Source organism: Arvicola amphibius, chromosome 9 (genome assembly GCF_903992535.2).
Source record: "Arvicola amphibius chromosome 9, mArvAmp1.2, whole genome shotgun sequence".
Taxonomy (NCBI): domain Eukaryota; kingdom Metazoa; phylum Chordata; class Mammalia; order Rodentia; family Cricetidae; genus Arvicola; species Arvicola amphibius.
The window spans coordinates 39,519,585-39,804,371 of record NC_052055.2 but is presented as its reverse complement, the minus strand read 5'-3'; the positions used below and the strand labels follow the sequence as shown (position 1 = coordinate 39,804,371).

At 49.8% G+C, this 284,787-nt stretch overlaps 5 protein-coding genes across 7 annotated transcripts; all 5 read right to left on the bottom strand.

Annotated features, from left to right (window-relative positions):
- Positions 1–5,869: 5,869 nt before the first annotated feature.
- Foxred2 (FAD dependent oxidoreductase domain containing 2) lies at positions 5,870–24,814 on the bottom strand. The gene is made up of 9 exons (XM_038342816.1): positions 24,731–24,814; positions 23,763–24,263; positions 21,702–21,953; positions 20,648–20,917; positions 20,327–20,493; positions 15,850–16,015; positions 14,583–14,824; positions 13,125–13,295; positions 5,870–8,705 (listed from the first exon to the last, which is right to left on the bottom strand). The coding sequence occupies exons 2-9, from the start codon at positions 24,260–24,262 to the stop codon at positions 8,473–8,475; spliced, it is 2,001 nt and encodes a 666-aa protein (XP_038198744.1). The 5' UTR covers position 24,263; positions 24,731–24,814; the 3' UTR covers positions 5,870–8,472.
- Positions 24,815–26,891: 2,077 nt separating this feature from the next.
- Eif3d (eukaryotic translation initiation factor 3 subunit D) lies at positions 26,892–40,492 on the bottom strand. The gene is made up of 16 exons (XM_038343612.2): positions 40,353–40,492; positions 39,121–39,963; positions 36,844–36,976; positions 36,567–36,612; positions 35,668–35,804; positions 35,095–35,180; positions 34,493–34,565; positions 33,029–33,141; positions 32,214–32,346; positions 31,382–31,529; positions 30,647–30,777; positions 30,063–30,148; positions 29,813–29,942; positions 27,785–27,927; positions 27,384–27,667; positions 26,892–27,007 (listed from the first exon to the last, which is right to left on the bottom strand). Exons 3-16 carry the CDS (start codon positions 36,964–36,966, stop codon positions 26,994–26,996), a joined length of 1,647 nt encoding a protein of 548 aa, XP_038199540.1. The 5' UTR covers positions 36,967–36,976; positions 39,121–39,963; positions 40,353–40,492; the 3' UTR covers positions 26,892–26,993.
- A 26,615-nt stretch (positions 40,493–67,107) lies between these two features.
- On the bottom strand, positions 67,108–190,993 carry Cacng2 (calcium voltage-gated channel auxiliary subunit gamma 2). 2 transcript variants are annotated; one of them, XM_038343615.1, is made up of 7 exons: positions 190,783–190,993; positions 182,860–182,874; positions 168,929–168,949; positions 137,573–137,607; positions 131,122–131,134; positions 68,832–68,972; positions 67,108–67,643 (listed from the first exon to the last, which is right to left on the bottom strand). In XM_038343615.1, exons 1-7 carry the CDS (start codon positions 190,991–190,993, stop codon positions 67,108–67,110), a joined length of 972 nt encoding a protein of 323 aa, XP_038199543.1. The 2 variants fall into 2 exon arrangements, with proteins under 2 accessions (XP_038199543.1, XP_038199542.1); XM_038343614.1 differs by lacking the exons at positions 131,122–131,134; positions 137,573–137,607; positions 168,929–168,949; positions 182,860–182,874 and adding exons at positions 85,566–85,613; positions 102,961–102,978; positions 125,927–125,950.
- Positions 190,994–233,098: 42,105 nt separating this feature from the next.
- Ift27 (intraflagellar transport 27) lies at positions 233,099–247,504 on the bottom strand. 2 transcript variants are annotated; one of them, XM_038343435.2, is made up of 8 exons: positions 247,184–247,504; positions 245,825–245,958; positions 241,625–241,704; positions 241,207–241,266; positions 240,148–240,207; positions 238,748–238,865; positions 237,821–237,930; positions 233,099–233,328 (listed from the first exon to the last, which is right to left on the bottom strand). In XM_038343435.2, exons 3-8 carry the CDS (start codon positions 241,667–241,669, stop codon positions 233,230–233,232), a joined length of 492 nt encoding a protein of 163 aa, XP_038199363.1. In that variant the 5' UTR covers positions 241,670–241,704; positions 245,825–245,958; positions 247,184–247,504; the 3' UTR covers positions 233,099–233,229. The 2 variants fall into 2 exon arrangements, with proteins under 2 accessions (XP_038199363.1, XP_038199362.1); XM_038343434.2 differs by lacking the exon at positions 245,825–245,958.
- Positions 247,505–264,002: 16,498 nt separating this feature from the next.
- Positions 264,003–276,689, bottom strand: Pvalb (parvalbumin). Its single transcript, XM_038343911.1, has 4 exons — positions 276,574–276,689; positions 275,025–275,157; positions 273,716–273,825; positions 264,003–264,221 (listed from the first exon to the last, which is right to left on the bottom strand). Exons 1-4 carry the CDS (start codon positions 276,632–276,634, stop codon positions 264,193–264,195), a joined length of 333 nt encoding a protein of 110 aa, XP_038199839.1. The 5' UTR covers positions 276,635–276,689; the 3' UTR covers positions 264,003–264,192.
- Between the last annotated feature and the right edge of the window lie 8,098 nt (positions 276,690–284,787).

Genomic DNA, 284,787 nt, shown 5'->3' with positions numbered 1-284,787 from the left:
AGCTTTGAACAGCGAGGGGCAGTCTGTGGTTCTCACCTCAGGCTTCCTGTCCAGGCACATCACCTGGTTTAATTCTTTTTTTTTTTTAAAAAAAAACTTTATTAATACTTTATGTATGAGTGCTCACATACACCAGGTTGTGAGCTACTATGTGGTTGCTGGGAATTGAACTCAGGACCTCTGGAAGAGCAGCCAGTGCTCTTAACCTCTGAGCCATCTCTCCAGCCCACCTGGTTTATTCTTGTTGTTTTGTTTGGGACGGGATCCTTCTGCCTCTGCCCGAGTATGGAGATTACAGATGTGTGCCACCCCCAGCTTAACTCATCTTATCTCAGAGGAAGTGAGGTGCTGTTGTCAGTAACATTTTACAGAAGAGCGAAACTGAAGGCTGAGAGAACCGGGTGACAGAATGGGAACTCAAACTGAGATATCTCCCCAAGGTTATGCCTGACAGTTCAGCTCTACGGCCAGACGGCATGTTAGTATACATCAGCCTAGCACTCAGGAGGTGGAGGCAGAAGGATTGAAATAAGAAAAGACCAGCCTGTGGCACATAGCAAAACCCTGTCTCAAAAAAGAGGTGTTTTTTTTTTTTTTTTTTTTTTTTTTATTTTCCTCAAGGGATTAGCTTCCTTTCTGTAGAGATGACTGACATTCTGTTCAAAGGAACTGCTGGCCAATAAGGTCATTTGGCTTCTATTCTGGAATCTAAGGTTTGGTGAGCAGTGTCCATCCCACAGTAAGGAAGGCAGAGATCCCACCAAGAGTAAAATGAGGCTTTTTATCTTTATTTAGGTATTAACTTTGAGGCAGAGTCTCATGTGGCCCATGCTGGCTTCAGATAGGCTGTATAGTGGAGGATGACTTTGAACTTCTGGTCCCAACAAGCCTGGCTTATGTGGGGCTGGGATCTCCTGCACCTCAAGCCAGCATGCTTATGAACTAAGTCACATCCCTAATCCTTATTTTTATCGTTAATTTTATAAATCTTTTTGAGAAAGGGTCTTGCTCTGTAGTCCAGGATAGCCTCGAACTTGTGATCTTTATGCTCAGTCTTCTAGTTGCTGAGATTACAGGACACACACACACACACACACACACACACACGGTGGGGGGGCGAGATGGGGGAGACAGAGATGGAGAGACTGAAATTTGGGTAGTACTTGGTAATTGCAGGGACTCTCTGTTCCACATGTTGCCCACTAGATCAGTGGTTCTCAACCTTCCTACTGCTGGGATCCTTTAACACATTTCCTCATGTCGTGGTGACCCCCCCCAACCATAAAGTTATTTTGTTGCTACTTCATAACTGTAATTTGCTACTGTTATGAACTGTAAGGTAAATATTTTTGGAAATAGAGGTTTGCCAAACACTGCACTAGGGATAGTCAAGTGATCCAGAGAACCTGCTTCCATGTAGCTCACTCATAGGCCTGCTGTGGAGCTGGCTGGCAGCTCGGTCAGGTACCTCACTCCTGTTCTTATGAGCCTCTCTCTCCATGGGGCTTCCTCCCAGGGTAGCCTTGGGTGCCTAGACAGGTGTTGTGATGGGAGCAGCAGACTGCTTCCTGCCACCCGGCTAGCTTTACCCAAAATAATTACACAGAAACTGTATTCTTTTAAACATTGCCTGGCCCATTAGTTCCAGCATCGTATTGGCTAATTCTCATATCTTGCTTTAACCGGTATTTAGTAATCTGTATAGCACCATGAGGTGGTGTCTTACCGGGAAGGATCTTAGCCTGCGTCCATCTTGGAGAGGAGAGCTATGGCGTCTGCCTGAGGCGTCTTCCTGACTCTGCTTTCTTTCTCCCACAATTCTGTTCTGTCTACTCCGCCTACCTAATTTTCTGTCCTATTAAAGGGCCAAGGCAGTTTCTTTATTAACCAATGAAAGTAACACATAGGCAGATGACCCTCCTCCATCAGACAGGGAGCTGCCAATCTCCCAAGGCTCTGCCTGATAGTTGGGACATCACTATTTCTACCTCTCTTCTTTGGCCTATTTACCATGCTTCAACAGGAGGGCATGGACACACCCCCATGGTGGACAGATGGCGGCCATCTTTAACCTATGGCAGTGCCTTAGATCAAGGCTGCTGGGTGCGTCTCCCAAGACACTGTTCAAATCTGAGTGAGGCTGTGGCGGGATCACCTCATGCATTTTGTTGCCCCTCTGCTTCAAAACTGCAAGGCCAGATGACAGTGCCACTCCGGACATTCTCAGATATTTCATCATCATCTTTTGCTGAGGTTTTTATTTTTATTTTGCATTCAATTATTTACTGATGATTTGAAAGAACTTGAGAGACTAGGTTAGCAATGATAGCGTCTCAGAGAGAAGTGAAGAAGCAGGTGACAGACAGATCTTGTAACGGGGCTTCTGCAGAAGAGCCAGCAAAGCAGACTTATTTATGCAGACCAGAGGAAGGAGTGAGACAGGCTCGCCTGCTGTTCCTTTCTTCCTTGCTGAAGTACATCTGTTGCGTGCTATTTTTTATTTCTGGTTGATGGATCGGTCGTGTGATGCACTTGGACTAGATACTTGGGCTGCAGCATCTCCTACTTGCCCATCCGCTTTGCTCTGTGGCAGATTTACATTCCGTCTGGGATGCCAGCTTGAATTAAATGCTTTTTTAAAGCCCGCAGTCTGACAGAGATCTTTATCCAGTCAGCGTTTCCCCCGTATTTTAAAAATAAGCATTTGCAGTGGAAAGATGCCGTCGATGGCTTATTTTGGAGAGAAGAATCCAGTTTGGCTGGGTGGCTGATGTTCTAATTGACTGTGGAGCCGAGGGCACAAGGGCTGGTGTACCGAGTCTAGGGGTCTCCCTTACCACTCTGAATCACCTACCATGCCTTGGTGGAGGAGGGGGGTTCATTTGGCACCTGCTATGTAATTAGTATTGCTCAACTGTCTCTTCCTTCACCCAACCCCCACCCCGTGGGAACCATATGTCTTTCTAGGTTTGAGAATTCTTGGGCTAGCAAGACAAGACAGCTCTGTGGATGAAGGTGTCTGCTGCTAAGTTTGATAATCTGAGTTCAATATCTGGGACTTAGGTAGTAGGAGGGGAGAACCGACTCCCTCAAGCTGTCCTGATTTCCACATGTCTGCTGTGGTGTGCACGCCCACACGTGTGTGAACACACACAATAAATAAATAAAATGTAAAAAAAAAATGAAGCCCATGGAAGTTGGTGAGGAAACATTAAAAAAAATTAAATGATAGGAAACACACACACAAAAACACAGCACCCCAATAAAAAAAAGAATATTCACTTAGGGTTCACTTGAAGGATACCCAGGTGGAGGACAGCAGGACTAGGCAACCATGACAATTAGTCCTCAATGAAACACAACATGTCTCTGAAGGACAGGGAAGACTTGCCCAGAATGTGGGAAGCAGCACCCCATAAAAAAGAGGAAGTGAGCCAAGAAGCAGCATTTAGTTCTCTCTGATTCCTACCTGGGGACGCCATGGGACTGGCAGCCTCACACTCTGGAGGCCAAGCCTTCTCCCCCATGACTGACTGTATCCTCACACTGTGAGTCAAAGCCAAACACTTTTGGGCTAGAAAGACAGCAGTTAAGAGCACTGGCTGCTCTTGCAGAGTGCTGAGTTCAAGTTTCAGCCTCGCTCAGCAGTCATCTCTCCTCATGCGGTCGTGGTGAGGATGGAATTGGTGTAGAGCATGCATGAGTCATTAGATGCTGTGTAACAATATCCATCCATGCAACAGCTAAGCTGCATACACCATCCTGGAATGTCTGTGGTCAGGAATCTGTAGCAGCGTGCCTGGGTGGTTTCGGCTCAGGGTCTCTCATCAGGCCCTGTTAGGGTGGAGCTGTGGCTGTGACAATGCATTGTGCTGAAAATGTCTAAGAAACTGGAACTTTTTCTGGATCTCACACTTAGAGGCCACTTAAGACTTAAGAGCGCTGTCCCTCTGTGTACTCAGCCTGTCTGCTTAACCCGCCCTCAAGAGAATGATGTAACTAACAGTTGATATTACTTGCTTTGGATTTCCCATGTAACCCACCCTTTACAACCTAAACCAATGCATAGCTGTAATCTTAACTAAGTACTTTTTCATGCCCCTCATCCAAGAGTAGTGCATGTGTGTTACTATAATCATTTGCTGGGAACATCAGCAGTCTTATAACAATACCCATAAATGTTGATTGCATCGAATGGATATTGCTTGATAAACGGTAATGTTTGTAGTAGTGTTTGCTGTCTGGGTCAGTTGGTCTCAGTTGGAGCCAGTCACTTAATCCCTTATAAAACTCTGTTCAAGATTTCTATAAAGTGTCTCATTCTTTACCCTATCAAACAGCTTCTGCGCTGTTCAATAAAGGAAAGGGCAAAGCCCTTCCTTAAAGACACACACTCAGATATACTCAGAGAAAGACGAGGGCCAGATTCACAAGACAACTTTCAGGCAGGCACCCATCCAGACTCATACAACAGACGGACAGAGGACATAAGACCCAGGGAGCCTGAAGCAGAGAGTTCAAATCGACTCACTCTTGATTAAATGACACTGAGGGGATGTGCTTTGATTTCTTAATGTGACCCCAATGCATTATTAGTGACTTGGACTTCCTAATGCAGGTGTTACACTTACCTGGTTTGCCTAGGGTAGGGTCCATGCTTAAGGTCACCTGTGGTTGCAGGCAGGTCTGTTTCTTGTGTGTGTGGTGTAAGGTAGCTCTTACATAGTTCATGGGGGGGGGGGGCTTCAAACTCACAGGTGGCTGAGCTGAGGTTGGCCTTTAACTACGGATTCTCCTCCTTTCAACTCCTACATGTGGATTGCAGGATTTTAACATTATATCTAGCATATATGAGTTTTTATTAAACCATCTAATATATCCTAGGTTAACCTCAAACTCACTATAGCTGAGTACAACCTTGATTTTCTGATCCTCCTGTTTCTGACCCCTGAAAGAACTGGAATTTCTGCTGTGTGCCACCATACTGGATGACCATGAATCCAGGGCTTCGTGCATTATAGGCAACTGATTCAATCCCTAAGGTTTTTAGCCCACTGGTTTCTAGGCAGACTTCAGGGACACCTCCACTTTTGTCATACAGAAAGAATTTGGGGGTATCCAAAGCATTGGAGATCAGTTCTGGGGGGGGTCTCTCAAAGAGGAGGAACTTTGTCTCTGATTTCCTGTCATTTAGAAGATGTTTCCAAGGATGGCCATGTGGCCATGTGTGCTCAGTCGTCAGTTTAGAGACTCCGTGTGAGGAGCGAGTGCATAGTTTAACTACTCACTTCCTTTAGCCGGGACAGCCTTTTTATTTCCTTAGAGACAGGATCTCACTATGCGGCTTGTTGTTCTGGAACTCGCTATGTAGACCAGGCTGGTCTTGAACTTACTTGCTTCTGCCTATGCCTCCTGAGGGCTGGGATTAAAGATGTGGTGGTGTTAGCCCAGGGTGACTGAACTTCTGATCCTCCTGTCTCTACCTCTTATTTCCCAGGTGCAAGGGTACAGGTGCAGCCCCCATACTTTGCCCTGAGCATGCTTACATCCTGACCCCCTCCCAGGTGATAGGGTACAGGTGCGTCTCCCACACTCCGCCCTGAGCATGCTTACATCCTGACCCCCTCCCAGGTGCTAGGGAACAGGTGCGTCTCCCACACTCCGCCCTGAGCATGCTTACATCCTGCTGCACGGTTTTCCTTCCCTCTAGTGATTCTCTAGGGTAACCCACTCAGTCACCACCTGGACCATCAAAGCACAGCACAGCCTCTTGCAAGGGCTCCCATGTCCACTCTTTCCCAGCAATCCCAAAATTCAAGAGCAGAAATGGTTTAAAAATAAATGTATTTTTTACTTCGGTACCATAGAATCACATTTGAAAAATAAACACAAATTTGATCAAAAGAGGAAAAAAGAACCTGTTCCCGGTCCCAGCAGAGCCACTGCTGGCATCCTGTGGTTCCTATCTTCATGGCTATCAGCAGCCCTAGCTGCTGTCCCAGCTCACCTGGGGCCACGGCTCAGGCAGTGTCACGTGTGTAGGCACAGACTCACCAGCCCTTCTCTATCTACACCACAGAAGAGATAGCTGATCATGAAAAGTTGCTTAATATCTCTCACGCGTTTCAATCAGTCCCTTCACCATAACTATTTTTGCTCATGCTTTTCAAACAATTTATTTGTTTTTGGGGCAGGATTTCATGCTGCAGCTCTATCAGCTTGGAACTCGCTGGGTCAACCAGGCTGGCCTTGAACTCACTCACAAGCAGCCATTCCAGCCTGTGCCTTAGGAGTGCTGAGATTAAGGCGTGTAACACCGCACCCAGTTTATTTCTGCCTTTTTAAAATTTCTTTTCTGAGACAGGATCTTGTTCAGTTGCCCACACTATCCTGGAACTTTGCATGTAGCCCAGGCTGGCCTTGAACCTCCATTTTCCTGCCTTGACCACCCTAGTGCTGGGATATTGGTGTGTACCCCATCCAGTTGGCTTTATTTTTAATCTTTTCTTTAAAACAGTTCTGGGGCAGGAGCCCAGGAGGAACTGGCTCAGCACTTACTGCTCTTCTAGAGGACCTGAGCTCAGTTCTTAGCCTCCACATAGGCTTGGTCACTGCCTCCTGTAACTCCAGCATTAAGGGGCTCTGACATTCTCTTCTGACCTCTGGGCACCTGTGCTCACGTACACATACCCACAAACAGACACATATAAGTACACATAATTAAGAATAAACCTTAAAAAAGCTTTTGTGGTTCGAGCTTGTAATCCCAACTCTTGGAAGGCTGAGGTGGGAGAATTACCATGAATCCAAGTGCAGGCTGGGCTATGTAATATGTACCAGGCCAGGCAGGACATGGTGAAACTCTCTCGGGGGGTGGGGTGGGGGAAGTAGAAATCATGTCTAGCCAACTGAGCAAGAACAGAATCCTTTGTATTAAAAACAAATAAGGCTGCCTGATATTGTGACAGAATCAACGATCTGGCAGATGACAGGAAGCAGCAGATGTCATATACAAGGGTGTCAGCCAGCTACTTGCTAAGGCACCAAACAAGCGGCTCAGCCAGCCTCAGTGAGTAGAGGGTAAGATGTGAGGAATAGGATTTGATTTCATGGGATAACACTAGATCAACGACTCACTTAAAAATACCTTGTGAGCGAGGGTGGGATGACAGGGTCCCCGTTTGACTTGCCAATCAACCTGTGTGACTCTGACATCCTGGGCTAGGGAGGTTTGGCCCTGTGCAAACTACCCCAAGTAGGTACAGGGGTACACAGTTCCTCCTGGTGACATGAAGTTGTTGGATTGCCCTGTTAGAACCTGGTAAGCACCGGGAAGGAAGGTAGCTGCAGACAGGTCAGGTGACCAAGAGGGCTTGGACCCAGACAAGACTCTTCTGTGGAGAAGAGGACGTCCTCAGGAAGGGGCTTTGGGTTGACAGGTCCCTGAACGTCTGAGTGGCCTCCATGGAGAATGAGAGGGCTGGTGGGAAACAGTACCTGCGTTCTGGGGCTATGGGAAACCACGTGATCACCAGACTGCCCTGTGGGTCATGTTTTCCGCATGGCTTATTCATCAGTGAGACTAATCTGTTGGCTGAATGTGGACTCTGGTGAGGAAAGGCAAGAATGAGGGGAGAGGAACATCAAGGCAGCCAGGGGCCGCCGGCAAGTGTGAACATTTCTACGCCTAAGGCTGCAGGCGCAGCAACACCATAAACCTGCCCAAGCAGGTCTCAAGGAAGACAGGGCTCAGGATGCCAGACAGCAATGTGGGAGAGGGACACAGAGGCTGCTGATCCCTGGGAGTGTGATCTTGGGGACAGGACAGTTCTGAGGTGCCCTGCTCCTGAGAAGTTAGCTGGGCAGATGGCCTCATAGGCGTTTACTGGAGTTCCGCTGAGAGCCAGTGCCGGGGAGGATGAGACGATGTGGAAAGAAGGAGCGCCATGGGGGCAGGCCCTCCTGGATGAGGACCCTAGGAGATGCTTGATGCTTCTGAGATGGGGTCCATAGCTGTACTGGGAAGCAGAGATCTCAACTACCCCACGGCTGAAGCCCTCAGGCTTTCCTTATAACATGCCTGCTATGGAAATGAGGGGGTTCAGCTGCGAGCCGTTCCCCAGGCAGAGCCAAGCCCCTCTGCAGAGTGAACCAGAAGGGAGGGGAGATGGGTCCTGGCAGCAGACACACCAGACCAGGGCGGTGCTGAGTGATGCTCTAAGTTGGACACAAGCAGGCTGTGGAAGGCAGCTCCTACTTGACAGAAGGTATCCTCTCTTAACTGTGCTTCTAGCACCCAGGGGCCAGCACAGGACGGGACACTACTGTGTGACTGTGTCCCAGCCTTCGGCACTCTATAGGTTGTCTTGTCATCTGTTATCTCTGTGATGGTCCTGAGCAGCCTGAAGGTAGGAGAGAGCCTGGGGAAAGGGTCCCGAGGAGGCACTACCTCCAGAGCCCAGGAGAGGATGTTCAGAGCTCCTCCTTGTTGCTGTCGAGGGACTGAGTGAGAGACCCCGGAGCCGAGGGGTGGTCACCAAGTCGACTGCTGCTGTCCTCCATGGCTGTGTAGTCCTGCAAGAGCCTGCTTTCCACACCATGCTGCCGAAGGCTCTTGGTGCTTGATAGTCCCTGCATCTTTAGGTACCCCTGCTGGCAAAAGGGGGGCAGCTTCTGGCGCGTGAGGGTGAACAGGAAGCAGGACTCTAAACAAAGGCAAAAGAAGGTGTCAGGTCAAGTAGGGGAGAGGACGGAGAGAGTGGGCAATGCTGGGACCTAGGGAAAGTGTTCATGGGGCCCTGCACAGTCCTTTCCAGCCCTTCAATCTAAGATGCTGTGGTAGTTTGGGTGTAATTGGCTCCTATAAGCTCATATGGAGTAGCACTATTAGGAGATGAGGGTTTGTTGGAGGAAGTGTGTAACTGTGGGGTTAGGCTTGGAGGTCTCTTTTGCTCAAGCTATGCTCAGTGTGATATTCAGTTCACTTCCTGTTGTCTAAGGATCAAAATGTGGAACTCTTAGCTTCTTCTCCAGTAGCATGTCTGCCTGCATGCTGTCTTGTTTCCCACCAGGACAATGGACTAAACCTCTAAACTGTAAGCCAGCTTCCATGAAATGTTTTCCTTATAAAAGTTATTGTGGTCATGGTATCTCTTCACAGCAATAGAAACCCTAGACAGCTGCCTTTCCTGGCATCTCATGTATGAACTGAAGAATCATACCAAAATGAAGCAAACCACAGAAATGATGGGTCCCAGAACTTTGCATGGAACCAGAAGGTAGGAGCTGTCTCTCCAGAGCTGACCCTCAGCTGTTCTGGAAGCTGGCCTTTGTGTGGTGGGAGCTCAGCAGTCAGCCCCGCTTTGGGCTCAGCTCTGCCTGTAGCAACATCTGTGCTGCAAATACTACACACGAAGTCTTTCTCATGGGCTGGGAAGATGGCTCAACAGTAAAGGTGTGTGCTGCCAAGTCTGATGACCTGCATCTGAGCACTGGAACCCACATGATGGAAGGAGAGAATCAACCTAGTGTGCACATGTACACACACACACACACACACACACGCACGCACACACACGCACACACACACACATACACGTAAAGTTCTCTTCCCAACTGTGGGAAGAAAAACGTAAATCCTTGTCTGTACCACAGCAGAAAACTGATGTACATATTAAATCTGTTAAGTGACAAAATATCTATGGGTATGTATTATTTTTGAAATCTGAAGAAACAACTAAAAGAATCCGTGAGCATGCCTGGCAGTGATGGCACACACCTTTAATCCCAGTGATTGGGAGGCAGAGACAGGTGGATCTCTGTGAGTTTGAGAAGAGTAGGTTCCAGGACAGGCCCCAAAGCTACAGAGAAACCCCGTCTCAAAAAACCAAAACTAACTAACCAACCAAACAAACAAAAAAGAAACAATTAAAAAAAAAAAAAAGAATCCACGAGCAAAGTGAAGGCACCAAGAACCTCCACAAAAGCTAGAGGCAGTTCCTTGTGGGGAGTGAGAGTCAGGAGTCAGGAGGTGGGAAGAAAGCCTTCAGCTAAGCTGAGTGGTCATGCTCTTGGGGTGTCCCCCCCCACACTTGGTTTCAGTCATTCACCACAGTCAGCCGTCTGACAATTGGACTGCAATTTGAGAAATAAACTAGTCATGTCTAGTGTGATAAAATCTGGAGTTTTTCTGTTTCATCCCACCCAGGATGGGAGTCATCTAGCCATCCATAGTATAGCATGGGGATCATGTCTTAGTCCAGGTAGCTACATCCTATACACAATCCACTCATGAGTCACTTGGTAGTCATCTGGTTAACAGGGATGGAAGCCATCCTGCATCCAGATATCCACTTTTGTTATACTTTCCACCCACTAGTTACTTAGCCAGCTGGGTTTTCTTTTCTTTTTTCTTTTTTTTTAAAGATTTGTTTATTTATTACGTACACAGTGTTCTGCCTCCATGTATGCCTACTCACCAGAAGAGGGCACCAGATTTCATTACAGATGGTTGTGAGCCACCATGTGGTTGCTGGGAATTGAACTCAGGACCTCCGGAAGAGCAGTCAATGCTCTTAACCTCTGAGCCATCTCTCCGGCGCCCCCAGCTGGGTTTTCATACTGTATACTATATACATATGTATATGTATGCTACTATATACTACCCACACTTAGCAGCTGTTTCTATCAACAGGACCACCACAATGTCATAATGTACCCGAGTCAGGTAACCTTTATGCGCTGACTAGTTTTTTTGTCAACTTGACACAGGGTAGGGTCATCTGGGAAGAGGGAACTTTTTTTTTTTTTTGGGACAGGATCTCTCTATATATCCCTGGTTATTCTGGAACTCACAATGTAAACCAGGCTAGCCCCAAACTCAAGGTCCATCTGCCTCGGCCTCCTTGCTGCTGGTATCAAAAGCATGTGCCATCATGCTGGCTGAATTCAAGAGTTGCCTCCATCAGATTTCCTGTAGGCAAGTCTGTGGGGCATTTTCTTGATTAGATTGGTGTGGGAGGGCCCAGATCACCGTGGTCGTGCATCTCTGGGCAGGTGGCCCTGGGCTGCATAGAGAGCTGACTGAGCAAGCTATGGGGAGCACAAGCCAGTCAGGATGCTTCTTCATTGACTCTGCTTCCGCTCCTGTCTCCAGGTTCCTGCCTTTCATTCATGATGAACTGTAATTTGGAAGTAGAAGCAAAACCAACACTTTCCTCCCACGCTGCTTTTGGTCATGGTGTTTTATCAGAGCAATGGAAAGCAAACAAGGATACCTCATTCTGTCTTGTTTAATAATGGCTTCAAAGCTTACGGACAGAGATGCAGCAATTTGGGTACCCCAAAGGGGGGACCATAAAGTGTTGCCTTTAGGTGAAAAGGTGAGAGTTCTATTCAGAATAAGAAAAAAAAATAAAAAAAAACCAAAACAGTCTTGCATAGATAAACCCTGTCTCAAAAAAAAAAAAAAAAAAACAACAAAACAAAACCCCACACATACATACACCAAAAGTCTTGTGTGTAGTTGCTAAATGCTATGGTAAAATGCACCTTCCAACTGGAAACTCATGAAAGGGTAAAAAAAAAAAAATCCATTTGCTAATGATAAATATGTAAAACAAACAGGCATTAAATTTGTGAAGAAAAACATAGTGCGTGCGCGCGCACACACACACACACACACACACACACACACACAAACATTCATATTCTGACATCAAAGTGTTGTGCCAGCAATTGCCAAGCCTACAGTGAGGTTTCAGTATGGGATCCCCTAAAGTGAGTGGCCCCAAGTCATTGGCTGTAAGTATGAAATTTGATTCTATGTATTGAGGCCCTCACTGGGCATCCTGAAACATATCCTCCATGGTGTGGAGGGGAAACACAGAAACATTTGCATAGTTAGAGGCAGGGTGGGAAGGCAGAGCATCAGAGACTTCATAGAGTGAGTCCTACATCTTTGGGGGAAGACTTTTCACTTTTCCCCATTCTCATTAGCTCTTCTAAAAAACGGGGAGGATTAGACAAAGGAAGATGCTGTGAGGGTTATGCGAAGGATGGGCTGAGAAGGGCTCCACAACATCCTTTCTTGCTTCATCTCTGACTCCTGGTACAGAGGCCTTGCCAGGGAAGACAACAGATGCAAGGGCAGCCATTTAGCCAGCAGGACCTTCTGATGACACTGCCCCTCTGTAGAACCCAAGGTTAGGCCGACTCCCAGTGGAGGCTGAGGCTAGAGCTAGCAGCCATGCAATGGTTAAAGGATAGTTGGCCTTCTGCTGTAAGGATTCATCCCAGCTCAGGGCAGTGGCAAAGCTGGGAGGATACATCAGTGGGACCATGACTTGGGGTGGGAATATGCCACTGGACTTTTGTGGACTCTTGAAGTCTTGGGGAATGGGCACACAGTTTGGAGATGAGAATTCTCCTTTCTAGGCATTTCAGGGGTCAACATATGATCAAGGTTGGCTGCTTACAGACTGTTAGAAGTGCACAGGTGCTCAGCTCAGCTCTGGCTCGATGGGCTAATCAAGAGAGGAAGATGCTTAGATGATCAGGGACAGGATGCCACTCAGCAGTAGATCAGCTCCCAAATCATCACTGCAGAGTCAAGATAAGGCAGGATGCTTGCTGTTTGACTAGGCTAAAGTCAGTCTCTAACTTGACTTTGATAGGCGTTGAAAAAGCATTGGATTTGGAACATCCAGAGGTTCAAAAGGACAAAAATACTGGCTCATTTCTATCGCTTTCTCCTCTAGATCATTTGAGTTCTTGCCTTAGGCCCCTCTTTGCATTTAGCTGTCAGATCTGCCTTCCAGTTCACCAATTCTCTCTTCATCTCTGTCTAGTGCACCACCAACTCCTTATACTGAGCTTCTTATTTCAAGAATATTTTATCTCCATTAGTTTCATCTCCATCTTTTTCAAGATTGCTCAATCAATTTTGATAGTCCCTAGCTCTTCATTACAGCGGATTGAACAATCAATTTTGATAGTCTCTAGCTCTTGACTTCTTTTCCTTTCCTCCCTTCCCTGCTCCTGTGCTAGAGTTCAAACCCATGCACACTGGCACACTAGCACTAAGGTGTTCACCCCACCCTTAGCCCCCTTGGGCACTTGGTTACCTGCATAGAAGCTTCGCAGATCCGTGTCCAGACAGTTTTCCAGGAAGCGCCTCAGTGGGAGGATGTGCCCCACTGGGGCTGTCCAGTCTGTCAGGAAGTCCTCCACTATGTGATGGATGGCCACGGGCCGAGGCAGGGGCCACTGTGCAGGCCGGTACCGCATATCTTGCTCTGTAGGAGGAGGGAGGCATCAGGGCCAGGCCATTCATTCCGGCACCTCCCCCTGCTCTCAGGGTGGCCGTTCTAGGGTGCTTCTGTCAGGCTGTGGTCAGCTTGGCCACCAGCCACCGTCATGCAGCAGGAGGAAGAGGAACCAGACCTGCTCCCTGTGGTTTCTGTGTGCAGCACAGGAACCATTGGCTGCACGGGGCTCATCTAGGCTCACTTCCCACTGCTGTGGACCCTGCCCCATGTGGGCCCAGCCCACAGGCCGCTAGACCAACACCTGACCATCCCTGGAAACTAGACCCTAGGAGGTGACCAATCCTAACTGGCCAGGGTTCGGGCTGCCAACTACAGATCTGCACTTCCCACCTCTGCCTTCCACCTGTTGAAACTGCCTTTGCCGTTGGGAACAATCTCCATCTGGGCCACCTTTTTCTTCTTTTGAGACAGAGTCTCAAGTAGCCCAGGCTGACCTCCTGCTTCTATTTCCCAAATGCTGGCATTACAGAGGGGGTGCCTCACCACATGCAGTTCTGAGACAGGAACTCACTATGCAGCTGAGGCTGGCATTGAGTTTGTGGCAAACCTGCCTAGTCTCCCCAGTGCTGGGGTGACAGGCACTGGAGCATCCTCTTCCACCTGAGGCTCTTCATGTTCTGAACTGAAAGGCACGGTACCCAGGCTGTGCCTTAGCACTGCTGGCACTGGCACTGTGTGTACCCTCCTGCAATCCCGTATGAAGTAATCATCATCATCCCATCTTACAGAACAGGAAGCAAGACTCAGAGAGGCCAAGTAAAATGGCCGTGAGGACAGAACTGGGAGTTGGGCGTGGCATTTCTGTACTGTGCTGGCTGCTCAGTCCTTGTCTGGTTTATTATCACTGTTGTTTTTGCTGTTTGTATGGGCGCACATGCCACAGAGCCTGTGTGGACAATTCTGTAGAGTCGATTCTCTTCTCCCATCTTTAGGTGGGTTCCAGGGATTGAACTCAGGTCTCTAGTCTTCCATGGTGCATGCCTCTACCACCCTGTCATCTTACCTACCCTCATCCTTTCTTCTTAATACTCAGATGCAGCACCTCCCCTCCCCCACTTTGAGACACCACATGACAGCACCCCTGTCACTACATGGTGCCCAGAGATCATGCATGGCTTATGTAGGTCCCCTGGGGTCCCCTCTGTCAGCTGCAGCAGCAATGCATGGCCCTGTGGTGACTGCTGTCTAGACAGAGGTGGTCCGAGAAGGGCTCCCCTGAGGAGGCTGAGCTCAGGGAGGGTAGAGGCAGCTCACCAGTGGGGAGGTGTCTGTAATAGTAGATGACAGGGTGCAGGAAGTTAGAACGCCAGGCATCTTCTATGTGTGCCACGGACCGGTCGTAATAGAAGACGTCCTTCTCAGGCCCAGAGAAATTCTTGCCATATTCCATGTTGATGACAAAGAGCCCATGGCGTGCTGTCCTCCCTGTGAGCGACTCCAGCTGGGCCAGCATCTGCATGGGAAACTCTTCCAGGTACTCAAATGCTGTAGCGTTCCTGTGGGTGGAATCCCAGGGGAACTCAGGACCGGGGAGGGGTGCGGGCTCACTGGGTGTGGCTGGGGACACAGAGCTCTCCACAGGTGCAGTGGTGTGGACCAAGCAGGACTCTCCCACCCTATAATATCACGGTGGCAGCTGTGCCTTCTGGGGTAGGTTCTAGATGTGGGAAGGTGGGGAAAACTTGCCACTGTAGGTAGAGACGAGAGTAATGGGGCCAGGGGGCCCCAGGGCATGAGTAAAGGAAGTGTGGGGTGATCGTGTGTCTAAGTGGACGGAGAAGTGGGGGCTGTGGGGAGTTGGGACTCAAGGATAACAGTGTGACTGTCCTTTTAAAGGATGGCTGGTGGCTGCAGTGAGGGCAGACTGGCTGTGTTGGGAGGCTGCTGGACCAGAGTGGGTGACAGGCCTGGGATACTGACTGAGCACTGGGTCCTGCCAGGAGCACCCTGATCTAGACAGCTCTGGACTCATGGACGGTACGCTGAGGATGAAGCAAGGCAGTGTGCTGAGCTCCTGGACTTCCTATGCACCCGAACTTCACGTTGAGTGGCCAGGGCTTTGGATCAGGCATGTCCTCTGACTCAGGGGTCCTCCTCCACGGCTCACCTGCCTGTCTTCTCTAAATCCTCCCTTGCCCTCTCCTCACACATCCTGTACCGTGTCCTCAGGCTCTGTGTGTCCTGTGATTTGCCAGTAATCTCTTGATCTAAAAGGGCCAACCTGGCCCGTGCCTGAGGGGACTCTTTATCCTTCAGTGCCGCAAAGGAAATACGCTCATTCTACAGATAAGGCAAGAAAGCAGAGAGCTTAACTAACTCCCACAGTAAGAAATCCATAACAGACCTTGTGGTATTTACCTTCCCGATTTCCCTGCCAGGATAAATTTAGCCTCTGCAGGCTTCCCTTGCACAGGAAACAACTGGGCCACTCAGCACACAGAATAGAACCAGAAGCAAGGGGTGGGGTATATGGGTAAAGCAGAGGGTGTGGGGGGGAGATAGAGTGGGAGAGGTCACTCACTCCTTCAACAGGATGACATCAGCCAGCACACTGAACATCTGGTACAGCCCAGAAGCCTCATTAACACGTCGAATGATGGAACTGGTCAGGTGTGTGATGGGGTGCTCTGTGGACGGCCAGTCGATGCCATGGTACCGATGTTCCAGGAGCCGGTGGACAGCACGCACTGAAATGGCCAGAGGGAGGAAAGGCCAAGATTTTATCTTGGCTCACTGGAGGTTCAGGCCTGGGAAACCATGGCAGTGAGAGCTGTGTGACAGATGACAGAGGTTCTTTCTTCATCGTCACATACAATCAGGGGCCCTGCTCCATTCCATCTCCTAGGTATTGCACAAAGTATGGGTGGGGGTGGATTTGGGTCTGAGTGGCCCACCCTTGCCTGAGGCCATCTGCAGTCCTTTACAATGGGAGCATCCAACCCAGACACAGAGCTTGTCCATCCCCATTTCTAGCTAAAACCCTGGCTGCTTCATCTTTTTTTTTCTTATAGTTTATTTGACTTTAGTTTATGTGCATTGGTATGAAATGTCAAATCCCCTGGAACTGGATCTTCAGACAGTTGTGAGCTGCCATGTGGGTGCTGGGAATTGAACCCGGGTCCTCTGGAAGAGCAGTCAGTGCTCTTAACCACCGAGCCAACTCTCCAGCCCTGCTTCATCTTTTTCAGCCCAAATCTACAAGTCCCTGTCTCGTTCTGAGATCTTTCATAGAAAGCAACTGCTGCTCAAGCCACCAGCAAGGTGGTTTTCTTTACACCTGAGGCTGTTTTACCCTGCTGTGAGATGCCCCAACGCAGACGCTTGTTCTTCCAAAGTTAATAAAATACCCAATGCAATAAGGATGTGGCACAGACCAGGTGTTCATGAGAAAGGCGCCGTGGTGGGCCTCTGTTTAGGCCTCTGACTCCTTGGAGGAGACAGTGGTCAAGCCCAGTTTGCAAGGCATAGGAGCTGAGGCGAGAGGAGCCTGGGAGATGCCTGGGATGGAGAACAAGCTTGGCACCTGGGGAAGGCGAGACCTGTGCAGAGCAGGTGGCAACATGCTGAGTCATGGGACTTCCCAGGAGGTGGAAGAGAAATCATGAAAGAACAAGACTCGGAGAATGGAGAGATTTTCCTCATTGTTTTTGGCACTGTGGAAGACACCTGGAGCCTTGTACGTGTTAGACAACTGCTCTGTCACTAAGCCACCTTCTTATCTCCTTTTTACTACAAGACAGGGTCTAGGTTGCCCAGGCTTGCCTCGGACTTACTGTGTAGTGTTCCCTGCCAGCTGGAAAGGGTAAGGAAGACTAAATCCAAGGCCTGAGGTGACACAAATCATCAAACTAAATAGAAACAGGAGGAGGCGTACTCAAGGACCTTGGGGTCTGCATGTGGCCCATGCAGAAGTAGCCAGGCAACGTGGTACCCACTCCACGGACTAAGGGTGTACGTTAGGTGCCAGCACCACTTGGGGAGATGTGAGGGGCAAGTAGGATCTCCCACTGATATCTTTCTGCTGCAGACCATGGGGTTGACAGCTGATCTCCAGGGCTGCTCAGATGAGCTGATGTGTTTACCACTGACACCTGCCAGGAGAGCCAGGGACGGAGGCAGCTCAGTTGTCCCTACTGTGCCCACTTTAACCTAGAGGCAGGGAGCAAGTCTCCCCATGAGGAAGGCCATGAGGACCCATGAGTCTATGCTGAGTTTGCTACTACCTCTTTTTATGTTACAAAGAGAACCACTGGGCTGGTGAGATGGCTTGGCAGGTAGAGACACCTGCTGTCAAGCCCAAGTTCAATCCCCAGGTCCTGCATGGCAGAAGGAGAACACCGACTCCTATAGGCTGTCCTCTGATCTTGACACATGTGTGCCCCCCAGTAAGTGATTCCAGAGAGCCATTTTCTGTGCTATTTTGTGTTTTAAAACATTTCTACAATAAGCACACAATTCTTTGAACGGAGATCTTTGCAGTGGCCCCTTCACTGATCTCCACATCATCTGTCTTATTGTCTTCATGAAGAAAACAAAGCACAAACCAGGTGTGGCAGTGCACATCTCTAATCTCAGAACTAGGGAGCTGAGGCAGGAGGATTGGGAGTTTGAGGCTAGCCTGGGCTACTGTGCCCTGATCCTGACAGAAACGCTTTATTACCATTACTTCTTACAGGTTGTCTTTTCTTTCTCTGACCTCAGCACTGTGGACCCTGGGCTGGGAGGGGAAGATACACAGAACAACATTCAGGCCCCTGAGTGAAAGCTTTCTATTGAAGTCCTGTAAGAAGGATTCTAAGGCTCGATCCACCATCCTCTGAATGCAAAGTAAGCACTGCAAGTAAAATCCATACCAAGCTGGTGGCACCTGACCCCGAAAAATGTGGGTAACAGCTAAATGGCTCACTCAGCTGCTTTGGTCCACTGCTTCCTCCACGGAGGGGAGAAAAGGGCAGGAAAGGACGCTCTTTAAAACCAGAAACCAGGCAATCTTACCAAAAGCAATCTACATATTCAATGCAATGCCCAGCAAAATTCTTCAAAGACCTCGAAAGAACGGTACTCAACTTCATATGGAAAAGCAGAAAACCCAGAATAGCCAAAACAATCCTGTACAATAAAAAAACTTCTGGAGGCATCACAATCCTTGATTTCAAACTCTACTACAGAGCTACAGTACTGAAAACAGCCTGGTATTGGCATAAGAACAGACAGGAGGACCATTGGAACCAAATAGAAGACCCAGAACACCTGATTTTTGACAAAGAAGCAAAAAATATCAAGTGGAAAAAAGAAAGCATATTTAACAAGTAGTGCTGGCATAACTGGATATCAACATGTAGAAAAATGAAAATAGACCCATATCTATCACCATGCACAAAACTCAAGTCCAAATGGATCAAAGACCTCAACATAAAACCAGCCACACTGAACCTTATAGAAGAGAAAGTGGGAAGTACATTTGAACACATTGGCACAGGGAACCACTTCCTAAATATACCCTCAGCAGCACAGACACTGAGAGAAACAATTAATAAATGGGACCTCCTGAAACTGAAAAGCTTCTGTAAAGCAAAGGACATGATCAACAAGACAAAATGACAGCCTACAGAATGGGAAAATATCTTCACTAACCCCACATCAGACAGAGGTCTGATCTCCAAAATATACAAAGAACCCAAGAAATTGGTCACCAAAAAGAACACATAATCCAATTAAAAAAATGGAGTACAGACTTAAACAGAGAACTCTCAACAGAGGAATCTAAAATGGCTGAAAGACACTTAAGGAAATGTTCAACATCCTTAGTCATCAGAGAAATGCAAATAAAAACAACTCTGAGATTCCATCTTACACCTGTAAGAACGGCCAAGATCAAAAACATTGATGACAACTTATGCTGAAAAGGTTGTGGGGAAAAGGGAACAAACACTTCTGCATTGCTGGTGGGAATGCAAGCTGGTACAACCCCTTTAGATGTCAGTGTGGCGATTTCTCAGAAAATTAGGAAACAAACAAACAAAAACAAAACAAAACCAGAAACCAAATCAAGTACAGACAGATCTCTATGACCCTCAGATGTTTCCTCAGAAAAAAAAAAGGCTGCATTGGCCGGATGGCCCAGTGGGTAAAGCATTTGCTATGCAAGCTGAAGAACTGAGTTTGAGCCCCAGATCCCATGGTGGAAGGAGAAATCTGACTCCTGCAAGTTATCTTCTGACCTCCATATGCATGCCATGGCACATGCCCTGTGTGAGCATGTGTGCGTGCGCACACGCACGCACACACACACACACACACACACACACACACACACACACACCACATTATATTAAAAAAAGAAGAAAGAAAAGAAAGGCTTTTTAGTAGCACGAAGGGTGCTCGTGGTCTTGTAGCATGCATGTGCTCAGCCCCTAGGATACACTCAGCATTCATCAATTTATTCCTCTCCTTCGCTTTTTGTTTCCCGTTTATCTTTAACATCACAAAGCATCAGTTTCCTTTCGGGGATTATTCTAATCAATAAATCAAATCATTATCATCATCATCATCACATTGAGACCCAGGGTTCTAGTGCTCTCTCATTGAGCTATGTTCTCAGCCCTCAAATTACTTTAAATTTTTTTTTTTGTATTTTACAGGCAAACATTATCAAGATAGTAGAAGAGTAACATGTTTAATACTGAAAGTTTTGCAAGAAAATTGACATAATCAATTGGAACTTTCACTGAGGTGTTCTTGCACGTTGTATGAGCTGCTTCACGGCTAAATACGCTGGGGTACTGCCTTTTTAGCCTTGTGAAAGCGGCACGTGTGAGACCACCCTTCCCTGTGAACACACCTAAGTTCAAAGTGCACAGGAGAAGCACGTCACAGGTTACCGTTAGAGGTATCTACTGTTATGCTTTTCCTGGACATAGCCCCGGTCCACGAAAACATCCTTTTGATGCGTTTGGAAGTTGGGAGCCCTGGGATAGTGGTCCTTCAGCCAGGCTCACCTGTGTATCGGAATCCATGGATGAAGCCGCCAGCAGATTTCCGGTAGTCCACAGAGTGGCTGGCGGTCCCAAGGATAAAGAGACCCCGGCTTCCTTTGGATTCATAGCTAGCTCTGATCAGTGGGTACTTCTTGCTGAATTCAGTCCCTGAGGAAAGTCTGAGGGACCTGCCAGTAGAGAGGGTTGTTAGGAATAATAGTTTCTGTGGATAAGGCCCTTGGATCCTCCTCCACTCTTGCAATGCCCTTCTGAACCTAGAGTCCCCAGGGAGGTCTGAAGGTGTTGGCAAGGGGTCCCTACCTCTGTCCCACTTGGACTCACTGGTTGAAAATGGAGAAGTCGAACTTCCAGCCCAGGCAGCGGATGACACGGTCATAGGCCACCCGCATGGCAAAGTTGTCATTGTCATCCTCGGGGAGGGGAATGGAGTCCACACTCTGGCTGCTGCTGTTCTCCTCCAGGAAGAACTTGAGGGTGATGTGGAACTTGCCCTTGCTGTCCTTCACGAGGGCCAGGTACTCCAGGTCCGACTCCAGGAGTCCGTCTAGTGACTTCAGCTGGTAGGTGTCCAGCAGGCCATTGTTGATGGCTCTGGGGCCCCATGAGCAGGCAAGAGAGGAAAGAAGGCTCAGGAAGGTTGTCTAGTGCAGCTGAAGATGGGGGAGCTCCCTTGTTTGGGGCTTTCTAGGGATTGAACCCAAGGGAAGCTCAATCCCCATAGAGGTAACGCTGGGGAGTGGTGAACTTTTCTCTTCTCTTCTCCTTTTGTTCTTTTTGGTAAATATAAGATCCTATGTAGCCCAAGCTGGCCTCAAATTCACTTAAATAGCCAATGATGACCTTGAACTCTGACCTCCAACCTCCACCTCCTAAGTACCTGTATACTGAGTTTAGACTACAGGTGTGTCACCACACCTTGGTTATGTGAACCTGGGGACTGAACCCAGGGATTTAGTACATGGGAATCGAGCACCCTACCAACTGAGCTATATTCCTAGGCCCTGGTAGTAGATCCTTAAGAGGTAGAGCCTAGAGGCAGCTCACTGGGGTAATGCCTTTAGAGAGGTTAAGACAGTTCTGTTGGAATTCCCTGCTAGGTCCAGCTAGAGGGTTGCTATAGAGGAAGGGAGCCCGACTTCCCGCTTGTTCTGGCTTCCTGTCTTGTTCTGCAACCTTCTTCTCTGGCATGTGTCCCTGATGCTGTGACACCATCTGCTATAGAGTAGATGCTAGTGGTGAGCGCTTAGAAAGCCACATACTGCTGGATGTAGTGTTTGAAATCATGAACCCCGCCTCAGGCATTTTCTTACAGTACCAAGACACAGAATGGTACAGGCTCTACAGCGTGGAACACACAAGCAGGGATGTAGCATACCTGACATCTCCAACATAGTGGGTGGCCCAGGAGAGCCGAACCCGGGAGCGGCTCAGCATGTGGACAAAGTTTGTGACACCCAAGATGTTTTCTGCTGTCTCGAAGGCTGAGTTCCCACGGCCCAGGATCAGCACATTCTGACCTACAAAGTCTTTTGGGTCCACGGATACAGACTCGTAACCTTCCACATGTTCTGAGCCAGGGAAGTCAACCAGTTTGGGGACCGACAAACCAGTGGCTACCAGCAGGACGCTGCAGGTTGGGGACAAAGAAAGATGACTCAGTTCTTCAGCTGTACAGTCACACAGAGTGGCTTTCCTTGCCTCATCCTGATTCCAGGCTCCCAAAGACATGTCCACTCATCTGTTTACCCACTTACTCCATATACTGACCCATCCTAGTGTGCCTCTCCCCAGGCTAGCTACAGTCTTTCATTGCCTTCCATACCCAGGATTAAGTTTGATCATGGATATTATGAGAAACCAAAAACATTTCCTCTAACTGTGAACACAGCAGTGAAGTTACTCTCTCCCCACCCCGCCCCCTCTGGCAACCACTCCAGCCTGGCATTAAGATGTGCAGGCCAGGCCCATACATCTAGCCACACTGTGCCGGGTGCGGTTATCCTTTCATCTTATCTACTCCTGGATCTCATACACTCCTTGGCTGGTGTCCCATCCCTTTCACAGGTGAGGAGACATAGCGTCCACGGTCAGGACAGCCAGAACTTTTCACAGTCTGAGTACAGAAGGGCCTGATCCCAAAGTCCTGCTGTTGAGATGTGGGCTTGATGTGCAGCCCGGGCTAGCCTGGGATCAGGCAATCCTCCTGTCTCAGTCTCCCAAATGCTGGGGTTACAGGCATGTGTGCCATCATGCCCGGTTCTGCCCTTTACACTGCTGGGGACTGTAGCGGAGTGGTGGCAGCTGGGTATCTGGATTTTTCTGACTGTAGGACAGTTTGAATGCAGGGTAGTAGCTTCCATGTGGAGCTCATCCTCTTAAGGACACACACGGGACAGGTTCTTGTTTTTCGACCCTTGGTTTCTCTGCTCCTTCCTCCCTTTTACTCTAGCAAGGCTACCTAAAAGTCAAGAGTCCTAATCAGGACACCCACCCCTGTACCCCTTGTGTCCCCCCTTCTCTGGGCTTCAGGAACAGATGAACAGTAGTTAGACACTTGTCTGGAGCCAGAGTGAAGCTGACAGCCAGGACGGGAGCCTGGAGTAGCAGAAAGAACACAGGCTTAGGGGGTCAGCAAAATCTCAACCCAAAGGTAGACCCACCATGTTAGTGACACAACAGGGTGACCAAGGTCACGAAAGCCTCAGATCTGCAGCTGCCAAATGGGTTTTAGGGAACATTTGCTCTAGGTCCCTTGTGAGGATTGAATAAGTTTGAGGTGCCCACATGTCTCCCAAGCCAAAGCAAGACAATATCGGTGTCTGGAAGCCATGCTCGCTGGGCTTCCGCTCTTGTTCTGTTCTGAGATCCTTCTGGCCAGTGTCTAATGCTGGCTGGACACTTCACCCCCCTTTTTTTCTCATCATGGGTTTTGGGGATACTTATTTTAGGAAACTATCAGATGTGTCCAACCCATGGTTTTTAGGCCACATGGGGTCCACGCCAGCTATGAATGCGGCCCAACATAACTGGCAAGTTTATTTAAAACATCATGAGATTTGTGTATGGTGTGCATTTTGTAACTTGAATGCATGGTTTTTGAGCTTGAATCCTGAATGACAACGAGTAGTGTTGCAGTGTCAAAAGGCTGGACCTGCCTGCCAGGGTTTGTGGGTACAAGCTATGCAATATGTGCAGTACCCAACATCAGAGGATCATAGAGAAGGTGATAAAGTCTGACAAATACTAGAGGATAAATTGCTAGAATTTTCCAAACATACTCAGCTACAGCTTTTTAAGGACATACCTTAAAAAGTGCTGGCTGTACCAAACCTCAGCACTGAGCCCCAGTGGGAGTAAGTGGTGCCCCTTTCTCCCACTCTTTCAGATTTCGAGGCCAATTCTGGGTGAGGTTCAGTTCCGGCAATAGGGTCCTTACCTGCACCGGTAAGCCTGGCCATTCTGGTCGGTCAGAATGAAGTAATGGCCGTTCCAAGCTTGTGGATCCTTGTCCAGAGTCACGTGGGTGATGTTTGTGTTGTATAGCACGTGGAGTCCCAGACGCTTCGCGAAGTCACCCAGGTAGTGTACCATGTCGCTGGCGTCTGGGAAGTAAGCCTGCGAGTAGTGTCTGAAGAGCAGGTGTGGGTCGTCGCTGAGCAACGAGTTCCAGTCGTGGCGGAGGTTGAACTCGGCGTTGGCCTTGCCCGTGTACCGCTTGTTGATGCTGATGAGCTTGCGGTGGCGTGGATAGCGCGTGAAGAAGCTGCCGGGCGCGGACTCGCGTTCGAACACCTCGTAGTCCCTGCCGGCCCGCTGCAGAAGGGCGGCCATCTGCAGGCCCGCGGGACCCGCGCCCAGCACGCAGTAGTCCCGGTGCGGACGGGAGCACGCCGCCAGGTGCAGGCCTAGGGCCAGCAGCAAACCCGAGGGACTCATCCTGCAGCACAGCAGAGGGGAGGCCTCGCACCTTGTGGCTGGCAGCAGGAGACAGCCGGCTTTCCCGAGGAACCAAAAACCTGGGACGTGCCTGAGCCTCCCAGGACCTGGGTCAGAGCCAGGACTGACTCCTGGTACCTAGGGGGCTCATCTAACACGCCCCCATTCCCTCCAGATGGGATCAAGGGCCCACAAGAATCCTGAATTCCCACAGCTCATCTCCATAGTCTTCTTTCCCGGGGCGCCAGACTCCCTTATTGTCATGGTAGCTTCCACCCTAGGGGAGAGGCAGTTTCCCCAATTTCCACGCATTCTGGATATGCCCTACATTTTAGGGGGGTCTCCCCAGGTAGGACCCGTCAGAGGCACACTCACCCTCCACCCTCGGGAGGGGGACAACCTGAAGGAGGTGTGGCCTCTAAGGCCCCGCCCCAGCCCCATAGATCACAGGAGGATGCCCCGGCACACCTGCCGCAGCCTCTGCGACTCCGCGCTCCTTCTGGCGCGTGCGCGGTACCCAGGCTGCCCTCCCGAGCCGCACGCCGCTGCCGAGTGGCCCAGCGTTGCTCCGCAGGTTACAGTGGAGGGAAGCTCCGGTTCGCGCCGAGGCGGCCACGCCCCTCCCCCTCCTGGCCAATGGCAGGGGGCGGGGTCACGTGCGCACGCGCGGCACGCCGGGACCGGTGGGGTGGCCCGGGCCGGAGTGCGCGCACGTGCCGTGAGCCCTGCCCCTGAGGGTAGAGGAACAGCAGGTCTATGATAGGACACCCGGCCTCTGCTTTTGATTTTTACTAATCCACGTCAGAGTTGATTTTTGGAGAAAATCTTGGCATTTATATCCCTAGATTACTGTAGCCAAAGACTAAAACTAATTGGCCAGTCAGTTTTGTGGGACTGGTAAGAGCAATGGGACCAACTCAGATGAACCAATTGTTTACTACACAGACTTGATTATCCATTTGTCGGAGGTGGACAAGGGAAGCAATTCCCAGCACCTTGTAACTGGCTTGTCAATACACGTTTACAAGTGACGTTTGCGTAAGACAACAGCTAAGTGGATTTTGAGACAGCATGGTGGCTCATTCTTGTAAGCCCAAATGTCATGAGACTGAGGTAGGGGATTACTCAATTGTGAGATCCTGCTTCAAAATCCTGAAACCCAAGCCTCAAATTGAAACCCAGTGCAGGCAACAAGAGGAAAAGGACTGGAATATTCAGGCTGGCCTCCTTGGGGTGAGTTACTTAGCCTGTTAGGATACTGTGTGAATGTATGAAGGAGAACAGAGACCTAGCTTCCCACGGTAATGCAAATCCAGTAACTTGCATTCCTATTAAGAGGGCAGTGCTTGAGTTTGAGGCCATCCTGGTCTACAATTTCCAGAACAGGCTCCAAAGCTACAGAGAAACAGTGCTTCTGGAGGCCTTGGGAACTCTGCCCACTTGCAAGTTTTCATTTGCCCTTAGAAATTGACACCTTTGTGATCGCCCTGGTGAAAGCACACCCAGAAATGCAGTGGTTTTCTTTACAGCCTGCACTAGAGCAAGAAAAGCCCCTTGGGGGTGGACACAAGCTTTGTATTCTAGTCACTGTGGAGACCTCAGTCCACAGGTGCTTTAGTCTAGAGCTGTCCTGGCTAGACAAGGCACCTTGCCAAAAATATGGCAGAATGTGCAGTTTCATAGCTGCTCTGCAGAGGATGGGTGGGCACCGGAGGAAACTAGAACCTGAAGGTTGGTTTGGTGATGGAAATGAAATGCTGGCCAGGACCCACCTCCAAGCCAGACTGAGGCCACAGAGAATTACAGTTCTCCACGACCAGGGCACAGCCAGGGGAGCTTCTGATGAACACACAGGGACTCTAGCTGGTGGCGCAGGCCAAGCACACACCACTTTCTTTGAACCCTACATTGAAAACTTGTTGCCAGGGATGGTACAAATGAGACTTCCCTGGGCTACAGTAAAACTTCTGGAAACTCCAAGTTTTCTGCTCTGCTTCCCAATGCCCCTAATGATAAAACCCAACATCCTCTGCTAGATTCTTGAGGTTCAATTATGTTGATGTAACCTGTATTTCCAGGAAGGCGTTCCCAACCCCGAACCTGTTTCTTTATCTAGATAGCTCTGCTTCCACCCACATTCCAGTTCTGAAGGGGCAGGTGAGGCATTTATGGAAAGCTTGGGGGCAATTACAGCACTCACAGAGAAGTCTACACAGCATTTAAACACATGCAGTTCTTACGTGACACATGGCTTTGTGCAGGCTGGCTTGAGACTCTTTCTCCAGCCCAAGCCAACCTTGTAAACCATTAGAATTGCCACCAAGCAGACTTTGAAGCTGTCTTCTTCAAGAAGGGCTGGGCCACCACCCCACCCCACCCTGCTCTTGGAGACAGTAAGCTTCGAAGGCACTAGCTGGGTCATGCTAAGGCTAGAGGGGCTCTCCCTCCATGAAAGGGGCATGCCATGGGGTCCTGAAACAAAATGAGGCCTTCAACTTCCAGTACTGATGCAAACTAACAGCAGTCAGGAAGCTCCAGAAACTGCTGGTCCCCTGCCTGGTCTCCCTCTCCCAGGGGCTGCTGGGAGAAGGAAGAGCTACAGAACAATGGAAGCAGAGGACGAAGGAAAGAAACCAAACACTTATTCTTTATTCTATCTGCCTCAGAGAGCAGGAACCACAGACACGCTGCCCAGCTGGGTGGAACACACATGGGCACCAAGACGACTCATCTAAGTTTCTTCCTCTGAAAGAAAGAACCGTTAAGAGAAGTGAGCCCCACCATGTGATGCAGTGTCTTTCCCGCTGGACCTTTGAGGAACCTGAGTGTTGAAGGCCTCCTTTTTGCTGAGCCCTCCTGACCATTCTAGGGTTGAGCAATGTTCTGTAGCCACCAGTGAGGCTTTGTGGTCATTTAACTGATCCACGGCCTACCTCTCCACAGCTGCCCAGGGCCTTCTCCAGATGTTCTCCTGAATCTCCTTTGGTGACTGGGAGAGCCAACCCACATGAAGTGCCAGGAAACTCTCAATGTGCTGCCAAGGTGAAACTGACCACAGCACTAGCCTGGCTCCCTCTCCAACCCTCAGATCACCCAGGCTTCAAAGGCCTGCTCTGCCCACCTTCTTCTTCCTCCTCTTCCTCTTCCTCATCCTCTTCGTCCTCCTCGGAGCTGAAGGTGCCATCAGGCAAGCTGTAGACTCGGATGACCTGCTTGTTGGGGTCCTTGAGGATGAGGTACTTGCCCTCCTCCAGCTTCATGCAGATGTCAATGACACAGCGTAGGATGCCCCAGGCGTTCTCTACGCTCAGGTTGATCTGGCTGGCAAACTCATTGGGCTTAAACTGCTGGGTGCCCAGGATGACATGGCGTGAGGAGTCTTTTACATGGTACCGGGACACATACCTGTGGGAGAGGAGGATGGGTGCTCACACTGGGGTAGTGTCAGTCCCATGTTAATGCCAGGCCTGCTGCTTTTCCCAGTGAGCAGCCTTTGCCCCAGCACCGGCACAGGAGTCTCACCCGAGCTTCAAGTACTCAGATCCGGCCAGCAGAGCACAGCAGGTCCAGCGGGCCAACTTGTAACTGTTGTTCTTCAGCTCAGTGGCGATGACAGCTCCGCGCTGAGAGTCCAACTTCTGCCGCCAGTCAACACCATTACAATGCTGCAGAAGGAAAGCTGGTTATTGGGTGAGGGGACACCCCCACACCAGGCCCCAGGGCTTCCTATGGAAGACAGGGACCCACTAGGGAGCAAAGAATAAGCCTGAATCAGAGGTAGAGTGATTATCATTTAAGAGAGAAAGACACGCCATCTTTGTGTGTAGCCACTCAACCAGAGGGTGATGACAGACATGGCAAACCACAGTGACAGGGTGCTGTGTGGTGAAAAGGGGCTACACACTGTGTCACGGTGAACATGCAGAGAAGGAAGGGTGGGATCTGAGGGGCAAGTAAGTGGGAGAGCCTCTGGTGGGGCTGAGGGAGGAGCCCAGCACCTGATGCTTAATATGCAAAGATATCCAGATGTGGGGAGTGCGGCAATCCAAGGTCATAGGGCAGGGAGGTTCCCACTAAACTTTCTTGGTCCATTCCAAGATCAGTATCTGACAGATTCTGTGTTTCCCTTGAAACCTGAAAATGTGAGCTGTAGAGAAGGCTCAGCATTTAAGAGCACCGCCTTCTGTAGATGTCCTGAGTTCTATTACCAGCAACCACATGGTGGCTCACAACCATCTCTAATGGGATCTGGCGCCCTCTTCAGGTCTGCAGGTATACATGCAGGCATAGCACTATACATAATAAATATATAAATCTTTAAAAAAAGAACAAAAACTTGGAAACATTGCTATAGCCCCGAGAGAGGTCCATGACACTGAAGAGCCCTGCCACCATCCTGGGGAACAAAGAGCGCCTTAGCAGATTCCCAAATGGAGTAAGATAATGGACTCTAGGGGAAGGAGTATCTGAGCACTGACAAGGAACCTCTCAGCTCTACACTACAAGGACTTGACTTCTGAACACCCAGAGTGAGCTTCAGGCAGACATTCTTCTGGAACACTCAGTTCTAGGGACACAGTCACTGCCACCAATGACACCTGAATAGAGAATGAAACTACAACCTGCGGGATGCCTGTCCACAAACTCCAGCTGTAGGTGAGGTTCTTCCCATGTGTTTGGGAAGTATAAGGTACTCTGGAACAAGAGCCACATGGGGGATTCACCCCAAGGCTCTACTGGGATCAGTTTCACTTGTGAGCAGGGAAGGGATGTTTCAGAACACAACAAACACAAGGAAAGACAGATGCCACAGTAGAAGTCTAGGAGAAGGCCACTGGCCCCAGGAGAGAATGGCTCTCAGAGTCACATTTTGATGGCAGCTCATCATCACAGGCTGGCTCGACACCAGAGTTGTCCTTACCAGTATTCTTTATCCTGTACAGATGCAACAGCCCTGCCCTTCATTCACCAGAGTGCCACACATAACGGCAGGGAGAAAGGACTGACTGTCTTGGTGGACAATGCAGAGGAAAGAGTGTGTGCACTAACGTTTTGTCCGGCTCCAGCTCTTAGAGCAGAGGTTCTCAACCTTCCCAGCGCTGTGATCCTTAAATACAGTTCCTCATGCTGTGATGACCCCAACCACAAAATTACTCACTACTATCATGAATTGTAATATAGATACCTGATATATGACACCCCCCCCAAGGTGTCATGACGCACAGGTTGAGAACCTCCATCTTTTGAGGTAAGCAGGGACAGAGCTGGACAAAGGGATCACAGGGTGGCAGTGACGCTGAATATAGAGAGAGGTCAGAGAGAGTGACTAGGCTTCCCAAGACAAGGTCAAGATCAGATGTATAGAGAGCAGGAGCCGATGGGTGGCCAGGATGAACAGACAAAAGTCAGAAGCAGAAACCTTCTTAGACTGTTCTCTCTGTAGGCAGGGACTTAATGGAGATAATGGCTCTGTGAACACTTAAAGGATTGTCAGCTTACTCCAGCCAACCCCACTCAACACGACAGGGAACAGTTGTGATGGTGCCTCACCCTGGAGTCCCACTCATTGAGCGTCTTGATGTTGATGAAGGACACTTCTCCATTGGCTCCAGTCATGACGCCATCATGTTCACAGCGGACGATAAGGTCGATGTCCTCTCCAAGTTTCCACCTGCGGTAACTACAAGGAAAGCAAGATTCATTCTCTTTTAAGATCTGCTGCTTTGAATGGACCACCCCAGACAGCACAGGACAGGGTCTGTGCTCCAATGTGGCCATACCCCCATCAGAGCTGACATACCGGTAAGCAACGGAGGCGATCTCATTTTTATCCATGTCATCCTCCACAAATGGGTTTGGGTTGGGGAAATTGTATCTTTCTCTCCCCTGCAAAAGTGACAAAGCTTTCAGGAGACGGTGTTGATTTCAAGTCAGCAGACCCAGCACTGCTTTATGTCCTTGAGGGTCCGGGCTCACTTGTATTAAGGACAGCCCAGCACATCCCACTGAGTGCGCTCTCCCACCCCCTGCTTCTTCATCACAGGCAGACGGCTAACAGGACGGTAATGCCCTTCCTACTTCCTCCTTCATCACAGTAAAAGGTGGACAACTGGTTCAATATCACACTCTCAAGGCAAAAAATGGCATTTTAGCCAAAGGCATTTCCACAGCTCATCTGTGAGACAAGCATTATTAATACTGTAACTTTATAGACAGAAAGTATGCATAAACACATAGACTGTTAAGTGGCTTGGGTCCTCTGCTACCAGGAGAGGCCATGCCTGGACAGCCTCACACCACAGTTTACTGAAAAGTAGAGGCTCAGTAGCAGCCTCCTAAACCACCTAATTAGCAAGCTGGTGCCACTGGCTCCTGTGTGCTCACCATTCTCAGGCATTGCTGGGAGAAGTTGTGGTTGATGTAGGTGGCCTCCATGGCCAGGTTGCGGGGTGAGTTGAAGGAATTGCCTTCATCTTGAGGGGGTTCATTGGCTGTCTCACTCACAGTCAGGAGGTCTGTAAAATCCCAAGCATGGATGGTCACCTGTTCACGCAGCTAAGAGTTACTGGCAGCGTGCAAAGCAGCATGGGGAGATGTAGAGACCTAGATCACAGGAGCCCATCTCCAAAGAACTGTGTTCTGCTGATAGGGGTCTCTCCCTCCCCAGTGTATGTGTGGCATGTGCGGTGGGTGGCTCTTGGATAACCTTCCATCTGACCTAACACCACCAGTCACACAGTAGTAAGAAAGCCATTCCTTCTCATTCTTTCTGGGTTCCTCAAGAGATGTTTCTGTTGATTGATATATATATATATATATGGATGTCACAAAATACATGCTTACGTATTTTCTTTATGGCATATAAATGCAGAAGCAAAAAAAAAAAAAAAAAAAAAAAAAAAAAAAAAAAAAGGCCAGCAAAGTTCTATGCAAGTGAACAACCACAGCAGCTGTGTGAGGACTCAGTCGAAGCTCACAGAGCACTGAGCTGAAGTGGTCTCTTCCCTGGACTCCAGGAGCATGGGAAGGATCGACACACGACCCATCCTCAGGACTAAGCAATTATAAAGAACCAATAATACCCATGCCCATGAACTGCTCTCCAGACAGGCTGTTTACCGAAATCAGAGTTGTCCCTCTTGTCAAAGAAGAGTTTAGATCCAACTCTCTGCACAACAATGTCCCAGGAGTACACAGAGCGGGTACAGCTCATCAGTGTGGCCAGGATGGCGTCAGTGGCAAACACATTGCCCTGTGTTTTTGCCAGCTGCAAGGAGGGAGAGAGACAGAGAGTGAAGTGAGGACGCTGAGGTCACCAGGAAGGGAAAAGACTCCCTAGTCACCCAAGAAGGCTGCAGCAAACTGGCTGGCATGGCTGCTCAGGCACTGTGGTGGGCCGTGGTGGGAGCACACACCATGCTCTGCACACCAGCTTCCAGGTGAGAAAGCTAAGGCGCCAGTGTAACAAAGAGTGCCTGGCAGAGCTGGGGTCTGAGCATGCCCCTGCTCAACACATTTAAGTCTACCCAGCAACAAGCCTCCACTCCCATCAAATTTTAAGTCAGCTCCAGAATGACCTTGTTTAAGGGCCGGACTGTGAACACACAGTCAGTTATGTTTGTAGGATCTTCACCAGTTAACCCACCACATTCGGGGTATGGAGTGGGGTGGGGATTGTGCTATCAATATGTGCACCCCTCTGTCAGGTTCCCGAACAACGGTGTGACACCTGCCTATACAGCAGTAGCCAGTGTCTTAGGGGTTTGAGAAGAAGACTACCAGGACAGAGAGCTATGTGACATCATTCACTTTGAAGCAGCCATGAGTTTTGGTATCCACAGGGTGGTCCTGAATCTACGTTCTGTGACTACCGAGGGACACCTGCATATCTCACAGCCTGTTCTTTCTGGGGTCTCAGCAACATTCCTAAAAGTGGGCAGAGGGCGCACACCTTCCGGATGACAGGGTCGTCTGTGGTGGTGACGGTGTGGAAGATGCGCTTGATGCTCCGCAGAGGCTTCTCACTCCGCGTGGTGATGCGGTCAAAGGCTTTGTCATAGTACTCCAGTGCGCCACAGCACTCTCTGAGGGAAGAGGGAAAATTGGATCTTCCCCATTCCTCTTTTATGTTGTGGAATCAGAAATCCTATCTACAGGGCACAGTCGTGCACAGCTGTAATCTCAGCATTAGGGAGGCAGAGGCAGGAGGATGGCAAGTTTGTGTTAAGACTCAATTACTCATGAGTGCCCTGTCTCAGAAAGAAACTTCACCCAGAAGTCTAACATGTATGAAAGAAATGGAAGTACTCTTGGAAAGGAGGCAGATCTTTAATGAATGGCAGCTGCTTCCCGTCCTCCGAGCTCTCACAGGGAAACACACCTCTTCTAGCTACCCTCCTCTGGGAAGGTGCCTGTTAGAAAGGCACCTTGGCGGGTGGACCTCCTGCCTGAAGCTCTGGCTCCCCACCGCCTTAGCTCCATGCCCCTGCACAAAATGGAGTCTCCTGGATATCTGTCATGCTTCTTCTGCCCAAAGAGCTCAAAGACTGACCTGTGCAGATACCAAGAGTGGAGAGAAACTGGGATTTTAGTAAACTTCATGCGTGTTTTTGTGGGTCTTGATTTTTCAAAAACACACCCACTAGTCTTATGTAGTACTGTAAGTGACTTCAGATCTGCTTTGGAGTTGCTAGGGCTTAAGGAGACATCAATTCCAGCTGGCCCACATGCGTGAGTGTGGGAGGCAACAGTGAAGAAGCTACTCACATGTCTTGAGGTTCTGACACTTCCAAGTAGCGCATCTTCATCAGCTGAGGGAAGTCCATCTCCTCTTTCACCTCCCAGTCACTGCGAACTTCAACCGAAGAGTCTCGGGGTTTCTAGAGAGAAAACAGAGGGAAAGACATTCATACCCAACACAAGGAAGCAAGAGAGGTCAACACAGGAAGGGCATTGATTGACTGACTGAGGCGGGGTTTCTCTGGCTGCCCTGGAACTGTAGATCAGGCTGGCCTTGAACTCAGAGAGATCCACCTGCCTCTGCCTCCTGAGAATTCCACTGCCCAGTGGAAGGGCTTCTATTTAATCATTATGATCCTGGCTGAGTTTTTTTTTTTTTTGGTTATTGTTGTTTTGAGAGGCAGGCTTTCTGTGTAGTCTTGGCTGTCCTCGAACTCAGAGATCGGCCTGTCACTGCCTCCTGAGTGCTGGGATTAAAGGCGTGTGTAGTCCTGGCTGGTTTTTGTTTTGTTTTGTTTTTAAAGACGGTATCTGTGACTGTGGAAGCTCACTGAAGGGATCAGGGACTCAACGTGGCCCTCTCAGGGTATCAACTGCATATTTCTGATATAAGCACCAAGTCCAGCAAAGTGTAACTTCCACAATTTTAACATCATTTCTCCCCTTGCAACACTGGGGACTGAACCCAAAATTTGTGAATGCAAGGCCTCCACTGTTGCTCATGTCTCCTATTCTCAGCTCCTACAAAGGTGGTAACATTATTTCATGGTGCCAAAGTGGAACTGTGAGTGGCTGGCAGAAATGTGACAATCCACACAAAGAAATGCCACTTGACAATAAGAAGTAGGTACAGTCAGTTCTCCATATCTGCAGGTTTTATACCCATGGGTTCTATATCCCAGAGTCATGTGTGAATTGAAAACATTCCACGTGCTCACCATACTTAAAGTCCTAACTACTGGGCAGTTCAGGCAGGAGGATCACTTGAGATTAAAAGATTTCAACTGGTACAAATAACTCAGCGGTGAGTTAAAGTCCACAAGGGGATGCACACAAGATACATGCGTTGCTATAACATTTTATGCAAGAGGAAGTCAACACCCACAAATCTTGGTCTCTTTGAAGGTGCCTGGAATCAATCCTTAACAGAAGCGAAGGAAAAATGAAAAGACTGTACTAGTACAGGCTGCAGCAGGGGACAGATGTTAAAAATGCCACACTAAATAAAGGGCACAGATTCTGCTTCCTTTTACATGAAATACACAGATCAGAGAAAAGACAGCAAAGAGCAGTGCTGGCAGGGATTGGGGAGGACGGGACACGTCTAAGGGCACAAAGATTCTTTGTAAGAGTGATGCAGGTCTAAAGCTGCCTGCAGAAACTGAGTACACTAGGGACCTCACAACTGCACTACATGACTCCTGTTTCTAAGGATAAGAAGAAAAAGAAACCCACCCAAGTCCCAACAGAATTCTGGTGTAGACACACTACCTGTGACTTCTGGTCCCACTTCTGCCGCACTCCAAATTGCTTCTGGAATTTTTTCTGCAAGCGAATTCGTTCTCTGAAAAGACAGACAGACAGAATGCCGTGCTTTCAACAGCTTCTTCTGGGTGAATTGCTGTGTCCTTCCTGGTTGCTCCCAGGATAGAAAATGGTGGCTTAGAGATGAAGAGACCGTGTTGGTGCACACTGGGGATGAGAGCAAGGGCACAGTACACCCCCTCCCCTCAGCAACTGTAGGGGCGCATTCAGCCCAGTTACTGGCAATCCTGGCTAGGGTGTGGTGACTGCTGTGCTCAGCCCCAAGAACCCACAGGACACAGTGTACACAGTGCTGCCTGGAACTAGGCACCCAGAACCTACAGAGGCCAGAGTCACTTCAATTCTACCTGTTGTTTGTTTTAGCATAAATGTCTACCTCAGTCACCTCCCACCTGCCTGCCATGACCCAGCCTTGGACAGCAACAGGCTAAGAGGTTTTGGTTTCTTTTCCAATAGTGAAAGACAGCCAATCCCTGCCCTGGCTCTGTGTTTTTTGAATACAGCCCATTTGGGAACACAGCTTTATCCTGGTAGGAAGGGATGCCCACCTCTCTTTCTGCTTGGCACTCTTGGGCAGTGTCTGTAGATTGAACTGTACCATGTTCCGGCGGTCTTTGTCTCTGCGGAGGTTCCGCTGGGGAGCAGGAAGAGACCCATGTTAACCTCTTAGAGTCATAGCTTATTAATATCTCGAGAGCAAGTTTGATGTGTGAAGTCCCATGTTTCACATCTCTATAGCATCTACAGCATTTGCATTAAGGGGAGAGGCACTTGTGTTAGCTTGAACTCATTTCCAGCAATGTGGGTTTACTAGTTTTCCTGCAGTTGCTAAGTTTGCATCTTTATGTAGCACCCAACCAAACCATCTAATTAACAAAGCCTGCATGCTGCAATTAAGCGAGGAAATAGGTTCCCAGCATGGCTGTGTGATGTCTGATCCACTGTGAACAGAAATCTAAATTCCTTCAACATATCCTTGGACAACTCATCCTGATACAATTCGTCACTACATTGACACTTGGGCTTGGCCAGAGGCCTGCAAGCCTTTCCTATCTCATTGGTTGCTGAGCAGCAGAAATTCTCACAGTAAGAGATCCAAGGTGCTCAGGACTGTGGCCTACCTGTGCAAATCGCATCCGGTTCCGTTGGTAGGCAGTCTTCTGTGTGCGTGCTGTGTCCACCAGCTGGAAGCTTGTCTCGTCCTCCTCATGGAAATATGCATACTGACTTCCCCCACCAAACTGAGAGGAGTACTTGTCTGTAGGCAAAGGTGACAGCGTGTGCTTAGTGCTCCCTACAGACTGCTCATGTGCATGACAGTCCTGAGCCTGCTCTCAGAAGTGTGGTTTTGGGACCTGCAGCACTGGTCAGGCGCTTGTGAGGTGTGCAGACTCATGGGCCCTGTCCAGACCTGACAGATGAGAACCTGCATTTAAACACGATCCCAGGTGATTCACACACACATTTAAGTTTTAAGAGCTTGAGTCTAAAGAACTTACCAAGAGAGCCCAAGATCTCAAGCTAACCCAGTTTACCTCTGCCTGGTCATGTAAGAATCTGAGCTGCACCATTTCCATCACCCAGAGCCATGGACACTGCCATCGACCATGATATATTTTCTTTCTGACCTCATCCACCTTAACTTAGTATTCCAGGCTGCCACTCCCAACCATCTAACTGGCCCCATGAAAAGCTCGTTCCTTTAGCCAAACCTCAAAACCAAAGCCCAGAGTCCACTGACTGATGGCTTCAGGAAGTCCCAAGCAATGGAATGCAAATGGCAGCACACTTAACATATTTTTAGAGGAGTCTGGCTGTCACCCCACAATAATTAACAATTTACCTTCTGGGACTATTCCCAAAACCATGGTCAGTGCACAGACTCCAGAATACACCCCAATAACTACCATCACCATCAGCATTTCTTTGCCTTTCTAAAAAGCTTTTGTGTGCAGCTTACTGAACAAAGCAACAATCTTCCCAAGGCCTAGATGTGGGTAGCCCACTGAGGAACACTTACTTGTATACCTCTTATCCTGGTATGTGGCCCCTGTCCAGTCGGCAACCTGTGCAATAAAGAAAAGGAAGAGAACAGGTCAGGTGAGCAGGCTTCTGCTGAGCCACAAACCCCAGATAGTAAGGGAGACTGAGGGAAAAAGGCATCAGCACCACCTCAGACTCACTCTGGAGTCAAGGCCTTCCTTAGCTGGTGTCCCCGAAGGAAGCACAGCCACAAAGAGAGTAAAAAGGAAATGGGGAGCTCTGGAACAGCTGCCCCAGCTGAAGGGACCCAATACCTTCCCCAGCCGATCTCCTTTGCTGAACGGCTGATAGGGCATATCCCGAAACTGCTCAGGGACGGCACAGGGACCCCAGCCTGAGGGGTTGTCCTGGATCACAGGAGTCATGAACTTCGCCATCTTCTAAAACCTTAAAAAACAAGCACTGTGAGCAGCTTTACGAAGAAAGGCCACCAAGTCCCAAACATCTTACCTCCCATTGGAGCTGTGTTATAGAGGTACACATGAAGCAGAGCCCTGGGCTCTGGAGCAGCAGGGACAGGGTTTTCTTGTAAACTGACCTAAGAACACTTAAAACTCTGAACATTCCTGACACCAGCAACATTTTATGTCTCATTAATTTCTGGACATGCTCTTTTTTGGCAAATATCATTGAAATGACGCTGTGCCTTATACTTGACGGGATGTCGCATCTTTTTTTTCTCAGTGTAACTTAAGATAAAGGTGTCTCAGATTCATGACATATGACAAAAGTTCCCTCAATCACACCTTCACTGAAGCACCCAACTTCTCTAAGCCCAGGCTCTAAAGTAAAGGACAGTCTGTATCATAGGACCATTGTCATTGTATTAGTGACCATGCCACACAGTTACTAGTCAGACACTCAAATACACTGACCAGCAGAGAAGGTAAAGGTGAAGCCAAAGAGGAAGGGGAAGGAGAGAGCTGACTCCTCCCAAATGTGCTCCTCTGACCTCCAGCTGAATGTCAAGGCATGCATGCACCCGCACTCCTCTCTCCCTTTCCCTCCCCCCCCACACACAGAGCAACAAAATTTAAAAAAAAAAAAAAATCAAAGGACTAAAACCACCGAATCCCGAGTCACCGAGCAGACCCCAGAATCTGACTTTCCTTTCTGTTTCTTCCCATTTTCCACCAGCACAAACCCTGTACCGTGTGTGCAGACGGTCAAGAGCACTTCTAGGTGATGGAGATCACCATAAACTTCAGAGCAAAACCAGCAGGGTAAGGGCCTGCAGGATGGCTGCAAAAGTGGCCAAGGGTCAAATGCAAACACAAACACCAGGGCACCGTTCTCGCTTCTTACAGCACGCCAGCTCAGTGTCCATTTTCCGGGTAAAGATAGAAAGGTACAGTGAAATAAACGCTGTAATGCTGGATGATTAAAAATTGGAACCCAGGCGGTGTAGCTTTGGAATCTCAGTCTGTAGAATGCTACAGGTCATTTTAGAAAAGTAAAATTCAGGGGTTTGCTGGACACCCAAAACCCAACCCAAACCAAAAAAACATACATGGATCACCCACAAGGACTGTCTGACAAAGCAAGGCAGTGGTGGTGCACGCCTTTAATCCTAGCACTTGGGAGACAGAGGCAGGTGGATCTCTGTGAGTTCCAGGCCAGCCTGGTCTACAGAGTGAGTTCCAGGCCAGCCAGGGCTACACAGAGAAATCCTGTCTCGGGGGAAGAAAGGAAAAAACCATCTGCTTCAGGGAAGCTCAAGATAGTTAGGTGACAGCAACAAGGAATAAAGTTGGGGGTGTCATCCCCATATGTAAACTTATGCTAAGCTGTAGGAAAAGGACATGGGGCGGCTTTCTAACCGTTCACATGAAATAATCTCTCATACCGCCACTTGGAGAAACAAAGATGGCTCTTACTGAAGTAGTCCACCTGCCCGTCATCTCCAAACAGTTTTTAGGGTTGTCTGCCTCAGCCTGGCCCTCTTTAGGCTATGCTGTCGTCAGGTGACAGCCTGACAGTCGGATGCTCAAAGCCATACCCACAATATTGTCTCAAAAGCAACTGGAAATTTTAGTTGTCACAAGTTCAAGACAGTTCAAGGCTTGACATGCATCGTCTCCCTGGATGTCTGTCTCCTGGGCAGGGGCTTGGAGTCCTCTGGCTTCTGCACATGTGAACCACAAAGTGATTGGAACGGGAAAACTAGAACGAGGCGACAGTTGTATTGGCCACAACTCGGTGCGGATCTTGAGCTAACTCCAGGTTCCGTTTCAGACCGGGTTGTGAGCCTACTCCTCTCAGTCGTCCATGTCGGAGCAGAAAAAGAAATCGTTTAACTCTCCACGGCTCTGGACTGAAACCGGCTGAGGGAGCCATACACCTTGTCCGCTGTCCTGAACGAACGGGGTCGTGCCCGGGACCACCCCAGACCGGTTCCCGCCCCGCCCAGCGGACGGACATCGACGGCAGGAGAGGACGTAAAGGCAGGCTCTTCCGGGAGGCCCCCAGAGCCAGGCCTAGGCCAGGCTAGCCCGCGAGGTCCACGGGGCTCTACGAAGCAAGGCGCTCACCTGCAATGGGCTCCGCGGGCCCGGATGGCGACAGATGGCACGGGAAGAGACGCCAAGATCCTAGGGACTCCGAGGGACCAAGACAGGAGGCAAGTGGCGCGCGCAGGGGCCGGCGCCGTAAAGCGCGACCAGCGCAGTCGTAAACGCCTCCACCACTTCCTTCTTAGCGGCAAAAACGTCGAGCCGTAAAGCGAAGACACAACCGGAAGTGTGTCACGGTTCTTCGCTTAATTTCCTTGTTATCCTCTGAGGTGCCAGACACGGAGTGCGGGTGATTACATCAGCGGCAGCTGGGGACGCCCAGAACGACTCAGAACTGAAACGTGGCCGCGCGCGGTACGAGAGGAAGCTGGGGCAGGGAGCCGGAGTCAGCCCCGTGGTGTCCCACAATGCTTCGCGGTCGCCTCGCCCTTTTGCCTCCCACAATACCTCGCGGCTCCCGCCGGCTCTGGTTTGGTTGTTGGTCGGGTTGGACTTGATCTGGAGGGCGGTCCCGCGCGTTACCCGTGCTGGTTTCCTGTGCCACCAACGCCGGGTGAGAGGCGGCAAGTGACCGGCGTGGTCCGGGCTTCTAGGTCTCTAGGTGGCCGCCAGGGCTCAGACCTCCGTTCCACAGATCTCAAGCCTCATTATTCAACGGAGATTTCTGGTCGCTAATTAAAAGTAAAACTAAAGCAGATTTAGGTTTTCCCGCTTCCGTAAATGGGTATTTGATCCTGGACTATCCAAGCTGCAGTCAGGAGTCTGCGTTTTAATTGATAATTACGATTCAGAGGGCGCGATTCAGTGCGACCTCTTGGCTTCTGCCCGGTGCAGCAGTAGAGTGTTAGGCAATTACGAAACCTGGAAAGAGACACAAAGGATGAGCTTTTAGTTAAAGCCGCCCGTCTGCCTAGCTGTTTAGGTTTCCTTGCTAGCTTCCCAGCAGATCTCCTTTATTAGAGAACACATCTGTTCTTAGACAGGTTCATCCATGTTTAGCTGTACAGTCTTCGCATCTTTGGGCCTGATTTCCTTTTATGTAAACTGGAAATGGTAGCTAATAAGACAAAATAAATGATTGTCTGAAGTCCGTTCCGCTTTCTAGTCATACCGTGGACGCTACTTGGATGAACTTGATCAGGTGATTTGTCCTCTTAAATGTGCTGAAAATGAGCATGTTGGGGAGGGGATCCATTTTTTTTTTAAATTATCAATGAGTTTGTCTTTCAGTTTTCCCAATTTTTACTCACCGGGATTTGGTGAATCCTGCTGGGTCCTTTCGTTTTCCTATCGTTCATGACTAGCCTGTCTATTCTAATTTCAGCCACATCTTGTGCTAACTCCCCTCATTGTACTATCTCCCCTCATAGCTTGATCTGTTCATTCCCCGCCCGCCAGTGGGTTGCTCCTCAACATGGTCAAAGGTTTTCCCACACAGCTAGCACCTTCCTGGGGAAGCGTACCATAAAGTAGATTCCTGTGGCCTGACATTCTGGCTGCCTTCTCACTTGGTTGTCTGCTATTCTATACCCACTCTGCTCTGGCCACCATGGCCTGCTCTCATTTCCGTCTCAGCAGCTTCTACACTTGCTGTTCTTTCTGCCCTGAAGGGTCACTGTCACTGCCTTGGGCCCGTCATGTGTTTGTCTTTAAGAGGTGGTTCCTGGCCAGGAGTGGCAGCATATCCTGGGACCCCTCTACTAAAAGTGAGGCAGGAGGATCATGATGCCAGAGAGGAGCTGGTGAAGCTGGAGAGGGTTCTGAGAAAAGGCACTTGCTTTGAAGACTGATGCATCTCACCAATAAAACCTTTTGAAAAAATTTGAAACGGGGTCTCACTAAATTACCCAGGCTGACCTTGAACTCCCTGCACCTGAGAACCTGAGGCAGAAGGATTGCTGCAAACCTGATGCCAGCCTGGGCTCCATAGCAAGACCCCAAATCAATAGAAAATTGAAATGTGTCCTAAGATATAAGGAGACATATATTCTGACCCAGATGTTCTGCTCTCTAGATGGAGAGGGATGTGGAGGTTCCTGCCTCCTTAGCTTACCCTGGAGCGGGTTCTCTTAGGAGTGGCTCTGCCTCCCCTTCCAGACGCTGTGACTGCAGTTCTGTATCCCTCTTGGGCAGTGGCACTGTTCTACAGTGTGCCCAAGAAGTGCTTTGTAGACCCAAGACCTTTAGAACCTGCTTTTAAAGGTAGGAAGTAAGACAAAACAAAACAAAAATTTTCCTAAGCCCTCACGTTCTTCGCTGGGGATGTGGTTCTGTTGGTAGAGAGCTTGCTTGGCATGCTCAAGGCCCTGGGTTCAATCCCCAGTTCTGTGTAAGCCAGGCACATGGGCACATACCTGTAATCTCAGCACCTGGGGAGGTAGAGACAGGGGGACCAGATTATCAAGGTCTCGGAAAAAAGCCAAAACCCTAAGAAACAACAATAACAAACACCAAGATCAAGTCATTTTCAACCTGAAGTTCAAGGCCAAATTGGACTATATGAGACCCAGTCTCAAAATGAAGTTTGCATTTTTTTTTTTTTTTGAGACAGTTTCTCTGTGCTGTCCTGGAACTCACTTTGTAGAACAGGCTGGCATTGAACTCAGAGATCTGAGTGCCTCTGCTTCCTGAGTGCTGGGAGTAAAGACGTGTGTCACCACTACCCTGCTCAAAGTTTACATTCTTGTCAGAAAGTGTGAAATTGGGAACTGGAGCTTTTTTCTCTAAGAATTTAAACAGTCTCTAGTTTGGAAAGGCACAGTCTCCTTGGATAATTGAGAATGGCTCATAATGGCTAAGGTCAGCACAGTGATTTATGTGACAAAGCCCCACATTTCAATTCTCAAGATTACAGTATTTATTTATTTATTTATTTTAGACAGAGTCTCCATGTATCTCTAGCTAGCCCAGAATTTGCTATGTAGACCAATATAGCCTCCTACTCACAGAGATCCACCTGCCTCAGCCTCCCCAGTGCTGGCTTCAAAGGCATGTGCCACCACATCCAGCATTGATTACAGTATTTTAATATAAACTTTACTCATGGCCAAAAGAAGTTTAGAGAGGGGCATTAACCCAAGTTCACATGGCTGGTGAGACACCCATCAAGGTTTCTTCCAGCAACTGAGAGGTGTGTGCTCCATCCCCCTGGGGTGTTCTACATGATGTGAGAGGGAGGCTGAGGTAGAAGGAAAGGTGTCTCCTAAGAAGGGACATTTGAAGCTGGTGAGATGACTCAGCAGTTGGAGTACTGGCTTGGTTTCTAGCGTCTGCATGGTGGCTCACAACCATTTGTAACACTAGTTCTAGGGATCCAGTGCTCTTTCTGGTTTTAGTAGGCACCAGGCATGCAAGTGTAGCATGGACACATTTGACCAAGAGCTGAACGCAGGCAAGCAAGGTGGGTACCTTCTCTCGATGCTCTCATCTCCATGAGTCTTGTCTTTTTGACTTTTGTATTATGTGGTGGTTTGAAAGAAAATGATCCCCAAAGGGAGCAGCACTATTAAGAGGTGTGGTCTTGTTGGAGAAAATGTGTCACTGTGGAGGCGGGCTTTAAAGTCTCATATATGCTCAAGCCATGCCCAGTGAGACAGATCACTTCCTGTTTCCTGTGAGTTAAGACATAAGAACTCTCAGTTCTTCCTCTAGCACCATTCATGTCTGCCTGTATGCTGACTTGCTTCCCGACTAAACCTCTGAACTGTAAAGGAGCCACCACAATTAAATGTGTGTATGTTTGTTCTTTTGTTTGTTTGTTTGTTTTGTTTTTAAAGAGTTGCTGTGAAGGCCGGGTGGTGGTGGCGCACGCCTTTAATCCCAGCACTCGGGAGGCAGAGGCAGGAGGATCTCTGTGAGTTCGAGGCCAGCCTGGTCTACAAGAGCTAGTTCCAGGACAGGCTCTAAAAAAAAACCAAAAAAAAACAAAAAAAAAAAAAACAACAAAAAAAAAAAAAAATGGCAGAGAAAACCTGTCTTGAAAAACCAAAAAAAGAAAAAAAGAAAAAAGAGTTGCTGTGGCCGGGCAGTGGTGATGCATTCCTTCAATCTCAGTACTTGGGAGGCAGAGGCAGGAGGATCTCTGTGAGTTTGAGGCCAGCCTGGTCTACAGATCGAGTGCCAGGACAGACTCTAAAGCTACACAGAGAAACCCTATCTCGGGGGCGGGGGAACAAGAGTAGTTGTGGTCGTGGTGTTTCTTCACAGCAATAGAAGCCCTAACTAAGGCAAATTACCCGAGTACTTACTTAATTTGCGTGTTTCTGGCAGCACATGGAGCCTTAGGCACAGAGTGGGTGTTTAGTAAGGATTTGTCGACTAAGTAAAGGAATGAAAGGACTGGAATCAGCAGGCAAAGAGGCCTTCTTCCCGCATTGCTAAGAGCTTCCCCCTTGCATCAAGATCTTTTGTGTTTAATGGTGGACAGAGCTGATGCTTGTTTCAGAGAACTCCCATGTAGATGGAAGTGACCATAAGAGCCTGCCAGGCTCTCCTATATGTCCCCACAAGTCACATCTGGGAGCAAGAGGCCCTATCCTGTGCCAACACTGCCCTGTTCTGATAAAACATATGTCTAGATAAGTGCGTGCTCTAGTGAGAACCTACAGTGCCTTACGGAGAGATACACCATTTACTGAGTGTAAACCAAGTGAGGTGCTACGTGCTTTCCATGAGTGAAGCTTTTTAAATGACAGTTCTATAAGAAGGGCAAGTTTCCTATTAGTGTTAGGGGAAAGGAGGCTCTGGGTATTTGGGTAGATGGCTCACAGATCAGAGGTGGGATTAGATGGCAGGTTTTTCTGTTTGTTTTTTGTTTTGGTTTTTTTGAGATAGTGTTTCTCTGTGTAGCCCTGACTGTCTTGGAACTCACTCTGTAGACCAGGCTGGCCTCAAACTCACAAAGATCCGTCTGCCTCTGCCTCCTAAGTGCTGGAATTAAAAGCATGTGCCACCATGCCCATCTTAGGTGGCAGTTTTATGGACCCTAAAGCTCCCCTACCAGGTGGTTTGGTGGAGGAGGCCATCCCTGGGTGACATTGTTCTCTTGTCTGTGTCTTCTGTCTCCCCCTCTCACAGACACTTTACTGTGAGTGTCAGCAGCAATTCCAGTGTTTTTCTGTGGGCTGGGCTCAGGTACTGCAATTCAAAGGGAAGAGGACTCTGGGTTTGTGTGGGAGTGTTCTATTGGTCATGCATGCATGGTGATGAGTGGAAGAAGACCTTCTTTTAGAGACTGAGTTAACTCCTATAGTTCAGTGCTGTGAGGTAATGCTCTTGTACACTGTAAATATTTGTCACTCATATTGGTTTAATAAAATGCTGATTGGCCAGTAGCCAAGCAGGAAGCATAGGCGTGGTGACCAGACTAGGAGAATTCTGGGAAGAGGAAAGGCAGAGACGTAGTTGTAAGCCAGAGGCAGAGGAAGCAAGATGAGGATGCCTTACTGAGAAGAGATACCAAACCATATGGCTAAACATAGAGAAGAATGATGGGTTGATTTAAGTTGTAAGAGCTAGTTAGTAATAAGCCTGAGCAACAGCAAAACAGTTTATAATTAATATAAGCCTCTGTGTGTTTATTTGGGACTGAATGGCTGTGGGACCAGATGGGACCCAAACTTCCATCTACAGTCCAGGCTGGCCTTGAGCTTGTAACCTTCTTGCCTCAGACTTCAGAGTCTGGAGGTGACAGATGTGAGCAGTCATGCCTGGCCCTTGCTTTGAAATTTTTACTTAAACTTTATGAGTGCATATTGCTTGCCTAATTGTGTTTTCTATTATGACATTTCTACACATGCACATGAGCATGCATGGATCATATTCATTCCTGTTGACCTTTCTCATCACCCTCCTCCCTTTTGCCCCCTCCTGCCTCACACCCAGGGTTCAAGGAATCAGAGCTCATTTTTGGAATAGCAGAATGCTGAAAGACATCTGAGGTTGCATGGTGGAGACTGGGTGATACATTTTCCAGCTCTGAAATTGCCAGTACCTACAGGAGTGATCTATGAGGAAGCCCAGGCTCCCCATGTGGACTCGCCACATAGGCAGACCCGAGAGCATCAATGTCTTGGACTCTGTGTTCAAGGCGTGTCTTGTATTCTATCATTCTGGGTTGTGAGGGGAATGGCTTAGCCTAATGACAGGTGATCATTTAATTTATCACCCAAATTAGAACGTGTTGAGGAGGAAAGGGATCCCTATGAATAACTGACTTGGAAAAAGATGTTAGTGGTGGGGTGTGATATGGAGAGTGCTGTTTGCTGAGTGTCAGAGCAGCTGTGACTACTTGCAAGGGACCCCTGATATCCTGCCTGTTAACTGTGGAGAAGGAGGTCGGGAGGTCATTGGACCTTCTTCACCTGGGAGTCCAGCTGCTCTCTCTTATACCTGAACAGTAGGTGATTCTGTCCTAACTGCATGTGGCTCCATGGACTTGGGTGCTGCTAGATGATATAGATGCAGCTATAGGGAAGTTGTCATCCCTGTTGGTGGGGTGGCCACTTTGGGGTTGCCCATGCTTTTGTAAGTAGCCTGATTTCCATGCTCTGTAAGTAAGCCCACTAAACTTAGTGGGCCCTCATGGTGGGCTTGATGGTTTATACTCTGTTATTGAGGCATTATAAGGAGAGGATGGATCTTTGTGTATGTCTTCCCATGGAAGATATTCTCTTGACACGTGGTCACCCTATGCTCTGCTATGTGTTGTGTGTGAGTGTGTAAACCTGAACCATCTTCCAAAGGCTCATGTCTTAGATGCTTTCTTCAACTGGTGAACCTTTAGGAGGTGGGATCTGATTGGGGGATGTTGGTCACAGAGGGTGGACCTTTGAAGATCATATCCTCCCCTATCTCTGGCTGGCTCGCTCTGCCTCCTGGTCTGCCATCATGTGGATAGATACTGCCCCACCCTCCTGTCTTCACGTGAGGATGGGGCTGTTCCATCACACCTCCTAAACCAGTCTCCAAATAAGCCCTTCTTTTCATTGCTTCTTTGAGGATTTTGGTTACAGAATGGAGACAGTTACACTGTGCAACAAACCATTCCAAAATCTAACCACAAAACAGCAGCAAGCCCAATCCTGGTCTTTCAATTCCTGTGGGTTGGGATCTGGGGAAGGCTGGCTGGTAGGCTCTGGCCTGGGGACCCTGGGGTCTGGGGAAGGCTGGCTGGTAGGCTCTGGCCTGAGCTCTCTGGAGTCTGGGGAAGGTTGGCTGGTAGGGTCTGGCTTGGGGTCTCTGGGGCCTGGGGAAGGCTGAATGGTAGGCTCTGGCCTGGGGTCCCTGGGGCCTGGGGAAGGCTGGCTGGTAGGCTCTGGCCTGGGGTCTCTGGTGCTGTGGGTTAGATTTGGGGTAGCTGGCAGATGATGGATGTTTCTCTCTCCACTTAGTCTTGTGTCTGTCTGTGTGTTGACTCCTTGTGGGGAGTTGGGACTTAGTTAACATGGCGGCCTGTGGTGGTTAGGCCACTCATGTGGGCATTGGTGACTTCAGAGCCAGAACCCACATTGCCCACTCTCCGCCATGTAGCCTCTGTAGTTTCTCAGCTTCTTGAGATCACATGTGAGTCTGAAGCTTTTCCAGAGTCAAAGGGAAGGAATGCAGGTCAGTTGTGTGAAGGTTAATGTTAGCTGTCATGTCAACTGGACAGGGTCTCCAGGCACCGGGGAGACGAGCTCTGACACACACGCCTGCGGGTTATCTGGATTATACTGATTGCTGTGGAAGGGCCCATCTTAATTGTGAGTGGGACTTCCCCCTGGGATGAGTGTCCTGGACACACTCATCTGTATGAAACAGAAGAGCACTGAACATTAGCATGGGCATGTTCACTGGTCTCTTCTGACCGTGCATGTGCTGGGCCCAGCTGTTTCAAGCTCCTGAGGCCTTGACTTCCCCACCATGATGGACTATAGCCTGTGAACTAAAGTACACCTTTTCTCCCTGAAGTAACTTCGTCAGAGTATTTCGTAATGGGAAAAGAGACTCAGGTGTGATGTTGGGTAAGGCACAAGGCTCTGGAGGGCAGGTGGAGTGGGAGGTGTTTCTTAGGGTTATACAGTAAGACTTTTCTCAAGAACCAGCAGTTTGGTTATTTGCGAATATGTGGCTGTGTGGTTTGGGACACAGTGGATACCAGGAAATCCTCCTGCAGGAGGAGCCTGGACTAGGACAAGGCTCATCCGTGGCCTCTTAGCTTGTATCCTCTCTAGAGAAATTGTGTATTATGGTTCCTGCTGGTCATCAGTTTGACAGGATCTAGGGTCTCAGGATGCTCTGGGTGTGTCTGTGGGGAGTTACTAGATTGGGGTAACTGAGATGGGAAGACATACTCTACTGTGCATGGCGGCTCCATTGGGATGGAGGCCTAGTGTCAATACAAAGGAGAAAGTGAGCTGGATGTCACCATTTATCCCTCAGACTCCTGTCACCATGACCCTCCCCACTGCACGGTGGCCTGTAACCAGGAACTGTGGACCAAACCCAAACCCTTCCTTCCTTAAGTTGCTTTTGTTAGGTATTTCATTACAGCAATGAGAAAAGTAACACAGTGTGAATGGAGGTGACCCCCAGTAGCAGGACTATAGGAGGGGACAGTCATGGAGCCAGTGCCATTATCTAGGATGTGGGCTTCGATGGCTCCAGCATCACTGTTTTCTGGGCAGGGCTGTGCCTCTGCAGGGTTTGAGGGCACATGCTGGTCTGTAGACAACCATTTCCTGGGCTAAGCTAGCGCTCAATCTGACCCCGCTACCCCAACAGGCTTGTGAGTCTGGGGAACCTCCTAGCACTTCCATGGTTCTTGTCGGGATGAGTGTCTCGGCTGGCCAACAGATGTTCTGTTTATGTGCCAGCCTTCTATGCTTGTCTCATATGCAGACAGACGCTGGGTTCTACAACAGTCACCAACATGCTGTGGCACTGTTGATGTGGGCAGTCCCACTTCCAGTGAGCCACCCTGCATCTCCTCTTCACGTCTTAAAACCACAGGGCCATTTTTCAAAGAATAAACTGAGACTCAGAGAGGACGTCCTTGCTCAAGGCCAGCTAGTCAGAGTCCAGCAGGGACGGACGCCAGGCATGCTAGGACTGCGGCTGTTACTCCTCTGCAGTGTTAAAGTTCCCAGATTCTGAAGCTCGGCATTCTTCACAAGGCTGGGCAAGCATTTGGCTGCCACCCTGAGGTGAAGTGGACAGTGGTTAGCGTCCTTGTCAAAGCCCAGTGCGAATGTTTATATAGTTTGCTGAAGACAAGACCCAAGACTTACAGAGTTCTTCACGGTGCCCACTGAGCATTCCCCTGTGGCGCGGGCAGCCCACTGGAAAACGTTTACCATCCGAAGAACTGAGCCCTCTAGGGCTGACTATAAGACTCAGTTGGTCAAGGTGATTGCGCCAAGCCTGATGCCCTGAGTTTGATCCCCAGAATCCACATGATAGAAGAAGAGATCTGACTCCTGACAAGTTGTCCTCTAACCTCCATGTGTATACTGTGTGTGCGTGCACACACACCCCACCCGCAAGAATGAATTTAAATCTTTAAAGAAAATTGGGCCCCAAGGACTTCAGTTGAGCAACTCTGTCCCCTCCTCTCTAGCACACTTCTGTCCATCTGAGGCAAAGTTCAGTACGCTGTCCTTTCAGATGATGAAAACTCAGGGTTGAGGACTCAGTGCCCTGGCAGACACTCCAGAGAGCTGCGGTGTTTAGCCTTTCTGTGGGAGGAAGCATCCATGCTAGGGGAAGCTTCCAGCTCACCAGCCCACCTCAGTTTCAAGGGGGGGGGGTCCTGAATGCCCCAGAAAAACTACCCAAGTAGCCGAGCCGAAAGGGTTCGAGCCTTGGAGCGCACTCCTTGTCCTCAGAAGAAAGGGAGGCCGTCGGCTGTTTGCGCCAGTGATGGATATTGAAAGTTATTTTTTATTTCAGCTGGATGTACACTCACCCATCACAGGACCGTGCTCAGAATAGAGAGACACCTGTTGAGCCATCCTCCCCACTTCCTGCCTTGTGGGCATCTCTCCAAGTGCTGAGCGATCCACTTCTCTGCTATGCCCAAGATATATCAGGATGTGTAGCCCTGACGACAGGGGACAAAATAGAACCCCTTTTCTTTCATAACCATTTAGCTAGTTTACAGAGTTTGTTTCAGTGGAACGAGCAATAACCAGGCCTCCCCATGGCTCCTTCCTCCACTTCATATTTTTTGCTGTTGGAAACGGGGTTCAGGGTCCTGAGGCCAAAGGCAAACTGTTGTTGGCTTTATTTGGGTTGGGTTGGGTTGAGAGGGGTCCCTCCCTGAGTGCAGCCCTGCTTTGAGGAGCACCGTGCTGGTCTTATGTCTGCTGTGGAACCTGGTTCCCACTGTCCTGACCAGTGTGTGCAGAACCTTTTCATTGGGGCCAGGTGACTACAAGGCCTTGCTTAGGGGTCTTCTCAAGCAGTGCAGGTGGACGCATGACGCATCAGACTGACTTTGACCCAGGTTTCCGGTAGACATATGACCTTGGGCAGATGGCATGGTCCTCAGAACCTTGTCTGTAGAACACACGAAATCACAGTTCTCCTTGCTTAGGCAGGGGTGGAAAATCACGTCAGAGGATGGTGACTTTGAATTCAGGTTGATGGGCTGACAGGGGCCTGAGCAGAGCTTTGCCTGGGGCTGGATTCTAAAGGCAGTCACTGGTCATCTGTGGCTGGTATCTTAGTTCAAGCCCCCGAGCAGCCCACAGTCTATGGAGGAGACGTGGTTATGCTGGGGATGTAATACTCACAAGGTATTTCATGAAATATGTCTTAAAATTTTTCGTTTATTTATTTTGTGGTACAGGAGATTGAACCCAGGGTCTCATACATGGGAGGCAACTGCTCTATTGCCAAGCCATGTTCCCAGCTATGAAATATATGTTGAGTTTGCATTTAAATTATGTAATTCTGAATCAGAAAGAAAGGGTCTCTCTCTCTCTCTCTCTCTCTCTCTCTCTCTCTCTCTCTCTCTCTCTCTCTCTCTCTCTCACACACACACACACACACACACACACACACACACACACATATCACACCCTGTTTTGGAGACAGGGTCTCTCCATAGCCCCGGATGTCTTGGAACTCATGCTCAGGGAGGGACCCCTGTCAACCCAAGACCAGTTGATCTTGTCTCACAGAGATCCACGTGCCTCTGCCTCATTAGTTCTGGGATGAAAAGAGTGTGCCATCGTGCCCGATAGGGATTCCCTTAAGGCCTGGCCAGACTTCTCTGCTCTTCCTGACATCAGAAGAGGACTTGTCTCCTCAGCCTGGGGCTTACAAATTTGCTGCAGTCCCTTCCCCCCATCACTCCAGGCCCAGTCTTTCTCATCTCCCTGCATGCTCTCCCCGGGCCCTCTGGGGGATTAGTGGATAAACTGCAATGCTGTGCTGTGGGTGCCGCGAGAGAGACAGTAACTCAGCCAGGGCGGTCAGGAAAAGCTCCTCAAGGGAGAAAAGCCACAGCTGCTGCTCCACAAAACCTGCAGATGTGGCTGAACACCCTCCTCTCTATGGCTCAAGGAGAGGGACCAAGGACACAAAGTCAGAGATGGCACAGATCTCTGCATGGAGAGCTGAGGCCGGTGGCTTGCTTGTGGCTGCACAACCTTCTCTGCACAGGCTGGTGCGGTCTGGGGGCCTGGACTTGAGGCTTGTTGTTGGGAGCAGTGAGACCCCAGATCCTGAATTTCTTGTAATCCCCTGATCTGAGTGCCTACAGCTGCTCTGAGCACGAGACCTTCAGGAGTTCCTGATGGCAGGAGAGTGGTTTCTGGTGGGTTTGGCTGAGGCGTGGCTATCTCTATATAATCTGCCCCTGAACACAATAAAGGGGGCATTCTTGGGGAATTCAAGGATGACCCGTGTCCCTGTCTGTCTGTGTGTCTGTGTATTTTAACCTCCAGCCCCCTTGACTGAAGTTCCGTAACTGGGTAAAAGTGCATCGAACGCAGACACGGGGGCGTGGTGCGCGGCAGCTTGTGCCTGTCAGTCACTTATAGCGTGACCTCTGGTTTGTCATTTCCTCTCCTTGAACTGGTGTCTTCCTGTGCCACTAGGTCTTGGGATTCGATGGTCGGATAGGACAAGGGCCAAATACTGAGAAAGTGGCCTATGAACAGTAGGCATTTGAGGGTCACTATGACAGTTGGAAAGGATCCACCTTCTCTAGCAGACTTGGTACCATCTGTTTAACAGAGGCCTTGAAAGGGTCCAATCTGCAAATCTGCCCTGCCTGACTGGTCCCCCCCTTTGGGCACACATGGCCTTTTGTTAGGCTTGGGCCTTTGAAAGCATGTTTGATCCTCTGAGCTTGGCTGTGAATAGGGCTCTGGGTGCAGAGGCCAAGGGCTCCTTCTTGTAGGAGGTGCCAAGGTCAAAAGCTGTGCTGGGAGAGATGGGAAGAAGCAGGGCTCTGTGCACAAGGGAAGTGAAACTGTGGGACTCTCTGATTTGTGCATTCAGATAGGATCTCACTATATCGTTCATCCCAGCCCTGAGCTTGAATTCATCCTCCTGTCTCAACCTTGCACGTGTCAGGACTACAGGCATGTTTTATGTGCGTCATACTCCCATCAAGTCCCTCTTCAGTGGGGCTTGAAGTAAGAGCAGGAGGCCAAGTGCAGTGATGCCCACTTGTGATTCTGGCACTTGGGGGGTGGGCATGGAGGCAGGGGGATCAGAAGCTCAAGAGAATCCCATACTGAGTTCAAGGCTAGCCTGAGTTAAATGAGACCCTGTCTCAAAAAGAAAACAAACAAAACAACAAAAAATCAAGAGCCAAGTATCATGGTATTCAAGGTCACACAGTGTCCAAGTGCCAGAGACAAGTTCAAGTCTTCTTAGGTGGAGAATGAACAGCACTTTCTGCAGGGTCTGGCTAGACCTGAGCATGTGGTTGGGCTGCCCCTAGGGTGCTGATTTGTCCCTAAACTAGGTAGAGAAATGACCTCAATATTGTTTCAAACTCCCATGACACCTGCTTATATCCTGATAAGAACCATCCCTGGGAGTGGAGAGGTCTCCCTTCACTCTGTGGTGTCAGACTGGCTTTTCTTTGTATTTGTTCCAATGGAACCTCAGTAGCCTCCTCCCCACCCACTACCTCAGCGCTGACCACCAGAAGGTCCTTGTATTCTGCCCTGTGGCCACAGGATGGTGCTGCTGCTCAAGTCAGGAAAACAGCCAGCTCCAGGGCTGCAATTCAGTGCATCAGATCCCCTTTCAAAGTGAGTCACTGGCTGTTTATGACTGCTGTGTTAACACATATAAATAATCTCAGTATGAGCAATAGCATTAGCATCGATACAGGGCTTCTTGCTTTATCAGCTCGCCTGCTTAGCTGGTCCCATCTGCCATGTAGTCCGAGTCTATTAGACACGGCTCTTTTCACTGACTGCTCTTTGAGGAGGAAACTGAGGCCCAGAGAGGCGACAGAATAGCTCAGAGAGGAGGGCACACGGTCCTCAGCAGATGAATCAGGCTGGCAGAGAGCTTCCACACCTCTGCCCATGTGTGCCTCAGGACACAGGACAAGGACTGTCCCCACTCTGAATCCAGTTCATGGTCAAGGGCTTTGGAGGACCTCTGTGGCCGGGGTGGGAAGGTTTGGGCTCCCTGCCAGGTGCTCAGCCTCTCTGAGCTGCAGTGTGGTGTATAGGTGCAGCCGCTGCCAGCCTGGAAGGCTCTTTGGGTGCGCTGGCTGGGACGTAGCCTCTGGGCTGCAGCTGGTGGAAGAGACTGCAAAGAGGAGGTCATTCTGTTCTCCATGTGGCATTTATAGGACACCGGTGACTCACCGGAATTTGGTCCCTGAAGGGTGCCAGTGGTGAAATGGCCAGGAATGAATGAATGAATGAATCATTCACTCACTCACTCACTCACTCATTCATGCAACCAGCATTCTTTCAGGGCTTGCTCTATACTATAAGCAATAGGAATACAGTAGTCTAAACAGAGCCCAGTGCTCTGTAGTTTCCTGGACAAAGGGCAAGTAGCTGACCGTACAGTTTGGGACAAACTTCTCACAAGCTGATCTAAGTCCCTGAGCAGGAGGAGATTCTACAGAGAAATGGCAAGGCAAGTTCTTAAGCCCTCAGGTGAAGAAAGGCGCCTGAGGGTGGCAGAGAGGAAAGCATGTGTGTGCCCAGGAAAGAACTATCAGAGCGTGTCCATCATCCATCTGAGGGTCAGCAAGCAGATACTGATCCCACCTCCCCTTTATAGATTGGCCAGCTGAGGGTCTGACGCTGGAAGTTGTCCAAGGTTGCAAAGCTCTCACTGATGGAGTTGAAACAGTGAGAGGGAGAGATAGACAGACAGATAGATGATAGATAGACAAACAGACAGATAGATAGATAGATGATAGATAGATGGATAGATAGACAAATAGATGATAGATGGATAGATAGGTGGATAGATAGATAGATGGATAGATAGATAGACAGATAGATGATAGATAGATAGATGGATAGATAGATGGATAGATAGATAGATAGATAGATGATAGAGAGATGCTGAGGATGGAGCCTAACAGATGGATAATATTAGGTAAGGGGTCTGTCATTTACCTATCTACCTGTTCCTTTTTCCTTCTTTGGTTTTATTTTCTGGTGTGTGTGTGTGTGTGTGTGTGTGTGTGTGTGTCCATGTTCCCCTCCCCTCACACTAGGACCCTTCCTTGTGTTTTCCTCTAGCAGTTTTCCTGGGAGAAGAGCAGGAGGTAACAGGAGAGCAGTGTGTTGAGTCCGGACAGGCCTTGGGGAAGAGCCTGGAGGGCTTCCACCTTGGCTTTTTAGAGAGTGTTATTGCAAAATTCTGGTTGGAGAGTGCCTAGGAGCGAGGTGGGGTGGGGGTAAGAGTGGGCTGTGGATGTTTGGAGATCCATATGCATGCATTGGATAGTAGGCTGGCACCGGTGGCTGACAGGGTAGAGATGTGGGAATGGATGCTGATGGGGCCTGGTGATACTGAATGGGGATGAGACAGAGATGAGGCCTCTGTGGAGTTCCCAGGACAGCTGGGTGTGTTGTGGGTCTAACAGGGACACCTGGAACAGTTGTAGACTGGGGGTTACATTCTGGAGCTCGGAGCTCAGGAGCCAGGAGGACTGCCTTGTCTTAGCAGGTCATTTCCCTCTCCAGGCTTCTGTGTAGTTCAGGGCCATGCAGAAGCCTGTGGCCCTTCTCCTGTACCATGCATGGCAATGGGAACTGGGGGCTGGGGGACAGGACAAGGGAACTTGGGACATAGAATTGTGAGCTGGAAAGGGCTGCAGCCAAGGACTGCTTTCTATAGACTTCTGGGCTCCCCAGGCACCACACACACACACACCACACCACACATCCAAACACACATGCACACACAATATCACATACGATGTGGTGCCACAATCACAGTTTAACATGTTTTATTTCACTTGATTCTCACCTCTCTTTTTGATGAATTGCTTTCCCAATGTTCCCCTGTCTTTCTGACACACGGGGGATGTGGCCCAGCACTTGCCCCATGGTTCTCTGGTCTCCAGTGAGTCCTAGGTTTTATCCATGAGCAATACAGCTTGCGGGCCCATCTGGTGGCAGAAGAGAAGGATACCAGTGTGGAGGAAAAACCCTGATCTAGGCAGTCCCTGCGGTCCAGTGGCCTTGAGCCGGTCCCTTTGCTTACTTTGGGTATGGAAGCATAGAAGACCCATTAAGTCCTTTCTGGAAAGATCTGAGGCTGAGAGGATGATATGGGAGGGCTGTAGCCCAATTGGTAACATGCTTGCCTAATGTGCAAATAGCCATCCCCTGCAGCACAGAAAGCTGAGTGTGGCGGTGTAACCTGTAACCGCAGTACTCTGTGACCGAAGACAGAACTGTTGGCTTCAAGCCGTCTCTGACACTGGGGGACTCTGAGTAAATTGTCTCTGAGCCCTAGCTCGCCATCTACCAGAGGAGGGGAGCAGAGCCCCTTAAGGGATGTTCATGAGGATTAGGGCAGACGGGCCCAGAGGGCGAGGCTTCGCTGCTCTGGCTCAGTTACCTGCCTCAACACAAAGAAGCCCAGGTTACTGGATGGTTAGGAACGGGATGTGGAAGAGATTGGGAATTAAGTCAAAATGGTGATTTAAACCAGCAGCTCTGGCTTCTGGGCATGTGTGTGTGGGGTGTGTGTGTGTGCAAGGTCCTCCTGGGCTAGAGAGTTGTGGACCTGAGGCTAGAGAGACAGGTGCCATGCAGACAACCCTGTGAGGTCTCTGCATCAGTCAGGAGGTCGGCTCTTTCATCCAGCGAACTTTTGGAGAGGATGCTTTTGCTGGGCACTGTGATGACACCACACAAGGCAAACACTAGTCCAAAGGAACACCAGTTCCAGGCAACGAACTGATCCCCAAGTCCCTCCCTTCTGCGTCCACTGGCTCTTGGTATTGATCCACTGGGGTTGGAGCTGGCTGGAGCGGCTGGAGGAGGATGCCGCAGTGCTATTAGTGCGAAGACACGCTGTAATCTGTCAGTGTCTCCCTGAGCACAGCTGGCTGGGGAGCTGTCCTGCTGTTAACCCATCTTGTCCCTCAGCTTCCGACTGAGCATACAACAGGAAGCACCCTTGCTGCCTTTCTCCAGAGGGGCTGTGAGTACATCTCCCAGTCACAAGCCCTGGTTCTCAAATGTCTCAGGCCGTCTTGCCTCTGTACCTGCAGTCACCAAATTCCATACCAAGTGTGCCCACACCAAATATGCCCCCAGACATCTGTGTGTCCATCTGTTTCTCTCACAGTCTCTCATGCTCCATCCATCCATCCATCCATCCATCCATCCATCCATCCATCCTGCAATTAAATGTTTGGTTAGACTCAATACAGTTCAGCACAACTAATTCATTTTGCCTTTATTGAATTTTAAGATTAGTGACTTTGCCATGCGCTGAGCAGGGGACAATGGTCAGAGACTGCACCATCCTTCATGGCCATCTCTGACTGTCACCCTTTCTAACCCATTTGCTGGTCACTTTAGCAGAAGTCATTGGTTATAAAGGACTCTCCTGTGGAAGATTTGTTGGCCTTCATGAGCCCCAGAGGAGATAATTGAGGCAGGAGAGGGGCCAGCCAGGAACACAGGAGTTCCAGGCAGGGAAGGGCTGTGGACTGAGGTCAAGCAGAGATGAGTGGGCATGACTTGAGAGATGAAGGCAAGCAAAGGGGCAAGGAGACCACTCCTGGAGATGTGTGGTCTCCTGTGGTCCACGGAGGCTGATGTCTGTGAAGATGTAAGCTCCAGAGACAGTCACCTGCTCAGTTTATTATTACAGAGCCACCACTCTCTTGCTGTATGACCTGGACATGTAGCCCAACCTCTCTGAACTCCATTTTAAAAATGGGAGCAATATTAAGAGCTATTGTGTAACATTGCCATCAGGACAAACACCGTGGTTAAATTGGCATGGGGCAGTGCAGCAATCTTGTGCTAGCTTCTTTCCCTCTCTCCTGCTCACCTTTCCTCCCTCTCCCCCCATAGGGTGTTATAGAGCCCAACCCTCAACATATCTGAAGATAAACTTGGACATCTGGTTATTGGTATCACAAATGTGCGGTATTATGTCCTGTTTATACAGTCCAGGGCCTCGTGCACCCTGGATAAGGTCTCTACATACTGAGCCATGTTCCCAGCGCCAAGCACTGAACTGTCAACTTTCTTTTCCTTTTGGTGTCTCCTCTAAACATCTCAGCTCCTAATGTTCTGTGAGGATCATTAAACCATGGGAAAGGGAGGCTAAGAGAGGCTGTCCTGTGAGGACGTCACACAGGGTGTGCTCGCTCTCTTCTCTCTTTCTTCCTCACACTCTCTGTATGTGTTTGTGCATTAGATCACAGAGAGACATTTCTTCTCCACTTCCCACTCTTTTCTGCATTTTCAAAAGCCAAGAAATTTCTGCTTCTCAAGGACTCAGATCTCTGAGATGCAAAAACTCTGAGGTGTCCACCCCAATGGCTGTCTGGGGCCCTCTTTGGCTTCCTTTGTTTTGGTTTTTGTTACTGTGAATAGTTTTCCTCTTGACAAGCTGAAACTTTTATATAAATGGTTTTGTGTGTGTGTGTGTGTGTGTGTGTGTGTGTATGTTATTTTCTGTTTCCTCTCTTTACCAGGAAGCTTAACCAAACCTCTGAAATGTCAACTTTGACAGTGAATGCTACAGAAGTCATGGTGCTTCTTCCCTGCTCGCCTCTCATATTAGGAAGCGTGTACCCTTTGTCATGTTGCTTCTTTTCTCCTTCTGTATGGCTTGTTTTCTACCTTATGATTTATGTGTCTTTTGCTGTGAGCTGTTCTACCCTCAGCAGAGTGAAGCGAGCAGAGGTTGAATTGAAGATGGACGATTATAAATCACAAGGGAATACTGTAAATGAAACTGTGAGTTGCAGGGATGGGATGTGAGCGTGTCTGCCCCTCTCTCTCATCATCTGGCTCTGCCTCTGGCTTGATGAGTTTGCACAGAAGCTGCGTGGTGGTTTTCTCTGTTGTGTTGTGAGCAATGGTTCTTTGAGCCACCATCTGGGTGCTTGGAATTGGACTCAGGACCTCTGGAAGGGCAGCCAGTGCTCTTAACCACTGAGCCATCTCTTCAGCCCGAGTAATGACTCTTTTAAGTTTAGCTCTATTATTTACTTATTGTGCACGAATATGTGTGTGTGTGTGGTATATGTGTATGGCGTATGTGCATGTGTGCGTGAGGGATGGTGCACACTCTCATGTGCATGCATGGAGGCCAGAGGAGGGCTTTGGGTGTCCCGATCTTTTGCTCTCTGCCTCATTTCCTGGAGACAGGATCTCTCACCAAACCTGGAGCTAGACTGGCCACCCACAAACCTCAAACAATCCTCTTGTCTCGACACCCCTCCCAGTGATAGGGTTTATAGGTGCATGGGAGGCCACATGTAGTGGGTTTGTGCATAGGAGTGTGGTGCTTGTGGAGGACAGGAATGCCTGATGTCTTGGAGCTGGACTTAAAGATGCTTGTGAGCCACCTGATGTGGGTACTGGCGATGGAACTCTGGGCCTCTGCGAGAGAAGTGCCCTTAGCCGTTGAGCCGCTTCTCTTGCCCTTTCACCCAGGCTTTTGTGTGGGTGCTGAGGTTTCGGGTCCTAATGCTTGCACAGCTGTTACTCTTTCTGCCCATGCCCTCTTCCGCCTTGAGCCTCCATGCCACCCACACCCTGCTTTCCTCTGGATTGTCTTCCTTCAACTCTCAGTGGGTGGCCAGCAGTTTAGAGCACACCACAGGTTTCCCCCAACCCCGCTGACTGCTCTGTCCGTGGCGCTGTGGCGATGACCCTTCGAAGCCGCTGCCCACTCTCTCTGTGTCTCACATTCAAGCGGCTCCTCCCATCCAAAGAGGGGTTCTTTTTCTCACTCTCATGGAGCCAGGACAGGCAGCAGCATACTCTTAATCCCCCTGCTTCGGCTTCCCGAGTGCTGGGATTGCAGGTGTGTGCCACCATGTTTGGATATGGAGCGGCTTGGTCTGAACTTTGACAAAGGCTCTAGAATCACCTTTAACCATCCTGTCACTGGGCCTCTTTAGCCTCAGTTTTTGTCTCTGTAGAGGGGGCACTAATGTCCCCTTCCCGGAACTATGGCAATAAATAGTTTGACAATGCTTGGCCTGTTCTAGCTTCCCAATAAATCCCAGTTTACTAAGACAAAACAGGCAACAGGGCTGGACATGGGGTCATGTGATTGCAATCTCAGCATGTGGGAAAGCAAGGCACGTTTAAAGTCAGTCTGAGCTACATACAAAGATCCTGTTGTGTTAAAACAAAACCAGAACAAACCAACCATGGGCTGAGGACATAGTGCTTGCCTAGCATATATGAGGCTCTGGGTTTGATCTGCAGCACCGACATGAAAAACAAGAGGTAGAACAACGGGGGAAAGCTTTGAAGGCTGTACTGCTAGGGCACCGGGGAGCTGCTGAATGCCTTTGGGTGAGAAAGAAACTATGGTTTAATTCAAGTCCTACCCTGTTCACTCCCTCCCGATCACCACTTCCATCTGCCCAGTACTGCTGTGTGTATCACATCCTCATGTCCATCTCTCAACTCCAGTGCTAGTCACTGGAGACTCCAGTGTGTGTGGGGCAGGATAGCTGATCTTGGTTGTCTACTTTACTAGATCTGGAATCAACTAAGAAATCCGCTGCCAGTCCATCCCTGAGGGGTTTTCTCCGTAGGGTTATTTGAGCAGAGAGACCTACCCCCCTAAATGCAGCAGCCCAGATACAGGAGGGAAGCAGCTTTGGTTTTTGTTTTTCTCCTTGCCTTTGCATTTTGCTGCGAGTTTGAATTTCTCAATGGTGTCACAGCTGCCTCCACCACTGCTCTACATCTGTTTGCTGAGACCAGAACCAGCTTCCTCCCACTTCTATTATGGGCTGAATGAGAAGTGGGTTTCGTTTTGTTTTTAGATAGAGTCTCATTGTATAGCTCTGACTGGAACCAGAACTCTTCGCAGACCAGGCTGACCTTGAAGCCACAGAGCTCCGCCTGCCTCTGCCCCTGGAGTGCTGGGATTAAAGATGGGTGTCACAACACCCAGCCCAGTGTAGACTGAAGATGAGCAGCTCTCCAGGAATTCTCCAAGCCTTCGTCATCAGCTTGGGACTACTGAGGCACCAAGCCTCGTGAACTGGTCTTTTACTGGCTTCTCAGCCTCTCCAGTGTGAAGATAGTCATTGATGAACTACGTAGACTGTGCCGTGTACGCTGGTCTAATAAATCCTCTTTCAATGTGTGTTACTGTATCTGTTCTGTGCCTCTGGGTGACACTGGGTAACACAGGGGAGGGAGGCTGAGAAAGAGGAGGAATGACACACAGACACACACACAGAGACACACAGAGAGAAAGACAAAGAGACAGAGAGACAGAGACAGAGAGAGACAGAGACAGAGACAGATAGAGACAGAGAGAGAGGAGAAACTAAGAGACAGGTTCCAGCCATCTACCTTCATGCTGTACATCTCTGTCCTGACAGATTCTAGGAGCACTACACACATAGCCACGTACCCTTGATGCATAGTGTGTGTGTGTGCGTGTCTGTCTGTCTGTCTGTCTGTCTTGTGATCCTGACCTCTGTGACATAGTGAGGTCTCCATGCCTGTCCCCACACATCAGTGTATAGGTGACCTGGGCCACAGAGATGAGGAGCACAGGGAATCATGAGTAGGGGCCAGGCACACCCTCTGTCTCATGCCAGTCTTCCCTCCTCCCCTTGCCACAGCAAGTTTCTGCTGGGAGCAGATCAAGTCTTGCAGACTGAGCAAACATGCTTTTATGAATGGGTCAAATTCCAGAAGTGTGTGTGTGCATGTTTGTGTGTGTAGGTGTAGGATGTACATGCACAGTTTATGCATGGATGCACACACATGAACACATGCTTTGGGGTATAGTTGTGTCTCTAAGGTATATACACTGAGCCCATATGCAAACATGCCCCTATGGATTTTGGCAGTGATATTCAGGTAAATGTTTAGCATCTGGTTCTTCACTAAAAAAAAACAAAAACAAAAACCCTCTACTCTCTGGCCTTTGTTTATGGTATGAACATTTCCATGGGGGCCCACATTAAGCTGCCAAGGGGGTGTGGCACCTTCTGAGGGGGAAGGAGATGCACAAGTTTGGACTGCAGGAGCTGAGTAAATCTGCTGAATACCTGAGACTGGATTTGCATCTGTGACTGCCAGTGGTAGGCAGGGCCAAATCCTGTGACTGGCAGAGAGAAGTCTGCATGCTGGCCAGGAGATGCAGAACCTCTGTGCTAGTGGAGCAGGAGGGAGGTGGCTGGGCACCAGCCAGCTTTTTACCTGTTACTTGGAAGCTGGTCCAAACTGATGCATCTTGTTAGGCTGGCCTTGACACTCTTTGAGACAGCACACTCTGCCCTACTGTATAGATGCACTGGGAGATGCTGGCTGGTAGCTGGAAGGGTGCAGCAAAGGATCCAGTCTGGTGTGGAGATGAAGGAGGAGGGAGGTGTCCTTCAGACTTTTATTCCATGGGATAGTGGGTAGGTTGAGGAGACAAGAAGCTGGGGCCCTTGACTGCTAAAAGCCAGTTTGCTAGAATATGACTTTCTCTCTCTGGCTTCCAATTGGGGGCTTCATCAACAAGAGACAGGGTTTCCCAGAAATTTCTATAGCTTTTGACTGGACCTACTGGAGCCAGAGTACTGAGGCTGGGTTTGTAGTGTTGGGAGGCTGGGATGTAGTTAGCATCAGTAGAGCTCCTGATTAGCATACAATGAAGCTCCTGCACCAGCTGGCAAACCACACAAACATGGTGGTGGTATACTTGGGAGGTAGGCAGAAAGATCAAAAGTTTAAGATAATTCTTGGTAACATAGGATGTTCAAGGCCAGCCTGGGCTGCAGGAGAATCTGTCTTACAAAACTGGAAAATCTGTCTTATAAAACAAACAAACAAACAACAAGAAAACATAGGCTCAGCTACCACTAGCTAGTCAGGAGCCCTTCTGAGGCCTTGACTGGCCCTCAGGGTCTCTGCGTTAGCCCTGTCTAGAGCAGAAGAGGACAAACTTCTGGCCAAGGAGATGCTCTTGCCCTGAGCTCCCACCATGTTGTAGGTTCCTCTTTGGAGTCTAGCTCTCTGAATTGCTGCCTGAAAGGTCCCGTAGAACCGGCTTCCATCTGTGCTTCAAAAGGTGAGCTTTCAGAAGTAGCTGTTCTGAGGAGGTTACGAGTGTGTCCCACCCACAGTGAGAGGTATCCTGCTTCTGTTGAGTGGAGATGGGAACTGGAGGGCGGGGAAGGCTGGGGGTGGAGAAGCCGTGGTCAGGACTACGTTGGCTGTTATTGAGGTACAGGACCTGGCAGGGTAAGACTTCTCCCAGTGAACCTTACCATGAAGATGTATGGTCAGGACAGGAGAGGACATGTTGCCAGGTTCTCAGTTTGGTTTGTAGCTGTTGGCATTTGGCTTATAATCCTTGAGCTGCTTTCGGTGAGCTTGCCTTGGGGGTCCCATGCTCATTCAGGGTGAATCCCAAAAGAGCCTGGAATTTATGGGGGTGGGGCTTGACAGTATGTCCCCTGTGGGCTTAATTGAGCAGGCCATTCTGAATGGTGGATCTTCCCATGGACCTTTCTGGGCCTCTGAGTGTGGGACCTTGCTCTTTTTGGGTTGGTGTGGCTCTCACTTCATCCTTTTCCTAATCAGTCCCGGGAGTGGGATGCTGGCTCAGCTCCCTCCTCTAACATTAGATTATAGTTTGCCTCACAAAGGCCTCCTGGTAGTCTCAGCCACCGCTATTCGTGTCAGCATTGGGACCATAGCAGCTGGAGCCCAATAGTCCCCAGAGCTGGGTGACAGACTGTGGCTTGCTTACAGTGACTTCTTTCCCCTTCCCCTGTTTTGTCTTAGCTTTCTAAAGGCAAATATTAAAATAACCAGGTAGGGCTTGAGAGATGGCTCAGTGGGTAAAACACTGGCTGAACAAACATGAAGACCTGAGTTTGAATCCCCAGAACCATATAAAAACTGAACTTATGGTGTGTGTGCCTCCTTCCAATAATACTAATAAAACAGGCCAGCAAATGCCACCCATTTTAACAAAGGAGTGTTCATGTGTCTATGGTGATAATGGCTGTCAGTGAGTGAGGTAGCTGGAGCTCCAGCCGGCAAGCTAATGACTCCACCATAAACCAGCTCAGCTCTGTTTTCCTTTTAATCACTGGATCCGCAGCGCAGCCATCTACCCTCTAGGTCAAGGGCAACAGATTCAGAAAGGTGACACGCAGGTGGGTCAAATTGATAGTCAGGTTGGGAGGTGGCTTAGTTGCTAGAGTGTTTGCTGGCATGCATGGGGTAATGCATTTGGTCCCCAGCAGTGGGCAAAAGGGATATGGTTAAAGAATGCCCCAAACTTCAGATCTGCACCAGATGAGTGTTTCTTGGTTTGCTTTCTAAGTCTTGATTTGATATGACACCCTTGTGGGCATCACAGATTTTGATGTTAGCGGTGTTCCCAATGAAACAGATTCGATTCACATTTAGAGGTGTTAAAGGCCCTCCTTCCGTGAGCAAACCAGCTAGGGCTAAATGCTGGCTTTGGCCTTATCCAGCTGCCGTTTGGGGCCTCTCTCCAAGGTCAAGATCAAACCCTCTTATCTCTTCCACTTTGTCAAGTGAGAGTCTCCTACAAGACCCTCCCCATTCTTGTGGCAGCGCCTGGCTCCCTCTGAAGAGTCTAGCCTGTAGGAAGCCTTCAGAGCCCAGCATCCCTTCTGTCTATTGCACAGACAAGGAAGCAGGGAGAGGGCTAGCGAGTGGGGGGCTGGCTTGTTGAGAGGGGAGAGAGCTTTCAAAAATGGTGGCACAGCCATGTGAGGAGGGACCAGCGTTGCTGGAGCGTGAAGGAAATGGATGGACAGTGATAGCAGGGACTTGCCAGAGAGCTGCTTGGCACTGGCCTCTGCCGCCTTTTGAGGGGGCAAGCTCCCCGTCACAGGAGGCATGTAATTGTCCCTAAGGAACGCTGACGAGAGGGATTCCTGACTTTGGAAGTTGGGATGCTTTACTGCATGTCATCTATGTCTACCTCCGCTCAACTCTGAGAGTTCATAGCAACTCTGAGAACTGCTTTAAATGGGTTGTCAGGCGTTGGGAAAGGAATTCATGGAAGTGAGGACCAAGCTATAAAAAAAAATCTTTATTTCATGTACCAGGATTTTGTTTTTTTGTCGCTTTGTTTTGTTTTTAGGTTTCTTCTTTTTAAAATTTTTTTCTGTTAACAGTCTGGAAAAAAAAAAAAAGGACCCACCAAGAAAATAAAATGGAAATTGGTTTCTTGAATTGACCAGAGCTGGGTATGAGCTGTCAGTCATCACAGGAAGCATTGCCCCTTCCCTCCAGGCCCCCTAGCCCTTTCTTGGTCAGTCATGTTGATATTACCTCTCACCCACAAGTCCTTGGGTGGCCTGACCCCAGGTCTCACTGCCTGGGAAGAAGTTCGATTGCTGCTCAAATACTTGGCCAGAGCTCAGGGAGCTGGGACCACAGTTCCTCCGCAAAGAGGAGCAAATGTGTATGGCCCTTTCCTGTGTCTCTAGTCCTTGATCTGGGGTGGTTTGGAATCAGCTGGGTCTTGGGCAGGGCTGAGCGAGGAAGAATAAGGTGCTATTTTTGCCCAGTTTGGAAGGTGTTCTGACCTCCCTGCATATTAACTAGCCTGCAGATCTGACCATGGGGCCAAAGGCCTTCCCTGAACTTCTGGACTGGACTAGCAGATAATTTGCCTTGTGCAGTCCTGGGAGGAGAATGTTCCTCTTCCAGACACAAGACAGGAAGCCATAGAAACCTTCCTCAGCATGCCTTCCAATTCCAGAGAGTTTCAGCAGAGAATACTCAGAGCAGGCAGGTGCCAGCATAGCAAAGCCAAGCGGGAGTCTGGTTGATGTGAGAGGAGCAGAGCTCACACTCGGGGAAGATGGTAGCCTCTCCCCAAGGCTACTAGGAAATGGTTAGCCTGTTCTCGTTGTCTGTTCTGACCCTTGCCTCTTTGGGGAAGGAGAAGGGGAAACCTGAGTGCTCCCCCAATTCACTCTGGGGTGCAAGCTGACATTTGCCTGGGAGAATGTTCTGCAAGCAATTTCCACACAGGGAGATCTTTTACCCCAGAAGACCTGCTTTTCCACTGACCCCAAAGACAGCAGGGGACCCGTCTTTCAAAGAAACCTCCCCACTCACTATGACTGGGGTTATAGCGTTCAAAAAGGGAAGGTAAATGAGCTTTGGGGACAGTGTGTCTCCCTGTCTTCATGGCAGGATAGTTGCTCACATACATGAATTTTTGCTTTGACACTTGATGTGGGGTTGGGGGCTGGGGAACACAGTGAGGAGGCACATGGTGTGTGTGTGTGTGTGTGTGTGTGTGTGTGTGTGAGAGAGAGAGAGAGAGAGAGAGAGAGAGAGATTTAGGAATGCTCTCAATATCATCAGAACTGCATTGATTGCTCCTGGCCATTTTCCACTGGATTGGGCTGGTGGCAGATCTTAAAAGTCACATGCAAATTAAGAATGGACCTTTGGAGTTAAAGCCAGTCTGTCCATGAGTTGACAGTGAGACACCAAGGCCCAGACAGGCCACACAGCAATGAAGTCTAGAATACAGATGGGAGCCCTTCCAGGTACGAGAATGTGGTGAGTGTGTTCACGTGTATGCAAGGTACAGTGGGGGGTACACAGGAGCACAAAGGCCAGTGATGGAGTTGTTGGGCTGGTTTCCATGGCTTTGGAGGGCATAGGTCAGCTGCCTTGAGCCACACCCCTGGCTGTGTGTTGGATGGGAAGGGTTGTCGTTGCGTGTGAACACGAGTGGTTGCTGCAGCACTGAGCCTAGGGGACAGGCTGTGGGTGTGACTGTGGGTGGGATGGGGCAGGGGTGCCTCCCCTCTCCATCAGCAGCACCTCCCTGCAGGCAAGAAGAGACCTCTTCTGCAGTCCCCAGGAAGATGGTAGGCCCTTTCTCCCTTCTCTCTGGCTCTGTGCCCAGCTCACATCTCTCCCAATGGGTTTTATTTGTTTGTTTTAATGGATTTCTATATTTGTTTTCTGTTTTGACTTTACAAGTTCCCTGCTAAATTTTAAGTCCCCCACCCCACCCCGATTTTTGTTTTCACAGTTTAAAGCTGGAAAAGAATTAAAAGAAAAAATACTACTTGATTTTTCTTGCAAGTAAATTCACTTATTATATATTTACATTTATTTATAGTCTGTGTTTTTTATTAAAAAAAATCACCACTTGTTTTCCTTTTTCTTTTGTAAAAAGAAACCTTTTTGCAATGTCGTTGTTGGACTCATTGAGTCCCCAGAGGGGCATCAGTGAGTCCACAGACCCCCAAAGGGTCAAAGAGCCCCCTTTCCAGGGGGCTGGGGGCCTGTGAGTGTGGGGGTCCACCATCGCCCCAGGGTCATCTAGTGGCCCTGAGGTGAGGGGTGAGGAGGGACGGCTGCTCTATATCCCCTGGGGGTGGGTGTCTCCTGCCTCCAAGGACAGGAGCTCAGGTTACTGACCCCCAAAAGCTCCCCCTGAGGATCCCAGGGATCTGGCTTCTCTGTGAGCCGCCAGCAGTCATCCCTTCTCCTTCCCTTTCCCCAAGGCCTAGGAAGTCATCACAGTGGGTTAAGGACCATTAAGGATTGGGAACCTGGGGCTGGGTGGCCCCAAGTGCACCACCTCCAGGCACCTAACGGACAGGGGCGGACCAAGGGCTTGGGTCACCTGGAGGCCTGCAACTGCCCCATTGATGCTGAGTAGAGCTGGCTGCAGAGCCATTGAACTTCCCCAGCATCCCAGGGCCCAGCCAGGGATCCAGGGGCTTGGCAGTGACCATTGCTCCCCTGGCCCTGGGGGCCCTGAGTCTCTACCCTTACTCTCCCCGGGAGGCAGGGCCCTCTGGGGTTAAAGGGAAAAGAATGTGGTTTTATTTTTAAACTCTCCCTGCAGTTAAAACAAAACAGAAACAAAAACAAAGGCAACATAAACCCTAATAAATACTCTCTCGCTTTCTTCCTTTTTTTTTGTCTTTTTTTTCTTTACATTATCTTGGTTCCCTTTTATTTTTTCATTTAAGTTGGTTTTTATTAAATGTTAAAATAATGGTACATGGGAAATCATGCATTTTCTTTTAGATTTATTTTCTATTTTAATTTTATCCCTCTTGCTTTGTTTAAAGTTTGTCTTCCCTCGGTTATATTTTTCCCCGCATAGCCTGTGGTTTTGATTTTGTTCCTCTTGTATTTTGTTCTTTTTTTTAAAATTTACTCGCTATGTTTTTCTCTTTTTTTTTGTTTTTTGTTTTTTGTTTGTTTGCTTGTTTGTTTGTTTGTTTGCTTTTTTGCGTGTGGAAGGTTTCCCCGTGGCTGCTGCGGTCCCTCCCCTGCCCGCGGGCCAAGCCTCCCAGGTCCCCCGGTTCCACGGTCTTCATACGGGCGTGGTCCGGCGGTTGGCTGTGTTGGCGTGGAGAGAGTCCTTGCTGTCCTTCTGGATACAGTTGTGGACCTGGAGAAAGCTGTTATCCCTGTCCGAGTTGTAGGTGGCGGTGGGCGTGGTGGCAGCCTTCAGGGGGTCCCTACTGAGGGTATACATGGAGATCTCCGTGGACGGCAGGGTGTTGAAGCCCTTCACGCCCACGGGCGAGGCGTCCCTGGAGTGAGAGGGCTCGGTGGAGCGCGAGCTGGAGCGGCTGCGACGCTGGTAGCGGTAGCGGTAGCTGGGGATGCGGGTGATGGCGGAGGCCTGGAGGTAGTCGGTGGCGCGGGCCGTGGCCCGCAGCTGTTTGTGGCGGTCGATAAACATGTGCACGGCCAGCACCCCGACCATCTCGGCGATGATGAAGGACAGGGCTCCGAAGTAGAAGGACCAGCCGTAGGAGTAGCTGTTCTTTTTGGAGTCACTCTTGGAGGGGTCTCCAGCATTGGCTGATATATACACGATAATCCCGATGATGTTACTCAAACCTGCAGGGAAAGAGGGGGTCAGCGAGGAGAGATGCTAGGGGGATGAGAGGCACGGGGGGCGGGGCAGGGCTTGATCTTTCATTTCTATGAATAGATGAACCCCAGGAGGGTAGACCTGGAAGCTTCCTATTACGACTTCGAGTTTTAAACTTTGTTTCTTTCTTTATTTGGGTATGAGTGGACCATGACCTGGGTGTGGAGGTCAGATACCTTTTGGGAGTTGGTTCTCTCCTACAGTTGTGTTGAGTCCCAGGAATGAAACTCATGTCATAAGGCTTGGTGGAGTGCTTCTTTCCCCACTGAGCCATCTTGCTGGCCCCACCTCAATATCTTATCATGCTGACCTTTCATAAAGCCAGGAGGGGAGGGGCCAGTGTTGGCAAATATGGGCAGACAGAGGGATCTTATGAAGCATGAGGTAGTGGTAGCAATTGATATGGTTAACTGAGTACTCACAGAGGCTTTCCCTATCCAGTGCTCCACAAACAGGCTGCGAACGGGGACATAGAGTGTGTGTGGGGGTTAGATACCATGCTCAGTCCGCAGCTGGAATAGCAAGGGGGCCCGAAGTCTTTAGACACAGTGGCCACAGTCTGAGTTTTCCAAACTGGGGATAAGGTAAGGCCTTACTCCCACAAGACCCCGGAGAGGACTTGAAGGAACACAGGTGAACGTTCTTGAAAGAGAATGACCTGGGACAAGGTCAGTGCTCTTAGGGGGCAGACAGATTTATTCAATGGCGTACGATACAATTCTTGTTGTTCCTTGGACATCTGAAGCCCTTGTGATAGGTCATGTGACATCATGGACCAGCTAAGGTATCTGACTGTGGGGCCTGCCTGCTCCACTGGCTGAGACGGTGTAGGGCAGTCTTCCTGGGCTTCCACCGTGCAGTTGGGCATCATGCAGGGTAGAATGGGAAAGGGGTGGGCCCCTTGGTACTTCTTCCTCTGCCTCTTCCTCAGTTTGTTGATGCTGGGAGGTCAGAGGGCAAAAGGGGTGGGCCTTATGCCTTTCAAGTTACCAGGGTGTCAGCCTTTTTCTCAAGCGGTCGGAGGAAGATAGGGCGTTGGGCATAGGAACGGGGGTTTGTGCACTGGGGTCCCAGCTCATTCCCCTGGGACTCAGCCTGTAGCCCGAGCAAGAGCTACCACACCCCCATCCTCTCCGTGCACGTCCCTGCCTTACCTGCAGACACGAAGAAGATGCCAGCGCTCAGGATGATGTTATGGCGTGTCTTGTAAAACTCGCTTGCTGCGATGCAGAGGCCACCCATGAAGAGCAGGATCACACTCAGGATCGGGAAGATACTCGAGGCCCTGACGGCCCCTGCAGAACACAGAGCACAGAGGCTCAGAGAGGGAGAAGGGATGGAGGTGGAAGGATGCGGGGACACTGGGGGGTGAGGGGGATCAGTACACAGGGTGCAGGGCTTCACCAATATAGCCCTGGTGTCCAGGTGGCCTTAGCAGCATGAGAAAGGGAAGGAAGGAGGGTCCCTGCTCAGCTCAAAGTCCCCTAAGAGCTTTCCATGACCTTTAGGACCAGACTCCAGAGCCCTGCCAGATGCACAGGGCCTGTGTCACTTGGCCTTCACCTGGTTCAGCATCCTGCCTTTTGGTCTCCAAGTCAGCCTCCTGGGATGTATCATCTCATGCCATACTTAGCTTCCTTACTAGGATGTCTTTCCTGTTCTCTTTCCCTCGGCAAACTTCTACTCATCTCTCAAAATCCCAGTTCAAAGTTTCCTCCTCGGTATCACCTTCCCTGGCTTTTTTCTAGAAAAATCATTAGTTCCCTCCTCCTTGGTGCATGGAGGTACTTGAGGCTATTAGGAGGCAGGTGGAGTCACAGGGCTTGGACTGGAATCTGGCTGTAGCATTTATTAGCTGTCTAAGTTTGGAGATGCCATCTTTGAGGTGTCCACACCTCAGTAAGACAGGAATGGTTTGTCTCCAAGGAGCTTTGTGAAGGCTAAATGAGTCAGTTTGGGTACTGGATTTATAAAATATGTCTACAGAGCAGCAAACGACAGGTGTCATAGTCAGTGCTTGCTTGTGTGTAGATTTTCATCGTAAGTCATTGAGCTCAAAGGGCTGTCTATGCCTCTTTTTGTAGCTTCCTTCTTCATTTGCTCTTTTCAGAGACACAGGAGACCCCCAGTGCATACTCATGTAGTGAATGAAGTGGTTCAGAAAGGGCAGCAGGCAGGCTCATTGCAAAGAGATAGTGGAAAAGAAATAGATGCTCAGGGCCTTGGGATGAAGGAGCAAGGAAGGCCTGGCTGGCAGGTTGCTTAGAAAGGCGATAGAAGGAAGGATAGCCGCAGGGCAGGGAGAGGGCGTGGACACACAGGGGAGTGCGGCTGGGTGTGTCTGTTTGTGGGGGGTCAGCATTTAAGGAATACCAGTCTGTAGAGGCTCCTAGGGTCCCTGCAAAGTCATAGTCTTTCCTTATCCAAAGCCAACTGCATAGCGAGTGAACTGTGACCAGGCAGGGGGTGGAACTGAAGGCCGGGGCCTGCTTAGATGTTATGGTTGCCTCTGTGGCTACTTCCCCCTGGGTGTTGTAGATTAAACCCAAGGCCCCCCACATCCTAAGAAAGTACCCTACCACTGATCCTCACCCTCAGCTCTCCTTTTACCTTTCTGGACAGGGTCTAAATTGTCTGGGTTATCCTTGAACTCCCTCTGTAACCCACTGCAGTTAGGATCTGTCTGCCTCAGCTTTCTGAGTGCTAGGATGAGAGAGCTCTATCACCAGGCCCTGGTGCCTCTATGGCTCCCTCAGTGGCTTCTAATCAAGTTGGGGCTTGTAAGACATGGGTCCTCTGAGCCAAGCCCTGGGACTGGTTATGATATAGTTTGGGGATGAAGATGCCAGGTATGCCTTTATCCTTGTCCTTTTGTGTGGTCAAAGGCTGAGGGTCTGTGAGAGAAAAAGCCCCCTCTCTCTCAATCTCTCTCTCTCTCCCACTCTCTCTCCTCTCTCTCTATCCCTCCCTCCCTCCCTCCCTCTCTTTCTGTCTTTCTTTCTTTACAAGTTCTCACTATTGCCGGGCGGTGGTGGCGCACGCCTTTAATCCCAGCACTCGGGAGGCAGAGGCAGGCGGATCTCTGAGTTCGAGGCCAGCCTGGTCTACAAGAGCTAGCTCCAGGACAGGCTCTAGAAACTACAGGGAAACCCTGTCTCGAAAAAAAAAACAACAAAAAACAAAAACAAAAACAAAAAAAACCAAACAAGTTCTCACAATTTAGCCCGGCTGGCCTTGAACCAGAGATTCTCTCACCTCATTCTCTCAAGTGCAGGGATTATAGGTATGCATTGCCATGCTAGCTAGGGAACAACTCCTCTTCCTCTTCTTTCTCTCTTCCCTTCTTCCTTTCCTCCCTCCCTCCTTCTTTTCTTTTCTTTTTTTGAGACAGAGCCTTGTAAACCACTATATGGACCAGGCTGTCTTCAAATTCCCAGAGATATGCCTGCTTCTGCAGTGCTGATATTAAAGGGACAGATCTGGGCTTTTAAACAGAATTTTAGGGAGTTCTTTGTAACCCCACCCCTTACCTATGGTAGAGTCTAGATGCCCACTACTGCTCTTTGGTGAGTAGACAGTTTTATGGTGGGAGCAGAGGACCTGCTGGCGTGCAGAGTTCTATATCCAGGCAGGTCCCTGATGGAGGTTGGGCCAGAGGATTACTCTGAAGTTTTAGCGCCCTGCCGGCAGGGCTGCTTTCCTCCCCAGGCATTAGGGAGATATGTTCTCTTGTAAACTAATTCTTAGAAAATACATTCTGTTTCTAACTGTACCTCCAACCCAAGCCCTCATGTGCACAAACATGGAGACACATACACACATGTGCACACATGCATAGTTCATAGCTTCCTTAATTCCCATCAGTACAAGCACATAGGGATGGTGAATGCTCCCTGATGGCCTGGAGAAGCCAGAAGCTTCTTTGTGCTGGGTCTTAACACATGTTACACTGTTGCTGTAATTTAGAGAGGCGAAAACTGAATTCAGAAAGATGGGGCAACTTGTTTAAATCTACCTAGCTAGTGAGCAGCCTGCCTGCCTGCCTGCCTGTCTTCCTTCCTTCCTTCCTTCCTTCCTTCCTTCCTTCCTTCCTTCCTTCCTTCCTTCCTTCCTCCCTCCCTCCCTCCCTCCCTCCCTCTTTCTTTTCTTTTCTTTTCTTTTCTTTTCTTTTCTTTTCTTTTCTTTTCTTTTCCCAAGATAGGGTTTCTCTGTATGACTGCCCTGGCTGCCCTGAAACTCACTCTCTAGACCAGGTTGACCTTGAGCTCACAGAGATTCCCTTGCCTCTGCCTCCCAAGTGCTGGGATTAACGGAGAGGCTCATCACTGCCCAGTGAGCAGGGTTTCTAATCCAGAACAGCACCAGGGCTCTCCCAGGAGTTTAGGAGGGAGCTGGGAGGTGGGAGGAGCTGGACTCTGGTTCCATCTGCACTGTGGACTGTTACATAGATGATTCTGCCTTTTCCCTATGGATACAGCGGGAGGACTCTGTCCACCTTCTCCAAGGCTGTGGCTCTTTCTGCCTGCAGCATGCCTGTGTTCATCAGGGGAGACTGCCCTAATGCAAAGGGACTCAAGACAATCAGATACCCAGCTCTCCTCTTCTGCTGTGAAAATTTTTTGCCTTTCAGGGTCTGCCTTTTTTTAAAAAGTTTTATTATATACTTTTTAAAAATACCAATCTAAATTCCCACTCCCTCCCCTCCTCCCATTCCCTTCACACACCCTCCCAATATGAGCAAAGAGGTCAAGACCATGATGGGTTCATCCACTGAAACAGTTTACCTGAGTTAATGGGAGCTCACCAACTCCAGCTGGACTGGGAAGAAACAAGCATGGGACCAAACTAGTCCCTCTGAATGTGGTTGACAGGGTCTGCCATTTAAAAGCTCACACCAGCCCCTGGAAGCCGGCCTTGGTGGGATTCTGTCTGGTGGCTGTGGCTGGATCCTTCTTATTGACAGTGCACACTGCACTGGGACAGGGATGGCTGTATGAAATGGAGGGTTCTTTGCTCTTGCCTGGTGGAAGTGCCACCCCTGTGCCCAGTTCCTGGGTGCATGAAAACAAGCCTTGCCCCATCTTTATGGAACTATGTCCTGGTGAGGGACATACATGTCATCGGACAGCAACAGAGCCTGGATGGAGTGTTCTGACTGAAAAGCCCCGTGGGGTATGTGTGTGCCGGGTTCTGAGAACTGAGAGTGGGGGCATTGTGGGTCAGGATAAGGAGTGTGCCTTAGTTTTCAGGGCATGGGGACACACTGGGAAACGAATAGGGAGGGCTGGAGAAGCAAAGTCAAGAGGGACTTAGAGCCTAGAGGAAGGCTGCTGGCCATGGCAGTGGGACTTGCTCCAGTGTGGGCACACTCCAGGATCTGGGCAGAAGGGGGCAGGACTGAGAGACTCTTGGGAAGCGGCTGGAAGTGGTGAAGTGGGGGAGAAGACAATGCTTTCCCGTGGGTTAAGCCTTGTGGGCTGGCTGGAAAAATACACGTGAAGGCAAGGAGAGAACAAACTTTGTAGGGCCAGGCCAGGCCAGGCCAGAGGGTGAGGAGGGGAGGAGGAGGGGAGGAAGGAAGAAGGAGGAGAGGGAAGAGGGAGAACTCCAGGTTCAGACATCCCTAGTCTGAGGTTTTCCAGGACTGTATCCGTGTATTGTGAACCAGGCAGCTGCCTCCCAGGAGCTGTGCATGTTAGGTTGTTTATGTGGGCTCCATAGACACGGATGAGGTCTTCCTGCTCTTAGCCCTAAGGCCTGAGGATTGGGGTCCGAAGCATGTGGTGACGGCCCAGAGAAGATGAAAATCCTAACAGGTTTTCTCCCAAGCTGCAGTGACCAGAAGAAATGAAAGGGCTTTTGTAAGTGAAGTGTTTGTGTATTGGGGCACTTATTGGTTCTATTTCCTTGCCTTCCCTCTCCCTGGCTTTCGACAGGGTCTTTGTAGCTTAGCCTGGCCAGGATGAGTTGTATAGTCCAGGCTGGCCTCAGTCTTCTGGGTGCTGGGATTATAGGCGCGCATTGCCATAATCAAGCTCAATTCCTATTTTCTGTGTTGGTGGCAGAAGTGACAAATATCTTAAGCACTGGGGAAGAACATGATTAGGAAGTGGCCTCTTGTCTCTGCCAGGGGTGGGAGTAGGGGTGAGTTGGGGTGGGTGGTTGGGGAATAGGGACACTGAGTCAACATTCTCTGTTGGTCCTCTTTGCCAGATTCTCTTGGTAAATCATGTTTGTGATCTCGGGCATCAGGGAACCAACTCCTATGGCCATCACACTGTGAAATTGCTCTTCGGGGTGGGCTCATCCGGTGGACAGCAGCACACAGAGGCCATGCTGTTCCTTTTATCCATCTGGCAGAGTGGGCGGGTGGCGCTTGGTGACCGGGAGTGGGGTGGGGGAGTGGCATTAGAAGATCCGGCCTGCTGCTGGCTCTTCTGTTTGTCTTTCCTTTTTCTGGCCTCAGGTCTGCACTCTGCGGGCACTGCACTAGGGGACCCATCAGCCCCCCCTCGTTGTGACTATCCTGTGTCCCTGGGATCCATTCTCTAGGCCAGATTGACATCTTAACCATTGGCCTGTCTTGTACCCCAATAGTCACCATGGTTAGCACACCGAGGGCAGCTCCCCAGTTTCTGCACAGTGTTGAACTCTGTGAATGTTAACACACTGGGACTTGATCCATTTTAATGGGATTGGGTGTTAGATATGCTAGACTGGAAGAACATTTTAGGCTCTTGTATCCTGCCTGAACCCCCTGTTGGTTCCAATTGATTGGTGTAGCAAACCAGCCAATTGGAACAAAAATGAAACTAGATGTGAAAATAGAAGGTGTGTGTGCGTGTGTGTGTGTGTGTGTGTGAACGTGTGCGTGTGCATGTGCATGTATGTGTGTGCTGGAAGGAGGTGCAGAGAGAGAGGAAAGGCGTGAAGGGGAGAGAGAGAGAGAGAGAGAGAGAGAGAGAGAGAGAGAGAGAGAGAGAGAGAGAGAGAGAGAGAGAGAGAGAGAGAGAGAGGGAGAGAGAGCGCGCTCAGGTGCAGGCACAGGCTGCCTCGCTGACTGTGTGGTCTCTGCCTGGCTCCCATCTATATGATGGGGAAGCAGCCATAGCTACCCTCAGGGGGGCTGTGAAGATGAATCAGGCTACTGTCAGGTTGGGGACACAGTTGAGTGCTCAGCACCCATTTGTTCTCTGTGATGCCTCATGGAAGATGTGCTGAGGCTACTTGGGGGGAGCATTGGCTGTGTTGGGAGATAGCTGTCTGAGCATCTCTGCTGGCCATGCTGTCTCAGTTTCCCCAGCTCTATGTGTAGAGATCAGGAATGAGTACAGCCAGCTCTCAACTGCTGTGTGGAGGAGCATGGGCAAAATGTTCAAGGAATGTCCCCACTGGGTCAGAAGATGTTGCTGTTATGACACCAGAGTGGGTGTGGCTATTGTTTCTCTTAGGCTTTAAAAATAATAAAAGATCCATATTATCTATCTATCTTCTCTCTATCCATTCATTCACCCATCTACCTAGATAGCCATCTATCTATCTATCTATCTATCTATCTATCTGTCTGTCTGTCTGTCTGTCTGTCTGTCTGTCTGTCTGTCTTGTCTGTCTGTCTTCTTTCTATCCATCCATTCACCCATATACCTAGATAGCCATCTATCTATCTATCTATCTATCTATCTATCTATCTATCTATCTATCTATCTATCTATCTATCTATGGTGTAGGGGTGGAGAGCGCCTGTGTGTGTTGTGGTGTATGAGTGGAGGTCAGAAAACAAGTCGTGGGAGTCTCCTTCTATGTGGTTCCCAGGCATTGAACTTGGGCTGTCAGTTTTGGCAACAGGCTGCACAATGCTGCTGGGATGCTCTCTTGGGATTTAGCTTCCTGAGATGGGTGTTTGTTAAGTGCAGGCTGTGATTCAGCAGCCACTAAACCAAGAAGCACTGAAATGAGCGTGAGGGCCGAGTGGAACTGGCCTGGGCCAGGGCAGGAACGCTGGTGCTGCCCTGCACTGTTTGACTGCTAGCCGGGGCCTGGACAGACTTCCTTGCTGTAGGACTTGACAACTCCCTGACTACTCTGACTTCTGGGGGGAAGGTCCCTGTCCCTTAGTCCCTGATGAAGGCTTGGGCAAGGGATGTGTGGCGGAGATTACGCCTGGATCCTGGTCCCAGAAAGGTCCTGAACAACATCTCTTTTTTGGGTCTCAGTTTCCCCCATATCTGTGAAATGATGGCACAGGTCTGGTGGCCCTCCTGGAGGCCTGAATTCAAGAGCTTTGAGGACGTTCTTTCCCTCCAAAACCTGTAGGGGGCAAACCTCAACTCAGGGACTTCCCTCATGTGTTCCCAGTGGTGGCTGGGGAGTGTGAACTAAGTACTCCTTATTCACTGGAGGTTCAGAGAGATTGAGGACTTGCTTAAGGCCACAGAGAGCAGCTGTTGTAGACTATTATTTTAAGGTGTGTTGCTTTTGTTTATGCTGTATTTGTTTAACTCTGTGAAGCTGTGATTCTTTGCCTGTCTAAAACACCTGATGGTCTAATAAACACCCAATAGCGAGGCAGGAGATAGGTGGGCTGGCAGGCAGAGAGAATAAATAGAATGGGAAATCTGGAAGAGGAGAAGGAGCAAGAGGCCGGGCGGTGGTGGAGCACGCCTTTAATCCCAGCACTTGGGAGGCAGAGGCAGGCAGATCTCTGTGAGTTTGAGGCCAGCCTGGTCTACAAGAGCTAATTCAGGGCAGGCTCCAAAAAGCTACAGAGAAACCCTGTCTCGAAAAACAAAGAACAAAAAAACCAAAACAAAACAAAAAAAGAAGGAACAGGAGAACAAGGAGAGAAAGGAAATCAGGGGCCACCCAGTCACCCAACCAGCCACAATGTAAGAGTGAAAGTCAGAACGTCAGATATACAGAAGAAAAGGAAAAAGCCCAGAGGAAAAAAGTAGCTGGGATAATTTAAGAAAAGCTGGCAAGTTTCTCAGGAGAGCTTGTCTCTTTCCCCTTCCCAGGGGATCCATGTATGTTTCTCTTAGGGTTTTCCTTGTTACCTAGCTTCTCTGGGGTCGTGGACTGTAGGTTGGCTATCCTTTGCTTTATGTCTAATATCCACTTATGAGTGAGTACATACCATGTTTGTCTTTCTGGGTCTGGGTTACCTCACTCAGGGGGTTGGGGGTAGAAGGGAGAGTGGCAGGAGGGGGGGAGGGGAGAAAAGGAGGGGGAAGATAACATGAGGGAATGGGATGGTCGAGATGGGGCAAGGACAAAGATGAAGAGCAAGAAAAGAGATATCTTGATTAAGGAAGCCATTATGGGGCTAGTGAGAAACCTGGCACTAGGGAAATTCCAGGAATCCACAAGGATGACCCCCAACTAAGACCCTAAGCAATAGTGGAGAGGGTGCTGAACTGGCCTTCCCCTGTAGTCAGATTGATGACTACCTTAATTATCATCACGGAATCTTTGTCCAGCAACTGATGGAAGCAGATGCAGAGATCCACATCAAAGCACTGGGCTGAGCTCTCAAAGTCCAGTGAAGGAGAGAGAGGAGCAGTAATATGAGCAAAGGGGTTAAGACCATGATGGGGATACCCACTGAAACAGCTTACTTGAGCTAATGGGAGCTCACTGACTCCAGACTGACAGCGGGGGAACCAGTGCAGGATCAAACTAGGCCCTCAGAATGTGGGTGACAATTGTATGGCTGGGGCAGTCTAGGTCACTGGGAGTGGGACCAGGATTTATCCCTGCTGCTTGAACTGGCTTTTTGGAGCCCATTCTCTTTGAAGGGATACCTTGCTCAGCCTAGATATAGGGGGGAGGGCATTGGTCCTGCCAAAAAGTGATGGGCTAGACTTTGTTGAATCCCCATAGGAAGCCTTACACTTACACTCTCTGAGGAGTGGATGGGGAGTCGGGTGGGGGGAAGGTGGAGAGAGCAGGAGGAGGGGAGGGAGTGGAAACTGGGATTGGTATGTAAATTGAGAAAAGATTGCTTTAAAAAATTAATTAATTAATTAAAAGAAAAGCTGGCAGAAACAAGCCACACTAAGGCAGGGGTATTTACAAGAAAGTATAAGCTTCTGTTGTGATTTATTTGGGAGCTGGGTGGTGGGCCTCTTGAAGAACAAAAGACCAAAAGAGCAAAGAGCCCCAAATAATAAAAAGAATAGAAGTTAAAAAAAAAACTACACACAGCCATCTGGAATTTAGGCCCTTTTGTTCCAATTCCCCAACTTAGACCTTGGCACCTCATTTTCCTGTTTACTGCAAAGCTCAGCGTCCTAGGAAACCCTTGAATGCCTGGTAGGGTAAGTAGAGGTAGGGACAGAAGGAAGGAAGGGTGGGGGACATCCTCCAAGGTGGGAGGGTGACACTTGTGTGGCCTGAAACCTAGTTTCATCTCTGCCATCATTACAGACAGCAGTCTCTGGGCCTGAGCTGAGAGCGTCTGTGAGCTGGATGGGGTGTGAGGACACTATGTGTACGCTCTCCCTCTTGGGGTTCCCAAGTTCTTCACATTCCAGCAAGGAGAAGAATCTTAACTGAAACCAAGACCAGGACCGGGGGTAGTAGCTCAGAAGTTAGAGAGCTTGCCTAGTGCACGTAAGGCTTGGGTTTGATTCCCAGTGCCATAGAAACAAAGAGGAAAATGGAAAAACAAAACAAAACAAAACAAAAAAGACCAAATAGGATTGTAGCCTGTTCCCACCCTAGAGAAGAGCAGCGTCACTTAACCCTTATCCCAGGTGGGGCTTTCATGGCCTGCCGCCTTCCAGATGGCTTCTCCTCCCCTGGCTGAGCCCAGCATACTCAGGAGTCAGCCAGGCCTTGAGTCTGAGCATCTGACCATGTTCTCTGTTTCGAATCCTCACAATAAGGTGGGGTAATGTCTTCCCTTAGGGTAAAACTGATGCTGTCTCTGAGCCTGCCAGTGTCAGAGATACCTGCCGTGGCTGCTCTTGGCCTGAGGTGCACCCTTCCCAGCGGTGTGTGTGTGTGTGTGTGTGTCTGTCCTGTCTTCCTGTCATGGGCTCCAGCTCCAGCTTCAGCTCCCCTAGGTCCTTTCTCAAAGGCTGCTTTTGGCTTGAGGAACCCACTGGAAAGGGAAGAAGGGAAGCTCTGTTCCCATCCCAGATTTCGGTGTCTGACATACAGTAGGGGCTTAATATGTGATTGTGGACAGGGACTTATTGCACTGATTCTTTTTCCCTCACTCCAAGCCACATGGGGAGACTAAAGCCACACATTTCCATCTTATAGACATAGCAGGGACACCCCTAGCCACACAGAGATCTGCCCCCAACACAGAAAGATATGCAGATACATACCTACATACCTACATACATACATACATACATACAGACAGACAGACAGACACTTAGATGTGTGGGACACAGAGGTGCTAGACACAGAACACAGCACAGATGTAGACCCTAGCACAGACATATGTTGGCATTTGCAAAGGGGTGGTGGCCACTAGCCAACACTTCCTTTTCCTTACTCAGACTAAAGAAGAGGCAGGGGCTACCAGGACAGGCACATCCACAGGACAGTGCTGGGCAGAACAGTGTGACCTTTCATCTCTAGTGGGGTGCAGTGGTAGGCGAGGTGAGTCCCAGACCATCACACTTAGCAAAGATATTGGGAAACGAGGAGTGGGGTTGAGGGGTCCCACATTACTAAGACCCTGGACTCCTGAACCCAGGATTGATGGTGGACCAGAGATGAAGACTGTGCACGCATCTGTCCATCCATCTCTCCTCTCATGGAGACCCTTCCTTCCTTTGCACTATGGCCCTCAGGAAGGCTGGATAGTGGCCTGTGAGCAGGTGCACCCTGTTTCTTCTACTGACCAGGAGCCGAGCTTTAGACTCCTGTCCAGTCACCTTCTTTTAGAACCCTCTTTACTCCTCCTCTGTCCCAAGTCACCCTGGGTGAGCAAGGAGGGCAGAGGTGGCACGCTGGCTCCTGCTTTGCTCGCTCTGTGTTTCATTTTTCAGATTATTGCTCACACTCCCCACGAGTGCTGTCAGCCCCACCCTGACCCTGGCAGCAGGGCTTGACTCCCTGTGTTGCAGCACCGCACAGCACAGCAGAGCACAGCACAGCAGAGCACAGCGCAGTCTAACATGATTTGCGACGAACTTGCTAATTTCGTTGATTGCAACTCTTAGGCACCTGAGGCCAGGGCCTCCTCGGCTGTCAGCTTTCACAATCCTTAGCACCTGGAGGAGGGGTCTAGCCTACAGGAAGGAGGCTGCTGCTGGAGGATTGGAAGACTGTGAGGTGTTCACACTTGGAAGGGAAGGAGGAGGATACACTTGCTCTAGGGTGACAGCTTTTGGAGGCTTAAGGCCCCAGGAAGAAGGAGGCACAGGTTGGGCAGGGCTAAGTTCACCCTGGTTCATCTTACCATGGTCTTGGGCTTGGGAAGAGCCTAAAGGCCAGAGGCTAAAGGGCCAGGCAGAGCCACACTCCCCCCCCCCCCCCCCCACTTCTGCTCATATCTTATTTTCCCTTGGGATGAATTCAGAACACTAAAAGGGCTCAGATGCCCCCGTGTGGATTGGGCAGAGATGCTGGGGGAAAGCCCTCTTTGCTGGCTCTGCCCCTTTCCTCATACCTCTACCATTTTAGTGAAACCTGAACAGCCTGGGCACAGCACTTGGTGGCCAGGGGGCCTCATACCCACCTGAAGGCTAGGTCCTCTGAGAAGCCTTCCCTGGTCATACTGTATGGAAACACCCACCTCCCCCACACTCTGGCTCCGGCTCCACGGTGCTGTAGTCCTCACAGCCCTCAGGGATCTTATGCTTGCTTTTCTCCTCGGTGTCTCCTTTCATCAGGACCAGGGTTTGCTCTGCAGTGTTCTCTCTGGCATCCCAGCCCTTAGCACAGTGCCTGGGGCACAGCGAGGCTTTGTGAAGGTGTGCTGACTGAATGCCTGGATGGAAGAAGCTCATAGCTTCCTTTCCTTTCCTTCCTTTCCTTTCCTTTCCTTTCCCTTTCCTTTCCTTTCGCTTTCCATTTCCTTTCCCTTTCTTCCTTCCCGTCCCTCCCTCCCTCCACGCCCTCCCTTCCTTCCTTCCTTCCTTCCTTCCTCCTTCCTTCCTTTAAGGGAGGAGGTGGAGCCAGAGCTAGGCTGGCCTTGAACACCTGATTTTCCTTCCTTCACCTCCTGAGGGCTGGGATTACAGATGTGTACCACCACTCCTGGATCTTTATAGAGTTTCATTTGTTTGTTTGTTGTTTTTTTGTTTTAGAAAAATATGCGTGTTCTCAAATTATATTTCAAACTTGAGTCAGAAAGAAAATGAGGAAGCCTGTGTGGAGATAGAGAAATGGATGTTTCAGTGTAGCCCCCTGACTCTCACGATGATGCTGTTGTTAGGTGATATCCTAATTTTATAGCCAGGCGATTTTGGTCAGAGAGGCGAAGGTACTGGCTAGGTCAGGCGCTGAGCTGTACTTGAACTGGGTTGCCAGACCGGGCCCTTGAGCAGCTTGGCCCTCACCTCTCTTGAGCACTGATATGATATGCTCTCAGCCCCAAAGGAGCCCAGGTAAGACCCTTGGTGGCTCCCCGCGACCTAGGACTTGTCTGGCTAGTCTCAAGCTCTACTCTGTCTTTACACTTGTATATCTTCAGAGCTTGCCTCGTTCCAGAAGAGTGCTTCAGCCGGCCCTGGACTGGGTGGTGCGGGGAGCCGGAGTTGGCACAGGTCTGACCCTGCCCGAGTGGTATCATGGTCAGTGTTGTCGACTTGATGGAAGATGAGCCTCTGGGTATGCCTGTCTGGGTCATCTTGATTGTATTGAGGTGCGAAGACCTGCCCACCGTGGTGGCCCCATTCCCTGGCCGGGATCCTGAATTGTGTAAGTGGAGAAGGGGAGCTGAGTGGCAGCCTGCTCTCGTTGCTCTCACTCTCTGACACGATGGGCTGTCTTCTTGAAACCGCGAGCCCAGCGTAAGCCCTTTCTCCCTTGTGCTGCTCTTGTTAGGCATTTTACCACCGCAAACAGCAGGCTGCTTGTGATCTTGTAACACTGGGATACTCACTACCTTTCTGGAGCCCACCCTGCATGGCCACTGTCCCCTCAAGTCCGGAGGTCTAAGAGCAGAGCTGCCTTCAGGGTCTCCATTGGTTGAACCCTTTCCCTGCCTTTACTCTGTCCCGTTCAGAGTTCTCTACCTGGGGTTCAGTGTCGGGTCTTCTACCAGCTGCACTGGCCTTCAGCCACCCCCAATCTCTGGCTGCCCCGGCTTCATTGGCTTCACCTGTTTACCCCTCTCTCTGGTCTGCACTGGTCTGCCCTCTCAAGCTGGGACTGGCCTCGCTGCCTCCATTACTGCCTTTAGTCCCCTGCCCCTGATGGCAGCTGCCCTTTCCAGACCAGGCCCCATCTTACTCAGAAGAACGCTCGGGCCCTCTCCCCAGACCCACAAGGCGCGGGACCCTTCTGTGTCTCTGCTGTCTTAGGCTGCAGCCGGGACTCTAGCTAGGCAGACCTTGTTGTGTTGACCAAAGATGGGGTTGCTGTTCTTGCTTCAAAGCCTTTGCTTAGTGGTTCCCTTCACTAGGTTGTCTCCTCCCGAGAAATCCTCTCAATGTTTCCCCTTCCCCTCACTGAGAAAGGATGTCTCTGATCCCTCATCTAGGTGCCTACCCCTTCTCCTGTCAAGTCCATTTTCTGAGGCCATCTCAGGCAGGGCTCTTGCTCATTCCTTCTTGCCTCCACCAGGGCACAGCCTTCCCAAAGGCCCGGGGTAGTCAGGCCACACCCTGAGTACTGACAATAGTACCTACCCGCAGTCTGGCACACAGCGGGCACGTAGTAAATATGTCACGGTGGATGAAGGATCCTTTTGGAACCGAAATTTACACTTTGGTAACATCTTTAGGAAACACCTTTGGGACACCTCTGTGGAGAACATTCCAGGGAGAGCAAGCTCCCTCTACTTCCCTAAGCTGCCTTCTACTTCTGTGTGAGACATAACACTTTAGGTCCCTAGTCTTTCTCTAGGTAGCTAGCCCTCGGGGCTAATTCTTTCTCTCTCCCAGCTTCTCAAGTGAGAGGCATAGCCGCGTGAACTAAGGTGGCAGGTTTAACTAACCGCGGGCTCTGGACTGACTCAGGCTCCGCCTACCTCCAGGTAAGCCCCGCCCACCCAAGCAATTCCACTGGAAGGCCCGGCTGCTTGCTTGTCCCTGAGGTATTTCACCACGACTTCCCCACACCCATTCACCTATCTTGTCACTTCTTTGGTCTGTCAGGAAAGCACGCCCCAGACCCCGTCTCCCGTCAGGCGCTGCGTGTACTGGATGGGAGTAAAGACATGCACGGGGAAGAGACTAGGAAGCTTCTGTCTTGCAAGATGTTGGGTGCAAACCAGCAAATTGCAGTGTGGGGTGATGAATGCCCATTGAGTATGGGAATACAAGTAGGGGATGAGAGGCACCCAAGAGGGGCTTTTGAACCAGAAAAGATGTATGAGAGCAAGGCTGCTTCTGGAAGAAGTCATCCCTGCCTCCCATGTCGTCCAGCTCCACAGAACGACCAGCAGCAGTGAATTCCAACCTTCCCCAAACCAAGCTGTCTCACTCAGACTACCCCATTATACAGCTCAGGGCCAGCACACCCTAGGCAGGCTGCTGCAAGCTTTTGGGAATGGACTTTCATGAGACGTGACATTAAGAATCCTGTGTCAATTTTGTTTAACAAGTGACATCCAATAAATATCAGGCATAGTGGCTCATGCCTGTAATCCCAGCACTGGGAAGAAAGGGAATTGGAAGTTTAAGGTCATTCCTGGCTCTATGGTAACTTTAAGGTCATTCCTGGCTCTATGGTAACTTTAAGGTCATTCCTGGCTCTATGGTAACTTTAAGGTCATTCCTGGCTCTATGGTAACTTTAAGGTCATTCCTGGCTCTATGGTAACTTTAAGGTCATTCCTGGCTCTATGATAAGTTTAAGGTCATCCTTGGTTCTATGGTAAATTTAAGGTTAGCCTGGGATACACGAGACCCTGGCTTTAAGAAAAGGGGCGTTTATTCAAAGGCTTCCAGTATCTGTGGCTAGGATGGCGCCACTGTGGTTTGAACACTGAGAACATTTCCTAGCTCATTCTTTGCAGAACATGCTCGTTATACACATGCTAGAACCCCTGCCTTGCTCAGTGAACTCAAGGTCAGACCTCGGGACCCATGTTGCTGACACAGATCCCAGCTTCAGTGCAGGGGCAAGATGAAGCCAGTACCTGACACACTTCTCTCTTTCCCTATAGGAAGCAGAGACACAGCACCGGCAGAGGGTGTCCATGAGGAATCCTGTATTTCACGAGGCCATTTATTGAGCAACTATTGTTATTCTGGGTACAATACTGAGTGAGACAAACTGCCTCAAGGTGCTTTCTGTCTGGCTGATGAAGTGTTTTATTTATTACCCTCACTGTGCTGGCCAGGTGAGACTCGGGCCCAGTTGTGTGTGGGGCCCAGCTTCATCCTCTCCCACTTCGGTATCCAGGTCTTGTTTCTCTCAGCCTATCCTAGGATCAGCTGTCTCCGAGAGCCCTCCCCCTCAAGCCTGCGTCTTCCTGACACCAGGGACTTGCCTCACCCGTCCACTCAGGCTTCCCTAACTGCTCAGCACAGGCCCCCGTATATAGTAGGCACCCAATCCATGTTTATCGTGTTGTTTAATTCCAGCTACAGTCACAGGTAATGACAACCAGAGGGCCCCGAGGGAATTCTACTTAAGAACAAATCTCAAGGGAATTCAGAAAAGGAAATGATGACACTCATATTTTTCCTTGCCCCGATCCCCTTAAAAAACTGTACAGGCAGTGGTGGCGCACACCTTTAATCGCAGCACTCAGGAGGTGGAGGCAGACAGATTCCTCTGAGTTCGAGGCCAATATGGTCTACAGAGCAAGTTCCGGGACAGCCAGACTACACGGAGCAACCCCACCTCAGAAAAACAATAGTAAATAAGTAAACAATAATATCTATAGATTGTGTCCTGTTCTCTTCCTGGCTTCGCCTCGCCAGCGCTGCTTCTGTAGGCTTTTCAGGGAAACTGGACCCCCGGCGACCTGCAAGCTGTTGCTCTGATGCGAGTAGTAATTATGGAGAGAGAAGGGCAAGCCATAGAATAAAGTGCCTCTTGCATTGCTTTTTATTTCAACAGGATCCCCGGTGGTGTAAACTGGGATGCTGTCTGGGAGGGGAAGAGCAGAGGCACCCTGGAGCAGAGGCGGGGACCTCCTGGACTCCGTGAGTAAACCTTTCATCCTGCAGCCTGAGAGCCTTCAGCCTGGCTGTCCCAGACCTCAAGGACCCTCAGCTCCTCTCTGGGAAATCCCTTTTGATAGCTAACAAGGTCTGTGTTGGTTTCTGGGGATGGCTGAGAAATTTCCTCGGGGCTTCAAAAATGCTTTCTCTTGATAATATGTCTCAGGGGGATTTAAGATCACAGTGGCTACACTGGGTTTAACTTTGATTTGACTTGTGGCTGCTGCGTTGGGGGGGGGGGAGGATAAATTTTCTCTCTTTCTCGGTCTCTCTAGTACAAGTGTACTGTCACTGCCTGCTTGGTTTTGTATATTTGAGAAATGTCCCCTGAATCCCTGTCTGTGCCATTCCCAGTGTTGGAAGAGAATGTTCTTTCTCTGCAGAAACTGGGGATGTTACCCAGCAGACAAGGACCCCTCCCCATGCCCTCAGCATGATAGAGAGGGTGACTTCCCGGAGGAGGTGATGGTTTCAGCATTTTCCTACCCTCTGCTGTAACCATGGTTCTGAGTATGCCTGAAGTTTGGGATTCTCAGAGCGGACAATTGGAGGAGCCTTCAGCTAGGGAGGTTAAAACCGGAGGCACTCACGGAGAATAATACATCTGCGGTGTCCGCCTCGTAGTCTGCGTCCTCTGAAAGTGGTCGATTTGCTTGCACGACCTTTGAAGTTCCCTGCAAGGTAATGCAGAAGGAGCGAGGTAAGTGCATGGTTCGCGTGGCTCAGGACCCGCCTGCCCTTTCTGGACGCTATGGTGGTCCGATGGTCACCCTGCCACCTTTGCCTGGTAGATGAAAGCACGGTCTGCAGCCTGAGCACAGAGCTGGAGGCTCCAACATCAAACCCTGCCTATTTGTCCCCACCTCCCGTCCCTGAGTCCCTGTCCTCGCTTCTCACTTTTAGCTGGAGCCCCAGGTTTGATGTCTGGGCCGAAGACGTGCTTGGGGGGGATGGGCTCATCAGCTGAGGGTGGTGGGTGATGGTGCTTGTCAGGGAGTCACCCAGTTCTTTTCCCAAGAAGGCAGACCCCAGACTGATTCAACAGACCACCCCTTAGAAGAGGCCGAGAGGTGGGTCCCATCTGAGCTGCAGGAGAGTCCCTTTCCCAGTCTCAGAGCCCCGCAGTTCTGAGCTGTAGGGCTCGCCCTCTACCACATTCCTTTTGGGACTCCAGGTTTCTCTGTGTAGCCTAGACCGACTTCACATTCATCACGATCTTCCTGTCTTAGCCTTCCAAGTGCTGGACCACAGGCCCGAGCCACCATGGTAGATTTTAGTTTGTGAACTACAGCTCACCATAGCGACAAGAGGCCCATGAGAGTGGTGTTGTCACCCCGTTTCACAGACAGAGAAACTGAAACTCAAGCTCCCCAGTGCTAGAACAGCAGGCTGAAGTGGGGTGCAAGGACTCAGACTTCGGTCTTGGTCTCTTTTGTTTGGTGAGAACTGGTCCCGGGCAAGTGCCAGCCCAGGGCCCCAGCAGACCGTCAGCAGTGTTCCCCCAGAGAGTGAAGGAGTCATGGGAGGAAAGGGCCTGCGGACAGACTGACGGTGGGTTCAGCTCGCCATCACCAGAGTGGCAACTTTGCCTCTGGCATGCTCTGTGAATTTCCAGCACTGTTTCCCCAGCAGCAGTGGAGGCAAGACTGGTACCAGTCCCTGCAGAAAGGATAGTCCCGATTCAGGCTGCCTGGTCCAGCTCGGCTCTCTTCACCCAGTTTCTGTCTGAGCACACATGCGTGTGTCCTGAATATTTAGTTTGGTGACTGAGGTGGGAGCAATGGACTGGAACCACCATCAGCTATTGCCTTTCTGTGACAGTTGCTAGATTCACCTAATAAATACAGCTCCCAGTAACTCAGCAATTTAAAACCTTTACAATTTATTTTCTATTATTTATTTATTTCTAAGACAAGGTTTCACTTTGTGTATCTTAGGCTGGCTTGGAAGTCACTATTTAGTTCAGGTTGGCTTTTAGCTCATGGCAATTTTCCTCCCTCAGTCTCTCTAATGCTGAGATAGCATGAGCCACCATGCCCAACTTAGCAATTTGCTTGCTTATAGAGTCTGAAGATTACACACACATACACACACATGTATGCACACACACATGCACACAATTCAAGCATATGTACACGAACGGACACATGCACACATGCATGCACACCATGCACACATGTGCACATGCATACACATACGTACATAGACATGTGTACACACAGACATTTGTATGCAAAGACATGCATGGGCACTCACACACACATACACACATGTACATATACACATGTAGAACACACTGGATCTTCTTTCTACTTAACCTCTCTGTGTAGTGTCAAAATGGATCTATAATCTTCTAGGGATTTGATCTTTTCTTCAGCCCCAGTCTGTTGTCTCCTCTTAACCATCCTTCATTTGAGGGTGCTAACAAGAGGTCTGTGCCACCCTGATACCTTATTCCCAGTATCCAGGCTCATGCTTTCTCTCCTTTCTCCAGCAGGAAGCGGCAGCTGCTTAGCTGCTCTCTCCTATTCAGTAACAAACCCCAGCCCTTCTGAAGCACTTTCAAAGAACTTTCATTTTCTTCTTCCCATTTGATCTGACAAATATTTCATCAGTGCAGCTCCGTGACAGGCGACTGTATGAAGCTATGCCCAGGAGGCTCAGAGTCCCTGAGGCCAAGGCCCCAACAACATGGGGACAGGGTTGAGTCTGGAGCCCAGGGCTGGAGGTGGAACCTCCTGGTGTCCCATGCCAGGGCCCTACACTTCTTCCTGGGCCACATCCCCACTTGACCTGGTGGCTCCTAGCACAGTGCCAGGCATGGGAGAAGTGTCTGAAGGATGAGTGGAGGCTGTGGGGTGCGAGCAGCCTGTCCCCACGTCTGCATGTCCACTGCTCACCCGTGTCCCAGGGGTGCTCTGGAGAGCTGGAAGCTCAGACTTGCATGCCACTGCCTCCTTCCTGCCTGAGCCTCTAGAAGGTGCAGCAGGAGCAGTGAGAGCCTCTCCATGCCCCCCCCCCCCCTTTCTAGGGAGAGCAGGCTCATCACCACCACCTCTCCTCACTGCCCATGTGAATGCTTTGGTGCCTTTCTCCCCATCTCTACGAACTCAGACACCAGGCAAAACCCTCACTTGTGGGGTCACCGCAGTCACCCCACTTCTACATTTTGTGCCTTCCCTTTCCCAAACTTTGAAAATGCAAATGGCCTCATGCCTTTCCAATTTGTGCACCACCCCAGCCTCACAAGAAAAGCTGTGCATCTTTAACACGCCAGGGTCTGCCCTTGATCTCTGACCTTGCCTCCCACCTACTTTCTCCCTCTTGGTACCCCTCTGCTTTCTCACCTGCTGTGTCCCTTACCACCCCAGGACCTTTGCACTTGCTTGTCTTGCTTCCTGAGCCCTCAGTGAACCCTTCCGACTTCCTCCTACATATGCTACAGTGTTTGCCTCTGGCTGGCTACTCTGCTCTGTGTGTGTGTGTGTGTGTGTGTGTGTGTGTGTGTATGTGATAAGGCTTGCATGGGGGCACTAGAGAATGCCCTAGGAGAGAGGAAAGAGAATGAAGGAAGACTGGATGGGACAAGGCCCAGGACACAACAGTAAGGTGTACATGGGAGGGACAGCACACAGTGATGGAGGGCAGCACTGAAGGCCGCAGCCTGGAACTACCCTCTTTTCGGTTCCTTCTAATTTCCCGATGCCAAGGAGAGCAGGAGGGGAAAGGCTTGGAGATTTGGGGGGGAGGACTCTTTTCCTTAGGAGCTGGGGAGACGAATGGATCAGGCTGCTGTGTATGTGTGTGACCTGGCCTATGAGCACTGGCTTAAAAGTTGCTTTTTGAGGTTCTTTGATCTCTTGGCACCATTCAGGGAGAGAGAAGAATACCAGTTGGGGGAGCTGCTTTGACCAGGAATTTTTTTTTTTGAGATGAGTTCAGTCTCTCTCTCTCTCTCTCTCTCTCTCTCTCTCTCTCTCTCTCTCTCTCTCTGTGTGTGTGTATGTGTGTGTTTATGGAGCTGAGCTCCCAGAGGTACTAGGCAGCCTAGGGGCGAGCTAGATGCTGAAAACCTCATCCCGCATCTCTCACACATGTATGCATGTATATGTGATTTCATTAGGATCTAGGAAGCCTTAGGTAGATGGGGGTTGGGTAAAGTACTTGTTGGGTTCAGGGGAAGGATCTAGAAGGTGAGGCATGGAGGTCAGAGAGTGGGGTGCAATAGGCAGAGTGTGGAGAGCTGGGGTGACTAGTAATGCCAAGGTCAAGGTGTCTCAGGGGGAGGAGGGGACACCCCTGAAAGTACTTGGCAACAGGAAAGATTGTACAAAGGAATTTGAGACAAGACAATTGCATCCTTTTTGGTTTCCCCACATGCCAAGTGTGTGTTAGGAAACTGCCTACCCAGTGAAAAGTCGATGCACAGACGATACATCAAATTATGCTAATGGGCCCCAAATAATCGGTTGGTTTTTAGAAATTATTGGTGTGATCTTTGGTTGATGAGGCTGCTGCAGACTAAATGATGGCCCTGTCTAGCCACGCTTTGACACAAGAGGCCTCGGCAGATGCTTGCTGGCCTCCTGGTTGGAAGAAGAGAGCTTGGTCACAGTTAGTGTGGCTTCCTTCCTTATCCACGGTTCTGTGAAACTAGCCCCAGGAGCCACAGTACCGGGAGGCCAGGCCTCAGGCTGGGTGATGGCACTAGAGCCATGGGAGCAGGGGTGTGTGGGGTGGGGAGCACTGCCAGACACTTGCATGGGGCACTAGGGACTGGAGGGGCTTCGGAGCCTGCAGAACTGAGGTCTTGTGAATGGAATGCAGCCCCTGGCCTGTCTTTGGGAGGAAAGATGGTGTCACCCAGCCCTCCCTCCTCTCTGCCCGCCCTATCCTAGAGGTCCCTTTGCCCACCCCCTTCAGTTTGGTTTGTTGGCACAGAAGCACAGTAGGTTTTCAGCATTCAGCCACTAGGAACCCTTATAGACTGGGTTCAAGTTCTTGGAAGTGAGGTGGCCAGGGCCAGTCCCTGGAGGGACTGTCCAATGGATTCGAGATCTCCTAGAACAATTACAAGGTGGCCCAGGAGGGGAAGACAGTAGGTTAGAGTGAGCGAGGGAGTGAGAGGAGCTAGAGAGAGAGGTGGGGAGTTAAGTGAGTGAGTCTCAGAGGCTGGGGAGTTAGGAAGGAGGCTGGGGCATGGCCTGTGGATAGTTAATATCAACGAGGGGCAGAGGAGTGATACCTTAGGGACTCAAAGAGAACAAGGATGAGAATCTGGGTAGTTCTGCCTACACAGTGATGTGTGCTGGGGAGTTGGGGGAGGGGTCAGCTTAGGGAATAAAAGCCTGCACTAGCAAGCGGGGTGGGGGGGGGTGGGGGGGGGGGGGGTAGGGGAGTGGCCAGGCCCAGAGAGGCAGAGGCCATGGTGCGCTCAAATCTGGTGGTTCTGAGGCCAGATGACGAGGCTGTGAGAGTCCAGGGACAGAACCTGGGCTACCCAGGATCCCTAGCTTCTGTCCCAGTAGTAGCACAGAGGTTCACTGGGGGTGGGTACCAGAAGCACTCCACCTACATGGGTGTCATTCACATAGGAAATTCAAATGGACACATCATGACAGGGAATGGTATGTCCTGGCTTTCCTGAGGCAGGCCTCCAGTCCATCCCATCTCTTCCTGTTTGGGGGTCAGTGGCCTCACATGGATCAGGTGTTCAAAGAACCTACTCTCTTGGCCTGGCCATGACATTCCTTCAAGTTGGCTTCATCCTTTAGGGCTGGCCAACTGGTTGGTGCCGGCATGGCTGAGGTAGACCTCACCTGAACTCTGGCCTCTGTGGGCTCCCAGTGCAGGTGGCAAAGCAGAAAATACAGTCTGTAGAGGCTGGTGTCTCATGTACCAAGTTAGATGAGTGTGCAAGGCCTGATGGGAGCACAACCCTTCAACTAACATTGCAGCACAAACTGTATACTATGTTCTTTGTAACTTCCTGAAGATGCAGGGAAAAAAGAAACGCAGTTTATTCTTAGGGCCTCGGAGTCGATGGTATGAGACGGAAAGCTTGTGGTGGAAGAGCAATCAGTGCTGGAATGCGGTGGGGGGAGCGGAGGGGGAGAGGGTTGCAGGACTGGAGAAGGGTCTGAAGGCAGTGGTTTGTCAGAATCCACTTGCCCAGGCTCAAGGGGGGTGTTTGGTAGTATCTCTCCCTAACTCTCAAGAGCTTAAAATCCACTATGATGGAGGAGTTTACACTGAGAATCTCCCAAATGCTACAATCTTGTTCGCTCTCCCAGCTATCCTTACCCCAGAGCCTGCAGTTAAACCACCTTCTGCAAAGGTAGGACAAATAGAGGGGGGTGAACGCCGTAAAGAGGGTGGGTTACCTTTAGAGGACTAACAGAGGGTGATGAGGGTAGGAGCTGGCTGGACAAGGGACAGAGGCCAGTTCCCACCCAGACCAGTTCCCACCAGGGAGAAGACATCTCCACTGCAGCTCCTCCACACTGCACTGGGGAAAAGGTGTGGGGAGGGACTCTCACTCGCAGCTCTGCAGGATAACTCCACCAACGGGTTTGGCAGCCAGGCATCTCCAGCCTTAAAGCCCTGTGGCTTCAGGCCAAGTGGAGGAGGTAGGGTGCCGGGCTGGAGCCTGGGGCTGCCAGGACTCTGCCCTCAGGAACTTCGTGGGCACCCTGGAATTCAGGCTTGCAGGTATTAAGTGGGATAAATGGCAGTTTCAGCAGCTCCATAAAAACACCAAGCGCTGCCTTGTTTCTGGAGGTACAATAAGCTTCTGGTGAAGCCGGTCATTAGGGGCGGCTGGTGCTGCTTTATTTTCACCTATGCGTGAGTGGCTAAAGGAGCAGAGAAGGGAGGGGCAGGGGAGAACAGGAGGAACCTGGAGGAGGCTGACCAAGTAATTTTTTAAAGTGAAGTAAATGCAGGGTTTGGTGGGAACTGTTTGCTCTCTGCTTTCCAACCTCTCCTCCTGACTTTTTTTTTTCCCCTGGCAGGGACCTCCCTGGCAGTGGGATTTCAGGGAGGCCTCCTGAGATGGGAGCTACACATGACTGGTACTTGTTCAGGACAGCCTGGGTATCAGCTGGTATGTGCTGATCTGTAGTGATAACTCAAGTGGTAGCATGTGAGCTTGCTCATTCAGTTATTCATTCGTTCGTTCATTCATCCAGTGGGTACTTCTGAATGCTGGCTGCAGTGAGGTGCCGGGCACTTTCTGGGTAGGGTCACTTGGTCTGCTCTGCCTTTCCGTTTTCCTGGTGTTTGTTCTTTCTGTATGCTCTGCAGGTTCGACTTTCTGCAGCTCTCAGCACTGACTGCTGCGGGAAGGATGGTTCACACACCGTCCTGTTGTGTCTGGTCCTGGTTTTTATTTCCATAACAACTTCCTTAGTGCTTTCCCTTAGTGGGAAGAGGTCAGAGTCCTGGACTCAGAATGATCTGGCCTTTAAGCCTGGCTCTGTCAGGGGTCAGCTGTGTGAATCTGAGAGGTTGTGTGACCACTCTCTACCTCAGTCTCCTTTGTGTAAGGAAGGGGCATTAGTCATTGTGTAGATCTGAGGGCCAACTCTTAAGACTTGGTGAGTTAGTCGGCGGTGGTGGCACACGCCTTTAATCCCAGCACTGGGGTGGGGGCAGAGGCAGGCAGATTTCTGTGAGTTCAAGGCCAGCCTGATCTACAAGAACTAATTCCAGGACACCTAGGGCTGTTACACAGAGAAATACTGCCTCAGAAAAACAAAACAAAACAAACAAACAAACAAACAAAAGACTTGACAAGATAATAGAAGTGAGGGTCCCTGGTAGTTCCTAAGTATCCAATAAATGTTGTCTCCTCCTCCTCTTGTTTTTTGAGGCAGTGTTTCTTTGCGTCACAGTTTCTGGCTGACCTGGAACTCACTTTGTAGACCAGGATGACCTACAGGGAATCACAGAGATCTGCCTGCCTCTGACTCTGGAGAGTGCTGTAATTAAGGAATTAAAGATGTGCACCAATCTCTCCCCCGGCTCTTTCTTTTCCTCCTTTCGTCTTCTTTGCCATCCTCGTCTTCGCCACCTCTCCTTTTTCTCCTCCTCCTCCAACTCCTCCTTTTCCTCTATTTCTTTACCCTTTTTGTCCTCCTCTTCTTCCTTCTTTTCTCCTCCCCTTTCTTGAGACTTTGTCGATATGTATCCCAGGCTAGCCTTGAACTTATTAAACTCCCTCCCCAGCCTTCTAAGTGCTGACATATAGACACGTGTCTCCATGCCTAGGCCTAACCTTCTTTGACACTTTTCCATTGTCCTCAGCTGAAAAGACCGTTTTCTTCTCTGTACTCCTGAGTAGTGCTCACATTACATAGGCTTAGAAATTCCTCAAAGTCCCCTAGATGGGACAGGGAGGGGCCAGAGGACTGTGTTTCTGTTAAGTTCCCAGGTGATGCCCACACTGCAAGGACCCTGGTGGACCCATTTGGGTCTGACAGATGAGGCTGTGGGATATTTTGCGCATTCTTTGATCTTGTTCTGTCTTGGTGTTATCCGAAAATGAGTCAAACCTGTAATCTCAAGAGCAGACTGTCTTCTAGACTTCCCCGAAGATATCACATTTTCCTTGATTCTAAGATGCTCATGTGTACATTTCATCACTGCTGGGTTCATTTAACACAACATGTGGCTTTCTTTTTCCTGAAAAATGTTGTCTCTGGGGCTGGAGAGCACTGGCTGCTCTTGTAGAGAAGCTGGGTTTAATTTCTAGCACCCACATGGGGACTCACAACTACCCATAACTCCAGTCTCAGGAAAGCTGATACTCTCTTCTGACCACTGAGGGCAACAGGCATCCCCAGGGTGCACGTACAGACACACACACACACACACACACACACACACACACACACACACACACAGCATTTTTACACATAAAATAAAAATAAATAAATCTAAAAAAATTAAAAAGTTTTCTCCTGGGAAGAGCTTATCAAACACATGAAGAATTCATGAATCACCGAGTATGCCTACATGAACGAGTGGGAAGACGGCACAGGACGCATCTCCATCCTCCTAAACAAATGAGCATCATACCAAATACCAGATCCCTGGGGGGAGAGATGTTTCTGCGCTTTCCTCATGGAAAGTCTATCTGAGAGAACCGAACTGTGTGTTCATGTCACACTCAGCAATTCTTCCAGAAGTGTGGAGTGGGGAAGCCCCTGTGTGAAGCTACAGGAAGACTCATGCAGTGTTTCTAGCAGCACTGCTTGTCACTGAAGCAAGCCAGGAAGGGACCACCTTGTAGTTCAGGAGCAGGATGGGTTGCTGGGAGCAATGAACGTGAGTGGGTTCTAGGTGACATACCTGTGAAGGCAGATGAGTTCCACAAACGAGAGATTGACACCAATAAGCCAGGCTGCACGTACAGCCCATATACTCGTGCCTGTAATTGTACCATTTACAATAACCAGACTCCGGGCTCAGCCTAGATGCCCATCAGCGGATGACGGGTAAGTGCAGTATGAAATGTAAAAGGTGGTACATATGCATGATGGGACTTTATCTGGGCATGAAAAGAGACGAGTGGGAAGATGGAGGAGTCGGAAGAAGGTAATGGGGGTGGGTGTGAGTACAGTCCATGGTGCATGTGGAAGCACCATAATGAAACATGGTTTTTGTACCATTGCTACTTACCAGCAACGAACAACAAAAGCAGAAAATTTTTGGGTTCAGCTGGTAAAACGCCTATGATGCAAGAGCGAGGACCTGAGCTTGGATCCCCAGGACCCATGTGAAATCCAGGTGTAGGGACAGACCCAGGCACTTCCCTGGAGTTTGCCAGTAGATCCAGCTGGTGACCCCTGAGCTTGGTGAGAGAACCCATCTCGAAAACTAAGGTTGGAGAATGAGGTGTGGTTGTACATGCCCTTAATCCCAATAGTTGGGAGGCAGAGGCAGGTGGATCTCTGTGAGTTGGAGGCCAGCCTGCTCTACAGAGCTAGTTCCAAGAAAGCTAAGTTTATGTAGTGAGACCTCCTTATCTCTAAAAATAAAAAAGAAAACAAAAACAAAGTAAACAGAACTAAACTAGGGTGGGGAACTGTCAAGGAAGTCACCTTGTTTTGACCTCTGACCTCCACATGCATGCACACATATAGGCACATGCACTGCCCACCCACACTGCTACACACACACACACACACACACACACACACACACACACACACACAAATACTGAACAATTTTAAAAAAGAATTAATCATAAAATCAAACTACATAAAAATCTATGATGGTTGCATTATATTATTTTGATGGTTTCGCAAAGATAAAAACAGATATGATTAATTTAGAGAGTGTCTGGGTTGCCCCTTGGTTTCTAGGAGACTGGTTCCAGGACCTCCCATGAGTACCAACTTGGGAATGCTCAAATCCTTTCTACCTGTGCTCATGGTAAAACTGGAAAGCCAGGCAGGGGAATGGGAGGCACTGAGCTCAGGAAGTGCTTGTCTGAGGTAGGGAAGGGTTCTCAGCGGCTTCAGCATGTCAGGGCTGCTCTATCTTCTGACCTGATGAGGCATGTCAACCTCAATGTCTTGGTCTTCATCCTTCTCTGTGGCAGACATGGCTGGCTATTTGCTAACACCCTGTTTTCTCCATCTTTCCAAGCCTTGCCTGGATTCATGACTTCCCAGAATATAGACTTTCATTCCCAGCTTTCCTTGCAGTTAGTCATGTGACCTGATTTTGTCCAATGAGATACATGGGGATAACTTCAGGAAATGTCCTTCAGGATAGGGATGGGCACTTCTCAGCCCTTTTTTTCAGGGCCTTGTGGACTATAGAGCTCTTGGGACCACAGGCAATCTTGAGAATGGGCTGTAGTGTCATGGCAGAATGAGAGAGTGTGTCTAGGCCCTCACCAGCATGAGGGGACCGCCTAACCAACTTGGAAAGCTTGCCTTCAGAGTTGTTCAATTGGAGAGAAATAAGCTCTAGTTAAAAGAAACATGTAATAGACACATGTAATCTTATAGAATAAAATTATGATGTAGTCTCTTTTGTATTTGGTTAGTGTGTGTGTGTGCGTGTGTAGGGCAGAGGTCAACATTGCGTGTCTTCCTTGAATGCTTTAGATTTTATGTTTTTGAGACAGGGTCTTCTTATTGAACCTGCGCTCACTGATTGGCTAGACTGGCTGGCTGGCAAGCCTCAAGGATCTGCCTCCCTCTGCCCCTCCAGCTCTGGGTTACAAACATGTACCACCGTGTCTGGCTTTTCCTGGGTCCAGGGTCTCTGTGGAGCAGAGGTCGGAGTGCAACCACATCATTAGTTACTGGGCACTCAGGGGTCACTATTTTATTCTCTAGTTCTATGTGGACAATCTTGTTGTTTGTATTTTAATTTTTAAAGATTTTACATGTAAGTGAGATCTTGCAATAATTTTCCCTTTGTGACTGGGTTATTTTCCTTAGCATATTGTCCTCCAGTCTCATCTGCATTGTGTCTTTGCAAAGAGACAGCAGGGTCTCTTTCTAAAAGGCTGAAGATAGACCACTGTGTACAATCTCATGGTTTCCCTCCCGTATTCCTTCCTATCTCCTATTTTGAGATAGGGTCTCACGTAGCCCAGGTTGGCCTGAATTTGTTGTCTAGCTAAGGCTTTCCTTCAACTCCTGAGCCTCCTGCTTCTATCTCTAGAGTAGATTATAGGTTTTTACAATATCTCTCTCTCTCTCTCTCCTTTTTTTTTCTTTTTGAGACAGGGTCTCACTGTGTAGCCCAGGTTGACCTCAAGCTCATAGAGATCCACCTGCCTCAGCCTCCCAGGTACTGGGATTAAAGGCATGCACCACTATACCCGACTGTTTCATGGTCTCTGTAGGCAGCTGGTCACTGACAGACACACTATGGTGTTTCATGCCATGGCGCCTGTCAATGATGCTCTTGAGTGCATGGGTACAGACATCTTTACCAGCTGGTGATTTTATCTCCCTTTTACCTTCCTGAGTGCCTTCTGGGAAGGGTGTGCTGACTCATGTACTTTGCTTAGGAACTTCCATACTGTCTTCCGTGATGGTTGTCTGTCTCTACCATCCCCACTCAGCGCATGTGGGGTCACTTTTACCCTCACCCTCGCCAACACCTGTTACCTTTGGTCCTTCCGCTAGCAGCCATCTTCACAAGCATGAGGTGGGACCTTCCAGTGTTTTCTACTTGCATTTCTTTGGTAGTTAGTGAAATTGAACACTTGGCATGGACCTACTGGCCGCTTGTATATTCTCTTTTCAGAAATGTCTACAGAAGCCCGTTGCTCATTTTAAAATTAGGCAACATTTTCTTGTTACTGAATTCTTTATCTGATAGATACTTTGCAAATATTTATTCCCAGTTCCCAGGCTGTCTCTTCATTTTTGTTACTGGTTAAAGTAGTCTTTTATGAAATTTAATATTAAACACATTTAAAAATACATTTTCCGGAAGAAAATCAGCTGGATTCTCAGGGTATGTGGTAGGTACTCATTAAATACTTATGAGCAACTGACTGTTGGGTCAATCAAGTAAGGTCCCAGTGTCCCTGTCAACTTTTGTTTTGGATCAATTTTACTGTCATCCAGTGCTAGCTGCTGTCATGAGTGCTAGAAAGAAGTAGGAGGGTTGGCTGGATATGGACCAAGTAAGCCAGCTTTGGACAAAGGAAGTTAGCAGGGGACATACGACTGTTGTGGATATGACCTCCAACAAGGGAGGAAGGCAGTAGACCCCAGGGAAGAGGTTTGGAGATACTACAAGAGGTTCCTGGAGATGATAGAGCCTATGCTGGGGGATGAGCAGGGGTGGGGCTCCTGTACACAAGGAGGGGAGATCAGCTGGTGGCTTTCCATGATGCATGAGTTGGTAGGAGCCTGATCTCAGCAGGACTGAGAACTTGGAGAATTCAAGAACCAGAACTTTGAGATCTCTAATCACAGCCTCATACACTGGGGGTAGAGCTGACTCCGAACTGGTCTCTGAGGGATGGAATGAGCCCACATCATGTCATGAACCCTAGACAACCCCAGGTCCCATTCCTGAGGAGGTGGGGGGTATTCACACAGGGTAAGAGACAGACGAAAGCACCCCCATGAGGCCACTCGTATGTTGCCACAGGCATGAAAGGATATCAGGCCGCTTCTCTCCAAATACAGTTCCATTCAATTCAGTGTCTGCCACCGGAGGGCAGCGATCATTGGTGCTTAGTCTTCAGGCTGCTGCTTTCGTCTATGCTGCAGCTGCACGGTGGCACCTCTCTGGGCCTTTGCCTCCTGAGCTTCGAGACAGGCACACTTACTTGATGGGATTGTGGGAACTGCACAAAACCCAGCATTGCAAGGGCTCCACCCAGAGCTTCTCCCCTCAGAGAAACTCCACAGTGGCAGGATGGACACATGGAGTCCTTCTCCTCAACAAGCTCATGGTGGGCAGGGGGAGGCCAGAGATCACATTGTGTTCTCCAGGCTGTCACAGGACCTGTGGACACTGACAACCTATGGACAGGCCTGTTTAGATGACGCTGTCAGTTCCAGAGTCCTGAGAGCAGGATGTTAGTAGGTAGATGCTGCTCTGTATCATCAGCTGTAGTTCCATCATGGGAGGCTGTGTGTTTGGCAGCTGTGACCTCACAGGAGAGCCAGAGTCTCAGTCATCTCCCTGTCCTTTTCTTTTCCATTTTAACAACCTTTCCCCTTTAAAGCATGAAGCTCAATCTCAGAACACTTCAGTGACAGGTGATTTGGTCTACTAAGGAATCTAGCTCGACAGCGAAACACTTCAGACCACAGAGTTAACAACAGGTTACAACGCCTCTTATGACAAATGTTCTACCAACTTCTTGACATGCCCCTTGTCCATTAGAACTATTACTCTCGGGTAGGCCGTCCATCTTTTAATTCAACATTTCAGGTGGTTCTCAAAAAGAATTGTTTTTGAGACAGTGTGTTACTACATAGCCCAGGCTAGCCTTAAACTCATAAACTACCTGCCTCAGGCTCACAAGTACTGGGATTCCAGGTGCCACCATTTTGGCTGAGTCCTCTCTCCTCTCTCTCTCTCTCTCTCTCTCTCTCTCTCTCTCTCTCTCTCTCTCTCTCTCTGTGTGTGTGTGTGTGTGTGTGTGTGTTGTATCCTAACTGAGAGGGAATAGCAGAGGTTGGATTATTTAGGACCTAATGAGTTATTACGTATGAATTTTGGCCCAATTGGGAATCTCTGAGTTAACATGACCTGAACAGTGACCGGGGGTGACGTCTTGTTGCTTGAATGGGGAATGGATTTGGGAAGCAAGATTTAGAATAATGACCCTAGATTTCTCTGTGGATAGAGAAGATGCAAGATGCCTCCTTCTGCTTAGTCCACCCGAAGCTGCTGACCACAGACTCCCTTCAGTCCATCTCCATGGCTCAGCATATTTAACAGAGAGCTGGGCCATGGCCAGACGCTGCGTACACTACTGGTGTTTATGGGGGAAACAGCTTATGCAACGAGGCCTCAAAGTTGGGAATGCCCATCTGACACAGGCCATTCTAAAGGCAAGTGAACCATTCCATCCACAGGAAAGCTCTTTAAACCCAGGAATAAGACAACCCAAAGGCTTCAGGAAGTCCATGAAACTGATCAGATTCATTGGACTGCTTTCCCCAAGTGTTATATAAGCAGCTAGGACTGCTGAGAGATACTCTCAGACAAACTGAGCTGTCTGGAAACAGCAGGGACCATCCCAGCTGTCTAAAAGATGCTCAGACCCTCTCCCACCTTGTGAGTGGCCTGGAGGCTGTGCACTGTGCTCGTTTCCAGAGGGATGCAGCTAACTTTAGGTTATTTATGCTCCTATAAATAACCTCTCACCCATACTCTGGTAACCCCAACAAAACTCATTGTCTCTCCAAGCTGGATTCTGCTGTTGGTTTCCTATCTGGTGGAAGCAGACATACGTTCTTCCCAGGAATAATGTCAACCAATACTCCCAAGCCAAGGACACCCATCTGCTTACAACCTTCAGGCTTCATGTGGTCACAACCTCCAGGCTTCAAGTTGCTTCCTGCACAGTGCTACGCTTACCTAGGCCCAGAGCTTTCCGTCCCTTCGTCCCTAATGCTTTCTTTCCCAAATGAGGGAAACTTTCTCCTCTTTTCCATCTAAAACAGTTGTTTTCCTTTTGAGGGGGCAGAGTTGGGGGTCACAGGTGGCACGCACAGGGCAGGGCTGCGACCAGGTGAGGAGCCCAGGGCGCAGACTTTAAGAACCAAACGAACACCCATTTTTCCCTCCATTGGCTCCTCTTAGCCTGGCCATGAGGCAAGGAGATGTTAGGCCAGTATGTGGGTAAGTGTTAGGGTCTCTGGAGTGGTCCCTAGGAGGTGAGTTACCCATCCCTAGAGGAATTTAAGCAGAAGTTGCTGCCTGCCTTTTAGGGAACTGGAAGGAAAGGTTTCACGGTGGCTGGAAATCTGTGTTTTTCTTCATCCATGAGCCTGATTCTGAGAAGCCCTCGACGAGCCTTACAGCCTGGGGTTGCATTCTTCCTTTTATCTCTGCCTTTCCCTTCAAGATTACTGATCTAATGATTAATCCCTAGGCCGCCTTGGGACGCTTTGGGTTGCTGCCTTGTCTTGTTATTTCAGAGTTCATGCGCTGTTTCCCTAATACAACTGCATCAAGGACGGGGATTGGACTCCATACTCTGTCCCTCCTCCATGGGTTGGGAGTTTTTAATGCTTTTTAATCCTTTGCCCCCCCCCCCCCCCACCAGGTATGGTCAGTACTTCATATAGAACCTGATTTGAGGGTCACATCAGTCCCTCAAATTTTGAATGCATCTACTCTCCAGGTGATGAGGTTGGCAAATTTTTGCTGCTGATAGACTCAGGACACACGCTATGGGAAATACCACGGCTGATAGACCCAGGACCCATGCTATGGGTAACACCAAGGCTGGTAGACTCAGGACCCATGCTATGGGAAACACCAGGGCTGGTAGACTCTGGTAGACTCAGGACCCATGCTATGGGTAACACCAGGGCTGGTAGACTCAGGACCCATGCTATGGGAAACACCAGGGCTGATAGACTTAGGACCCACACTATGGGAAATACCAGGGCTGATAGACTCAGGACCCACACTATGGGAAACACTGGGGCTGATAGACTCAGGATCCATGCTATGGGAAACACCAGGGCTGATAGACTTAGGACCCATGCTATGGGAAACACCAGGGCTGGTAGACTCAGGATCCACACTATGGGAAACACCAGGGCATAGAGCCATGGGCAAGGCGCTTACCCTTAGAGGCTTCCCTTCCTTATTGTAAAGCAGGATATTAATATGATTTGCCTATGGTTTCTTGTGTGGGTTAAAGATGGGAATGTACATGCAAATTTATCTCTGAGCAGATGCAAATAATAGTTTTTATGCCAAGATGGTGGGCCCTGCTGAATCTAGAAAAAAAATGACAGGAGTATAAGTCACAGGATTTCTAGCCAATTAAAAAAATCCAGACGGATCATCTTGGTGGAAGACTGTCTTCCTCCGGAGAGCTCATGATGTCTTCAATGTTATGCTCCCCCTTTGTTCCCATAGCTCTTTATACCATGAAAAGATGGGTCTTTTATGAGTCTCTCTGGTAGGAACTCACCCCCCAGGACCTGGCCATCTTGGGGGAAAAGAGACTAGAAGCAGAGGGCAAGGCTTTCTCTTTCATTGTTGATTCACAAATTGGGTAAATGCACATCGGCCATCCTCTCTAAGCCAGGCTTCAGGCTAGGAATGGAGCTAAGATAAGAAAGGGAGATTCTTAGCTCTGCAGGCTTCACTATCTGTGGGGCAATGAGAAAGGGGAGGACTCAAAGAGTTTTGGTCCCAGAAGCAGCCCTTGTACAGACAGGAGCAGGACTGACCTTGCAGAAGAAAGGGGTTTCTGAGACACAAAACACACTGCTGAGGAAGCATGCTGCTGATCCAAAGAGCCCAGGGAAGCTGAGCTGCTTGTTGTATTGGTCATTGTGTGTGTGTGTGTGTGTGTGTGTGTGTGTGTGTGTGTGTGCAGGTGATAGACGCAGGTCCTCAGGGAGGCACCACCTGGGTCTCTGCCACCTTTTCTGAGGAATGATGGTCTCCAGGAAGGGGTGTCCTGCCACTGCCTCTGGCCTGCACTTTGCTGGTGGTAAAGACTGTTTACATTTCTGTCACTTAAAACAATGTGGCATTGTGACACTCTGGAATCTGAAGATAAACGTTTAATAAAAGAATTTAATTTGATACTATGTTGGAACTTAATTAGATCCACAATGCACAGAGGGCTTGGCAAGCCCTTCAATTAGGAGTGACTTAAGGGTCTTGTGTGTGGGGATCTGCATTGCTGTCAAGGGGTTATGGAGGATGGGATGGTGCCTCTGCTGGAGGTCTGCCCTCTGCAGATTCTAGATCAAGGACACTGTTGTTTGGTCATCCTTCCCATAGGGAGGGAGGGTCCTGGCCCATTCTGTACTTGGAAATCTGCAGCTCTAGCGTTGGGCTGCGGCATGTGATCACAGAACAATGCACATGAACTTGACCCACTTGAGACTCAAGACCATGACCCTAGGTCAGGTAAAGACTTCTCAGAGTCCAACTTTGAACAGAAGAACTGTGTTTAAGTTCGCTTGGCCCTGAGTCCAGGGACACTGAAGGTCAAAGCTCTGGAAACAGGTCAACAAATACATCCGTGATTATGGCTAGGACTGACACTCCACAGAAATGCACTGATATTACTCCAGCTGATGAATATGGATTAGCAAAATGCTTGCTGTTATCCATGCATTCTCAAGATTCCCTTCTCTCTGCTCCAGCCAAGATCGCCCCTCTTCAGGAGCCTTTGGACTTATCCATTAGCCAAAAGAGGCAGGATGGAATTTCAGCACCACGGTCAGTACCCATATCCTCTGATAGGGGTTGCATGGACATTTGCCTTAGGACGTAACTGGGAAATCTGTCAATGTCTACTTCAATTTCAGCTTGTAAAACTGACAGCAGCCTGGGTACTGAGAGACTACACATCTGGGAGAATGAACTTTGGGGTGAGAACCCCTGGATTCAGGTATCTCGAGGCAGCTCTCTACAAAACAGTGTTTTCTACACCCATGCCAACACTCTGTAAAAATTAAAATACATATTATATTGGAGTAATATAATATTGAAGTCCCAGGGTGACATCATTAACACTGTAGGTCCAGGCTGAAGCAGTCTAAGTTCAAGTACTAGTAGGATGTTTTTAATGGTCAAATAATACAGCATTTAAAACAGTAATAGCTGGGGGAATCAGGCTATCTAGGGCCAGAACTGAACCCTGTGGTTTGCTAGCTATGGCCATGTGCAAGAAATGTCATATTTCAGTGCCTTGCTTTTCTTATCTTGGGAATGAGATGTTTGGCTTAGGCAGACCTCAGACTCTTAATCCGCTTGGCTATGCTTCCTGAATTTAGGGCTTACAGGCACACATCACCATGTCTGGCATGTGGTACAGATCTTAAATATGCTTCACACCCCATGTGTCAAAGGCTTGGTTATAGCCTAAAGTGATTGGACCTTTAAGAGATGGGGTATAGTAGGAGGAAGTGAGGACATCAATGGTGTCCCTTAAAGAAGATACTGAAGTGAAAACCTGCCTGAAATCTGTATCCCTGCCTAGAAGACATTGGGCCATGACTCTTCCTTTCTCTCTCTTTGCTTCTTGGTCATCATGACGTGAACCACTTCTACTCCACAGAATGCTATAAATGATGTTCTGCCTCACCCTGGACCAAGGAATAATGTATCCAAGCAACCATGGAGTGAAGCCTCTAAAGCAACGAACCAATCCTCTCCTCCTTTTTAACAGCCTATTTTTGTCCCAGCTATGGAAATCAGATGAATGTGAGTGTGCCCTGGGTTGTTGGGAGGCCATATGAGTCAGTACTTTGCAGGTGGAAGCAACTGAGAAGAGCGGCTTGTGTGTAGTAGGAGCTCAAGAGTTAGTGATTACCATACCGTTGTTATATAAAGTGCCCGGCACACAGTAAGCGCTTCATAAATGCTAGCAGTTATAAGCACACTGGGATGGGATTCCACTGTTTGCAGGAAGAACTCTCACTCTCATGGGACCCTCACCAGGACTTACCTGATATTTCACATGCTTCCAAGAATCTCTCGAGCCCCATAACCTTTTGGAGGGTAGAGGCCTGACTCACAGTGACCCTTCTTTCCTCATCTCTGGCAAGAGGTCAGCAACTGCCTGATGACTAGAGTAACCGTATTCTCTATGACAAGAATACACACAGGCAAAGAATGTCTTCCTGGTCTTCTTCAACCCTTATTTCCCAAACAAATCACCTTTGCTACCTGCTTTGCTGCGCTACCACACAGTAGGTATCTCATAGTTTAAATCAGTGAACAAATAAGGGAATACAGACCAAAGTAGTTTTTTTTTCTGTCTCAAGGCTGGGTGAGGATGCCTTTTCCCTGTAGTTTGTTAGATGCAGGCACCTCACCAATTAGATGTACCCCCTTACCTCCCAACACCGAGGATTCCAAAGAGCACTTTTCTGATGCCAGCCTTGGGGAGGCCAGCAGAGGATGCAAAGGGATCCCACATTTAGGTGATGATGAGGTTAAATGTATCCTTACAGTGGACTTTCCTGGGGCATAACTGTGCTAACTGCATTGTAAGCGCTAACATGGGAATGGGAAGCACAATGCCTCCAAAGACTCATTCCATTGTAGACTCTTTGTGTACAGACGTGTGCTGCATGGTTGGATGGAGGTGTGTGCTCACCTTCTAGATGTCCCCACTGGTGCCTTCCCATTCATCTGTTATACGCTTTGCTCCAGGGAGGCTTCCCATCATCCCAAAGACTGGTCAGCCCCACTCTCCCACAGCATCCCCATTTTCCCTCTGGATGAAACTTCTTGGGCTGCACTGCAACGTCCTGTCCTCCTGTTGCCTTGTCTAGCCCCTCCACTGAGCTTACACCCCTGGAGAGCTGTTGTCAGTCATTAGGCAGAGGCAGCCCGGCCACTCTCTTTTGCTCCCCTTTCAGTCATTGTTAGCCCATTCAAAGAGCTAAAGCAGGGCTGGGGAAGCAGCAAGTGGTGGCAACTGCTGGATTTTGTGTATCTAGTGGGTGGAAGAGGTCACCCCGTTGGTTGAATGCAGCTGGGGCTTTGCAGTGACCCATTTGTCTATGGCCAGCTGTGAGCTGAAACTGGCTGCCCCGAGTCACAGCCTGAGCTGGAAGAAGCGATCTGGAGGCTGAGCCACCTTCTCCTCCAGCTTCCCTTGTCCTTGTCCCACCTCTTGATTAGTGCTAAATGGACAAGAGCATGACACCAGCATGTTGACTCAGTTTATTTCCCGTCTTCCTCTAGGTCTAGGGGAATGTCTGCCTTTGGATTGGGGGCCACATGAGTTCTGTTTGCAGTACAGCCCCATCTCCTGACCAGGTGCTTTGTAGATATCTGGGGTATGAGTGACTTGGATGAATGCACTCACAAGCTATGCCCACTGTGGCCTGTAAAACTATATCTGATTGGTCAGGAAGAAAAGTGTATGCATGAGGTTTACAGAGGTTCCTAGACTCATATAGAGAAGACCTGAAAGCTAATTTATGAATTGCTGTCTGGTATAGATGCCTTGGGTATCTAACAACACTGTGCCTTCAGGGATGTGTTTATTTCAGTCTGCAATGGCTGACACACTTGATCCCCAACCCCCATGCAATCTGCTCCATCCACGCTGGCTCTTCCCTTAAAATACCAAGTAGACTTCAGCCACGGGGTATTGACACTTGCCTCATGCCCACACACTTGCACCAACTCCCCTGCCTTGTGCCCACACAGTTGTCTCCATCTCTTCATTCAGATCTCTGATCAAGCATTGTATGGTTGACTGATGAGATAGTTCAGCAGCTAGCGTTACCTGCTGCAAAGACCCACACGTTGGAATGAGAGAACAGACTCCTACAACTTGTCCTCCGATCTCCATGTGCACACTCATCTCATGTAGGAGCGCACACTCAGAACACACAGACAAATAATTGTAAAAAACAATTCTGGCCATCAGTAGGATTATATCCACTCTTGGTATTTTTATTTAAATTAGTTGACCAAATGAAGACGCATTTGATCCCCTGTCTTCCTATGCTCCGTCATTTGGGCTTATCATTATTATCATCTCCCCCTTCCTTCTCTTCCTATTTCTATTGTTGAGACAAAGTATCACTCTATTGCTGGTCTAGAATTCACTATGCAGCACAGGCTGACCTTGAACTCATGGCAATCTTCCTGCCTCAGCCTCCGGAGTGCTTGGATTATAGACTCATTTTCTCCTAGACACTCATTATTCTCTGAGGACCATTTTTTGCTGATGTATTTGCTGTTATCCACACCCGCCCCTTAGGATGGAGATGCTCAGGGGAGGGACTGTCACAGCCTCCATGTCCATGCAGTGCTGGGCTCATAGCAGACTCAGGAAATCCTGGTGGAGCACCGAAGTTAATTCTGGACATTCTTTCTGCCTTAGCCTTTTTGTGTTCCAAAGAAAAAAAATGTCATGATCATTAGTTAAAACAAGGTGTCCTTCTCTTCATCAGGATTCCTCGAGCTCGGCTAATGTCTGCATCTGTTTCCATCAGTTACTGGATAAAGGCTCTCTGATGACAATTGGGGTAGTCACTCATCTCAAGGGATGGCTACGTATTCACTATTGCTAGGTGTCTTAGCTGGGGCCATCCTTATAGATTCATGAGAGTTTCCTTTGCTTCTACCTGACCCCGAAAAACCCCCTTTCCAGTAATTTCTTTCAGTACCACTCCTCCCTCTCCCTCAATGCAATCCCTCAAGTTCCCATGCCTATCTGCCCCCAGTCCACCCAAGAGATCTCTTTTATTTCCCCTTCTCAGGGAGATCCATGTATTCTCCCCTTGGGCTCTCTCTGGGTCTGTGGACTATAGAATGCCAGAGTGGGGTCAAGGACATCTCACACACACACACACACACACACACACACACACACACACACAGAGAGAGAGAGAGAGAGAGAGAGAGAGAGAGAGAGAGAGAGAGAGAGAGAGAGAGAGAGAGAGAGAGAGAGAGAGAAACAACTAACCTGGCTCATAGGAACTCACAGAATCTGAACCAACAACCAGGAAGCCTGCATGGGACAATCTAAGCCCTCTCTATATATGTGATAGTTGTGTAGCTTGATTTATTTGTGTGACTTCTAACAATTAAGCTGTCCCTAATGCATTGACTGGCTCCTGGGAACATATTTCTCATAACAGGTGGCCTTCCCCAGCCTAAATACAAAGGAGGTGCTTAGTCTTACTGTGACTTGATAGGCCATGCTTTGCTGACAACCATGGGAGGCCTGACCCTTTCTGAACAGAAACAGAGGAGGAGTGGATGGGGGGGATGTTAGAGGGAGGTGGGAGAAGTGAATGGGAGGAAAGGATGGAGGGGATTAAAAAAAAAAGAACGTCAAGCAAAGAAACAAAGAATCCCCTGAGGTGCTGCAGGGTTGAATTTTATGCTATGGAACTCTTTATAAACATTCCTTTGTTTGTTCCACCCAACTTCATATGCTGTAGGTGGAGCACCCACCCAACTTCATACGCTGTAGGTGGAGCACCTGCCCAACTTCATATGCTGTAGGTGGAGCACCCACACAACTTCATATGCTGTAGGTGGAGCACCCATACAACTTCAGATGCTATAGGTAGAGCGCCCACCTAACTTCATACGCTGTAGGTGGAGCACCCGCCCAACTTCATATGCTCTAGGTGGAACATCCACACTCCATTTTTTTCAAGTTCAGGACTCAGAAAAATAAAAGACATCCAAGTTTGGTTTCCCTGGAGTGACAGTGCCCTGACTGATGTAACCTCTTGTTGCCTTGACTGTCTCAGCAATCATTAAGAGGTAGGAAAAGGGCTCTTTTATGATGGAGTGGAGGTCAGGGGAGATTGACAGACATGCTTCAAAGGTGTCTGGCCCACGGGAGAGCCGTATCCATGTTGGCTGCTCTTGGGTCTGTTCAATGTGGAGTTTCAATGGAAATCCTCTACCCTGCAAGGCAGGTGCCTCTTATAGGCTGCTGGTTTTAGGTAAGACTACGTTCCATATCTACCTTTCTCAGCTGAGATTATCTCAGGAAGGCTGCAGCATTATTTTGAGGCTGGCCATGTACTAGATCCTACCATCCCCACTTAATTGGGTGAGAGTTTTGCTAGCAGGGGTCAGAACACATTTTTGCCTTTTGTCCTTTCTTGTTGACATCTGTGATCCTTCAAGGCACGCCCCCGATGAATTGTTATTCATGTCTTCTACCACATTCCCTTTCTGTCATGTGTCAGGTACTGTGTGAGGAGCCAGGGATGTCAGGTGATGAGGACAAGAAGAGCGTATCAGAGGCCACTCCTGTCTTCAACAAGGATACACAGACCAGTGAGATGGAAGCCATAGAAGAAGAAGCCAGAGACTCCTAGTGATGCATAACTAGCCTGTAGCCAATTCTGGTATTAACAGAATCCTTAATCAATCCATGCGGTACTGGGAACCTCAGGGATTCCTAAGAACTTGGTAAACAGAGCACACGGGGCCAGGAAACTTGTCATTTCTCCATCACCTCCCTACCTTTGCAGGGTCCTGGAATATTTGATATACTTTTGTAGTGATATTTTGTTTGTAATCTAACAAATAAAGCTTGCCTGAAGATCAGAGTAAGGAGCTAAGCTCCTGGTTAGTCACAGAAGTCAGGCAGTGGTGGCGCACACTTTTAATCCCAGCACTTGGGAGACAGAGGCAGAGGGGTCTCTGTGAGTTCAAGGCCAGCCTGGACTACGTGAGATTGAATCAGTCTAGAAGAGAAGCAGAGCTCATGCCCTTGATCCCAGCATTTGGGATCACACGCTTTTAATTCCAGGGCTAGGGAGGTGGATACAGGAGTGACATGACTGGGAAGAGGGAGGAATGTAAGGCGGGAGGAGACAGGAGCTCAGATGCAGTCTGTTTATTTGTAGAGATGGATACAGTCTGAGCATGGAGTCTGAACAGGAGCCTGAGGTCTTTCAGTCTGCGAATTCATAGGAACAGGACCACCCCTTTGGTCTGAGCATTGGTAGCGGTAAGAACCTTGGCTTTGTCCTGTGCCAGCTGGTTCCCACTGAACCTGTTTCCAAGGCTTTTTGTGATTCAGTTTTCTCATCCAGAAAGGATGTATCATACCTGCTTCATGGTTTTGCTTAGAGCCAAAAGGAGGAAATTACAGAAAACCCCTGCTCCCAGTAGCCAGTAAGCATTCGTCAAGACCTTGGTTTCCTTAGCTCACTGGAACTTTGAAAGTCATCCTGGCACGATGGAATAGCTAGCCATGGGGTGGCATAACATCCAGACTGAATATGGACACCATCACCTCTGCACTTTGATTCTCTGAGTCTGTGTGCTCGTCTGCAGAGTGGGGCGCTCGCTCCCGCTTTTGAGGAGTTTGGGAAAGATTCATGGAGATCATTTCTGTCACGCACCTGGCACGCTCTAGGAGCTGGTAATGGCCGCTATCGATCTCAAGGTCCACCTGGCCATAGCAGCTGATCAATAAGCAGGCAGTGAGAGACTATCTGACTTTGTGTGGCCACATGTCATTGGAGGCGGAGGCGGAGGCCAGGCAGGGAGGGACAGCAAATGACTTGTGAGCGGTTTGCTGGGGACACAAGTGGCTCTTGAATAGATTCCAGGACTCTGGGTCCTAGATGCTGCCAGCCTCTCCCCTGTGACTTTGCCCCCTGAGTCATGATGAGACCTGCCTCCCCTTCTTCCCCAACAAGGAGCATCTGCCATATGGCCATGTCTTCAGCTGGACCGGAACTGGGTGAAGCCCAGAGGCAGGTGGCCAAGTGTGCCTGTGGGGGCCTTTGGAGACAGCTGCTCCTGTGTCACAGCCTGGCTGCAGAGGCTGCCCCAAGCCGCTGCCAGGACTTCCTGCTGTCTCCTTACCAAAGACTGGTTCCCCCCTTCCCAGAGAGACAGGTGGCCGCTGAAGGTACTGAGGGCCCCCTAACCCTCTCTTTCCTGCTGGCCGTGCACAGGTTTGTCCAGTCCCAGTTCCAACATATCAGAGAGAAGAAAAAAAACAGACTCAGGAAAGAGCTCCTTATCCAATGAGGCTGTGCCCTGCCCTTGAGAGGCAGGAGAGATCACAGGGGCATGCAGATGAATAACATTAGAGAAAGGGGTGGGAATGGAATACAGTGACGCCCAGTACCTTCCTGTCCTTTTTCTAGAACTTATTTCCTTAAAGAATTTATTTGCTTTTATTGTACATGTATTAGTGTTTTACCTGCACATACATCTGGGCATCACGTGCATACAGTGCCTGTAAAGACCAGAAAATGGTTCAGATCCCCTGGAACTGGAGCTACAAATGGTTGTGAGCCACCATGTGGGTGCTGGGAATCGAACTTGGGTTTTAACTATCGAGCCCTCTCTCTACTCCCTCAAAGACCTTCTGAGGTCCACAGTCAATGTGTGAAGCCTGGTTGTCTCTCCTATTCAGATGAGGCAAACAAGGATCAGAACGAAGAAGGATGACCCCAAATCACCAGGTGTGTAGGTGGCAGAGGGGGCCTACACGCCACTGTGCTGGGGCCCCAATTTCATCCCCTTCCTCCGACTTAGATTCTCATTCTGGAGTCATGGTGGTGGTGGTGGTGGTGGTGGTGGTGGTGGTGGTGGTGTGTGTGTGTTTGTGAGTGTGTTTGTGTGTGTGTGTGTGTGTGTGTTTGTGTGTGTGTGTAAAGTGAAGACAAATTCTCATGGCCTTGAAGGCTGACAGATTCTTAAAATTTCTGATGCTGAAAATGTAGAGCCCAGGCTAGGTGTGAATTTCTCATGCTTATCCTTCCAGTTCTTACATGACTGTGACACATAAATGAAATTAACCATGGAGATTCAGAGTCCCCACCCTACCAGAGTCCAAATGTGAGGCACTGAATGGACTCAGTGGAGGATGCTGCTGGCCCAGAGTGGCTTTGGAATTAGCCCAGACGATGGGATTCACCACTGGCGCTGTCTCTGGACCTGTGTTTTCATCCAAGACCCTCAGTATGGAGGTCACCAAAAAGTCATGTGCCCTTCACAGATGATGGTCCATCGTGTCCGTAATTAGGCACATGCTCTGGTAAAAAGGCAGGAGTGCACTTCTTACTCACCCCAGGCCACTTCTTTTGTGATTGTGAATTGAAGCTCATGTTATATTTCGAGTCTGATTTTTCTTTTCTTTAGGAAAAATTATTTTTTTTTTTAAAATTGTATTTAAATATGTATGTCTGTCTGTCGGTGGGAATGTGCGTGCTAGTGCAGAGTCCGTGGAAGCCAGAAGAGGGCATTGGATCCCCTAGAGCAGGTGTTCATAGGTGGTTGTATGCCATCCAGTGTGGGTGCTGGGCGCAGTACACACCCTTGCCCATTGAACCATCTCTCTGGCCCCCTGAGTCTGACTTCTCAGTGACATGGACTTTGAGGGAAGTTTGTGCTCTCTCTCTCTGTGTATGTGTACACATGATCGTGTATGTGAGGGTATCCATGCACATGTGTGCACCCGTGGGTGGGAGCTGGAGAAAGACATCAGCTGTTGTTTCTTAGGCACCGTCCACTTTGACTTTTGATGTAGGACCTCTCACTGCCTAGAGCTCATCAAATAGAATAAGGCAACTGGCAAGTGTGCCCCGGAGACCTGTCTGTCTCTGACCCCCACCCCAGCACTGGAATTTTGAGCATTCACCATGATGCCCCCGTTTTCACGTGGGTTCTGGGGACTGAGCTTTATCCATGCTAAGCCTGCAGGACGTTACCGAATGAGCCGTCTCTCTGATTCTAACTTTAGTTTTCCGAAGGAGATTTCAATCTGAGTGTCGACTGGATGTACATGCCACTTGCGTGGCAGCCAGACACGCTTATCAAATAAATGCTGTCACTTGGGGTCAATGGTTTGTGTGACACACTTTACAACACAGTGGCATGTTGGCATGGGATCGGGGGGCCCCTTTGCGGTTTTTGCCTATGTGGATTTTTAAAAGATTTTCTTCAGATAGAAACATCAGGATATGCTCAGCCACAATCCCCAGGCTGCAGGGTCAGAGGACAAATCAGAGACTGGGCTGCTTTTGTGGCTTCCCTGGGATGTAGGCTGAGCTGGCCAGCGGAGCCTGTAATTGTGCTCTCAACATAGCTCTTTCCAGTCTGCAGCCGGGTGGCTCTGCGAAGCTTTCCTTGACTGCCACAGGAACTTAGGACAGCCTGTCCTCTAGGCCAGAACTGAATAACTCTCAGACAAGTGACAGCAAAGCCATACACTAGAGTGGATCTTGCAGCAGGGACAGAATGCCTTCACTGGATGCATTTTGAAAGAGAGAGAGAGAGAGAGAGAGAGAGAGAGAGAGAGAGAGAGAGAGAGAGAGAGAGAGAGAGAGAGAGAGAGAGAGTCCAGGGTTTCTTCCTTTTTCTTTCAAATAAAGTTGCTGTGTAGAAAGTCACTTCAGCCCTGGTCATAATGGAGTGAAATGTTTGGGAGCACAGATATAGAAGTAAGGCTCCCCAGATCAGGAGGATGCTCATTGGCTGTGTGGCCTGGAATGAATTACTTAACCTCTCTGCACCTCCTTTAAAAAAGGTTTCTTATTATGAGCTCATTTTAAATATACATAACAATGGATTTCACTATGATATCTTCATACATGTACATGATGTATTTTGATCATAGTCCCCTTCAGCCTTTTTATTCTCCCTTGTTCCCCTCTTAACGCGTGTTTATCCTTCCTCTGTCCTCAACTAGACCCCCTTCTGTTTTCACAACTTTTCTCCTTTCCCTCCCTCCTCCTCCTTTTCTCCCTCCCCTATCTATAGTAATTGCATACAGAACCTCAGGGAAGGATGGGGTTTCATAAGCCTGTATTTCTTCCCTATCAGAGTGTTGAGAGGTCCAGTCCTGCACACCTCTCTTTGCTCATTTGTAAGGTACCCTGGTGGCAATGTGTTTCCACATAGGAGAAAGGTATTGGACATATGCACATGACATGGCTGGCTTGCATCTCATTGGTTAAAGCCCCTATATGTGTCCTGAGACCATCAGGGCTCTGGATGGGTGACAGATCCTCCCCCTTTACAGACCTTCCCTGCATCTAGATACCTGGAGTGGCTGTGACCGCCAGCTAGGCAGCCTTTCCTAACTGCTGGTTCTGCCTTCCATCCACTCCTCTCTATTCTGGTTTGTATTTTGTCTTTAGGATGCTTCTACTTCTTTGCGATAGGAGCAAGCTGAGGCCAAAGATAACCTGTTTGAAATTCGATGTGGCGCCCTTCTGAATGACTGATAGCCATCTTTAATTATTGATTGAAACACATCAAAAAGTTGAGAGAAGAGAATGAATTTCCACTCAAGCATCCACCAAGGCTTTGTAATACGGTCCAAGATTGAATAGGGTGTGTGTGTGTGTGTGTGTGTGTGTGTGTGTGAGAGAGAGAGAGAGAGAGAGAGAGAGAGAGAGAGAGAGAGAGAGAGAGAGAGAGAGAGAGAGAGAGATGAGCAAGTGTATCACTAGAGTAGCACCTTCCTGTGTTGCACATGAAGGTACGGAGGTTGTGGAACACAGGCCCTTAGTCTGTGCCCCCATACGTGGGCTGCATGTGTCTCCCGGGAGAGTGTTTGATTCATCTGGGTGACATGGAACTAACAGTGCTGGCCAACGGTAGATGCTTAGGAAGGATTTCTTGACTGGAAATTAAATTTGAATTAAAGAGACACCTGGAGCTTCAGCCATGTCAGACACTGTTCAAGGTGGTTTGTGGATTTGCCAGCCACAACAACAATTAGACAGCAGGTGACATTTACTGAGTGCTCGCTGTCTAGCGCTTGCTCTGTTCAACCCTGTAGGCCCTCCAAGCACAACTGTAAAGTCCACAGGGTTCCTGTTTCCCTTGGCAGAGGAAGTCACCTTGAATGGTGTGGTGGCTGGACACGTGCTGAGTCTGTGAGAGAGGGCACCAAGTGACATCTGAAGGCTTACATGCCTTCTTAAACATGTGTGTTCAGGGCCCCGAGTCTTCCGGGCCTCATAGCAAACCAGGGGAGGATGGACAAGCCTCCCCACCACAGGTAAGGCCGACTTCTCGCCTTCAGCCACCCAGTCAGAGACTGAGAGCAGAGCCTGAAGGGAAGGCCACTCGAAACCACCTTCCCTCCCCTCTCTACATTGGGTTCTCAGCCATCTCTCCATCTTGCCAAGTCCTGCTCCAAACCTGCTGCTGGGGCTCCAGAAATAGTCTATCGGCTACCTTCAAGGTGGCCGAGAAGCCATTCAGAGACAGACCCAGAGACCATCGTACTAGGGAAGTAGCATTGCACTGACTGACCCGTGGGTTCCCTGCTAGGTCCCTAGAATGTACTACAAGGAACCCCATAGTGCCCCTAGCTTTGGCACCTCCCCAGGCACCGGTCAATGGTGGATTTCAAAATTGAAGCACATGTCCATTATTGTGTGTACAGATGTGTGTTCATGCGTGTGCAGGTGTGAATGTAGGCATGTGTGTGGAACTCAGACTACAGCCTTGTGGGTCATTCCTCAGGCACTACCACCATTTTTCTTTAAGAAAGGGTCTCTTACTGGCCCGGAAATCACCAGCCTGTGAGGGTGAGCCACCACGTCCATAAATGCTGGGGAGTGTAACTCTTAACCGCTGTATCACCTTTCCAGCCCCTCAGATCCATCCTTGATACAGAACAAAGTTCCCTAGATGTGGAATCTAAGAACTTGTTCTGACTCTCCCACTCATTGCTGTGTGACTTTGGGCAAGCACCACTCCCATTCTGGGCTGCATTTGAAATGAGGAGAAGGCGGCACACCCTTCTGGGACTCCATCATTTGGAGACCCTGTTCTGTTTTGAGGCCGCTCTTGTACCTGCCTGTCTGCCTGCTGGAGGGGCAGTGGGCTCTGGGGTGGGCTCTGACTCTTGCCCTCCACAGATGTCTAAGGTCTAGACAGACTTCACACACTCTGATTCCGTGAGCACTGTCCTACGGAATGAATGAGCTTCAGCAGTGCCGTGGGCGGCTCCGCGCTGCACAGGGTAACACATCACACCCTGGTGATCACCGGTGGCAGACGCTTTTCTGAATCTTAAAAAAGGAACTGTGCTAGGTTTTGTCTGATTTGATGAGAGAGCTCAGATTCAGAGAAACCATGTTTATCTTTAACCGCAGTTAATTTTTTTTTTTTTTTAGTAAAACCTTCCGACAGTAATTTGACTATATGGGTTTTCTATCTCTAGTCATTTTCTTGGAAAAAAAAAAAAGAGAGAAGAGTGCTCCCAGCAGCAGGAGATGCTGCCTGGGAATTTAAAGGTACAGGCGTGGAAACAGCAGCCCAGTTGGTTACCTTCGCTGGGCTAGAGACAGGCACAGACTCTGGCCACTTAGCTGCAGGCTAACAAGGGGCTCCAGCCGCCAGCCCTGCTGCAGATGCTGGTACGCAGCGGCCTCGAAAGAGATGCTCCTGCTGAACCCATGCTCCGCAGCTCTGGCTGGGCAAGCAGGACACCAGTGACCTAATTCATTGCTGACTCGCTCACTCCTCTCTCTCTTTCTTTTCTTCCAGCCACCTTCTCCTTCTCTCTCTTTCCCCCTTCTATCTTTCCTCTCCCTTCCTTTCCTTTTTCTTTTCCTCTCTCCTTCATTCCCCTTCTCTTCCCTTCTCTTCCCTTCCCTTCCCTTCCCTTCCCTCTTTCCTCCTCTTCCTGCCCTCCCCTCCCTTCCTTGCCTTCCCTCCCTCCACCCTCCATGGACTCTTCTACACCTGTGTCCTCTCCCATTTCCATTCTCTTTCTCCCTTCCCCCCAAGCCCTCTTAGGTTTTTACTGGCTGAAATGTGGGTTCAGGATGGAACTGTAGGATTTCATCGGTGTGTTTTGCTCTGTCTCAGTGAAGACACTATTTATGGAAGGTCTTTGTGTTTTCAGAGGCAAGCCAGGCCTCAGACAAGCAGGGGAGCGCCCTTCACAGGAGCGCAGTCATGTTTGGGTCTTGTCTAGTTAGTGATTTGCTTTCGGAATCTGGTTTAGCAGCCCTGTCCAGCAAAGACTCTGAGTCCGGCATTAAAAGTCATCACTTTAGTCAAGCAGTAAAGTCATCTGATGAAGAGTCTGTGGCTACAGCTGAGGAGAACTTAGCCTTGGTCTTGGCCAGAGGAAGGAGAGATGACTTCAGAGTAAACTAAAAGCCCCCGAGTGATTCATGAACTCATGGTGATCTGTGTGTATTTGGCATAAGCTGACAATGTTGACCCTGGCATCACCCCACAAGCAGGCCACCCTCATCCTCATCCTACAAATAAGGGAACTGAGGTTCAGAGAGGTTACAAAGCTTGGCCGGGGCCACACAGAGAGGAAGTGACACAGCTGACGTCATAGCCCAGCGTTTTTCTACTCGAGTGCACCTCCTTTCTGCTGAGCAATGCTGCCTGAAGGCGTCAGGCTGGAGACCAATGGGACTAGGGCCAGACAGGGCAGTCAGAGGTCAAGAGAGAGCCCTGTAAGCCGGGCTGTGGTGGCACATGCATTTAATCACAGTACACAGGAGACAGAGACAGTCAAATCTCTGTGAATTCGAGGCCAGCCTGGTCTACAGAGTGAGTTCCAGGACAGACTCCAGAACTACACAGAGAAACCCTGTCTTGAAAAACAAAGAGAGAGAGAAGGAGAGGGAGAGGGAGAGGGAGAGGAAGAGAGGAGAGAGAGAGAGAGAGAGAGAGAGAGCCCCTTACCTGCCTCTGTTGTTGTTGCTGGTGTGTCTGAAGGTGGGAAATGGGCTTATGTAGGGACTTGTGTATATATGTGTGTGCACACTCAAGGAATGGGGGAGAGCGCCAGCGTAATAACATAAAGCTTACTTTGGATATTAAGAGTAAGGCCCGCTCATGGCAATGCAGACAGTGGTACAGAAAAGCATGGTCTACCTCTAGGAAGGGGCCTGCTCTAACCCCACACTCAGTGGGCAGGAGACCTAGCGGGCTAGGAGTTCCCTTCCTAGGCTCACCTGTTCCTGCCTATTGGCAAGTTGTCAAGGAGACAATCAGAGGGCAGTATATGGGATCTGCCTGTCATGAGTTGGAGTGCTTGGGGGTAACTGGACTGTTGGCATCTGGTAACATCTTTGACTCTTTTGTTTTTATGATAGATTTAATTTAATTTTGTTTTGTATTTAAAGACAGGATTTCTCTGTGTAGCCCTGGCTGTCCTGGAACTCACTCTGTAGACCAGACTGGCCTTGAACTCAGAGATCTGCCTGCTTCTGCCTCCCAAGTGCTGGGATTAAAGGTGTATGCCACCACCATGTGGTTTTAAAATGGATTTTAAGGCCACCAAAATAGGATTAAGTTTTCCTAGCCATCCTATTCCAGATTAAGGGCTTGGAAAATTTTTGGCATGATGCTGAGAAAAAAAGAAAACATAAAGTTACATGTTCAACACGATCTGAGTCTTAAGATGTGAGCCCGCACCTGCCAAAAAATGTCAGAGAAGCTTCTGCTTTTTTCCTTCTTTCCTGCTTCCAGGTGAGGATGTCGAGTCAGTTTGATTATTTTCTTGGTGCTGTTCTGCATTCACGATAGTTCTTCTTTTTTAAAATGCAATGGTGTGTTTTGCTTATATGGTTGGAGAATAAGGCATGCTTTTTATAAAAGTAAATATGAATTGGAGAAAGGAGCATAGTGACTGGCGTGTACAGAGACGAAATAAAGCGATAATTTCCGCTTGTCCTCGGTCAACACTCCAGTCCACACGAATGCTAGGGATAGGGGACTGAGGAAGATGTTTTTCTTGTGTTTCTTTCCTCAAGGTGCCTCGGCTTAGCAGCAACCTTCCTAATGGAGCACCAGCTGTGCACAGGGCACTCGCTCTCTCTAGGAACAACTGAAGTTACCTCGTGTGTGTGTGTGTGTGTGTGTGTGGTTACACTCTCATGTGTGTGCACGTGTGGGTGAAAGCCACAGGACAAGCTTGAATGTTGGTGTTTAGATGCCATCTTTCTCCTGAGACACGGTCTCTCACTGAGTAGGAAACCCCAGTGTCCCACCACCCTGACCTGCCTCTGTCTTTCCATCCCTGGGATGACGGGTCTGGACCATTAACATCCAGATTTTTTTCTTGGTTTTTAGAGACAGGGTTTTGCTGTAGCTTCGGAGCCTGTCCTGGAACTTACTCTTGATCAGGCCGTCCTCGAACTCACAGAGATCTGCCTGCCTCTGCCTCCTGAGTGTTGGGATTAAAGGTGTGTGCCACCACCGCCTGGCTTGGCTTTTTTTTTAAAACATAGGTTGTGGGGCTCATGATTTATTGACTAAACTATCTCCTGAGCCCCTCAAAGTCTTCTCTTATTTCTATTTTGGTTTCTTAGTGAAACTTTTGGGTTTTATCCATGGGCGTCTGCCATAAATCAAACACAAGATGCAGTAGGGGAAACTACCTGCAGTTTAAGCTGTATGGGGGGGGGGCGTGCCAGAAACTAAATGCCTCAGCTTAGCATGTACTTCAGGGATGAAACAGTCAGAGTGCCATTGAAATCTGTGTGGGCTGACAGGAGGGTATGGGTCTTGGGAATCCTCCTGGGCCAGCAATTCTCAACCTGTGGATCGCAACTGATTTGGGGAGTTGAATGACCCTTTCACAGGGGTTGCCTAAAACCACTGGAAAACAGAGATATTTACATTACAATTCATAATAGTAGCAAATTACAATTATGAAGTAGCAACAAAAGTAATTTTATGGTTGGAGTCACCACAACATGAGGAACTGAATTAAAGGGACACAGCATCAAGGAGGTTGAGAACCACTGTCTTAGGCAGAACTCTGAGGCCTCCACATCCTCACCAAGAGGAGAGGTAAAGGCATCGACAAAAAGCCAGAATCCTTCAATTCCAGGGGAGCATGAGGAGGTGAAGGCAGATTTGTTTTATGATGCACCTTCAATAAAAACGATTTACAGGTAAGTCATTTTTCTATCTAGGTGAGAAAGTGAAAGAATCCAGTAAACCAGACCCCAGAGGAACTTGGTGTAAATACAAAATCCGACAACTATCAAAACAAATAGTAATGGATCGGAAACACATTGTGGAGGAAGGCTCTGGTTTCACAGTTGTTTGGAGCAGTGCTAGCCTGTCACCTTGAGGGCTGTGCTTGCAAGGAATGGACAGGAGCTAGTACGTCGTCTTCCCCTTGGACCTATTCCCAGATATGGGATTGATTGAGAGAATGAAGTAACCCAGGTCTAATTTTAACAGCTAAGAAATAACTAAAGCCTTGGGCCTTAGCAAAGAATATATTAATCCATCCATCTCTCTGTCCATCTGCCCATTATCTGTTCATTCATTTATTCATTCGCCATCTATCTGTCACCAGTCCATCCATCCATATATCCATCCATCTATCTGTCTATCCATCCATTTGTCCATCTTTCAATACATTTGTCCATACATTCTCTTGTCTGCCTATCTACTCATTCATATAGCATTGGTCTTTCTCCATCCATCCATCCATCCATCCGTCCGTCCATCCATCCATCCATCTATCCCTCCATTCATCTACCCATGCAACTATCCATCCATATAGCAGTTGCCTTATTCTATTGCTGGGCTAGAGATAGCTGCTTAGAACATAGGGGAGGGACCATTGCAGTAACATAGTGTCACAGCAAGGATAGTAGTAAGTGCTAGGCATCAATGTGGAAGGTAGAGAGACAACTTGTGCCTTATACATGGATGTGTGTGTAGGCTGTGTATATATAAGCTGATGACTGGTAGAACTGAGAACATGAAGGAGTTAGATAGGTAAGGAGGCCAGGGCATGTGGAGCACACAAAACAGATGGTTATCCTTTATCTAGCTACCACACATACTAAGGTCCTACAGCTTACAGCACCCAAGCTCCAAGGTTTGCCTGAACATAATGAGTGGTGGAGAATGTCCCTGGCTTCAGATCAGATGGTGACTGAAGCATACATTCCAACAGGGAAGAGACCATAGGAAATATCACATGAATGGAGGCCCTGGGGGCATGGAGAGGGTTTGGGGGCCAACTCAGAGGGCTGAAGCATTTTGAATCAGTGGTACAGTAATCTTGGAAAGAACATCCCAGAGGTGATCAGCAAAAGTGGGCATTTTTAGGTAGGAGATAAATTGTTGTCTATGAGGACCAGGAGGTGGCAGTAAAGTCTGGGGACAGAGGGTAGGGTTTAACAGGATGAGATAGATAAGCTCCTGTCAGATTGTGTGTATCTGTTGGCCCTAGTAAGATATTAAGAATTGTCTGGAAGCGGGGGGGGGGGGGGGGGGGGGCAGAGTAGGAGGTAGACCAGTTGTAGCTATCTCTACAACCCAATGGGAAGGCAAGAAGGGCTGGGCCATTGTGGGAGCCATGAACAGGCTGAAGAATGGCAGTTTGGAATTGTGTTCTGAAGGCAGAGCCAGTATTACCTGTGGGAGGTCTGGGTGTGATGAGAGAAGGGAAGGAAGGAACCAAAGAGAATGCCTTGAGACGTCTGCACACATCGCAGAACAATGGTGACTATTCACAAGATAGAAAGTTTTTTTTTTACAGCAGGAGACAAGCTTCTAGGTGGTTCAGCATAGGGCAGGCCAAAGTCAGGATGGCTCTTCTCATGGCATAAGAGAGCTGTGCATAAACACAAAGCTCCAGGAGCTCCAGGTGGCTTTTCAGGGCTCAGAGTGAAGCTGTCAGGGTCTGTCTTCTGAGACGTGAGATCTCGCTGTGGACATCGGGACAGGGGTATCAGGAAGAAGAATGATGGATAAAGCGTGGCGAAGTGGTGAGAACCTCGGGGAGGTGGGTGTAGTGGTGGACAGGTGCCTGAGCTGCTTCCTGCCTGGGAGGTGCAGGATGGATGCTGGATTAGCATGAAAGAGTTGGCACGGTTCTACCAGCTCCTAGGGGGCACTTGCACTTCCTACGGAGCAGTGTGGGGTGGAGCAGAGCATGGCAGGACCCAGCCCACAGTGTTGTTGTCAGAGCACGAGATAGGATGTGTTAGGGTAGCCATATCCCTCAGGGGGAAGCTGACCCATCTGGGCTCCACACACTCCTCCTGACTTGCCAGATAACAGAACCTTGGCCCATAGTGAGTAGGAGCGGTCATGTGATCAAAGTGTCTGGAAAAGCAGCTTCCTTGCTTCCATTTGAGAACATCTAGAGTGGCTCTTTCTGATCCTATGGGTATTGTCCTTGTGAGTGTACAGCCCCCAAACTCTGTACCCGGTCCTCTGCCAGCCTTGACGACAATGAGGAAAACAGACCGACAGGCTATAGCTGGCCTGTTCTGTGAATGACCCACTTCTTTATAGGGAATCCAGCTGGTGGAGTGTTTTTCTACTTCTAGCTCCCTGCATTTTAGGAGAGACACGGAACTGTGGGAGCTTCAGTGTGGACATGAGCGCAAGCACACCGGTTTCTATTCCAGGGTCTAAGATGGAAAAGAGTCATGGCTCAGATGCACTCAGGAATTGGTATCAATTGGATCCATTTCCTGTGAGTGCTTTTCTTTTTTTAAAAAACGAGGAAGCAGAGTAGCGGAAGGCAGCTCTCCCTTGCAGAACACGCTGCACTGTGCAGTCGTGTGCAGAGGTGGACTATGGAGCTTCTGCAATTAGAAACCCACGGGAGAGACACTCGTTGCTGGAATGATTCAGACGCTGTTCCGACAGAAGCAGGGTGACCTATTTTTCGAGATTCTTTTAAAAGTAGAAATTCGTTTTGTGTCAGTTGCCCTAGGTGACCTCTATGAGACATAGATTAGCCCTGAAGTGACAGTTGGGAGCTTTTGGGGGCTGGCATTTATGATGAAGTCCAGTTTCCATGTCTTCACTGGTTGGGGGTCCCCAGGACTCATCTGCCCATCAGCCTATGCTAGGCCTGAGGATGAGAGAGGCAGGGTACTTTTCTCCCCTCCCATCCTCCATGCATCTTTCCCAAGCTCCGTCTCCTTGGTCTTTCATCTCTGGTATTCGTGGCTCATGTTGCAAATACTAGAAACTCCTGCTTGCTTCCAGCCAATGACCAGTTCCTTGTCCTTATCTGAGTAACTGGTGACATCACATGTCCCGCTGACTTCCTCTTTGGTTTTCCCCTCCCTTCCTTTGGACTCCTCCCACCTCTCTGGCTCAGCTTCCTCAGCCCCTTCATCCTCTCCCTTATGAGGACCTTATATGAGGTCCATCTTCAAGGACCAACTGATTTTCGCTCTTCTCAAGTTATTCTCATCCCTCAGGTCTCCTGATAGGAGCCAACCTCCTTCTTGGAAGCTGGAGGCCCCAATCCAGCCAGTCCTCAGTTCCAGCCTGTTCTTTCTCTCATCCCCTTAATAGTGTTTTCTGTTCTTCAAAGTGCCAAGCACACCCTCGGTTCAAATCTCTCCTGGAAGCCTTCCTCCTACTTACAGTCCACTTGCTCCATCTTCTAGTCTTTGCTCATCGTCACAGTGACTGTCCCTGGCACCCAAAGACCCAGCATCTCCCTACGTCACCTCTATGCATGCTCATCTCTCATGAGATACATTATATGTCTGCTTGTGTATTCCTTCTTTGCCCCCAGTGAAACATGCTTCGTAAGATTGGGAAACTTGGTTTATGCATTGGCACCTTCAACTTCCATCATAGGTGACTGCCACCATGATTACCAAAAGCCATTGCTTTCCCCAACTGAAAGGTCTCAGGGTTAAACCAGGTGAGACGGCTCGACTGGTAAAGTGCCTGCTGTCAAGCCAGATGACTTCAGGTCAGTTCCTGGGAACCACGTGATGGGAAGAGAACCGGCTGCTGTGAGCTGTCCTCTGGCCACCTACCTCAAACTGTATGGAAAAATAAATAAATAAGATGCAATAAAAGTATTTCAGGGTCTGTGCTTACAAAGCAATAGAAACTGATAATGACTCCCCAAGATCCCTTGGAGATTCCAGTTAACCAATCTGTAGCATAGGGAAGGGATGTCAAATGTTTATAAGGGAATAGATTCAGCCAGAATGACTGATGTTGACAGGTCTCAGATTGGTACACACCCGTGCCTCCCAAACTTCCTGAAACACCTTTCTGAGCGATAAGGGTAGACAGCCGTTTAGACACATCTGTTTCAGAGGCAGTTTGACCTATGGTGAGAATGTCAAATGAATTGAAAACATTCTGACATTTTAAGAGCTTTAATTTACTCCAGATAAAAGCCATAGCATCCGAATATGTCAAGTTCATAAGGCATAGGCTTTAGAATGGGAACATGCGCCCGCATAGTGCAAGGGCATGTCAATGAGCTGATGGACTCGAAGGCGAGCTCCCCAGGAATGGAGGACACACCTGTAAACCACAGCCGGGGCTCAGAGGGGGAGCACCTGACATGCTCACCGAGTTTGAAGATGGGTTAAACATGGAATTAATCAACAGCCGGGGCGATTTAGATCAGGGCAAGGCTGATGAGGGTCACCAGCTAGCAATATGTACAGCAGGTAGAACAAAGACTCTGGCTTAGATGAGGCAAGGATCGAGTCCCAGCTCTGGATTACACAGGCTAAGCACCATCAGGCTACTCATCCAACATCTTATCTTTGGCTTGAGAGAGAGAGAGAGAGAGAGAGAGAGAGAGAGAGAGAGAGAGAGAGAGAGAGAGAGAGAGAGAGAGAGAGGATCACTCAAACCTCCTTCCCTTACTGTGGATTACCCAAACCTGCTTCCCTTCTAGCCTCATGTCCAGCCTGACTGTTCCCCATAGTCCCTTACAGTGATGCACACAGAACTGAATTCTGGCTAGTGGGATATGGAAATTGTGTGCTACCTCCAGGCCTGGCCCCTAAGGGCCATTCCAGTGTGGCAAGCCATCTCTTTCCCCTCTGGCTTGAGAAAGAGGGTTGTAACAATTTCTGAAGCTGTGTGCTGAAGGCAGTGGAGCCACAGGCCTAAATGGCACGTGTGTCTGGATCAATGATGGCAGTTTCCTGCTTGGACTTAAAGTGAGTAAGAACTAAATGTGTCGGTGCCGAGATGCAGGGGGCGGGGCGGGGATAGGAACCTGGTTGTTGTCCTCACCCTGATATTTATGAAGAACAAGGCATGAAACCCTTTCTGTCTGAAGCTCCCAGGCAGACCTAGGTTTATAGCAGGGGTCACAGAATACTAATGCCTCTTGTTTAACTACTCCAAGTAGTCAGTACACAAGCCTTGTCAGGGTTTGACTGATCTCTGAAGGGGATTCCAGAAATGCAGGGAAGGGGCTGGGGAGATGGCTTCATTGGTAAAATGCTTGCCTTGCATGCAGAAGGATCTGAGTTAAATCTCCAGAAGCCACCTTAAAAAATTCAGGGAACTGGAGAGATGGGTCAGTGGTTAAGAGCATTGGCTGCTCTTCCAAAGGACTAAGATTCAATTCCCAGCACCCACATGGTGACTCACAGGTCTCTAACTTAAGTTCTAGGGGATATGAAACCCTTTTCCAGCCTCTGAGATCACCAGGCAAACACATAAAATATTACCCATACACATTTAAAAAAAGCCAGATGGTGGGCTGGGAAGATGGCTGGCTTAGTGGTTAACACATCTGCCTCCCAAGTGTGAGCACCTAGTTCAGATCCCCAGAACCCAAGTAAAATGCTAAGTAGGTGTGGCAGCCTGCCTGTAATTCTCACTTCGGAAGGTGGAGGAGATAGGGGAGTCTTCAGAGAAAGCTGGCTATCAAGAGTAGCCATATTAGCAAGCTCTGGGTTTGATTGACAAACTCTTCCTCAATGAATAAGGTGAAAGAGCAACTGAAGATGAATGTTGGGCCTTTACATGTACTCATGCATCCAAACACATGTGTGTTCAGATATGTGCAAAGCATGTATACACATATGTATACCATTTACACATGCACACTTGCACACACACACACACACACACACACACACACACACAAATGGATTAAAATAAAGCTGGGCATATGGTACACTTTTGTAATCCCAGGACTGGGGAGAGAGAAACAAATGAATCCTTGGGCGTGTTGACCAGCTAGCCTACCCTGTGCTGTGAGTTCCAGGCCAAGGAGAGACCATCTTAAAAGCAAGAGGGCCATTGCTTGAGGAAAGATGCCTGAGGTTGTCCCCTGGCTTCCATATCCATGCACACACACACGAAACAGAAAGCACAAAACTTGTTCCCAGTTCTGTGTCCTTATGAGAAGGCAAATATCCGTGTGTGTGTGTGTGTGTGTGCGCGCGCATGCGTGTGTGTGCGTGTGTGCATCCATGTGCACCTGCGTGTGTGTGTGTGTGTGTGTGTATCCTAAACATCAGGCTTCTGTAAGACAAGGTCAGAATGATTGTCTCCAGCAATAACCATTAGAATTCCGAGGAAGGAGGTTCCTGTGGCCAGTTAGGGAAGACTTCATAAATCAGTTAGACAGCAGAAGACAGCAGCTACGTGGGCTACCACAGATAATGGGCAATCTAGAAAGAATTTCTATTCCATTTTCAGAAGAATGAACATGATGTATTCAAACTCCTAGCAGATATTCATTGCTAACCATGTTAGTGATGTAGGCTCCTTAGAAAATTAACCTAGAATAAGGAAAAGGCTATAAACGGGACAAAGATGCTCATTATTGAACTATTTTATAATGTCAAAAGACAGAAGTAACTCAGACAGCCAATGGCGAGAGGGTGTCTAAGTGAATTGTGGTCTCTCCCTTTGACGGGACATGTTCCTAACAAACCTCACTGGGCTGAGGCAGTTCCCCAACTTCATCATGGTCGTACCAATGGCTGACCCTCTTATTCATAGCCATATCCCCACCTTCTACAACTCCACCCCATAGCTCTTTGTCCCATAGGGTGTCTACCTGACTGTAGCAGAGGCCTCTCGGGCATCCTAAACCTGGGCTGGTATCCATATTGCGTGACCATGTTCCCCTCTGAATTCACTTTTAAGATTTTCTCTTTGAGACAGAGTCTCACTGCGTAGCCCTGGCTATATTGAAACTTCCTGTGTAGACCAGGTTGGTCTCAAGTTCACAGAGATCTGCCTGCCTCTGCCTCCCGGGTGCTGTTAAAGGCGTGTGCCATTATGTATCAATTACTTTTCTCACTGCTGTGACTGCATAGTCCAACCAAGGCAACTTCAGGAAGGGTGAGTTCATTTTGGCTTATAGTCTGAGAGCACAGTCCATAACAGAGGGCAAGTTTGTTGTGTTACATCTACTGTCCAGGAGTACAGTGATGACCGGATGCTCAGCTTCCTTCTAATTCAGTCCAGCCCATGGAAGAACACACCCACAGTTAAGGTGGGGCTCCCCATGTCAGTTAATGCCATCTAGAACTCCCCTCGCAGGCATGAGCTGCGGTTTCTCTCCTAGGTGATCCTAGACAAGATGACAATAGTGACTTCCTTACTCTCCCTCATCCCCCAAAGTCCTCTCCTGACGTCTGCCTCCTCATTCCAGTGTCAGTCAGGACTGGAAGAGTCTTTCTCACTTTCCTTCCTTCCCGTGTCCAGCCCACCAGACCCCACACACCTTTACATTTTCCCTCTTTATCCCAGGGACTACCTCCCTGGTCTCTGCTGCCACTTTCTCACGCTGCCACAGTAGCTAAACTGTCAGCTGGGACCCTCCTGCTCTCAGGATCCTCTCTAGGACGGTCAAGACCAAATCTGACCCCTTCACTCCCAATGCTCCTCCCCTCTCAGTCTCCCAGTGGCGGTTTCATGACTTCTAGATAGAAAGACCCGAACTTACAAGCTGGCTCTCTGCCCCAACCTCGATCTGCTCTCAACCCATGCTGTTCCCCAACCCTCCCTTCCTCACGGCTCACATGCCGGGGTACCACTGTGCCCTCCATTGTCCTCTCCGAGCACCTTCCTCCCCCTCCATAGACACCAGAACTCTGCCAGGTTCACACCTCCTTTTCTCCATTAACTCTTCTGTTTCTCTATTAACTCAGCTGCCCCAGAGAAGCCTTCCACCATCTGCAGGCTAGCCAGTCTCCTGGGGGACCAGCTTACCCAGTCTGAGCAGAGGAGAAAAGGTAATTTGAGGTGTTTTGTACATAGAGGAGCCAGACATTAGCACACCTCAGTTCCCTGTAGTGCAAACTGGGCACTCCACCTTTGAACATGAGGTGTTGGGGTGCAGGTCACAGCTGGCATACGGAATTTGAATGGAGACCAGTCATTTATGGCTGTGCTGACTCTCTGACTCTTGTGGAGCTTAGCATGTACTTAATGAGACCCCAAGCTCCGAGTACATTTGTATTCAATTGACTCCTGCTGCTGTGTTTTAGTTCCTTGAGTAAGACATTTCATTTTCTGGGTTTCGGTTGTAACAGCAAGTCTTAGTGACAAGGGCAGGCATTCTCAAGGATGAAAGACTGGAAAAAAATCTCAGGTCTTGAATAGGCGTGGGGAGAAGTTGGGACTGGGATTTAAGACCCTTCCACAACCCCTCTAGAGGACCCATGCCATTAACAGCAGAGCACATAGCCAGTCCCTGCTGTCTGGAAAGGATCCAGGGATTAATGTCCAGGGTGTTACTATCTTGATCTGGCCAGCGCTGAAGGTGGTAACATCTGTTGTGTGAGGCTCCGGTGCCAGGGCTCATGTGGCACCTCCTGGCTGTTGGAGCACCTGTCTCGGGAGGCAGCCTGGGTGGCCTTAAGGTTGAGCTCATCTCAGGCTCAGCGGCTTCTGTCACGTGATAAGAAGCTCTTATTAGGGCTAAGTAATTGACTTGTGTTTTGTGTTTTCACTGTCTCAGGAAAACAATAGCGACCCACTGATTTGGCTCTGTGCCCAAAGGTGCCCAGGGACTGGCAATTGAGATACTGCTAAAGTGACTAGAGCCTCTAGTAGGTGGCACAGGATATTTGTGGCATAAGACTGGTAGGTGGTGGGGGCTATGCACACTTTTCCCTTGGCACACAGAACGTGAGAGGAATTTATTTCGTGTGTGCATGTGAGTGTGTTTGTGTGCACATGTGTGTTCGTGCACACGTGTCCTGGAGGAATGCATGCATAGGTGTACCCATGCATGTAAAGGCCAAAGGCCAATGTTGAATGTCTTCCTTATTGTTCTTTACGTTATTTTTTTGAGGTAGGGTCAGCTACTGGCCTAGAGCTCCTGCTTCAGCTTGACTGACCGGCCAGCGAGCTCCAGGGATCCTCTTGTCGCCATCTCCCCAGCGTTGTACCTTTCTGTGTGTGGGTGCTAGGGTTAGAACTCAGATTCTTATGCTTGCGTGGTAAGCACTTTACCAAGTGAGTCATCTCCCCAACCAAGTTCTTTTTTCTTGAAAGTGTTTTCTGACACCACAGAGTTCAGAACTCAGGAGGCAGAGGAAGGTCAGACTGTATCTGGAGGTGACTGAGGGAGAGTGGCTTGCTTGGGAGTGTTTCAGCTCCGTGCATGGCCTGTTTGATAACCACCTCTCTGGGAGGGCTCTACTGTATTTATGTTCCTGATGAGGGTGGGTGACCTGCCTCAAATCATATTACCAATAAAGGTGGGTGGGAGATTGAGATCATACCCACCTGACACATCCACACAGTCTTTCCTCCCTGGGGAAGCGATGTATTGCCTGTTCAATAGCCTGCTTGCAGGAGAGATCTCAGATCTCAGTGGCTCCATCTGGGAGACTTGAGAAGGTTGGAATCAGGAGGCTCTGCCTCCTCCAGCATCTGCCATGTCTTCTCATTGTCCGCTCAACAGGAAGAGACCGAAATGGCTCATCTCCCTGCCTTCTATCTTTCAAAGGCCTCCCGCTGAATTAGGCTTGGACCCCCAAACACAACAATGCTCTGTGTTTGTTGGGCCCTAACCCCTCCTTTACTTCTTCCCATCTCCCCACTCTGGTCTGGCCACACTGTTTTTTTTTTTTTTTTTTTTTTTTTTTTTTTTTTTTTTTTTTTTTTTTTTTTTTTGGTTTTTCGAGACAGGGTTTCTCTGCAGCTTTAGAGCCTGTCCTGGAGCTAGCTCTTGTAGACCAGGCTGGTCTCGAACTCACAGAGATCCTCCTTCCTCTGCCTCCCAAATGCTGGGATTAAAGGCGTGCGCCACCACTTCCCGGCTGGCCACACTGTTTTTATGGTAGCCATTGGAAGGTGCCAAGCTCTTGTTCCTCTTAAGGCTTCAACATAGCATATGACAGTCCTCCTGCCCCAAATGCTTTCTCCCAAATTTATGCCTGGTGACTTCTACTCAATTTAAGATAGTTTTTTTATTTGAAGACTGTTTCTGTGGATCAGCGAGATGATTTGGTGGTTAAAGGCACCTGTCTCACAGCCTGGTGACCTGAGTTCGATCCCTGGAACCCATGTAAAGGCGGAAGTAGTTTGCTCACAGAGTTTGTCTTTGACTTCTGCACACATGCTGTGGAGAGTGTAAGTGTGTACTCATGCACACGCACAGACACACACTGACACACACAGACACACAGACAGACACACAGACACACACAGACACACAGACACACACACACAGACACAGACAAACAGACACACACACACACACACACACACATGTCCCTGGACCTTACCATCCAATCATACCTTTTCTCTCAAAATCCATATTGTGCCTTCATCCCCCTCCAATCCCTTCCTCTGCCTTTTCTTCCTCATCCTTCACCTTCTTCTTCCTGCTGTTTCCTCCTCTCCCACCTGCTCTTCCTCCTCTCATCCATTCCCTTCTTCCCCCTCTTCCTCACCAGCTCTTCCTCATATCCCCCCTCTCCTTTCTCCTTTGGTGCTAGAGGTGGATTCCAGGCCTTGGCACTTGCTGGCACTTTTGGGCTCTGCCTCCAGCCCTGGTCACTTTTTGATAATCTCCTGATGTCTTTTTCTTTGCAAGCAGTCTTGCTGCTGTTGGCTTTTGGTCTTCCTTTTCTGTAACTCCTCAAGATCAGGGGACAGCAAGGCTCTGCTCCTCGTGGCATCTCCAGCTCCTCACCCCCTGCTTGGCATGTGGCAGATTTTTCAATAAGCATTTTAAAAGATTTTTGAATGAAAGCTTGGTTCCCCAGGATTGTCAGCATCAGCCCTGGCAATGTGGTGCCCACGAGCATATTTATAGACTCCAGTTCCTCCTAATGCAGTTTTCCATTTATTCACCCCTGAGTCATTTCCATCAATATTTACTAAGCACCAACTGGGTGTTGTTGAAGATGTAAAAAGTGGCTGAGAAGAATGTGCCAGCACCCCCGGCAGCTCAGTATGGGTAGAGTAGATAGGGAAGCACCTAAGGTCAAGAGACTGAGCTTCTATTTCCAGGTCAAGAGTTTCCAAATTTGGCCCACAGACCTTGTGATTATAGAGCTGTGTGACAGTGGGCTAGTCACTTCCCTTCTCTGGTCATCTCATGCACAAAATGGGAATGATGACATCTTTGTCTTAGTCACTGTTCTATTTCTTTGAAGAGACACCATGACCAAGGCAGTTTATAGAAGAAAGCATTAAATTGGGGGCTGGCTTACAGTTTCAGAGGGTGAGTCCATGACTATCATGGTGGGGAGAATGGCAGCAGGCAGACATGGTGCTGGAGCAGTAGCTGAGAGCTCACATCTTATCCAAAAGTTCGGGAGGGAGGGAGAGAGAGAGAGAGAGAGAGAGAGAGAGAGAGAGAGGAGGACGATGAGGAGGAGGAGGAGGAGGAGGAGGAGGAGGAGGAGAAGAAGAAGAAGAAGAAGAAGAAGAAGAAGAAGAAGAAGAAGAAGAAGAAGAAGAAGAAGAAGAAGAAGAAGAAGAAGACTGGGCCTTTGAAACTTCACCCACTGACACACCTCCTCCAACAAGGCCACACCTCCTAATCTTTCCCCAAACTGGGAACCAAACATTCAAATCAACAAGCCTATGGTGCCATCCTCATTCAAACCACCTCAACATCAAGTTTGCATGGCCAACCTTATGTAAGCTGTGCAAAACAGAATCTAAGGGCAGAGTTCACAGTAGAGAAGAGGCTACTGTGGCCGCTGCAGGATGCTCTTGATCAGGTGGGATACAGAGTGAAGCAGAACAATTCTACTGAGGTGGGAAAGGTCACCAGCTCTTGCAACTGAGTATGTACTGCTGAGGTAGGCAGGTTAGGTGGGTGAGCCTGAGAACAGTGAAGGACCTGTGGTGGTCCTGATCCTGTAGCATCTCTTAGCAGCCCTCAATTTTGCCTCTTCCTTAAGGGATGCATGCCACCTTCCTATTTCCATTCATGCCTGGGTGACCATACCCCTCCTCCATCTGCTCTTCTTTCTTATTCTCTACCCTGTTTCCAACCTTGCCCTTTCTATATAGGCTTCTAGGGACCTCTTTCCCCTCAGGCTGGAGATGATGAAGGAGGGCTGGGAACATCTCTCATCCATCATGTGGGATTGGAGCTAGTGTTTTTTATTCTTTTTTCTACAGCCTGGTCAATCTCTCCCCATACCAGGGACACTTCCAGCACAAGTAGTCAAGGCTAAAGTCCACATTGGGGTTTTGTTAGCTCCTCAGTGAGAGATGGGTAGCCTAAGGTCACTTCAGCTGACTTCCACCCTGTCTGGGAAGCCCCTTGCAGCACTCTTGAGAGAGGTGCAGTCTCTGCATGGACCCACCGCAGTACCCTGAGGTACCCCTGAGTTTATGTCCAAAGGCAGTTTAAATAGGCGCCAACCATGTGAGCTCCAGTCTGCAGACCCCAGTTCCATATCTCAGGTAAACAGATGGAGCAAACCCAAGAGGAAGGAGGAACTCTAGGAACTCAAATGCTGGGGGCCACAACCCAGGTCCACACAGGGACCTGAGTACACAGCTGCACCTGCTGTCACGTGTCGGACAGAATGCCAGCAGCAGCTTCCAATGGGCTGGTCTGAGAATAGGCGCAGGTTGTGTGGGAGAAGATAGAACACCATAGCACCCATGGAAGAGCTAGTGAGGACTGCCTATTCTTGTTCCCTCTTAGACTACTCCCAAAGGAAGGACCAAGAGATTCCCACCTCTGAAAACCCTCCCTGCAGCTGTTTCCTAGATGCAGAGCAGGGATTTTCATTATGTGGAGACACACAAGCCTGTGATATCCGAGACAGCCAGCGCTCTGCAGCAGGTAGCTTGTGGGGCTCCATTGCCCTTGGTAACTGTGTCTCCTTTCTTTGCCTCAGTTTCCCCATCTTCAGGGTAGGGTCATAAACACACCCCCACAGAGTTACACCTACACAGTAGCAGCACCAACATGTCTGAATGCCAGAGAAGCATGGCTTGTTTGCTCGGGTTTCCCAAGCTCACTCTGATGTTTAGTTTTATTTCCAGCGTGGCAACCCACCCAGTCCATGAGCCTCCCTTCTCTTGCTTTGTGCACATCTCTATTTCTCTCCTACATCTTTTTCCTTTTTCCTTCATTCTTCTCAAAACATACCAAGTTCCCAGGACCTTCACGTTTGCTGCTATTCTGCTGCCCTGCAATATCTTTCTTATCTTTCTCATAGATAGTTCCCAAGGCTTATTTACTTATTTCCAAGTGCAGAAATTACAGTTGTACATTCACATAGTAGACAATAATTTGAAAGAATGAAAAATTGTATTATTTGTATTTAAGACTGACTATATTTATGAAGAGGTGCTGCTTCATGGTAGGTGCTTGATAGATGTGAGTTTTTCTTTTAAAAACTTATGTGTATGTATGACGATTTATGTGGGTGTATGTGCATGTGTGTGCACATGGGTGCGGAGACCTGGAGTTGATGTTGGGTTTTGTTGTCCACCTATTTGTGAGACAAGATCTCTTACTGGCCTTGAACGTGCTAAGGAAGCTAACCTGACTGGCCATCAAGCACAAGGTACCTGCAAGTCTCTGTCTCCCCAGCTCTGGAATTACGAGCACACACCACCACACCCAAAATTGTTATGCTGGTCCTTGAGATCAAATTCAGGGCCTCATGCTTGTGGGGAAAGAACCTTGTTGATGGAGCCATCTTACCAACTCTATATGTAAGTTCTTAGTGCCTTCAGTATCAAATCTGGTATGTGTTTAAAAAGCACCCTCCTTTGGGAAGGGTAGCATGCCGATTTAAATCCATACCAGAGGCTGTAGAGATAGCTTAGGCGCGATTAAGACTGCCTACTGCTTTGGTGGCGGATCCAAGTTCAATTTCCAGTTTCCACATTGGGTGGTTCATAGCAACCACCTTTGACTCCAATTTTAAGGGGTCTGATGCCTCGAGCCTCCAAAGACTCCCGCCCCCACATGCTCACAATAGCATACAGACACAGGCACACGCACGCATGCACACACACACACACACACACACACACACACACACACACACACACACACAATTTAAAACAAAAGTTAAATTCACACCAGACTCCGGGAAAAGGGCATCGCTGAGAGCCTGAACGAAGCAAACCAGGAGCCCTGTCTTCACTTGCTAAGCAATTTTGCCTCTGGCCAGCTCTGTTTATGTCTCAGTATGTGCCGATTCTCCAGCCAATTGAATTACATTACCCTTTTCATTCTTATAATACGAACAGAATTCAGATGCGGTATTTGATGATGTCTTGTCTATCGCCTAGCTTTGGGACTGCCTGGCTCGCTGCGGCAAATTCCTGTCAACCAGAGGGCCGCTGCGCCTCTGCCACAGCGCCAGCATCTCCACGGAAAAGCCCGGCCATTTAGTTTATGTCTCAGAAATGAATTTTTATTTCATTGGCTTAATCTTTAGAGGCATTCAGAAAACGCCTGCTTATTCCCAGGGAGGCTTCCAAGGCAAGCTTCTCATAAGAAGACGAGACCTGGAAAAGCTCCTGAAGAGGGAGAAATACAAGCGCTCCCTGCCTGGCTGCGATTGCTGTTTGTACCACACCTGCTGAGACAAAGAAGAGCCCAGACTGGATTCCCTCCAGAAACCGGAAGGGAAGCTCAGTCCAAGCAGGGAGGGTGTTAAAGTCTCGAGTCCAAGGCTGACACACCCAGGGGGCCCGGGGAGACAGGAGCGCCTGCCTCCCTAAAATCAAAGGCCTGGGTTGGATGGTTGAAAAGCGTAAGTCTGCACTCAGCTGGTGAGGGTTGGGGGACTTGCTGCTCTGCCAGGGATGGGGGATTCGAACATGTCTCCCCCCATTCTCACCCAGTGCATTTATATTGCCGAATAATTTTTCACGATTGACTAGCAGTGTTGGAGCCTCTGCTGTGGCCCAGGGAAGGATCCAGACTTCCCAGGGGAACCTCCTGTCAGATTGTGGCAGGCTGGGTTCCAGAGCTAGAAGGGGCGTGGCTTTTCAGGGACTATACTACTGTGGTTTGCACCGAACTGGCAAATGTCTGCTCGCCCTTTAGGGCTGTGATCTCGAGGTGGTCATCTTGAGCCTACCCTGCTCCGTCTTCTGTACACAGACAGAAGGGAAAAGGCAGTCCACACTTCCAGGAGGATGGTCACCAAGATATCTTCAGCCTGATGATCTGGCAAGGGCTCCTGTGATCCCGGATGACTAGCAGCGTGGTGGCAGCCATTACTAGAGTAAAGCTGTGCAGTTCTCTCAACACAGGGCCCCTCTGAACACCAGTAAGAGACAGACATAGGTGAGAACAGATGTCTCCTGAGCTTTGAAGAGCCACCTGGGAGATAGGAGAGTTGACAAGAGAGGACTTTCTCCTCTCTATTTTCCTGTCCTCCCTCCCTCCCTCCCTCCCTCCCTCCCTCCCTCCCTCCCTCCCTCCCTCCCTCCTTCCCTCCCTTCCTCCCACCCTCCTTCCTTCCCTTCCTCCCTCCCTCCTGTCCTCTTGTCTTCCTGTAGCTCCCCATGCTTTCCTCTTTCTCTTCCTTCATTCTTCCTTCATCCATCCTTCCTTCCTTCTTTCTTTCCTCCCTTGATCTTCTTCCTTCACCCTCTTCCATCTGCCTCCCTTCGTCTGCTTCTTCCTTCCTTCTCGCCTCCCACCCTTTCTTCCCTCGACAGTCATCATCTACCCATCCTTTATCTTTCTATCAGCTGTCAATCATCTGTCTGCCTACCAATCTTTTAAGCATCACAACAACTGTTTCACGATCCCTTCGCTCACACTTTATGCTGTCCTAGTCTTTTGGGGACACAGCAACAAACGAAATAGACAAAGCTTGCTCGGCTCGGCTTCCTAGATTCTAATGATCTATGTCTCGCCGTCCATCACACACAGTGATCTTTCGTGACATAAACAATAAAAAATCACAGGGAGTCACAATCGAAGAGCGTCAATCAGAGAGGAAGGTCGAGACTAGAGGAGAAACAAACACCAGCAGGAGGCCAGTGGCTTGTACAGTTACTTTCACTGTTTGGGAACTGGGTAGGAAGCATCCACGGTAGTGTGTGTGTGTGTGTGTGTGTGTGTATGCATGCATGTACCGGTACAGCTCTGCACCCTATTTTCCTCCTCAGTAAAACATGTTCTCTAATCATATGGCTTTATTTAAGCCTCAGGATAATGTCACCATTCAGTTTCCATCCATTGCACAGACTAAAAAAAATGAGGTGTTAAAAAAACTTAAGAACCTTGTCCAAGATCCCCAGACCACACAGTACCTCTCTTACAGGACAGTCAGAAAGGCATATAGTGGCCCTTGGCAAAGGCCTGATTGCCATGGAAGAGAATCTGAGGGAAGCTGCTTAAAAGGGAGCAGCAGGCTCACATGCAATGGAGAAACTGAAGGCAAGTTTGGAATCCATTAGCTTTGAGGCCCAAGGCACCTGAAGTGCTCGCCTGAGAACAAGAAAAGTGAAACCTATGGGTCCCAGGCTGGAGTTGACCTGGTCTCTTGGCCTGAAAGCACTGCAGTTAGTTCTTGCCCACAAAAGCTTGATCCTAGTAAGGGAAGAAGGAACAAATAGGTCCAGTTGACCCCTGCCTGCTCCTGGGCCCAGCCAGATGGAAGCCAGATGGAAGCTCCTGGTCTTCCAGAACCCCTGGGTTGCCTAAGAGTGGCCCAGAGGACGCTGTCCACGGTGCTGAAGCAGGCCTAGGTGCTGGCCCCGGGTGCACAGCTCCTGGGAAGCAGATGGAAGAACTGTGGTCAGCTTGCAAGTGTTCAAGTTCACTGCCCTGCCCTGTAATGTCAACCCTAAGAGGTAGCCGGGTGACTCTGACTCTGGGCACCCCCTCTCTCCTTCTTCTTTCCTCCCCTGACCTGTCTTTCTGGTAGAATCTCACTATGCAGTCTTAATTGACTTGGAACTCACTATGTAGACCAGGCTGGCCTTGAACTCACAGAGATCTGCCTATTTCTGTCTTCTGAGTGCTGTGATTAAAGGACTGTGCCATCATATCTGTCCTGAAAATATTTCTTAAGCCTTCTATTCCCCCTGTCCTCACTTGTAAAATTATAATGATGGTGATGATGGTGATAATGATACTATCAATTACAATAATAGTATTGGTTCCCAAAAGAGTTGCTGCAAAGATAAACTGAGTTACCGTAACCTCTTATAATCTTAGCAGTGCCTGGATCTCTCTCCTCTCTCCTCTCTCTCTCTCTCTCTCTCTCTCTCTCTCTCTCTCTCTCTCTGTGTGTGTGTGTGTGTGTGTGTGTGTAAAAACCTGGCTACATTCCTTGAGGCACAGTTGCTTGGTAATGGGGTTATCTCTAGGATGACAACAAGCCTGGTGGAGCTATGCCATGCCGTGGATAGACTGAGCCCTAGGGGAGCAGTGATGACTGATGACAGGAAAAAAAACCTTTCTCTTCTCCCTTCCTATCACATCCACATGTCAAGACAGAAGCCTGCCCCACATCCAGTTTTCTGTTGCTTCTTAGAATCCTGAGGGCTTCCCTTGTGGTCTAAGGTCCCAGGTCCTGTGTGCTGTTTGGTTTCTAAATAGCCGTAAGGGACCCCAGAGGTGAGCATATGCCAGTGTCTCTGCATTTCTTGGCCTCCTTGGGAGATGTCAGGAGTCTAATTTACCATTGTTTACAAAACACCTGAGAATCTTCTAGTGAAAGTTTCTATGGGAACATGAGCCCTGTACTATTGTTCTATGTGTTTATTATATTTGTCTTCAAAGTGTCTGCATTGGCTAGGGGTAGAGGGGACTCTATTTTCCCCCTTGATGGTGGTGATGGGGGATAAGGCTTTGATTTAAGAAGACACTTTGTGAGTTTTAAGCTACTCTGTGGAGCCACCATGTCTCCAGTGGAGCACGAAGCTTGTAAGGAAAGTTATGTGTGGGGTTCCTTTCTCATCCTTGCTCTTTTTGAGCTCACAGAATTTCCATTTCCACAGACAAATGTGGAGAGAAGCGTAAGAGCAACATTGTGTCCCCACTTAAAAAGGCCCAGAATGCATTTCAGCACCGAATGTCCTGCATAGAGGAAGCTCTTGTGAGTATAACTTCTCTCTCAATGTTTCCTAATAATTTAGCAACATTAGGCTAAAAAAATTCAAAGTTTGAGGCAGAAATAAAGGAAGGCAGGTTAAGGTTAGGGTCTTAGGATTTCTATTACTGCAAAGAAACACTATGGTCAACAAGCAAATTAGGGAGCAAAGGGTTTATATGACTTATACTTCCACAGCGCTGTTGTTATCGAAGGAAGTCAGAGCAGGAACTCAAACAGGGTAGTAACCTGGAGGCAGAAGCTGATGCAGAAGCCATGGGGGGGGTGCTATGGGTGCTATTTACTGACTTCCACCCCATGGCTTCTCATCATATATATATATATATATATATATATATATATATATATATATACATACACACACACACACACACACACACACACACACACACACACACACACACACACATATATATCAGGACCACCAGCCAGGGATAGCACCTCCCACAGTAGACTGGGCCCTCCCATATCTGTCACTAACTAAGAAAACACCTCACAGCCTATGCACAGCCTGACGTATGGAGCCATTCTCTCAGTTGAGGCTTCCTCCTCTCCGGTAACTCTAGCTTGTGTCAAGTTGACATAAACCCAGCCGGCCCAGTGGGGACGATGTAAACTCTAGTGGGTAAAGTTACATGTTGGGCTGATGCTTCTACCACATAACTCCTGCACCTCAGACCCCACTGCAGAAGAAGGGGAGGGAAGATCGTGAGAGCCGGAGGCACAGGGAGTTTGCTGGGAGGATCATGTGCTCTTGTCATGCTGCACCCATGAAGTTTCACCAACATGACTGCCTACACATGAGCTGAACGAGGACCATGATAGGGCACGGACAGGACAGAGCTCATGAGGCCTCAAGCCCAGACAAAGAACTACAGGCAGCTAAGGAATCCCGAAAGCAGAAGAAACCGTCTTCCCTAGGGAAGAGCACAGCCAGTTATCCAGTACCAACGGTCACCCTGAAAACATACACACATACAAGCAACTTTATACACACTGTGTTTGTGTATACATAAACAATTGAAGAAAAAGAGGCCATGAGTTTGAAAGAGAGCCAGGGGGGTCACATGGGAGGGTTTGGTGAGCAGAAAGGGAAAGGGGGAATGATATAATTCCTTTAAAATCTCAAAGATATTATTTAAAAATTTTAAAGTTACACATTGGGCTTCTCAGAAAAGAAAAGGCCATCCAAAAAGCTGGACACAGTGAGTTGCTTGTGATCCAGGCATCTAGAAGTCAGAGAGGCAGGGTTTTCATGCACCCGAGGCCAGCCTGGGCTCCATGGTGAAACTCCGTCTCAAAAGGAAAATTTCACTTGGCTTGATTTTGCGTGAAGTGACTGTCACATCTGGGAGAGGTCTTGCCATGGTCACATAGTCACCTTCTTTTCACTGTCTGTGTTTCTAGTCGTGTGTGTGTGTGTGTGTGTGTGTGTGTGTGGTCTGTTTATAGAATATGTGTACATGTGTACATGCAGACGAGTGAGTTTGTGTGTGTGTGAACTAGCGGTTGGCATCGGCCATCTTCCCGACCACTCTCGATCTCACTGTTTTAGGAAACAGACCTTGCTGAACCTGGAACTAGACCGGCTGAGCAGCAAGCTGCAGGAACCCTCCTGTTGCCGTACCACAATGCTGAGGTCACAGGCACAAATGCCACGATTTCAGCTAGAGATACAAACACAGGACCTCGTCTCTGCACACCAAGTACTTTACCCACCGAGTCATCTTTTCCTGACCCTAGATTTACCCATTTTCTAAAGTAGAGAATCTCTATTTACCAGGTATGATTGACTGCAGTACGCGACTTTTCCTTGCAAGTGTGTTTCCTAACTCAAATCTGAAATAAGGACATTGGCCGCAGCATGCGGAAGACAACATGCATTGGAATTCAACTTTCCGATGACGATGACGTCAGCCTCATGAGCAGCCTGCACAATGAGTTGAGTCCGAGTGAGGTAAGAACATGAGCCTCTGCCGTCAGCACTGCTACAGCCATGTCTTAGCAATCATCTGGAGACAAATGGATTGGCAATCAGTAAATCAGTAGAGTGTGTGTGTGTGTGTGTGCGCGCGCGCGTGCACCTGTGCACACGTGTGTGTATTCCATTAAATTAAAGAAGCGTATTTCAGTCTGGAAAGTTGGGTAGATATTTGCTTGTTTTCTGTGAAAACCTGGAACACAGCCATTTTCTTATCGCCAACAGGCGCCCGGAGGCTCAGTCAGGCCATGCATTCCCAAATCACGGACTTCGCTGCCACCTTTCCCCTCACCCCTTATTTCCGGCTGCAGCCCTGGTTGTCCTACCGTGTCTGACATGCTGAGCTCTCTCATATAATAACGAACAAAGGAGGAGATGCATGAGTGTGCTTGAGGGATGGGGGTTCTGGTTTTAGAGTTTCTCACAGGCTGGCTGCACTGGGCTGCTGCCAGGGGCAGGCAGGGGTTCTCTCAAATCCCCATCAGGTTTCCGTTGGCTCTGAGCAGCTGTGGAGGGCCTCTGTTCCTAGTGGATGAACCACGCCGCCAGTGATGAGTCAGCGGACTGATTCTTGTGCGCCTTGATGTTCGGTCCTCTGGATCTCACATGTACTTGGCTGTGTTTGGGAGTATTGATTCAGCTTTCAAAGCCTTCTGTTTCCCGTCATCACCTTAGTCCAAGCCACCTTTATCTCTCATCTGGATGGTGGTAGCGACTTCCTCAAAGACCCACTTTTAATCCCTCTTGCTTGTTTCCTTCCCATTATTGGCACCAGAGCCAAAAAGAACGCTTACAATGCAAATCCAATGGCATCCACTCCAGGATTTTTTCCAATCACTTTGCCTTCCTGCTTGGTCCTTACCGATCTCTGTTTGATATTCTGCCTCAGGACCTTTGCACACATTGTTCCCTCAATTTTGACCACTCTTTCCTTGCGCATCTGTGACTTAGTTACCATCCTTCTTCTCTGGTTTAGCTAATCCTCCAGTTGCACATCTTCCCAACTCTTTTTGTGTTTCATTGACATTGGTCAGCACCTGATGTAGTTGCATGTGTGTGTATGGACATCTGTGTGTGTGTGCGCGCGCGTGCATGCGCATACATGCACTAAACACAGTAACTGGACCCACTGTGGCTTCCTGCTCTGTCCTCAGAACTGAGGCACACAGTGGAGATTAAAAACCACTAAGTGAGCGGATGGCTCTGAGATAAACCTAAGATCCTTGTTGGACGAGGTAAGAGCCGGGAGAGCAATCTTTGTGGCACACACCTCTCATTAGGCCACAGAGAAGGCACACGTCAGCTGCATGGCATGACAGCTTCATCCAGCTCTTCTACCAGCGCATCCCTGGTCTCAGCCTGAGAAATTCTGCAAGCCCTTGCCCGGCAGAAGTCCAGGCCTTTAAGAGACACCCGCCTATTTGTGGCAAGTGTCCAACAAGCCTATCACAAAATGAAAAAGAAAATTTCCAAGTTGAGCAACTGAGAAACTCAGCCTTGGGGCTGGTCATCTTTCCAGGTGAAAGGGGTCACTCAGAGTTGGGTGGCGTGGCCGGCACTAGGTAAAGGCTGCTCTCAGAACATGATATAAATGGCTGTCCTTCACCATGTTCCTCCTGAGAAGTCTGTCTGTCCTGAGACCACTCAGATTTCACCCCCTTATTCAGAACACCCTGACAAACACACACAGAGGAGGTGTGTGTCTCTCTGCCTCGAACCACAGGCTGTTACCCACTTCTTGCCTCTCCTCTTCTCTCTGGGTCTCCTGGTGCGCACTCCTCCACCTGCCCTTGCTGGACCTAACAGCATGATTTTCTTTTGACTTGTCAGTGAACAGCACTACTGAAGTCCCTGAAGATGGAAATAGAAGATCATGGTTTCCCTTTTCTCTCTGGTACCCAACAAGTTTTGTCCCCAAAATGTCCCTTTTCTCCAACTCCCCCATCCTAATCATAACACTGTTTTCCATATTGGGTCCTCTCTGTCTTCAGGGGTCCATGTAACTAGAAGATTCACTAAGACAAACGATTCAAGGGTCCAGAGAGATGACTTAGAGGGTAAGGGTGTCTACCTCCAAGCCTGATGACTCAAGTTTTATCTCTGAGGCTCACCCAGTGGAAGGAGAGAACCAACTTCAATACATGTGCCAAGGCATGCCCACATGTGCAGAAATACACAATGCTACACACACACACACACACACACACACACACACACACGCACGCACGCACGCACGGGAGCATTTATGCACACACACACACGATAATAAATAAGTGTAATTTTAAAAATTAAAAAAAGAAAAGCCATTCAGACTTTCTTCCAGTCCTACAGAGTCCCCCAGAGGCTTGTCTCACACTCCTCACTTCAGCGATACTTGGGGGACCTTCCCTCCCTTCTAACCTGACAGCTCTCTGAGGGCATCTCAGATGGGCACCCTACTCCCATCCTCTGCTTCCTAGAAAACCCATATTTCCATTCCTCTCTGCAGATCAGGTTGAAAGACTTGGATCCCCGTTTCCCTCCCCACTTCACACCCGGATTCCCAGTAGTCAGTAGAGCCAGGCATCTGCCCTTCTAGGAGGTGTCCCCCAGCCAGTACCACTATGATGGCTGCCACCCCCCCTGGATGGTGGCAGCAGCCTGACTTGTCATTCTGTCTGAATTTATCCTTTTCCCATCGGCCCTCCTCCCCTACACCCCTTCATTCAGTTCTTAATCCATGACGTGACAGAGCAATGCTAAAACGTGAGTCAGGCAGGGCCACCTTTCTGGAAGTTCCTTTAGCAGGGGTGTCCAGCATTTTGACATTGTGACACAATGTTGTCATCTGCAAAGTTCGCGCTTGAGAATGGTGTGACTGGGTTACAAAAAGACCAATTTCATAATATTTTGAGTAAGTTCACAGTTTGGTGTTGAGTGTCTTTTATAGCCATCCTTAGCAGCATTCAGCCTGCAAGGAATGGGCTAGACACACGTGGCAGTGGCTGTCACCTCGTGTGGAGTCAAAACTAACATTCTTCTCACACGACTGTTCCTTGACACTGCAAGCCCTGTAGCTCATCCCTGCATTGCTGGCTTCGCTCTAGACACAGTGGCCTCCGTGCTGGTCTGAAACACTACCTCAGGACCTTTGTGCCTGCTGGTTCCTCTCTTCAGACATCATTGATTTGTGATTTGCCAGATGATATTTCTTCCTTTCTCTCCTTCAGATGTATTTATTCAGTATTACTAAGACCTTCCTCATTTACCCTGTATTTAACTGCATTTCCCTGGAAAAGGGAGCCCATTAAATAAAGTGTTTGGGGTGTGTGTGTGTGTGTGTGTGTGTGTGCCTGCAGACTGCAGAGGCCAGAACAGGGCAGTGGATCCTGGAGCAGGACTTACAGGCAATTGTGAGTCTCCAGATGTGGGTTCTGAGAACTGAACCCAGTCCTCGGCAAGCTCTCTTAACTGTTGAGCCATCTCTCTAGACCCAGGAGGCCCATATTTTACATTTATTTTCTTCCTGTACATTTGTCTCTATGTGGCTTGCAAGGCTGGCTTCAAGCAGCTTTGTGAGATGGACCATTACATGGGCCTTGTGTCTAGAACCCTGTGCTTGGTTTGTTTCTGTCTTGAAACTCTTTATATGTATATAAACACATGTGTGATATATTTTGAACAAAGTATCCGCAACTTCATTGAATGGGGCTCTGCACATCATGTTCGTGGCTTCTAGGAATAGGCTCTGCAGTTTATGTATTGTATTCCTTTGGTTCCCCTCCCCTACTTCAGTGTGAGTGAGCTCCTCCCATCCCAAAGCACAGCAGATGCTCAGGTTGGACTCACAGAAGGAACGAATCTCCAAGTGAAGCTAGCAGGGGTGTGTTAGCAAAACTTCCTCCCTGCGCTTGTGTCTGTGTCCTCACTTTAATCTGTTCATGCTAAGAAACCCGGCATGCTTTAGCCCACGAATAGCCCTTTGTTCTTGAAATGTTCAACCCCTGCTTCTGAGCACTCTATGATGACACCCCTTGCTGTGACATGTTCTTGGGGAATTCTAGAGGACTTTGAGGAATCAGAAGTCAAAATCTAGATGGTACCATCCAGGATGAAATGCTGTCAGAACCTCAGGCTGGTACAAGCGTCCCACCGAGGCAGCTCCACGATGACTCTGGTGATCATTATTGATACGAATCCCTCAGGGTCATCTAGCACGTTCAACATATTGATTTCTCCCCAAGCTGGGCCATTTTGTTACAGGGGAGGAAGAGCACTTGGCATTTGGCTCATCTGTGGAAAGACGCAGCTGGCTGCACTCTATCCTGGTTGAGCTCTTGCCACCCTAGAGTCTAAGTCTTCATTGTGGAGACTCAAAAAAAAAAGGCATTGAGGGGAGCAGGGAGGCAGAGTAGAAAGGAACCCAGATCCTCATCCCTGGGAGAGCTGTGATGGGATGGGGGCAGAATGCTGGGTGGGGCTGAGGAATGGATAAGTTTAGTGGAGGAGGCTCAGAAATGGAACCATCATTTGGGGCTAATTTATTTTAGCCATTTTATTAATTGCTTTCTAAAAAATACCAAATGGAAAAAAAAGCTTATTTAACAAAGGGTGCTGGCATAACTGGATATCAACATGTAGAAGAATGAAAATAGACCCACATCTATCACCATGCACAAAACTCAAGTCCAAATGGATCAAAGACCTCAACATAAAGCCAGTCACACTGAACCTTACAGAAGAGAAAGTGGGAAGTACACTTGAACGCATTGGAGCAGAAGACCACTTCCTAAATATAACACCAGCAGCACAGACACTGAGACAAACAATTAATAAATGGGACCTCCAGAAACTGAAAAGCTTCTATAAAGCAAAGGGCACGGTCAACAAGACAAAATGACAGCCTACAGAATGGGAAAAGATCTTCACTAACCCCACATCAGACAGAGGTTGATACCCAAAATACACAAAGAACTCAAGAAATTGGTCATCAAAAGAACAAATAATCCAATAAAAAATGGAGTACAGACCTAAACAGAGAACTCTCAACAGAGGAATCTAATATGGCTGAAAGACACTTAAGGAAATGTTCAACATCTTTAGTCATCAGAGAAAAGCAAATCAAAACAAATCTGAGATTCCATCTTATACCTGTAAGAATGGCCAAGATCATAAACACAGATGAGAACTTATGCTGGAGAGGTTGTGGGGTAAAGGGAGCACTCCTGCATTGCTAGTGGGAATGCAAGCTGGTACAGCCCCTTTGGATGTCAGTGTGGTGATTTCTCAGAAAATTAGGAAACAATCTTCCTCAAGACCCAGTAATACCACTTTTGGGTATATATCCAAAGGATGCTCAATCACCACAAGAACATGTGCTCAACTATGTTCATAGCAGGATTGTTTGTCTTAGCCAGAACCTGGAAACAACCTAAATGCCCTTTGACCGAACAATGGATAAGGAAAATGTGGTACATTTACACAATGGAGTACTACACAGCAGAAAAAAATAACGACAGCTTGAATTTTGCAGGCAAATGGATGGAGCTAGAAAACATCATTTTGAGTGAGGTAACCTATACACAGAAAGACAATTATCACATGTACTCACTCATAAGTGGTTTTTAAACATAAAGCAAAGAAAACCAGCCTACAAATCACAATTCCAGAGAACCTAGACAACAATGAGGACCCTAAGAGAGACATATATAGATCTAATCTACATGGGAAGTAGAAAAAGACATCTCCTGAGTAAATTGGGAGCATGGGGACCTTAGGAGAGGGTTGAAGGGGATGGGGGGGGGGCAGAGAAAAATGTAGAACTCAATAAAAATTAATAAAAATAATTAAGAAAGAAATTGCTTTCTAATTACTCTTTGATTGGTTTTCTCTAGCTCCCTGTGTTTTTTTAAAAAATTATTTATTATGTATACAATGGTCTGCCTGCATGTGTCCCTGCAGATAGAAGTTGGCACCAGATCTTATTACCGGTGTTTGTGAGCCACCATATGATTGCTGGGAATTGAACTCAGGACCTCTGGAAGAGCAGTCAATGCTCTTAACCATTGAGCCATATCTCCAGCCCCTCCCTGCCCCATGTTTTATCTTATGTCACCCAGGCTTGCCTTGAGCTCACTGTGTAGCTGACAATTCCCTTGATCTCCTGATCATCCTGCTTCCACCTCCTGAGTGTTGACATTCTAGGTGAGCATCATGGTGTCTAGAGATCTGACAGGCTTAATACATGGATCTTTGCAGAGCCGAGCCACTTAGAGGCCTGCCGTGTGTCTGGGCCACACAAGCTCAGCTTGCTGGGTTTGGGACACAGCAGCTCTGGTTCTGGAACCACCAACTCCTCCTGCAGGGGTCTTGCTGGGCTGAAGGAAAGCTGGGCAGAGAATCACCTTTCTGCTGAAGCCTCCCTGTACTCCTGAAGCAATGAGCCAGCATGTAGGGGTCCACACAGTGGTTCTCACGCTCATGCTGTGCCCTGTGAGAGCTAGTCACATGGCAGGTTTTAGTTTTATAGATTCAACACAGACCTAGGCCCACAGTGGTCAGAAAACAGAAGGCCCCCAGAGGAGCTGGTAAGTTAACTGCGGCTACACATTACTCCAGGCTGCCAAACCTTTTAAAACCAGGAACTTAAGAGAGTCAGGAAGTCAGTTCCCCAGCAGGTAAGCAGGGAAATTCATGAAGGGAGAGACGAGGCCTTGGCCAAGTTTACAGGTGTTTTGGACTAAGCAGGACTCCAAACTTAAACAAACCTTTGGCTTCTGTTCTTTTCTAGTGACCCACATCGAAACCATAAGTGATCCCATTCTCTGTTTTCAACACACAGCCTGTATCCTACATTTCCTTCCCCTCCTAATCTAAGTCAGTTCTTCTCGTGCCAGGGGCGGGATGCTGTGATGGCTCCTAGTTGATTTCTCTGCTCCGGCTGTGGTCACATGACCTCCTGTCCACCCACCAGCCAATCATGAATGTCTTGTCCATGACATTTACCCTGCCCACCTCCATGGCTCCCACTAAGCTCAGAAACATAGCCAAGTCTTTCTATCCTGGCCCCAACCTGTCCCTTCCCCTGACCACCTTGCCTTTAGGGATAGTGACGTCTTTGTACTTCCTTCAGCAAACTACATTCGCCTACGTAGTTCATTCTCTAGACACATGAGTGTTCTTTCCTTCTCTTTCTTTTGGAGTTCTTCTCACGAAAGTCCCTGGGGCCTCCCCTGTTGGCACGCCCCAGCCCCATCCAGTGCTTCTCTCCACTGGCCTCTATGGGTTGGTTGGCTATCTCCTCTCTTTCTCTGAGAATGAGGACTTTCATGAGAGCCTAGGCTTTTGTTTGCTCTGTTTACTATTGGATCCTGGTGTTGGGAGCAGAGATGGGCCCCATGAGATTGGAGGATCGGCATCACAGTCCTTCAGTGGTGAGAGCAGGTCTTATCAGGCCACTTCTTTTGCTTTATGTTGTATGCTGTGGTGGTTTTGTGTAAAATGCCTGTGGCTCCGTGGTTGGGGACTAATGCCGATTCCTTCCTTTTTGTTTTGTTTTGTTTTAAATCCTTTTCAGGGGAGGTCAATGGTCATGGAAGACCAATGGTACAAAATAGAGAGGGACCTGGCTGTGGTCAGCAGTAGATAGCAAACACAGGAACCTCAAAGGAAACAAGCCACTAGCAAGAAAGGCACTGGCTGCTTGTGGGTTCAGTAGGGAGGAGGAGGGTCTCGGCTCTGGAAGGCTCTGCTTGGGAAAAGGGCTGTGAGGGAGCTCTGGAAGCTGGGCTGGAGGTTATGGGGTCTGGAGTTGCTTCTGTTTGAAAATGCCTCATGGCTCCAGGGTTACCCCAAGATTCCATTTAAGAGTCACACTCTGTGATTATAATTTTTAAAACTTAGAAAAATGGAGAGCAGAGCCGGGCGGTGGTGGCGCACGCCTTTAATCCCAGCACTCGGGAGGCAGAGGCAGGCGGATCTCTGTGAGTTCGAGGCCAGCCTGGTCTACAAGAGCTAGTTCCAGGACAGGCTCTAAAAAAGCTACAGAGAAATCCTGTCTCGAAAAACCAGAAAAAGAAAAAAAAAAGAAAAAAAAAAGAAAAATGGAGAGCAGTAAGTTTGCCTGCTGAATGTGGACAGTCCTGTGATGAGGAGGAGAATCCTTTCTTCCTTCGTCATCTGGTACCCTCCATCAGGGCTAGCAGGGAGAAGCGTCTCTGGAATAAGGGGTGAGTTCCTAGAACTCTGGGCCTCTGGGGAGCCAGCGAGTGGTAACATCTGAGCCTCGGCTCTCTGCTCCAAGTGTCTGGTGATCTGAGAGGACTGTGCAGCACAGAATACATAGGGGCTGTGAGTGGGGGGGCAGTCTTAGAGACTTGTCACATGCAAATGTGTGACTGTGCACTGCTACATCAAGGTGTCATGGGGAGCATCCCTGTGGCTCAGCCCCACAGCTCTGCTGACTTTTCAGAGGCAGAGCCCCTCCCCACTCTGGTTGTCTTACCCCTGCATTAGAAGCCCCTGGGTGGGCCCACGCTTGCGCCTCTAGCACAAGGCTTTGCATTAGTGCCATGGAGAGGTTTGTGAGAAGCCAGAAGGCACAGATCTGAAGACAGTTATGAACAAGATCTTGAAAAGCTACGGGGGTGAACAAATATTAGAGGGTGAAGTTGAGCATGAGGCAGGAAGGTAAAACTGTGTGGAGGAAGATGGAATCCTAAATCCAAGGTCAGGGCAGATTGCATAACAGAAGGGGCAGGGAATGCCATGTGCACTGTACAGACTTGGAGACAACTGTGGGGCCTTAGAGATGGAGGACATAGAGGATTCTCGTAGGCTTCTAACCAGGATCCTAAAACGATCGCTAACTGACCGCCATTGCTCCCAGTTTCCAGAAGACGAAAATCAAAGTCAGAGGTTGAACTGACGATGTGCAGGCCAGCTCCTGGCGTCTGGACATTGGGCTAGGACTCAGATGCCAGCCCGCCTGGCACACAGATCTTTTTTTTTCAAAATCCCTCCTTCCCTTTCTTCCTTCATCATGTCCCTCTCCAGACCCTGCTCAAGTGCCAGGAGGTCACAGGGACCACAGCATAACTCCTGCTGCCCGCTTGGAGTCTGCTGTGCTGGGTGTGTATAGAGAGGGGACCGCGGCATGTTCCCAGACTGAGCCTGTTCTTCGGGTGTAGTTTACAGGAGACACTGGAACCCCACATGGGGAAAGGCAGGGAACAGCAGGCTTGGGGGGAGAGGGCTCTGCAGGGAGACAACCTGAGTTCTAACTTGGTGGAAAGAAGAGAGGGGGGAGGGACTGACAGGCTCCCTTTCATCCCAGCATAAATCTGGCTCCCTGGTGGGGTGATCTATTGGAAAGGGAATGCACATCCCACTATACAGTGGCAAGAAGCTCAGGGCCTTGGGAATCTAAAGTTTGGTCTGGGCATGCTGTTGTGTCCTAGTGGACACAGGTGTGGGCCTGTCCATAGACCTCCAGTGCAAGATTAAGGCGACCAGACAGGAGCACTCTACCACTGAGGACTCAGGAAAGACCCTAGGGCAGTGTAGGTGGGTGTGGCCCCCAAGCCATCCTGCTGCCTTTTCTCCTGGAGAGGTTTTTGTACAGAGGACTTTGCTTTGGGTATAAAAAAGATCTGGGCTCAAATGCCAATTGGTACCAACTGCTGGGGCCCAGGAGCAGATGGGGCACCTTGTCTGTCCATGTATCTTCCCAGCTGTCCCCCAGAGGAGCCCCTGCCAGCCCAGCTCCTCTTGCCGCAGACTGCCTGAGTAAGCAGCCCCCAAAAGTGCCTGACTCAGTCCTCTTGGCTCACTGCCAGTGGAGCTGCAGGGAGGACAGTGGCCCAGTGGCCTGGTACCTCCCACTTTGGTCTGACTGTCCAGCCTCTTCTGGGAAACAGGAAGGAGACACTCCCATCATGCTCCTGCTCTAGGACCCTGTACAAACTCCAGCCTCCTAGGTCAACCTCTCTACCCACAGCCCAGACCCAGTGAGCTTTCTTGCATGGATTTGCATGTTCATGTGTCATTGTCCCTCACTAGGCTGTGAGCTCCTGCAGGGCAGGGACCGCCTGAGTCATCCCCTATTCCCAGTGCTCCTGGTAAGACTTGGCACAACACAGGGGTTACTTGGCAAATATTTGGTGAAGTCCCTTCCAAATCAAACAGGAAGTCCCTCCACCCTTGCCTGAGGACCATCTCCAGCCGCCGCCCCGTGACCAGGCTTCTGTGGGTAGCACGTCTCTCGGATGTGCGGCACGCAGCGGCATCTGTCACCTTTCCTTACCATGCTTCTCATGGCTGGTTTTCTTCCAGCCCATTCTCACTTTCTGTCTTGGAAAATCACAAGGAAACTCCATGCTGCTCCTGGAACTCCTGCCAACGTGATTCAAGCGGAATCGAGCACATGGAGCCCTCCGTGTCCCTACATAAGCAAAGATGTTGCTACTTTCAGCTCAGTGGCCTCTTTTCTCTGCCAGCCTGGGTCCCTCCTTGCCTAGGTGAGAGAGCACAACGTGTGTGTGTGTGTGTGTGTGTGTGTGTGACCAGTCCCACAGGAGTGCCACGAGACCAGCTTTCTCACTAATGTTCATTCTCAGGGTGCTCCATGGTGAGTCTGTCCAGGGTTGGCAGGCATGGGCTGTTGAGTACACACAGAGGGGAGCTGCCTGTGGGACCCCTGGGCCCTTCTTGAATCACCATCCACTCAGCTCCCACTCTCAGGTAGGTTCCTAAGTCCTGGCTTTGGTGGTCTACTTTATTTCCTTTAATAGAAAATATTTCTTTTTATTTATTTATTTTGTGTGTGTGAATGCGCATGTGTGAGTGCAGGTGACTGGGGAGTCCAGAAGAGGGTGCTGGGTCCTCTGGAGCTGGAGATATGGGTGGTTGTGAAACATGGTGCTGGTGCTGGGACTCGAACTTGAGTCCCCCAAAGGGCCAGTGCATGCTCTTAACTGCTGAACATCTCTCTAGCCCAGTCCAGTTTCTTAGAACTGTCTGGCCTCAGTTTCCCCATCTAGGAAACAAAAACGATATGAACACAGGGCCCTCAGGGGGTTGGATGAGATGGGCTGTAGGTGCCTAGCGCAGGGCACGGCACCCTGTGAGCCCCTGATGGACAGACATGTGGTGGCTGCTGCCTCTGGTGCTTGGGGATGTGTGCGGGCTACACATTCCTGTATCGCTGTGCTTGATGCTCTGACATCAGCTCCCTGGTGCTTGAAAGAGGGTGTCTTTCCAGCAATCATGTCTTCCGTGTGCCTCCCTCAAGGCAGGAAAGGGCGTGGGCCAGCTTGGGTGCCTGTGGGTTCTGGAGGCTTTAATGACCTTGATGCCACTCGCTTATCCCTTCTGCAGGCTAACACTGGGTTCCTGAGAACGTATTTGAGACGGAGGCCCATTACTTACTCTGTTGGCAAAGAGGAGGAGGGTAGAACTGGCTGCCCACCCACCTCTGCTGCATCTAAGCAGAGTGGTTCGGAACACATCAGTCATCCTCGGGGCTGGTTGCTAAGCCTTCAAAGGTTTCAGGAGGAGGCCCTGTGGGCTTCCAGGGGCTGTGCCGTACAGTGCCAGCCCTGTGAACAGATGCCGTTGAGGACATCCCTGCTCATCTCTAGTGTCTTATCACAGGCGTGCTGTGTCATGGACCGACTTCCCAGGCAGACGGCAGAGATTTGTAGCTGACTCTACTGCTTGCCAGCGCATGAAAGAGACACCTGAAGCTTACAGTTCTGTGGCTGTGAGAGGACCTGGTTCAGAGCCTGTCACATGACAGGACCTCTGAGGTTAAAGGTCAGGCAGCCTGATGACCCTGGGCACACACTGAATGGATCCAAGCTGTGTTTCCACCCTGATCCTTTGGGATCTTGGCAAGATCCTTAATTTGTTCAAGCCTCAGCTTCTTCTCCTGGAGAATGGGGATAATGGAGTTCTTTGTGAGGCTGGGCCACATTAACATGTTCATTCTCATTATGTTACTCCCTGCCCCAACTCCCGTTTCCTTCCCTGGCTCAAACCTCCCTCACCCAAATCAATCTTCAAACTCGCCAGACTGATGTCCTCCTCTTCCACCTTTTCCTCCTTCTCCTCCTTTTTCTCTTTCTCCTCCTCCGGGATGCCTTCCCTCCTGGGCACCCTCTGGCCTGACACCCTGGTACCCAACAATTGCCCCAGTCAGCAGAATGAAGAAGGCGACTGCATGTCTGTGTCCTGGGCACTGGGTTGAGTCCTTTGCAGACAGTTCCCATGCTTAGAGAGCCTGAATTCAAACCCAGATAAGTCCTAGGCTTTCTGCTGCTCCCTCGGGCATCGGTTATGCCTTTCTGTTTTATTGGACCTTGATGTACTCAGCTCTGTGTCCCCAGGGTCCTGCGTCGTCTAGGGAAGCGAATGAGAGTGGCTGAGCAGGGCCTGAGTACTCATAATGCATTGCTAGACAATTACAGTTGAAAGGGAAAAAAGAGAAAAGCTGGGGCACACAGGGACCCCAGATTCCTATCTCCAGAACTTATCACCCACCCCTGTTTCACTGGTAGCAAATGCCCTGTGAGAGCGGAGTCCTACCCATCACGTCATGTGCCCGATCCAGCAGCCGCCATGGACAGCCTTTTCAGTGGATACAGTGTGGATAGGCATTTGCCTTGCCCCAACCAACCTGACAATTAGACACGCTATTCCATGAACCAAGATGACTTCTGGACTCCTAAGCTGAATGGCCTTTGATGTATACCAAGGGGGACTTAGAGGAAAGCTCCACCCCTGTCCCTGCATCCCCCCTCCCCGGGACAGTGCATCTCTGGTGACTGCTGTGCAGGAGTTCAGAATGAGCTGATAAGATGCTGCGGAGGTGACAGCGGTCCCAGCGCTGTCTTCTCTGGGTACCCGAAGCTTTTCCTTTTTAGAGCAAACTCTGTAATATTAATAAACGGCAGAGAGAAGGCTAGAAAAGTGACTCTTTCCCTTTGACACAGCGAAGATCACAGGGACGAGAGAGACCTTTAATCTTTATTAATGTGTCTCGAGGGGGGCCTCTCCTGCAAGCTGTGGAAAGCAGACATCCAAAGAGCTCGCATGGCTCCCAGTCCTCAGTGTCCCCGGGTGCCTCAGATCATTGCCTGGTACTGTTCAGAGTTGAGCAGGGCCGCGTCATGGGGACCTGCTGTGTCCTGGGCAAGAACAAGGTAGTCCTAAGCCGGCTCCCATCTGTAGGGGGCTGGAAGACAAGGGAATTCAGGACACAGGGCTCAGTCACGTGGCCCGGCTTCTAACCAAGGGCACCAATGCCCTGAAGAGGTTCAGAAGGAACCAGGCTGTTAGTGCCAGGAACAAGCACACGTTCTGCCCATAGGGCCACACCTGAGTTCATTAAGGAATGCCAGCTCCCTCGCTCATTCGTTCCCAGGTGTCTCAGCTCGCTTCTGCCCCACCTGGCTAAAAGCTTCTTCCAATTGCCCATCCTCTTAAGAGGCATGGCTTGAGGGTGGCTGGAAAAATCGGGAACTTGATGTTATTCAGGCCTCATTCCAAGGGCCTCATGCCCCATAGCTGGCAGGGTGAGATGGGGAGAGTAAAGGGAGGAGGGGCCAAGGAGGTTCAGGGTTGCACACACAGAAGAGGCCAAAGAATAGAGAAGTGGGTGTTCATCCATCCACCCAAGCATTCATTCATCCATTCCACCATTCATTCATTGAAAAGTGTTTCTTGATCCCCCTACTTGGTGTTTCTCTGGGTGCCAGACCCTGGACAGGGTTAATGTCACCAAAATCACATCAGAATGCAATGTTAATTCTGGCGTTGTGGATGTCAAATGCCCTCTCCCTGCTGGGCACAGCGTTGGAGAGATCAGCCCATCCAGGTCTCCCACTGGGTTGTGGACTGACCAAGATTTAACTTCTGTTCCAGGTTGGCTTTCTGTCTCTCTGTGAAGCCTCCTGACAGGCCTGAGCTGGGAGGGCAGGCAGAGGAGGAAGGGAGAGGCAGCTGGAGTGTGCTCACCAAAGGCCTTGCCTAATTCGATTACGTTTGCTAGGCTGGAGTAGAATAAAGGGGGCCGTCTCTTATAGGCACCCGCTCCTAATGTTTACAGAGCAAGAAAGGAAAATGTCAAGGCAGGAATTTCAATGGGGGGGGGGGTACGTATTTAAAGCAGGAGTGTAGAGAGAACAGACTTGGAAACAGAGAGTTTCTGATTGACACTTAGCTCTGATGAAAGAGGCAGGATTCTGGGAGTCAGGACCCTCAGAAGGTCAGGTGGGCACCTGGGAGCTGGTGGGGCCAGAAGACCCTTCTAGGAGGATATTAGGACATGGAAGGAAGGTGGGGACGGCAGGTGGCAGGGGCATGTGATTGGCCAGTTGGGTTTATTTCCCATAATTCCTCACTCTTCTCCAAGTCCTCTGCTTCCCTCCCGATATCTACCCTTCTGGGCAGCCACAAGGAATTTGCTAGCACAACAGAGCCCATGATTAGCGTCTAGACTCTACCTAGGTTGAAGTCAGCCCACTTCTGTGTGGAGTCCTGGGTGGGAGGCCTAACTGCGCTGGATGCCCATGTCCTCATGTCTAAGTGAGGAATGAAGCCACACCAGACTCAGGGTTTAGATGATGTCTGATGAGCCAGTGCACACAGAGCTCACGTGGTAGCTGTGTGTGCAACAAATGAGAGCTGCTGTCAGTGTGTTTCTAGTGCTGAGGAACAAACCCAGGGCCTTGAGCCTGTTAGGCAAACCCTCACTGTCACACACTAGCTTGTTTTTACTGTAGGTCTTCTCATATACTTCCTTTTTAAATTTCACGAGTAAACACACATGCACGCACATGCATACACACATACATGCACACACCCACACATATCCACACATACATGTTCATCTATACACACGTGTGCATAAATGTACACGCATGTACATATACATGCACGCACGCACATATGAATGCACACACATGTACATACATATACATTTGTATATGTCCAGCCACTTATATGCGCACACACATACATACATACACATGTATATGCACACACACGTGAAGGAACACACATAGTTTTACATTTACACATAGGCACACATATATGTACATGCACATACATACAAGCATCCATGTGCATATATACATATACGCGCACGTGCACGCACATGTTCATGTACACATATGCACATGCACAAACATATAAATACATACATGCACTTGCACATGTGTGTACACATATATACACATGTGCATATGTCCAGATACGTGCACGCACATACATACATATGCATATGTACACGCATAATTGCACATGTACATGTAGAACACACATAAGGCATCCATGTACATATATACACATACACATGTACACACATGTGCAAACACACATACACATGTACAAACACGCGCACACGCGCACGCACACACGCGCGCGCACACACACACACACACACACACACACACATATATATTCACGCACATACACACAGTGCTCAGTTCAGAATGAACCAAGGACTAAAATTAACATCTCCCCAGGATGAGTGGCCAAACACACACAGGAAGATACTTGGTATCTCTAACCCCAGGAGCTAAGTCTAATTCACAGTGATAAGACACCTCACCCGTTGTTGTGGCTGCTGTTAAGAACCTGAGTAAAGAGTGTTGGTGGAGGTGGAGAAACTGGAACCCTGTACACTGTGGATAAGGTTTAATTAAATGGTGCAACCAGTGTGGAAATGGTATAGGTGCCCCTGCAAAAGTTAAGAATAGAATGACCATACAACTCAGCCATTGCACTTCTGGGTATGTAGCCAAAAGAACTGAAGGGGCAAGAGCTAGCTATCTGCACATCCTTGTTTATAACTAAAAACTCAAAGCAGCCCATATCTCCCTTGGTAGTATATTTAGTGCATCCACCCTATGGAATATTAATCAGCCTGAAAACAGGAAATTCTTTCACAGGTACCATTAAGAGGAAGTGGAATGACACCAAGGTTCAGAACCTGGAGCACAATTTAGCATAATTCAAAAAGATAAATACTGTGTAGTATGTGAAATTCCTAGAATAGTCTAAACTTGAGAGGTGTAAAATAGAATGGGGTGGTCAAAGACTGGAGAAGAGAAGAATGTGAACTGGTGTTTAGTGGGCACGAAGTTTCAGTTTTACAAGATAGCATTCCAGAGGTGGAAGACAGAGATGATTGCATATAAGCATGTCTGATAGTATTGGTCGTGTTTAACACCACCGACCGCGTCTCTCACCATCTATTGCGTCTTTCACCACTGACCACGTCTCTCACCACCGGGCGCGTCTCTCACCACTGACTGTATATAACACCATTGAATGAATCTCAACACTGGCTATTTCAAAAACTCAAAAATTATTGAGGTGGAAAATTTTATGTTGTATGCACTTTATCACAAAGTTGGTAACTCTTTCCCCAAGTGCCCCAAATGTGTGCAGGTGGAGGCTCTTCCTTGCCCTCAGAGGAAACCACACTTGAAGCCTGACTCTCAAGGGCATCATTTATCCACTTCCTTTCCATGTCCTGGTTCTCTCCCATCACACTCTGTGCTCCTGATGGACCTAGTGTCCATGGCTTCAAACCCTCGGGGCACCGCTGGGCTTCTTCCCATGGAGCCACCTTCCCATCCCAGGCCCAGATCCAACATGAAATCAGTCACGCTCAAGACTCCCTCTTGTCTGGGAGAGATGCTTCCAAGTCTTTGTAGGCTCTAGATCTGCCGTCCCTTCTTCGGTGGCTCCATCCAGCCCCCTTCTATAGTGTTACCCTGTCTCCTAATCACTTTATTACTTTGAGCAATTTCCATGACTGACCTGACCACTTTGGATGGTGATAGCACATGCCCAAGCCTCTGTAACCCCCTCCCTAGGCCAACTTGATGATTAGCGTGAAAACTCAGTTGGTGGCTGCCTGATGGGTTTGTCTTCAGAAAAGGAGAGCATTTGCTGGGCATGACGGTACCTACTTCCTGTCTCAGCTACTTGGGAGACTGAGGAAGGAGGATGGTGTGAGCTTGGGAGTCTGGAGCAAGCCTGGGCAATCTAGAGATATCCTGCCTCTTAAATAAAAACAAAAGAAAACAAGAGCACACTGGCCTGAGGTGCTCTCATGGCTCTCAAGTTGTAATAAAGCATGCCCCAGCCCAACGGTGGGGGCTGCTTCTCTCCTGGGAAGAAGCCCTTCGACAGATAGCCAGGGGAGGCCACTCCGGTCTGCCTTCTCCTTGCCTCTGGAGCAGAAGGGTTTGTGTTTCTCCTTTGAGAAATCAGGTCACTGGGTGTTGCTGAGTGTGCCTCACAGAGCTATGCTAATCAGTTCTCTTCTGGCCTAAATATCTGGTAATTATCTTGGTGTTTTGCTCTGCTAGACTTGGCTTCCTGAAACAGTTCATCCATGCTGTTACCTCTCAACTCAAACTCCTTCAGGATATTAACCACCATCAAACAGAAAGCTTGCCTCGACCTCACCTCGCACGCATGCTGTTCTGAGCCTTTAGCCCACGCGGACTCCTCAGATCTCCCCACAGTTTCTGAGGCAGGTCATACTATTGCCCCAGCTCAGAAGGGGAGGGCACCAGGCCCACTACTTCTGTAGCTATAGGCCCCTCTCCCTGCCCCCACCTAGTCCCGCACTCTCTGATTGCTGCCTGGCCTTGGGCATGCTCAGTGGGTGGATTCCCAGGACAAGTGCCGGCTCCCAGGTGATGGAAGGACCCTGAATCTTCCTGCACACTCGCTCAGTTGTGTTAGAGTTCTTCAGGGAAACAGAATCAATGGGATGGAGAGAGGGCAGGACGAGGGAGGGAGGGAGGGGAAGGGAGAGAGATAGGGAGGGAGGAGAGATGAGTAGATTGAAAAATCTTCATCTATTCATTTTCATGGGCACAGTTGGCATGGCAGAATCAGAAATGTCAGGGGTGCAGCTGGGTCAGAGTTTAAAGGCAAACTAGTGGCGTAAGCTTTGCTCTGAGTCCGAAGACCAAAGTACCAGCAGCACCTGTGTCCAAGGAGGAGAAGGTGAGTGGCCTGGTTAGCTCTGTCATCTCGGAAAAGCCTCAGTTGATGACTGGCTTGTGAGCACATCTGTGGGGTGTGTCTTGATTGTTAATTGATGGAGGAGTGCCAGCTCACTGTGGCATGTCCCATCCTAGGCTGTTTAAGAATGATACCTAACGGCTGGTGAGATGGCTCAGTGGTTAAAAGCACTTGTTGCTTTTGCGGAGGATCCAAGTTCAGTTCCCAGCACCCACAACTATCTGTAACTACAGTTCCAGAGGATCTGATGTCTTCTCTGGCCTCTGTGGGTGCCAGGCACATGTGTAGTGCACAGCTACATACAGGCAAAACACTTAAATACATAAAACATAAATCTTAAAATCAATCTTAAAGAAGAAAAAAGCTAGCTGAGCATGCTAGCCTGTGATTCAGCAAGCAGCTTTCCTCCATGCTTCCCTTACTTTCTTGATGATAGACCATGGTCTGGAAGTATAAACCAGGTAAGCCTTTTCTTGTCTTTAATTGCTTTTGGTCAAAGTCTTTTTTCCAGCAACAGAGTGAAACCAGAATGATGGGCATGTCCACTACACCCAAGAGGACAAGGGAACAGCTTCACCCCATAGCCTTTTCTTCTTATTTGGTCTATTTATGATTGGTGGATGGTACCACTCACATTGATAAACCTGAGTCCAATGATTCAAATACCAATCTCTTCTAGAAACACACACACACACACACACACACACACACACACGAGATTCAGTGGTAGGTGCCTAGGACATGTGTAGGATGTGTGTGGCTCTAGGTTTAATTCCAACTACACTCCAGTAGCCCCAGAAAAGATGTGCTGGGCTAGGGGAACAGGGCAGTAGCGGAGCACTAACACGACCCTGAATGCTATCCCTGTCATACCAAATACAGCAAGATAGACTATCCCCGGTCTACCTGGGGCACACAAACACACACAGAGATGTGCGGTTGTTTCATTGAAGTGGGTACTCCTGCCTGGCTTCTCCTTAATTCTCTTTCCGTGGTTGCTGCCCAGCCATCATCCAAGGTTGGCCACAGGACCTGGTGCACGATGAATGGATAATAAATTTCTGCTGTGAGTGGTCTGAGTGAATGAAGGCTGGAAAGAGGTGCTTACAGCTAGATAAACATTCTGTCGAAGCTCAGTCAGGGAGACTTGATCCCTACTCCAAATTGTAGTCTAAATAAGGTAAGAAAGCAATCTCATGAGCACACATGCCACACGTAGTACACCCTACACACACACACACACACACACACACACACACACACACACATTCCAGAGCACAAAACCACTGGACAGCCAAACATTAAATCAGGTGCTTAGAGATCTTAGGGATCTTTTTTGTTTTGGTGTGTGTGTGTGTGTGTGTGTGTGTGTGTGTGTGTTTGAGACAGAGCCTCACTATGTACTCTTGACTGTCCTGGAACTTGCTATATAGACCAGGCTGGCCTCAAACTCAGATCCACCTGCCTCTGCCTCCCAAGTGCTGGGGTTAAAGGTGTGCACCACCACAGCTTGGCATGGTTAGGGCTCTTGAATGCAAATTTAAAGAGAATTTTCTGGCATAGTCTAGACCTCAACCACATCTTTAAGAGGGAGAGGGGAGAATGGTGTTTAATTTAATTTTATGTGTTAACTTAACTGAGCTGAGGGATACCCACATCAATGAAACAACTGCACCTGTGTGTGTGCATGCGTGTTGAAGGTGTGCACATGTGTGGAGACTAGATGGGGATGTTGGCCATCCTTCCCTATTGCTCTTTTCCTTATTCCCTCGAGACAGGGCCTCTCATTGAACCTAGAGCCCACCAATTTTCCACCAGGCTGGTGGGCAGTAAGCCCCATCAGTATTCCGATCTCCAAACCCCACAATGTTGGGGTTACAGGTACATATGGCCAGTCATACCTGGTTCTGGGGATATGAGCTCAGGTCCTCACGCTTGTGCCCAAAGTATTCTTACTCACTGAGCCATCTGTGCCTTCAAAACCAAAACCAAACCCCATTGGTTGTTTTGAGGCATGGTCTCACTAAGCTGCCCAGACACTCCTTGAATGGGTGATCTTCCTGCTTCAGCCTCCTGAGTAGTTGGGATTACAGATCTGCACCAGCAAGGCCAGTAATCTCTCAAAACCCAAGGCTTGACAGTTCCACTTCTGACTAAACAAAGGACAATGTCATTTACGAATACAGCGGAGTGTAAGTATTGACATCACCATAGCATCTTCTGAGCTGGCTACTTTGGGGAGCTTTTTATGGTGGTCCACACATTTAATCCCAGCACTCAGGAGGCAGAGGCAGGCAGATCTCCATGAGTTCGAGGCCAGCCCTGGTCTACAGAGAACCCTGTGTGGAAACAAACAAAACAAAAAGCTATTGTCTTTATCGAATGGCAGCATTGTCAGGCTACTACAAAAACGATTGATTTCCAAACTGGGTTTGGTGGTGCATGCCTGGAATCCCAGCACTCAGAGGCTGAGGCAGAAGAATTACTGGAAGTTTGAGGCCAACCTGGGCTACATAGAAATTTCAGGCTGGCCTGGGCTATACAGTGAGACCATGGAGATAGGATAGAGCAAGAGAGAGAGAGATGAGAGAGAGAGAGAGAGGAGGAGGAGGAGAGCAGGAGAGACGAGAGCTGAGAGGAGATGAGAGAGAGAGGGAGAGGGAGAGGGAGAGGAGAGGGAGAGGGAGAGGGAGAGGGAGGCGAGCGGGAGAGATAGAGAGAGAAGGAGTGACAAAGAGAGGGATGGGATGGTGAGAGGGAGAGAGGGAGAGGGCGAGACACATCCATAGAAAATGACTGTCTTGGTAACAGCAGAGAGGGGCTTTGTTGCTCGAATGCCCCCTCAGAGTAACTCCCCATGCCTGCCTCTCCAGGGGGACCCCGGTAAACTCTCACCTCTAATGCTTAATCTGTCTGCCTGTAGGGCAGGCAGGGCAGCCAGGATTACAGGCCCCGCCCACATCCATGCTCTTTACTCAACTAGTTTCTGTCTCCCTATTTCTGAAGTTCTAAAATTATATATGGAGAGAAATGTTTTGACCTTGTGGTAATATGTTTTCTGTAAGGTCAGAAATAAATAAGTAAAAATTAATCTGACAGTCTCTGAGTAGGCTGAAAAATGCCATTCTGCGTTCCCCTTGGATGTGACCCCAGAACAGTTCCCCTTATTGACAGCTGATTGGTTTAAATAATTCATAGCCTTTTGCCAGGTCTGTGGCTTCCAAGTGGCACCTGCTTGATGAAGGTTGTGACTGACGGGTGATTACAGACTTAGACGCTCACGGTGCAGCAGAGTGAGGCCCAAACCCATCTTTCCAACGTCTTCAGGCAAGTCTGTGTTCTCTCTGTCTCTCATCATTTGTGGGGTTAGGGTGCTGGAGGGGCAGAGGCCACATTATTGCTCTCCTATTCCCCCTGTTCCTCCTCTGTTGCTCTCCATTTCTTTTTAAATTTTACATTGCCTTACATTGTGTGTGTGTGTGTGTGTGTGTGTGTGTGTGTGTGTAACACTGTGCACGAACTTTCAGGAGTCTGTTTCCACCTTCTGCCATGAGGGTTCTGGGGATCATTTAGTTTGTCAGGCGTGGTGGCGTCTTTAGCCCCTGACCCATTTCACTGGTCCTTCCACCTTAGTTTAAGAGATGGGGGGGGGTCTCTCACCCAATCTGGAAGCCACCATTTCTGCTAGACTGTCTAACCAGCAAGTCCCCGAGATCAGTCTGTCTCCATACTACCACCAGAAGTGGGCTCACAGGACCATTCTGTCATGCTTGGCTTTCACGTGGGGTGTGGAGTGAAAACATCTTCATGCTTGAGCAACAAGTACTTGACCCATCGAGCCATCTCCCCAGCCCTGAGTGTGGTCTTCTCCAGAGCACCGGCTCACCCACAGGCAGTTTGAAGGATGCTCAAAACCTTCCTCTTGTCCAAAGGCTAGAGCTGGCTGCTTCCTGGGACACATGGGGGTGGCTGAGTTCTGAGTTGCATGCCTGGCCCTAGTGTCTGCAGGGAGCCTGGCCTCCTGTGTCTCTAAGATAGGGTTCCATCAATTTCACAGGCCTGTCAAAGACCCAGATGGTCTGCCAGCAAAGCGGGATCCCAGTTTCTTCCAGACCTCCCATTTTTTTTTGAAGGGAAGAGAGAAACAGTGGGCACGAGGGGCTGAGAGTTTAGAAACGGGACTGAAGGTGGACAGGGACATGTCAGTGACAACCGCAACAAAAAGCATCAAATGAAAGGCAGTCACAAGTGACAACTGACAGAGATGTGGCACGTTCTTGGAGTGAATCACTTCCTCAGACTCAGGGCAAGAGAGAGCAGGTGAGCACAGGCCTCAGCTTGCATGGTTAGTCATCCTCTAGTCTCTGCAGCGTCGGTCATCCAATTCTCTCTCTCTCTCTCTCTCTCTCTCTCTCTCTCTCTCTCTCTCTCTCTCTCTCTCCCTCCCTCCCTCCATCCTTTCCTCTCTCCTTCCCTCCTCCTCTCCTGGGACAGGATCCTACTGTTCAGCCCAGCCTCCTCTGGAACTCACTCTGTAGACCAAGCTAGCCTCGAACTCACAGAGATCTACCTGCTTCTGCCTCCTGAGTGCTGGGATTAAAGGCATGTGCCAGCATGCCGGGCAAGGACTTCCTTCTAGGTATGGGGTCTCCCATAGTGATGCCTTATCCACACTTGCTGAACCCAAGTCTTCCATTGGGATCTTGCTAATGTGTGCACATTGAAGGTTAGGAAACAAATCCAAGGGCTGGAAGCTTCACTTCATAGGCTCAGGATGATAGCTAGTGTTTGGTTTTAAATCCTAAGCCCAGGACTTCTCCTGTGGTAGGATATTAAAAAATGTGTATGGGATAAACTACAGAAATCTCCCAGACAGCTGAGACAACAAGGTAGGGAGAGAGTGTGGAGGGGTTCAGCAAAAGGGAAGGAGGTGATTGATATAGCTGAGTAGGTAGCAAGGATTAGGAGAAGATGGAAAAGACTGGAAATCGAACCCTCTGAACTTTAATAATGTCAGAACTGTCCTTCAAACCTTTATGTCGACAGGAGCCTGCCCACAGAAAGAACATCTCACAGAATATACTCATTGATCACAACTACAAATTCCTCAATGCTGTGGAATGGGTAGGCCCAACGAGGGACCATTCTGGTGGAAAGGTGGATGGGAGTTACGCAGAGAGAAGCCAAGGGTAGGGCCACTTGCATCACGGGAGGTTGGCTTCAAGAGCAAAGGAGAGCCACCACCCTCCTGCTGCAGGAGCCAGAGGAAAGTGACCACAGTGTGGAGAGGAGTGGTTCTTCCTCACTCACCAGAGGTTGCGCCCTCCCTACTAATTCCTCTACAGTTTACAGAATGACCCACGAGTCACTTCAAGAAGTCAAAGGCCAGGGCCTCTTGAAGAGTTGACTTCTGGAACTAGGAAAGCATTCTTGAGTGAGCAAGGACAAGGCCACCCGGTCACCTAGCCCTTGTGCATCTCACTTCGTATGTAATTATGGATGGGCCCAAGATAGCGGTCCATTCTCTGACCTGGGAGTGACCGTGCTTGGACCGAGACCCCTATACTGTAGCTTTCCCCTGTGGGATGACCTTGATCCTGGCTGATGGTACCACGTGGTGACCTCAGGTCCAGACTGGCTTCTGGGCATGGGGAGGAGTGGCCATCTAAGAGAAGTGATCATGGAAAAATTACTGTACCTCACCCAGCTCCAACTTCACAGTGTCAGAATTCATTTACTCTGAAAACCATGCTCACAAAGAGGATTGTTTTAAAACCTCATTTGTAGACAGGGAAACTGAGACCTAATATAGACCACCACAAGAACTGGGTGGGACTCAGGCAGGATGTTTCCTGAGGCAGAGATCCTGGCTTCTGTTCTACACTACAGGGAGGAGGACGATTGGGACCAGAGTGAGTGATGATCTACCCCTCAGTCCCTGTTCTCTGCCACTTCGCTGTGTGGCCTTGACTAAGTGACTTGATCTTCATTATAAAATCAATCTTGAGCTGAGCGGTGGTGGCGCACACCTTTAATCCAGGCACTCAGGAGGCAGAAGCAGGGGGATCACTGAGTTCAAGGCCAACCTGGTCTACAGAGCAAGTTCCAGGACAGCCAGAGCTATTTTATAGTGAAACCCTGTCTGGAACCTGCTGCCAAGGGCTGCTTTGAGGGTCAAAGTGACAAGACCCAAATTAGTCATTTATGATAGTGTATGACTCCTAAGCATGTTCTGGGGCATTTTATTCTCAGGGTTGGAGAGAGGGTGGTCAGGTGACTTATGGGGGAGCCAACTGATCAAAAGATAGCAATCATGATTCTTATCTTCCACCACTCAGCACATAGGCTATGATCAGTTTTTAGGGTCAAGGGATTGGGGTAAACGACATCCTATGGGGTCACATGACCCTTGCGTATTAACTTCCAGGATGGAGCATCTCACTGTATGGAGAATGGACCAGGAGTTTCATTGCATCAGACACCATGAAGCCTACTGGGAAGGACTGAATTTCAGTGTTACCTGCCAGAAAAACCTGGCCCATCTGAGCAGTGTGTGGGCTCCAAAGGACCCAGCTCTCAGCTCCCTCAAGCTGTGACTCACTCCTATATCCAGTTCCCTTGCTTTTGGAGCTCGATGCTCCTGACCCCAATTGTTTCCACAGGCAGATGTTTGAGAACGAAAATGAGAAAAAGAGGAGAGGCTGCATTGACTACTCTTCCTAGCCCTATCAGTAGTGCTGATGTAATCCCCACTCTTCCTATGGACTGCAAGAGCTCCTCACTCGGTGCCAGTGAGGGCGGGACAGTCCTGCCACTCACTGTCAGAGGAACAGAGGGGAAAGTTTGTGCCCCAAAAGTTGGTGTTCTCCTGGCTCGGATTCTTATCTCAGCCTTCAAAGAGCAGGCTCCTATAGACTCTCTCTTAAGAAGGCTGCCCATGGGTTACGTGCTGTCCTAATGTAAGGTGTATGTGTGCATGCCGCAGGCATGTGTGTGGAGGCCAAAGGACGATTTCAGCATTATCCCTCGGGTACCATCCACTTTTTAAAATTCTGAGACAGACTCTCTCACTTGTCTAGAACTTTCCAAGGATGCCCGGCTAGATGCCTGCTGAGCCTCAGAGACGTGCCTCTCTCTGCCTCCCCAGTGCCGGGATTACAAGTGTGCCGCCATGCTTGGGTCCAAGGTTCTGGGCACTGAACTCAGGTCCTGATGTTAGTGGGGCAGGCACTTAATTAACATCTCTCCTTATTCCTTGACGTGAGTTCTCATGGATATATCGTCTCGCCATCCCTAGAACTATGACCACACATGCTCTACTCTTCCTTATCACTGTGGTTAATCTGAACTTAGTGGTGGCTGAAGAGACAGCGCTGGTTGGGACTAAGGGCCCTTGGTTAGTAGAGTGATGTCTGTTACCTGTTACATGCCAACTGGTACCAACCATGCCAGCTGTTCCTCCTAGGCAGATAGTGCCACTGAGGCGCTCATTAAAATGGCAATATCATTCTCTTAGTAAATGAGTGACATTAGGCCCTGAGTGGGCTAAGCTACTCCTCTGAGACCTTAGCAGACTCCTGCTTTAGCCCAGCATTGCTAGGACCACCGTGGGAAGCACTGGCCTCAGGCTGTCTCGTTCACATTGGACATGAATGGCAAGGGGGCGTGGCCTGCACTGGCTGGCTTTCTAAGCTGTGGGTGGCTACGGCGACAGCCATCATCTTCCTCTTCTCTTGTACAGAAGAAGACACAGAGGCTGAAAGAGTAAGAGCTTTGGCCAAGGTCACAATACTTAGAAGGGGAAGACAGAAAGCTTCTAGCCCAGATTCGCTGCCTTCATATCCGGTACTATTTCCAGTACCCCACTCACTGCCTGGGAACATCTGCTGGACAAATCTTAGTCAATGCCCTGGAAAAAAAATGGCAAGGACCTCATTTCCCTGAATGGAGCTGTCTCTGCTGCTACTGATATGAGGGGTGTGCGTGCGTGCGTGCGTGTGTGTGTGTGTGTGTGTGAGAGAGAGAGAGAGAGAGAGAGAGAGAGAGAGAGAGAGAGAGAGAGAGAGAGAGAGTGTTTTGTGTGAGATCTTTTGTCAGCACCAAATCCACCTGAAACTGAAAAGACAGTGACCTCAGTGCTGTCCCCTTTCCTTTGGTGCTACCGTCACACCACATCAAACGGCCTCTGCTTCAGAGGGAAAATAATGAATGACTCAAAATAACTCCCCTGAAGAAACATAGGTTTGATTTGAATCTCAGAGGGAACGATTCCTTTTTAGTTGTCCCTTTCTCTCTGCACTTCCTGGAGGAGGCTTGCAGAATCTGCAAGATCCTCCTAAGTCAAGAACAGTTAGAGCCAAATGATTGCTCTGAAAGTCTATTTAACCACCCTATCCACCCCTGTAAATCCAGAACACCACCAAAGACCACCAAAGAGTATAGGATGCATGGAGTTTCCGGCATCCCGTTCTCTGAGGTCCACAGGAAAAGGTTTGCTTTTCCTATCCCTGTTCCATCCTGAGCATCTTGCTGGGGGTGGGTCAGGGTGGACCAGATAACCATGCAAGCCCAATATAAGTTGATGCCATTCATCACTATGGTGCATACCAATCACGACAGTTCTTAGGAGCCAAGAAGTAGATTTAATCAATCTGCCCTGATCTCATTAGATTCAGTAGAGCTCCATATGTGGATCCCCAAGGAGACTGAGGGACATGAGGGTATGTTTCTGTAGGAACCTTCCTTGACCCACATGTTCTACAAGTGAAGCTGAAACCGCCAGAAAAAACACACGCAGGCACCGGCCTCCCCACGCTGCTGCCATTTTCTTGCAATGCAGGTCTGTGAGCTTGACAATACCTCTGTGGAGAGCCACAGCCAAGTTGTGAATTGCACGTTCTCTTTCTGCTCGGAGAATCGTTCTATTCAGCCGAGCAGCCAATAGGAGTTGAGCTGATTAATAAAAGCCCGTTTCTTTTAAGTGTCATTTTAAGTCTTGTGGTTCTGACGGCTCTGTGACTGTGCGAATTTGGACAAAGCCGGTTTGGAAGCTGCTAAAATGAATGGACGACTCAGCTTTATCGACACAGCGCGTTCTGAGGCTGCTAGTCGGGTAATGATGCCAACAGTTGGAGGGAGGAGAGTGGGTCGCCAACGGGGTGATATACTGGGCTAAGGGGAGAGTGACTGTACTCAGGCTTGATGTCCTAGACAAAATAAGGCCATGGAAAGTTCTGGAATTTTTATTTCCTTACATCCAAATGTGGGTTGGCTAGCTAAGTGCCGAAGACTAAACTGTGCTCTGCTGTGACCGAGCCTCGTGATACCGGGTAAGAGTGAGCAAGGTTACTTAAGTCTAACGGTCCATGAGAGGAGCCAACACATCAATGGGGTTGGGAGGAAGTAACCGGAACCTCCTGGCTTCATCCTTTACCCAGGCTGCATATCCGAGATGCTTCCTCACCCTGCTTCCCTTTGGATCAGAGGGAACCAACCCACTTTCAATATCACCTTCTCCCTACCCTCTTTCCACACGCATTCACATTTGACCCACTTCCCCCTTCTATCCAAAGACTCGGCCCAATTCTCAAGCCTTCTCCCCCACCGTTCTGACCCACTTCTCGCGCCATTTCCACAAAGACATGACCCAGTTTGCCTCCACCCTTCCCCATGCACATGCCATCACCCCCCACTCCCAGCTCTCACGCTACAGCCCCAACCTTGCTTCCACCCCCAGGTTCTTCATCACACCTGTTCCTCTTCCCTGTTTCCCCACAGAAACTGGAGCTGGACCAGTATTCTCCCCGAGGCCACACCACTCCCGACTCTACAGCGCAGAGAAGGCCCAGCTTCACATTGGCATAGCCTCCTCTCTCCCAGGTGTGTTCCCAGAGAGCTGGCCCAATCCCTCACTTCTCAAACCCTGCACCCACGATGGGCTTGCCTGACAGGTCACTGCTGAAATGTCAAGGCCACTCGCAATGCCAGTGTTCCCAATTACAGTTTGCAGCCCAGCCCTACACAGGCAATTACCGCAGCACCTGCTATGGCCAGAGGAAACATGCAGTTGCCTATGCCTTCAACTGAGATTCCATTATTAGGTTATTTTTAAAGAAATCATTTTGTTGGCTGCCTATCTATCAGTGCTTGCATTTTTAAATACAAATGACCTGTGATTAGCTATGGTAAAGTGTGGCAGGCGGCAGTTCAATGGCTCAGGTTCTTTGTAGGAACTCATGGAAAGAACCCAAGGCCCAACCCAAAGCACCTTCTCCTCCCATCCCCGTGTCAGTAGGACTCTTTAAGAGGTGACTGAAGATGGCTTTCCATGGCCTTTCCATGAAGTGAATTCATGCCACAAATGATTTTAACTTACCCACAGTTAGAAAGGCTACCAGTTTGCTAAGCATCGTCACCTTTAGGGATGCAGATAAGCATGGAGTGGTGGAAACTGGTTGGAGGGAGACTGAGGGAGCTTTGTGGTACCCCTAACCTTGTGCTTTCTCTAACCTTGCTCATGAATTCCTCCCTCTTTAACTGTCTATGTAGGTGATAGAGACGGAGTAGCTGCCAGATCCTTTCTCACCTGGGATTAAGATTAGGAATTGTTGATGTTTGGGAAAACCCAGAGTTTTCCTCCAAAAATGAAGGGATCACAGATGAGAGGTTTTAGATACGGCAAAAAATTATTTTGAATGTTCACTATTGTGATGACAGTAGTTCTAGCTGTAGAAGCCATCATCACCTTATTCTCCTTGGCCTTTGCCCCAGTCATCATCATCAACCTCAGAGGCACTACCTTCATCACCACATCACACTCAGAGGTACCACCTTCATCACCACATCACACTCAGAGGTACCACCTTCATCACCACATCACACTCAGAGGTACCACCTTCATCACCACATCACACTCGGAGGTACCACCTTCATCACCATCATTACACTCAGAGGCACCACCTTCATCACCACGTCACACTCAGAGGTACCACCTTCATTACCACGTCACACTCAGAGGTACCACCTTCATCATCACGTCACACTCAGATGTGCCACGTTTATCACCATCATCACACTTGGAGGTACTACCTTCATCACCATCATTACACTCAGAGGTACCACCTTCATCACCACATCACACTCGGAGGTACCACCTTCATCACCATCATTACACTCAGAGGTACCACCTTCATCACCACATCACACTCGGAGGTACCACCTTCATCACCATCATTACACTCAGAGGTACCACCTTCATCACCATCATCACACTTGGAGGTACCACCTTCATCACCATCATTACACTCAGAGGTACCACCTTCATCACCATCATTACACTCAGAGGTACCACCTTCATCACCATGTCACACTCAGAGGTACCACCTGCATCACCATGTCACACTCAGAGGTACCACCTTCATCACCATGTCACACTCAGAGGTACCACCTTCATCACCATCATTACACTCAGAGGTACCACCTTCATCACCATGTCACACTCAGAGGTACCGCCTTCATCACAATGATCACATCTGAAGCACCCTCATCCTCACCTTGCCTCCTCTTCACCTATACCAGCTCCTTTATTTATGAATGAAGTCTTTGAAAATAGTAAGAATAAAAAATACAAATGTGTTCCCTATTTATTTCACTTTATTTTTTGAGACAAGATACCTTGTATTCCAGGCTCCACTCAAATGTAATACCTAGTCAAGGATGGCCCCAGACTTCTGATCTCCTGCCTCCACTGCTGAAGTGCTAGGATTACAGATTCATTTCACCATGTCTGGTTTCTAGGGGGACTCTGGGGACTGAACCCAGGCCTTCATGTTTGTTAGGCAAGCGCCCTACCCATTGAACCACACTTAGCCCCCTTGTTTTTACTTTTCAAATGTTTATCTGTCTTCTCTCTGGGTATGTTAGCTGTAACTTTCCTCCCCTTCATTTTCCCTTGTCCTCCAGCTTTCTTCTCATTCCTCCATCTACCCTGAGGCCATCTTAACCCTGTGGCCTCTGAGGACGCGCAGCATACTTCCAAAGGCCCAACAAGTCATGCAGACCTTGCTCGCTAGAAACGACATAGAGAACAGCAGCCGAAGCAAGGAGTGTTTCTCTGTACAATCACGTTTCCATCTGAGCCGACTGTCATTCTGAACTGATGCCAGGCCGTTCACAGACATAGCTGCCCAGTGTCCACCCCTTCAGTGCTCACGAAGTTAATGTTGACCCTCAGCTTTCAGGCAGTGAGGAATCAAGTCCACAGTCTCCGGGCTGTCCCTTCCTGACACGACCCTGGCCCTGCCCACTGCTTGCTTTTGGTTGTGATCAAATTCTGACACTGATGGACTTTCGTGCTGGGAATCCATCTGTGGCCCAGAGTTTAATACCCAGCCCCTCTGATGACTCATCGTGGAGAAAGAGAACTGTGTTAATGTCACCCAACTTCTTTGGGGTTTGCTTTCCTATCCAATCTGTGGGAATTACACCATACAGCATGGGTGAGGATCCAATGGAACATGGTTTTTGTGTTAGCTCCTGGAGTCCAGTCCACGGTAAGAGGATGATCCCTGGGATCTTGCTTCCTCTGGCACGTCATCCCCAAGGGGCATCTGAAGCCAGGGAACTGGCAGTGCATGGATGTCTGTGAAGGGCAGGTATTCCTGGGAGGTATTCTACATCCCCCTCTACAGTCTGCTCCCTGCTACACAGACAAGGAATTCTGATTATCCCCAGAGTCTGTGTTAAATATATTTGGGGTGAAGTTCAACACCCCAAGTCCAGAGCTTCCTTTATGCATGATGGGGGAGGAGCTCTAAGTCCGAGCAAAGGGCAGGAAGGGAATGAAGGAAATGGTGCACCTCTCCAACTCCCCTGCACGTTGGCACCCAGACAATCTTTGGGCTTGTGGGGAATGTCACCCCATCTCCTATAGGGTCCATGCCTGCTTTCAGTGAAGGCTTCTGCAGCTGCCGTTCATGTGGCCTACTCTCTATCTACTCTCTGCTCATCTCTACCTTGCTCAGCCATCGAGGGCAGTTGATAATTGCATTTGGGACCTGTGACACAGGCAGGGGAGGAGGCAGAATTCCCGTGGGATTGGATGTCCTTTTAAAAACGTCAAGAATGCTCGGAGACAATTCACTTGTCCCGACAGAGAGGGGGCAGTTCCTACAGCTTGGCTCATACCTGGGGACAATATGGGACCCAGACTCTATGCTGGAGGCAGGGAAGTGAACAGAGGATACACCAAAGCCAGTCCCACCTCTTCTTGTGAACTGCGTAAGGGGTTATATCTAGTCTCTTGGCTACTCAGTTCCCCCATCTGCAAAATGAGATTTTAAAGCTGGGTCTGCATGGTTGTGGTGAGGATAAAATAACATAAAAATTTCAATATATACTAATATATATATATATATATATATACTAAATATACATACATATGTATATATACATACAAACACATATACTAAAATGTATGTGAAGCTTTTCCTTTTCTTTGCATTTTCTTCTTCTTCCCATGTTTCTTGATCTAGATCTTTGGAAATGTTAGTGTCTCAGAGGTGGGATGCTGGAGCCCAGTGACCTTGAGAAGATGGGCAGGGAAAGAACCCTATGTAAGTTAGATTACATGCACAGGGATGGCCACTGAAAAACAAATGATATCAGAATAACAGTAATTATATGGGAAGCCAGTGGGCATTTCTAACCTCTGATTGGTTTGTGACTACTGTCCTAGTTTATAATCGACGCTCAGTCACGCAGTTACTCAGAAGAAGACGCCCAACTTGACAATACTGATGATGGTGATGCATCTTCCCAGCATGGTAGGTTCTTGTCTCGCTTTTAATTGAAGGAAAGCTATACAAGTGTTTTCCCTCATTTTTCTGATTCTTTACCCCCCCCCCCCCCAGCCATCTGTCCAGCTATTAAAATCTCATCAGCCTCATTGTGAGAGCACTTACTTCCCCTGGACTGTCATCCCAAAGTGGGGGCGCCTGGAGCCCATGAGCTTGCGGCGTTTTGGCGTTTGGGTCCCTCCGAAGGGCGGGCGTTTGCTCTGGGCTCTGGTTGAGAGGTATCCCATTTCCCTTCCTGACTTCTCCATGCTAAATCGACAAGGGACCCTGATTTATTTCCTAGCCCCACATTAATGCCCAGTAATTAGTTTATAGCCTTACTAATGTGTGGACACGTTCTGTGGTGGAAGGAATCATAGTGGCTCTTGCCAGCGGGTTAGGGTCTAACAAGACAGTGCTTGATCTACAGAAGAAGCCCTCTTGGGATGAAGTTCAATACTTCAAGTTCAGTGTCTTCTTTATGGATGACGCAGGAGGGGATGCTTGTGAATCTAAGTGGTCCAGCCAGAAGGATGCATGGAAAAGGGACCAAAGCAATGGCCTGTGTTCTCTTAGACACAAAACCTGCATTGCTAGCATGCCAGAAATGTCAACTTGAGAATCTAGAATTTCCTGAAAGATGGGTCTGGGAATGCAGGGTATTCTCACATGTCACTGGATGTGGGGAGACCCATCTTAGTTGTGGCTAGGCCATTCTCTATGTTGAGCAGAATGGAGAGCAAGGAGGCCACTATCGTGCATACGTTCATTCCTCTGTTTCTTGATGCTGAGTGTGGTATTACCCAGCAGCTCCCAGGTCCTGCCCTGACTTCCCTGTCATGGGGCTAAACCTTGAGTTGTGAGCTGGGATAAACCCTTTTTCTCTCAAGTTGGTTTCAAAGAGGTACTTTTTATCACAGAACCAAGGAAAGAAACCAAGATGCCATCTTTAGGCCCGCAGGGGAAGCTATTCCAAGCCCTTCTTGTTTTCTCTGAATCCTGCCACTGTGTGTTACAAGTAGACTGTCACGTCGGTGACACAGTCACTCCCTTCCCCTCCCTGACCAGGAACTGTCACGTCTGAGACACCTGGACACTTCTCCCAGAAGCAACGACAGTCAGTTGTCTGGCTTTGTGGATTGTACACCCACAGATTCAACTAACCACAGGTCACATAGATTATAAAACCTTACATCTACAGTGAGCTAACTCAAACATTTTCTTTGTTCTCCCTAAATGACATCTTGAAATGACTTTTTACACATCATTTGAGTTGTATTTTAAGGCATCTAGAGAAGGTTTAAATACACCAGGAGATGTGTGTTGACTATTTGCTTCTTCTTCCCCTTCCCTCTCTCCTCCATTTTCTTAGGAACTTAAGCCGTTTTGGATTTTTGTACCAGTGAGGGCCTTGGGGCAGGTCCTGGAACCATTCCTAAGTAGATACAGAAGAACAACTATGCTTCATACTAGGCAAGTGATGTCTAGGCTTAATAGACCGAGGGAGGAAGAGAAAGCCCTTTACCATGGACAGAGAGGAAGAGGTTAATCCCTCTCTCTGGTGGAAGCTTGGGGAACAGCCTCCCTTGACTCTCCATAGAAAATGTGATAAGTCCTCAGCACACATCAGGGAGGTCACCCCATCTCTTTCCAGACTGTTGCCTTTACCATGGTCTTGATGGGAGACAAACCCAGTCCTAAGAACCGAGTCCTCCTGAAATTCCAGAAAGGCTGTTGGCGATTCAGAGACTTCTATGGGTTGACTTTTAACCTTTCTACTTTCTTTTTCCCTGTTCCTTGGCTCACCTATGCAAAAAATTGGGGTGTGCTGGGGATGGAGCACCCTCCTATCCGCTTCTTTCAAACTCAATAATCACCTATTGTCAGAGCATGGTTTCTGTAAAGTGAGCTAAGATTCTCTCTCTCTCTTCTCTCTCTCTCTCTCTCTCTCTCTCTCTCTCTCTCTCTCTCTCTCTCTCTCTCTCTCTCTCTCTCTCTTCCTCAGGCACTATTAACCTTGCTTTTACTTTGGAAACAGGCTCTGTCGTTGGGCTGGTTCCCTTTACGAAGGCTAAGATATCTGGTCTGTGAGCCCCAAGGATCCTCTCATCCGTCTTCTCAACGCTGGAATTACAAGCTTTGCCACCATGCCCGGAGTTTTACATCAGTTCTGGGGCTCAGACTGAGGTCTTCATGCTTGCGAGGCAAGCACTTCACTCACTGAGCTGTCTCTCTAGCCCTAAGCTGGGTATTTGAAACAGTTGTTAAAATATAATGAGAGTCTTAAATCTGTGCGTCTGTGGACATTGCTCAGGATGACGCTGTAGCATGAGTGTCACTTTAATCAAGATAAGTGTCCGGAAAATAGCAGAGTGGTCGGTGTCTGGATAATGCACATGGTCTCTAAATGATGGATGGCTGAGAGCTCATGCCTGGAAGCAGCACCTGCCAACTTTGGAGCTGCTGCATGTAGTAAGCCTTGAACTTTTGAATGCGAGCCTTCTAGTATGCTGCTGGTGGAGTGTCATCTCTACTTTTGCTGGCAGATGAGAAGGTGGTTTAGAGAGGCCTGCCTGAGGCCTTAGAGCCAGTCAGGATCCATAGCCAGGGCCACCTAATGCCCAGAGTCACCTCTTCCTGGGGATGGAACTACTGGATTGCCAGCATGGGCAAAAAACTAGGGCAAGAAGCCCTTAGGGCTGAGAGGGACATCCACAAGATATTGTGAAGCATGGTCCTGTTGTTCAAGACTCTGGGTGTCATTCAAGCTTTGTGACTCTTTCTTACTACTCCACCAACAGTGGCGTATCAGAGGGCTGTCCCTGAACAGACTGTCTGGAGGAGCAGAGGTCTCTCTACTGCCCAGGAGAGGCAGACCCTTCCTTGAACCATGTTGTCTCTTCTGGCCCCAACCGTCATGGGCTCTATCATCCCACTGTTGCCAGTGGAGATGTCCCTATGACTAGGAAGGCCACCACACCTTGTCATATGGTGTTCCTGCCTCCCACCAGTCTGTGTCTCACCCCTGGCTCCCTTTCTCAGGTGGTAGTCTCTGTGTCCTGCTCTGTGTCACACACCAGCCATCTCACCTGCTCTGCCTCTACCTGTGTGCCTGGTGCCGGGGCACAGTGTTTCTGAGCTGGAGCCAGGCCCTTTGAAGCAGGGGTCCTTCTCTGAATGCAGCCCTGGGAGAGGCTCTGCTATTCCAGGGCTCAGACCGCAGGGCAGCTGCCTGCTTCCTGCTTCTGTTGCTTCAGTGGGAAGACAGACTCAAGTCAATTCCTTTCCTCTGTCTTTTCTCCCTGTCCAGATCTTCTGTCTTCCAGTATAATTTTCTTTTGCAAGACTGTTACACATCAGGCCCTGTCATAATTTTCTTTTGCAAGACTGTTACACACCAGGCCCTGTCTCTTTGACTTTACCCAACCCATTGGCTGGCCCCCATACTCACTGACCAAGCAGAGGCAAAACCAATATGACATTGTTTGTAGCTTTACCTCTTGGTTGAAATGGCGACTGCTTTAAAACAAGCACAAAAAGATATATGGATCTTTGCATGCACCTGAACTGGTGGGCACTGAATATCTGAGGGTGCCCCTCAGCGAGCTGGAGGGGGCAAGTGCTGCCCACTTCCGACTCCACTCGGGTCCATCCACCATCTATGTTACCATGAGCGTCACAGAACACCCAGCCAATGGAAGCCTTCTCCTGCCACAAAGCCCTACCACCGAAGAGAGGCTGCCAGCGTACACACCGGGAAGTCCTTCATTGCCAGGGATATGTGGGGCCCCTCTGTGGCCAACCCTGCTGGGCTTCTCTGCTGTAGGGATTCACACCTTTGGAAGTAATGGCTTTGTGGAACATCACGTGAGCGTGGAGTTCACCAAGAAGAACAAGAGAGATGCATGACCATGTGACAGCCAAGGGAGGGACTCAGGAGGACAAGCGGCTGACCCTCCTGAAGGTGGGGTCCAGTGGAATACATGGACCAGAGGGACAATCAGAGTGTGAAGGAATGGCCAAGACACTGGCGCCTCACGGTCAACATTCAGCGACATGCTTGCAGCCACTGCTTGTCACGGGCTTTTTGGCCCTGTCTAACATTTCTCGTCCTTTATGTGTGGCCATGAAAAAGAACTTCTGCCCTTTGAGAACAAATCAAAGCGGTGTGGTATCTTCTAAAAAAATGCTCCAAGGAGCCCTCTGCCCTTGTCTTTTTGTGCCACTGGCTACCTTGGTATATGAAAAGTGAAGGCAGCGGCTGGTGCTCCGGCAGCCACACTGAGCTCTTGAGACTCAAAGTCATACAGTTGTGGTGGCAGAGCGGGGAGTCAGGGAGAGTGTCAGCCACTGTGTGGAGCCCCAGGCAACCAGTGTGTGCTGCCCTTCATGGCTCCAGAGCCACCTGCTTGGACAAGAAGGGACCCTTTCATCTGATTTGACACCCTTGTTAATTTTGTTTTTCTGTTACAATCCAATGTAATCATTTTGGGTTAAAAATTCTAAAATTCTTTCCAGGGAACTGGGTTCCAGGTAGGTTCTGTGGTCTGGGGTGGTAATATTAGGTTTTTTTTTTTCAGCGTTTTATTTTCTCTGTGTAGTCCTGATTGTCCTGGAACTCGCTCTATAGTCCAGTCTGTCCTTAAACTCAGAAATTCTCCTGTCTCTGCCTTCCAAGTGCTGGGATTAACGGTGTGCGCCACCACTGGCCTGGCTGACGTTAGGATTCTTTAAGTATTCACTGCCTATGTGAGGCAGGAAGACAACTTTTCCAAAATGTTCACACTCCTGTCCTACATCCTGTGCCTCTGTTTATCCTGTCACACTGTGCGGTGGGATGAAACTGTCGTGGAATTGAGGTTTCTAGTCACCTGGCCTCCAGCCGAAGGGTATTCCTGGGCAGTCCCCACATAGCCCCAGGGTCTCTAAGAACAGAGGCAAGTATCCTGAGAAAGACTACCCTAGCTCTGGCTCTGGGAATGAAGGATGCATCATAAGGGAAAGACTATGGGTGCTTCTGGAAACCCCAGATACCCGAGAGCTTCGAAAGGAACCCATTTCTACTGGGAAGTTGGCCCTAACCGTGACTTCCAGTCTCTCGGTATTTGTCACGGCTGCAGCAGGAATCGAGCACACAGCCTGCTTCCTGTGGGACCACCTACATCACGGAGTACTGGGTAACTCATGGAAGGTGACCAGTGAGGTCCTCAGGACAGGGCCTGGCACCCAGGCACCAGCTCGCTCCCAAAGTCTTCCCACCTCGCATTTCTTTCACAGAGCCTGTTGGCTGGGATCTGCACCTCGATTCCGAGAGTGTGATCCCACAGACAAGCAGCGCCTGCAGGCTGGAAACACAGCTTGTCAGCATCCACCAGGATCTGGGACGAACATCAACATCCCAGCAGGATCCCTGGGGATTGTGGGAATATCTAGACCTCACTCTGCTCTCTCCTTGGTCTCACCCTTCTGAGATCAGCTGTGAGGGATTTTATTTCCTTGCTCTGCTTTGAACCTTTTTTTCCCTGTTCTACTCAGCAAACTCCTCTTCATCCTGCAGAACCCAATGTAGAGAATTCGTCCTAGAAGACTCCCTACCTCAACCCCTGATATAGATCTGCTTTCTTCTCTGGCCCTTGTGTGTGCTGGGTTTGTGGTAATGACTTTGGCGCCTTCCCACAGCTTCTACGAGTCCCCAGTCTACTTTGGAGATGAGACAAGTCTGTCAGCACAGATATTCACTCAATTCCCGGAACACACTGTCTTAAAGACTGCATGGGTGCCACCTTCTGTCACAGGGGTAATGGCACTGAGTAACAGAAGATGACCCTGGATAGGACATGAGCAATGTGTGCTGTGGAAATACATGCAGAATACGCCTGAAAACAATGCAACACTTTAGTAAAGCAGGCAGAGAGTAGGGAACAGGAGGCAGTCTCTTCTCCTCAGGCTTTGGCTGGACTCCGTCATTGACAGAACACAGAGTCTGATACGGTTATCAATCAAGACAACTCAGAGTGGATTAAATCAGACTATTTTCTTAGATCGAACCACACGTCTTTAAAAAGTTTACCCATTTATTTTTGCCTAATTGATTCCTATGCACATGTGCGGTGTGTGTAAGTACGTGGTGTGTGTGTGCATGTACTTGAGTGTGTTCTCCTGTGCGTGCCGAGGCCATAGGTCTCTCTGCTCTTTGTTTGTCGGCACAGCGATCTCATTGAGCCCAGCTGGACTGGTCATTTTGTGTAGACTCACTGGCCAGCAAGCACCCAGAACCTGTCTTTTCCCACATCCCCTGCAACCCTAGTGCTAGGATTATACACAGGTGCTGTTACACCTGGCTTTTCATGGAGTGGGGGATCTGAACTCAGGTCCTATGATTGCAAAGCAAGCACTTGCCCTACTGAGTCATTGATCAGCCCCCCAAATTACTTATCCACATTTCGGAGCGATCGTTGTTGATTTTTTTCCTAACTAGAGAACTCTTAAAGGTCCCCCCCGGTCTAGAAGGTTCTTTAGAGATACAAACTGGAAATGGGGCACCCCTTTGTCCACCAGAAATCCATCTGCAGCATGCAACACCTGTCTCCCTAGCACACCGGTATTTAGTTATGAATGAAGCTCACCTTGGAGTGCAAGCTCAGCAGGGAAGTACTTCTTGACTTGGGTCAAGGGTGGAGAGTGATACCCGTTTTAAAGACTTAGCCATGGAGGTGTCATGGGCACAGATCTCTCTCTTTGAAACTACCCAGCTCGTAGGAGACGCCCTGGTGCTGGAGGCAGAATCAGTCATGTGCCTGGCTCCCAGGAGTGGCGTTCAGAGAAGCAGGCTGCTTGTGCATTTGTTTCCAGGTGTGGTTATGTGGCTGCCATCCTCCTGCCTCGGTTGCTGCTCTACCCTGCCTCCCTTGTGCAGTACTGATGTGTTTCTTAGCCACTGAAGGATGGGTCTGCGCCTACACTTTGGAGTCTGCAAACTCAGATGCTCACAGAACCCCAGGCAAGGACCACTCACAATCAAGTGGCCACTTGGGATCTTGGGGAGCTCTGGGACCTGGGACAAGGCACACACAGCACATGCCTCACCAGAGACATCTGTGCCTGGGTCCCACTGTTGCGACTAGGCAAGGATGAGGACCAGGGTCACAAATATCCACCCCTCAAGGGAAGCCAGCACCATGGCTATTCATGGGACAGCTGTCAATGTGTAGAACATTGAGGCCCTATACGATCTCTAACAGATCTCTTCCCAGTGCTAGGGTGATAGTTGTCAGGCACACTGGTGGTTGTGGAGGTACCTGGTGCCTGGTACCTGGTGGGTGCTTAATCTATGCTACTTGGTGCCCTCATTGGATTAAGGGTGGGGCAAGGAGCAGATTTGGAGAAGGTTAGACGCACAAGGCAGGTGCCATCATTTCTCATGATGTCTGTGGGAGGGATGGAGCTAGCGAGATTTGATTCTTTGTCCAAAGCCACATGGTTGGTAAGTGCACAAGGCTGGATTCGAACCCAGGCTGTTGGAAGCTAGAGATGACAGGAACACCAGGCCTGACTGGACCAGAATATAAAACTTCGAAGTGTGATGGAGTTGGGGAAATCCAAGACAAATGCTTAATCTCAGTCTTCGATGCAAATATGACCGGCTGGTTATTTTTAAACCAGATTCCTTTGTCCTTGCATTCCTCTAGGTGTAGGCCCTAAGCAAGCATGTCCGTTGGAATGAGGGCTCTGTCTGATATCTCACCTCTTACTCGCCTTTCCCAACCACCCACCCTACATCTTGTCTTCCAGCAGCTGTCTCAACCAGTGGGTCTCGACCCTTTCACCGGGGTTACATATCCTGCATCTCAGATATTTACATTATGATTCATAGCGGTAGTGAAATTAGTTATGAAATAACAATGAAAATAATTTTGTGGCTGGGGGTCACTACATTGTGAGGGTCGCAGCATTAGGAAGGCTGAGAACCCCTGCTCTAACCCTGGCGGTCCCCTTCACATTTTCTTTCCCTCACACCTTGTTCTGGGACACAGTGATAATTTAGAAAGTTCTTTTGTGCCAGGCGATGATGGTGCATGCCTTTAATCCCAGCACTCAGGAGGCAGAGGCAGGTGGATCTCTGTGAGTTCGAGACTACCCTGGTCTACAGAGCGAGTTCTAGGACAGCAGGGGCTGTTACACAGAGAAACCCTGTCTCGAAAATAAAAAGCCAATAAGTTCTTTTGTAAATGCATGAGAAGCCCATGGTGTAGAGATGAGAAAAGAACAGGAAATAGTTATGTAGAAGAGAACAGGTATGCCAGGCCTGGGGTGTAAGCTTGCTGCAGTCAATTTGATAGGATCTAGAATCACACAGGAGACAAGCCTCTGGCAATGCCCATGAGGGATTATCTAGATTAGGGTGAGGTTGGAAGACCCGCCTTAAATGTGGGCGGCATCATCCCATGGACTGGTGTGGGAGTTTAAATGTAATTGGCTCCTAAAAGCTCCTAGGGAATGGTGCTGTTAGGAGGTGTGGCTTTGTTGAATTAGATATGGCCTTGCTGGAGGAAAGTGTGTCACTGTGGGGGTGGGCTTTGAGGTCTCCTATGCTCAAGATATTCTCCAGTTCACTTCCTGTTGCCCGTGGATCAAAGAATATAGAATTCTCAGCTCCTTCCCCAGCACTGGGTCTGCCTGCATGCCACCATGTCCCGTCATGATGATAATGGACTGAATAGCTGAAACTGTAAGTGAGCCACCCCACTAAATGTTTTCTTTTATAAGCTTTGCCTTGGTCAGAGAGTCTCTTCACAACCATAGGAACCCTTACTAAGACAGCGGAGTTCCCTGACAGGATGAGAAGGAGAAAGCCAGTTGATGACCAGCATTCACCCCTCTCTGTTTCCTGAGTGCAGATATGACGAGATCAGCAGGCCTGTGATTCTTTCTATTGTGCCTTACCTGCCACAGTGGATAGCGAGCCCAAATAAGTACTCCCTTAAGTTGCATTGTCTGGTATTTTTAATTGTGTGTATGTGTGTAAATGTATATGGCGGTGTGCGTGTGAGTGCAGGTGCCACTGGATGCCAGGAGAGCATGTCAGAGTCCCTGGATCTGGTGTTAGAGGTGGTATGAGCTGCCTGGCATGGGTGCTTGGAGCCAAAGCAGGGTCCTCTGCAAGAGCATCAGATGCTCCCAACCACTGAATCACCTCTTCAGTGCTGTGTGTCAGGGATTTGCTGCAGCAAAGCAACTAATGCATCTTCCAGCATCACCACACAGGAGGCAGAGACATGAGGACCAAGGGCCAACCTTAGCCACACAGAGAGTACAAGGCTAGCCCTGGTTTCCAGAGACTCTGATTTAGGGAATGAAACTGTGGATGGCAGGTATTGTGCTGGGGCATGCACGGAAAAGTAGAGTGGAACACAGAGCCCAGGTTGGCCAAAGCGCATAGCGGGAGGTGACAAAAAAGTTGGGAAGTAAATAGAAGACAAGGGATGGGAAATTATTACTTTGTCCCCAACCACGAGAAGAATGGCCTGTATCTTCTGTTTTGAGAATCATGGGAGAATCTGATGAGTGACTTCTCCGGCTTCCCCACACTGCCCTGGGTAATGGGCATTAATCTAAGCTGAGCCTCGCCTTGCAGAAGATGTCTTCTACCATGTGTGAGAGTACAGTCATCCACACCCAGAACATCTCAAAGAAAGGCTTAGGAAGGAGGCCCAGGGAAAATTGTGAACCTGGTGAGGTGTTGGGGTCAGATGGGCATGGGTTGGAATCCCAACTCTGCCACAGTATGACCTCAGCAAGTTCTTAACCTTCCTGAACTCCTCGGGATGGGGGTGATGGGGATTGTGGTTCATCCCTTCAGCTCTGTAAAGTTGGATGAGAGTTAACATCTGGGAAACATCAACAACAGGAGAAAAGAGGCACTCAAGAAATGTTAATGGTTGTGGGTAGGGAGGCTTCGTTGGTAAAAGAGCTTGCTGTGCAAGCATCGGGACCTGAGTTTGACTCTCAGAGCCCACATTAAAGGCCTGACTGTGTGCTATGTGTTTGTTAATCCCTGGGAAGTGCTGGGAACTCAGAGATGATCATTGGACTCTCTAGCCAGTTAGTTCAGCCTAATTCACAAGCTTCGGGCCAGCGAGGAACTATCATAAAAAAGGTAGATAGTTCCCAAGGAACAGCCTACCCACCCCCACACAATGATTGTTATTCTGTAATAGAGGCAGATATATATGCAAGAGTATGCATGCACACACAATGCTATTATTCTCATTACCATCACTATGCTTGCTGTTATTGGGATACAGTAGAGGGTTTGTTCTTTATCTGACCAAGATGAGACCAAACTTGGGAAGGGAAGCAGCAGAGAGTAAGTGACTAAGCAGAGAAAGAGAACAAGGAACATGGTGTAGAGGAACTGGGCTAAAGAGAGGGCTGAGGTGGCTCCGGCCCCACCTCCAGAGAACTTTGCTGGGGGAGGGGCAAGAACAGGGAAAAGCTGGCACTGGGTGTTGAAGCTGTAGGGGGATGCAGAGGAAAAAGCTGACTCTCAGAGGAATGAGCCTACGACAGCCTGCTCCCAGGAACTTCTTTCCAAGCCTGAGCATTCTCGTTAGCAGCTGGAAGCCTACCTAAGGACAAGGAGGTTCAGAGAACAAGTGTGATGATGGAAGCGGTGGAGGCTCCTTAGAGGCAAATGCAGGCTGCTAGGCTAGTGCCTCTCTGCTAGACAGTAGCCGCTCTGAATTTCCACCCCCCGCCAAGGTGCCCAGTACCCCGAGGCTGTGACTTATCACTGTCTCCGAGCCATATGGCAAAGTGGTAGCCAGGACTCACGCCAGGGGCCTCCGACATTAGGGTGCTAGGAAAACAGCCTGCTCCCATCCATGTGCTTTCTGAGAATTTAGTTCCATTCAAGTCTGAAAGGAATGACTGGCTGATTTGAAAATCTAGAGGAAAGGAGGACAGCCCCCTGCATCATCTCCAGGCTCCCAGTATCGTCCCTATTCCTTGGTGTGTCACCACATTGGTCACTGGTGTGTCTTCCCCTTTAGGATGAACTCCTTGAGGGATCATTTGAGCCTTTATATCCTAAACATGAGCTCTGGGCTAGGCAACGGACCAGGCTCTGGGGAGAGGGGTGGAAGGCAGGCCCTATCTGTGCTACCATCTGTAGTGGTTTGAATGTGAAATGTCCCTCATAGGCTCAAGTGTTTGAATACTTGGTCCCCAGTTGGTGGCACTGTTTGGGGGTGGTTATGGAATCTTTTGGAGGTATAGCCTTGATGGAGAAGTACCTCACTGGGAGGGGGAGGTCATCTTTGAGGGTCATCTTACTTCTTGCTCACTTTCTCTGCTTCCCGAGTATGGATACACTGTTCTCATGCTGTTCTCATGCCACGTCTATCCTCCTGGAGTAAAAAATAACCCCCTTCTTCCTCAAGTTGCTTCTGGTCATAGAGTTTTGTGATAGCAACAGAAAAGGAACAGAATCAAGCTTATTTTCTAGGGGTCTAGATGGACGTATCCCCCACTGTGTGCTGAGCTTCGTGTCTTCCCTTCAGCCCTTTACTCTGTCGCTGTGACTACCTTAGTGCCAGTCACTCATGTACAGCAGACGCCCTCTCTCTAGACCTTGTGCCTCCCAGTGAACCTCTAGTTTGTGCTGACTCCTCATACCACCCATTGGGCCTCCAAGATCCGGGTCCAGAGCAGGTGGGAGGCCCATGGGACCCTCCTGGCTCACACCCTATCCTAATAAATCCTTCTCTGTGACCTGCTTCTGTCCCTATGGGCTCACATCTATGTGCCTTTAAGCTTTGTTCCACCCTGACTTCCAGGAACACCAGATCATCAGTGTCCCCCCGGGTACACGTCTTTTTCTGTTCACCATCCCCCTGTCAGGAATATCCCCTTTGGTCTAGCTGCCCACTCAAGTGTCAAAGCTCCGTCTTCCCCGGGAACTTTCTGCCCCATCTCCATGCTCCCAGAATCCCCAAGCATTTATATATCACACCATTGTCTGTTCACCTGCTCACTTTTCTACCAGACTGACCTCCTCTGGGCAGGGGCTGTACTCTCTGCGCTCTCTCTCTCTCTCTCTCTCTCTCTCTCTCTCCTCTCTCCTCTCTCTCTCTCTTTCGAGATTCAGCAGAAACCTGACTGCGATGGTATGGAGGACAGTGACTGAGAGCATCCCAGGTCCATTCTTGCCAGGAAACTCATTGGTCAGACCACATTCTTATGTTGCCCTGAGTCAGGGTCTAGCTAATGGCTGCAGAGGCCTCTTGGAGGTCACAGCACACCGTCTTTCGTTCTTTTGACCAGCAAGGTAGCTCTCTTCCTCTGATTCCCGAGGCACATATTTTAAGTGTCAAGGTCACAGAAATTAGAATGGTTCTTCTCTCTCTTCCTCTCTCTTCAACTTGTATGTCTTTGGGGATCCACGTGTGGGGGCAGGGTCTCTCAGTGGCCTAGAGCTTGTTGAGTGGCTATACTGACTGGTCAGTGAACTCCCAGGATCCACCCATCTCTATAGCCCTTGTGTAGGGATTCCAAGTACTCACCGCTATGCTGACTTGTGTGTGTGCTGTTGTGTGTGTGTGTTTTGGTATGATGCCTTGGTGCAGGTTGGAAGTCAGAGGACATCCTCAATGTCAACCTTTGCTTTCCACCTTGTTGATGGCAGATTCTCTCTCACTCTTGATGCTGTATAGGTCAGTCTAACTGGCCTTGGAGCTCCAGGGAGCCCTCCACTTTCCACCTCACTGTAGGAGTCTTGGGATTACAGATATGCTGCTGTACCCAGCTTTACATGGGCTCTGGGAATTCATACTCAGGCCTTCATGCTTGTATGACAAGCGCTTTACCCGCCAAGTCATCGCTCCTAGTGCATACCAAATATTTTAGGTGGGACTGGAGGTTGCTTCCATAGCAAGCACCTTACTGAGCCAAATTTCCAGATCCCCGATTCTATTTTTAAACACCACAGACCTCAATTGAACATATTGAAGAGATCCAAGTCTCCTAAACTCAGCCTGCATGCCACCCCTTAGGGCCACTAATCCAGGTTCAACCCATACACACACACACACAGGCTGGAGTCGTTGAATTAGACTCTAAGGACCCTGATTTCAGTGACTTTTTAATGACACTGCTTCCTAGTAGGTCCCCAGATCCTGGCCTTGTACTTGGGATTTCATAAGGGTCATCAAAGTTTGAACCAGTGAAGGGATTGCCCTATGAGTGGCATGAGAAAGTAACCTGGATATTTAAAATGGCAAGCTTCATTGAAATATGGGGTTTGGTCAAAAGACTGATTGAAGATAAAAAAGAGCACATTGGCCTTTTTAAATTTAAAAACATTATTTTTGTTTAGAGACAGGGTCTCACACTGTGCGTTGAGGTCAATCCTGGAACTCCGCTATGCAGCCCAGGCTTATCTCAAACTTGTGACAATCCTCTGCCTCAGGCCTCCTGAATTCTGAGCTCACTGAGGTCACCACACCGTGCCCTGATATTCTGATAACACTGGAAAACTTCTCAGCAGCCTGGGTCAACGTTTCGAGCTCTCCCTGATGCCGCAGCAAGCTCTTGCCACGGGGGCGTTCCTGACAGTCTCTATAGATGGCGGGGAAGTGGAAACCCGAGTCTTTCTCCAGGGTTGCCCATGCTCTGCTCCTCCTCAGGTCCTTGTTTCTTCCCAAGTCCCACTTTGAACACTGCTCTTCGTTGCTCTTCCTTTCATGGCAGCCCCGCCTCCCCTCCCCCCTCCTTTCACTCACTCCCTGTCTTCTGCTCATTATTTTATTTTGGAGTGCCAAAAAGGGACATTCTCCCCTCTGCGCTCACTCAGAGACCCACCCTGAGTGATCGAAGGGGCTGCTGCTCTGTGCTCCCTTCCCCTTATAGCTGGTGCTGGTTATTTATTTATTATTTAATTTATTCACCGACAAGGATAGGTTAACATTCCGCACTGTTGCTATCACTGTGGTACGGTGAGCAGACAAGACGAACACCTCTGCCCTCCTGGAGCTGGTGGTCTAGAGGCAGGAAAGAGATACAATTGCAAGAAAAGGTGAATGCCACAGCAGATGGGGACAAGCATAAGTACTCAGGAAGCCGTGAACAACCAGATATGAAACACGTACGGGAGGCGTTGGGTTTAGGAGGGAAATAGGAATTGTTGACGAAATTTCAAACAAGATGGTTGAGGACAAGGGGGACAGCTGTCCTCCCAGATGGCGCATGTTTCTTCCCTCCTTACCCCACGGAGTCATTGAAGTCCTAACCCCCAACCACCCTTGCAATGGGGGTAATGATACGCCTGCTTTTGTAGGAAAAGAAAGAGAGGTTGGGATGGGCTTGATGACCCCAAATGCCACAGCTCATTAGGTTGAAATGAATCCATAAAATGAACCTGTAACACAGGGTTACAAACCCTTCTCCTTCTCACAGCAAGCGCCCTCTGAAAACTCCGTGACGTACAGGGGCTGTAGAGTTGGATATTTCCTGCAGCTTGCCATAAAGCCATGGAATGGCCATGCCAAGGACACCTCCAAAGTGAAAGGTCCCAAAGATTCCCGGTTGGTCAGGCTTGGAGTCCTCTGTTGGGAATTGGTCACTTCAATCCCCGAGGCTCAGTCTAGCCTTTAAGAAAGAGGGGGTGGATTACAGTTATGTCCTCCTGAAAGGGGCAGGGTAGCACATTAGCAGAGAGTCAAATTGTCAAACCTCAGGCCTCCTGACTACTCATGCTGGCTCAATGAGTCTCCATCTGATGCATATAAAATAGAGCGTGTTACAGGCAGTGACCATGCACCGTAGCCAAAGTGCCATGCCCAGAGCTTTACGTGGGTCTCACAAGTGTATGAAGCATAGAAAAGAGGAGAGCCCTACGGGTCACAGGGGTCTGAGTGCAAGTTCTGCCACGTGACCCTAGTATGTGGTCTCCTTCTCCCACTCACCTGGGGAAGACAGAAGCAAGTCAGAGAGCATGGGGGCAGGGAAGCTGTGAAGTAACAGCCAGCAGAGTCAGGCTTGGCTAGTGTTAAGGATCCTAAACCACTGGGGCTCCTCTCTGGCAAGGCCTTGGTGTGGCGGGGTGGTGTTGTTGTTGCAGGGCCTTTAGATGAACCTAATGGGAGTTTTCGCCAAAGAACAGAAGACTCTGGAGGTGCTGGGTAGGGACGGTCTATTATCATGCCCACGGTCTGCCCAGAGGTTCTGCTCTTGAAATGCCAAGAGACACTTGGGTTGCGATCGCAGAAGAACTGGAAGGAAACCTGCTGCTCCCTTTCCTTTTCCTGTAGACATTGTGGGGCTATCTCCCCCTTCCTTGACTTCCAGTGGCCCTCAGTTTGGCCAATTAGGAAGTGCACAGCCCCATAACAGGTCCTTTGGCTTCTTTTATTTTATAATAGACTCATGACTCATTATTATTTTTTTAAAAAAAGAATTCCAGGAAGAGAAAAACCAAATCATTATGATCTCTCTTGCACTCTCTCTCCTTCTAATAAATGCTTGCATTCATTTTAATCATATTGGAATCTCTGAATGCAAGATGCTGATAAACGATCCTTGTGCAACCCCACTGGGGGCAAAGTTCCTAGGACTCTAGGAGCTAGAGAAAGTCAGGTTGTCCAGATAATATATAATACATTAATAGGGAGCAATGTACAACACACCAAGAAGGCTCAGTTAAAGGCAAGAGTGTCCAGAAAGGCAGGTTGGCCTCCCTTAGACCAAAAGCTCTATCTTTCCCTCTGTAGAAACAGGAGTGCATGCTGAGAGGCCTGGAACATTTTGCCATCTTTAAGGCCAGCCGAGGACTATGCAGTTCTGAACTTAGAAAAGACAGTTAGGGACAGTGGAGGTGCTAGTCATTCCAAGAGAGTGAAGGTGCTAAAGAGACAGCAGAGGTGCCATGCACAAGCAGATGGGGGCACTGCTGATGCTACAGGAGCTGGGAGGTTCAGCTAGGGGGAGCACCAATTTGGACAGAGGGCAAATATTCTTGTTGTTCCTTGCAGTGAGGTAAGGGGCAAGAAAAGAAGGGGACGGGGTGCGGGGGGTGGTTTCTTGCAACCAAGCTCTGGCTCCTCCTCTGCAGGGGATGGAAGTCCTCTGGGGGAGACTGGGAGTGAGGACAAAAGGGAGGCAGGAGTTAGAAAGGAACAACACCGTGAGGTCTCTTGTCCTGGAGATGATGCTTCCTCTGGGGTTACAGCAGGGGCTGATTCTCACAGAGGTAAGCCACTGGGGTCCAGAGATGCTGTGCTTGGAGTAAACCATTCTTATGACCTTTTGCAGATCGACTATGTTTTTTTTTTTCCCCTGAAAGAGTAAGTTTCAGTTCCCCACTCCAGGACTCCTAAGGACAGCTTCTGAAACAATTCGAAGGCTTGCACCCAGCATCTGGATTGCCAATATCACACACAGCCCGTTCTCCTTCCCAACCACAGGCTTGATTCCCAGTAAGGACACCCACCTGCTGGAGAGTTCAAGTTCACACAGAGAGCGTTTTCAGTTATCGGCTGAGGGGAAAATAAGGCCCTCTAGGTGTTTCCTTGATCTTCCCCTCCTTCCCCAGAGTGTGCCCTAACAGGTGGCATGTCCCTTCTATCCCTCCGCAGACTCATTAATTCAAAAGAGCAGCCGCAGAGGCAAGGAACTATTTCCCAATTCTTTTCATGAGATGGTAACTTTGGTAACAGAAAATAAACCAGCCCAGGAGACCACATACAAAACTCCGAATGGAAAGCAGAAAGCGAAAGACATTGAGAGGAGGCCAGGCCCGCTTTGCAGCTGCGGTTATCAGCAGCCTCTCGGGGAGGAACTGAAAACCTGTTCACCAGGTCTTCGGTGTGGGCACACAGCACAGTCCAAGACAGGATGGAGAAACCTTTTTGGAGAGTCTACTTTCCCACCCAGGGGTCCCTGATTGAAAGAAGCAGAAGTGCTGACAAGCCCACTCCTCATTGGAGCTGACTCAGTTCTGACCCACTCAGAGGCACAAACTTGTCAATACCATACGAGCCATACACGCCAATTTGCAGGAGGACATGGGAACCCCAGTTTTTGAAAGTACATGCAGTTTGAAAATCAGCACCTCCATCCACTTCCTGGGTGGCCAAGCCCTGGCTTCCTGAGGTAGTTCCAGGCCTGTGAAGTCCTAGGAAAAAAAACTCCAGAAAGAAGGAAAGCCAGGCCAGACAAGGCCCTGAAACTCCCTAGCTCTTCCAAGTGTTGTCTTGACTCCACGTGGGAAAAGGTTTCTATTAACCCAGCCCTCCATCACCGCCTGGAGGCAAGTGCCTGGACTGGGCACCCGGGGAGGCCGCTGGGGACAGTGCCAAACCCACAGTTTCTGTGCGCATCACACAACTCTAGAGGAGTGTTGCAATTCTAACCCTTATAGTCGATTGAGAGCAGAGAGTGCAGTTGGGAGAGAAAGCTAAAGCAGGGGTACTAGCTGCGGACACTGAAAGATGGTCTTCTAATGAAAATACTTAAGCCTTCTGATGCACAAGTGACCCAAAGCTTGCCGCAAGTCTGTTATGTCTACTGCAAATTATAAGATGTTTAACAGATCATAGTATTAAGGATCCGTCAATAAACCCCTGATTAAAAAGTATATTTATACAAGTCACCAATATCTGGTACATTTGCCCCTAAAATAAAGACACAGATTGTTCTCTATTTTCTGGCTGCAGATCTCTTATCCCTCTAACCAAAATCCAAGGAATGCAAACAACTGCCAGGATCATGTCCCCCAAAGCAGTCCTCATTCACTTCGCTTTCTTCTCTTTCAGCATCAAAGCTTGCCATAAATGTTTAATTACATGGAAGCTGCCTTTCCACTGCAAATGACTGGCGCTATGAAAGGCTTTTCATTTTTTAAGAGAGGCGGAATGCGTGTGTGTAAAACGGTCCCTATTAATTTCCTGATATTGACTCTCTGGCTGGGGGACGAGCATGGATGTGTTCGGCAGAGAGCGTCCTCTGCAGAATGTTTAAAGGCAGGGCTTGGACTGAGAAAGGGTACCAATGCAGTATGCGTCAAACAGACCATCGCTCAATGAAGTCACTTAGCTATTCAAAACATGTTCAGCCATCACTCAACCCGTTTGCACCAAGAACACTGGGAGGGGGCATGTGATGTGAGCTCATTCCCAGACTGGTGTTTGGCTCAGAATGGGTTAGGTCCCCAGGACCGCCTTAGTTTTACCCTCTCCCCCATTTGCTGGCCCCAACTCCCTGCAGCACCATCCCACGTTGAGCTTAAACAAACAACCCTGCAGTGCTCACTTCCCGACACTGCCTCCAAGGGCCTCCAGTCTTGATCCACATCAGTGGAACACACACGCGAGCCTCCTTCCCACACAGGGGCATATGTGCCTCTCTGCTTTGTCTTCCTATAGGTGGCTTGTGCAATGCAGACAGATATAGCTATGCAAATGCACTCCTTCATATTAAAGTCTGTGGCTAAATTCAGCTTGTATGACCTGCAGAGTTTCCCCTCCCTCCTCTTGTGTTTATTAATGTGTCCCAGAAGCACATGCCTCCTCCCTCATGCCCTAGACTCCCAGCCTTTACACCATGGGAGCCCCTTGGTCCATGGCACACGCAGCACACATGCCCCAATGACTCTGCAAGATCAAGGCCAACAGCTGGCACCCCCACCCCACGCTTTCCCATTCCCTCTCAACCTCTCCATGCCCTCACCTCCTGCCTGCACAGTGCTGACTCGACTTGCTTTTGGATGACAGACATGTCACTCTGTGTGGAAGCAAATCGGCGCTCAGCCTAACCCGCAAGTGACCGCTGTTTATTAGAACTTGGGCTTGTTTCCTGGGAGAGACGCATGCATTTATAGACTTCGTAAATGTTAAACACACACACACACACAGAGCCAGCCACCTCGAATGATACGTGGGACTCATAGACATTACGAAATGCTCTTGAACTCGGCTTGAGCTCCTGGAATAATTAGAATCTACCAAATCAGGATTCTTAGAAACAACTAATTTCTTTTCAAAAAAAAAAAAAAAAAAAAAAAGGAGATTTGCAGTTGGTGATGGGTCTGTAACTTTTGAGGAGTGAGGGGGAAGAGGAAGAGCCTTTCCCAAATCCTTAATCGCAAAAAGCTGAGCGGCAACGCAGGGAAGGAATTGTTTTCCCTCCTCATAGGTGGCAAAGCTGGACCCAAAGGCAAACCTTAATGACTCCAAAGCAGCCGGAGCACATCTGACTCTACAGACAATCTCTTGTTTTCACCGTAGCATAGATCATTCCAACGAGGAGGTTTGGGAGGATGGGGGGGGGGGGGGAAGCCAAAGAGTAGAGAGTGTGGGTTTTGCTGATTGATTTTCTTTCCTCTGAAACTAACCCAGCCAACCTTGATCTGCAGCGGCAGCGGCGGAGGGAGTGAAGTGGGAAAATGGTGGAACGTGGAGGGGACTTATTTGGAGTCGGGTGGGGAGGGGGAGTGCGGAGGGGAGGGGCGGCGCGGAAAGGGGGAGGAGGTAAGAAATCAAATACCTTCGAGGCAGCAGGTTCTCCATAATCCGGAATGGGTCATAACTTCCTCGTTCTTTTTGCTGGTTTCATTCTCACTGACACTTTTGGTCTTGCAAACCCCTCTGGAGTACAGCCAATAGTCGGTTCCCACAGCGATGGTCATCAAGCTGAAGGCAGCGAAAGCACCAACGGTGGTTAAAAGCATTTGAACACCTCGATCAAACAGCCCCATAATTCTTCATTATATAAACACCCAACCGACTTCTGGTTCTCAGGAGCGTGTGTGTGAGGGTGCGAATGGTAATTCCACTACTAATATAATGGATATATGTGTGAGTAGAGAATATGGAGAGATATAAAAAAAGGGAGATAAGAAAGCTCACGGAAAAGTGTGTAAATTATAAAGATCACACGGGAAGAGAGGCTTGCCTTTTGAGATCAAAAAACTGTTCCAGTTGCAGCGATTTTTTTTTAAAAAAGGAAAATAAATAAAAAGACACCCCCCACCCCCCCCCAAGTGAGATGCCTTAATCTCTTTTCCTAAAATTCTGGTCTCCAGTTTCCATATGTGATCGCTAATTTGGAGATGGCTTCCACAGCGCGCCAGGAAACAGTCGAATTCTCAACACCATCTCTCATGGTCCGGACCTAGACAGTTAGAGACTGGGAGAGCCGGGAAGCAACCTTCGGTCTTCGTTCGCGGCTCTGCGGCCTGCGCCATGAAAATCCGTGGCTTCGCCAGTTCTCTTCCTTGGGGAGGGAGGGGGTTCTCGGGGTGCCTCCGTTTCAGAGGAGACTGCCCAGTCCTCTGCAAGCCCTCGAGCTCAGCTGCACCGGTGCGGGGGTCTCGCCTCCCATGGTTGTGCCCCGGCGGCAGCGGCAGCGGCGGCGGCAGCGGCGGCGGCGGCGGCAGCAGGGCTGGCGGGCGCGGCGGCGGCAGGACGAGCAGCCGCGGTTATTGTTGTTGGCGGCGGGGATAGTGTCGGCGAAGTGGGGGAGGGAGGGGGTTTCTCCCGGAGAATCGAGGCGGGGTTCCCTCCCCCGATCCGCAAAGCTCCTTGGAAGCCAGCGAGTGAGCGAGCGATGGGGCGCGCGAGCCGGCGTCTTGCAGCAGGCAGGCCCGCCCGCCTCCCCCGCTTGCCGCCGCGCAGCCCCGGGCCAGGCGCTCCTAGCTACAGCATTGCCGAGCTGAAGAAACGGACAGCTCTTCCCCGGCCGGGCGCTCCCACCTACTGCATCGTCGTGGTGCTGAACTGGACAGCTCCCCGCGACCGGGCGCTCTCACCTACAGCATCGCCGCGGTGCTGGACTGGACAGCTCTCAGAGCAGGAGCGCCCACCTACTGCGTCGCCGTGGTGCTGAACTGGACAGCTCCCCACTCTGTGCGCTCCCTGAGCTCTGTAGCCCGCCAGGAGTGGGGCCTGGGCCAAGGGGCCTCTGTCCTCCAGGGACGGGCCAGGCCAGGGCCGAGCGCAGGGCTGCCTGGCCTCCCCCGACTCCTGTTCCACAGTTCCGGAATGAGCGCTGGCCGGGGCCTCCTGGAGCTGAGAGGAAGGCGTAGCTGGCGATCTCTCTCTCTCTCTCTCTCTCTCTCTCTCTCTCTCTCTCTCTCTCTCTCTCTCCTCTCTCCCTCTCTCTCGCTCTCTCTCCCTTTCTCTCCTCTCTCTTCCCTCCCCCCTCGGTGTTTCTTCCAGATCAGCTTCCTTCTCGTTCCATCTCTACGTGCCCAGAGCTTCAAATACAGCCCTCCCAGTCAGACTGCCACAAAACTTCAATCAGCTGCTTTTCCGCCTGAAAGAGATGGACATAGAACCTAGATGGGTAATTACAAACATAATCTCTATGTTCTTTTTTCCCTCCAATCATGGGTTGCACAATGCTTTTTGGGAAGGGGAGGGGAGGTTGTTTTATTTTATTGGTTGGATAGATATATCTCTTTCCTCATTCCCTTCTTGATCTCTGTGTCTTTCTGGCTAACGGGGGTGTGCATAGCTTTATCTGTGACTCTGTAGTTTTCCGTAAAATTCTACATCTTACTTCTACAAGTAGACATTTTGGAAATATTATTTATGTGAAAGAACAGGGAAGGGTGACTGGTAACTGGGGCTCGGGTTATAATTCTCATCCCAAGGATAAAAAATGTTTTCAGAAGAAGTAGGTGAGTGTGGATCTTTCCAAGTCCCCCCCGCCCCCGCCATTCATAAATGAGATTGAAGAGATTTTTTTAAAAAGCATTTCTGCTTTGAACAGGGAAAGACAGAAGCCTCCTCTTGCTCACCAGTACTGTGAGCTTGGGTTAATTCCTGGGCCACCTCTCCATCAGACTGTGTGTGCAACTTTTAATGCAACCCTGGAAATTGAAGCACTTCAACAATTCTCCCAGCTGAGGATGACATGTTTTCTCTGACCAGTTTTGTGACTAAGTAAAAGGAGAACATATAAGGCAGGCTCGAGGGTGTGTCTTTCCTTTGGGGGAGGGGCTAGAGAAAGCTGTTTCTCGAATGAGTCAGTTGAAGGGCGTAGAGAGACGCTTTGATTTCACAATTTGGTAATGCCACCCTTCCCCATTTCGTATTGAGATGATTTGCTCGATAATTTATCAGTGATCCAGAAATTAGGGGTGTACACAGGAGAGGGTTGAAGTTGAAATAGTTTCTTGAGGTGTGAAGCCCACTGCCCTAACTTCTTCTTTGAATCCTTCCAAGTCACAGGTAGAAACTGTCTGCTTTGCTGCCCTGCATAAAACTTCCTTTTCTCCAAGTCTCTGCTCCTTTTTAGACCAGAAGGCCCCTTCTGAGGACTGATAGCTGTCTTTCTGGTTCGGAGCAAGGGTCTTGGCCTCTGGAGAATGGGACTCAGAGCTCTGAAACTGTACTAAGAGTTTTAGTGGAAGCTGAAGCTGGCTTACAGGGGAAGGGTTCTCGGGGCTTGTTTTCCTGTCCTAGGAAGGTAGGATTAGCAGTGGGCAAGAGGAAGGGATGGTCTGTTCGTCCCAGGGGCAGTTCAGTTGTGGCTTGTGTGGATGTTTTTCTTGGGCTGCTCTCCTTATACTTCTTGGTTGTGAGCCTAACCTTTAATGGCTGAGCCATCCTCCAGCCCCACTGGGCTGTTACCCTTAAGAAAGGTGTGAAACACAGGCGTCAAGGCTGGACAGAGATGCTTGTGTGTCCTTCTATGTGTTTGAGAGGTTTCCCTTCATTGGTACCTGTCACCTTGACTACCTTTGACTTGCCCATGCATGGGGGGGGGGGAAACAAAACTCTCATCCATTGCCCTCTTCATAACCAACCCCTGAGTTCCTGCTCAAAAGGTACCCACACAGCAGAAGCTCTGAAGCCTGTTTGTCTGCAGACTGCTAACCTCAGAACTGCTGACAGTGGTTGTAACATTCACAGCATTTGATTCATCTTCTGGCCAGATCGTCACCAGGAAAACAACAGGGGTGGAGAGGGGGAAGGGAAGCAGTCTTCACAGCCAGCATGAAGATAGCAGAGACTGCTGCAGCCAGAATGGGTCTGGGTACACAGCTTCACTGGGGACTTGGGCATTTGTCATACTCTGTTCAAGTTGGCTTCCTGAGGATGTAGTTTCAGTGTCTGGAAAATGGGTATCTTGGTACCCATCCACTCTTTTCAGAAGCGTCCCAGCTATTCTCTACTTTTTGCTACTTGCCACACCGCTATGACGTTGGTCACACTGATCACACTTAACTGTGCTGTGACCCCCTCATGGCCTCATAAGCTTTTGAGTCGTGGGTCACAGTTAAGATTTCAGAATCCAAAGAAGTTCTAGATCCATAGCAGACACGTGGTGAATGATGCCCAAGCAGCTACAGTGTGGACTTCTTATGGCAGAGGAGAGGTGGAAAGCCTGGTATGGATGCCTCTCATTTCTTTGCCCCATTTTACACTCAAAACGCTCTGTCTTCATCTTCTGCACACTTCTTGTCTCACAGCCTCCCCACCTTTACAAATGAGTTATATGCCATAGGGTCCTTCTGTAGGCCAGGAAAGGCCACCTGGGAAAGCTGGCCCTGCTCAGGCCCTATTTGCTACTTGGGACGCACCAGGCACCTGCACTTAGTGGCCGCTGAATGGATGTCTAGGGAGCAGCTTTGTGTGACTGCAGTTTGTTACTTGGGAAGGGCTTAGAGGAAATTAGCTGAAATGCCACGGGCCTATTTTGAGCTGCCTCTTTGATGGAGTGGAAATAACATGGGATTTGGGCGCAGCAGACCTGGCCTTGAAGTGCAAGGCTGCTGTTTCCTCGTTGTTTGACCTTGGACAGTTACTTAATCTCCCTGGAAACTTGTGTTTTCATTGATCAAGAAGTGGGGGTGCAACCCTTATGCCGTGGTCACCAGAGTTATATGTTAACAGCTATGACAAAGGTTGACATTTATTGGATACTGACCCATGCTGAATCCCACAAACCTCCTAGAAAGGGGTATCACCTTACTCCAATTTACAGGTGAGGAAACAGAGCCACCCAAGGATGCAAGTATCATTTTTCAGACTCAGAGCATGACAGACCCTGGAGTCGAGTCCATTTCTGAGCATTCTGAGGAAGGGCCTTGAATCAGGACTGTCTGATTCTCAGCTGCAGTTTACAGAGAAACTTCTGGGTGCCAAGTGTGCCCACGCTGATACCACACTCAGGTCAAGTAATTCTCAACTATGTGCTAAGAGACTTTCCTTTAGGTGAGGTCACATCCCAAGCCCAAGGTCATATGTCCAGTAAGTGGGTCAGCAGAGACGTGGACACTTTGAAATGACTGACTGCCACTAACAAGTCTAAAGCTGATTCATTCGGGTTTTTTGTTGTTTGTCTGTCTTGTTTTTTTTTGTTTGTTTGTTTTTTTGTTTTTTTTTTGTTTTTTTTTTTTGAGACAGGGTTTCTCTGTAGCTTTGGAGCCTGTCCTGAAACTGTCTCATAGACCAGGCTGGCCACAAACTTACCCAGATCTGCATGCCTCTGCCTCCTGAGTGCCACGATTATAGGCGTGCGCCACCACCGCTGCCTGGCTTATTTGTTGTTTTATCTGAACTCAAGCATCTACTGTGTGTCAGCGACTGTGCTGACTCCTGGCAAGTGGGGCAGTCTCTGCAAAGGTAAAAGGAAGGAGTCAGGCATGGCAGCACATGCTTGTGATTCCAGCACTCGGGGGTCAGAAGCATAGACAGACAGGCAGGCAGGCAGGCAGGCAGGCAAGTGCACGCGCGCATGCACGCGCGCGCGCGCACACACACACACACACACACACACACACACAGAGAGAGAGAGAGAGAGAGAGAGAGAGAGAGAGAGAGAGAGAGAGAGAGAGAGAGAGAGAGAGAGAGAGAGTAGGGTCAGAAGTAGTTAGGCCAAGATGAGAGTAGGTGGGGAACTGAGAAGAGAGAAGATTCCAGGCCGGGGAAATGGCCTGGGAAAGGTTTGGGTGTGAGAAGGGATGACTGGACAGTTACAAGGAAACAGAACAACAACAATGTATGGCTGATGTGGAAACAATAATGGGACTTGGAGAAGAGGTCAGAGCAAAAGAAATAAAGGCACCAACCAAGCCTGGGGCAAGGGACAGCAAGGCTAATGTGGTTGGTCCCCATGCCGGGGATGAGGCAGCCTGGGCCAGCACAGGGGAACTCTGGATGGGAGTGTGGTGGTCAGGAGCATCTGGGGAGAGTCAGGTGAGCACAGGGACCCACACTGAGGAGGGAGAGCATGAGGAAGGAGCAGGTGTACATGCAGGTGTGGGGAGTGGAAAGATGAGACCTCTGTCTCTGACACGGAGCTGGTTGCCATGTTCTGAGACCTCTCCACTCCACGCTCTCGTTTTCTCTCTTCTCTGCATGCTAATTAATTAATTAGGGATGCAAATCATTCATTTGATTCCATTCTATTCCCAGCAGAACACAAATCTCACGAAGGCAGAGATTTTTATCCACTGTGTTCATGCTGTATTTCCAACCTATAGAACACAGCCTAGCACATAGTAGGCATACACTAAAAGGGAATTCTTTTACCGATGTAAAAATCCAGTGTGTGCTGTCTCTGGGTTACACAGTATGCTGAGGGGCTAGGGACAATGCGGAGATAAAAATCAAATCAAAGAATTTGACAAGTGGCCTGGTAACACAGGACACCATGTTCGATCAGGCAGTCATAGGGGTCTGACATAGAATGCTGTGTTTTCCTACTGTGGTCATCTTCTTGTGGCACTTAATTTTGTATCTGGAATTTCAGACTGATGTCCAAGATTGCCTGGCACATGTTAGGTCTGCAATATAGGTTTGATGAGTAAATAAACAAAAGATATTGCAAGCCCTGGGGAGCAAGCATAGTTTTATCCTAACAGGGCTCAGAAGGTTTCTTGGTGACCAGAAGGCTGAAGAAAAGGTTGTAAGTGGTCAAGAGGAGGGGGGGGGGTCTTCAAGCAAGGCAACACGAGCAGGTATCACAGAGGACAAACCAGTAGAAAGAGAGGTGCCCTTGGTTACGGGTACCCACTGGGTTTGTTGTTCTTGCTCAGGAAGAAGCTGGGAGGTGGGGCACAAGAGGTTGTGGAGCCAACTGCATCTGGCCTGGAATCCAGCTCTGCTATTTGCTGTGTGGCCCCATGTAGGGATTTAACCTTTCTGGGCTCAGCCTCATCTGTGAGTACGGGAATCGTGCCACCCCATCCTTTGTTCTTGCCACTTCCTCCTGAATGTGCAGTTCAGGGCTTGGCATTGCTCACGCTCACCTCCAGGAAGGTGCGGTCACTCACATACATAAGTGGCCACAGATAAAGAGGCCTGTTTTCTCTCCACTACCATGAGGTTTTACAGCCTGACACATTCTCACTAATGATCTGAGGTATCTGCCCCCCGGCCTTTGTTCTTTGGGTGTCAAACCCTGTCTCTTGCCAGCACCTAGAACTTGCCAGAGTATGGAGTTGCTGGGTGACGACATTCTGGATGCCTGCAGTGGGTTGTGGTCACTGAGCAGGGAGAATGAGGCATTCAGAAGTCAAGAGATGAAGGGCCTGACTTTGGTCACTGGGGTGTGTTGGGGATAGCTGGGAAAGGTGCCATTCGTGGGGCTTCTGAGGTGGGAAGGCCCAAGTAAAGCAGTTATTCAAGGCCTGGGAGAAAGAGATGCCTGGAGAGAGGAAGTTCTCCCCAGCAAGCCTTGGGGTGCTGGGGCAATGGGCTACCGAGCTTATACACTGGGGGTGTGATTTGTTCTGAGTCGGCGGACAGCAGGAAGCCGAGCTCTATGGAGGTGTCCATGACAAGAATCTCTGTAGGGAAGTTGCTTCTCTCCCGGGGAATGCCACCCCCAGCCAGAGCTATGAATCACAGCTGGAGGGCGGGTGTGGGATTCCCCACGAGCTGAGCCACCCATGAAAGTCATGAAAGAAAATTAATAGCATGGTTACAGAGGAGAAAATTTCAAATCAAAAGGCCACACGATAGGGCAGGGCATGGCAGGGAGAGCGAAGGACCGCCAGAGCGGAAGCACGAGGGAGAAGGAGGATGGCATGGTGAGCAGAGAAGACGCCGCATAGAAGAGGGGCCACTCAGTGTGAAAAGGCAGCCGCCGCCACACCTGACCACCTGAGTTTGATCCCCAGGATCTACATAGGGGAAAGAGAAAACTGACTCCCACAGGAGATGAATCTGGGTGAGCAGACAGGGTGGGGAGGGAGAGACAGGGCTGGTCCTGAATGGTCTACTGATCAGTCACCCACCTCACAGGCTGAATTCTTTCATTATCCTTCCTTCTGGAGGTTTCTAGATCCCACGCCAACCTCAGAGCCTTGCATCAGCATCCTCTGCCAGGGAGCTTCATCTCCTACAGGTACAGAGAACAACCACATAGCAAAGGCTGACCCCATTGGCTCCTCATCCCCACTTGACTTCAGCCCTTTGCAGCACCTCACCTCCCGCAAGTGTTTATTTTCTTAGTTTTGGTGTTAGCTCCAGAGCTGAGCTGTGCAACTGTTAGGATCTCTGCCTTTTATAAAGTGTCTGGTACACAGGCCCAAGGGTTTGTAGGAAGGGAAATGGAGGCTTGAACATCATGGGAGAAGGAAGTGGCGATGACTGGTTGGGAAACCCACTAGGACGGAGGCCGGGCAGGTAGGTCTGCCTGAGGAAGGTGTCTCTGGAACTATCAGGAAGGCGTCAGCGTATCAGAGCAGTGTGGAGCTTACCTAGGGGCAAGGAAGAAAGACCAGAGATGACCTTGCCAATGAATCTCAAATCATGAAAATGGTGACTTCTGGGGAGTCAGGGCTGGATATCACATGGGCTGGGGAGGGGTCCCTAAGAATCAGCTCCTGGTCTTGATGCCTGCTAGCAATGAGAGCCCAGGAAGGTGACAACTTCTCACCCTGTCTGAAAAGTGAGGCAGCGACGCCTGCCTGGAGGTACTTGTTCTGATAATTAAATAAAATATCGCGCAAACGCACTCACAGTCCTCCCGTGGTAAGCCCTGAATAAATATTAGCTGCATGTTAAGTTCCCATTGGCAGCATGCGCTTTGAATAAAACACAAAAGTGGGAAAGATGTGGTCCCTGCTCAGGAGGCACACAGTCAAGCGTCACTCAGCATAATGTGGGAGACAGGATGTGGGTGAGGGAAAGAGGAGGGAGGCCCTGAGTCCTCTCAGAAGGTGTGAAACTCCACTCTATCCAGAAAGGATTTTGAGGAACTGGTAACCGCAAGCCAGATGATGGCGCAGGAAGCTAAAGGGGCCCCAACCGGAAGGATTTTTAGGCAAAGGGACTTGAGGTGAAGTGATATGTGACGAGTAAACCCAAGTTGGTGGAGCACGTCCATACATGAGGCAGGTGGGTGTCTGCCTCCCGGACAGGCCTTCCCAGAGGCGGATGCTAAGCAATCGACCACACAACCGGCAGCTGTGAGCGTGGCGAGTGGGTGGGAGCTACAGATCATTTTATTTCCCCAATGTGCCAGGAGGGACTGGGGGAAGGAGGGGAGAGAACTGGCAAGAGAGGCCGTTGATGCAGCCTGGTATCTACTGTGTGCCAAGCTCAAGGAGGCCCAAGGAGGAACAAGGCTAACTGAGGTCCTCGGGGCAGGATGGGTGATGGCACAGTGGGGAAGGCTTCCTGGAGGAGGTGTCCTTTACCCCACTTCCAAATGAATGGAAAACGCACAGCCTTGTTCTGCCTCTCGGAAGCCAGCTTTCCCGACTCTGCAGGCTTAAAGGGCGTACATCACATGTGGGGATGATGGGGCTCAGAGGGTTCTGAGTGAGGCAGAGATCCTTCGGTGGGCGTGGGCACCAGGGACCGAGGTACTGATATCACACGGAGATATAGATCTGCATCAGGCTGCATCCCTAGGGTTGAGCGCTTCCTGAATCCCTGCTGCTTGTGCGCCCCTCAGCCATGGGAGGCCTGGACACAGGCTCTGTGAGAGTCAATCTTCACTGTCAGCCTGGTCAGAGTTAGAACCAGCAAGGTCGAGGCATACCTGTGAGCATGTCTGCGAAAGTCTTCCCAAAGAGGAGCAGCTGAGGGGGAGGAGCCCACTGTGAATGTGGGCAGCAGCATCCCACGGGCTGAGGGCTCGGATAGAATAAGAGGGAAGCCGGGAAAGCCAGGGAGGGGACCGACCTCCTTTCCCTACTTCCTGATCCTTGGCATGTGAACAAGCCATTGCTTCACCTCTTGCAGCCAAGATGGAGAGGTTCACCGGTCACATCTTTCCTCCTTGATGGACTGAAACTGTGAGCAAACAAACCTTTCTCTCCTTGGGCTGTTTTGGGTCATTTGGACACCATGAAGAGAGAATAATGAATGCGGGTCACAGGGGAGGCATTCACGGCTTCTCCCTGCTGTGTGCTGGCTCGTGCTGAGGGTTAATCCCATGTACGCGGCTGACACAGCTTTTTAGACGTGTGACCAAGATCCCTGGGGGCTTTGGAGTACTTCCTGGCCTAGTGCAGGTTCTCATAGCCCCCAGGTCAAGGTCAATGAATGGGCTGTCAGAATGCTGCTTCCCGCAAACAACTCCCTCTGCTGTGATCCCAGGTCTCAGACCAGGGGGCGCTTGGGACACTCCTAGGCTCGTTCTACCACTTTCTCTTCTCATTGCAGCCTAGGTGACCCAGCTCAGGCTCCTAGGTATCGAGTCCTTGTTTCTGGTATCATCTGGTATCATCAGATGGCCTTTGCAATTTTTAAAAACAGGATCTCATGTAGCCTAGGCTAGCCTCAAAGTTGCTATGCAGCCAAGGATAACCTTGACACACACACACACACACACACACACACACACATTCAGACTTTATTTTGTGTGTATAGGTGTGCTGTCTGCATGTATGTCTGTGCGCCCCATGTGTGTAAAGTCCTGAAGAGGGCTTAGATCTCTTGGAACTGGAGTTACAGATAATTGTGAGCTGCCATGTGGGTGCTGAAAACTGAACCCAGGTCCTCTGGAAGAGCAGCCAGTGCTCTTAAACACTGAGCCATCATCTCTCCAGCCCCTGAACCTTGAATTTATAATTCTAATTCTCCTGCCTTCATCTCCCAAGGACTGGGATTACAGGCGTGCACCACCACACCCAATTTTTGGAGGTGCTGGGGGTAAAACCCAGAGCTTCATGCAATGCACACCGGGCAAGCACTCTGGCTGAGACATATCCTCAGCCCTGGCCTTGGCGTCTTTCAGGACTTCAACAGAGCAGACCTCCATAGATACAGTACTGATTTTCAAAGGGCAGGGCAGGAGGAGGAGCAGAAAGGCAGGTCATAGCAAACCCTCTTACAGACAGAGCCTGTTGGCACTTCTTAGCACGAACTGTGCGCCAGGACTTCACCCTTCACAATGTGTGATTATCTTTAAACTTCACCACAAACCCTTCGGGGAAGTTCTGCCATGTTGTTCACTTTGCAGATGCACAGGCCAAAGCACAGAGATGTTAGGCAGTGTGCCTTAGGTCACACAGCTAGGATGAGATAGAGTTAAGAGTCCAGCCCTGAGCCAGGTGGTGGTGGCACATGCCTTTAATTGCAGCACTTGGGAAGAAGTAGAGGCAGGTGATCTTTGTGAGTTTGAGGCCAGCTTGGTCTACAAAGAGAGTTCCAGGACAGCCAGGGTTACACAGAGAAACCTTGTCTAGAGACAGTGGTGTGGAGATTCCAGCCCCGAGTTTCTCCTGCTGTGGGATTCCATATTTGGGAATCTCTTATTGCATCCTGGGTATGTTCTTCTCTCCTGCTATGAAAACCTTGGGATGGGGAGGGGATTGAGGCTCAGGGGAGGTAACATACCAAGCCAAATAAGCAGCAAATGTTAGATCTCTAGTCTTCATATTGCTCTCTGCCTGTCTGGAAGTGTTGACCGCTACACAGGGTTCCAGAGTGTGGAGAGGCTGTGTGAGCCACCTGCCCTTCCTCTTCGGCCCTGTGAACTGAGCCCATGCCTTCCTCCTGGGCTGGGCTCTAGTGCTTAGGCAAGGCTTGCCCTACTCTAAGAGGATTCCTTTAACCTTGATGGGGTTGGGTAGTGGATGGAACTACATTGGGACTGAGCCCCAAAGGCTTGTGGGAAGGTACTTCTCCATCCAAGAGCGCCACTTTCTTCATGGGGCAATAGAAAGGTACTACTATCTGGTTCAGTAGGGGTTAATTGTAGAAAGCTCCAGGACTGTGATATTGAGAGGGTGGCTCCAAGGAGGACAGAGGCTGCAGTGCCCCCACCACAGCTCTTGAGATGTAGCTGTAGATTCTGATCTCATGCCGTCACGCCCAGCCTGCTCTTCTCAGAAGCCAGCCCCCAACAGAGGTCAGGCACACGGCTCTTCCTCGGTGTCAGGCACCTTTCACAGCCCCCTTGGTCCACCAACTGGCTCAAGCCTGCGGGCATGTCCCTCTCCACGCTCTGCTGCCCTCTCTTCCTGCTCGTCACCTCCTCCCTGCAGTTACAGCTCTCTCGTGTGTCTTTCATGTTCCTTCTGGTGACTTTGTGTTTCTACTCGTGCACAATCACAAAGAGCACTTCAGAGCTGCGGCTGTGGAGCCAACCTCACAGACCCACACTTGTCAATGGGGCTTCATCTCTCTCCCCCCATTCACACAGCCACACCAGGGGGCCCCTCTCCAGGACTGCAGCATACTCAGGCCCGGTCTTAAGATGGCCGTACTTCGCCTTTCCCAGGGATGAGTGCTCTGACTTCTCCATCGAATCTTTTCTCACCAATAGCCATTCACTTTATCTCCAGTTGCTCTAAACAGTGCCACAGCAAACATTCTTGTACACGCTTTCTCCAATGAGAGCTTTCATCCCTACCGAATAGTTCCAGTAGTGAGGTTACTTAGTGGAAGGGCACACACATACACTTACATACATACATACATACATACATACATACATACATACATACATACTCTTATGTTAGACCATGTTGTCAGACTGCTCGCTAGAAAACCTTGTGGCACCTCCCTGCTCTCTCCAGCAATTTCTGGGCCACCTGTTCTTCTTCAGCCTCTCTAGCAGCAGGTGTTAGCATCATTTAGGATTTTTCCCCTGAGTGATGCAGACCACGTGAAACCTCGTAATCCCTAAGATTCCAATTTCTGGTAAAAAACTTGTTCATCTTTAATAGGTTGGCTGACCACTTAGCTGCATGTCATGTCCCGCCTAGCCTTATCTTTGCCCGGCTCTAACCCTCCTTGTCTGCCGTGAGTTCGTAGCTGCTCTTTACCTGCGTAGGCATTAACTTTCCATGTGACAACTGAGTTGCAAATAGTTTTAGATGCGACTCGCTTGTTTTTGTACTGACTTTACATGTGACATCTGTTGTCATAAAAATAATGCTTGTGTAATGGAATCTTTTTACTTTGGAAAATAACTAATTTATTGGGGGCGGTGACGAGGGGCAGAGGAGGGTGCGGGGAGACCTGCTCTATATCTTTCCATCTTACTGACAGGAGACAGGTTCTGCTCTGAACTGGACATTTTGGGCTAGGCTGGGTGGTCTAGGGATCCTTCTCGCTCTGACTGCCCCCTCTGGGATTAGGAACATGCGTGGCCACGCCTGGGTCTTACATGGGTGCTGGGAATTTAACTCAGGTTCTCGTGCTTGCACAATAAGAACTCTTACCTGCTGAGTCAGCTCCCCAGCCCTGTGTCTTTCTTTTAAAACATGACTTTTTTTGATACCCGAGACTATATTCTTTTGCCATCTCCTACATTTTCTTTCAAGATATCTATTGCTTTTTAAAAAATGTTTTTGGCTGTTAACTCTCCAGTCCTCTTGGGGCTTGCGTGTATAATGTAACATGAGGTTTAACTCGCTTCCAAAAGATAGCGGCTTGCACAGGCATCATTAATAAACAATGCCTCCTTTCCCACTGGATTGGAGCAGCGGCTCTGTTGTGTGTTTGAGGCTCCTGAGCGCTCAGCTCTAGTTCTGGGCTGGGCTGTCTTTGTCCTGCTCTGAGGGCCCCTTCCTCATTCACACCCCTCAGGCCAGACAACAGGACTTCATTTGTCCTGGCGGCCAGCAAGCCACACCACCCACGGATTTTTATTTTCCATGGGGTCTAGCTGCACCTGGTTATTCCTTCTTTGACACAAACCTGCAGTGATCATATTCAGCTGTGTCTGAGTTCTCACGGTCTCCTGGTGTCTAAGATGGATCGAGCTTTCCGTCAGAGAGCAAAGGTGTCTGGAATGTTCTTGCTGCTCGTTCCTCTCCTCAGTTCCTCTCATCCTCCACCCCAGAGCTGTAGCTGTTCAGCCAGTACTTCTCACCCTTCCTAATGCTGCGACCCTTTAATACAGCTCCTCATGTTGTGGGGATGCCCAAGCATAAAATTATTTCATTGCCACTCCATAACTGTAATTTTTCTACTGTTAGGAATCACAAATATCTGATGAGTTGTAATTATCCGATATGTGACCCCAAAGGGTCGCGACCCACAAGTTGAGTGCTACTCTGTGAAACAGCAGCCCAGTGGGTAAATGGCCACAGGGTGGACCAGCTTACAAAACAGAGATGTCTGAGGTGCTGAGAGCTGGAAGCATGTCACCCTGGAGCTTCGAACTCCCCACATGGGCTAACCTGTTCCTAAGGTTCTTAGATACAGAGATGGCTCAGGCAGACATAGGCCAGGTTCAGGTTATGATGATGGTACTGTGTTCTTTATTTTTTTGGTGTGATAAAAATATGTTTTAAAAAGAGCTCCCAGCTGGGCGTGGTTGTACACACCTGTGACCCCAGTACTGATAAGGCTGAGGCAGGAAGATCTCAAGTTCTAGGCTAGCCTGGGCTAAATAATGAGATTCTTCTCCTGAAATCCAAAGCGAACTAAGCCAACAGACAAAATCCCTCTCTTTATTTTAGGGAAACTTAGCAGAATGTATAAATTTATGATTATGGCCAGGAGTTGGTGGCACATGCCTTTAATCCCAGCACTTGAGAGGCAGAGTCAGAGGCAGGTGGATCTCTGTGAGTTTGAGGCCAGGCTGGTCTACAAGAGCTAGTTCCAGGACAGGTACCAAAGCAACATAGAAATTCTGTCTTGAAAAACAAAAACAACAAAAACAAACAAACAAAAAGATATGATTATGACACTTGAAATCTGTTTCTAGATCACCTGAATGACAAAAAAAAAATGGGCCGGGCGGTGGCGGTGCACGCCTTTAATCCCAGCACTCGGGAGGCAGAGGCAGGCGGATCTCTGAGTTCGAGGCCAGCCTGGTCTACAAGAGCTAGTTCCAGGACAGGCTCTAGAAACTACAGGGAAACCCTGTCTCGAAAAACCAAAAAAAAAAAAAATGGGTGAAAGTCCAGATGAAGATCATCCTGGGGACTTGGTGGTGAGTTAGCGGGGGTCTAGTGTGCCTTCCCTATCTTAGTGCATGCCAGAGATAGCCCATATTTAAAAAGCTCTAGGGCTGGAGATGTAGCTCAGTTGATAGAGTGCTCGCCTACTATGTACAAGGCTCCAGGTTCAATCCCTAGCAGTGTGTAAACCACGTGTGGTAACACACACCTGCGGTCTTAGCTCTTGGGAGGTGGAGGCAGGAGGATCAAGAGTTCAAGGTCATCCTTGGCTACACAGGGAGTCTGAGGCCAGCCTGGGCTACATGAGGCCCTGTCTCAAAAACAAACAAAAAGTTTACATGTGCACACAGCTGCCAGTAAAACAACTCAGCAGCTCTAAAGATGCTTGGTGTCGAGCCTGTGGACCTGAGTTCAATCTCCCTGGAGCCCACATAATGGAAGGAAAGATCTGACTTCTCCACACTGTCTTTTGACCTTCACAAATAGGGTGTGGCGCGCGCGCACACACACATACACACACACACACACACACACAGGACTGCAATATTTCTAGGCTTTGTTGAACTTGTCTTACTTCCAGTCATTTATCAGATCCTCAAAATCGGCCCCTGAGGGGGGCAATTTCACAGATGAGAAGAGCTAGGCCCATGGGGTCTGGTTCCCGCTCCGGGCCATGGTGAGTGAGTGGCACAGCTTTCTGGTACCTCAGCCCTTGACACCACCACTCACCACCACCCCATCCCATCCCCGAGCCCAGAACTGCAGCACTGCCTGTAGAGGGGCGTTTCTGATTGCAGGGTGGTGCCGGGATGAGAGCCGGATGCTGGAGTGAGAACGGACTCCCAGAAATCCATAGGCTGGAAACAATGTGAAAAAAAAATTGGCGGGGCCCAGAGGAAGGCACTAGAAGGTGGGACTAAATGTTTTTCTCACAGGAGTGGGGAAGCTCTTGGCCTTTGTTTCTTCTGCCACTCTTGAACTGATTGGCTTTTCTGATGCCTCCCACGTGGGATATTGGCTTCCAAGCAGCCCAACCCTAAACAAGACCTCTATCCTTTGCAAAGGATCTCACCTCTCGTAGTCTGCCACAGTAGCCAGCAAGTGCACTGCGCCATAGAAGAAGTAGAAGGAGGGAAGGTGAGAAGGGCGTCTAGCTGAGACCAGAGGGAAGATGAGGAGGCAGTGTGGGGGCCTGGGGCGATGCTCAGGTGTGTGTGTGTGTGTGTGTGTGTGTGTGTGTGTGTGTGTGTGTGTGTGAATCCCAGGTGCAGACTTGGAAGCCGGAAGCAGTGAGTTGGTGGGGCAGAGCTGCGTGGAGTGCTGAGGAGTGGCACATAGCCCCGGCCACGCTGAGAACTGTGGGAAGATGTCACAGGTTAAAAATGTAAAAATGTGAACCAAGACATCTTAGTAAGATGCTGACGATTGATTGGATTTATAAGCTCAGGATCGTTTAAATACATTCCTCTTCATTTTTGCCATGCTAAATTCATCTACAACTGGGAGTAATTTAATTCCGACACTAAATTAACTACTCTTTGCCTCTTCGCAAGGCCACATGCTTTTGGTTTTCCTTTCTTTTTTTTGCATAACTTAATTCAATTTTTCGGCTCTTGCCACATTTTCTACAGCTCCTACGCACTTTTGAGGGCGGTTATAGCATTATTATCTTATTATTAGTCACTAACTGGGGATAATCCACTTTTCCAATTGATGTATGCCGCTTTAAAACTCCCACCCTACAGGCAGTGGTAGCAGGAGGGTTAGCAAGTTCTGAGAGCTGACGGAGACACGGCTGTGACCAGAGACGCTGACCTCGGGGCTGCAGTGACCTGTAGCCAGGCTTCAGAAAAATATCAGGAGGCAGATTGTCAAGGTCGCTGGCCTGGTCAACCGCTTGCCTCAAACTCACGTTGTGTGTGCTTAACACGTGACACCGTTTCTAGTACTCTGTAGCTGTCAAAAGTTTGCTTCTGCTGGTGTCGAGCTCAATGGTTGCACCGATAGACCCTCTGCATACAAGCTATGAGGATGCCTTGCTGGAAGGCTGCCCCAAGTGCCACAGATCTGGAGAGGTGGCAATGCACTTAGCCTGCCACTTGGAATGGCCACTGAGGATGAGTGAGGCTTGGGCGGAAGCAGTTATTGAGTTCACTTAAGGAAGAATTGGCCCCAAACCTGCATGTTGGAATAAAGAAAGATGAGGTCAGAACATTCAATGGACTCAAAGGCAAATCAATGAAATACAGTGTGTTCCAGCAACCACCCGGGAAGGACAGGCTGTGTGTGGTTGAGTGTCTCTGGCCTCTTTGTCAGCTGCTTTTCTCCTACTTGTTGACAGTGTTGGGCAAGCTTTGGGGACACAGCTCAGAATGAGAGGAGGAGAAGGAAATAAACAAGAGCCCCTGCTTGGGGCTCAGGAGGATTCTTGAGGGGTTGAGGGGGGTCCTGAGGGTGCTGTGGGAGGTGGAGGGACAGAAAGGTGGTTTATAAGTAGCACAGGGGCAGATGGCATGTGCCTGTGGTATTTGGGAAGTGTAGTTATGTAGCCTGAGTTGTTTGGGACCCAGAGGCTACCAGACTATGACTCTTGAGTGACCGCCCCTCTCTTTGGCCTGGGTTACCTGGATCATGGCTTTCCAGAGTCAGGGGACAGAGTAATTGGAGGCTGGGTGCACTGTTTGGATCAGCTGATAGACTGGCTAAAGGTTTAGTGAAAAGTCAATAATTTAGATGTAAGAATTTGTCTTTGGGGTGCCAGCAATGCAGCTTGGTTGATAGAACACTCGCCTAGCATGCATGAAGCCTTGGATTCAACCCCAACACTCCATCAACCAAGCATAATGGTGCTTGCTTGTGATCCCAGCACTCAGGAGACTGAGGCAGGACAACAAGAAGTTCACGACCATCTTTGCAGAGGGACTTAAGGGCTAGCCTGAGCTACACGAGACAATGCCTTTAAAAAATGTGTTTTGTTTTGTTGTTTTGCTTTTTGTTTGTTTGTTTGTTTTTGGTTTTAAGTCTTAGGTAAAAAGTCAGAAGTGATAAGTATTAGAGCCATTTGGCCTGGCTCCTTCCTTCATTCCTTCATTGGATGTATTAGATCTGAGCTAGATGCCAGAATTCTAAAGGTCACTTCTCCACCTCTCTGGGTCATTTCTGTGTGGGGACAGAAAATGGAAGGGAGGGCATTGGGGGCAGAGGTGGCTCTTTCTGTGAGTGACAGCAGAGGCTTGAAAGCACCCGTAGTCCAGAACCTTAGATTCTGTGGCTTCCTTATGCATGCAAACCTGTAATAAAGCTCAATTTATGTGTTGGGCACATAAGAGATTAACAACTAATAATAAAAAGGACAATGGCATGTAATAAAAGTTATGGGAACATGCCTTTCCCTCCCTCCCTCAAAATGTCTTACTGTGCCACACTGATGAAATTGGCCTGGACAACAACAGGGTCCCGGACAAGGAGAGGTTGTGGGATGTGGAGACACACAGAGGCTTAAAACCCAAAGAGCAGTCTGTGGCAGAGAACAAATTCAGTGGGCCTCAAATATAGGGCATTCTGGTTAAAGGACCACGCGACTATTTCCTCCCTGCTTGTGTTCAGGGTGCAGCTGTTCTTCCTGATTGTCAACGAGGCTGGGAGCACCTTACCACACAGGGCGGTCCGGGAACTTCTCTCTTTGTTTTGCGACCAGCGACTGAATCTAGAATCGTATTGACTCATGTTAAGCAAGTGCTCACCCATTCCCAGGCATCTTTTTGCTTTTTATTCTGAGACAAGGTCTCACTAAGTTTCCCAAGCTGTCCTTCAACTTGTGATGCTCCCACCTCAGCCTCCCAAGCAACTGGAATTAGATGCTTAGAAGTGAGATTCTGGGTGGGTCTTAGTGGGAGAGTGACGGACTGGCCTTTTTCATCTGACTTGGCTAGTGACTGGTCCATCCAGCTTCCCATTTCCTCATTGTTCTGGACTTGAACCCTGGGACCTACAGGTCAGTCTTGCTCTCTTGTCTGGGGGTCTCCTGATATCCTTTAGCAATGCTTGTTCAGGACACTGGAAACCTCTGAGTTCTTTTGTTTGTTTGTTCGTTTTCCTGTGGGATATGGAATCTGTCTCCTTGCATCTGCTAGGGATCCACCTCAGAGCCACCTCCGTGGGCTCTAAGTGACTCGGGAAATCACTCAGGTATTTTATCTGGTGAAGCAGCATCCCTCTTACCTGGTGACTATTTGCTCAGCAGGGACATTCAAGAGAGATGTTCAAGGTCACAGAGTTTCTGCCTCCTGGGACAGCCGGGTCTGTAGGGCATGCTTTCATGGAAAGGCAAGAGGGAAGCTTCATATAAGGGCAAGAGGGCAGGGGGAGGCCAAGGGGGGAGTTTTGAAATGTCATTTTCACTGTCCCAGAGGGTTATGAAGGCGAAATGGTTTAATGACTTTAAAGGGCTCATAATGGTCTTGACAAGTAGTAGACGCTCGAGTGATGACATTAACACAGTAATAATATTAATGTGGGCATTTGATTAACATATGCATAACCCAGATGCTCTCATCAAAATATACATTCATACTACAGTGTAAATGTCTGATGAAATACCATAACACAGACCTCAAATATTGAACAACAGATGGTTAAACTAAAGACGCAAGATCCCGAGATTGGAGTTTTGAGAATCAGTAAAGGAATGACTAAGAAAGAGGATTCTGGAGTTAATTAAATTTTAGTCGAAATTCCAGCTCTGTACTTTCTCCTGGAGTGTATGGCAGGTTCTTATCCTGCTGCACCTCACAGAACCACTGTGTGCCTTTGAGAAGCAAATCAAGGGGAAAGTGCCTGGAGTGTAGTAGGTCTGACAAACGTCCCTGGTGAACAAGATCTGGAGTGAGTCGGGCTGGAAAAAGCCTCTCTTGGGGTCCTGAACCTCACAGTCACCTGCAGAGGCCCTGGCTTCAGCTATGTTCATTCTATAAAACCCCTGAATACCTATTATGTGCTGGTACAGACAGAGTCACCCCCTTGCTCTGCTCAGTCAGACCACTCCACCTTTTTTGTCCTTCATGGTGAGTTGCCTTGGCTGTTAGGTGTCTCTCATGAACACAAAAATGAAGAACCCACCTTACTCGGCACTCATAAGTCCCTTGACTGTGGGGTCTTGAGCCTTATAAAACTCAGGGCCATTGCGAGAAGGACACAGAGGTCAGGAGTCCAGATCTGGTGACCACAGGACCTACAAGGGTGGAGGTTGCTGGGGTCTGGAGGGGGCACTATCATTCACCTGTCCCAGGCAGCTTTGTGCCATGGGTGCCACCTCCTGCCTTGTTGACCCCACAGTCCCTTCCCAGGGGATAGAATGAGCACTCCAATTTGTGTCCCTTGGTTGATCCACACTCTGTTCTCCATCCTTACCCCCCCCCCACAGCATATAGAGTTTTTGGAGACACCCTCCTCTTCCTGTCTCTGTTCCTCCAGCTTCCTACTAGCCCACTCTGTGACTGGGACCTGTCTTGGGCGCTCCTGGCCCTGCCATGTTCCTGTCTTCTACATAACTGTTATCTGTTATGTGCATAAGGTGGGGACCTCTGCAGTGGGCAAAGGGACCACATTAACACTAGTCAGACCACTGGGTTTATACAATGAGTCTGTGTCTCTGTCCTCCTGGGACATGGGAATAACAATGGTGGCCCTCATGGGTACCAACCACAGTGGGGAAGAAGTGGCCTTTGCTCCTCCCTCTGCAATTTAAAGGGACGAAGGCAAGGCCAGGGAACAGCTCAGCCCAGAGCCAGGTTGAGAGGGGAATAGGGGATGGGCTCATCCCTTGGCATCTCAGCTTTCTGCACTACAAGATGGGATATGATGGTTCTGCATTGGAGGCTTGGGCTGCCCTCAGTCTGAAGCTGTGTGGACACAGGAGGCAACTCAAGCACTGAGCAAGTGAACCTTGCCCTCAGCTGGGTCTGAGACTCACTGAGAGCCCTTAGTCCATAGTGGCCAGACTCCTGGAGGCATAGACGAGCTTTTAAATGAGAAAAGTGGGACCCGAGTTCACCCAAGAGTTCACAGCTCGGAGGCCCAGGTGCCTATTGATTTTCCAGCTCTCTATCTGGGAGTCTGCAGCTCCTCAGCAAGCCCCTGGACATCTTGGTCAGCTTGGAACGCCTGAGGGGACTGTCAACATGCACACCCAGGTATCAAGACTGGATGTCCCACTGTGTATGGTGACACTAATAGGCTTTGCTTTTCAATTACCAAATAATTTATTTGTCAATAAATAAACATTTTAATTGGAAAGAAAAGGGATCGAGGGCCAGAAAGATGGATTAGTGGGCAAAGGAACTTACTGTCAAGTCTAGTGACCCGAGTTTAATCCCCAGAACCCATAGGTAAAAGGAAAAATTCAGACTACACACAGGGAGGGAGGACAGCAGGGCTTTTCTTGATTCACGGAGAGGTCTATGGGTATTGGTTACAAGGTTAACTTTTTTTTCTTAATTTGAATGATGGTCGAGTAATTATTTCTAACACATCAGGTGTTTTGACACCATATTTTGCCTGTGGTTGAAGGTGTGAGGGACGCTGGCCTCTAGCTGCAGGCTGGACTGCTTGCCCTGGCTGATTCTAGGGTGGAAAGCTGTTGGATCCCTGAGCTTGCTCCATGTGGCTCATGTGAGGGGGAGCGAGAAGAAGTTGAGCTCTCAGGGCCTCTGTGGACTGTACCCTACCAGTGTATCTGTGCGGCCCACATCCCAGCTAGAGCTTGGAAGGAACTCTAAAAAGTTGCAGCTGGCATTCATTACCCCCTAGTTGTGTGACCTTGAGAGAGTCACCTTGCCCCCTGGGCCTCTGGTGTTCCTCTGTCCAGTAGAAGAGACAATGGCATGTCACTGGGGAGGCGTGACAGGAATGGACTGAGACAAAGCTTAGAGTCCCTTACAGGAGTGACCAGGACTGTGACCACCTCCATCATGATGATCTCATTTAATGACAGCCCCTAAAATGGAAGTTTCAACAGGCCCCACACTAACCCTCAATGCCTTTAACTAACACAGGAGGATGGTCACACAACGCCTTTCTCATCTGGGGCCCATGGCTCAGTTCTACTCATGAGTCCTCTCTTGGTGCCATGGAAGGTAACCGGGTTTGTTGGTCTTTGCAGCAGGTCCCTTGCTGCCAGCATATCTCAGCTTACAGTGTCCTTATCGCACCCATGCTGGCCGGCCCTCATAAGCCCTGGATGTGTCCCAGGCTTCTGTTACACCTCTGCTAATGGTTTAGGAACACAGATTCAGGACTCACAGAAGTTGCACCAGGGTGGAGGGAGCCCACTGGACCAAAAGCCCTGCCTGTGGGTGGCCAAGAAAAAGGTGCTAACTTGAAGGCACTCAGGTCACCCGGCCCCACCCCCGCCTCCGGGATGTCCCTAGTGCCGGTCAAAAGATGGAGATTCCTGAATGAGTTTGGGAATGCTGCCACTGCTCAATGAGATAACCATGAAACTGGAGACTCATGGGCAGGAGGCTCGGTGAATGACGATCACAGAAGATGCTGAGAGGTGCATCCTGGAGATGAGCCCAGCCCTCTCGGAAGGGCAGGATGAACGAGAGCTCAGCCTACTCTGTGGCATCTGGAAGTGAGGGTATTCCAGCTTCAGGACAGACCTAGGCTAGATTCCAGCAGTGCCCCCGCTTGTTTATCCCCAATGAGAAGCACTGGGTGGTAGACTTGTTATCTCAGGGTTCCCTGGAGCAAAGTTGGCAGGGGCTGGGCACAAAGCTCAGAAAAGAGCTGGTGCTTCCTCCAAAGGGCAGAGTGAAGCTTTTCCTGTCTCTCAGGAGGGGTCCCAACCCTGCCGCTGTCTGCATGGTCCAAAGAGGAAGGGTCCCAGTGGCAGCAGAGGCTTTAATATGGGGGGTCATGGGGTCCCTGACAGTGCTTCCCAGGATGACAGATCACCTGCTTAAGGTGACCAATCGCAGGGCCTTTCCCATTAGGTCCTTTGCCGTCTCCACACACAGAGGTAGGGTTGGAGTCACATACACACAAAACCTGTTTGGTTTGGTTTGGTGGTGTTGTGGGTAGAGCCAAGGGCCTGGAGTGTGCTACATAAGTGCCCGGCCATCGAGCCACACCACCAGATCCACTCTGATCACTTCCCATTTTTAAATGGCAATCTCACGGGAAACTGTTTACCTCTTTGAATCCAGTCTCTCAACACTGTTATTTGAGGGGACACGCCTTCTCTGAGGTACATGATCTAAACCCCACTTACAAGGATCTCTGTCTTATTGGATCTCAAGTCTGGCGCAGAAAGAGAACAAATTTGCTTCCTTAACAGAGGGAGCCATAACAGGACTATCACCTGGCCCTGGTCAGGTAGCTTGTAGGAAGTTGGTGGCTTCCTGCCCCACCCACCAGTTCCCAACTAACTATGCTGAGTTACAGTTGTTTGGCCAGTGGCTTAGGCCTCTTACTGCCTAGTTCTAACTATAAATTAATCCATTTCTAATAGTTTTTATTTTTACCATGAGGATCCTGGCTTGCCGGTAATGTTTGGTCCTCTTTTTCCTTTGGCGGCGACATGGGATCTCCTTGACTCCACATCCTCCCTCCCTCCCCCCCCCCCCCTCTCTCTCTCTGTCTGTCTGTCTCTGTCTCTCTTCAGATTTCCTGCCTGACTTTACTCTGCTAAGCCATTGACTGAAACAACTTTATCAACCAATAAACGCAACACATATTCACAGCATACAGAAGGACATCAGTAGTTGGTACCTCTGCCCTATGCTATACCCTAGACTCTCATTCTGCACCCTCATCAGCATCTTCTTGTAAATGCCCTGCCCTAGCCAGCCCCTATGGCCACCCCGGCTCATGATCCAGTGCCCTGCCTGGGCATTCATTCTCTGCAATGGGACTCCTCTGTTCCCTGCATGTGGTGTACTATGACAGACGCTGAGAACAGGTCTCATGCAGCAGCAGGTGGCCCTTTGTCTTCAATGCCTGTCCTCTAGGGGACAGTCCTGTGGCATCCAGGAAGGGTAGCCTGAGGCTGGGAGAACTGTGCTGTCCACAAATGCTCTCATTCTTACCTGACAGATACTCATGTTCAGTCAGAGCATGCTCAATCCTAGTGTGAGCCAATCACAGAGCAGTGATAGCAGGCTGGGCTGGTTAGTGGCACCTAGGCCTTAAATGGAAGTCACGGTGGCATCTATTGTCATAGCTCGTTGGTCTCAGTGCTCTGAGAGGAGGCATGCACCTGTTTTCAGGAATAAGAAATTGAAGCAGAGAAATGTAGCTGGGAAAACACAGAAGGGGCTTGGACTCTGCTTGGTACCTGCCATTCAAGAACAGCCCAGGCATTTCTCCTGGATCATTGCAGGCAGACACAGAACGATCGGATGCCTCAGGCTTCTGTGATCTATACAGGGACTGCACCTTCGTGTTGATATGGCTTTGCTCTTGCTCTGTATGATAGATCACAGCTATTTACACCTGTGAGGTCTTCATCCCTTTCCTAGGTCATGTCAGGACCCTTGGAGACAATTGGGATAGCCACGTGAATGCTAGTTGTATATTAACAATGCCAAATTCCTAACTCCAGACTTCCCTGACTGCATCAGACAGATTGGTACCTCCAGCATCCTTTCCATGCTCCAGTGACTGGAAGACCCCCTGACTCTACCACATGATCCCACACTCTTGGGCTAATGCATGCAAAGCCTGTAAGATCTGAGCGGACAAAGGACGCCCATTCTCCAGTTCAGTCTATGACTCCTACATCACTCGGCTTGAGAGCCCCGGAATCACAGTGGCCTCCTGTGGCCTCCAGGCTTGGGATGCTGGCATGCTGGGGCTCTGCTTGGTGCCATCGGACTATGAAGCTGTTTGAGGGTAGAGGCAGGACTCCTGCCTGTGGGCTGAGCTGGCCCAGACTGTGTTGTTGAGTGGAACAAGAGTGGCAAGAGCCAGAAGAGAACAAAGGCATTCTGAAGACCCTTTCAAGGTCACCGGCTGGCAGGGAATGAGCACTGTCGTATTGTTTGATCATTTATTTATACTCTATTCTCAAGCAGGACTCGAGGCACCCGAGATGAAAGGCAGAGAAACAGCGGAAACAAAAGCTCATGTCTTAAATCTGTCACCTCCTCCCAGCGCTTCCTTGAGCCCTGAAAGCCTGCTCAGGTCTGTCTTCTGAGTCAAGGTACTGGGGTCTTCCTGTGGTTCCATCCTCCATGCAGCTGTGCCTCCCACGTGGGTCTCTATGAGAAAAGAACATTCCCCCAAGTCCAAGCTTCTGACTTATGTCTCTCCTTCTCACAACAGTAGCCAGGGTCCTGGCTATGCTTGGATCAGGAGGTATGATGTGTCTCTCGGATCTAATCACCTCTGCTTAGGGAGTCAGAGCAAGGCCATCCAGAGTCTCTGAGTCCTTGATAGGCTTTGACCACTTCCCAGCCCACCAGGGCACACCACCCTACATCTCAGGGCACCTAAAAGCATCATCTGATTCAAGGGGATCACATTATAATCAGAGCTCTGTGGCCATGTTGAGAGTTATGCAGCCTGGGCACCCATGGCACAGGTTGGCATACAGTGTACCATATTTTAGAGGGTTCAGGGTGAACCTGCGGTTGGTTGGTTAAAGCAGGAGGTGGGGTGAAACTGGAAGGAGATGGGACCCTCTCCTAGGTCCCATCACTAGCCATGTTCCTAAGGGCCTTGATGTTGGGCACTGGGACAATAGCCGTATCAGACAGGGCTAGATCCTTCTCATCCCGAGAGTCACTTACTTTCTGTCTGCTCTCCTGGAAACCGAAACAGAGTGCAGTATGTGTCTATCAAACCTGTTATCTCTGCCAACTGTGAGATAGTGGGCATGGTGCTGGCATGGGAAGTCCCCTCTGATTTTATTCATATAAGTACTGTGTGCTAACTGATTGCTCCTTTGGAGCCCTGTTCCTCAAAGAAAGCAAGACACTGAAGTCGTCAACCACCTTGTAACAGTTAGCTTTAATGTCAACATGACATAACCCAGAATCACCTGGGAAGATAGTGAGGGCTTGTCCATATTGGGCTGGCCCGTGGGCATGTCTGAGGAAGACTGTCTTAAATCAGTGTGGTGAGATCCAGTTCACTGTGGGCAGCACCATTCCCTAGGCTTGGATTCCAAACTGTATAAGAGTAGAGAAGTCAAGCTGCGCACAAGCAAGCAAGCAAGCCTGTGTGCATCCATTTCTCTCTGCCCTTGACTGAGGATGTGAAGCAACTGTTTAGAGTCACTGTTGACTGATGTTTCTGTCCCACCAGGTCCCACAGATAAACACACAAAGGTCTACATTAATCATAAACTGGTTGGCCTAGTAGCTCAGGCTTCTTATTCTTACATCTTACATTAACTCCTTATTCTTGTTTCTGTTAGCCACATGACTTGGTACCTTTTTTTGGTGAAGCAGTTACATCTTGCATCCTCTGCATCTGGGTAACAACTGCAGACTGAGTCTTTCCTCTTCCTGGAATTCTCCTGTTCTCATTGCCCTGCCTCTGCTTACTGCCAGGTTGCCCCACCTATACTTCCTTCCTGACTACTGGCCAATCAGTATTTTATTAAAATACAATTAACAGGGTACAGACTATTGTCCTACAGCAAGTCACTAACTTGGTTTCCTGTTAGGGCTGACTGCAACCTGGCACTGTAAGCTAAGTCAAATCCTTTCCCTTCTAAGTTGCTTTTGATCAGGGATCGCAGGAATTAGAACTAGAAAATATGTGCCAGAGTCTCCTTCCAGCCTTGCAGTCACAGGTCTCTCATTTCCCAGAGGGTGGCTGGTGCTGTTCTCTCTCTTGGTTAAAAGGCCAGACTTGGGGAGATGGCTTAGTTGGTAAAGTGTTTTGCCTTGCAAACATGAGGAGCTTCATTCACTCCCTAGAGCTCATGATTAAGAATCTGGGCACTGGAGCTGGGGGGGCGGCTCAGCTTTATAAGTTATTGCCATGCAAGCTTAAGAACCGAAGCTCAGGTCCCCAGCACCCATGGAAAAAGTCAGATATGGCAGCATTTGTGCCTGTCACCCCAACACTGTGAGGGGTAGAGACAGGCGGGGTTCTGGAGCTCGCTGGCCAGTTTGACCACCAGAAAGGTGAGCTTCCGGTTCAGTGAGAGAACTTGCCTCAAAGAATAAGGTAGAGAGTGATTGAGCAACACCCCTAATGTCAGGCCATGGCTCCTACACACATACAAGCACACACGAACACAAAGCTAGGCAAGGGGCAGGTGATTGTAAGCCCAGTGCTCGGGAGGTGGAAGCAGGAGGAGCTGGACCCTCTGCTCACCCACCTTAGACTAAAGAGTGATCGCCAGGTCCCAATAAGAGACCACATCTCAGGGAAAAATATGGATGACTCCTGAGGAAGGGCACCTGAGGTTGACCTTGGCTTTCATGTGAACACGTGCTCATCTCCACACAAATTCATCCACATGCACACACAGACACAGACACACACATACACACATGTGATAGTAAAAGAAACCCACATCCGATAGCCATGGCACGCTAGTGTGTGCCTATAACCTTAGCACTTGGAGGAGGAAGCAGGAAGACCAGAAGTTGAAGGCCATCCTCAGCTACATCGTGGGCTCAAGGCCAGCCTGGGCTACATGCGACCCTGTATCATTAAAACAAACAGAAACTAAGAATTCATTAAACTTGAGGTTGATGATACCTTAAGAACACAAGGAGAAAAGTCCAAAGACAGCGAATTCCTGCAGTCCAGTCTGTGTCTGAGCGACCACATGACCTACGTTCTCACCTCTCCTAAGGGTCACTTGATTAGCAATAGGTGAGGCAGGAACCTCAAACAGAGCCAACCCTCACTGTTTGAGTATTGTACAATGCCCTTTTGTTTCTGGAGGACACCCTTCACCCAGTTAAATGGGCGAGGTCTCGCAGGACTGGACAAGTTAGAAGGCCGTGAAAACAGAGGAAGCCAGTGTTGTCTCCATTTTGATGGCTGTCACCCTTGGCTGAGACACTCTTTGGGATCCCCTCCTGTTCACATCTGCCTCTTGACAGCAGCTGCAAGGGTGTGGTTCAACACAAAAATCACATCACAACCCTTTCTTTGTAAAAATTCTTTGGGGTTCACATGCTTGGTACCCTGGGTGGCCTGAATCAGACAGACCATCTTAGCCTCTGGCCTTTACCACTCTCTCTTCAGCCCTCTGAAATGAGCCCATGTGTTTTCCTGCCCCAGGGCCTTTGCGTGAACTCTGTCTTCTTCATGGAGCCCCCACACACTCCTCTCTTTCCTTTTCCCGGGCTGCATCTGTTTTCCTCCATGGGTGCCACAGAAAAGCCATCTTTCCAGAGATGCATTTCCCTGTCCCCTGGAGGACCCCCTGAATTTAAACTGGGTTCCCTGGTTTCATTCTCCCTGGCAGGACCATTTCCTTCACTCTGTCCAGTTCGTCCTTGTGTTTTCTCCGGTTTGTTTCTTCATGTCCCATGTTCCACAGACACAGGCGCCACATCTGCTCTGTTCTTGCTGCTCCTTCAAGCTCTGAGCCTGGCACAAAGACTGTTCTCAGCACCTCCAGCCGAGTAATAGTGGTGCTTGCAGCTCTTTGCCGTTATATGCAACCCCAGGTCAGTCCTGAGCTAGACGGGCATCTGGGACTGTCCCCCACCTTCCGGTACAGTGCGGGGCTATAGCTGTTGGGCTCTGCTCATATCCCAATGTTCATTTAACCCTCATGACGTTTAAGCCCCCATTTCCTCTGCTGTGAGATGGGAATTCCTAACACTAGGAAGTTGGAAGAGATTAAAGTAGCCATCCCTTTCTCTTTTACAGATTCCTTTGACCCTTCTCTCTTTGGGCAATAGTGCCATGCCTTTGACCCTTCTCTCTTTGGGCAATAGTGCCCCTCCTCCCTTTTTAAAACAAGGACTACCGAGGACCAAAGAAGTCAAGCAGTTTATCTAAGAACACAGAGCAGAGCTGGGTACAAGATGAGAGTCTTGAATTTTATAAGGAATGAGATTGTCTCTTCCACCTATCAGCTGTGGCACAGCATCAGGGTCCTCAGACCCAGGGGTCAGGAGAAGGGAGTCCCCACCCCCCGGCACCAGAAGAGTGGTTGATCCATTTCTCCTGCCCAATGCTTCTGCCTAGTCTTCTGTGAGCATCTTCCCCAAGGGCAACAGCAACTGCCTCTACAGAGCTGAGCCCCAGACGACAGGCTTTCCCACACCAGCACCCTTGGGGTACACCACACAGAAACTGACCTAAATTAATTTCAAGTGCTATTTGCAGTCTTGGTCCCTTCCCACCCAGCATATAACTCCACCCCGTACAAACTCACAAACACGCTGATCAGCCCAAGGACATTGTAAAAATAAAATGATCTGAACCTAGCCCTCTGGGAGCCTCCGCCCTCCGGTGCTGCGGCTCGGAGGCAAGGGGACAGCCATCACAGCCCAGTTTGAGGAAGGGATGCCACCCTCCTGGGAGGGGATGAGAAGGAGGCAGAAGCTAAAACAGGTGCTGGGAGCTGATGGATGTGAGGAGCTAGGGGCCAAGGAGAGGGCAACAGGGGGAGAAGAAAAATTAATGAAGGCTCCCCCGGGGGTGGGTCACCAGGGAAGGAAGAAAAGTGCTAGAAAAGACAGCTGCAGCCTTACGGAGAATCAAGACAGAGAAGGGAAAATCCTGCGTAGAATACACTGGAAATGGAGGCAGTGTCATGGGAAGTCACAGACCACCCATGAGAGCAGGTGGAAGGACCCACAGCTAATATGATTAGTTTTTTTAGGGGGGGGGGTGGGGGGGTTAGTGTCCTAGAGAAGAGTTAGGTGGGGGATACAGCTGACAGGATAGAAAGTGGAGGTCTGGTTCCAATGTGGCTTTCAAATCAAGTAGAAGCCAAAAACTGACCCTCAAGGCTGTCCTCAGACTGTCTCCTGTTAGCGAGCACGTGCACGTGCGTAGGCACAGAAACACGCAAAGAAGATTAGGACATAGGTCTGCATGGAGGGAGGTCATGGGAAGATGTAAGAAGAGGCCACCACTGCAAGAGAGACTCAGGAGAAATGATCCTGAGCTCACACGAACCTGACTTCTGAACCCCAGGACTGCAAGGGAAGGAACTCCTGTTCTGAAGCCTGGCAGGCTGTGGTGTTTCTCATGGGTGGCCTCACACACTGCCATCAGTCCAGCACGTGAAATGCACACATCTCTTCCCCCAGGCCTGTCTTTATCTCGTCATCTTAGTCAGGTGTAGGCATGGTCACTCCACTGGGGAAGAGTTCCTGGGTAGACAAGGGACAGTTCTATTGTCTGACAGAAGGTGCCTTCAGTATATGCTTAGACAGTTCTCTGTCTCTTTGGAAGTGTCTAGAAGGCACTGCCTTGAGTCTTGGTGAGGTCTTGACAGAAGGTTTCCTAGGCACACCCTTGGTTAAACCATCTTCCTGGTAGTGATCCTGGCCTTGAGCTTTGCCCAGAAGTCACTTCTCATTTTGAGAACCATTGTCAAGTAGAGTCTAGAAGGGGAGATGTCCAAACCCAATTCATTAGGTTTGTTTATAGTCACTGGTTTGTTCACTGGCTTCTCTTATTGACAGAGCCAGGATCTGAACTCGAGACCGTCATCTCAAAGCTTGTGCTCTGGCTGAAAGGCCTATGGTCTCTGCATCACAGAGCAAGCAGGAGTTTTCTTCATTCCTGAAGGAAGAGTGGGGTTTAAGCAGGGGAGACAGCAAGGGGTTTGCCAGGCACCAGGTTGACACCTGGCTGGAGGTTCAGAAACGGAGGGGAATACCAGGTGTTAGAAGCACCAGCCCACTGTGTTCCACCCTTTTCCCTTGCTCTGTCATTCAGCATTTAGTTTCTAGTTTCCATTTCCTGGTGACCACTTTTTCTGTTTCCTATGTAGGGCAAACACAACACTCTATTTCCCTGCCAGCTGGAGCACACACTTCTGTCTTCCCTCAGGATGCCCCTCCTCATCTTGCCCACCAGCACGGTGATGCATTTATTGGGGTTGAATGTGAATGCCACTTCCTCTGTGAAGCCTTCCTTACCAGTGACTACCCCTGCTTGGGAGGGGCTGAACAGGATTTTCTCAGAGCACAATTGAGGGGAAGCTGGCTAGGTTGAGGCTGGTGAGTATCACTCAAAGAAGCCTTGTGGCCCCCCGGGGTTCCTCCCACCCTTGGTTCTGACAGCTTCTATGATGGAAGTTTGTAACCTGTGATTTTTTTTTGTAAATAAAGTTTTATTGAGACACAGTCATGTCATTCCATTCCATTTTGTCAGCAATTGCTTTATCATGGTGCAGCCAAGTTGGCTGTCTGTGACAGAGACTGTGTGCTTCAGAAAGCTTAAAGAAAACATTTGCTGACCTTGCTGACCAGCGAAGAGAAAGTGTGGAAAACTGTGGGGAAGGGCCTATGGGTTGGACAGGATGTGCTGTTCCTAACTTCCTCTCCTAGCCCATTGGCCAAGGCTGGTCACACAACCCTAACATATTGCAAGGATGTTGGGAAATGTAGTCTTTTCCTGGTGGATCAGGGAGCAGGTCAGCCTGGTGCACAGCCTAGTGTCTCCATACAGCCATTCCTGCACCTTTCTTCTCTTGTCTGTGTAAGGGGAGATGAAAATTGTTACATCCCACCCACCGACAAGGCCCAGTCTAGAGTGTTGGTGGGGGAAGGGGCTCCGGCTTCCCCAGTTCCCTTATCTTGGACTATCAGAGCTTGGTGACAAATTCTGCAGACCCCTTGCCCCTTAGTGACTCATTCTGATGTCCCCAGTGAGGATGGCCCCATTGCCTGCAGTGGTGGCTCAGACTCACTGCTTCCCTTCTCCATCTCGCACTGCCACACTGCTCTGAGGTCACCTCCCAGGAAAAATACTGCCCCTGAGCATCTATCTGGGGGATGTCTCCAAAGAACTCAGGAGAACACACTGCTGACTGTTTATTAACTAGGCAGGGAAACTGAGGCATGAAGAAATTAACAAAGGTATTGAAGAAAATGACAGCAAATAGTCTTTGAAACCAAAACATTGTGTGTGTGTGTGTGTGTGTGTGTGTGTATGTGTGTAGACAAGATGGAAAAAGGCCATGGTTGGTGTTTAGGCAACCAAGCCAAGGTCACAAGAGGCTTTGAAAGACTTTAAGTAGAGCAGTTGATGTCTGAACTGTAGGGACAGGGTCACTATGACCAGTTAGGAAGCCTTGGGTGGTCATTTAAGGGGTCATCAGGGCAGGGATCATCTAATTCATGTTGGGAACCCTGTCTGGCTTTCAGAAGCTCTGTTCCTACCCCCACCCAGGAGTGCTTCTCACTAAGGAGGGTACATACCTGTTCTCTTCACACCTCTCCCATACCCTGTTCCCACTTGCCTCCTTCACTCCACCTCAGCTTTTTTGGCAGGGAGGGTCTGGGCCAGGAGCTGGCATCCCTGCAGCCTGGCCAGGGTCAACAGCTTCAGCGGGCAGTCAGCTGGGCCTCTGACTCCCTTGCAGGCCCTGGAGGCAGCACGTGGCTGTCCGGGTGCTGCCGTTTCTGCCCCAGTGCCCTGTGCTGCCCGCTCTGCCTGACCAGATGGTCTTGAAAGTGAGCACTATGTGAACGGGGTCAGGAGGGTCCGCCGGCTCCACCTTCTCCTATTCCGCCTCCATTGGGCTCCACTGTCCTTGCCTGCCATCCTGGATGGGTTCAGCTAGCAAGGCGGCGTGGCCTGGCCGGGCAGGCTGTGGCACAGCCCTGGAACCCAGGGTGGGGGAATGTTGGTTCTAGAGCTCCGTGTGGGAGCAGACTGCAGGCCGCAATGGCTGACCACTGTAGATGGAGGGGCTGCTGATCTGAAAGGCGACAGTCCCATTGGATGTCTGAAAGATGGGTGGAAAGTGAAGGTATCTGCTGCGAGATGTGGGCAGGGCTGCAAAGTATCAGCCCCCCCCCCAGTTGCAGCCAGAACACCCCACTGTGTGCTCCAGCTTCAACTCCACAGTGACTCCTGCTGCACTTACGCAAAAGCCCACACTGGAGATGAGATTTCTCTTGTGTCTTCACCAGGGACACTGGCTTTTCATAAGGGTAAGCTCTTCTCTACCCCAGGACCTTTGAATGAATTATTCCCTCTGTCTGAGCCCGACAAAACTTTCTCCTGTGCTTTTCCATAGAAAAACCCAGGCTGGCAGCTTCTTCCTCAAGGGGAATGTCTCTAGAAGACCCCACACAAGAGAGATCTGGGGCGCCTCTAAGAGTCTGGCATTTTCTTTCTAGGCATTTCTACCACTGGATGTGTGTATATGTGTATATATATATATATATATATATATATGTGTGTGTGTGTGTGTGTATATATATATATATATATATATATATATATATATGTATATATAGTCATGCCCAGAAGCCCATGTAGATAGACCCCAGTGCTGGACCCCCACAGGCAGTTTATCAGACTCTGCCTATCTGCCTATATTCATGTAGAATCAGAGAATTCTAAGGGCTCTGAGGGAGTTTGGCCAATTTTGCCAATATTGGCAGGGACTAACTCAACTCCAGACTCCAAGCCCCGAGTCTGGTCACTCTCCAGCCTTCTGGGACTGTGAAGACTACTCTTCCCCTAGATCATTTGCAGGGCCCTGGGCCTCCTTGCTCTGGGTAAAAGGTGGGGGCTTCAGAGCTGGCCCCTGTGTTACCTATAAGAGAATAAGAGCAACCATGCTAATTAGTGGCCCTGCCACTAGGGCTGAGCATTCTGTAGGGACTGCTGCATTGTGAGGCAGGTGATCTGGGGGCCTTGGGTCAGGAAGTAACTAAGATCCCTTTGGTGAGGTATCTGCCTGGCACATGCTCTATTCTATGAAGCTTGGTATAAAACACCCATGGGGTGGGTGCAATGAGCCAGGCAGACAACCCTCTTGCTTATCAGCCCTGATCTCTCTAACCTCAAAGGGTTGCTGTTTTAAAATTGAGATCTGGTGTGTGACTATCCAGCCAGCTTTTGTTTAACTGGATCCTTGTTCATGAAACTTGGCCTCTGCATAACACCCCCTCCCTTTTATTAAAAAAAAACTGGGTCTCAGTACTTAGCCCAGGCTAGCCTCATACATGCTGGGATTATAGGCATGTGCCAGCCTTGTAGGCTTGGAACCTTCCTTTTGTACCAGTTTGAAGTTCCCATGATCTGGGCACTATGTGATTTTTAACTCATGCTTCTTAGTGCACTTGTTGCAGTACTGGGGGTGGAGCCCTGGGTCTTGCTCCCTTTTTCTACCCTTGAGCTGCAGTCCCAGGCTGCAGCACCAGAGACAATCCGCTCTCCATTTTCTGTGTGTGGAGCAAGGCCTCAAATATATCTTCCTTCATGCTTGAAATAGAGTTTAGCTTTTAAAGCTAGAGAGAAAAGGAGGAGGGGAAGGAGGACAGGAAGGAGAAGGAGGAAGGCTAGGAGAAGGTGGCAGCAATGGCGGACAGGCATGCAGAGGCAGTGATGTCCCTAGTGGGCACCTGCCATTTCTCTGCCCTTCGTTGTGTCTCAGGTCAGAGAGACCTGGCCTGGGCTCTGGGGTCCTCTGTGGTCAGCTCCCTCAGCTCTCAGATCCACCTTCTAGGCTGCGGGGCAGTGCAAGGGAACTGGGTAGCAACCAGGGCAGAGCTGTGGCAGTTCAGGTTTCGGCCACGGCATCTGTGGCTGGCTGCTCTCCGTTCTGAAGAAGCAGCTAATTGGAACAGAGCAGAGAGTCTTCTCCACTCAGGCTTTGTTCTCGGTCTCCACTGAACCTTCGCTTTAGGATTTAATCAGTCACAGTTGCCAGGGGGCTGTGCCCCGGGGCTGTCCCTGCACCCTGCTGCCTGGTCAGATTGGCTTCTGTCTGGGGACTCCCCTGGGCTACTCAGCCCAGGCCCCTCTTTCTCTGCCTGTTCCTTCCTTCCCTTCAATTGTCATTAACAAGTGCATGCTGTCCAGGGTGCTGCTCCCTGCTGCTGGGAGTGTGAATCAGTGCTGGTCCCCTGGAGGACAGCTTGTCACGTGCTATTAAGAGCTTAAAAAACAGGCAGGCTTTGACCTGGAAAGTCCCCTTCTAGGAATCCATCCTGTAGACATCACCAGACGGGGGTCTTGCTGCTATGGGCAATGTATAGACATTGCCTGGGTGCGTTGTAAAAGCGACAATCTAGTGATGTAAGTGGAGGATTACTGGAAAAGGTCAAGTTAAGAGCAAACTGGAAGGGAACCTTGGAGGTCACAGGGAATGCGGACTTTGGGCAGATGCACTCAAGGAATCACGGCTGACTTCACTGGCGATGTTAATGACCATGTGCTGGCAGGGTTGGTATTCCACTGAAACCTTGTAACAAGAGGAGCAAGGTAGTCCAGAGCTGCGGGCGAGGACTAGGAATGCCCACTCAGCTGTAGGGCACTAGTAAACTCTGCGTGTCCTCTTGCTGTGTATGTAAATGTGTGGTGTGTGTGTGTGTGTGTGTGTGTGTGTGTGTGTGTGAGACTGCAAAAGGGCCAGGGGACATAACTCTCAGGAGTATAGGGCCTTCTAGTGTGTACCAGGCCCTGTGTTCAAACCTTAGTACTGGAGAAATCTATCTATCTATCTATCTATCTATCTATCTATCTATCTATCTATCTATCTATCTATCATCTATCTATCTATCTATCTATCTATCATCTATCTATCTATCTATCTATCTTCTATCATCTATCTATATATCAATCATCTATCTATCTATCATCTATCCATCTATCTAGCAAGTGAGTGATCAAGTGAGAGAGCAAACATGAAATCTGTGTATGTGTGCACACATGCGTGTGTGCCAGAGGTTACTTTCAGGTACCTTTCTCAGGAGTTGATTCTCCATCTTAGATTTGGAACAGGGTCTCTTGCTCACTGATTAGAACACAACTGATTGGCCAGTGAACTCATTGGTTGGCCAATCAGCCTCAGGGATCCATCTGTCTCCACCACTCTGCATTCCCTTGCTTCTGGGCGCACAATTGTTCCTGGCTGTTTACATGGGTGCTGGGGGTCTGAACGCGGGTCCTCGTGCTTGTAAGCACTCTACTGATGGAGCCATCCTTCAGCTTCTGTCTTCTGACCTGAAATCATGTCTACGAGATACTCTTAAGTCAACTGGGTATGGTACCACAGATCTGTAGTCTTAGAATTTGGGAGGTTGAGGCAAGAAGACCTTGAATGCAAGGCCAACCTGGGCTACGCAGAGAAGAAAACAAACAGAAGACACTGCTAAGTGAAAAGGGCCACATTCCCAACAGCAGTGACACAGCTTCTTTTTAAATTGTTGTGATTCCAAATCTGTACATATTTTACACAAACCACTGGCCTGTGCTGTGCGTGTCTGTCTCTGAGTGGCGGGGTTTGAAGAGCTTCCAGTTTTTTCCATCTACACCTTCAGTAGCTTCTGTCTCTCTTTTTACCTCTGGCAGAATCTTGCTATGGCCTGGTAGTCACTATGTAGCTCAGGCTGGCTTCAAACTTACAGCAATTCTCCTGTCTCAGCCTCCTGATTGCAGACATACATTGTCACAGCTGGCTTCTTTTCTTCTTTTTCTAGTTACATGTGCATTCATGCTTATAAACAAGCAATAAATAGCACTGAAAATGTTAGTGTTTCCTCTAAGATTGTACTGTCTAAATGGAGGCTGTTTATATCCGAATAAATTCACAAACATTGGTGAAGCTGATGATACTCTTGTTTGATCGACAGGGAAGCTAAGGATCAGAGAGGGTAAGTACCTAGTCTAAGAACACCCAGACACAATCCTAACCCCTCTGTAGGAAAAGTGGTTGCTTTGTTCATCAATCCTCAGTGGCTTCTACCTCGAGGACAGAGTCCCAGCACAGCAGACCACCACAGGCTGTGCTCTCCTGGTCTCCGACCCCAAGTTCCTCTCCAATCTCCCCCCACCGTCACCCGCAGTCACTTGAGTAATGGCTTTGGTGAGAACTGGCTTTGCTCTCCAATCACAGGCGGGAGGCGAAAATTGCCTGTTCAATATTTTCTCCTAATGAGTCTCCGCACTCCTGTCGCCTTTTAGGACGGAGGCAAGCTCTCTGCCTCCGCCATCCTCATATCTATCAGCTCTGTTTACCTGCGGGGTGGCAGAGGGAAGGAACAGCGTTATACATAAATATCATGAAATCCACCGAGGGCGGCAGGCAGAGCGCTTAATCCCACCTCTGTCACTAACAACTTACAATCTGAAGAAGTCACTCTCCCTCTGTTTTCTCTGTCTCTAAAGTAAATAGAGGGTAACACGCTTAAGAAAAGAAATCAATCGGTGTTCTGAAGAAAAAGGATGTGTGCGGGCAGGGGCGGCAGCTCCGCGTTAGACCGACATGCACTCCCTCTGTTCTGATGATGCTGGAGACGGTGAGACCTGTCCCATCTCCCCTGTCAGCCCTACAGGCACCCTGCTCCACCTCACCTGCCAGCTCTGTAGTGACACCTCCCGCCTTACCTCCAAGCATTTCTGTCTGTTCTCCTGCTCTCCTGGGCTGGTGTTCCAAAGCATGTCCAGGTGAGTCATTTCTGTTGAAGCCTTCCTTCCGGAAAGATCCAAAGTTTCTATTTTGGACAAAACAAGCTCCGTGTTCTTGTTTTACCCTCCCCCAAAGTCCACGCTACAGGCAGGCCCTGGTCTCACACCCTAGGGCCTTTGCCCGTGCTGTAATGTGTCTAGTACCAGCTATTTTCTGACCTCCAGACTTCGAGCTCCTTCAAGACCAGTCTTGGTTGTTCCTGATCCCCCACCATGTGAAAGCGTCTAACCGGAAACAAACACGGGGCCATGAGTACATGTGCAAGCCAAAGGGTGAAAATTCCCCCACAGATGTGATTTCGCACGTTCAGCAAGTCCCATCCTGGGAACAGCTCAATCTGTGCTGATGTCCATAGTGGGGCCAGGAAGTACTCACCTTCTTGCAGAGACCATGTAAACTAGGTACCTCACCCAACCACAGAATCCAGGTTGCTCCCCAGCATGGAATGGGGGGGGGGTCATACTGAGACACGGATCTTGAGGGTCTCCACCTGAAAGGAGCAGGACAGTTTCTGGGGGTGGTGGGAGTATCAATGTTTTTTTAATTGATTTTTATTGAGCTCTATATTTTTCTCTGCTCCCCTCCCTGCCTCTCCCCTCCCCCTTCAACCCTCCCCCAAGGTTCCCATGCTCCCAATTTACTCAGGAGATCTTGTCTTTTTCTACTTTCTACTTCCCATGTAGATTAGATCTATGTAAGTCTCTCTTAGTGTCTGCATTGTTGTCTAAGTTCTCTGGGATTGTGGTTTGTAGGCTGGTTTTCTTTGCTTTATGTTTAAAAACCACCTATGAGTGAGTACATGTGATAATTGTCTTTCTCTGTCTGGGTTACTTCACTGTGTCAAGGATTTTTATACAGGGAAAGAGTTTTATGCTTTTGAACATTGGCTCCAAGACATGACTCCCACTTGTGTGGCCTCCCCAGCCCTCTCTGTGGGAGGAAAAGAAATAGCCAAGTCTTAGAATTTCGCCCAGCTGGTTGAGTGCTTGCTTAGCATGCACACAGCCTTGAGTTTGACCTAATAGATTGCACACATTGGCATACACCTGTAATCCCAGCACCCTGGAGGTCAAGGCAGGAGGGTCAGAAATTCAGAGTCATCTTCAACTACATGGCAAGTTTGAGGTCAGCTTGGGTTACATGAACCCTTGTCTCAACAATAACATAAGGGGTAGCCAAGGGCATTGTTGCTGGCCAGCTTCATGGAGCCTCAGGCCATGTGCCATAGAATAGGAGGGCCATAGGCAGAGCCCTCTCCTCAGTCCCTGGGCTGTTGTGCGTTCCTGCGGCTGTCTTAGGAGACTCCAGCTGGGTACTCCGTGCATCCCTCAGAGGTTAGAAGCCCTGACTCTACAGCCTGCTGGCAATTGTAGGGCAGAAACTGCGCCCATGCACACGTCTCCTGCTCACCTGACTGAGTCCCTGTCCTGACCACTTCATCAGGAAGGCTCCATCTCTCTGGGTGGCCTAGGACCTATGTTTCAAGGATGCCAGTGGCTTTATCCACTTTTAAATACAGCTTCAATGTCACCTTGATGGTGAGGTCTTCTCTGGCCTGCCCATTTCATATTACAACCCTCACCCTGGCTCTGCATGGCCTCTGTTCTCCCTTGCTCTCCTGGGCTCTGACAGCAGGTACTATGAGCCTACTTCATCCAACCCCTCTCCCATCCCACTGGAACATAAGCCCCGAGCACAGGCATCACTTACTGGAGCGGGGTGGTGTGCAGTGGGTGCTCACACACGTTCAGGACACAATTCCTGGAGCTGGGGGACAGTCCACTCAGCAAAAACGCTTACTGTGCAAGTATGAGGACCTGAGTTCATGTCCCAGAACTGACGTAAAGACCAGCTATGGATGCAGACATCTGTGACCACAGTGCTGCTGGGGCAGGGGTAGGTGTGACAAGTGAGACAGGCGGATAGCCAAGCTGCTGGCTGGGCAGTCTGGCTTAATCTGTGAGCTCCAGGTTCAGTGAGAGACCCCATCCCAAAATAAGGCGGACAAGGACGTCTTCCCCCCATTCCCACCCTATACCCACAGTTACAGGGTGAATGTCTGTCCACAGAGGACCAGTCTTCAAAGGGGATAAACCACTTGCCAGGCACCAGGAAGGCAGAAGAGCCACACTGTTTCTCTCTCTCTTTTTCTTTCTTTCTTTCTTTCTTTCTTTCTTTCTTCCTTCCTTCCTTCCTTCCTTCCTTCCTTCCTTCCTTCTTTCTTTCTTTCTTTCTTTCTTTCTCTTTCTTTTTTAAATTTTATTTTATTTGGTTAACATTTTTTTATTTATTTTTCATACTGACTACAGTTTCCCCTCCCATCTTTCCTCCCAATCTCTCCCTCCCACTCCCATCTCCTCCTCTTCCCATCCACTCCTTCTCTGCCTCCATTTAGAAAGGGGCAGGACTGTCATGAGCTTGAAGCCACACTGTTTCTTCTGACTTCTGTTGCCCTGGAATCGGACCCGTGTTCCTCTCACCACAAGCCCCTGCTAACCTGCTTCCTTCGCTTCCTCAGCACCCCTAGACTAATCTTCACTGGCCTGAGGTTCTTCCCCCACTGGAAGTCTTCGGAGCCTTTGCACCTTCCATCCTCCACTGCCCATGACTGTACCCCAAGATAGGCTTGTGCAGATTGACCTCAGTTCTAAAGCTCCTCTCCTTAGGGTCCCATCTAACCCAGCCCACTCCCCTAATTTCCAGCTACCACAGTTTCCGTGTTTCAAGTTTTTCATGTTTCCATCTGTACTGTCTGAAAGGTCTTATTTACCGGTAGAACCAGTTTGCCAGGGAATCTAGCCCCATGGGCTCAATACCCAAGCTCTGAGCCTTCTCTATCCATTAAAGCCAGCCTGCTCTCCCTTCCTGCTGCGTTCGCCAAGGCTCCTCCGCGTGGTCAGGCACGCTCGCTCATTATGCCTTAGATCAGCCAATTTGAAGCTTGTGAATCTGTTCAAATCTCTTCCCAGGAAGGGGTGGGAAATGTGCACTCTTTCTTTCTCTCTCTGGGGTGCCATGGAAGGAGTGGCATACTCCCCAAGGACCCCTCTCGGTTTGGTTTTGTCTGCTGTATTCTCTGTGGATTTGGTGCATATGTGCCCTTCAGTGGTGGGAGGCAGCCATGACCCTTCTAGCTGTCAGCTGAACAGTCCCCCTGCCCCTTTCCAGGTAGGACACAGCTTTTGCTCAGGGCCACCTGGCTTACACATAGCCTCTTTCCAAATGTCTCCATCAGAGCTCTCTGCAAGGTCCCTGGTGTTCTTGGAAGCAGATGCCTCCCCATGAGTCCCCAGAGAGGCAAACCAACTGCAGGGACACTTCCCGGGCTCCTGCAAGGGCACCAGCACCTAGACTTCAGTTGGCACCAGCTCTGCAGCCTCTCTGGCCTCCAGCTGGGGAGCCCAGTGCCAGTACCTCTTACTGGCAGTGCCCTTAGCTGCAGTGCTCTCTGGGGGCTTCCCTCACTAGGTTCCGAGGATGAAGAGAGGTGGCATCATTAATTCTACTTTGGTCACCTTGATCTCATGGAAGGGTAGAGTGGGAAGCAGAGGGGTCAGAGGTGGCTGAGGGCAGCCACTGAGACAAGTGACCTTTAGGACATGGTTTCTGTGGCACAGGATCTCAGGGATAGATTCAGGCCCCCCCCCTCCCCCGAACCAGTTTTAGGACGATGGAAAATGCTTCCTGCTCTTTCTTTGGTTGTACACTGAGGACCTGCCGTAGCCTGGATTGCTAGTGTCTAGACATGTGCCTGGCCTGCAGTCGCCCCTCAGCTGTGGTGTTTTGAAGAGACACAGTTAGTTGTCAGCCTGTAGTGGTCATAGCTGGTGCATGCTAAGGAGTCAGGACATGAGGAACGGAGATGTGAGGGTTTAGTGCTGGCCGCTGCTCTGTGCCCGGATGCCCTGCACACAGTTGTTTCTCCTTCCTGTGACCTTGGCAAGCAGCCTGACCTTCACCCTCTGCAGGCAGTGTGGCCTCCACAGCTCCTGCCAAGCTCAGGGGGAGGGAGGAGGGGAGTGAGGGAGCTGCTGGCTCTGGAGTTGAGCGTTCTGGCTCTGCTGCCCCTTGGCTAAGCTTAATTTTCTCCTTCCAACTTGTCATTTGTAAAAGTGGGGTATTAACAGACTCCATGCTGTAAGGACAGAATTGGTGGGTACATGTAATGCGCTTAGCCCATGGAGAGACGTGGTGGGTCACCAGCCGTAACCAGAGCTATTCCATCATGGCCATTTTCACAAGGACACAGCAGGGGCTGTACGCCCCTACCTGATATGATGCTCTCCCAAAACGTAGAGATATGGGGACAGGGGTGACAAAGTCCTGTGGGCCAGGGGGTCACTGGGGAAGTGGGGGTCCCCAGGAAAGAGTGACAATTCTAGGAGGCCTCAGGGGTCAGACTGTAGCCATAGCCCTGGTGTGGACAGGCCTTCATCGGGGAGCGAAGGGTGAAGTGGTATTTCAGAAGAATGAATGTGGGCACCAACAGCGTGGAAAGTGGTCCAGCTCCATGCAGAGGGAGGCGCAGCTGACCAGCTTCTGAGTGGAGAGGTGGCCATTACAGGAAGTGGCCAGCTCTCAGGTGTCTGTACACTCGGTTCCCGGCAGCATAACTGGGAGAGGTTGGCTAAACCCCAAGCTGAGCAGTGGGCATGAGGAGGGGTCACTGCTTTCCTTGGAACAGTAGTCCTCCCAAGGGGGCGTGGTATCTGGGGATCCTCCAGTCAGGGGTGCTTCTGTGTCCCGGTGCTGCGGTAGCTCACAGGTCCTGCCAAACCAACCTAGGGTTTGCCTTCTCTACTGACGGCTTATAGGGGACCTGCAGAGCAGGGAGGCCCTATACATGGAGGGCAGAAACGGGCCAGGGTGCCCTGCCACTGGCCAGTGCAGCAGTGGTTAAAGGCATAGCCCCAACTAAGAACAGAAGCAACTGCTACTCATTTTCCTCATTTTATTCAAAGCTGTGGTGGATATTTGAGAAGTACCAGGCAAGTCCATCTTCTGTGTTCTGGAGAGATGAAGGTTTGCTGGGCTCACAGCAGCCCAGCCCAGCCAGTCCACTCTACATTCACACCAGGGTATGGAACATGTCCACCTTCTCCCGGTACAGCTGGTGGAACTGCTTGGCCAGACAGTGGAATGGGGCTTCATAATTGTCCATCTCCTTCTGTAAGAATTGAGAGGGTGTGAGTTTAGTCTGGGGAAGCTGGCCCCTACCCGAGGTATCGCTCCCTTCGGGCTCCCGACACCTGGCGTCGGGGACAGCTGCCGTCACAGTGAAGATTTATGGGGAAACAAAGCTAAAAGGAACACAGTGACAGCTGCGTGGCATGTGAGCCATGGAGCCAGGGTCAGGGCTGAAGTCTATCCGTAGAGCCTTCCTTGTGGCCACTAGGTTCTGTGTGGAGGACAAGAAGGTGAATCCACTTACTTAGCTCTGACAAAGGTTCAAAGGCCAAAGCAAAACAGCAGACAGATGTGTTCTAGCAGAGATTCTGCCCAGAGCCGCCTCCAGGTGAGAAGAAGAGGAGGACTACAAAGGCCACAGGGCACAGCCCAGCCAGGATAGGCACAGCACACACAAACCCCTACCCGAGATGCCAGGCTGCAACAGGGACCTTCTACTCCAGGGACCGGTAGGGCCGTTGGGGAGAAAGGGGACATGGTGGGGACACAGGGCCAATGGGATCAGTTTGTTTTTAAGGAATACGCTGGGACTTCTGGGATGGTGCCAGATTCCAAAAAGAACACACAGCTCCTCCCCTGGGGATGGGAAGGTGCAGAGATGGCTCTAGGCTGGAGGATTAACATTTTTCCTCACCCCTGAGCCCTGGGTAGCCCTGACTGAGCGGGACATGAATGCTCGCTTCTCATGACTAAAGGTGACCAGAACACATGTCTATTTTCCAGAGGAGTGGAAAAACGAAGGAGCTTATCTTAGGTTACAGTGACAGGGTCTCCAAGAGGAGGTCAGAGGGGTCATCAGAACGAAGGGCACCATCCTGACACCATGGCCACTAACCACTTGCAATGTGGGTGCCTATTTTGTTTGTTTGCTTTTGTCTTTCCTGTCTCCTGAGTTTTGTTTTGTTTTGTTTTTTTAAACTGGATCTAATGTTGCAACACCAGAGGACCCAACATAGGAACCTGGCTCTCAGATAACTTTTATATGTTTCATGAGATAAGGTCTCCTGTAACTTTGGCTGGCCTCAAACTCACTATAGCTAAGGCTGACCATGGATTTTGATCTCCCTGCTTCTACCTCTGGAGTTTTGGGATTATAGGGTGTTCAACAGTGCGAATTCAGAGTGCCATGCACTAGATAAGCCCTTTCCAGAGTTACATCCCTAGCCACCACCATCATCACTACCACCATCATCACTACCACCATCACCACCACCATCACTGCCATCACCACCACCATCATCATCACCATCATCATCACCACCACTATCACCATCATCACCACCATCACCACCACCACCACCACCATCATCACCATCATTATCATCACCACCAGCATGATCACCACCATTATCATCAGTTTAAGATAGGGTCTTGCTATGAAGTCCATGCTGGCCTTAAATACTTTATCTTCCCTCTTCAGTCTCCTGAGCGGTAGAATTACAGTTACACACCACCACACCATCTAGGTATTTTTAAAAACAAAGTGGCAGAGAGAACCCACCACACTGCAGACAGGAGATGCAGCTAAGAGCGTATAAGGGCCTGCTGGAAAGCTTTTCTGTGGCTGTCAAAGGCACAGCAGAGCGTAAGATGAGGCCCTGAAGTGTCCCTGATGGAATGGGAGGAATATCAGAGAAGCTGGTGTGTCTGCACTTTACAGAGGAGTGATGAGACCAGAGGGTGGAGTGGCCCAGCTGGACAGTGCGTCCTGCTCTCAGGCTGGAGAGAACCGTACCAGTCCCGGGGAGAGAGCTGCCTGGACCACACAGCGAGGGAGAAGCAAGTGCAATCAGGGGGAGCTGTTGGCTAAGAAAAAACAGGGCTCAATGCCAAGAGTGTGCTGGGAGCCCAGCGAGCACCTGCTAAGGAGTCAGCCTCACCTCTGCTTGTGTGGCCATCGTGTCCCAGGCAGTCAATGTCACTGAGTAACACCCCCAAAGTGTCCTTAAGCGCCGAGTGGAGGGAGGGGGGCCTAGGAAGTCTTAAGGGAGGGCTTCTAGCCGAAGTCAGAAGCTCTCCAAAGCACAAGCCGGGAGAGCCCATCATAAAACTTAAGGAATTCAATGCCCAGGAGCCTCGGCAGACACCATGGAGTGCTTGGAAGTAGATGGAAATTGAACTATTTTCCAAATGCATTAAGGGGGCTGCCAGCAACAGAAGCCCTTTTAGCCAATGACTGATTATCATCTTGCTCAGTTTGGACACTGACAGAGCAGGCTATTGAGAGATGACGTCTGGGGTAGGCCCAGACTAGCCCTTGGTTTGACTCAGAATTGTCACCAAGAGCCTGCAAGCAGGTCCCGTGAGGAGGTCAAGGGTGCACACTCCTTCTGGAAGACCTGAAGCGCTCCCGTCTCCCTGGGCAGGGCTGCGTCCTGCCTAGTGCTATTCTTCCTTAGCTGTGCAACGGGGAAGAGAAACATAACCTCTCTGGTCTGTCTGCTAACTGAACAACAGAGACAGGAGCAGCTGCCTTTGTCGGGCACCTCCAGAACACAAAAGGTAATCTACACAATCAAATGGCAGGCAGGCCCTCAGCTGCCTGGGAGGGTACGCCCCCCAATAGAGACATAAACTTGGCCTTGCTCTTGCATTCTATGTATAATCTCACCTCAGTGATAAACAATGGGTTTGATTTCAGTCTAGAAAATTCTTTACACTTTGTTCAAAGAAGTTCTTATTGACTTTTTGGGGGGCCTGAAATGCCAGTCATGGAGGGGTGTTTAAGAGCCAAAGGGCATGGAGGTTTCCCCTCCAGGCTGCAGCACTTCGGAAGAAGCGAGGAGGAGATGGCTTGGCAGCATCTCAAACTACATTGGGTTACGTTCCCTTTTTAATTACAGCTTTCTTAGCCGATCCGCCAGTGGCGCTCCTGTTAGCAGCAACTCAGGGGGGACTAGTTAACTCGCACAGTTAATACCAAGTGCTCAACCGCAGCCTCTTCAAGCAGGATTTATACGCATCCTCTGACACCTGCACAGAGCTGACCGGTAGCCTTGGGTGACTGATGTGTTCGGACAGATTTTAATTTCTGGGAAATATGGGTGTTGGGGGGAGGAGATGGTGACTGATGAAGGCAGAGGGGGAGGGAACGGGGAGTTATGGGTATGCAGCTCACTTCTCACTTAAAGGTGCATGACACAGCATAGCCAGGGAGACCTGTGCAGTGCGAGCTCTCATTTGAACGTCATTAATCTAGGATTGCGATAACTGGACTCAAGGCAGGGGTAACATCCATCTCTGTACCAGCCATTGGCTCTAGGGTTTCGTAAGTAGTAATAGCATAAACACCATTTTAGGGAATCATTTCTGTTTTAAAAAGCTAGCAAGCACGCTGAGTGTTTACTCAGTTAGACTGGACATTGTGTTGAGTGTCTTACATTCCCGCATGTGACAATCAGCAAAGGGTAGGTTCCTATTCCCATTTTACAGGTGAGGAGCCTGAGGCCCCACAGTGGACATCCCATTCCCGGGGGGCCCAGAGCCTGATCAGCTCCATGTTGCTGGAAGGCAGAACACATGCCCTGAAGGCTATGCTTTGGCTGGGGAAGTGTGCCAGGGGGGGACACCAGAGATGTCTACATCCACATGGCAACAGAGTGGTAGCACAGGCTGTTCTGTAGGTGTGAGAGAGCCTGCGGCTGGAGGAGGTGACACCAGGGTACGCACTACCCCCACTGACTTCTTTGGAAAGACAAAGCATTGGGCCTAGAGACCTCAAAGTTAGACCTCACACAACGGAGCCACTGCAGGTCTAAGGACTCTTCAATGATGCTCCTGAGGGAGGGCCGTGGATTCTGAGAGACACTGGTGTCCGGGCTATCTGCATGCCTGTGCTGGGAGGCTCAGAACAGGTATGTGGTGTGGCCAGAATCCCGTGTCCAGAAGCCATAACTTTTAATGCTCCAAACGTAAGAAGGTGTGCCACTGTGCTGGACAGCCCTGGTGATGCCAGGGAACCGTCTCTCACTGCAGGAGGGCTCTCACATCAGAGAAGATGCTAGATGCTCCTATAGGGCGGGAAGCTGGGGGTCTGGGGGTTGGGTATACCCTGGTCATGTTGGCCTGGGCTAGTCAGTTTTCACTCCAGTGCTGAATTGGGGGCAGGACAACTCCTGTCTCACAGAGTTATCAGGGAGGCTGCACTGAAGCCGAGAGCCGACAGCACCGTGTGCTTCAGCAGCTCTCACGGAGTTCAAAGGTCAGGGAGATGGCACACCTTCCACTCCAAAGTCTTTCTGAAATGCACACAGCCTTGCCTAGGGTGGCTATCTGCCCTGCTTCCTGGTGCCACACAGAAGACTCTCACGATACACACTGACCATTCTGGGTGGAATGGCAGCATTTTGGGTGGAACGCCAAGATTTAGATTTGCACCTGGGAGCACAACCACTACACGCATCTGGGGTCATGAACAAATCGCCAGCACAGAGCTCCCCCAGATTAGTGGCTCAGAGGGTGGGGGTACTCACCACAGACGTTTCAAAGAATTCCAGGCCTTGGCCCAGTGCCCACGCCTGGGCCTGCGCAGAATCCACTGTTCGTCGGCCAACCAGGTCAGTCTTAGTCCCCACTAAAACACCTGCTCAAAAGGAATAACCACAATATTGTGATTTGAAGGGGCAGGATGGGAGGCCAGCTGCAAAGAGGGGCATGTGAAACATCAGGTGACAGAGCTGACCACTTGAGGTGGCATGTACCAGTACAGTTGTCCCCAAGGGCCAGAGGACAGGTTGGCTTAGCTGTGCACAAGCAGCTCAGAGTTCTCTCGTGGCTTCAACTATATCTACGTTCCTCATCTCCTTGGGGCTGTAAGCGCCAGGCAGTTTAGAAGAGCATTTGTGACAATTCCCGGCACATGGAACCAACATCAGACATGGTCATTAATGCTAATCTTGGGCCTGGGCTCGGAGTCAGGGACTCAGGTAATTGAGCTCCGTTCCCAGCTGCCTCAGCTGCGCTAATTTCTCAGCCCGTCTCTGGAGGCTGCTTTCCCCGGCCTCTAATGAGGAGAATTTGTTGATCTCACACAGGGATGAGAAAGAAACTGATTTAAGGCATGCAGAAGTGACAACAGAGCTGGAATGTAACTTGTGCCCTGCGTACTGGGTAAAATGAGAGATTCCTCCCCGGAGTTTGCGTTCTGGAAACATCAATTCAGAATGCACCACCCTTCCTTCTTATTATCCAAACTCTCAGAGCACTTCCTGGTGGGTGGCACTGTCTCCCCACCCCAGGCTTAGGGAGGCAGAGCAAGGGCACAGTGAAGGACGTTGAGGTCAAAGATTCAGAGATTCAGGCCCCTGTCCTACTCCCACAGTGGTGTGTGTAGTGACCTGAAGCCCTTGGGCTGAAGGGACAGAGGCACTGCTGGGCAGGGGGCTATCCGCAGTTCCTACCTGGGAGGAAGGTACCCGGAGTCTGGGCCCGAACCTTCTCAAGCCACTTGGTGCAGCTGTTGAAGGACTGCTCATTGGTCACATCATAGACGAGACACAGGACGTTGGGGCTCTCCCACTAAGCAGGGGACAGGAAAAGAACATTTCAGGGATGTAACAGGGACTCTTGGATGTGGCATTCAGGGAGGTGGATGAGAGAGGAATGTGAGCTAGGAAACTGTCACACTCACAGAGAGCCGCTGTTCAGCACAGAATGAATGGAGGCCAGGCTCAGTGGCACTAGTAAAGCGAGCTGGAACCTGGGTGAGCAGTAACTGCCAGGCACCTCTCGCTGGGGCTGCAAGTGAATCACTGCAATGCCCAGGGTAGGGCTGTCTGGGAGAGTCTTTGCAGCTGGAGAAAACAACTCAGAGAGGACGATAACTGGCCTTGGATGACAGGCTCAAGGGATGGCCAGGAGATGGGGACAGGGCTGTTTTCCACCCAGAAGCCCACTCTTGTCCACTACGGTTCTGCTAACTCACACATCATAGATCTATGAGAACCCACCACTACAAGGCTACAGTGTTCTCCCACACTGCGGGCCACAAAGGGTGATGTCGGTTCCTTCACTGTCTAGTCCCTGATGTGTCTGCCTGCATCTTCTTCATAATGGTGGGCTTTTCACTTGCAGACTAGTGAAAACTTGGGACCACTGTTGGCTTCTCCCAGGGTGTTGCCATCAGCCCTAATGCACACTACACTAACACCTGGAGGGGACTCTGTCACCTGGAGGGAGCTGGGGTTCCACAGGGACTTTTGGCCTAGGAGTCCTTAAATATCCTGCTGCCAGCCCATGATGCGGTCACAGGATGCCCCTGCCTGGGCTGTGGGCTCTCCCTCTGGTGCACAGGCTCTGGGTACCACCTCCCTATACAATTAGGCCCTGCTCTGACCTTGTGGGCCTGCAGAGTCCTATGTTCTGGAGAGCTTGGCAGAACAAGGCCAATGCAATAACCCTTCTTGGTGTGGGAGAAGGGGCAGAGCCTATTTTCTGGCTGTAGGCCTCCCTAGAGGGGAAGGAATCAGTGATCCTGTACTGGGAGGTCAGGGAGGGCTGTAAGACTCCCCCCCCCCCCCCCCCGCCCAGAAGGGGCTGTTCAGAAATAGCAGGCTAGAGAGGGGTTCAAGGACAGATCAGTTCCTGGCACATTCCAGAGCAGGGCGTGGCCATATTGAGCAAGCAAGAACGCTTACTTGTCAAGGGCCCAAAGCCCCAGCTTGGAGGGATGCCCCTCAGAGGATCCTGCCTGGCTACTTCTGATGGCCCAGAGTATCCCTTTGGGGAGTGCCACTGGAGGAAGGGCTGAGGAGAAGGGGATGGTGGATGTGGGGGCAGGAAGAAACAACACATTACTTGCCAATTTATCCAGCATTTCAGAGAACAGCTCCTTGCCGGCAGAGTCAAAAATGAAGAGTTCCTGGGACCAGAAAAGTGCATCTCAGACATGGACACGGCAAGAGTCAAGTCAAGGTTTCTCACCAGCTCTCTGTGGACCTGGCTCAACAGCAGACAGAGCAAACATGCCATGCGCATGGGTGCTTTCACACACGCTCTGCCTCCTCTGAGTCCCAGAGAGACAGCGAGCACAGTCCAGAGTGCCCGAAGGGCAGAGGCATAGCTTCCACCCACCTGGCATCGTGACCTGGCTCACCTTTCCCAACCCCAAGCACAAACATCGCAGGGGCAGGCTGACTGCCCACCTGGCGGGCCAGAACACTAAGCAGGCTGACAAGTGTTCTGGTGTCCAGAAGGCCACTCTGTACTCTGTTAACCAAATGGATTCTCAGATCACATAAGGATTCCTGATAAAGGAGGTCACGGAGGAAGCCTGGGGACGGCGTGTAAAGTAGGGCAGCCTGTCACCGCTCTGCGATGGTGAACATGTACTCTGGACACAAGGCACCCAGCCTTCCCAGCCCAGGTGGAAACTGTCCACAATGCTGCTGCTTGAGCCTAGTACCCCGTGGTCCCTGAGCCCCCTCCTGGTGCAGTCCCTTCTGCCTGGCTCTGAACCCCCAGCAGGCAGTGCTGTCTGCTCCTTGGCCTGCCCTGTACAGTGGCTCCAGTCTCAGGCTTTCTTGTGGTATCAGGGATGCCCATGTCTTTCATTTTGCTCAGGGTTCTCCTTAAGGACCCCAGTGAGTGCTATAGACCCTCTCTCTGGGAGCAGCTACACAAACATGGCATTGTGCCGTTCACCCTCAAGAGTTGTGGGGTCTCTGGAGGGATCCTGTTAAGAACTCAGACAAAAGACACCAAGTTCTTTTGGTAAGGCCTACATCCCAACCCTCCCCTCCCTCCTCAGACCTTCCCTCAAAGATGCCCTCCCTATGTCATTGCTCCATGTCCCTTGCAGGGAGGGCCCCCTGGCCCACAGGAGAAGCCCCAAGCGCCCTGGTTTCAGGCCACCACTCACCACACTGTCATTTGTGTCAAGAACTGGCACTGTCTTCACCACCAAATCCACACCTGTTGTCTGCAGGGGACACCAAGATCATGGGCATTAGAGGGCCCCACAGTGGGGTGGCCCAGAACAAGGCAAGACCCCACCTCCCGGCAGAGAAATCCCAGCCAAGCAGAAGTCAGAGGCCCTGACAACCTCCCACTCCCAGACCTCCACTGCTCCTGGCAACTATGGCATCCTGGCCAGTCCCCTCAGGACACAGTCCTTTACTGGTGGCCAGGGGAAACTAGATCTCCATGTCACCATTTCCCTGTCTTTTCTTAGGTCTCTTAGGACATCGTCTGGGGATTTTGCTAAGTCATTCTCTCACGGTTAATGGTCATGTTTCTTTACATTGTGATCAGGAGGGGACTTTCCAGCCCCAGCTTACCAGAGTGTAGTTCTTCTGGAAATGGGTCCCGTCGCTGCGGAACATCTGCACCAGGGCTGTCTTGCCTACAGCTGGATCTCCTGAAGCCAGAGCAGAGGGACAGATATCACTCGGGTCCCATCAGGCCTGAGAGCCTTCTCCTACTCTAGAGGGCTTGACATGAAACCAGAAACTTCGCTGAGTTTTCAGAGTGTATGTCTGCAGCTCTTGTGATAAGCAGGGAGGTAGCCAGCAGGGTAACTGGTCCAGGAGACCCATCTTTAGAGCTTACCAAGGCCAGAATACAGCGCTATAAACCTCACAGTCCTGTCAACCGGAATGACCTAGCAGGTAACAGGGGTTAAGGAGGGTTCCAGAGCTCTGGCAACAGAAGTGACACTCTTCCACCAAGGCACACCCCATGGGAAAACCTGTCACTTTCAAACTCTAATTTACTCTAGAGTCTGGCCAGCAAAAAGGAGTGAGCAGCCAACTCATGACCCCACCTGGCCGAGCCACTGCCTGCCTGCATTCTCACACTGACAGTAAAGATGTCCGGAGGTTGCCTTCACTCTGCGAAAACTCATTTTCTTCTGCTTATTTTTTATTAACATTTCTTCTTTTATTTTATATACCGATCAGTTCCCTTCCTTCCTCTCCTTCTCCCCCCTCTTATCTACCCTCTCCCTATCTACCAACTTCTCCTCTGTCTCCACTCAGAAAGGAGCAGGCCTCCCATGGGCTTGAGCACAGCATGGCACATCAAGCTGAGGTAGGACCGAGTTCCTCCCCCTGCATTAAGGTTGGACAAGGTAATCCAGCATGGAGAACAGGTTCCCAAAAAGCCAGCTAAGCGCCAGGAACAGGCCCTGATCTCACTTCTAAGAGCCTGACAAACAGACCAAGCTACACAACTGTCACACACATGCAAAGGGCCTAGGTCGGTCCCATGCAGGCTCCCTAACTGTTGGTCCAGAGTCCATGTGCTACCACAATCTCAGGTCAGCTGTCTCTGCTGCTTCCTCCATCATGACATTGGTGAAAACTATTTTTTTTTCCAAGACAGGGTTTCTCTGTGTAGTCCTGGCTGCCCTGGAACTTACTTTGTAGGCCAGGCTGGCCTTGAACTCACTGAGATCTGCCTGCCTCTGCCTCCCAAGTAATGACATTAAAGGCGTGCACCATCATCACCCAGTGAAAACCCATTTTCAAGTGATGTACTTCATTTCATTGTGCTGGGTGAATGCTGAGTCATGGACTTAGGAGCATTCCCCTCCCGCCCCCCCGCCTGCATCTGCAGTCATATCCTATAGCCACCTGGCCCAGCTGGACTGAGCCCTTCCCAGTCTTTGTTCAATAAGCAGCTCCAGGAACTCGCACACCATAAAGATTCCTTGTCAGTTTTCAGGCCTAGGTCTGAGTCTTTTGCAAGATAAGAGGGAGTGGTTTTATAGCGAGTTCTGGTGCTGTCATGGGGATGGCTCAGGGGGCCTTGCCCCCTCCACTCTTCTACCTGTAGCCTTGACCTCTGCTGATCTGGCTGTTTTACACGTGCAGGGTTATCATTCCCATTGCCCAGGTGTTACTGGGCACCTGCTTTCTGTGTGCTAATGTCCCTGACCCTCAGGGACATCACCAGCACCCATCCTGGCATTTGGGACAATCTCTGTCTTCAGTCTCTTTCACAGTGGCTTCCTCTGTCTGCAGCTCCGGACACTGTTCCCTTTTGACTCCTCCCACCTGTCATTTTCTCTTGTGAGACAATTACATGACAACTGGTGTCTCGAGGTAGGAGACCTCTGCTAGAGCCAAGTGAGCCATTCAGGACTTGATTTCCTGCCATGGGTAGTCCTCTCTCCCTCACAGCTCCCTCTCATACCTCCCCTCCTGTGTTGCGCCCCCTACTGAAGTCACGGGTGAAGACAGCTTGTAGAAGCGAGGTAACCCTCTAGGATTTTTATGGTGCCTTGGTTTTCTAGGCTGGTCTGGCTGAGCATCCCAAATGCCACCTTGAGGCTCTTTGCACCATGGCCTCTCAGGGTCTGTGGGTCCCACCTACACCAGGGCAGACAGCCTAGCAATTCTTCCCCATGCCTTGCTGATGGCCCAGAAGGTAGTCAGTCACAAGCCTGACTCCCTGGGAGGAAATTGGCTCTTTCTCCCTGGGAAATTCCCCCACAGATTGGTTTTGGTTGATTTCGTGAGTCTTTCTGCTGACTGCCAGTCACCAGGGCTGGCAGCGAAGCTCCTGTGTGGGCTAGGAGGGATCCGAGCACGGGGAGGCGGGGGAGCTGATAAACACATTCTCAGAGCAACAGGATGACGAGTGAAAAGGCAGACAACTCAGCTGAGAAGCAGGGCATCCGAGGGAAGGAACATGAGAAACCTCGAGAGCCGGTGAGAGCCCACGTGGCTGCAGGGTGCAGGGTTCCCCGAAACCATGGCCATGGTGAGGCTTCCACTGTCTTCTTGCATTTTTGCTTGGCCCACAGCCAAGCATTTTGCTTCACCACAGACCTGAGTGACCTCACCGTCTACCCCAGTCTTCCTGCTCACCACACTACCACATATCCAGCCTCCTTGTTCCAGGTTATGAACACCACCACCTCCTGCATCCCACTGTCTTCTTCCTGGCTCTTCTATTCTGGGCTGTCTCTCAAGCCTACCTCCACCACCCACAGCTGTCCCGGGAGCTCATACATCATCTGCAGGACTGGGAGCTCCCTCATTGAGCTCTTCTCTGCTCAGTCCTGGAGACGATGATCCCCGCACCTGACTACCCCAGTGTCCTTGCCTCTGATATGCTGATTTGCCACCTATGTGACGGTCACCTATGGGAGTGTAGTTGTCACAAGGACACAGGCCCCACATTTGGCTTGAACCTGCTGAGAGGTCTCAAAACACAGAAATGGGCTGGGGGCACCTGACTCTGCAGCTGAGCTGAGTCCCCTGCCAGGGGAAATGGGTCCTGGTGACAATGTGGCACGCGGTGACGTTGCCCTAGGGTTGATGGAACTGACTGCTGTGCCAGCCAGGCTGTGTCCCTCCCCAGAGGCCTGCACCTAGCTCTGCGGGGTCCTTCGAACTCTGCACTACTGCTGTGTGTCCCAGAGCTTCTGCTGGCTGGCTGTCTTCACATGTCCAGAGCTGATTCTGCCATTACCGTTCCCCGACTCTCCTCGCCGCCAACTGCATCCCAACCCCATCAGGGTCACAGAACAGAACAGCCCTGAGTACCCTCCTTCACCCACAGCTGGCATCCCAGCTCTCTTCGGTCGACTTCTAGCTGACCATCCAACCATCTCCAATGGTCCCTTATAGAAAATCTGGACGGACGTACAATGCTTGTCCTTTTGTTCCCTGGACATATTCCAGTCCCCTCTCCAATCCAAGTCCAAAATCCTGTCCTTTCTAGGCAGATCTGAGTTGGCTTCTTGTGTGGCCTCTGAGGTCATCTGTCCCTCTGCTGTCTTTACCAGGGTGGTTATCCTACCAGATTCGTAGCAATGGAATGGATGCCAGGGCTACACTCCAGGGAAGCATGACTACTGCCCCACATCCCAAAAGGTTCATCACCAAAGGGGCAAAGATATGGGGCCAGACCCCAGCTCCACACTAACTGTGTGATATCAGGTCAGGTAGTTACGCTCTCTGTGCTCCCTTTGTTACATCTGTAAAATGGGCTAACGGTACCTACTTCATAGAATTGCTACAGTGTTAATGAGCCAGTGTGTCTCCTGCCTGGGACACAGTGTTGTTTGTTAAACAGATGAGACATAGGTGCATGGCCACTGTACCATTTTATCTCCCGCTGTCTCAAGTCACAGAAGCTGTACACTGAGGACCAGGTTGGAGTGGAGGCCAGGAGCCACTGCTGACTTTGGCTGGGCTGGAACCATGTGGCGGGCACAGTACCTGGATACAGTACCTGGGTCTGGACCCAGGGCAAGCATCTTCACAGTATGGGTCCTGCTGCCTCATCTTACATGAGGATGAGTGAGGGCTGGCTGGTGACTGTGAGGTCTCGCAAGAGACTTGCACAGAGGGTGTGACACAGAGTCGGCACATAGCAAGTCTCAGGAGAGTGGCTTATGACAAGAGCTTCTTGGTTTTTGAGAGCTCACCAGCTAAAGAGAAATGAGCAAAGAACAGCAGGCTGAGCCGCCCCCCACTTAAAAAAAGAAAGTTAACTTTAGAAAAACGAAGATGTCCCCAACTTACCCGTGCAGAAGCTGAACACTGTCCAAGGCAACAGAGCTGGGGAGAGGCCTGACCAAGGTCCTTTTGTTACACAACACTGCCTCCTCTGGCTCTCTGAGAACTAGAGGCGCTCTGGAGAGCCAGGGTTCCTTCTGCTGCAAAGGGCCTGAGTCAGGACTGTCACTCATCTTTCTGTGTGACCCTTTTCATTTTCAAATTAGAAAGGTCATCAAGGGTACTATCCTCTACTCTCAGTCTGTAGGATAAAGATCCAAAGACACTGCCCCACTCCCATGTTAACTTCTTGATTACAGAGAAGAATCATGGGCTGGTGTGGTCAGGTTAATTAAGGGAAGGCCACCCTTAAAGGTGGGGGGCACCGTTTTATACGCTGGAGCCCCCAACTGGAGAAAAAAGAGGGGACAGTGAACTGAGCAGCAGTGCTCATGGCTCTGCTTCCTGACTGGATGCAATGCCACCAGCCAGTCACTGGCCCTTGCCACTGCGCCTTCCCCACCATGATGGGCTGTCCCCCAGAACCATGAGCCCCAATAAGCTCTTCATCCTTTAAGATGCTGCCCGTCAAGTTTTGTTGTCCATAACAAGAAAAGTAGCCAACCAGACCAACCCAAGAACAGGCGGATCTGGGAATTCTGTGTACACCTTCACTTGGGGTTCACGCCCAGTGCCCCTAACACCACTCAGTGGTCATATCAGGATCACACGGAAACTACCCTGTTAGTGCTGTGGTAGTGAATAAAATACAGGTGCCTGGCACTCCCCGGTGGCCTATGCAGTTTGCTGCTGTTTAAGCCAGCCTACAAGCTAAGCACATGGTCTCATCCTCAATGTTGAACTGACCCGAGGCAAACCCACAGGTGCGGGTACCACGAACCCGCCTCACTCTGCACGGCTCTAGTTAATACTCATCCATGCTCGAGGCAATTGCACAGGCATGTCAGTCAACAATAACAAGATTCTTACTTTCTTACTTCTGGGGAAACTCCCAAATCCATATACTCTCAGCTGGGCAACACTGTAACCCCACTTCACCCCACCCCACCCCCGTCTTCCTGGTTATGGGGGGGGCGCACCGTCACTGACGCCTAGCTTTGGAGTACAGTCCCTGTGTGTACTATAAGTCTACTTGGTGATAGTGACCTCAAAATATGAGAGGGAGACAGGGAACACAACAGCTACAAGTGTGTTCTAGGGAGAGGGAGTAATCACGCCCCCCCCCCGCTTTCTGAAACCTGTCTATTGGTCACTGCAGGCATTCCTATGGGCGACAGACATTGGACACAATCGTGAACCAAAACTGCCTGAGTTAGGACGGCTCAGGCCCCCAGGAACACACGTTCGAGCGTATTTACTACTCACCTGCCAGGATGCATTTGGCTGCTAGCTTCACCATGGTAACCAGGCACTAGCAGGGATGGAGTTGGGGGTGAAAGAGGGTTAGGATTGGGGGCAGCTGATCCCAGGGCCTGAGACCGCGATGGTAGGAGGCACGGGCGTTAGGGTTGGGTGGACATTGGGCCTCAAGGTCCCAGGCAGCCTGCAGAGGTGCTGGCGGGGCGGGGTGGAGAGGAACCCGCTCCTAGCCCAGCCTTCCAGTCCAGGCCCCTGCCGTAGAGTTGGGACACAAACGACACTGGTCCCAAGAGTCGCGCCAAACAGGCTCCTGGCAACCATAACCAATCCGCCTCCTCCCTCCATGTGGCCCTCCGATTGGTTGCTGTCAAACGCTCGGCGGCTCCAGAGATCCAATAGAAGAAGGAGGTGGGGAAAACCGGCTTCCTTTGCCGGACGATGCGGGCAGAGGTTTCTGCCTTTAACTGCTCTCAGCTTGGTCAGTGGCTTCAGACGATGCCAATCACCGCTGCACACCTCCGAGGACGCAGCTGGAGGCGGGTATTAGTAAAGCTTTCTGATTGGCCAGAGCAATGGCTTGAACCATCGCGAAGAGTTCAGGGTTCTCTCACCCCTGTCTTCCTGGGAATGGGTTCGCCCACGTGGGGGCGGGGAGACGCCGCTGAAGCGGCGCCCGAGCAGTGGAGGAAGCAGCAGTCTCGAGAGCCCGGACCTAATGGTTCCTACCTCCGACCCCAGGTTCAACGGAGGGTCCACAGATCTAGCCCCTGTCTTATGTCCAGAAACAAAATGTCATCTTTGAAGCCCAAGTGTGTTATGCGCCTTAAAACCCGAAATAGCGGGAAGGGCAGGATGCGGAATGTCGAGGAAGAAGTTACAGTGTAGATAGAAGCTGGAAGGCCCGCTGTGCTTTAATTTTAAACGGGGCGATGCGGACAGCACGTTGCTTTTCACCTTCCAGAAGCCGGACAGGAGGAGGAATGTTCACAAAGAAATGATAAATGTTTGGGTTAGAGACATTTGCCCGGATGGAAAGTCATACAATGTATACATATGGTAAATAGAGATTTGTTATAATGTATCAGTTAAACCTAAATTAAAATATAAATCTAAATTAGGCGCGATTTGAAACGGATGGGAGAACTTGCCAACTTTACTGAGCGGATTTGTGCTTCTCAGTCTGCTTGCTTTCTCTGTCAAAAAAGGATGCACCCCCGACGTTGCCCCTCATGAGGGGAGGGTTGGTAAACGCCATCTGGTTTTTCCTGGGAGCCTCTCTTGCTTTGTCACCAAGAGGTAGGTAGTCACCTCACCTCCAGACCTCAGAAGTAGATAGGGACCAAGAAACAAGCAAGTGTCCTGTATTGGGCTTTTGTTGTGGAGGACAAACACCAGAGAGAAACAATTTTACACCAGGAAAGGTTTAGCCTGGTCGTTTGGTTGAACATCATAACCAGGGTAGCACATAATCGTATAGCCCCCCTCATGTTGGAGAGGGAGAAAAGTGCTCCAACGATGCTCCCCCCAAAGACATGCTCTCTTTCACTAGGATCCATTTCCCAGGACCCAGTCACCACCCAGTGGCCCATCACATTAGGTACCCCACCATGGATGGATCCCCTGATGAAGTAAGAGCTTGGGTCATCTAGTCACTTCCCCCCTAAACAGCCGTAGTTCCTATCACGCCTGCTCTGGGAGCCAGCTCTCAACATACAAGTCTTTGTGGTGGTGGCGGGGCGTGGGGGGGGCGCGGGGGCACGTGTATCCACCCATCCACCCCATTGTGGCTCTGCACCCCACTGCTTTTCTCATTTTCCTGGTCCCACAATGATGGCTAATACTTAGAAGGGAAGATCTGTCTCTCTGGAAAGGTGCCTGTGCCATGAGGAACTCTTGAGTTATTACATGCCTGAGAGCTACCCAGGCTCCCGTATGAGATTCCTATAAACTCATTGGTTTGTCGTGCTGGCTGTGGGTAGGGTTGTTTCCTGGTCTGTCTGTCCTGTCTGGTGGAGAGGCATGTCTCCTGGAAAAGTCACATAGCACCTTCTTCGAGGAATTCATCCTGTAGATATTTAGAGAGTACTTATGAAGCATGGAGTAGTGAGTGGGGCCGAGCCACTTAGCCCAGCTGGGAGGCAGGGCAATTAAGGAGATAATCCATAGCTATTTTGAATCAGCGTTGGGTAAGGGGATATTTGGGGCAGGACCAGCAGGTGCCCCCATGCTGTGACCCATGTGATCACAGGGTGATTTCAATGTATATTTCTATTTGAGCACCCACTCTTAGGCAGTGCCAGAGTTGCTTTATTTTTGTTTGGGCATTTTACTGTTCCTTCAATGCCTCGAGAATATTCCTACCTCAGGGTCTTTGCGCTTAATATTCCTAGCATGGCTGTAGGACTCTGTCCCTCAGCGACCTTCAGTTCGCTGTTCCAGTGGCATGTCCCTAGGGGTCCATACCTAGGCATCCACTTGAAAGACTCTCCTATCTAGCTGCCTGTCTCGCTCCTTACTGTACTGTCTTTCTGGCACTGGCCACAGGTGGGAAGGATGTGCCATGGGGCTTTATAGAATTCTCCACTTGAAGGTCAGCTTCCTGAAAAAAGACAAAATATTTTTGGGCTCTTGCCCCTAGGACAGTCTCCAGTGTGGTGAGATACTCAGTAGGGTTTTTTTTGGGCGGGGGGTTGAGACAGAGTTTCTCTGTATCTTTGGAGCCTGCCCTAGAACTCACTCTGTAGACCAGGCTGGCCTCGAGCTCACAGAGATCCCCCTGCCTCTGCCTCCCAAGTGCTGGGATCAAAGGTGTGTGCCACCACCACCCGGTTTCAATGGGTGTTTTTAAGGAGACAGATCTCATAGGATTTACCTGTCTGGTAATTTGATGGGCACTGGTTGTTTATCTTATTTATTCTTTATTGTTTGTGATATTGGGACTTGAATCCCAGGCTTTGTGCCCACTAGAAGGGCTCCACCACTGAGCCACAGCCCTAGCCAACAAGCCCACATCCATGGGCACCAGTTCTCACCCAGGTAATGTTGCCACTGGGAAGGGTACAGCAATCACTCCCATGGGGGTAGTTTGGTCCTGGTTCCTCCCCTCCTTGACTGTGCTCTAAGCTGGAGCTGAATATTCTCTGCTGAACAGAAAGGGTTAACAGTGTTGCTCCCAACGCCGGCTGCTGCTGCTGAAGTGGGGGCTTTGCATGGAGGGCTCTTCTTGAGAGTGGATCATAGAGGCAGCCGCTGGCACATTGTTCCCAGGGACCTTCGGATCATTCTGGGGTCACTGAACTCCTGACAGCCTAGACAGCAGCATGCATGAGCCGCAGCATAAAGCCAGGCAGTGACAGCTGCCACACTCTGTGCAAGAGGCATGGGCTGATCAGGCCCACTGCATAGTCCAGGTTTCTCCATCAACACACTGTGAACAGCTCCGGGTCCTCCCTCAGTCTGGATGTCACTGGAGCCCCATCGAATACATAATGTAGTATAAAAATTGTTGGGCACAAGACAGACCCTTGAGGGGAGAGAATGCGTATGGAGGGGTACCTTGTACAGTTTAGACTGGGCCCTGGGAAGAATGACTTCTCTTTTACTCTGATGCATGCATGTCTAGAATAGTGCTGATCAGAGAGCGCCAGGACTCTGTGTGTCTTGTGGGTGTAGATCAGGGCTTCTCCTGGGCACAGCTGATATTTTAATATGAGCAATTTTTGTTTGGAGTAGGGAGCTACCATGCACTTTGTGAGATTTTTTTTTTTCTTTCCCCAGCATCTCTGGCCCACTAGCTATCCAGCCATCACTCTCTGCAGACAACAGCAAAAGGTCCCCAGATATGGCCCAATATCCCCTTGGGGTCAAGCTCTTCCATAAACAGGAACCACAGACTTACGGCTTAAAATGGAAATCCAAGGTCTTGGGACCAGACTGCCCAGCTTTGATTTCTCTCTGCTTGCCCCTCAAGTCTTGGCAGCTCACTTGTTATCCTACCTGCTCCCATGATAATACATACAACAGGGAAGCTCGTAAACACTAACTCTGACACACAGCCTGGGACGTGGTGAGTTCCCCGGGGGTGTTACATGAGGCTGCTGCCGGCCGTGCCCAGCTTTACAATTGGCTGTAAGGCAAGACACCACATTTGGCGTGAAGCTTCCTGTGGCCATGACCTTTGAGGTTTGTGTGATTGCCACTCGAGCGGGCTTGCTTGTTTGTGTCTCTGCTGCTGCAATGCTTGGCTTGTGGACATCTCAATAAAGGGCAGGAACTGCGGGACTGACTCACCTCCCCTGTGTTCTGAATGCAGAGTGGAAGAGCCCAGAACTGTGTGCTGTGCCTGCCAGGCAGGCTGCCATGTCCTGATTTGGTCAGCAGGGGGCGGCAGTCGCCGGGGAAAATGCCAGACACAGGCAGGTGCCAAACGCTCTTGGCTTTTCATGGACTTAAGGGATTCTTTTATTCAAAGTTGAGCAAATCATCTCTCCAGAGTCACTCAAGGCCTCCTTTAACGGCCCTTTGGCAGCTCATCTGTGAACGCCAAGAGGAGTTCTTCCAGAACAGTCTATGTTCAGTGTGTCTTGTCCTTTCCTGTGTGGATGAGGCACTGGGAGGCTGGTGGTGGATGGATAACTCAATCGGCTCTCCCTGGAGGCTCATGGCTTAGAGCACACTCCAGAGCTTGCTCTCTTTCTGTGCTCTGTCCATAAAGCTTGTTCAGAGGGTTCGAATAGCACAGATGGCTTGGTTTGACAGAGACCAAACTCTACAAGGACAATGTAAGCTGCTCGTTAGTGCTTTCCCCATCTACCTTTGTGATACCCTCACCTCCCATAATGCCTTGGGAATGGAGGACCCACCACCCTGCCCAGACTGGCCATTGCCCATTGCCTACAACTACTTGGACACTATCTTAGCCTGTTCTTCCATGCCCTAAAAGCAGCACAAACCCCGTTCTCTCAAACTTTCTTAAGCTCTACTGTTGACCATCCTTAGACATTTTAGGGCCAGTGAGATGGCTGGGAAGGTAAAGGCCCTTGCTGCCAAGCCTGGTGATATTGAGTTTGATCTCTGTGATCCATATGGTGGGAGGAGAGAACCGCCTTCCTCCACAGGCTGTCCTCTGTCCTCTCTGCAGGTGTCTTGTGGTACGTGTCTCATTGTTTCACTCTGGGCTTGTTGGCTTCCAGCTTCCTGGGACCAGCAGACTCAACTGTGCCTGTGCTGCCTCAGGGCCTTTACCCCCTCTGTCCTGGAGTTGGGTGAGGTAGGGGGATGGCTGGAGCCTCCAGAACATTCCAGAGCTCTTCATCTATGAGATCCCACGATAACATCTACCCCATTCCATACAAGGAACTAGTGAGACAGAAGGCCCTCCAAACCTCCCAGCTTACACCTTCTGAGGCCAAGTGCCCCAAATGGATGTCTCTGGCTCTCCCATTCTCTCAGGTGGCAGAGGATCAGGCAGGGGCTGGGCCTTTAAATCGGGAGATTCCGTTTGGAGTCTGACTGTAAGCAATACACAGGAGGGATCCAGGAGCCAGGGAGAAAACACAAGGGCTGGGGTTGGCTCTGTCCGTAAATGACAAGCACAAGAATCTGTGTTCCACCCTCAGAGCCCACATAAAGAAGCTGTGTGTGATGGCAAGGACTTGCCACCCTAGTACTGGGGGCAGGGATGGAGACAGGAAGATTCTCGGAGCTCAGTGCTCAGTTAGCCTAGCTGAGCTAGCAGGCTCCAGGCTGGGGACAGACCTCGTCTCATAAAATAAGGCGGGAGGTGCCTGAGGAATGATACCAGATGTGGCCTCTGGTCTCCACATGCAGACATACACATATTTATGTCTCTAAACACTCACATTCACACACACACACACACGCACGCACACACACACACGCACACACGCGCACTATGGAGTCAGGTCCAGCAGTGTGTACCTGCGGTCACAGTTACTCAGAGGGCAAATGCAAGAGGATGACTCAACTACAGGAGTTCAAACCCAGTCTGAGGGCCACAGATATAGTCTCAAAAAAACAAACTATACCAAAACAACAAAAGTGTATGTGTTGGGGGCCCCTTCACCTACCTTGTTAGGAGGTTTTAAAACTCCTAAGATCTGATCTGGTAGAAACAAAACATTTGGGATCTTGCAAAACTAATGGGCAGGTGTCAAACGGTGTGACATCTTGGCCTCATTTGAGTTCCTGCTATAGATAGGCACAGCCATTTGCCAGAGAATGAGGAGGTTCTGAGAAGATTGTCAGCTGGCATACAAACCGGAGGACAAGATGTTAGTGTTCAGAACTGCCCCACAAGCCTGATTCTCTCAGCTCCAGACTGGGGCAGCCCTTGGAGATCTCATGAACCCAGCTGAGCCTCCTTCTCCTTCTCTGTAAGAAGGAAGCAATCACAGGACCTACCCTGGAGAGATGGATGTCTAACTGTGCACAGAAACCACTTGTCACGGTGACACAGTCGACTCCAGACTGGTGCCACCTGTGACCATGACTCTAGAGGGCTCTGTTTTTAAAATAATGAATAAGCAAACGGGTAAACCTGAATGCTCTCTCCTCTCCAAAGACAGGAAGTTTCCTTTGCAAGAATTGCGAGACCCACAGACACTGTCTTTTAAGCTGAAATAAAGCACCAAAGGAAGTCATTTAGCAGAACTAGGTGTCTCTGTAGCATCTACATTCTGAAAGGATCCCTCTAAGACTGGGCCCATAGCGTGACAATGATCTCTCTAGTCTAGTTGACAAAGTTGAGGCTTGTGACGATTGGGTGACAATTGGGCAACAGCCCTTCTGCAGCTGACCCCTCCCTGCTCCAGTGTGGGATTCTGCAAAGCTGCAGGGGCTTAGCCAATTCTCATCCAGCAGCGGCTCACCAGACAACTTTCACCAGAGCAATCTACCAAGCTGCCCCGCCCTCTGCTCCTTCCTCGAGAGTTCACAGATGTGAGCCTTAGCAGAGAGAGTGACAAGTGGCTTGAGACCTGGAGAAGCCAGAGCAATAAGAGAGGGGAGCGGGCTTCTTGCTGAAGAGCAGCCAAGTCAGCACGATGGGTGTTGTGCTGAATACAGAATGTGATACAATATTCTCTGTTTCCCAGCATGACTGTCAAGAGCCTGCAGAATCAGAACTGATGCCATGCTAGTCTGCTGGCTGCTGGGTCCCTTCTGTCTTGTAGCAGCTGCAAAGAGTTAGCTGCTTTCCTGCAAGGATGCTGGACCTAAGTGCACATCTGGGCTGAGATGCACCCAACCTCATGGGCCAGACCCTTTTAGCTAGGGCAATGGGATGAGTCCTGAGGTCAACATCATCTTGACCTGCCTCCCCAAGTTCATCCTCAACAAGGACTTGAGCAGATGTTCCTTGTAAGGGGTTCCCTTGCACCCTTAGCTCCCGTTACACCATAGCACTCCCTAGGCAGTGGGCCAATAAGCTGGAGAGAGGAAGGAGGCAGAAGGGGGCCCTCCAGTCCACCTCCATGCTGGTGGCATTTGCTCAGGAGCAGGCACTGGGACCCTGAGAGAGCTGGGAGGAAGCTAAAGCATTCTGATCCAGCTCCCTGCTCAGTACCTGATACAGGCTCTCCTCCACAGCCCGCCCTGGATCCTTGTTGGCCTGAGAGGGCTTCACAGCTAGAGATCAAGAGCCTTTGGGCAGCAGGCTTGGGTCTTCAGGATGGGAAGTGAGGGAGCACCATCTCTGTGTCTGCTGTGTCACCTCTACCTCCCTCTGGGATTGGGGCAGAGGGGACAGAAAGTCCTCTACTAAGGAGCATAGGGAATGTGACTGTTACTGCCACTGGTCTGTCTGGAAGGTTCCTCTTTGTAGTCAAAGAACTCTTCATCCTTCCACATCCAGTAAAGATGCTGTGGTTTGCAAAGCACCTTCCCCTTTAGCTGTTAGTTTCTCACGGTTTCTCTGACAGATGGCCACAAATGTGGTCCCTTAAATGATAGAAATTGAGGTTCCAGGTTCTGGAATTTGGATGCCTGATATCAAGACATCGGGACCATGTTCCTTTAGAAGGCTCCCGGGGGCATCGACTTTCCTCTGCCAGCTTCTTGTGACTGCTGGCCATCCTTGGCTCATGGCTGGGTCCCTTTGACTCTGACTCTGTATGCACATAGCCCTCTCCCATGTGGCTTGCATTTTTGACTCTTTGTTAGGTGGTTGGATTCAGGGCCCACCCTGATCCAGATGCCTTCACCCCAAAGCCCTTACCTGGATGCCACCTGCAATTTACTTAGTCTTGTTTCTATTGTGATCACAGCCTGAGCTTCTGGAGGACATGCTGGTTTGGGGAACATTGTTTAGCCCATCTCTCTCTCTCTCTCTCTCTCTCTCTCTCTCTCTCTCTCTCTCTGTGTGTGTAGGTGTGTAGGTAGGTAGGTAGGTATGCACCTGTGGAGGTCAGAGGTTGACATCATGTATCTTCCTCAATTGTTATCCATCTTAGAAAAGATTTTTAATTTTTATTTTACATATATGGATTTTTTTTGCCTGAAGGTACATAAGTGTACCATGTGCTTGCAGTGCCCATGAAGGCCAGAAGAGCCAATTGCATCCTCTGGGGCTGGAGTTTCAGATGTTTGTGAGCTTCTATGTAGGTGCTGGGCCTGAATCTGGTGCTCTGCAAGAGCAGCCAGTGCTCTTAACCCCTGAGCCATCCCTCTACCCGCTTTGTCTTAGTCAGGGCTCTGGTTGCCATGACAAATACCACTACCAAAAGCAAGCAGGGGAGGAGGGGGTTTATTTCGTCTTACAGCTTCTAGTCTAACATACAGGGAAGTCAAGGCAGAAACTGAACCTGGAGGCAGGAACTGAAGCAGAGGCCATGGAGGAATCCTGCTTACAGAACCCAGGAACACCTGCCGAGGGATGGCACCAGCCACAATCAATCACTCGTTAAGAAAATGCCCCCGCAGGCTTGCCTACAAGTCAGTCTTATGGAGGCATTTCCTTAATTGTGGCTTTGGTTTCTTCTCCTCGGATAATGAATTAGTTTGTGTTAAGTTGACACAAAACTATCCAGCATACCTTTCTGTTTATTTTATTTCATTTATCTTTGAGACAGAATATCTCTAGATTACTAGATTAGCTGCTAGCTTAGCTCTCCGGATTCTCCTGCCTCTGCCTCTCCCAGCATCAGGATTGCAGATGTAAGACATCACACTTGGCTTTGGATGTGGGTCCTGGCCCCTGACCTCAGAGCGTCATGCTTGTGTGGCAAGCATTTTACCAACAGGGTCATCTCTCTAGCCCTTGTACATTCTCTTTAATTGTTGTGGTATTGGCTAGACTCAAGTTTGCTTCCGGTGTTAACCACAGCCACTTAACCAGAGTCTGCGCCCTCTGTTTCACTAACCATCAAGGTCAGCAGCTTCCAGAAGCCACCAGAGATCTAAAATCTTTCTAACATAACGGTGGTAGCCGTGCCTTCAGTCTCTCACAGTGAGAAGGGCAGCTTCACTTCTGGGTCCTGAGGCTGCATCGTTACAGTGGGGGGGGGGGGGGGGGGGGGAAGGCCCCGTCCAAAAAGCCTTTTGCACTCCACTCAGGGGCTTGTTTGCTCTCATGGATAAAACTGTGTCTACTGAGGAGTGTTGTCTCCCCTACCCCCAGGGCACATCACTGCCCTGTATCAAAGCAGAGTTCTTATAGAAAGACAGGAGGGAGCAGGATGTGTCAGTGGCGGGGGTGGAGGACCTGGGTATGGGGTACACAGTTATGATCCAGAAGTTGGGAGCAGAAATAGGATGCTCTCAAGTTCCAGGTCAACCTGGACCATGTAGCTAGACTTTGTCCCAAACAAAACAGAAATAAGTAAAAACTGAAAATTAGAAATTATGAATGAGCTGGCAGCTGTAATAGATAGTAGAGGAGAACATAAGCATTGCCACCTATAAACTGTCTTTGATTCTCATAACTGCAGGGGAAGAAAAGATTAAAGTCATAGGTGCACACTTCCCCTTAATGAACCTGTGACCTTCTGAAGGTCACACCATGCACCCATGCTGTTTCTTCCCTTCCAGGATGCCGCAGTCTAGGAGTTACGTTTCTTCAACCTCCACCCAAGCCTGGCCCTGTGGGGTCCCCTCAGCGGGGAAGCTTACCAGATGCCTTTGGAAGCACTAGCTGGCAGTGAAGCCACCACAGGGCCCAGGGACAGAGGACAAGCACACATGGAACCAGCTGCCCTGACGAAGAGACCCCAGGAAGGGCATCATACACAGACTCTGTCCTCTTACTTTGATGACATCAGAACACCAGAGCCTTTCCTGGCTGGTGCTGTCCTCACTGTCAAGTCAGAAAGGAAAAAAAAATCCCAAGAAGGGCCTGGGCACTGTCTCCTTAGCATGAGGTGTCTTCTTTGGGTCCCTCCACGTGATGCCTGTGTCGTGTGATGAGTACCCAATGGATCAATGGAGGTGGCAGTCAGCAGGTGAACTGGATGGTTAAGGTCTCCAAGCCAGCTCAGATACAGCATCATGGGGCACCAGGAGGAGCATGCTCTTGTGACAGCTCACCTGGGGCTAAGTCCATTCAACGAGTGCCCTCATCTCCACGTGCGCACGCCTCTCCTGATAGGATGCTCACGACCTTGAGAGACAGTCAGACTTCCAGATCAGCAACCCCAGGGTGGACAGGGCTTCTCAAGCCTGATTAAGGGTTACAGCCTATAAACTTTATCACTAGTTCTGATTAGGTTCTTGTGGAATTACACAAAACAAGCTTGCAGACCACACCCCTGTCCAAGATTATGAGAAAGGTTTAACACGCTGTCCTTGCTGGTCTCTGAGTGATGTCTTTGTTCTAAGAGTTGTTTTCTCAAAAAAAGACCAACTAGATGCTTCCTTGGCAGTAGTGACCGTCTCTGGTGCTTGGGCTCCAGTGACGAATGTGTCTCACTGTCTGGGGACCTAACCACCAAACATAAAAGGCTGATGGCCGAGGTGAAGTCAGGTGACAGTCTGCTAACCACATGCATGTGGCATCTATGTATTCATACTCACGTGTGACCCAAGCGTCTCTCTAATTTCAAAACTTCTCGTGCTCCCCCCCCCCCCCCAAAAAAGCACTCTGCTCCAAGTCACCACCTTCCCTTCTCTTTCCTCGATGACCTGCAGTCTGTTGTAATCTGACACTTCATAGAAAAGGAATTGTGCAGTGTCATGGTTTGGATGTAAAGCATCATCCAAGGCTCCCGTGTCGAGTTCTTGGTCTCCAGATGGTGGCAGTATTGAGACATGGTTGCAGTGTGAGGGCACGAACTTCCTCCTTGATGGGCTCCTAGCTACCTCCTAGCTCAACAGACGGTGACAAGGTGGGGCCCAGTTGGAGGACGTGCACTATTGACGCTGTGCCCTGGAAGGCACACCTCATCTTCAGCATCCACTGCCTGCTTGGGTGAGAAGCCTCCTCAAGTACGCCTCCCCTGCCAGCAATTGCTTTGCTTTGGGCCCAAAGCAATGAAGCCACGGAAACACCACCAAATCCTCTAAAACCATGAGTCACAACTAGTCTTTTTTATGTATAGGTGCCAGGAATCAAACTCAGGCCCCCACACTTACACACTGAGTACTTTATCAACAACCCCTTCCCCAGACTCTGTCCCCAGCCTGTTTATAAGACAAGGGCTCCCAGGTCCCCATCTCTTAATCTACTGAGCTGCTGATTAGATCTCAACAGAACTCTGGAGGGATGTGGCATTAAGCCGATTTCTCTTGGATTCTCTGTTATGCAACGTAAAGCCAACAGACACAGTGTATGTATGCTTCATATATTATACTTTCTGATGCCGTTCGTGGTCCAGCAGGTTCCCAGACTGGCCTCTGCCAGGGAGTGCATAGGCATGCAAGTGGGCAGAGCGCTAGACTTTTCTCCAAAGAGCCATAGCCCTGCCCAGTAAAGGGCTTTCTTGTGAAGGGCTGTGGCTGTCATCTCTACCAGCTGGTGAGGTGGTTCAGTGGGTAGAGGAACTGGCTGCTCCAGCTGGATGGACCTGAGTTCAAATCCCAGAAACCAACCACGGGTGGGAAGGAGAGACGACTCAAACAGCTTGAAGTTGGTCCTATGACCTTTCAAGGACATCTGTCTATAGCTGTCTTCACCCTCTACCTGACATTGCCCTCATCTGCAGTCACAGTGGCCGATGGTTACTGTTTCAGAAGATCTATGTGATTCTTCTCACTTTTGCCATTCAAAGTGTCCCCTAGCCTCCTCCCCCTCACCCCTGTGAGGTCCACACCCACCTACGCTGTGGCTGTGTGCTCCCAGGCAAGCGTTTGCAAAGCACCATCTCCATCTGGGTTCTCCTCTGCCCTGTTTTTCTATTCAGTGGTTGAATGACAGAAAAAAGCCCTTGCTATTTTCAGTTGTATTAGCTGTGTGGTTTGGGGAAGTTACCCAACTTCTTGGAATCTTCCTTTACTCATGTGAAAAATAGACTCGCCCTTGGGTGCCTGCAGCGTGGGTTGCGAGGTGACGTCTTGGTCCATCTCAGCTGCTTCAGCAAACACTCTACACTTGGCAGCTTGGGCATGGCAGAGATGGGCTGCTCGCTGTCCTCAAGGCTGAAAATCCAAGGTCAGGATTCTGGTCGGACTGGAGTCAGACTGAGGTCTCTGCTCCATGCATGAGGCCCCTTCCATGTGGAGAAGGGGCAGAACAGGCTCCTGGCATCTCTTAAGTTTGATTTTACATTTATCTATTCAGGTGTGTGCAAGGTACTTGCATGTGACATGGTGCACATGTGGAGGTCAGAGGTCAACTCTGGGGACTCAGTTCTCTCCTTTCACCATGTGGGTCCTGGGGATTAGACTCAGGTTGTCAGGCTTGACAGCAAGTGCCTTTACCCACTGAGCTATCGTGCCGAGCATGTTGTTATGTTGTGTTATGTATATGGGCTCCTTGTGCCTGTAAGTGTGTAGGCACATTTGTATGTGTGTGCATGTGTGAAGGGGGGGGCAAGATGCTAATTCTCTGTGTCTTCTTATTGCTTTCTACCTTATTATTTTTATGTTATGTGTTTGGGTGTTTTGCCTGCATGTATATCTGTGCACTACTTGATTGTCTGGTTCCTTCAGAGGTCAGAAAAAGGCATCAGATCCCTTGCAATTGGGGTTACAGGTGACTGTAACCCCACAGTGTGTGTGTTCAAATCCAGCCTAAGCACAGAGCAGCTTCACTCCAGCCCTTCCCTTTCTTATTTTTTTTTGGGGATAGTCTCTCTCTGAATCGGGAGCTCATTTAGCTTCTGGACAGCCAGTGAACCAGCTGCAGAGATTCTCCTGTACCTGCCTCTCCAGTGCTGGGGTTGCCAGCGTGGCAGCACACCTGACATTTTTATATAGGTGCCGGGAATCAAACTCAGGGCCTCATGCTTGCACACTGAGTATTTTGTCAACAACCACCTCCCCCGACTCTGTCCTTTGAACCTATTTATAAGGGAGGGCTCCCAGGGCTCCATCTCTTAATCTACTGAGCTGCTGATTAGATTTCCACAGGAACTCTGGAGGGATGTGGCACTCAGATCATGATGGATGGCAACACAAAGCCTCTTGAGGCATGGTCGGTGTGCGGAGGAAGAGGCAGGAATGGAAGTCAACCTCTCCACCCTCAACAGTGCAGCTGCAGCTGCATCTCCAAGCCCACAGTGCTGGGGAGCCCCGGCTACCTTGGCCAGCCCTTCTTGTCCACCTCCGCTCTTTTCCTGACCACCCTCACTTCTCTGTCCCCACCAACTGCTCCCTGTCCTGGGCCACTGTATGCCAGGTGCCTGAGTCACCCCGTACTATCCATGTGTAGTGTGATACTGCAAAAGCCACTTGGCTTGGTGACTTCTCCCAGGCCTCCTACCTGCTCCCAGCTCAGTCTCAGTCTTGATGGAAGTGGGTGGAGGGGACCAGGAGGCTCCCCTGAGTTTAGGAAAGGAATTAGTCCTGTCCAAGTGGGTGGTGTGTGTGTGTGTGTGTGTGTGTGGTGTGTGTGTGTGGTGTGTTGTGTTGGCAGATGCAGAGACGTTGCAATGGTGGTGATAGACGTGTCCTAGCCTGGGTGATGGGGGGAACCTCAGAGCCCAGTTACAGTCTCTACAAAGGACAGTGCCAAGTGCAAGGCTCCCTCTCCAGTCCCCTTTCCTTACTGAGTTAGTAGATCTCTGAGGATAAGGCCCCATGGGAGGAGAGGACAAGAGGCTTGAGGCCAGGCTCCCCTAGTCGGCTCTCTACCTTCAAAAACTGCTGTTGCGTGTGATCGGGATAGTTACTTAGGCAAGCCTTGGCCTCTCTGGTTGACTCAGTCACAGAGGTCAGTGAGCCCTCGGGGCACCTCCATACCCCAGTTGGGTGACCTCTCAGCATCTGAACAGCTTAGTCTTGGGCTCTACATGGGGAACCCACAGGCATTGCATGCCCTCTGCCGGAAAGGGGGGGACACACTCTCCTACCCCCACTTCACTGAGGGAGGAGGTCTATATTCTGACTCTGGCTGGAGCGGCAAGTCAGGGTGGGTTGTTTTGAGCCAGGATGGTGGTTGGGAGTGGGTACTCAGCAGGAGCAAAGGGGTCCAATGAGAGGGCTATCTAGACTAACTGAAGTGTCAGGTGAAGCCCCTGCTGAGGGAGGGAGGTACAGGGGAGGCTGGGCACACCAGAGGCCAGAAGCTGCGGTTTCTTCAACAGTCGAGAGCAATCCCCTCGGTATCCAGATGAACAGTGTGACCCAACCCTGTGATTTGGAAAATGCCTTCTCCTCCAAGTGTTGCAGCTGTAGAGGAAGGAGAGGAAAGGCAGGGGACAAAGCCAGGCCACCTGCAGTGGTCCAGGGACTGCCAGAGTCCACCCAGTGTCTCTCAGAGCCTGGGAGCAGCCAGCCCAACCTCCACAGGGCAAAGTTTGCCAGCAATAAAAATGTCAACCAAAGTTAGCAACAATGCCTAGGGGCACAGCTTTGGGCAACAACATCCTTGTGGGGATTCCATGCATTCCTTGTGGTCTAGCACGGGTTGGTGACTCCTTGTCTTCATCCTTACTTCTACCTCAGTGTTCAAGGTAGAGAACTTGAGAACGTCATGGACACCTGGATTCTGCCCTGGACGTATGCTGTCACAGCTATCCCCATGCGTGCCTGCGTGATCGCACTCCCTGGTCCACCACCCTGCTGTCTGCACTGCCATGCGCTGGGTGTCACTGGGTCTCCTTCCGGTTCTTGTTCTGTTTGCTTTGTCTAGATGCTGCTCTGCAGCCTGCTCAGTCCCATCGCACAATGCTTAGGGAAGACACGGACACTTAAAGGAACCTCTCTCAGGGCCACTGCCATTGTGAGGGCTGCTTGTGTTCCTGCATCTGCTGTTCAGCTTCTTCTACTTGTAGCTTCAGATCCTAAAGGGGTCCTTACCTCCTCTCTAACAAGAATGATCTGAGTAAGCTGAATCTATTTTCTGAACCCTTCTGGCCTTTGGACAATATTTGTAGAGGGGCACAGGATTTGGGGGTGCCTTGGAGCATGGGGTCCTGGTTCTATTGCTAGTGTGCTGTGTGACCTTAGAAAAACACTGAACGTCCCTGGATCTTAAGTCTTCTTGACTATCCAGGGGTGCTGGGGCAGTGTACACCTTGCAGGGCTGCCGCGGATGGCCTCCTGCCAAAGTCTCTGCAAGTGCATGCTCCGGAAACATTGGTTAGACTAGCCGAGCAGTTGAGTCTGGGTCTTGAGGGTGGGTGGCAGGAAGGGGGAGCCCATTTCTGCTAGCCTTGCTGTGTGCATGAGTCTCTGGGGAGGTCTGCCAGTTCTGGAGGAGGGCTTGACCCCATCACTATTTTAGCAGGAAGGGGGCAGTTCTTAGAGATAAGTACAAAGGGCTCGCTTTTTTGTGGGGATTTGTGACGGCTCATCTTGTCAACTTGGTGGAATCTAGATTCATCTAGGACAGCAGTACTCAACCTGTGGGTCACAACCCCGTTGGGGCTGAGCGACCCTTTTGCAGGGGTCACTAAGACCACCGGAAAAAAAACAGATATTTACATTATGATCCATGACAGTAGGCCAAAACTATAGTTATGAAGTAGCAACCAAGATTAATTTCATGGTTGGGCGTCACCATAACCATGAGGAGCTATATTCAGGGTCGCAGAATTAGGAAGGTTGAGAACCACTGCTCTAGGAAATAAATCTATGACTGTATTCATTAGGAAGTTTGTAGATTAGCCTGAAGAAGGAAGATCCACCTTAACTGTGGGCAAAACATCACCTAATGGTGAATAAGAAGGAGAAGCCATCTGGGTGCCAGCATTTATCTCTTCTGCTTCCTGACTTGTGCATATGACGAGATCAATGTGGCCTGCGACCACATCTTCCTGTCTTTTTGACTTCCCCGTAATGGAAGGTACCTCAGAGCGCACCAAGCACTAACTCTTCTTTCATTAACTGCCCTTACCAGTTTGCACCACAGCAGCGTCCAAAGCTATTCATAGAGCATCATTTGAGTCCTTCGATCTGGCTCTTCCTGAAGGTGACTATTCAGTACATACAGTAATTACATGTGGGCTCAAATGCTTCACTTCCCCCCTTTAAAATGCAGTTTCTGTCTTTAAGATGAAAGTTCCGTCACCCTCTGCCCCCCGCCCCCTGCCGTGGGACAGGTGCAAGGATTGAAGGAGGTGGCCCGTGTGAACACTCAGTATCAAACAGGGAGGAAATATCAGGACACACCCATTCTGTCTCCCACGCCTTTTCTAGACTACCCCCACCACCTTTGAAAAACTTGCCAAACCAACACCCTACCAGGCCTGGGTCCTCCCTACAGGTGATGTCTGATTGGTACAGCCTTTATTGTTTCTCCAGCATTTTCCAGAAGAATGGTGTTCATTCAAGGGCCATAGAGGATGGGGGGAGTAAAAAATAACATAAACAAACTGAACAGAAACTCAGGAGGGCCGCAAGAAGGGCTGAGATGGGGCGTTGGGGGTGGAGGGATGGGAGACCCGGGCAGTCAGTGCCACTTAGCTTTCAGCCACCAGGGAGGAGAACTCTGCAAAGAAAGACAACATTGTACCGCCTGTGTATGGTGTCTGCCTCACATAGCTGTTGACAACCTTTGTGTCCAGTCTCTTCCTTGGCTCCGACTGCCATCTTATTGTTTTCTTATTGTTTATCATGGTGCCTAATCTGCGGGGGAGGAACATGGAGGCTCTGAGCCCGGAGGGTTTCTTTGCTCGTCCCTGTTGTTCGACACAAGAAGTCAGAGTAGTCGTGGAAATTTGCCATTCCTTGTCTCTGCAAGCCCCCTGGGATTCCAGTCTGCCTATTCCTATCGCCCCTAGAAAAGGCAGCCTTGTGATATGAGAACAGAGAGGAAAGGTCCTAGGGTACTTCTGCCCCTTCTGCATCCGTGGAGGGAGGCAAGGCCAATTCCCTAGGAGGAATAAGCAATGGATGAAGAACCAGTGTGAAGCAGCTTCAAAAGGCCAGCAAAGGATCCCTGGGAGCCCCCTGAAGTCCTCTCTGTGTGCCCAGTCTGTGTACAGGACATCTGTGTATGTCACTCCTCACCTGACACCCTGTCCTGAGGTTACAGAAGTGTAACCCCAGGGAAGCTGGCAGAAGGGCAAAGGGACTCTTTCTGTTACTGTCACCATCTGCAAATATAAACAATGTTTTAAAATTGATGGCAACACCAGGGGTTCCATGCAGTTGCCCTGGTCCCTGCCTAGTGAGGGGACCAAGCCTGGGCTTCTCACTTTTCTGAGGTTTGACTGCGAAATAGACACCACACCCCCTTGTCCCTAAGGCAATGTCCCTGGATGTGGCAGTCTGCATTGGGACTCAAGGCAAGAGACGTTGAGGGTCTGTGCGGGTGAAGCTCCTGAAACCTCCAAAGGCTCTTGGGTTGAGTGATGGGAACTCAAGTAAATAAAACATTGAACACTCAAAGAATTTCCCCCAGGCCAGGAGTCAATCTCCTGTCTTCTCAGCCAAGAACCCTGTGAGCCTGAGGGATCCGGGGGGAGGGGTGGTGCTCTGTGAGCTGCTTTATCTTCTTATTAGAACTCTTATTAACCGTCCGTGGTATCCACGCTGAGGATCTGTGAGGATCTGTGAGGCATTCATCATATGTCTACATGGGAAGAAATCCAGGGAGTATTGCCTCACGGAATTCTTAGGACTACCACGATAGATACATTCTTGCCTGCATTTTACTAATGGGGAAACTGAGGCCCTAGAGTTTAGCTTTGACATGGTCACAGCAGCAGATGGGATCCCTGCCACAGTCAGTCTGATTCCTCCTTTACTGGGGAGGTTTGTGACCTCCTGTAACCTAGGTGGAGAGTGACACATGTCCTGGCTCAAATATCATCACAGCTGGCTGTCACATTAGCCCATTTTTATTAACTTCAGGATCTTAGCACACTAGGAAATGATCTTATTTATCTTCTTGTTTATTTTTGTCTATCTCCCCCACTCTCTCCCTGGTTCACCCCTTTCCCTGTGACAAGTCTGGCCTAGTATCCTGCAGGTGAGAATAATTGAACATTGAATGAGCAGATGAGGGGTGAAGGGTGATACTGCTCACAAGTCCTCCTTAGGGTTCAGCAAGCCCTGGGAGGTACACAGGTGATTCCCATTTTACAGATGGGAAAATAGCGGCCGAAGTCGTCACAGTCAGATAGAAAGTAATTTGTCCTCTAGCCTCATAAAATTCCTGTGTGAGCCAGGCTAGTGGCCCAGATCCTGTAAGGACACAAAATCCCCCAGTATTGCTCCATGGGGCAAACCAGAGGAAAGCTGGCTTTTATAATCACGCTAGGGTTTATGGACTCCTGACTTCGCCTCTCACCTCCTGCTCATGAGCTGAGACCAGATGTGATCTACACTGGATTGGGTGAAGTCTAGGCAAGACGGGGGTACAGTAGACCAGGGGTGTTGATGGGGCTCATCAGAGTCAGAATCATGCTTTGGGGAGCCTGGCAGCATGTTTTGGACCTGTGAGGTTTCCAGAAGCCCAATAATCAGACCCCCAGGATCTTCTGTGAATTAGCTAGGATGTCCTTGAGGCCACTGAGCCTGGCTTTTTGCAGGGAGCACAGGATTCTAATTTTATCTCCCCCAGAACCCTGACCAGGGAACTGTAGATAAATAAAGCAGGGTCACTGTACCTCTTCAGGACTTCCGTGCCTTCCTCGGGCAGCGTTCTTAGGAACTGCCAATTAACTAACAGCTTCCCTGGCAAAGGTCACCTCTAAAATGTCTCCTCTTGCCCCAAAGAAAGACAGATGACAAACGCACAGACTTTGGGATGTCTAGGTCAACAGATTTGGCGGTAGGGTCTCAGATGCAACCTGGGTGTGAGGAAGCGGGGCAGGGACGTGTGCTCTGCCATTCTCTGGGTTTCCTGGACCAGATGTCTCACCCCTCCAACCCCAGCTGAGAAATGTCCTTTTCAGGGACATTTTCAGAACATTCAGGAAAACATTCTAACTTGGCATTGGAGCAAGGGGGGAGTGGGGGAGACCAATAGTTCCTGTCCTTGTCAGTTTGACTAGACACTCCTGCCTCAGTTTCCACCTCTCCAAAGTGCAGCGTATGAGACTAGCGGCTTCTTGGAGTTGTCGAGCCCGGCTGATACCACAGCCGCCCCCCCCCCCCCCCCCCGCAGGTCTGCTGCAGAGAAAGCTCTCAGCTCTTGGCAGCTGCTGCCATCAAACTGCTTCTATACCTCCAGCCCCTCCGACCAAACCTCAAACGCCTAATTGCTACCTGGCACAGCGAAGGGGGTTGACAGCTTCATCTGTCACTGTCATTCCATTGCTAGTGTGGTCTTCATCATCTGTCTCCACCAAGGCATCTGCCCGCGACCTTGTAGCCACCCTGGACCAGGGCCTGTGCCTTGCTCCACTGTTACTGGCTAGGCTGCCTCTCTGAACCTCAGTGTTCTGCTTTGCGAAGTGGAGTAGCGCCAGCTCACAACTTTCCTGAAGAGCAACCGAGGAAGTGCATGAGGATGCGCTATGAGCACATCGGAGGAGGTTGCTGACAGCTAGCGCCACCTACCTTGGATCTCCGCAGCAAACCCCCACAGAGGAGCTGTGGAGCAGTAACTGCCGGAGTAACCTCCTACAGCAATCCCCCAACCAAGGTCAAGCACCGTGGAAGCAGAGCATCCACGACGTCCAAACAGCCAATAGCTAACCCAGTGCGAACTCCTGACATGATCCAAGTTGGACCCCCACCTCGACCTCCTCCTCTGTAAAATGGGGACACCCCTAAGGTCACGAGAAAGACTGCATGAGATGCAGGTGAGAGGCACCTGGCACATAGGGGAACAACTAAATCAGTAGCTGATGAGGTACAGGGGTCAGCGTTCCTTAAGGAAACTCTAGAAGGTTTTTTTTTTCTCTTGTGAGATATGCAGGAACAGCACTCCTCTGTGGCCTGAAGTCCATCCCAGCCCCTCTGAGGACAATTTCTGATGTCTTCCTTGTCCAATCAGAAAGAGAGGGAGACACAAGGGAATGTGGCCAGAGGGAGGCAGCAGGCAGAGGGCCGGCCCGTTCTGCTCTTTCCCTTAGGAAACTGAAATTAGCTTAATTAGGGCCGCCCTAGTCCTGGGTGCTGTGGGGATTGGACAAATTTAGAAGCTCTTGACAGGTGAGCCCAGCAAAGGCTGACAGCCCCGAGTGAAATTGAGACTCATGGAGTCAGCGTCTGGAAGGCCTGCCTTCCCTCTCTTCTGATGACCATAGCAAGGGCCGGCTTCTGGTTCATCACCTCACCTCGCCTCGAAATAGCTCCAGGGCTCGGTTTCTTATAGATAGGTGCCGCAAACAGGATCACTTTCTCCTGCTGCAGAACCAGGAGGCGGGGTCACTCGGGGTCAAGTCAGGCAGCCATAAGGAGACAGCATCAACAGTCCTGGGGACTCGCTCTTTGCCAAACACTGCCAACTATCTTATCCCGTTTCGTCCTCACTGGCTCTGATCCTCATGTTATTTATGGGGAAACTGAGGCTGGGTTCCAGTGGTGAGGATGCTGATTGAAACCTGGCTGGGGCCCAGCTGTGAGGATGCTAGCTGAAGCCTGGCTGGGGCCTGGCTGTGTCCCTGCTCAAAGACTGTTTGGAAGAGCCCTGCTCTGACTCCAGCTGCAGCCTCAGCAGCGGAAGGAGAGGGATAAGCGGAGAGAGGACATCTTGTTCCACCCTGACCGCTGCTCCATTTTTTAAGAGGCCGGTTACATAAGTAGCACTGCATCCTTTCCTTGCTCCATCTTATCTAGCGCAGCATAAGGCCAGAGCTAGCGGAAGTCCACCCGGGAATAGAGGAGCAGATTGCTAAGCATGGAAACATTTATAACTCCGAAGGCCCAGCTCAGATTCGGGGAGGAAGCTGTGGAGAGGAGACCCAGGTCACATCCCACCAAGGGCATGCACGCCCTGTGACTCTGGCCCTCAATGTTCACTGTGCCTCAGCTTCCACATCTCTCAGTGAGGATGTGACCCTTGTCTCCTAGACCTCCTGGGTCTGCTGTGAGGTTGCAGTGGGATTATGATCAGGTGCTGTTCACCTGAGGCCTGTGGGCTGGCCCTCATAGGCACCTGCTATGAAGTCCTACACGGACAGACAGGCGGGAACCACAGTGAGGCAGGGTCTCGTGCCCTCCCTGCCCTCCGGTCTCATACCCAGCCCAATTTCTATGTGGATTAGAATTTTATTTCTTCTAAGGGGAGGAGGAGAGTGGCATCAAAGCAAAACAAGAAGGGCTAAGGGCTGTGTACGGTTGTCCAGAAGGTGGGACAGCCAGGATGTTCTCAGAGTTGGTGTCTATGCACAGGAAGGTTCTGGTTCTTGCTGCCCATGACACCTGGCCATCATCACCTCCCTCCACTCCCAAGTAGGCTGCTAAAGATTTTGCCAGAAGGAAGTAGAAAGGCTCCTTTTCTACAATGACAACAGCTACATTTTCAACCGAAAGAACAAAATACAGAACACAGGTGCTTGAGGTGCAACCGGCACAAAGCGCAGGTAAGCAGAGCCATCACTGGGTCTGGGTCACAAGGGGGAAGGATGCCCGACTGAGCACACACACATACAGGCTTAGATCATTCTAAATCTTGGCGGGCAAGAGAAGTATGCCGCAGCCGAGCTGCGTCCTGGGGCTCGGGTTCCTTGTCTGTGTAGAGAACAAAGCGATGCTGTGCTGTGAAGCTGAGTGAGGGCTGAGTGAGCTGGATTGCAGAGGCCTGGCTGGAGGGCCCTGGCACACAGGAAGTGGGGTGGCTGCTGACCTCAGTCTGTCTTCCCTGTGTTCCTTGTGCATTAAGTGTGGAAAGCCAGGCTAAGGGCACTCGCTGTAGAGAGGAAGGCAGCACATGGTCTTGGCAGCACCTTCAAGCTCAGCCCTCATGAGGGACCCTGCACTAAGTCACCTCTTATTCTTCAGGCCTTCACTTGTGAAAGAGGGGAGTCACCGCCCTTTCCTCCTGGAATTACTGAAAAGCCCTAGTTCTTTGTGATTCCCAGGACCATCGACATTACTACGCAGCTTGTTAGAACTGTGGGTACTTGGGTCTCACTCAGACAACAAACATCTCTGAGAGGGGGCTGGAGGGAGCACCTCAGATCCACGCCTGGGAGGTGGAGGAGCTCCTACCGCAGGTACGGCTGTGTCTGGCCTTCACAGTGGGACCCTTCCCCCTTCTTTACCGCCTCTCTCTCTTTTTCTGCTTCCCTTCTTCCCTGCCGGGTCCCAGCCTTTTAGGGTGGCTGTTGGCCATCGATCACGTCTATAAATGTCTTTAAACTTCCTGGAAGTAGTTGCCCCAGATACTAGAGTCTGAAGGAGCGATGCTATAACTGTGTCTTCCTTCTCCTTTTCTGCAACTGGGCACTTAAAGAACCACATAAACATCCTCTTCCTCAGAGAGGTGAGAAGAGCTTGGGACAGAGGTCATAACTGGCTCTGCACTCCTGCAGTACATGTGGCTTCAAGCCCCAAGCCTGTATGCATATAGAGTCGCTCTACATGCTGCGGTTTGGCTTGCTCCCTCCTGCAACCTTGCAGGACACAGTCATCTGCTCCCTCATTCCCTCACTGACTGATTTGTTCCTTCATTCCTCTCACTCATCCCTTTCTTCCTTCTCTTATTCATTCACGAAACAAGTTTCTCTTGTTCTCCCACTGTGCACCAGGCCCCATCCTTGGTGCTGGGGGTGAGAACAGAAGAAGGCAAAGTCCCTGAATTAGGGACACCCAAGCGTGGTGGAGAGAAGCAAGCCACGAAGTCAGCATCTAATACCATCTTATGCTGGGTGTTTGCTAAACTTCAACAGCATTCCAGGCATGGAGCAAGCAGCACAACCCATGCTGCAAGCAAACAGAGGTCAACACGCATCTCAACCATTGCTCTCTTCTTGGGCACAAAGGGTTAAACAAACCCTTGCCTTCGAGCCTCACTAGCCCTGCCTCTGAAATGGGCATACAACAGTACCCCCCTCACAGATAGATAAGAAAATGGCAGAGGACAGTGCTGGAGGGAGTGCCTGGCACATAGGAAGGGCTATGCCAAGTTAAAAGCAACTGCCATGGAAGTTCAGGGGCACAGCTGAACCTAAGTCCCGATTCATTTTCTTATGCAGCGGAAGGACCCCCAGGGGCAGGATGGCATTCTAGCCTTTGTCCTAAGGCCAGGGGGACACTGTGATGTGCCTGGGTCCTACAGAAGTTGAAGCAACCTCAGGCTGGTAGGTGGGGCTCAGGACTCTCTGGCTACAGGACATTCTGGGCCTCAGAGAAAGTTTTACCTCCCATGCCCTTCTTGTTTGGCACTGTTAATCCCACTTCTCGAGTTGGCTTATACAGGGGGAGGGGCACCTGTATCTTCCCTGGGGAAGCACAGGGTAGGGCACTCAATGCCACCTTAGTCCCATCTTCTGTCCCTGCTGTAGAGTTCCTCCAGGACCCTGGAGTGCTGTTCAGGCTGCACAGCTTGGTCCAGGCCTTCCCTGTACTGTTAGACTGGCATTTAAGCCTGAATCCTGAGCATAGTGTGACTTTGGCCTCCCTAAGCTGCCTTTTCTGCATGAATTTCCTTTGTCACCCTGGGAGAAAATGAGCTAACACCACAGAGCCCAGCTCCAGCCAGAGATGTGCTACACACCTAGAGAGCAGTTCTTGTTCACTCCTGGCAAACTAGCCTCTGGCTAATTTCTAAACCTGCCCTAACCATTCCAGCCTCGGTGCCATTGCTGATGCCAGCACCATGCCTGGACCTGCTCCTGCTTGCTGAGTTCCGACCTGAAGCCGTCCAGCTTCTTGGCCTCCAAGCCTCAGCTCCCAGCACCTCCACTCTGCCTGGCACAGACCAGTGTCCCTAACCCAGAATCTGGAAATCTGAAACCCTTTCAGGGTCATGGCCACACTATCTGAATACTCCAAAATCCAAACATGCCTAAAACCAATACACCTCTGGTCCCAAGCTTTTCAATGAAGACAAACTCAGCTTGCATGACCATTTGATCAGGCCATACTCAGACAGAATATAACTAACACAGACAGTTCATGGCTGCCATTCATTGGGTACTTATTAAATGCTGGGCATTGCCTTAAATATCCATGTTTTCATGAGTGTTTTATCCATGAAGCTATGGTTAGGATTACAGGTTTGATTCAGCTCAAGGGCTCCTCACCAGGACATGGTGTTATACTGTTGTCCTAATTATCTTTATTTTCCCCAATGCAAGGCATCACATTGCTCCTTGGGAGCTGCCTCTGGGCCTTCTGGAAGAGTTTAGTTGGCCCTTTAAGACCAAGTACGGCAGTCAGCAGGGGTGGGAGGAGGGAACCAGGTCAAGGGCTGCCCTGGTTTTCTTCCTCATCTAGGTTGGCTGGGAGCAATCATCTTGAAGACCCTGCCTCTGGCTTAAAATGCATCTCAAAAATGGAGGGCAGATTGGGTTGCAGCAGAAGCCAGGGCTTGGGGTGGAGCTGATGGGAAGGGTTGGGAAAGCAGCTCTTGCCAGAATCGCTAAACAGCTGACAAGCCACTAGGCATCTCTTCCCCACTCTCTGCTCAGCCCCTCGTCCCTGCCACCCAAAGAACAGCAGGGTCCTACGGCCAGGGCGCCCCCTGCACTCTAACTCAGCAGAGTTTCTTCATTTTTGCTTTCACTAACCATTCCTTAATAATTTCCCATGTACTTACAGAATTTATAATTCTCACAAAGCAATTTGTGTCCACACCACTTAGAGGTCCCAGGATAAGCTTGTGCACCTCATGTGCCAGGCAAGAGAACCCAGGTGTTGGAAGGGGTTGCGCCCAAGGTCACAGGAGGTGAAGAGCAGAAGGGAAGTGGAGTGTAGGAGTCTGGGCTTTCCCCTCGAACAGATGCTGGGGACTTAAAGTGCAGACGCAATCTGGCCCCCATTTTCCTTTTCTTTAACTAACAGGCCTGCAAAAGGCTCTTGCTCTGTGCCCCATGCCTGGTCCTGTTCTAAGCACTTTACACATGAGTACACCACATCCCCATGGATTCCCCATGAAAGAACCATCACTCTGCCAGAGATGAACACCCCACGTCCTGCAACAGTCATGTGACCCTCCTAGAAAGGCTGGGATCTGAACCCCAGAGGCACCTAAATACAGTTTTCTTTTATGTCACCAAAAAGGCTACCATACAGGCTAATGGCGGCAGAGCATGTTGCTAAGACAGTCAGACTGGATCTGAGATCCCTGTCACACCCTACATTCAAGCTTTCTGAACCAGGCTGAGACTGTGGTCATCTGCAGAGTGTCATAAGAGAACTGACAGTTCTGGGATGTGCACCATAGATGCCAGGCAGGTTGACCGAATAAGAATGTGGGGTAGTGGGCCACCAGGCCTGTGCCTGGACTCTAAGCAAAGTTTCTGAAGCTTTTGAAGCTTCTAGAGCATCCTAACTCCCAGATGGGGCCTAGTTGGCTGTTCTTTCCTGGCTCCCCTACAAGGATGGGATGGTGTGTTTGAATGAAGCCAAAAACCTATCTGAGGTTACAGGACACCAGGATGAGATGCTCAGGAGGGCAGTAGATAAGGAATTTCCATCCTTGGAATTGGATACTACAAGAGCCTGAGGGTCCTTGGGGAATCAGTGGGGCTGTCTCCTCTGGTTACAGACATGAACCTTGGGTTCAGAGGGACACTGACCAAGGTCACACAGCCAGTGTAGGCAAATCCTGCATCAAAACCTAGGCAAAAAAAGCAGGGAATATCTCCAATTCTCCTTCCCACATTCCCTCACACAGCAGGAAAGGGGAAAAAGCCATTTCTCATGGGTTGCTCAAATTTCAATATATACATATACTTATATAGGGAGGGGGAGTGGGAGAAAGAGAGCAAGCCGGGTTTCTCTGCTTGGCAGTGTAGTGGAGCTCTCTGACCTATGGATTTTCTTTTTTTCTCATCTCCCCTTCCTTTCAACAGACCAAAACTTCAGCAGTCACACAGCCCAGCGTCCAGGGTTTCCAGAGTCATGGTCCCAGCTACCCACCTTCAACCCCAATCTTGCCGTCCCCATCCTTGTCCCCAGCGGCCAGCAGCGTCTTTGTTTCTTTAGCAGACAGGTCTCTGGCATCTGAGGAGAAGCCCTTCAGAATGAACCTGGAGGAGAAAAAGGGGGAAACAGGAGGGACTCAGGCCAAGGTCACCTTGCAGAACCTTGCAGGGAGGTGGGCTGGCGTCTGTGCAGGGCAGAGGAAGCTGGGATAGGCAGAGGGTGGTGGTGGATGCATATGCAGCAAGGCTGGCCACGTGACCTGGTCTGACCCTTGGTGGGTCAGTGCAGGGTGGATGACTGGTCTCTGTGCAGGGTTGACACCAGTTTAGGGGACGCTTGCCTTTGCTTATTCAATAAATATATAAAAGCTAGAGTCACCATAGTGATTGTAATAAGCCGCTTGCATAAATGAGGAAGAGAACAAGTCCTCACAGACAGACCTCATGTGTGATGGACTGATGAACATCCCGAGAGAGGAGGCAGAGGGGAGCATATGCCTCCTACCCAGGTGAGGAAGGAGTTAGGAGGCTCTTTAGAGATGGTGGTACCTGGAGGGTAGGGAGCACTTAGCATGCACCTGTGCGTGCATATGCATGTACTTGTCAGGTGGGAGAAGGTTCTAGAAGAAGGTGCCCTTGGGGTAAAGTTTGAAGGAGAGATAGGATAGGTCGAAGAAGTTCCTACTTAAAATGCATCTCTCAACACCTTCCTCCTCCTGTTTCTAACAAAATTCAAGGCAGTCTTGGCAGGAAAGTAACAGAAGGCACAGCTGGGTCATCAGATACGGACCAGGTGGCTGAGGCGGGCTGGAGCAGAGGGCTCTATGCTAATGTGGCTTTGCCTTCTCTGCACCTTGCTCCAAGGACCTTGGAGTTCCAGAGCTGGCTTTGCCTCCCTGGCTTGCCCAGAAGTTGCTTAGCTGCAGTTCTGGTTCAGAGATGTGGGGTCTGCAGACCAGATCAGGGAAGGTGCCTTTCAGACATGTGGAAATCAATGACACTCTAAGGAGAATGCCTCCTGCCTTGCCTGTGGCAGGAGGCAGCCAGAATAAGTGCCTCTTCATTGGTATTAAATTATTAAGTGACTCCATTCCATTAGCGATATTAAGTGGCTATAATTTAACCTAGTTAGCTGCTCTCTGAGCTGATGGTTTGACCCTCCCGGAAGCAGGAGGTATCTTTCCCTGGTGCCTGGGACATTGTCCTAGAGGGACAAAGAAAAGCCTGCTCCTATGAGGCACACAGAGAAGGGCGGCGACTTGGGGAGTTAACACCAGGTTCCCTCCCCCCAGGCCTCAGTTTACCCCAGCTCATCCTCTTCGATGAAGCCACTCTTGTCTTTGTCCAGGATGTGGAACACCTTCTTCACATCATCCGGGCTCTTTTTCTTCAGACCCACCATCTGGAAGAACCTTTTGTGGTCGAAGGAGTCTGCAGCTGTTGGGGGGAGGAAGAGGTTAAAGAAGGTTGGGGGAGGGTATCGGGAAAATCAGGGAAGGGGGTGTTCTAGCATTTGTTAAAGGACACCTGCATAGTTGTGGGCACCAGGGGGGCAGAGGGAGCCCAGCTAGGAAAGGATGCTACACCCAAGGTCATACCTTCTTGGCTTCCCCACACATATATTGAGAAGCCACACAGAGACTGTCGGCTTCCAGAGAGTCGTATTTCTACGAAGCCCGTTTTGGGTGGTGGCTCTGTAAGTTGCACCTGGGCATGCAATGGATGCTAGGGTGGGCAGAAGAACAGCTTTCTCTCTTGGCCATATACTGGTGTCAGGAAAATCAACACATTTCTGTCAAGGTCATATCGTGGGAGGGGGAGGGGAGGACCCAGAAGTCTTGCCCAGACTCAGAGACCCAACTCAGTGTCTGGAGCTTGGATGAAGGACTCCCAAAGGCTCAGTTAAGTTTCATTCTCAAGGTGATAAGGTGGCTCAAGGCACAGTGAATGGGTTATCACAGTGCTCTGGGAGGGGAAGGGGGATTCCTGGAGCTTCCTGTGTGTGCCTGGAGGAAAAGGCTATTTTAAAAAAGCAGATGGATGTCCCCTCTCAGCCCAGGGACTCTTAAGAATCATGGTCTCCCCTCAGCCCAGAGCAGGAGGGAGGGAAAATGGCTTTGTCCATCTCTGACACATGAAGGTGGGGCACTGAGATCTAAGGCCACCCCAGTTCTCATCCTTCTTGTGCTGGACTGGGTGACCTTCTACATCTTTCATCCTACCCCAGCCTCAGTTTACCTACATGAGTGAGAGGAACAGCGTCTAAGCTAAAGTCTTTTCAGAGTAAAGAGGTCACACAGCTGAGTGGTCCCCTCTCCTGGACTACCTAAAGGATTGGAAGCTGGAGGCACTAAGGGGCGCTGCGCCTAGCTGGGCAGGACTGGGTGCCTGCTACAGAAAGGTCACTGTGCCCTCGGGTCTGTCCTGGGAGGGGATCTCCACCAAAGGGCTGTCTTCCAGGAAAAAATCTTGTTGGGAATAGGGGTGGAGGAAAGGGGTCTCTTGGAGAAAAAAAAATCTTGGTTTGCAGCCCCTCTACACTTCTCAGAGGAGAAGTCTGGGTCCTTGCCCAGAATCCCAGAGCTTCCTTCCCTCCCTAGTCTTGGTGCTTGGTCCTGGACCCCGGAGTCCTCCCAGAGAGGCCATCTTCCTGAGCCCACAACTTTGTGTGGCTCAGGCAGGGCGCACAGCCAGTGCAGCTCTTGGAGGGTAGAGGACCAGGGAGCCAACCCCAACGATGGGGACCGATGTGTGGGCGGGAGAGACTGGGGAGGCTTCGCAGAGGGATGCGGGAGCCCTAGGCGCGGGAAGAGGGCAAGGGGACAGGGACAGGTAGGGGAGTACACTGCTCACCAGCAAAGGCTCCTATCGCCTTCTTGATGTCCTCAGCGCTGAGCAAGTCTGTCATCGACATCCTGCAACTGTTTGAGCGGGCAGAGCAAGTGCGAAAAGATTAAAAAGTGTTCTTCTCATCCTTTCTGCTCATATGACCAGCGCTGCAGTGTCGCGCGCCAGTCGCACGCCCGCCTGGCCTGGCTCCGCGCCAGGGGGCGCCCGGCTCTGCGCGCAGCTCAGAAGCTCAGTCCTGCCGCGCCGCTAAACCGAGCGGGTTGCACGCCCTGGGGTCCTCGGCGTCCCAGGGGCTTGGATCAGTACCCCACCACCAGGGGCCACCTCTTAATCTCAGGGGCCACCAGCAGGGACTGGACAATTATCCTGCCATCTAGGGGATAGGGGAGGAGAGAGGTTCCAATGTGGGCATCTCAGATAATGTCCACCCGCTGGGGAAAAATGATGCTGTCCAGCCTTCACCCCAGGGGCCCTCCTGGCCTGGTACTCATTCTCTCCCCACGCCTCCAGTAGTCTCCTCTCCTCTGTCCTGGATGCAAATTTATGCTGGGAAAAATCTAAATGCTGAGGTCTTGAAACCTGAGCCACAGGACCCGGGAAGGAGGTAGCCTGGACTGGACAGACCTCGGTGCAGAGGCTCTGCCTGCGCTCAGTCCCTCACCTGACCAGGGCAGCACATTCTGAAACTTGATTTGGTTTCTGAGGGGGAGGTGCCAGCTTAACTGTCAGAAGACCCCTTTCTCAACTCCCTGGTCTCCAGAGCCACCACACCTATGCTATCCTCCCTCTAACTCCTGAAGACCTTCCTAAGGAGGCTAAGCTGGGGGAAGCTCCATGGGCTAACTACCCACCTTTCTAGTTGGCCGAACATTTGGGGTAAGGGGTGGCACCATCGCACCACAATTTCTAGACTACATGGGTTTTGGGATCAGAACATCCTATCTGGGAACCAGGACACTCCATCTCATGAGACCACACTTCAACACCGTCTCCCCTCAGGTCTCCAAAAGATTCAGGCTGTGACTAGAAGCCTTTGAAGTATATGAGAACTGGACTGGAGTCCGGAGATCTGGGTTCTAGTTGTGAGCTACACTGAGCCTTCACGACTTGGAGTTATGACTTTTATCTCTGGGCTTTGGTCTACACGGGTCGTGTTGTGGGTGGATGGACCCCTGGGTGGGTCCTGAGGCAGTGGACCTTGTCTGGGATGGTGATGATACTGGGGATCAAGGGACAGCTGCCCAGCTGCCCAGTAGCTCAAGTTGCCTGCCACTCGCTGTCAACACTGTCTCCCGTGGCTGAGCCCTGGAAGGCTGCCCTTCCTGGAAACCTTAGGAGTGGCTGGCTCCAGCTGCCCCCTCCTGGTGAGTCAGCGTCTTGGGGCCAGAGCCTGCCAGCTGACTTTCAGGGGACTTAGGCTTCAGCCCCTGACTTAATAGCTCTGGGCACGAGGCCTGCCTTAGACCCCTCAGCTGTCCCCGACCCTTGAGCTGCCTTAGCTCAGTTGGCTGGGTGGCCTCAGCCTCCGCATCTTGTTCCCAGCTGAACTGCCTGCTCTGATGTGCCACGATCCTGTGTTGTCATTTCAGCAGCATCCAGGCTCGCTTACCCTGTGGCCTAGTTACCACATCTGTTTCCCCAGCTGGAGGAATCGTGGGCCATGCTAAGCCCGGAGTCTCTAAGCATCTGAAGACCCCTATCAAGGTAGTGGCAGAGCAGGGTTAGCTCTGTTCCATTGACTTGGTGTGCTATCAACTTCTTAGAGATCCTTCCTCAAGCCCTAGTCTCAGCCCTACCAAATCAGCGCATCTGAGCCCCAGGCTGACTCCTATGGTAAAACCTCACACCACCTCCACCTTCTCCCCGCTCAGCCATTGTGGAGTCCTCAGTATCTGGACCGCCCTCTCTGGGCCGGAGACCTTGTCAGTGAAGCATGGGTGTTGTCAGCTCAGCCAATCAACTTCCTATCCGTGAGCTTGCCTCCCACCCCTCTGCCCTTTGACCCTTTCAATGGAGCCCCTAGAGTACACAGACGTATGGCTCTACATCTCAGGGCATCATATGGAGAACTGAGGTCTAGCCTTGGGAGAAGGATTTGCCCAGGCTACCTAAGAGGCAGGTAGAGAATCCAGGAGTTTCAAACGGGCAACCTCCCCTTTGAATCTAGAGAAATGGCAGCATAGCCATCCCTTCTAGTTAGCCCGATTCAGCTTTCTCCATCCTCTGTTCTCAGGGGCTATCACTTACCTGGGATGGGCAGAGGCCCGAGCCTGAACAGAAAAACTGGGCTGGTGGGGGATCCTGTTAGGAAATGAGACTAGGGGTAGGACAGCCACTTAAATAGTCTTCAGTCCTGTCTATTTTGGGAGGTGGCGCTCCCCCGGCCCCTGGCCCCCTCCTCTTCCGGTGTCAGGTCCTCCCCAGGCACGGTGCTGGGTGTCTGTATCACATTCACCCCCATCCAGCCCTATTGAGCCAGGCCTATTAATAACCCTTGGCCCCTACCTCCCTGCAGCACCCAGCACCGAGACCCAAACAGGGCACACCTCCTGCATGAAGTCTTCCGTGATCACCTCGGGTGGTAGATACACTTTGCTCCAAGTGTGCAAGCAAAAGAAGAGGGAAAGAAAGGAAATGGGGCTTGCCTGCACATACCATGATCTTACCACACCCTGAAGCATTGATAGCGGTGGCAGCGATGTGGGTTGCTAAGGGCCTGCAGCTCACGGCTCTGGCCCTGCAGCCGGAACCAGAGCTGGTACTTCCATGTAGTGGGCCAGTGTCTGGCAAAAGGTGATACATTGCCCACCTTTGGACAAGCCAATTCCTCTGTGCCTCAGTTTCCCATGTGAGAAGCCCAGCTATGCTTGAGCTTGAGGAAAGCTAGCAAGCCCTGACAACGTATGTCCAGTGTCCCTGGCAAGGGCAGCTTGGGGTAGAAAAGTCCACCACTTTCCTGGTTTTCAAAGGGTCTCTGATTTAGATGCTGTCCAAGGCCTGAGTTTGGAGACATGTGACTGAGTGGTTGAGTGCAACAAGAATGTACTGAGTGTCTAATATGAACATGGCGAAATACTTGTCTCCTTCCCCCTACTCTGAAAGTGAACCTCCAGACGCTGGCATGGTCAACCACGGAGTCCCATTCTTGGCAGTGGCCTCAGAGTTCCGGTGTTCCACAGAAGATACCACTCTTCCCTCGCCACCTCAACCTCTGGAATGAAAGAGTGGAGTGTGGACCGTGGTGATGGAGCCCAGCGTGAGCCTGGATGTGCGGTGAGAAAAAAACCAAGACCAAAACCATCTCTAGTGCATCAGGTGGACACACGCTGGTTGGTGTGTTCACCTTCTGCTCCTGACAGGTGCCAGAGAAAGCCATCTATATGACGAGGATTTATCTCGGCTCCTGGTTTCAGAGCCATTGGTCCCAGTTCGTCAGTCGCTCCATTATTCTGGACCTGGAGCAAGCAGAGCTCAGTGGAGCAGCATGGCTCACCCCACGGAGGCTGAGAAGCACGGAGGAATGTAACAGAGAGGCCCTGTGTAAGATGCCCTTCGAAGTCCCCTCTCTAGCCTGGCACCTTCCGCAGTCTGCCCCTCCCCCTCAACAGTCCATTCACACTCCGAATCCTTGTATTAAGGCAAGGGTCAGGCAAGAGCCTCATGAGTTAATCTCTGGAAGTGAGCTTTCCAAGCCTGGTTTGCAGAGCAAGGCGGCACTGCCTAAGACGGTTCTGCGTTCAGAGGGAGATGGCTCCAGGCCCAGGGAGGAGACACCAGGGCTGAGAATTCCAGGCTCTTGATTGTAACTTCAATCGTGTTCAGACACATCCCACAAGAGACGGAGGTCAGGGTGGCAGACCCAATCCCGACCATGAGAACATGGCAGCCAGGACTTTGTGCCGGCTTAGAACACCTGGAAGGCTCTTAGGACATACAGAGGGAGGTCAGGACTGGACACACAGCTTCGACGTCATCAGGGTGGACTGGAAGTTGGAGACATGGAGTCATGGGCGAGACTGAGCCAGGGGGCTGGGCTCCAGCTCAGTCTTGAGGAACACTCTTTGAGGAAGATCCCTAAGAAGGCTGGTAAGCAGTTATGTGACCTGCAGAACGCTGTGCTGGGGACATCCTTGTGTCTCCCTAAGAGGTTGGCAATGCCTTTTCCACTTAACTGATAGAAGAAAAAAGGCCCAGAGAGGTTGACCAATTTGCTTAATGTCACAGAGCAGAAGTATGATTTAAATCCAGGTCCCCTTGATTTCGAAGTACTGTTCCTTTTATTTCTTGGATGAAAGCAGTAGACTCGGAGGGAGGTCCTGGTGACTGACACATCCTTCTGTTCTGCAAGCTTTGTTAGGTTTGCCACATTGTCAAGGTACATTCATTAAGCACCTACTGTGTACCTGGTGCATCACTTTACTGCATCCTGGCATAGATCTCAGAAACCTGAAGATAAGTGCCTCAGAGATGTTTAGAGACTTGTCTGAGGTCACACAGCTAGAAAACACATGGTGTCCTAAAACCCAAGGAGGTGACCCTAAAACATTATCCAGCCCTTCTGCTCTGATTCTGAAATTTATCAGTGAAGGCATTTTGACTGGGCAAAGTGACAGGACCATGCATTCACCCTGCCTTAAGATGAGGGGAGATTTATTAAATCTGTGAAGGTTCAGGTACGGCTTGATCCAGGACTCTCAAGAATGCTCTACCCCTCTATTTTCTGACCACATCCAGGGCTGCACTGGCTGAGTTCTCAAACTGGTATCCCCAGAGGGCTACAAAAAGGCAGTCCCCCTACTACACTGGAAATGCTCCTGTCCAAGTCCTGTGGGAAAGAGGGAGTTGGTGCCGGGCTGGGCTGGGTTGGTCTCATGGGGAAGGCTGGGGTTGGGTTTCACTGGCTGCGAGGAGCTGGGCTCAGTTCTCCATCACTGTGCAAAGCAGGAGTGGTCTGAGCCTGGACCCCAAGGAACACTGCAAGAGGGACACTTAGAGGGTGACTTGTGTCGACACTAGAGACTGGCATGGTGAGGGACTGGCTCTGGGAGGATGAGTGTGACTGTGGCATTCGGAGCCCAGCAAGCAGTCACTGAGGTGGGTGCTGGGGTGACCCGCTCTGCAGGATGAGGGAGGTCCTTTGAGTGACCAGTGAGCTTAAGGGCATCACGCTTCTAGAGAACATTCTCTCTGAGACCCAATACGGCTTTTCTGGACTTGACATCCCACCTCCAGTCCCCTACCCCAACAGGCATCTTAAAGACATCGAGCACATGAGGTGGAACAGCCTCATAGAGTGTGTGCATGCGTGCGCGTGCGTGCATGTGTGTGTGTGTGTGTGTGTGTGTGTATGGAAGTTGACATCCGGTGTCTTTCTCAATAGCTCTCCACTTCAGTTTTTGAGGCGCTGAACCTGAAGCTCTCTGACTCTGCCAGAATGCCTGGCCTGTGATCTGCCTGTCCCAGCCTGTTCCAGAGTGCTGGAGAGCTAAGCTCAAGTTCTTGTGCTTGTGTCTCACACTTTACTGACCGGGCCATCTCTCCAAAAACTGTCTTTCCTTTCCTTTCCTTTCCTTTCCTTTCCTTTCCTTTCCTTTCCTTTCCTTTCCTTTCCTTTCCTTTCCGTTCCTTTCCTTTTTTCCTTTCCTTTTTTTTCTCCTGTGACAGAGACCAGGTACCTGGTGCCTGGGACAGAGACTAACGATGTAACCCCACACTTCCCTGTCACTTCTGTGCCCCGAATTTTAATATTGCTTACAACCTCCAGCTAGACACGGCCATGCGTGTTACGCTTACACACATGCTTCCAAAACAAATCGTCTATTCTCTTTTCACAGATCAGCACAACCGAGGTTCAGAGATGATGAATCACTCACCCAAGGCCACGAGCCTGGTCTCGCATGTGCACTCATGCCCAAAGCCAGCCCGCGGAGGGGGGCAGAGACCGGCGTGTGGGGGTCAGCATTCTCTTAAGGACGGCCTGCCAGGAGACAAGTATTCAGCTGTTATCTTTGCTGGTGAGATTTCCTTAGTTCACGCTATTTCCACCTGCTGTGACAGGGAACAGGATACAGAGCTGTTACGGTCCAGGGTGCTGGTTCCAGGTGGGCCTGCCGATGCAGTGATATTTATGAGGTCGGTTGTGTGGGGTGATGGGTATTAACTCAAGAAATATCTGCTCCATTCCCAACAGGCAGATCCTGAGCTGAGTGGGCCAACTTCCCCTTCCCCCACAGAGGTTAAAGTCCAGGATAGAAAGATGATAGCCTAGCTCTGCCACTATCTCTGAGTGACCTTGGGCCAGTCAGTCAGTTGGCCTCAGTGTTTTCAGGTATAAAATGGAGCTGGTCGGGGGAACTGTGAGAGGCAGTGAGCAGAGGAGAAAGGGCTGTCGTGGTCACAAACTCCTAACATAGGACTCAGGAGGCTGAGGCAGAAGGACCAAAAGTTCAAGACCATCCTGAGATACAGAGGAAGTTCAAGACAAGCTTGATCTACCTCGCAAGACCCTGTCTCAAAATTAAAAGCTTAAGAAAGGGGGACAGAGGTGGGGCTCATAGGTAGAGTACTTGCCTAGCATGTGTGAGGTCTGGGGTCCAAACCCCAATATAACAAATGAATGAGCACACATCATCCCTGTTGGGAAGTGAGGACCCACACAGGAGGGGAAAACCAGAGGATGGGACAAGACAGGACTAGGTGGGCCTCAGAGTCACTAGGGTTTGGAAGGGATGGTGGCTTGGGCCAGAGACATGAGCTAAGGGCCATGAGAGCCAAGATGACAGTGACTCTTGGTTCTGTGACCCCTTCCTGAAAGGCCACCTGTCTCAGAGAAGATGGGGGAGGGGTTGTCCATGTCACATGTGGGCTGGAGCTGTGAAGGGGACTGGGCATGAACTTGGGAGGCCTAGTTCAACTTGAAGCCAGGTGGTGTCTGGACTTCTGCCTGCACCAGGGTATTCTCAGTTGGAAAGACTGTGTCCTCACCTGAGAACATCTTCCTTACCCACCACCTCAGTCCCTGATTCATTCATCCCAATAAACCATATCACCAGGCAAGATGAAGGGCGATCACCGAGAACGTGGGTTCACGTGTGTTCACATGTTTGCCTATGTTTGTATGAGTGAGTGGAGCAGCAAAGTGAGTTTCCATTCATCTTTGGGGGACTCGGGGCTGGCTTCCAGGATGGCCAGCACCTCTTTTCCTCACAAGCAGCCAAGTCCCCCATACACACACATATAGGAGCATGTGTGTTCTGTCTAGGGACAGCTCTTTTGTGAATCAGCATCAGGATTTACAGGTGTCCCCACCTCCCACAGCAAAGGGGAAAATCCAAGAGTCACCTTTCACCACCATTGTGCCCAGAGTTATAAGCCAGATTGTGTCCTGTCCCCATGTGTTGAAGTCCCAACACCTAAGACTTCCAATAGAGACTGTGTCATGTGACATGGTCTTTATGGATGTTATCAGGTTAACCAGAGGTCAGAGGTCAGGTTTATGGGTTCTGGCACAGAGTGACTTGAGTCCTAATAAGAGAAGAGTGATATGTACGGAGGTCATGGGAGGACACTGGAGAAGCTCACCATCTGTGGCCATCTCACAAGGAGCAACCCGTCACACACCGACGATGGGTTTTTGTCTACAGAATGTGAAACTGGTACTTCTACAGCCCACAACTTCCACAGGAGCATCCACGGCTTCTGCACATGACAAAACTTAATTTATCTCCGAGGCCCATGAAGTTAGTTACTACTGTTAACCCTCTTGTGTTGGATGGGAGGTATGGAATGTAGCTCTGCTGTTTACAGATTTTTACAGATTGAACCTTTGTTTTCCCAGGAGTCTTGCTCGCCAGCCCATCTCACAGACCCCCCACATTTCTCTGAGGCCCCATGGCAATCACAGTCTTTCTGTACTTGCCATAAAATCACAGAGCGCATGAGCTTTAGCTGACTCTTCCCCACCGTTTGTTTAAATTCAAAGACACAGCTCAAGACAACTGTACACACAGCTCTGGGCCATATACTTTGTAAACATTTCCATTTCTTGTTTTGACATCCATTCAGTCACTCAGCCATCCATCTGTCCATCAGTTCACCATCCACCCATCCATCCATCCACCCACCCATCCATCCATCCACCCACCCATCCATCCATCCATCCATCTACCCAACCATTCATCCACCCATATGTCTATCCTTTTGTCGAACCCTTCAATC

What these genes read in the sequence shown, in the direction of transcription:
- Foxred2 (XM_038342816.1), bottom strand. Translation starts at nt 24,262, where the DNA reads ATGAGTCCCTCGGGTTTGCTGCTGGCCCTAGGCCTGCACCTGGCGGCG. An exon ending in CACTATGTTGGAGATGTCAG is followed by an intron (nt 20,918 to 21,701) that starts GTATGCTACATC and finishes ATGGGGCCCCAG; the next exon opens with AGCCATCAACAATGGCCTGC. An exon ending in GATGTCATCCTGTTGAAGGA is followed by an intron (nt 14,825 to 15,849) that starts GTGAGTGACCTC and finishes TTCCACCCACAG; the next exon opens with GAACGCTACAGCATTTGAGT.
- Eif3d (XM_038343612.2), bottom strand. Translation starts at nt 36,966, where the DNA reads ATGGCGAAGTTCATGACTCCTGTGATCCAGGACAACCCCTCAGGCTGG. An exon ending in GTGTCAGAACCTCAAGACAT is followed by an intron (nt 32,347 to 33,028) that starts GTGAGTAGCTTC and finishes CTCTTCCCTCAG; the next exon opens with AGAGTGCTGTGGCGCACTGG. An exon ending in TCAATGAGTGGGACTCCAGG is followed by an intron (nt 27,928 to 29,812) that starts GTGAGGCACCAT and finishes TTCCTTCTGCAG; the next exon opens with CATTGTAATGGTGTTGACTG.
- Cacng2 (XM_038343614.1), bottom strand. Translation starts at nt 190,993, where the DNA reads ATGGGGCTGTTTGATCGAGGTGTTCAAATGCTTTTAACCACCGTTGGT. An exon ending in GAGAACCTGCTGCCTCGAAG is followed by an intron (nt 125,951 to 190,782) that starts GTATTTGATTTC and finishes GCCCAGGTTTAG; the next exon opens with GATGCCCGAGAGGCCTCTGC. An exon ending in CATCTTCTTCGTGTCTGCAG is followed by an intron (nt 67,644 to 68,831) that starts GTAAGGCAGGGA and finishes CTTTCCCTGCAG; the next exon opens with GTTTGAGTAACATCATCGGG.
- Ift27 (XM_038343434.2), bottom strand. Translation starts at nt 247,217, where the DNA reads ATGGTGAAGCTAGCAGCCAAATGCATCCTGGCAG. An exon ending in TTGACACAAATGACAGTGTG is followed by an intron (nt 240,208 to 241,206) that starts GTGAGTGGTGGC and finishes TTCTGGTCCCAG; the next exon opens with GAACTCTTCATTTTTGACTC. An exon ending in CTGAAATGCTGGATAAATTG is followed by an intron (nt 238,866 to 240,147) that starts GCAAGTAATGTG and finishes TCCCCTGCTTAG; the next exon opens with TGGGAGAGCCCCAACGTCCT.
- Pvalb (XM_038343911.1), bottom strand. Translation starts at nt 276,634, where the DNA reads ATGTCGATGACAGACTTGCTCAGCGCTGAGGACATCAAGAAGGCGATA. An exon ending in ATCGAAGAGGATGAGCTGGG is followed by an intron (nt 273,826 to 275,024) that starts GTAAACTGAGGC and finishes TTTCTCCTCCAG; the next exon opens with GTTCATTCTGAAGGGCTTCT. An exon ending in CGGCAAGATTGGGGTTGAAG is followed by an intron (nt 264,222 to 273,715) that starts GTGGGTAGCTGG and finishes CTTTCTTTGCAG; the next exon opens with AGTTCTCCTCCCTGGTGGCT.